We start from the raw sequence: 276,175 nt of genomic DNA, 5'->3' as shown, positions 1-276,175 counted from the left end.
AAAGGACTCCCACCAAGCCCAGGCAAGGTGCCGCTGGGCTCCGCGGCCAGGGAGGAGGACGATGGGATCCGTTCCCTCTGAAGGCGACACTGGCCTATAACCTGACCTCTCAGCAGCACACCGGCCACAGGCCACCCTGAACCAGTCCACCCCTGGGGAGGTCCCGCATTCACGACCATCCCTGTCCCGTGGCTTCTCTGCTCTCCTTCCCAGGGCGGGGAAGGGCCTGGAGCTCCACCACCTAGAGGTACCATCCCTGGAAAAGCCAGTGTGAACTGGCAGGTGGCCCAGGGTGGCTGTGTGGCCTGTCAGGTGCCATTGCCCCTCATGGCCTCAGTCTCCTCCTCTGCAGGATGCCTAGAGATGCTGGAGGAGGTGGCGTGCAGGAAGCAAAACTGGTACCTTCCCCCCCCTCGCAAAGGTGGTGGTCATGCCAGGCTGGCCCACAGCTGCTGGGCAAGGAAGCAGAGGAGCCAGGCAGGGCGGGTGGGTGGGTGGGCCGAGGCCTCGAAGGGAACCCCCAAGGAGCAGGGGCAGGAAGGGGCGCCTGGTACAAACACAAACCCATCCAAGGCCTGACAGGGGCTCAGAGGGGTTCTTCGCCAACCCAGGGTCCCTGGCAAGTAGGGGCAGACCAGCATGGAAGCCCAGGTCCGGAGATGTCTCTAGAAGGCTTCTGGGGGGAGGAGGCCCTGTCCCCGGCGCCTCTGAGAAGCACTAATGCTTTGTGGTGGGCACGGCCCGTGCTTGCACTTCCCTGATCCCCAGGGACACAGGATGGCAGTTGGAAGGAGGCCAGAGCCCGGCAGAGAGCTGGGTTCAGTCTCAACCAAGGCCTGAGGCCTTCCCCTCCCTCCTCCCTCCGGGTCTGAGCCAAATCCCTCCTCCTGTGCTGTCCTTGGAGGCCCATCGCCGTCCCCGCTGACGGCTGGCCCACCGTTACTAACACCCTGTTGCTTGTGCCCCGAGCATCTCAGCCTCCCAGATTAAATATAACTGCCTGGGAAATCCTGCAAAAAAGCTGTGAATTCTGATACCTCATTGGCAGGGGTTGAGAGCACGGCCAGGATGGCCCAAAAGGGGGGACCCCCCTCCTTCCAGGGCATGCTGGGAGGCCCTGGGACTCCAGGGGCCACGGTGGGCAGAGAACAGAAGAGGGGCCCATGTGGACAGAAGAGCATCAGCCTCTAGGGCTCCAGGAGGCAGCCCCACGACGATGCCGGCAACGCCGAGAGGGTAGGTGCCCCAGGGGTCCCAGGCCGGGCTGGGGAGGATGGCAGCTTTCGAAGCCACTGGGAGCTGACTGGTGAGCACAGGGTGGGCCGGCAGCCCCTGCCACGATCCGCCGTTGCTGTGTGTCTGCAAAGAGACACCCCCACCCTGCTTCACAGACAGGGAAACTGAGGTTGGCGGGTTGGAGACGTGAAAACCCCTGCCCAGTGCCTCGGCCTATCCAGGCTGCTGCAACCCAATACCAGACCAGGTGGCTGAGAAGTAACCAGGAGGTATTTCCCACGGCCTGGAAGCTCGGAAGTCTGAGGCCAAGGCTCAGTCTACCTGAGTGTCGGGTGAGCTCACGATGGCCATCTCCTCGCTGCGTCCACCTGTGGCCAAAGGCGGGAGGCAACTCTCTGAGCTCTTTTTTTTTTTTTTAAGATTTTTAAATTTATTTTTTTCACGAGAGACACGGAGAGACACAGAGAGACACAGCAGAGGGAGAAGCAGGCTCCATGCAGAAGCCCGGTGCAGGACTCGAGCCTGGGACCCCAGGATCACGCCCTGGGCCGAAGGCAGGTGCTAAACCACTGAGCCACCCAGGCGCCCCTCTCTGGGGTGTCTTTTATGCGGGCTCTCACCCCCTTTGTAAGGGCTCTGCCTTTATGACCTAATCACTTCCCAAAAGCCCCGCTTCCAAGTACCATCACCTGGGGGTTAGAATTGCAACATCTGAGCCTAGGGAGGGACTCAAGCCCTCAGCCTCTAGCACCCAGCTGGTAGCCAGCTCACCGACTCCCGTGCTAGGGGACCCCGGCTGGGCCGCAGCCTCTCAGAAATCAGCCCCCCACCCCAAGACACTCACTCATCCGGAGGCCTCGACCCCGGACAGGAGAGGCTGCCCCTGTGTCCACCTTCCCCAGGAAGCTGACCGCCCTAGGACAGACTAGCCGCTTAGAATCTGCCCCACGTCTGCCACCCATTCTGACTCAGGCTCCAGCATCCCGAGCAGAGGTTAGGATTTGGGGGGTGCAGAGGTGGGGCCCCAGATGGAGAGCACAGACTGCAGAGGCCCAGGCAGGCCAAGGACCTTGCCCGGAAGCTGCAAGCAGGACAAAGGCCCAGGACACCAGCAGAAGGCCCCCAGCAGCTGCCCCAGCAAGCGTTAGGCACTCCTCATGTGCAGTTCCCAGCAGGTGGGGTGGCTCCGCCTTCAGAGCCTGGAGGGTGGGTGCTGGCACCATGTATGCCCCGAGCTGGGGTGTCAGAAGGTGCTGGGGTCAGGGGACGCATTGCTGCCCCTGGAAGGAGCAGAGCCCGTAGTCACTGCGTACCAGTGGGAACCGAGGCCGCAGCCCAACCAGCAGCCCCTCCTCCTAACCCGGGAGCCTGCACCTCTGCGGGGAGGGCCACCCCAAGACACATCCACCTGCCAACCCCTCCTGCCAGTGATCACCTCCTGCGGAGAGGCCACCACGCTAGGCCTACCTCAGTCTGTCCTCCCTGTTCTGTGGGCATCGATTTCTGTGTTTCCAACAGAGCCTGGAATTAATATCTGGCATTTGGTTGTTTGGGTGGAAACAGCATCAATATTGTCTGCGGGGTGTCCCGGGCCCTTCGGAGAGGCCTGTTCCCGCCCGCGAGCCTGGACAACAGTCCTGTGCATGACATGATGCTGCCGAGCGTGAAGACACGGGGAGGCTGCATCACCTGCCTGGGCCGCCCCGAAAAGCCAGTCACATGAGGGTCCTGCCCTGCTGGAGGCTGCGCCCCAACGCCTCCACTGGCACTGCATTCTTCTGGCCTCGTAGCAGCATCCTGCCACCCCCAGAAAGGACCCCTTTCTCCGTGCCTGGAGCAGCAGCCGCCCTGTGCCCCGAGCGGGGATCACCAAGTGCATGGGTTCAAATCCATCCATAGGGTCCATCAGAGCTATGGGGTGGGTATGTGGCCGGGCCAGTTGGGAGCGGGGAGGACCCTGGGAGGCAGCTGCTGCCGATGGCGCGTGCTAATATGCGGGGGCCAAGTTGGACGCGCCCCACAGCTCCTGCCCCAGGGGCATCACAGGGTGTCTGACACAGTCCTCACTACCCCAATTACAGGGAGATGGGCCGCCTGGCCCAAGGCCACCAGCCACACGCAGTGGCCGGGACCTGTCTTCTGAGCCCTTATCTGCACAGAGATGTCTTTTTGGTTTTCCTCTTTCCTAGTTCGGATCCTCACATGATCATCCTGGAGGCCAGGGTGGAGGAGGTGACGATGATCCAGGAGAGGCTCGTGGGGTGCAGTCAGGGCCTGTGGAGGAGGGCAGACCTAGCCGCTCTCAGGAGGCCGAGGGGGGTGGACAGAGGCCCTTGGGTGGCAGGGCTTCTGTCTGTTGGGATGTGACTCTCCAGCAGGGCTTCTGGATGGCCCACAGACTCCACTGCCCTCTGCCCCGGGCTGGTGCACGGCCCGTGCAGCAACCGTGTGCAGGAGGCGGATAAGCAGCGGGGCCGGAGCTCCCCTCACTGAGGCCCTGCTCGGGCCAGGCCTCGCCGCACCGGCCCAGACGTCGGACAGTGACAACAGGCGCAGCCGTGCAGCCCCCGGGCACAGGACGGGGATCCTGGGGTGCAGACCCTAAGTGGCAGCCGGAGATAGGGCCCGAAGGTCAGGCTGAGGAGGGGAGACATGCGGGGGTGCGGGTCACCTGGGGCGTGGCCAGGGCTGACAGGGCTCCGTCCCTCCCCCTGCTCCGCCCTCAGGCCCTCCTGGGGTTTAAGTGGAAGCTGGCCACGCAGGAGGCGCCTGCAGGCCCGGGAAGAGGACGCTGCTCTGGGGACAGGCTGGGGCGGCCCGCCGTGGGCAGCGCTGAACGTCAGGCCCATCCAGGTCTGTCACCTTTGAGATCCCCGGAGGCATGAAAAGGGGCCGGGACCTGTTTCCCTGAGGTCCAGTTAGAGCAGTACGGGGCCCCGTCCTCCCAAGGACCACCCATGTGCCAGGACCCACAGCCAGGCCCAGGAGCACCCCCACCCCCACGGGCCACCAGGGGACCCCTGCCCACAATGACCTAACCTGCTTCACAGGGAGGCGATGTGCTTGCACACAGTGGGTGCTCGTGCATTGCCTGACCTCCTACACCCGAGACTCCCTTCCGGGCCCCAAGACAGGAGGGGTTGTCCTGGGATACAGGCTGGATCTTCAGGAGCTCGGGGCAGTGAGGAGCCCCCCGAGCCCAGCACGGCCTGGGCGGAGCCCGGGTGGGGGCGTCCTGTGATGTACCTGCGGTCCCAGAGGCCGTGTGCAGGCCTGACCTGGGGGGAGGAATCGGACCAGCCCCGGCGGCCTCCAGGCTGACCACGTGAGGATTAGAGCCAGGGACGCAAGCGGCTTCCGGCCCTTTATTACAACCCCCCCCCCCCCCCGTAATCCTCAGGGCAGCTCATTTCCCAGGCTGGCTGTTAGAGAGCCTCTGGGTGCCCCCAGTGGTGGCCCCCCTCGTCCCCTGACCCCATCCCCACCAGCCCCTGCCCACGGCGTCTCCGAGGCCTCCCGAGCAGGTGCAGCATTACAGCTTCTTGTCAAGCAGCCTCCCTGCCCCGGGGAGGGAGTCTGCGCCTTCCGGAAAGGTCCCTGGCTGCAGGGGCTCGCGAGGCAGATGGAGGTCCAAGGGCTGTGCCCTCACACGTCTGCCGCCAGGGATTGACCTAAATCAGTCAGGAACATATGCTCAGGCTCCGTGTTTAAGGACCTGCCCCGGAGTCATTTTTACCATGAAATCCCAGAAACGAGCTGCACTCCCAGCGCCCGACGTGCAGGACGGGGCTGCCTCAGACGTGGAGGAGGTGGCCGGGGGATGTCCGAGCATGGGGGCCCCGCGGCTCAGTGACCCCAGAGGCCACGGGCTCGGGGCTCCCGGCCTACTTCCTCCAAGCGTTATTTGGCCTCTCCCAGGCCTTGCCCGCCGCCCTGCACCAGACGCACGGCGGAGGGGACAGCTGGGCACCCTGAGGCAGGAGCCCATCCTCACTGCGGGGCAGCCACCTCGGGACTCGAAGTGACCCCGCAGACTCTGGCGCCCGGGGTCCTCGGCTGCCCCCATGCAGGATCTATGCCCCCTTCCCGCCCGCCGTGGGGGGGTCCAGCCCCCCGGGAGTGTCCGCGCTGCGCCCTGCCCGTGCGGGTTCATGATCTAGATGACGTGACTGCTGGCTGCAGGCAGAGTCTGTGCCGCGGCCCCAGCCTTTCCCGCCTCACCCCCCGCTCCCCAGGTGCCCCCCGCTCTACTCTGTGAGCCAGGGAGGGTGCTGGACAGCAGGTTCTAACACCCAGGCCCAGACAACGGGCCATGAGCACACCGGCCCCCTGGACCCCCACACACCTGCTCCGCTCACGGCCATGCCAGCCCTGCTGGGAGGGCAGAGACGTCGGGGCCTGTCCCCCCTGCCGCGCAACCCCGGGCAGGGGGCCACACCCTGGCCTCAGTTCACCCTCTGGGTCGAGAGGGTGCCGGGGAGGCAGCCCAACACAGCTGGCCTCTGCCGTTGCCCAGGTGGGCCCGAGGACAGGTGACCCCCGGCTGAGGAGGGCTCAGGGCGCAGCTCCCTGCCGACTCGGGGCATCCCAGGCTCCCCCCAACACTCCATTCCTGCCACCCTTCCAAGCTAAACATGCTGACAGGTTAACGGGCGAATGACAGGCAGCTGGACACAGGTTCAAGGGCACCAGCGGGCACGAGATGAGGCCGGGGCGGGGGGAGCCTGGGGCCTAGGGATAGACACGCGTGGCTACAGCCACCCCGGCCCCCGGGCGGCCTCATCACAGACAGCCCCACGGGGGTCCAGCGGGGCCAAGCAGCAGCAAGGAGGCCCCAGCCGGCCCTCTCCCTGCCCCAGCCCCTGCTGCTCGTCCCCAGCCCACGCGCCTACCCAGCTGGGCCCGCACTCCACTCAGTCCTATGCCCGTCCGCCCACCTGCTTCACTATTGTTTACTGGAGGGTTTTCTTCAAAAGGGTTTATTTATTTATTTATTTTTTTACTTAAGTGATTATATTTTGAAAGGAAATCTTACAGCACTACTGGAAATGGAAAACAAGCATTGCAGGCGGCAAAAAGAAGGTGTCCGTACAAACAGAATGGCAACAAAACACGCTAAGGAATCCTGCGAGGCCTGGGACCTGCCGAACGCTGGACCCTCGCAGAGCTGGAGGGACGCTGGTCCCGGTCGCTCCCTGGTGGCGTCCCCGTCGTGGGCTCTTCCACTCACAAGGAGAGCACACCCACACCCGAGCCAGAAAGCTCTTCCTTTATTCGGTGCATCAGTTAGGTAGCACCTGTGGGGGCTATCCAGTTGGACCGTGAAATAGCTGAACCTCAGCCCCAGTTCAGGACAGGGACTCCCACTCCCTACTGTTTGCCTTGGGCCTTGAGGTCCCAGGCAGCCCCAGGCTCACCTCCAAGCTCTTGCACAAGGCTCTGGGCTGAGCGAGAAGATAGCAGCCCCAACGCGAAGGAGCGTATTACCTGCCCATCACTTGAGCTGTTCAAGGCACTGAGAAGTCCTGCAGGAACCCCCTTGACCTTGTTTAATCCAGGGATTCGTGGGGGACCTTTCTCCCCCAGCCCTGCCCTGCATCTAGAGGGTCTCCTGGGAGGATAGACAGTGGGCATCCCTCCAGGACAGACCACGTCCATTCTCATTGATAAGAACACTTAAGACTCCAGCTCCGCTCCAGCAGCGAAATGATTTCCACCCAGATGGCATGCAGCCATTCTTTCTGTCAGGTCCAGCAAAGCCATAGCATGCATAGGGCTGCCCCAGTGATCCAGGCCAGGAGCTTCAGCCTCTCAGTCCACTTGCCACCAGCCTGAGTGGGACAGTGGCCCCCTCCCCAGGCTCAGCCCTTGGCTGTGTGCTCTCTGTAGGCTTTATCAGCACCTTGGCTGACATCCCTCTATTGGGACATCTTGTACTGAGGTATAAAAGGACAGTGAAGACACGGTGGGTGTTCAGAGAAGCCTTCCTAGACAGAACATATACTCTTGTCTACTCTTTGCCGGGCCCCAAATCTGTTGGGACTGACAGGTGGGAGCAGAGGGAGGGGAACCTCCCACAGGAAGCTACGGGGTGTTCTGAGCCAGGGAGGAGGGGTGGGTCAGGTGTATTGAAGGATCTCTAAGAAGCCGTGGCCTCCCCGTTCTGGGGCTGGACCTGCCCCGGAGGATCCGGGGACCGTGGGCAGCTCCAGGGATCAAGCTGCCTGCCCAGGGAGGCCAGTGTGTGTCCCGGACACAGCAGAGCGCACAGCCAGGTGCCTTCTGGCGGGGGCAGCATTTGTAATGGGGCCTCAGGATGGGGGACTGTGGCCTGCAGAGGTTCAGGGAAGAAGGAAGGCCAGGTGGAGGGAAGGGGGGGAGCAGACATGATCCCTGGAAGGGCAGGAGGTGCTGGGAAGCCACGCTGCCCGCAGGCCAGAGGGTGGCCTGAGGGTGCCAGGAGGTGAGGTGGGCTGGGGGCACAGAAGGGGCCACCCTGAGACTCACCAAGCGTGGGAGACCGGAGTCAGTGTCACCAAGGGTCAGGTAGCGGTGGCCACTAACCAGCACGGCATGGCCAGTACATCTCTGTCCCCACGCCCCGGTCCTTCAAGGCAGCATCCTACCCTGTGTGACAGAGAGCAAGTCAGGCCAGAGGGGGCGGCTTCGGGGGTCCACCCCTGGTCAGAGGAGGCTGGGTGGGAGGCTGATCCGCAGCAAGGAGCCACTTCCTGGGTGGCAGGCTCCATCCCTGGGAGGCTGCGGTCTAAGCCGACGGCCAGGAACATGGTGGGTAGAATGACATCGGGGCCAAGCCTCCCCACCCCAGGCCTGGGCCCATGGGAGCCCCGCGGCCTGAGCCCCGGCCACTGCGTGCTGCCTCAAACACCAATATGACCACATGGTTGGTAAACTGTCACTGTTGTCTGTGGTTTCTGAGGGGTCCCCAGGACTGGGTGATGTTAGCAGTTGGGCTCAGAGTGCAACGGAGCTGCCAGGCTGGGCCTCCAGGGCGTCCCTAAGCCCCCCAGGGGGACTCCACCCCCCCCGGGGTCTAGCCCCAGGCCACCCTTCACTGAGGGTGAAGCCTGTTAGGCCCCTGGGACTCCCCCAGCCTGGCCTCGGGGTGCCAGGGGGCATGAAATCAGAGAGGCAGTGAGTCCCAAGGGCCGCTCCAGTGAACCACGGGCAGCCCCACAGCTGAGCAAGGATGCCAGGCTCACCACCAACACGTCCTCCCCAAGGCCTCACCCACCACAAAGGCTCTCTGTTGCCACAGCGTCGGCTCCATCCCAATAATGCACTGGATGGCGGCCAGCCTCCGTGTCGGGGTGGGTATGGTGGCCATGGGGGCCCATGGGGTTGTGGGGGCCGGCGAGGGGGACCGTCACAGGGAGAAGGACAAGATTTATTTAGACCAATAGAGTTGAGTCACCAGCTGGGAGCTTCACAGTTGGAATCTCCCCCGACAGCCCCTGGGGTGGCGAGCGGCCAGGACTGGGACACGCACGTTCCAGCAGGCCGCTTACTCACCCCTCAAAGACAAGGGCCTGTGGACAGTCTGGCTGGTGCCAGGACAAGAGGGCCAAACGCAGCCTCTTCAGCCCTAAATTGTCCTCCTCTTGCCCACCCCAGACGCTGAGGGGATGGCCTGGCCAGGCCTGGAGTGGCAGAGGGCTCCTTCCTCACCACCCTAGAAGACCCCAAGGGGCCCCACATGTGCCAGGGACCGCAGACCCCTTTTACCCGGCCACACTCACAGCCTAGGCCCTGGGGTAGGCTCAGGCCCTCGCTCAGGGGATGCTCACAGGCCCCGGCTAGCTTGGCACTAGCAGCCCCCTGACGAAGCTGGGAAGCCCAGCAACTGGCAGAGCCAGGATTTGAGACTCAGGCCCTCACAGGAGGGCATCTGCCACAGGGCATTCGCTTGGGCATCCTTCTGTGCCACCCAATGAGGCTGCAGGACGGGTCCCACAGGAGACACTGCAGTAAGTGTCCCAAAGGCTCAGGCCGGGCTGGGGCACTGGGCGCCAGGCCTGTGGTGGGCCGAGGTGTCGGCAGATGGCCCACAAGGCAGTGAAGTCCCATTTCCCAGTCGCAGTGTTGGAAGACTGAGAGGACAGCCAGGTCCACTGTGGCCCGTGAGCCACTGTCGGGAATTGACCCTAAGGAAAAAACAGAGATGCACATGCGTTCAGGGACTTTTGTCTGAGCCTCGTTCATAAGGCAGAGAAGTCATAACAGCCCACATGCCCAACCGGAGGAAGACAGCTCCGTGAATGATGGACCTGCACGCTGGCGGCCAGCGTACCTGTGTTTCTGGAGAATCTCTAAATGCAGGGAGTGTGAGGTTGTGTTAATGGAAAGGCAAGGCCCAGGCACCGGGACCGGGCCAACTGAGATGCACAGGAAATCCACCCCAAGAGGGGCAGGCCCGTGGGACACGCCATCTAGCTGGTGTTTAACATTTTCAGATTTATTATGTCCTAATTTCCACAGAAATGTACTTCCATTCATCATGACAAAAAAACAAACAAAAAAAAACACATGGAAAGTTAAGGCTGGACAGGACAGTAGTCACTCGCACTCCTGGGACCCAACCCCACCGTGTATCTCGAGCCCCGAGTGTGAGCTCCAAATAGTCCCTGGTGCCCTGGCCACCACCAGACCTGGCCCTTCTGTGTTTGTCGGAAGATTTGCTCCATGCCAGCTTGGGGCAGCTGGCCCCACAGGGTGGGGGCACGTGTCCTGCCAAGAGCCATCTGTTCCCACTGTGCGTCAGGCGCCCCAGGCAGGCTCCCCCGCCAGGGACTTCAAAACGGCCACCTGTCTCCGCCTTACCAACCCCGAGCCCTCTTAGGGCAGGGGGCTCCCGGAGGCACCGCACTGAGCCGTCAGGCCCCCGCTGACCACGCTCAGCTCAGCTCGGAGCCGGTCACTGCCCTAAGGAACCCTCAAGTCTGGCTTTGGGCAGAGGGTGGACCAGCTTAGGATGTGGACGAGGTGGGTGGATGTCGCCTGAAACTCTGTGTGCACGCTGCGTGTCTTCAGGGCGCGTAAGAACAGCATAGGGAGGTACCTGCCAGGGGGTGTGGGTGCCCTCTCTGCAGACAGGCTTGCTGGGGACACGTGCCCGGGGCTGATGGGACAGACATGGGCATCACTGAGCACATCTTGGAGCGGTCAGATCCGAGGGAGTGGAGGACACACCTCTGTGGGACCCCAGCGGGCTGACTGCCACACACAAGGCAGGTGCCCCGGTCCGTGAGGAACAGACAGGGCCAGGGAGCACAGGATGCACACTGAGCCAGGACTGGGCCCAGATGGGCATGACTGTGGTGTCCCTGACCCCAGGCGGCCTGAGGGCTGGAAGAGGCAGCTCCAGCTCCAAGGTGGAGACGCGCGCCCAGGGAAGTAGGGGTGTTGTCACCTGGGCTGGTAGCGCCACGATGAGAAATGGTGAAAGAGCAGAGACGGCGAGGATGAGATGGAGAGGAAGCCAGTGGGAGAAGTGTGGGAGCCAGTGAAGCCAGAGAAGCTCAGGTACTTGGGGGGGGCCTGGTCACAGGCTGGGAGCGCGACAAACAGGAAGTTCCACTGACCGCGTGATGATGCCACTTGTCGTTCGTTAACTTGTCATGCCCCAGAGTGAATCCTATTTCAGAGCCACCGGCCAGGGCAAGGCCTCCCCGCAGTTAAGGCCAGAGCCCGGGATGGGCAGCTCAGCAGCCCTCCCCGATGTCGGGCACCAGGGGAGTCGCCTGCCGGGAGGACCTCGGGCGAGGGTGGCCAGGATACAGGAGGGCAGTAGCCACAGACGAGGCCGTGGGGGTCCGAGGCAGGCGGGGGAGCAGGACGGGACTGCCAGGCTGGGCTGTGAAGGACAAAGAGGGTGGACCAAGCCCCAAGCTGGAGGCCTCTCCAAGTGCCCCAGCCCGTGTCCCTTCCTGGCCCACCTGGCTCCCCACCCCCACCCACCCCCATCTCTCAGTGGTCCTGTCACTGTCACCAGGCACCCTCACCCTGGGAGTCTGTCTTCCTTCCCTCTGGGGCCCTCCCTTCAGCCCCCTGGCCCCTGTCCCACCCCCGGCCCCTCGGTGCCCACGACCCCCTCATCACAGAGTCCCTCCATCAGCCCGCCAGGCCTCCCTGCCGCCCTTCCAGCCGGCCACAGCTAGATCGTGGGGAGCATGGTGGCCACCGCCAGCAAGGGGCCCCCGGGGAAATCAGCCAATGCCAATAAACCTGCTTCAGACACCCCACAGTCCCAAGTGCACCATCGCTCTTCCGCATCGACCAGCCCACCAGGGCTGCGAAGCCAGGTAGGACAGGTCCTTGTCCGTCAGCCTCCCCTGCCCTGCCCGGCGCAGCCCCGGAGCCCCCAGCGAGCCCTCCCACGCTCGGCAGTGGGGCCGCAGCCCAAGGTCCAGCATCATCTGGCAGGAGTAGGAGGTGGAGGGTGGGGGCAGTGCCCGCCGCCCCACCAGCCTGACATTTCCAGACAGGCTGGCAGCGCTTCCTCAGCAAGCAGAACAAGCGCTGTCAGCGGCTCCCCAGGCTCCAAATGCCAGCGTGGCCGCCCAGGCATGGCAGGGAGAGGCCCGGCAGCCCCACGGGGGGCAGGCAACCCAGCAAGGCCATGGCAGCGGGGGGTGCTGTGGGGACCCTAGAGCTGGGCTTCTTGACACCACCCTGGGGACGGAGGGCAAGCTCCAGTCTCTGCCAAGTGCAAGGGTGAGGTTTTCCTTCTGGCCAAGAGCTTCCCCCCACCCCCACCCCCGGCAAGCATCTGGGTGCAGCTGGGAACAGGGGCGGGGGCCGTGTGGCCAGGCCTCGCTCTGCTCCTCCCCACCCCTGTGCATGGAGCCCGGACCGGCTCCTCCAGGGAGCCACGTGGTCTGAGAATCAAAGGCACTTCCACCCCAAGAGGCTCCAGCAGCTGGTTTGGGAGCAGTTTTCCCAGTAGGACAGAAGAGGACATGGGCCTGGGGCACCCGGGGAGACCTCCAGCCTGGGACTTGGTCCACGCTCCTTGTCCAGGGACAGGCGGCCAAGGGTCTCTCTATACCAGGGTCTCAAAACCTTAACAGTCCAAGAGCCGGGGGACGGCACTCGGTCCCTGTGGGAGGCACAGGCCTGGCAGGCGCCAGCGGGGAGGCCAGGATAAAGGGTGCCAGGGAAGCCAGCCAGGTACCTCAGCCCCCACCTACCAAGGGCAGGAAGCTGCACGCTGACCGCACAGCGTGGGGGAACGGGAGTGAGAGCTTGGAGGAGCCAAGTTTGGGCCTACAGGGTGGGCACCAGCCAGGGCTGCCTCCAGCCTTTCCCCTGCCAGATGGAAGATGCAGGGGATGGGGCAGGAAGAGAGCGTCAGAAGGCAGAGGAGCCGGGTGGGCGGAGGGTGCGCAGGGAGGACGTGAGCACCCGCAGGCTGCAGGTGTGAGTGGGGGAGATCCCGGCCCACACGGGGCCAGCAGCGCTGGGTGAATCACGAGGGCCCCTCACATGCTCCACATGCTCCCGGAGACCCCAGCCTGATCCTCAGCAAGGGAGCCTCCCCAACTGGCTGAGGTTCCGGGGACCTGCTGTGCGGAGGGGCCGTGTCATCAACGGAAGGAGGTGGAGCCCGGCAGGCTCAGGACCAAGAGGAGCCGACTTTCTGAGGGCTCAGCACCCCCTGCCGCTCTCCCCCAACCCCTGCAAGACAGGTGGGACCATGAAGCCCTGCCTCCCTCCCCCCAGACGGACTCCAAACCACACTAAGATGAGGCTGGGTCAGGGTCTACTCCACCATTCAGGTTCCCAGGGGCTGGCCATGCCCTCTGGGACTGTCCCCCGGATCCTGCCTATCATCCTCAACCCTACCCCCTCCACCTCCCCTCCACCTCCCCTTACCCCCCCATCACATATCTCCCTACACCTCCCAGGACACTACCCATCTCACCTCCCCAAGGAGAGCCCTCCAAGACTTGGCCTGGGGCATGTGCACGGCCTACCCCCACAGGAGCACCGCGGTCCTCCCTCTCAATACTCCAGAGTCAGTGCTCACAGGTCACCAGAGGGAAACCCAGGCCCAGAACCTCTGCCCTAGGCCACTGCTGGTCGTAGATGAGCTCAAGGCACGTGCCTGTTTGTAGGTCTGGGCTGGCTGGCCCCTATATTGGAGCCCTGGGCATTCCCACGGAGGGCCGAGCCTCCCTCTTTGCAGCATGGGACAAAGCCACCCCTCGTCCTGGGGGTGGGATACCTGAGTCAGGGGACCGTGACCGGGGTTGGCCATGCCCTGCGGCACACAGGACGTGCAGCAGCTCAGAGCACGGGGCCCCTCGGCCCACCTGGGTCCCACCCTCCCAGGGCACAGCAGACACGTGGGAGGACCCCAAGCACAGGCGCTGGGCTCCTCCCTTCCAGGGGCTGCTTTCCCAAAAAGCTGAGCCCTGACACAGGACAGGGCCAAATGGGGTGGGACTCCTGCCCTGCCTGCCCTGGCCCTGGAAGGAAGCCCTGCCCCACAAGGGGTCCCGCTGAGGCCGTGGCCACACGCACCCATTAACAGAGCTGCCAGCCCCGAGCATGAGCCAGTTGGTCCCTGATTGATGGGTAATTGTTTTACCTCTGAACAGCCCGAGCCCCATAATTTGGAGGCATAAATCCCAGCCTGTCGGGCTTGGCTGACATGGAATGACACCCAGAATTAAATGGAAGCATAACAATTAACAGCCCATAAAAATGTTCTGAGCAGAGCCCCGCCAACTGGGGAAGTGCATCTCCATATTCTCCGGGTGGGATCCCGTGGGCCCCCCTGGGCCGGCAGGAGGTGGTGGGGGGGGTGTGTGCAGCACGATCCCAAGTCCCTGAGCTCCAGGGGCCTGGCTCACCTCCTGGAAGGCCTAGAACTCTTCTCCACTCCTGCAGGTGCCCCCATACAGGTCTGAGGGTCTGCCCGCCTCCCCTCTGGTCCTGGGGGTGCTGCGGCCCTACCCTGCAGCCCTCAGAAAGGTGTGTGACCTACAGGGCTCCCGGCGGCACCCCAGTGGGCCCAGCCCCAGCAGCCCACCTCCTGGTGCACCCAAGTGGCCTCCTCCACTCCCGGCCCCTACCTCTCTGCCCCTGGCTTCCCCTCCCAGACAAGCCCCCACTTCCAGCCGGGGGAGGCGGGTGGGGGCAAGCAGGGTCCATGCTAATATGGTGGTTAGTGTCCCCTCCCCGTGTCTGAGGCTCGCTCATCCGGGTGTCACCCCGTGCTCACCCTTCCCCTGGGTCTCCCACGGGCCCACGCCTCACAGGCAGAGTACCGTCCCCGTGTGCCCTCAGCCTGAGGAGTCCAAGGCTCCCGAGGAGGGGGCCCGGCCTCCCCCGGCCTCCCCCGGCCTCCGCTCCCTCCACTGGGGCTGCAGGGCACCTCCAGCAGTCAAGGCGCTTGGGCCCTGGAGGGCAAAGCCTGCACCACGGCTCCCCCAGCCCGTCCGGTGCAAGGGCTCAGCTGGAGAGCCAGGTCCCTGAGGCTGGGGAGGCCCAACAGCTGGGCTGGTCCTCGGCCTCAGCCGTCCCCCAGGCCCTCGTGCACGGGATGGGGGCTGCGGGCTCTGTGGGAGGCCCCCCTGCAGCACACCACGGGGGAGAGCAGGCGCTGAGGCGCCAGACAGAGCTGGAGGCTCTGTTGGGAGCCAGGCCGAGACTCCGCCCTGCCTGGCGCGGAGATGAGGCCGAGCAGTCAGAGACCCGGCCCGGCCAGCTGCGACGGCGCGACGGCCGCCCAGGGGAGCCCGGGGGAGCTGCGCTGCTGTCGGGGCCACAGGGCCCGGGCCCCGCAGGGGGCTGCGTGGGGACCCCAAGGCCTGGCCAGAGGTTCAACACCAAAAACTCTTACTGACTTGATGCAGAGCCCACTTTAAAAATCAACTTAATAAAAAGCCACTTGCCTCGCATTGGGAACAGTCAAATGGCTGCTGTAACTTAATTGTCTCTGAGCTCTCTGTTTTGTAACTCGATAATTGTGATTCTGTTTTCTTATTAATGTCATTGTTTTAAACCTCCTCTACCACTTTCTCTGCTGGGCCCCGGGGTGCAGAGCAGAGGCGGGGCTCCCAGAGGCTTCCTCCAAAGAGGCGGGTATTCCAAAGAGACTGCTGTGCCACAAGTGCCCACCCCGCCAGGCTGTCGCTGCGGGGGAGCGAGGGAGCGGGACCTCGGGTACAAGGGGAGGCCCAGCAGGTGGATGAGGGCCCACGGCATCCGGGCGGGGGAAGAGCCTAGGCCAAGGCAGGGAGGCCTAAGGGGCTGCTGAGGCAGGTTTGGTGAAGGTTGGGCGCTGGGGAGACCAGCGGGGAGGCAGAGGCAGGGGAGAAGCATGAACTTGACCTTGGATGTGTCACCGAGTTGAGGGGAGTCCAGCGGTCCTGGCTGGAGTCCTGCAACCAGAGGGTGCCAAGAGGGGACCTCCGGAGCAGAAGTGCTGCGGCGTGGCTGGGGCCCACGCCCCCCCAGCCTGCGGGAACAGAGGCTGCGGAGCTGCCCTTGAGGCCAGGCGTGGGGGGAGGCCACGCGCAGCCCCAGGCTCTGGGCCCTGCAGACACCCCAGCCTCTCCCCAGGCGCTCGGGCGGGAGCCGCACCCGCATTGGGAATTCCGGGCAGGTCCAGCCTGCATGCTGTGTCGGAGAAATGCAACACAATTAATTAGCCCCTAAAAAAAGCGTTTGAAGTGTTTATTGCAGGACGGCGCTCCTGGTTTTATAAGCAGATGGGGAAATAAAGTGGTGGGGATGACAAGCCGGGAACAGCTGCACGGGGACCCGGAACCTAATTCATAATTCAGCAGACTAATCAGAGAACATCTTCTGCAGGCGCCGTAATGAAGGGACGTGAGGCCGCAACTGATGAGCCGCTCCCCGCTGCGCCCCGCTGCGCCCCGCTCCCCAGCCCCGGCGGCCGCCCCCCTGCGTGGCCAGACCCCGAGCCGCCCCGCCGCCCGCCCCGGGCCTGGAGCACCGAGCCTGAGGACCAGGCTCTTGACATGGATTTTCTCAGCAGCGGCCTTAGCCAGAAGCCCGTATTCCAGGGGAGGAAGCCGCGGCACAGGGAAGCTGAGGGCCGGTGCGGGGTCCTGGCAGGCACACGGATGCCCCCCCACCCCGGGCACCCCAGGACTCTAGGCCCCCCGGGCCAGGCGGTAGGAGCACGGGGCCCTCCAGCCTCGTGGGCTGTCCTGCTCGAGAAGGCTTCACCCACGCAGCGAGCCTCTGGCAAGGCCTCTGGTAGACTGAGGGGTGCTCACCACCCTGGCAGGTGGGGGAGCGGCCTCCGAGGCGGGGGCACGGCCAGAGCCGCTGTGTCCCCAGGACGAAGCGGAAGCCGCTGAAGCCGGTGGCTGTGTGGACAGGGGAGGCGGGGGGAGGCCCGGGAAGCTGGGCTGGGCTGGGGCCCCGCAGGGGCAGGAGGGGGGTCGGGGGACCTGAGATGACGGAACATCAAACTTCACATGCGTTTTACGAGTCCTGGTCCAACAGGAGTCCTGCTTTCGCAGCGGCCGTGGGCGGCGAGGTGTCCTGGATGACCTGTCTGCGACAGCCGTGGAGCCCTGGTTCTCTCCTGGGCTGCTGGGGAAGTGCCCGAGGTGGGGGGCGAGCCCCCTGGAGCCCCCCTGGCCCCCGCTGGGCCGTTCCCCACGGGCTCTGCCATCTCATCTGCGTGCCCCAAGTGCCTGGTAAGACACGAAGCCCCAGAGAAGAGCCCAAGCCACCCTGCCCTGAGCCGCTCAGGGCCTCCCCGGGCAGAGGCCGTCAACTAACCTGGCCCGGGCCTTTTCTAAAACACGCATAACACCACAAATAACATCAAGTGGTTGGTGGTGTAACAGAGGAAGGCACGGGTGCCACGATGCCCCACTGGGGGAACGCAGGGGCCTCGCAGAGCCGGGCTTTGAGGCATAGGTAGGAGCTCACCAATGTGAGAACGGCCGTCACCGTCCTCTGTGCCGCCAGCACTAGATGGGCTCCGGACTCAGGTTAGAAAGGGACCCTGAGTCAGACTGTGACCCCAACCCCACTGGACGCCCCCTTCCTGGACTGGCCTGGCCAAGGTCCTTTCCAGGGCTCCAGCCCGTGGACCAGAGTTACCCCCCTCTCGGTCTGCAAGGGGAGGGTGGGGTGACGAGGAAGCGAGTCCCCACTTACCTGCCACAGGTGACACACTGGCCCAATCACTTCAGTGTGCAGTCTGTGGGTCGGAATCTGGGAAGAGTCACGGGGATGAGGTTCTGCTCTGGGTGGTGCCCAGCCACAGGGTCCCTGGGCGGGACGGAGGACGTGCCTGACCTTGGCTGGCCAGGTACAAGGCCAGGCTCAGCGGGTTGCCCTCCACATGGCCTCTCCAGGGCTCAGACGACTTTGGTGGCATCAGAGCCCAGAGCAGGAGGGGGACCCTCCAGGTTCTCAGGGCTCAGGTGTGGCACAGCGTCAAGTCCATCTGATATCAATGGTCAAAGCCGTCCCGGGTTGCCTCCGAGCAGGTTCTGCCCAGGAGAGAATGCTGGGGGAAGCGAAGGAGCAGAAGCAAAGTGAGGCCCCAGCCAGGAGCCCACAGGCACCAACACGACCCCAGCTGAGGCACCTGGAGCTCCAGGCAGATCCCCTCATGGGTATTATTTCCAGAAATAAACGAACAGGGAGTGACCCCATGATTTTACTTGGACCCGGTTGAGGGGAGCTAGAACACGCCCCAGGGTGGCCTCCATCCTGAGTAGATAAGGCGTGTGCGGAACCCAGGACGGGCCCTCACAGGCTAAGGGACCCTCATCAAGGCAGGGTCTCGGAGCCGAAGGGGGTCTGGGTTCCGCAGGCCGGCTGGCTGCCTTCGAGGCCCTCCGAGGGTCCCATCACCAGAATGACTCCCCCGACCGGCTCCCTGGCTGCTGTTTGCCAAGGACACTCTGGGTCAGCCCAGGCATAGCCAGCACCTTGTTCATCTCCCCACAGGGCGACAGATTCCCCTCATCTCCAGCCCACCTGCTTGAAACGAGAGACCCACCTGCCCAGTGTCACCCAGCTGACAAATGGTAGCACAAGGACACGAACCCTGGTGTCCTTGGCTCCCGGGCCATGTTGCGGCCACGGCCCCCAGCCCGGCCCCCAGCCCGGCCCCCAGCGTCCACATCGGCCGTCCACTCCCGCCACCTCTCACTCTCTCTGCATGCCCCCTCCCCAGGCGACCACTGCCCCTCCTGACCTAGGGCACAGGGTGGGCCCCTGCATGGGCGCTCAGAGCCCCAGAAGGTTAGCCAAAGGGCAGGGCGGCCCCTGAGTAGGATGGGGCCACTGTGCAGGGGTCCAGCACCCCACTGCGGGTGGCCGCCTCACGATGGTGCCGTCCAGCCCTAGGGACTGGCTGCAGCAATGCCACCTCCAGAGTGGCCACAGCGGATGCGCCATGCTCGGTGTGCGCACACGTCCCCCCCACTGTGCCGAGCCTGTCCCGTGGGGTGTCTCTGGCAGAGGCAATCTCACTGAACAAACACGCCCTGGATTCGGATTCGCTCTGTGCAAACAGCAAGAACTGCTGCACCACAAACAAGGGGCTCAGAGAACAACTGAATGACAATGGGCCGAGGAGGGCTGTGTCCTTTGAGGCTGGAATAGGGGAGGTGACCGCTTGATTCCTGCAGTACAGGGCATTCCCCCGGGGAGGCAGGGGACCCCCGGCCATCTCCTAAGACATTCGTTTGCCCAGCCACACAGGAGCACTGAGCTGGTCATTGGGGGGACCCTGGGGGGCAGGGGGACACAGTCTCAGCTTCAAGTGGGGACTGAGCAGCGTACATACAGGCTGTAGAGGAAGTGCTGGGCCAGGTGGCACCTGCAACCAGAAACCTGCCCTGGATCTCACCCCTGTGCCCACCACCAGCATGGCCAGCCCCTCCCTGACCCCCGCCCTGGGGCCTGCGGGGTAGTCAGCACCCCTGGGGTGGCCTCCACGGGGCTCCCCAGATGCTGAAGTGACAGGCCAGCCAGGCTTGACCCCCTGCCTCAGGGCTGCCCGGGACAGTGGGGCCATGTGGGTAAGAGCCCCCCGCCACCCCCGGCTGGGTCCCAGCCCCGCTGCACCCCCCTCCCACTGTGCCCCAGGGGTCCTCCTGGAACAGCTAGATCCCGGGGCAGCGATCCTCACCGCAGGTCTCTGACGCCCCTCCGAGCCCAAGGCAGGCCCCCAGGAGGACAATGCAGGACAAGAGACACCCATTTCCGGAGCAGGATGGGGCGGTGAGGGGGGGTCCTCACCTTCCTTTCTCTGATGTTTCTGCATTTTCCAATCTTGACACAGGCACACCTTTCTCAGGTAGTCGCCGCAGAGCGTGCACAGGGAGGACCCGGGAAGAGCCCCCTCCAGGGTGCAGGTGGGGGACCGCCCCCGCGTGGCTGGGTGTCCTCCAGGGGGCGTGAGGGCAGCTCGGCGCCCCTCCCCGGGGACGTGCCACCCTCATCGCATGGCCACTGCGATAGTGACATTAACTTGTGTGTAATGGCACGCTCGGCCGTTGGACGTGGAGCGATTCCAGTTTAATTAGGCCTCGGGAAGCTGGGCATTAATTAAAGTAACAAAAGCCTCAGCACAAAGCGGGCCGGGCCTTTTGGGAAAGGCTGCAGTGGGATCCGCGGGACAGGCCCTCACCCGTCCCAAGGGCTGCCCGCCCCGCTGGCCCGGCTGCGAATCTTCCTTTTTTTTTTTTTAAGATTTTATTTATTTATTCATGAGAGAGAGAGAGAGAGAGAGGCAGAGACACAGGCAGAGGGAGAAGCAGGCTCCATGCAGGGAGCCCGACGTGGGACTCGATCCCGGGTCTCCAGGATCATGCCCTGGGCTGAAGGCGGCGCTAAACCGCTGAGCCACTGGGGCTGCCCCGAATCTTCTATCACCACCCACCCCTCAGGCCCAAGCACCGAAGGCTGCACGGGGCCTCGCACCCTGACCTCCCAGGCCAAGTGCCGCCTGGGCCTGGGCCTCTCTGGGCTTCACGTGCCACCCGCCCCGGAAGAGAGGAGTTCGGTAGAGCCCCCCACCCCCACCCCGATGCTCTCTGGCCCAAGCCCCCTCCCCGCAGCCCCACGGCCCCACCCAGGGGAAGCCCGACCTCCCCGTGCACGGCCCACCCTCGTCACCCCCTCCTCCCGACTGATGGATCGGGACAGGCAAACGGGCTCGGGCCCCGGGGCAGCAGGGACGGTGGCCCAGAGCGGAGGACACGGGGACCGAGCCCCAGCGCCGCAGCCAGCACCGGGGAACTGCAACGACCTCCCGCCCCTTCCCCGGCTCTTAGGCCTGCTGGGCCCGGTGCCCCCACAGCCGTGATCGGGAACCACACGGAATTTGCCACATTTATGGGACGTGCTTGAGGCAACTTTTTCCTTTAAGGGCAGGGGAGTTGAGGGTTTTATGTTTCTTTCTCTAAGGAGAAAACAGAAACTAGATGAGATGGCTTACAACGTGACCCCAGTTCCTCCTCGCCGCCCTAACTCCCAGCGTTTCCCTCCGCCTCAGGGCCCCATAGGTGTGGCTGCACACACCCTCCTTGGCCCCAGGAGAGGCTCCAGGCTCCAAGGCCAGACTACAGCCCAAGGTCCTCTAGTTAAGCCACTTCTCCCACCGCCCCCCCACCAGCTTGGCATCACCTCCTTCTTCCCAGATGTTCTACCTCTGTTGATGGGTCCTGCTCTCCATCCTCACTCTCCTGTGGCAGCTGAACTGAGAGGTCTAAGTGGTCCAGGTGTCTGATGCTGCTCACCGACACCTGCTGCCTGATGGGCCCCTGGGCTGAGTCCAGGCCTTGAAAGTTAGAGGGATTTATGTCAAGGCCACAGGGCCCTTCCCCCCTGCACTGGGTCTTCAGGTGGCTGACTGGGCTGACTGTCCCACCCCCCACTTCTGAGCTGTGGACCTCAGCGGGACTCAGCCAGGGGTCCCCACTGCAACAGCGAGAGGACGAGAGGACGCCAGCCACACAGTGCTAGCAAGCCACCTCCAGGGAGCGCTCCCTTCAGCCACCCCGAGACAGCCTGCTAGCAACCGCGTTTCTGGGAGTAACTGGAGCTCAGCCAGGAGGCGACAATCGGGGGACACCTGGCCAGGAGGGGGCCGAGCCAGCCCTCCCAGAGGGCCTGCACGGAGGTCCGGAGCCTGGCCTTCTCGCCACGGCAGGGTCCGGCCTGCTCTACGCCGAGACAAATGCTCCCCGCTCTAATATCGACATTTCCCATAATGATGATCATATTTTCCCCATCGGTCGAGACCTGAATCAATGGCATTTGAGTAATTGGAGATTGATTTTAATTAAGTCTTAGAAGTTTTGTGACCGTGCCTTAGAGGACTCCTTCCTGGCGGCTGCGGAGGGAGCCGTGGGAACGGGACCCTGGTCTGTCTGACCCTAAGGGGGTGGGGTGCAGGGCTGCCTCCTGGGGTGTCCTTGGGCCCTGGCCTGAGACTCCCCCACTGGCCCCCCAACATCAACCCTGTCTCTCGCTCCAGCCCGTCTGAGTCTCACCCCAAGGGCCAGGGCTGGCTGGGGTGACTTCTGGGGAAAGGGCCTGGAAGGTGGGGCCGGCCCCGCTCCCACAGCTGAATCTTGGACAGTGCCTCGTGCCAGTGCTGGGTCCCTCTCCTCCCTGACCTCAGTTTCCTCAAATGTAAAGTGAAGTCATCATGCCCTCACCCCCCAGGCCAGTGACCCAGTCCCCACCCCCCAAGGAGCATCACCACCTGGTTTCTCTTCTGTCCCCTGATGAGATTGTCCAAACAGAACATGCCCAAGCCTCCTTCTCCCCACACCTCAGCTTCTAACATCTCCACCATCCCCAGGTTCCTGCCCCAGGCGGGAGCCACCCTAGCATCACACACACTGACCACAGGACACGGAGGGTTCCTCGCCTGGCACCCCCACCCCCACCAGCTGTCTTCTGGGCCAGGCCACTGCCCTTGCTGACCCTCCAGAGCTTCTCATGACAGTGCCAGGGCCAGGGGACCCTGCCCATGGCCCCCCACCCGGCCTGCTCACTCCTGGGGAGCCCGTGCCTCCCCGGCTGCCCCGGCAACCTCCCACCACCCACCACAGGTCTCATGCCACAGAGGAGAGAAGGTCATTAGCAGGAATGTATTATTAATGAGGAGGCCTAATTAAGCAGACCACTAAATCACTCGGTCTCACCCTGAATCCCTGAGGACTAATGGGGAGTAGTCAAGTCCTCGGGAGCAGCTGCCAACTGCTGGTGGGTGGGCCCTGGGTGCTGAAGACACCAGGGGGGCCCAGGCCCTAGGCAGGAGCTCAAGGATGATCAAGGCCACGGCCCTGGGGATGCTCAGCTCCAACTCCTGCCACTGGCCGAGCCCAAGTGCCCCCAGAGAGCCCGGTCACCCCACCTGCTGCGCGGCTGCCACTGGTTCAGGGGACGGTCGTGGGCAGCACCTCCCTGGGCCTGATCCCACGGTGGGAGCTGAGTCAGAGTCGGTGGGACAGTCGTCGCCCAGGCCAAGGGTGTCTGAGTAAGACCCTCAGGGCTCTGCCCTGTGTCCCTCTGTCCCACCCCCCACTTCTGAGAAGGGAGAGCCCCCAGGAATAAAGGTGGCTTAGCAACCATGGGCCCCATGGGCCCCACGCTGGGGCTCCAGAAGATGTGCCCACCCAGCAGCCCCACTCCAGGACCACATGGAGCCTGCCACAGGACCGGCCTCATCTGTCACCCAAACCCACTTTACAGATGAGAAATTGAGGCCCATGTACAGAGCAGAGACTGGGCCAGGCCCCTCCAGGGACCCAGAAAGCCTGTTTCCATGCACCTCCAGGCTCCTGTGGTTACGGTGCGTCCTGGAGCCAATCCCCCAAGACCATCAGCCCTCCCAGGCCCACGGAAGGATGGGGAGCAGTGGGCAGAGCGGCTCAGCCTGCCGCGTCGCCCGTGGGGTCAGGGCCATGGCCCCTGGGTCTTCGCAGGGGTGGGAAGCCAATCCCTGAGCTGGAAAGGACGTGTGCCGGGCACAGGAGAAGAGCAGTGGGCCCGGGGAGGAGGCCTAATGAGCAATCAGGCTCAGCGGAGCTGCATCCGCTAATGGTCTCAGAGCCTCTGGCCTCGGAACAGAAAAGTGTGACGGGCTAATGAGGGAGCGCGGGCCGGCCGGAGGTTGAAGGGGCTGGACCTGAGGGCCTGGCTTGGGGGAGCAGGGGCCAAGCTTCTGCTTTCAGGACCTGGGGCCTCAGTTTACCCATCCAGGTGTGTCCTTGGAACAGGGGTGATGAGCGAGGTGGCACCTTCCTGCTTTCTAAAGTGGGGTGTGGGGAAACCGAGGCCAGGACTGCACCTGCCTGGCCCCTTAACCGTGACGGCCATCTGTGCCAAGCCACAGGAGGTCCCCCACGCAAGCCCTCCCCCGAGGGACTGCCATCGTCACCCTTTTGTTTCTCCAGCTGCTGCCTGTCACCCCTTTGTTTCTCCTGCTGCTCTGAAAAACTGTAAACTACCCAAAAACGCTGCAAGAAGAGTTTAAGTGGCCACCTGCCAGCCCCTGGCCCACCATCAGGCACCGGATGCCACTCTGTCCTGTCACCTTGTAGCAGGCTATGCAGGGGCCAGGACTCTGGCCGGGTGGGCCCGGAACCAGAACAGACAAAATGACTGGTGGAAGGGGAAGCGGGTCTTCGGGTCCTGCCCCTACCAGGGCTCCTGGTATCCTCCAAGCTGCTGTCCAGGGATGACAGGGTCCATAGTCTCACGGCACCCAGGGCCAGGCCTCCTTTGCCTGGAATTGCCCTTCTCCTCTTCCTGCAGTTGAAGGCTTCCCATTGCTAAATTAATGAAACTATAGACCTAGAGAATTAGGGCGGCACCAAGCAGCCTCTCACACTTTAGTGAGAATTGATGGAGCAGCCCTGGACCAGACTCCAGGAGCATGACAGGCTAAGTCTGATGGTGGAGGTGTATTCCCAGGGCCTAAAGGGGCTGCGGGCAATGGGAGGATCATTGGGACTAACCCAGCAGGGAAGAGGATGTCCCCGCCTACAAGCCCTGAGACCCAGAATAGCTGCAGGTATGGGGTGGTGAATTCTGGGCCCAGGGAGGCAATCCTGTGGTCACTCCAGGGAAAGAGACGGGCTCCACCCACCTGGCCCAGTGATTGGGCAAGACCTTGCCTCTGCAAGTGGGTATGGGAGTCCCTACCTTCCCTGTAGGGATAATCCCCAGCCCTGGTATGTAGACCCCAGGTGGGGACCCAGGACTCCAGCAGAGCCACATCCTGGCCCACGCAACTTGGCCACGCCCAGCCCCAAGGTGTCTGAACTGTTCAGGACATCAGCAATTTAACTTTATCACAATTACTTTGAAAACTATTAAGTGTAGTTATTAATCATTAAGTAATTATATCTGCTCTTGTATTAATTATCTGGCCATTGGGAATGTCATCAAGATTTAAGATTTTTAATTGTTAATAACATTTCCCAAACACAAGGGAGCTTTAATACACCTTCGTATATTGTCCCTCTGCCTGCGGTGAGGCAGGGAGGGTCCCCTTGGGCCTCAGAAGGCGCTCTCCCTGGTGCAGGGAGATGCCCAGTCCTCACCAGCACCGCCAGGCAGGCTGCTCTCCTAGGAGTGCACCCCAGCCCTGGGTATGACCCAACCTTCTCTCTAGAGATCTACGGGGTCCCCAAACACCAGTCGAGGAGCATGGCCCACTCTCCCGCATCCACACCCAGCCGCACAACCTTCAGCCTCCATGAGGCCCACAAGTTGGGACGTGCCCTGGCACCCAGACCTACTAGGGAGATTGCATCGGGGATACTGCAAGGTGCCCCCCGCATGGGAGATGCCCACCAATGCCCACCAATGACGTCCCCAGGTCAGCCCACAACGCCCCGCTCCAGACCCGTGTGCCCCCACAGGCTTCACTGACCACCCAGCCCCACTACAGTCTGCGGTATCCCCGGGAGCTCTAGCTTTGGCCCCATGGCCAGCAGATGCTGGAGGAGCTACCAGGAGCCCCCCTGGTGGTCGTGGCGGTGGTGAAGGTAGATGCGGTGACGGTGGTGATGGTGGCAGTGAAGGTAGAGATGGGGTGGTGGTGGCAAAGGTGGTGGTGGTGGTGGTGCTGGTGGTGCTGGTGCAGGTGCAGGTGATGGTGTTGAAGAAGGTAAGGAACGTGACCGTGCTCCTGGTGACAGCGCTCATTGATGAAAACCGATTCTCCACGGTCCCGAGCTTTTCCAACAAGCCGTGTCTCGCCCTCACCCCCTTCCCGGCCACCGGCCCCTTTTCTGCCTGGTGGGCTACCCCCCGGGGAGGCAGGAAGAGAGAGCGCTTTGACCAGGCCTGACAGGACAGCGGTGTATCTTGAGCTCACAGAGAACATTTAATCTTAGTTAAAAATAAATAAGTTCAATTATTGGAAAAGGAAAAAATAGCCTAGTATTTACTGCAAGTGAATCAAAGGTAATTACTCTGGGAAAAGTCCCCTTTACGGATTCTGGGCACCATCCCCCTCCCGTCGGGGTCACAAGTGTCAGGTGGGGTGGGTTCGTGAGCTCGATGGGAAGGAGCAGGGCAGGATCGCCCCACCTCTCCACAGGGGTGCATCCCTGCCCTCGGTCCCTCGGGGGACATCCCCAGGCCTTTGACTCACCCACTCATCGCTCACCTGCTGTGCAGCCGCAGGCAGCCGTGCACCTCTCTGAGCCCGCGTCCTCCCTTGGAAGATGGGTGATGAGGCCGCTTCCCCCGTCGGGGGCCGGTCCTTGTGGCAGGACGCGGGAGCCTCTGGTCTGTGGCAATGACCTGTCTGCTGTGTAGACAGTGGAGCCTTGCTTTCCCTTCCCCAAGCCCAACCCCGCCCAAGAGGTTCGGCTGAGCCCTCCCCTCAGGTGCCCCCAGAGCCCCGAGCCCCGGAGCCCCCCCAAGCAGGATAGTAGCTCCCCACCTGCCTGTGCCCTGGGCAGCCTGGAGCCGGGGACAAAAGGGTTTTCAGGGGTGATCTGGTTTTCAGAACCAACGGCTCCGGGACAGGCCAGCCCCCGCCCCAAGTCTGCTTGCGGGGGCCCTGCAGGTGCTCCCCCCACCCCCCAGTGTGACCCGGCCAGGCCTCCTCGCTCTCCCGAGATGCTGCTTCCTCCGGCTCCGCGGCCCCTGACTGCACGAGGTCGCCACCTCGGAACCAAGGCCAGGGGCTTCTGAGAGGAGGGGGCCTGGCGGTGACCCCAGGCCCATGGGCCAGCCCCACGACGCCCCGGCACGCGGCCCCGAGCTGCACGGAGCTGCCGGGCGATTAGCGCGCAGGGCGCCGCCTTTGCCGGGGAGGAAAATCCCATCCCAGAAATGCACGTCCGATGCCAGTTCAATGTCACCCGCGGGGCCATAAACCCCCTTCCAATCACCTGGTGCCGTCGGTTGCCAGCCCCGTTAATCCCAGAAATGTCATTTAGAGCCAAGACATCACTCGGGGAACAATCAGGTCCGAGCCCTGCACGGAGCCCCACTCTGCCCCCCGCAGAGGCCTTGGGAGATGAACGACACCCGGGGGGCCGCTGGGCAGGGAACCGGTGTCCCCGGGAGCCACAGGATCACCTCGTCTCCCTCGGATGGGAGTCCGGATGGGCCCACCTCGGGGGGAGGGCGGAGACGGAGGCCGGGAGGCCGGGCCGCTCAGCCCCCGCAGCCTGCCCCCACCTGACCCTGCCCTTCTCCTGGTCCCCAAACCACCGCTGGCCCCGATCCTCCTCCAGAGATTCATCCCGCAACCCTTTCCTTTAAAATCTTTTCCTTGATTACCGAGGGTAACAATGAAAACACGTAATTGAATCTCCAAGAAATTACCATTTTTATAACTTGCTCCCAGTTCCTGAGATAAATTAAACGTCTCCCTTGTACGGCGAGCCCGCTCGCGGCCCATCATCGAGGGGTGATACTGCCCTTTATCATCGATGTGGGGCCTTATTAAGAAGAAGGCCTCACGCCGCCTCCCGGGAGAAGCCAGGGCTCCACCGCACAGCCCCCCGCGGGCAGCTGGCCCCGTTGCCGGAGAGCCGGCTCCGTGGTGTGGGTGGTCGGCGGGGGGCTGGCGCGGTCTCAGCCCAGGCTCCCCGGAAAGCCAGGCCCGAGGCCGGAGGCAGAGAGGAGGGGAGGGAGGGGCCGCAGCGGGCAAGGCTGCCCCCTCCTGTTGCTGACCCCAGGGAGCCACCACCCACGGGGCTGCGCCGGGCACCCAGGGCTCCCATGGCGCCTCAAGGTCAGGCACCGGAGAGGCATGGACAGGGGGTGCAGGTGCAGTGGCAACAGGGAGGACCAGTTGGCTGAATGGTCAGTAGGCTCCTAAGCTAGTTCTTTGCTGCGTCTGGTGGTCCCAGGTAGCCAGCGGGTGGGCTAAGCTCTTGCCGCCTAGGTGGGTGGGTGGCCTTTGGGTGGCGGGAAAGTCGAAGCCTCCAGACTGTGGATTGAGTTTGCTGCAAGTGTGTGCAGGCTGCACCCCGCAGACACACCTCAAGACAGCAGACCCCGCAGGGAGACCACTCACATGAGAGAGCCGAGTTGGGGCGGGGCGGGGGGGACATGGTTGGCCGGTCTCTGCTCTCTGAGGACAGGAGGGGTAAGGCCCAAAGAGCAGCTTTCCACTGAGGAAATCTGGGTGTACTTGGGCCAAGGGCAAGAACCCGGAGTCACCAGAGGACTGGGATGCTAGGTGGCCTTGGGGCTGAGTCCTCCGACAGAGCCACCAAGGGGACTGGAATGGAGCAGGCTGGGAGGATGACGGACAGTCCCAGGAAAGGACCAGATGCCCCGCACCCCTCGACTACGCACCCACCATCTCTCTAGACAGCCCCGCAGGAGGATCTGGAAGCCCCATGGTCAGTCAGGTGGCAGCGTGACCTCGGTGCACTTTCCAGCCGAGCGTCCTGGGCCTGAGCGAGGGCAGTCCTAGGGCCCCCTTCTCACACCCTCCCAGCCAAGTGGGATTTACACTGAAGGGACAGTCTGCCTGGGGCTGCGAGGGGCAGCGAGGCCAGGCTCAGGCCCCCAAAACCCCAAGGTTGAGGGAGCCTGTGTCCCCCACCTTCTTTGGCCTGCGGCGCCCCAGCCCCAACCCAGGAGCCCCGAGCCCATCCCCAGGCCCTGCCCACTTCCCTCCAACGTCACAGGCCCAGCCAAGAGCCCTCAGGCCAAACTCACCACCTCAGCTCTCAGCCCCACAGCCCAGAGCCCGTCACACCAGGCCAAGCCCAGATCCCCGGCCCGGCTCTAGGAACCTGGCTCGTGGAGCCGTGGGGCTGCCCAGGGGCCAGAAAGCCTTGATAAGGGCTGGGTCACCTGGGAGGTGGCGCCTTGAGGGTCCAGACCCAGGTCCGGGGAGCCTGCTCGGAGAATTGCCCCCCAAACTCTGTCCCCAGCACACAGGTAAACACCTGGTGCGTCCACCTTGAGATATTAAGGGGGCGGGGGGGGGGGGGCAGAGGGCTTCAGAGCATGCTCTCTGGGCCAGGTACCAGGAGGTCATGCCAAAACAGCGTCAGGGCCCGGGCACCTGGCCAGCCCTCCCCCAGGCCGAGGCCCAGGGTGGCCTCTCTGGGCGTCCTACCCCCACACACCAGGACCGCTGCTCTGCGGCCCAAGGCAACTCCTCCCTGTAGCTTGGGTCTGGTGGGCGACCCCTGTCCAGACGCCCTCACGGGCTCTCACCTGTGCCACGTTCTGACCAAGCTCCCAAGCACCGGCCAGGGTACCTGTGAACCTGGGGCGTCCTCACACCGACCACGGCTGCCCAGCTGCCCACGAACAAACAGGCAACATGGGGCCAGCCCTTCTCCTGGGAAGGCCCACAGGTGGGAGCCCCGGCTCTTTGGGGGAAGCAGGTGAGGGACCCCCGAGCTAAGGGTGGTGAGAGCCCCACGTGATGTACATAGTAGAACTCGCAAGGGACATTCTGACCCCAAAGGCCAGCCAGCCGCCGCCCCAGGCCAAGCAGGAAGCGCGGACTCAAGTGGGGAGGAGGTGTCGGGCCCAGCCGGTCCCTGCTCCACGCGCCAGCCCCCTGCGCCCCCTCCTGGGGGCCCCTGAAACCTTCAGCCCGTCTGCAGGGTCGTGGCGCCATCTGGTGGTGGGCTCCGGGCCCCACACATTGGCCGGTTGGTAGAGGATAGGGTGTCCTTCAGAGAGAGGGAGCACCCTGGCACCCCCAGGGATACCAGCAGGCCTGTGACCACTCCAGGTCTCCCCTCTTCACTCAGCCCCCTGTTTCTCACTAACTCCTGTGGGCACCTTGCCTGGGTGCAGTGATGGGCTCCAGGAGCCCATGGCCAGCAGCGTCCACTCCCAGCAAGAGCCAGGGTGACGCAGAGGGTGGACAGAAAGGTGGGCGAGCACCCAAGATCCTGGCCCTGGTAGGGCCCTGGCAAGGTGACCCTGGCACCGAGCGTCAGGCACTCAGGCCGGGCTGACTCCCCGGGCACCACTGTCCAGCTGAGAGGGGCAGATGGTCATGGGAGTAATAGGAAAGGGGTGAGCTTTGCTGGATGGGATCTTCTGGGGGGTGGTCTCTGGGTACAGGCAGGGGGCAGGCACATCTAGTTCACTCACCCTGGAGCCCAGGGGCCCAGCAGCCCCACAATGACCATCTCCCCAGGCCGGAGCCTTCAATGCCTTGGCTGATAGTAATTTATTGGGGCTGTGCATCCCTGAGAGGATTTTCCTTGACATTCTTATTATCCCTCTGATTCTTAAATAAAAAATGTGAGCAGTGGGTGTCCAGAGAGTCACCCTGGAAGGGAAGACAAATGGCCTGCGGCCGCCCAGGGACAAGACAGACACAGGAGCATCCCCTTCCACCCCTAAGAGTAGGCTTTTGAAATGGGAGCACCCTAGGAGGACTTCATAGGCTCCCCCGCCGTGCCCTCCCTGCCCTTCCCGCCCTTCCCCTGCACCCCCATCCTAGGGCCTGCCCCCAGTCTGTTCTATGTCCAGCAAGGTTGCCCCCACAGGTTGGAGAAGGGAGGGGAGGCACCTCTTTCTCAGCAACCTGTGTGCCCGTGCCTGGAGTGTACCTGCCGGCCCCGGGGTGGGCGGTCATTCCCCAGGCTGCCCACCCCTCACACAACCACACCCAGTGCAAGACCACCCTTGGAGCTGCGTGGGACCCCAGCCACGGGCCACCCTCTGTGACACACTCAGAGCAAAGGAGAACTCACCTCCTCCCAGGCCATGGGAAGGAAAGGAAGGGCTCAAAGTGACCTGATGCCCCAGGTAAGAGGGTAACCCCCAGCCTGGGCTGCTTCAGGAAGCCCGCGGAGCCTGAGGGACAAGTAGGGTGGCTCTGAGGCCCGGAGAGGGAGGCTTTGGGCCAGGAGCCCGGGTTAGAAGAGAGATGGGGCTCCTCCCGAGGCGCTGAGCTGGCCCTAGGTACCCCGAGTTCCATCTGCTCCAGGCCTCTTTCCCACCTTTTGATATGGACGTGGGGCATTGAATGCTGAAGTCACAGCGAGTCCATGCAGGAAGGGCAGGGAACCCCACACCTCCTCTTCCTCCCTAGCCAACCCTTGCTCGCAGGCTCCAGGCTCCCTGAGGCCATTGGGCATCATGGCAATTTGGGCAGGAAGCGGCTGCCATGGCAACTGGCGTCCAGGGAGGTGCGCTGCCTGGCAACAGGGGCGGCGGCCTGGTACTCGCTACAATGCACGAGAGCCACACTTCCCGCCCGTGGACAGGAATTCCGGCCAGTACCGGAGCCACCCTCCTGGGGGCATTCCTGAAGCCCAGACAAGGCGCAGAACCCCCACCCCCGAATCCAGGACACTGACTTGCAGGGCTCCTTGAGCACATTAGCATATCTGTCCCCATTCATGGGAACGCTCTCACAACTGTGGATCTCCCCCTGAGAGCACCCCCAGCACTTACGTGTTCTCCGGCTCAGGGCCACATTGCCAGGACCACAGGGAGGAGGTGAAAAAGGTTTCAGGGAGTTGGGGTCTGCAGGGCGAGGCTTTGAGCCTCCGGTGAGCAGAGGCACAGCCTGAGTAAAGGTACGGGTGCCTCAGGGAAGGGGTCCCCAGGCTGGGAAGGGAGGTGCCTCAGGGTCACAGGCAGAGCCAGAGCTCCTGTGTCATCAGGGTGCTCCGAGACCTCCTCAAACCCACTCCAGGGATTGCCACTGCCTCTGGGTCTGACAGCCTAGCCAGGGTGCCCACAGTGAGATCATGAGGATGCCACTTACAGTCACATTTCTGTACGTGACAGCCACGGTCATTGCTGGGATCACCAGTGTCCATGAGGACCTCTTCTCTGTCCCCCACTTAACATTCCTGAGCACCTGCTGGCACCTGGTAGGCTGGACACTGAGGGACACAGCTCCCACCTGGGCCCCCCGCACCCCCCCATCCGTCCCCCAAAGCAGCCACAAAGCAGCCACCGGGGGCCTTTGCCTGGACTCCTTCTCCATGGCTGCCTTGCCTCCAAGGTCCTCCAAGAAGCCTCCCTGAGCTCTAAGCTGGAATTGCCCCCAGAAGGGTACTCTGAACTGAGCACATCCTGACTCATGAGATTCCGAAGCAGGATTGTGGGAGAGAGGCTCCTTCCTCCCTCTGGTGGCTGGGCAGTTTGGGGGGTGGTAGTTTGGGGGGTGGGGGGACTGATGCCTGAGCTGAGCTCGAGGAACCTCCTTCCCAGCTCATCCTCGGCAAAACCTGTTGTTACAGGCTGCAGAGATGCCACTGCCACCCTAGAAACACAGAGGGGCCTCCTGGGGCCAGGGCCACATGGGTCCAGCCTGGTACCTGGGCACTGTGCACACCGCTCCTCCGTCAGTGAGCCACCTGCCAGCGGCTCCTGCAGCACATCCACCCCACATGACAAAGAGGGCCAGAGGAAGACATCTCCAGACAAGGGGTTTGACTGACTTCTTCAGACAGGAAGTGAGGACGAGCTTAGTGGAACAGCCTGGGGGAACAAGCAGAAAAACAGGCCTTGCAAGGGGACAGCTTGGGGTGACCCTCCAACACTGAAGTGAGGCCAACAGTGCTCCACTGACCGCGATGTCAGGACAGCAGGTGACCCGGGGCCTCCCCTTCTCCTACTCCAGACCACAGCAATGCAGCGGGTGGATGTGTGCTCAGAGGCAGGAGGACCGAGGACCGCCTTCCTGGGGCCTGACATCAAGATGCTCCAGCAGCTCTTAAAGTTAATGGGGAGAGAACATGCCAGTCAGCTCTTTCCTGTCTCCCTTATACACAGGAGTAGAATAAAGAGAAAGCCAGTGTCTCAAAGGAGGTCCCAAGACCAAAAAGAAAAAAGGAGCTGCAAAGAGGATTAAGGAAAAATACAGGAAGCAAAAAGTTTCCCTTCCTTCCAAACCCCCGGTACCCCTAAAACGGGACAGGATGTTCTAGAAAAGAATAGGGGGCATCGAAAGAACAATAACGATGTCTCGGAAACTTAATACATGCCTGCTGACATTTGAAAGACCGGCAGCCTTGCCTGGCCTGCCCCCAGCAGCACTGCGGCCCCGGAGGCCCTCCCCACACCCTGCGGGGAAACGCTCTCTGAGCTGATTCTCTCCCCAGCCCCACATCCAACAAGCCTGAGGTCAGAGCATGGTGCTCCCTCGAGACCTGAGGTGTCCCATTATTCCCATGTGACAGGCCACTACAACTCAGTGGCTAGAGCAATCACGACGTAGCCTGCAGCTTGGTGACAGTGCTCCGGGGTCGCACTGGGCTTTCAGCCCCTTTGGGCCACCGGGGATGGGCTGGAATGACAGAAACCTCGGTCCCCATGACCTCTCACCTGGTGGCAAGGCCGTGCCTCCTCAAGGGCAGAGGGTCTGCAGGGCAGTGAGAAAGGTCCGGGCCCGGCACACGCACCCAGGCAATGCGCAAGGTTAGTCCTGAGTCCAGGCTGAAGGGACCCTGTCTCTTGATGTGAAGAGGGCAAAGTCACATCGCAGAGAGACAAGGGCCCACCAGGAGAAAAGGGATTCGTGGCCATCTCTGCCATGCAAGGACTCGAGTTTCACCCGATGCACCTTTCTGAGGATGTTACTTGAGGATCGGCTTCCACAGAACAAGGGAGGGCACTGAAAAAGGAAGATGGGGCCGGGACTTCCAGGAGCAGTGGGAAGGGCTGAGTAGCACAGCCCACAGAGTGGAGGAGCAACAAATGCTCCAGCAGTGGATGTGCGCTCAGTAGGCATTGAAGAGACCTGTCACAGAACTAGAACAGATCATCCTCAGCTTGCATGGACTGCAAAAGAGCCTGAATAAGCCAAAGCAATCTTGAAAAAGAAGAATATAACTGGAGGTACCACAGTCTCTGATTTCAAGATTTCCTACAAAACTATAGTAAAGGAGGGATCCCGGGGTGGCTCAGTAGTTTAGTGCCCGCCTTCAGCCCAGGGCGTGATCCTGGAGACCTGGGATCAAGTCCCACATCAGGGTCTCTGCATGGAGCCTGCTTCTCCTTCTGCCCCTCTCTCTCTCTCTCTCTCTCTCATGAATAAATAAATTTTAAAAATCTTAAAAAAAAAAGCTATAGTAAAGGAAACAGTATGGCACTGGCATAAAAATAGACACAGATGAATGGAATAGAATAGAAAACCCAGAGATAAAAGCCATGGTTAATCTTGGACAAAGCAGGTGAGAAGACACAATGGGAAAAGGCAGTCTCTTCAGCAGAGGGTGCTGGGCACACTGGATGGACACATGCAGGAGAGTGAAATGGGACCACTTTCTTAACTCAAATTCAACATACTCAAAAATAAACTTAGAACGGAATAAGGATTTAAATGTGAAGCCTGAAACCATAAAAACCCTAGAAGAGCACTCACCGTAATTTCTCTGACACTGGCCATAGCAACACTTTTCTAGATAGGTCTCTTGAGGCAAGGGGAACAAAAGCAAAAATAAACTATTGAGACTACTTCAAAGTAAAAACCTTCTGCTCAGCGAAAGACACGACCAACCAGAAGATGACCCGCTGAACGGGAGAAGATACTTGCAAATGACATCTCTGATGAACGGTTAACATCCAAAATATAGAGAGAACTTACAAAACTCAATACCGGGAAACCAAATAATCTGAGTTAAAAATGAGCAGAAGGGACGCCTGGATGGCTCAGCGGTTTGGCGTCTGCCTTCGGCCCAGGGTGTGATCCTGGGGTCCTGGGATCGAGTCCCACGTCGGGGGCTCCCTGCATGGAGCCTGCTTCTCCCTCTGCCTGTGTCTCTGCCTCCCCCTCTCTGTGTCTCTCATGAATAAATAAATAAAATCTTTTTAAAAAAGTAAAAGATAAAAATGGGCAGAAGACTTGAACAGACATTTCTCCAAAGACACGCAGAGGCCATCAGATGCACATGAAATGATGCTGAACATCACTCATCAGCAGGGAAATGTAAATCAAAACTATGAGAAACCATCTCACACCTGTCAGAACGGCTAACCGACAACACAAGGAACAACAGGTGTTGGAGAGGGTTGGGAAAAAGGAACCTTCGTGGGGCCCCGGGGTGGCTCAGTCAGTGAAGCATCTGCCTTCAGCTCAGGTCATGATCCCGGGGTCCTGAGATCGAGCCCTGGGGTTGGGGTCCCCGCTCATCGGGGAGCCTGCTTCTCCCTCTCCCTCTGCCCCTGCCCTGGCTCCACGTGTCTCTCTCGCTATCTCTCTCTTGCTCGCTCACTCTCACTCATGCACTCTCCCTCTCTAATAAATAGATTAAGAAAAAAAAGAAAAGAAAAAGGAACTCTCGTGTACTGTTGGTAGGAATGCAAACTGGTGCAGCCCCTGTGGAAACCAGTGTGGAGGTTCCTTAAAAACGTAAATATAGAAATACCTTCTGATCCAGGAATTCCACTACTGAGTACGTACCCAAAGAATACAAAAACACCAATTTGAAAAGATTCATGCACCCTTGTGTTTACCGTGGCCTTGCTTACAATAGCCAACATGGGGAAGCAGCCCAGTGTCCGTCAGCAGACAGATGGATAGAGAAGGTGCCTTATGTGTATACAACAGATTACTTCAGCCATAAAAAAAAAAAAAAAAGAGAGTGAAGCCTTGCCATTTGCATCAACGTGGATGGAACTAATGGGTATAATGGTAAGTGAAGGAAGCCAGTCAGAGAAAGACAAATGACATATGATTGCACACATACGTGGAATTGGAGAAACAAAACAAATGAACACAGAAGCCAAAAAACACTCTAAACTACAAAGAGTTGGTTACCAGAGCGGGGGTGGGCGGTGGGGTTATGGGTGGACTAGGTGCAGGGGATCAAGAGGACATTTCTCATGAGGAGCACTGAGCAAAGGACCGAATTGTCGAATCATCATATCGTACACCTGTATGTTAACCATACTGGACTTAAAATAGAAAAAAAAAAAAAAAAAAAAGACCCCTGAAACACTGAAAAGCAGTCTTGCATCTGGTTCCATTCCTCAACAGTGTGTGACCTCGGACAGGTCAATGTCTTCGTGCCTCAGTGCCCCCACCCATAAAGAGGATAAACCGTCCTTATAGAACCATTAATGTTCAATAAATGATTTAAAAAAAAATCAAATCCCAAAGATCGGTGAGGTAAAAAAGCCAGGCTGTGGGATGAGCTCTTCTGTGTGCAGAGGAGGTGGGGGTGCTTGACGCCCCGCCTGCGGAATGTGCAGCCCACCCCAGGAGGAGCGCAAAGACCGGGCGAGTGGGTGGTGGCTGGTGGGGAGGATCACACTGGATAACTTTGTTGGCTTTTGATTTTGTTTGAACCTTGTGTCTGCATTATCTGTTTTCCGTTTCCAGAAAGTAGCTCAGGCAGGTGGGGAAGCCGGGGAGGGCAAGATGCCCAGGCGGGACCAGTGAGCTGGTGGGAGGGGCCTGGCCAGCCCCCAGCCCCGCTCTGGCCACCACCCGGCCCATTGTGACCTCCCCGGCTGTGCCCAGGCCTTTGTGACAGGCACCCTTGAGGCAGACCTGCGAGCCATGACACCTAGAGGGCCCTCGATAGGAGGGTGGCAGGTCGGGCCAGGCTAGAGCCCGGACCCGGGGTTAGGAAGGGGTTACAGGGAGGCATGGAGGGGCCCAAAACCCTAGGCCCCTGTGGCCACTCCCACCCCCAGTGCCCCCAGCCTCAAGCTTCGAGCAGCCACGGAGGATGCCTGGATCCACCCTGCCAGGGCTTTGTAAGGTGGCCCTGCCTGGTGCCTCTCAGCTCCACTCACTCCATAGAATCTGCCAGGCCCTTCCCACCTCCGGGGGCGGGGGGCGGGGGGCCCAGGGTCGGGGCCGAGGTACCCGGGGGCTTTATGGCCAGCGAAGACAGGGAGATGCAGCGCCAGAGACCCAGAGAACCGGCGGGGATGAGGCAAGGACACGTGGAGGCGAGGCTGGGGTGGGGCTGGCCCCTGCACTCAGGACGAGAACAAGGGGCACCCAGGCAGGGGGCGCCCCCCAGCTCGGGGCCCAGACCCTGCCCGTGCCCCCCCATGCCGTCGGGGTCAGGAACCCCAGCCTCGCCCAGGGCAGCCGCCTCCCCGCTCCAGAGCGTGGCCCTGGGTCCTGCAGAGCAGTCCTTCCTCCAGCTGGAGCAGGAGAACCAGAACCTGGTGAGTGAAGAGCCCACCGAGGCGGGGGTGGGGGGTGGGGGTGGGGGTGGGGGTGGTGGCCCCGGCTCCGAGCCCATCCGTGCAATGGGCTCGTGGCTTCTGCCCTTTGCCCCCCGCACCCCCGCACCCCTGCCTCAATCTCCTGCCCAAGGAGCTCTATGATGAGCAGTCCCATCTGTGTCCCCCACTCTCAGAAAAGACAGAACCAAGATCTGCGGGAGCAGCTGGGGGCCCTCCTGGGGCCGGGGCAGCAGTTCCTGCCCCTGTGCACGGAGCACTCAAGCTGTACGGCCCTGGCCTGGGTAAGTGCGGGGGGACAGAGGGCCGCCGAGGGGAATGACCTCGGGCACCACAGCCCCGCCGCTCTCAAGCAGCCCCTGACCGCCCACGCCGCCCCCGGCCTTGGCGCTGACCCCAGGGCTCTCCCACAGGCCCCGGAGCAGGCCAGCACCCGGCCCCTGGAGGACAGGGCACCCCTGCAGCTGCTGCGGCGGGAGCTGTGCCGGGGGGAGGAGTCCTTCGTGCAGCAGTCTCAGGTGGGTCCCGGGGAGCTGGGCCAGGGGAGGGGTCCTCCGCGCAACACTCCTCGGTGGCCCTGCCTGTGCCCACTGTGCCCCTCCCCAGAACGAGCTGCAGCAGATCCGACTGTCCTTTGAGAGGAAGAAGATGGCCATTACCGAGGTGCCCGCCTGGCCGGGGTGGGAGGGCCGCCCGGGGGAGCCACCCGGTGGGACGCATCCGGGGGTCCTGCTGCTCGGAGCATGACCCGGCCTCTCCTCCACCACCAGGTGTGGGACGGCGTGGCTGAGGTACACATGGCCCTGAACAACCAGGCCACTGGGCTCCTGGTAGGTCCCCAGAGGGTGACACCCAGAGGGTGACGGGAACAGGAGGCAGAGGGCGTGGGGTCAGGGGAGCACCGGGAAGCAGGGGAATCCGGCAGAGAAGTCAGGGTTAGGGGGCCTGTTTTACCTCCTCTGACCCCCAGAACCTCAAGAAGGATATCCGGGGAGTACTAGACCAGATGGAAGACATTCAGCTGGAGATTCTGGGGTGATGTGCAGGGTCAAGGTCTCGGAGGGGGGGGCGCTTGGCTGAGCCCGGGAAGGGGCAGGTGTCCTGGCCAGGATGGGGTGGATCAAGCCCTAACCCTTCCCCAGCTCCAGGGCACCAGACCAAGGGGTGGTGCAGGCTGAGGGGGGTGCGCACCTGGCCCTGACTGCGCAGCACCCCCCTCCATCCAGGGAGCGTGCCCAGTGCCGCACCCAGGCCCGGAAGGAGCAGCAGATGGCGTGCGTAGCGGTAAGCCCGGCGCCGCACACCCTCACCCTCTCCCGGAGGCCTCACCCGGGAGGCCCCTCTGGGCGGGGAGCTGTGGGCGTCGGTGTAGAGGCCCCAGGGCGGGAGCCCCAGCAGGAGCGGGGTCGCTGGTCATCCCTGAGACCCGGCTGGCTGCGGCGCCTGTCCCGGGTGGGGAGGGGTGCGGGGGTGGTTGGGGGCACAGGGACGCCCCCCAGGCGCAGGCTCCGACCCCACCCCTCGCCCCCCACCCCGCAGAAGGCCAGGCCGCAGCTGGGATGTTCCGAGGGCCTCAAAGGCCAGCTCTGGTAGGTGGCGGCGCCCCGGGCAGCGCCCAGTCCCCGGCGGGCCCCGAGGGCACCCCCGCCCCTGACCGCCGCCGCCCGCAGGCTGCTGGCGCTGAGGCTGCTGCTGGGCGCCCTGCTGGCCTGCACCGCCGCCTACGTGTACGTGGTGGACCCCGCGCCCTTCGAGGGGCTGGTGCCGCCTCTGCTGAGCCGCGCCGCCGTCTGGAAGCTCCGGGCCCTGCTGGGCCCGTTCCTGCGCCTGGAGGTGGACGACTTCCTGCCCTTCTAGGCCGGAGGCCCAGCGGCCCCAGCGAGGAGGCCAGGCGGCCGACCGGCCCCGGTGCCCACGGCACTGCCGCGCAGCGTCCCGCCAGGAGCCGCGGAGAAGGGGGGCGGCGGGTCTGTCCTGAGGGCTGGGGCTGCTGCTGGACATACAGTCGTGACACTCGCGGCGTGTGAGCCTGTTTCCATGGAAACGGGGGTGGGCAGGAGGTCTCGCTGCTCTTGAGGCCCGTCTCACACCGAGGGCTCCGGGGGGCACCCCGGCCCCGCCTGCCTGCTGGGCGGCAGCCCCTCCGCCGGAAGCCCCCAGCCCACCCCGGCCACCAGGGAGGGTCTCTGCAGAGTGAGGACCTGGGGGCCCTCAGGCCTCCTCCCTGGGGCTGGGCCCAACCAGCAGACCTCAGCCACCGGCTGCTCTGCTCGGCTGACTTCACACCCGCCACCCCACCCTCCCCACACTTGACCGGCCACCACCTCCCCACCTCCCACTCCTGTCCCCTCCCCAACTAGGGTCCCTGTCCAGTCCAGCCTCCTGGCACTGCCCCAAGGCTCGGAGGACAGGGGGACCACGTTGGTGGACAGAGCCGTGGAGGTAAACACCAGAAATTTTATTTAGGGCATTAAATTGGGGGTGGAGGGGAGGAATACCTTTTAGAACAATAGACAATAGCTTTGTAGCTTGCTCATCCCCAAGTGGGAGGATTAGAGGCACCGCCCAGGCAGGAAAAGGACTGGCCGGAGCCCCGCCCTGCCCCTGGGGACGTCCAGGGCCCCGGCTGGCTGGCTGGCTGGCTGGCTGGCTGGCAGGGCCTGCAGGGCTGTGGGCAGCGGGGCCCTCTGAGCTCCCCCAGGTGCCACATCTCGGAGTGAAAGAGTGAAGACTGCCGGGCAGGGCTGGGCAGAGCAGTCACCAGGAACACACTGGACTGGCAGGGTCTCCTCCCCGCCCCGGCAGGGCCCGGATGGCTCACCAGGCTGGCGGCTCCAAGAGGTTAAGGCATCTGTTCATGTGCTGGGTGTGGGGAGGAGGGAGTGCAGTGACCTGCAGGGACAACCTGAGACCCCCGCCCCAGCCCAACCCGCAGAGGCCTGGGCTCCCTGGGAAGGAAGTGGCGTCTAAAGTGCTCGGTCAGGCAGGGAGGTCGGGGCGCTGGTGCGACCCCCCGGGGAAGGCCATGCTGGTCCCAGCAGCTCCAGGGCCCCTGCCTGGGGGGTGGGACGCCCTGCGGCAGGTGGGGACTTCCTGAGGTGGGTGGGCACAGGGTCACAAGCCCCAGTGAGCTGGGAGTCAGTCAAGGTGCGGCTGGTGGAGAGGGGACCCCCAGCCCACGGCCCAGGGGCTGTGTGGCTGCCTGGCTTCCCGGGCGGTCCTCTCGGGCCCCAAAGCTGCCTACTTGGCGTCCCGCTCAGGCCCCGAGAGACCGGGGAAAAGGCTGGAGGCGGCTGAGTGCAGGCGGCACATAGCCCCTCGGGGGGGTGCCCGGGCGGCCAGGCTCCAGGGGGCCCGCAGCGGCGGCCGGTCCTCAGGGAGGCCAAGGTGGCACAGGTGCAGGCCGGGGGGCACCCTGGGCTGGCCACGCCGGCCCCATCCACGGCTGCAGGTGCCGATCCGCCCCCTGTGGGCCGCAGCGTCCCGTGAGAGAGAAGCAGAAAGGTGGAGGTCAGCATGGGGCAGAGGTGCCCAGGGCAGGGTCCGAGGCCCAGCCAGCCTCCCACATTGGGCCAGCCCCTGCCCCAGACCCCGCTTTTGCCCTGGCTGTCTCAGCCCCAAGACACCGTGGATTCCCAACGCCCTCACCCCCAACACTTGGCAGTGGGAGGCTCAGGTTGCCAGGAGGGCGAGTTCCAGTGATGTAGCTGCAGGAGGCGGCAACGGCCCCCACAGGGCCCTCAGCCGACCGGCAGCCCCAGTGCAACCCCTGGGACCTCGGTCTCCTGCAAAAGCCCCTGGGATCGGCTTTCGGGGGCCCTGGGGCGGCTGCAGCCCCAACCTCTCTCCAAATGCCCTGTTGCTACCAGGGATGACGCAGACCCGTGGGAGCCTCATGCTCGTCAGCCAAAGACCCATCGGCCAGCCCCCACCTCCCAAGCTTCCAGCTCAGCTTAAGTCAGTGGAAACACCCACGAAGGCCGCCCGTACCTCTGGCCAACACCTCTCCCAGAGCCTGACCCACTCTGCTCCCCGCCCCCGGAGCCCCCGCATTGCACCAACAGCCCTAGCCTTGCTCAAGGAAAGGATCGAAATGACTCTTTTTCTTTTTTTAATAAAATTATAGATATATAGATGTAGATATAAAAACATAAAACAGACACAACGCAAGCGGACGCTGCCGTGTGCTTACTCTCGGGTCCCTGGCGCCAGGCGAAACTCTGACCCCCTCCCTGATGTGCTTCCCATGAGGGCCTGGACTTTGCATGCCTTGGGGTGAGGGATCTCCAGTTTGGCAGGGAGGGGGGGCTCCTAGGTCTCATGGGCCCCGGTGGCAGCGTCCGGCCCGGGCCTGCTCCCACCTGCCCCCCGTCGCCTCCCACAAGAGCATAAAGCAGAGGTTAAGGCTTCAATGAAAGCGAGTTTCCCGGCAGTGGGGGCAGCGGGGGCCCGAGCGTTAACACATGGGACGTGGTATGGCAGCTCAGCGCACAGACACGGGGACGCACCCACCAGCTGGGCGAGACAGGACACACGGAGCCAAGACCCCACCCACAGCTGGCTGTCTGTCCATCGTCCACCTGTCTGTCAGAACCCAGAGCAATCCCAGAGCGGGGTGCCTGTGGGCTGGGGCTGGACTCCCCGAAGAAGAACTGGCCTTGCCAAGCTACAAGCTTCCAGCGGGTCCCTGAAAGGCAACGAGTTAGGAGCAGCCGGGTGGTGGGGCCTTGGTCCAGTACGGCCAGGGACCCAGGCCTCTCTGTCCATCTCTGGGCCACAGTGGCCCCGTCTGTGAGGGGAGCAGGTGGGGACCAGCCTGGGGACGACCTCAGGGACACGGGTGCAAGGGTGCAGGTGCCACACCCCTCGCGGCCCCCGCCTGTGGGAACAGGGGCACCGACACACAGATCCTGCAGCCCGGAGGCCACTGGCCCAGCCGCGCCCTGGTGAGCAGATGGGTGGATGGACAGGCGGAGGAAGAGGGACAGGCTTGTGGAGGTGTGGTCTCTTCCGCTGACGTGTCCACCGGGCCTGGGCCTCCTGGTCTCCCGGGGCAGAGAAGTCGGGAGGGGAGGGCAGCCGCTGGGGGTCCTGGTCCCCGGGGCTCCACGGCGGATGGATGGCAGTCAGTCCTCACACTGAGATCTCGTACGTGGTCCCACCCACGCCGGACACCTTCTTAACGAGCGTGTGCCGGGCAGGGCTGGCGGAGGGCCCCGGGGGGCCAGCGGCAGGCCCCAGGCGGGCCAGGCCCGGGGACTGCCCGTTAAGCTTACTTGGGGGGGTCTTCAGCTGAGGGTGGTCCCTGCATCAAAACAAGCACATACACGCACACACACAGTGAACACGGGACCACGGCGTGACGGGCCAGCGGAGGCAGCAGGACAGATGACGCAGACGCACACAAAGCCCGGGGCGGCCCCTGCCTCTGAGCTCAGCTGGTCCCGCCCAGACCCTGGGTAGGGGCACACCGCCTGCGGAGGGAGGGGGCTATGTTGTCACAGGACACACAGATGTCAGAATGGCCACCTTTTCCCTCCAGGGCGCTTGGTCCCTCCCACCGGCACAGACGCCGGAGCAAGGTGAGGCCCCGGGGCCCCGCGTCGTCCTAGTGCCCCGAGCTGGGAGCCCAGCGGGGACTGGGTGGCTCCATCCCTGCTCCCTCCTAGGAAGATGAGAGCCCATCTTCCCGCCCTCCAGCCTGCCCAGGACCGACCAACAGCAGCTCTGACATTGCTGCCCAAACATTCACGAGCCTGGGAGCCTCCACTCCACCCCCCGCCCCGTCCTTCACCTGCCGTCCCCCACCTGCCCAGGTAGCTGTCACCCACTGGGCCAGTTACATTCGCCACAGGGACATCCTCACCAACTGAGCCTGTGCTCCAGGGGCGATGCCGAGACGATACCCCCGCACTCACGGCGGGGCCCAGCACACACCAGCTACTCTCCTTGGGCCTGACCCCATGAGGCAGGCAGCCAGCCCAGCTTCCAATTACCCACCTGCTGGGGGTCTGGCACCAGCCTGCCCCTCTGGGCCTCAGTTTCCCCATCTCTGAGCAAGGAGGCCCTTACTTCCCGGGGCTGTGGGCACCCAGGGCAGCATGTTCTGCTGTGGGCTTATGTCCCCTGGACTCAGCCTCCTGGACGGACACTGTCTCCAGAGGAAGCCCCAGGGTCCCCCCGACACTCGGTTGCACCAGCTGCAGGAGAACATGCATCTCAATAGGTACCCGCCCCACCGACGTGCCCGGCATCCCTGGAGCTGGGTGACCCTCGCCCCTCACAGTCTGGCCAGGAGCCTCCAAGGAGGGTGAGGCCCACCCCCGTAGGCAGCCATCGGCCTCCCTGACGACCTCTGCGTGTTCGGCCAAGAGGCTCCACGAAGCAGCCGGACACCTGACCTGTGGTGGAAAGCCCCTCCCAGCCCCCCCAGTACCCCCCCGCCCCCGGGACCTACCTTTGCACGGCCAGCGAGGGTGGCGACTCTGGGAGGTCCGTGTGGATGAAGGCGACAGCTTTGGGGCCTGCATAGGAGGGTGAGCGGGGCGTGCTGGGCGGGGAGGGGGGGCCCTGGCGCACGGGGGACCTGTGCGAGCCGCTGCCGGGCCGAGGCCCGGGGGCGTTGTTGTTGGCCAGGTCGGCCTGGAGGGAGGAGGACGAGGTCCGCGGCGCCCGGCTCACGGCGCTGGACAGCGAGGACACTGAAGTCTGCAGCGCGGGGTTGCGCGCGCCGCCGAAGCCGGGCCCGGCCACCAGGTCGTCCCTGGAGCCGTAGCGCAGGGCAGGGCCGCGGGCGCCGTCGGCCAGCGCGCTGGCCTGCTGCAGGCTGTAGGAGCTGGGCGCATCGTAGACGCCCGAGTCGCCGAAGAGCGAGTCGGCCTGAGAGCGCAGCAGCCGTTCCCGCTCCTCTCTGTCCTTGCGCTCCTGGATGGAGGCCATGATGGTCCTGGACAGGTTGTCGTAGCGCACAGGTGAGGGCTCCCGGGGCCGGGGGCCCAGCACCGGGCTGAAGCTGCGGGGCGGGGGCCGGGGCGGCTCACCCACCGCCCCCGGGTGCAGGTAGGGCGAGCGGTAGCTGGCCACGCCGGCCGAGGGGTGGGCTGGGCACGTGTGGCCCCCGGGAGAGCCGGGGTTAAGCAGACTGTCGTAGGACAGGCTGCCGTTGCGGTTGGGCAGCGCGTGGGGGGCGAAGATGCCGCGGTGCGGCGTGGGGGGCCCGCCCTCGGAGCGCAGGGGCTGCAGGGCCACGTGGTCCCCACCCCGCCGGCCCGCTGCCTTGAGGCTCAGGGAGCGCAAGGCGCCCGAGAAGGTGTCCGCGGCGCTGAGCGGCGGGGACGGCGGGTAGGCTGCGTGCAGGCCTCCGGGCGTGTAGTCAGGGAGGTCCAGGCTGGGCTCGGACGCAAAGTCCAGGCTGTGGATGCTGTCCTCCCCCAGGGTCAGGGAGTCAGGGCCGGGGACCTGCGGGGAGAGAGGGCGCACGTCCTACCACCGCCCAGCCGTCACGCCCTGCCCCAGCCACCGGTGCTCCGTGCCCCACGGAGGCTACGACCTCAGTGCATCAGAGGCAGCCTCCCGTGTACCCGACAAGCTGTTTCTGGAAGTTGCCCATCCCCTGACCACGTCTCCCTTGCTCGCCACAGAGGGAAGTAGGGACGGGCTAGAACAGAGTCCCCGGATGCCACCCCCCAGGGAAGGCTGGGCACACTGCTCCTGCCTCTACTTCCCCACGGAAGGGGGCTGGCGCAGGGACAGCCTCAGGAGTTGGACCTTAGGGAGACGTAATAAGCACACAGAGACCCAGAGCCCTGTCCTGGGCACCTCGTGGCTGAGGACTGCGGTCGCTGCCGCAGCAGAGCACTGCCACCTGCTGCATCAACCCACCGCAGTGCCCCCAGAGCCAAGACACGGGAGGGGACCTCGGGGCAGGGGCAAGGGACCAGCCACAGCAACAAGGAGGCTCCGTGGACTGAGGGCTGCGGGCTCAGACGTGGGCTGGGGACGAGAGCCTACAGGACCTCACACCCCGGAGCGGGTGCTGGTAGGGACAAATGTGGCCTCACGGTACTTGGCCAACCAACCAGAACCCTCGTGGGATCCAGGACAGTCCCAGGAGGTGGGGCAGGCGAAGGACCTAGAGCCCCCTGTTCCCAAGAAGGGCTGATCGACACCTGCCCAGGAGGCCCAGGCTCCCTGCCCAGCCCAGAAGGGCCCTCATGAGATGCAGGGTGGAGCGGGGCATCGGCCCTGAGGGGAGGCGACCGGTCCAGGCGTACCAGCCCAGGCACGGGCTTGCCTCTAAGGCAGCCATGAAGGAGGGTGGGCAGCCTGAGAATGCTCAGGGTTCTGGACCCTTCCTCAGGCTGCCCAGGGTTGCCAACTGCTCCACAGTGATTGTAGAGTCAGAAAAAAATAAATATGCCTTCTTAAACAATCTCAAATTCTTCTGAAGCCTTCCCGTGGGCCTTACAGAGGGACGAAGAGTGGAATTCCAGGCATCCTGGCACACGCTGCTCCTGGGGGCAGCCGCCCACCAGGCCGGCGGGCCATGCTGGTCAAGAAGGGGCCAGCCAGGACCGCCTGTGCCAGTGCTTCCTTCGGGCCCGGCTGGGGTGCCCACAGGGTGAGGTTCTGCCGGCGCCCAGCAGGCTATGACCCCACGGCCCCAGGGTCAGGGCCTCCTGGGGCGAGGCCTGAGGAACGGGACCTCCGGGGGCAGGGTCTCCAGGAGGGGTCGCACAGGACTTCCTGGGGCAGGGCCAGGCCTCCTCACCTGCTCACCAGGCCCGCAGAAGGGCGCCTTGGGACCCGAGGGGAAGGCAGGCCGGAACTTGTACATGGCAGGTGTTGGGGGGCTGGTCCTCTGCGCCGACAGAGCGCTCTCTGGGGAGATGGACCATGGTCAGCTGGGCTCAGTCCATGTCCCTCCCTCTGTCTGGCCACCCCCACCTCACCAGCACTGCTCGGGCGTGGCGTCTGCAGGTCACCTCCGAATGTGCCGGCCTCCGCCTTGGGGGGCAGTGGCGGCCCCAGGTCCAGCGGCTTCTCATCCAGTCGGTCCAGGCTGCCCTTGGACTGGGAGGGGGCGTGGTCAGTGGTGGGTAGGGCGTGGGCCAGGGGTGGGCCACAACTGGGGTCTCTGCCCTGGGCCTTGGGCCCTATACCGTTCTCCAGAACCTACGGGATTCCTCCCCCTTCTGCTTCTAGGCCCCCTCCAGCAGAGCCGCTTCCTGCCTTCGAGGGTCTGCCCTCAGCCCCACTCCCTACCTGCCCCCAGGGCCCCCACCTTGCTGCGGCCCAGGCCAGCCTTCAGCCCGTTGTCACTAAGCTTGACCTTGAGGGGGGCGGCTCGCTCCAGGAGCTCGGGCCGAAGGAAGGGCGGCTTCAGGCGGGCGGCCAGTGGCAGCCGGGGAGGCTCCACCACGTACCTGCACCAGGGGCGGAGGGGTCAATGGCCAGGGTGACCTGGCCCGAGCGCTCACCAGAGGCAAGGCCGGCCACACCTGCCAAGGGCAGAGGTCGACCAGGCTGAGGGGCCGCACCTGCCCGCCCCAAACCCGGCAGAGGCCCCTCGACACCCCGTCCAGGCCTCACCGGGGCGCCAGAGGGCTGCACAGCACGTGCTCCACATTCCCATAGCAGCCTCGGGTGAAGGGGTTCACGCCCCCACGGAACTTCCCCGTCACCTGTGGACATGGGACCCCTCAGCCAGCCTGGCCACCCAAGGTCCTGGCCCAGGCGGACGGGGGGACAGGCAGGGACAGCTGGGGTTCCTCAGAGGCAGGCTGGGCAGGGTCAGCCCATGGGTGCCCCCCATTCACCCCGACCGCCCCGGCAGGAAGCTGTAGGATCTCTGGGGAGATCCAGCGGCGTCCACAGGTGGGAGTGAGCGGGGGGCAGCGCAGGCACAGCCGGCACTCCAGGCGCCCCCAGGGACCCCGGGGCCAGGTCCCCCCCACCCCGGAAGCTGCGCAGGCTGCCTCAGCTGAGGGCTCCGGCGGCCCTGCCCTCACACCGCGCCCACGCGGCCCTCTCGGCCCACAGGGGCGCCCCCTGCCCGTCACCGCGTGGGCCCTCCCGGGGTCAGCACCTGCTCATTGGTGGTACGCCCTCGAGTGACCAGCACCACGTGGAAGCCAGTGAGGCCGATGACAGGGATGAAGAAGAGGCCAGCCACACACATGACGGCCATGCTGGCCCGTTAAGGCCAACGGCCGTGGGGCAAACACGCGGGGCGGGGCCTGGGGACGGCCACCCACCCCGGGGCATCCCAGGCACCCGCGGCCAGGCCAAGGATACGTGATGGTGGTGTGGGCGGCCCCCAGCCCCTCGGCGTGGTTCAGCACGTAGACCAGCCCGAAGGCGACGACGCCCACCATGTGCGCGCTGAGCGACAGCAGGAACAGGAAGAAGTAGCGGTAATTGCGGCGCCCGATACAGTTGTTCACCCAGGGGCAGTGGTGGTCGAAGTCCTGGGCGGGAGCAGCGAGTCAGGGCCGCGCCGGCGGGGGCGGGGGTGGGGGGCCACGGCCGGCGGGCGGGGCGGCGGGACCGTCACCTCTACGCAGTTGTCGCAGACGCTGCAGTGGGAGCAGCGGGGCGGGCGGTAGAAATGGCAGGTCGCGCACCACTTCATACGGACCTGGATGCCCCGCACGTCCACGTTCTTGTACAGCGGCGCCCGGAAGTCGTCCTCCTTATCCTCGTCCTCATCCGCTGCGAGCCAGGGCCAGAGGGGGGCAGCGGGACGGTGACTTCCCGGGCGGAAGGGTCCTTCCCGGACCGCTGCCAGCCCACCCGCCACGACCCCCGCTCACACACACAGGCTCTCTCGGATCAGCCACTCACACTCTAGTGCAAGTGAGCAGATGCCGTGCCCCAGCACAGGGCCCTACCTCGGGGGAAGACGCCAGGGTCCATGAAGGTGGCCATGCTGAAGTTGGCCAGGACAAAGAGGAAGATGATGCCATTGTAGACGGGAACAGCTGGGGACACAGCTCGAGTCAACCATGGGCACCTGCGTTGGACAGCAGGGCAGAGCTGGGTCTGGGGGTGCAGCAGATGGGTGGGGACAGGACGTGGGGACAGATGCCTTAGGCACACCCACACACAGGCAGGCCGGGCCACAGAAGGCCACCGTCCGCACTCGGCGTGGCTGCGGGGAGACCCCTGCACATCGGCCCGCAGCTCCTCTGCTCGACCACTAGGGCTAGGCACCCACGGTACGGCACGCAAGCTGCCCACAGGCCAACACCGACTCCAGAACCCCCAGGTGCCCATTAGGAGTTCAAGTCACAGTCGAGAGGGGCCCGTGGGGGCCTGGGCTCCCACTTTTAGGAGGCAGGAGTCCAGGATGAGGTCTGGGCCCACCCTGCCTGTGTGCCATGACAGCCAGAGGCCAGCCCCGACCTCACCCAGCCCGGCCCCCAGCCCAGCGGGACCCCTCCGCCAGGGAACATCCGGGACATGGGGAGCTCCAATGCACGGTAGGTGTCACCCGTTTGTCCCTGAGGGGTGCAGTCTCAGGGTCTGGGCTCCTGGGCACATCCCCATCTAGGCAGTCCCTTCTTTTTAGTTCTCATTTTACTGTCCTTATGACAACGCACAACACCCGGAGAATAAAAAAGCACGATAGCCCCCACTCACCATCTCTTGCTACCCCCCAGCCCTTGCCTCCAAGGCTGTGCTCTCTCCAGGAAGCCTTCCCAGATTCCCCCCATGGGGCTCAGTCACAGACAGCGAGCGTCCTCGTCAGCCCTCTTGGGACCTGACCAGAGCCCTCTCTGTGGAGACGCACCGGTCTTTGGGCTCAGGACCTATGACCCTGCCCCAACCCTGCAGCGGGTCCCTGCGTCCACCCACTTGGCTCTTCTGGCCTCAGGCTCCTGATCTCTCCCGTGGCTCCTGGCCTGTTCTCCCCCCCATACCTCACCCCCTGTGCACTTGGAGGCCAGTGGGGATCCCCCTCAGAAGCCCTGACGGAGAGAACAGGGCATCGTGGCCTCCAGCAGGGTGAGCAGCGTCCATGGCCCTGCCCACCACCCAGCGCACGCCGGCCACGCGGCTGCGCCCACGCCTGTCTTGGCCAGGAGCCAGCCCCGCCACCCCAGCAGCCACCTCCATGGCAGCAGAACTTCGCTATTTTTAGCGGAAAGCGAGAGGCTATTTAAAGATTCCACTTCCCACGGCAGCAGGCTCAGCGGGCCAGGAGCCGCACGTTACCCCTTCCTCTTCCCTGGGACCTGCTGTGGAGGTGGAGGCACTCCTTGGGGACACAGGCTCCCTCTGCGGGGAGGGCCCTCCTCCCCCTCCCCTTGCCCGGGCAGCCGGGGCAGCCCACCAGTAGGTGCCTACCACGTTCCCCAGCCCTGTGTGCTAAAGCCTGGCATACAGACGGTGCTCAATGTATGTGGTGGTCCCTGATCCGATCCCATGGAGCAAGGTGACAGTGGGCCCCCGAGGCATGGTCTGCCCCGCAAGGCGGGGTGGGGGGCAGAAGCCAAAGCGCCAGCGGGGACAGCGGGGACGGGCTGCCCAGGCAAGCGGGGGCTGGGGGCTGAAGGGAAGCAGGCCCGCCAGGGGGGCCGCGGAGAAGTGGGGGGACCGCGGGCCCCACTCAGGTGGCACGAGCCAGCTCCCCACGGCGCCTTCCGGGAAGGGCTGGCTCTGCAGTCTGCACAAAATGAAAACGCGGGCCCCTTGTTTAAAAAGTATCAAGAATTTCAAGACAGAGACAGCGGAGCGTCAAAGGCGAGTGCGGGCTCTCGCGCACCTGTGCCGGAGGTGCGGCACGCGGGTGGGCACCCCGGCAAGAGGACCCCGCCGGAGGGGGGTGCAGGGGCCAGGACAAGAGCCCCTGCGGCCCTGCTGTCAGGTTTCACAGCGGATACCGAGAGCCTGCTGCCTGCCCGCCCCGTGCGGCGGACCACGAAACCCACCCTTCCGGCCTCGGGGAGTGGGCGCTGCTGTTTTCCCTATTTTACAGACAAGGAGTGGGTATAGGACGGCTTGTCACATACCAGGGCCTTGGGGTGAGCCTACGTCTGGGCTGGGATTCAAAGTATTATGCAGGCAGCCAGGGCCCGGATCCCACGGGCAGCCCCCGCAGCCGCATTGACCAGAGTCTCCCCTGGCCCAGGCGGCCTGCTTGGTCCTCCCTGAGCCTCCGCGACCACCCCCAGGCTGCACGGGCTAGACAGCTGCCCTGAGTGAGACGCCTGGGGCTGCGTCTGGGCATCCGCAATGTGAGAGGGCAACCTGTGCACCGAGGTGGTGGGCAGGCTCCGTCCACTACGGGCACCAGCCATCTGCGTGCCTGGGCCACGGATACCGGGGACAGAGGGCTGGGGCCCTAGCTGGTGTTGGGCGGGCTGGCGCCTGGGCCGTAGCAGCGGTGTGGGGGGCGGGAAGGTTCTCTAACAGGGACCTGGGCCACTGCCCCCTCAACACCCGGCCCCCAGCTTGACTCACACCCAGCATCAAGCACTCCCATGCGGTCCTGCCCCCTCAGTCTCCCTCAGGGCGCCTTTACCCCTAGGCCAGGCCTTAAAGAGGGTCCAAGCCTGGGTCACGCCTAATGAGGACTGGCTCTCTGGCCAACGCCGACAGGCACATGCATTGACACAAACACACGTCCTCATGAACACGCAGGGACGCATGCATGCACACACATGCAATGCACACACAGATACACAAATATGCTCCGAGGCACACATGTGTGAACACACACTTGTACATGCATGTACGCAGACACACTGCATCCATAGCCACGTTCAGAAGGCCCATGTGCAGGAGCACACACCAACGTGTGTTGACCAGCAAGACACACGTGCATAAATATTTGTGAGAATAGATATGCCCGCTTGTGCACTTGCTGGCACAAATAAGGACACGGCCACCCGGGCACACCAGCACCCTCGTTTGTGCACAAACACACTCAGATGCACATATGAGCCCACAGAAACGCAGACAAGCCCTGCCCCAAACTGCGCCCCTTGCTACGCTCTCCACGGACCAGGCGAGCATGAGGACACGTGAGGACGTGCGAGCTCGGTGGGCAAGCCTGGCAGCCAGTGCGGCTCAGTCCACCTTGCGTCTGTCCTCAGCTCCCGGAGGGCCCCTCTGCCCACGAGGACAATACTCGGTTCCCACCCAGGGGACGGGACACCCTAGGCAGGGGCTGGCCAGCCCTTGCCGGCTGCAGCCACGCTGTGGGGCCCAGGGCATGCCTGGGCTGGGGGCGGCTCGGCCCCCTAACCAGCCCCCGCCTCCTGAGTATTAGGGCCACACGCCACTGCCATAGGCCCCACCCGGATGGAGGCCCCAAGTCCGCCTAGCCCAGCAGGGAGACACCACCCAGTGGGGGGTGGGGGGTTCTGCAGGACCAGTACGCGCGCCACAGCTAAATGTGGAATGGAAAATTTTAACTCAGACGTTTTCATTTAAATTGGGTTCTTCGTTAACACTGTTTGTGTTTAAGAGTGATGCTCCCACATGGGGGTACCTGGGACCGGAGGGTCTGTGGCCACTCTGCCCTGGTCAGGCTAGGCAGGGCCCCTGTCCTCGTGCACCCATCTGATCCCTGCAGACACCTGAGCAGATGGGGAAACTAAGGCTCAGGGGACCAAGGATACCCTAGGCCACGGGCAGTGAGGCCTGGGGTGAGACTCAACCCCTGCTCCCTTCCTTCCCCTGGGGCCCCTGCCAGGGGCTCTATCCACCTGGGCCTGCCCTTCCCCCGGCCCATGCTGGGCCTTCTGGCCTCTCTGGGCCTCAGCGTCTGGGGAGGGCTCAGGCCCATCCTGGGGACAGACTGTGGCCTCCCAGAAGTCAGCCCCCTGGTCCTGGACAGAGACAAGATGGCCCAGCCTGGGTCCAGGTGTTAGTAACCCAAAAGCAGCCCTAGTTCCTGATGTCTACAGGTTCCTTGTCATTCTGCAAAGTGGCTCTGGGAGGAGTAAGGGGTTGAGGTGGAGACCTGACCTGGGGGCTCTTAGAAAGTGCCCCCCAGCACCTGCCTGACACCGAGCCATGATGGGAAGGGATTCTGGGGACCGAGGGGACACAACTGGACCAGGAACCCAGGAAGCCTTCCTGGAGAAGCGCCTCTAGGAACCTGCCCCTCAGGGTGCTCCCCATCTTCTGAGGGAGAGGCCCCGGCCTCTGCTGATCCTACCCGCACCCCAGCCTCTCCTGGTAACATAGCTGAACATCCTGTTCTTCGTCCCAGCCCTCTCAGTGAGCTGGCCCAAGGGAGGGGTCCTTGGTCTTCTAGGCTCCTGGCTCCCCACCCTGCATGATGTCAGGAGCTGCTGCCTGCGCGGACCTGCCCCAAAGGGGCCAACTTGTGTTTACTGAGCAGAGAGGGGGCCTGGGGCCACGCAGCGTCCAGTGAAGTTCAAGGGGTAAAGGCAGAGAAGAGAGAACCCTGTGGGGGCCCAGGGGCAGGGTGGGGAAGACACAGGGGTGGGCTGCGCCCTCCTCAGCCCATGTCTAGGTCTGCAGCAGGCCTGGACCCAGCAAAAGGGTAAAAGTGTGGCTGCTACTAGGGCGACCAGCGGCCTGTCCCAAGGAGAGGACCACCGGGACCCCTGCTTGCCTGGAATTCAGCATGCTGTGAGGGGGGGTCACTAGGCCCGGTTCACCCCGCAGAACCCCTTTTTAGGAACCCAGTTGCCCTGAAAGACCAGGGATGAGCCAGGTAGAGCCAGGGATGGGGCGGGCCAGGGTCCCCAGTGGGCTTTTGGCCCCGGGGAATGTGGCCTCGGTGGTCCACGGAGCCCTGTCCTAAGGGCGATCAGGGCTGCCTTGGCTGGGTGGTCGTTGTGCCTGGCCTGCAGCTATGCCCCTGCACCTCCATCTTGCTGCAGAGGCACATGCCACCTGCCGTCAGGCAGAGTGGGTCCCACACAAGGCGGGAGCCAGGGAAAGGCCTGCGGTGCCTTGCTGGGCTGGAGGCCTGGACGCAGAACCCCGGCTCTGGGAACTGAGGTAGGAAGAACTTGGCAGGTGCAGCAGCCTCAGCGCCCACCTCTTGGGACGGCCAAGTTCACCAGACCGCTGTGCAAGGGCCCTCTGACATCACGGGAAGGGCTTGGGACGAGCTAGGAGGAAGGGAGGCAGGGCTCTCTGGGCTACGGTGATTTCAGTACCTTTAAGGATTTCCCTGCGTTTCCCAAGTCCTTAGAGGAGAACGTGTATTACCTTTAACGTCAGGGGAGGACAGACACTGAATTGCGCTTCGGAAGTGAGAAACCAGGATCAGCAAGTGGAGGCCCGGCTCCCAGGAAGTACACGTGAGACTCCTCCAAGTCCCAGAGCCCGGCCGCGGGGCCAGGCCCCGGGAGCCCCTGCACCTGCGGAAGCCCTGCGCCCACCGCGCCTGCCCCTCTCCCCCCCGCCCCGCGGCCGGCGGCATCTGAGGAACAGGAACACGCTGCCTGCCAAAGCCAGAAATAAGCCCGTCCACACAGGCCTTTTTTAAACACGCTCTTGGCAGCCTGTGGCGCCCACCCAGCCTCGGCCTCCAGGTAGGGCTCGTGCGCCTCCACGGGCACCCAATGCAGACTCCCAGTCCCGTCGCCGCCACCCTCACTCTGGCTAAGGCGCCGGGGCCAAGCCGGCTCCCCCTCGGCCTGGCCCGGGCTCCTTCGCACCCCGGCATCAGAGGCCCCAGGGAGGGTGTCAGTGTGGTGCCTCTGGTCACCGGGCGGTGTGGGCATGGCACTGGTGGGAGGGAGCGTCCCGTCCCCGTGGTGAAGGCCCGAGCCCCAAGCCCGAGCCCCAAGCCCTCCCGGTCCCTAGGGGAGCGCGGGCGGTGGGGGCCAGCCGGGGCATCAGCAGCCTGTCCCAGGTGACGAGGTTAGGGCTGCGCGGGCCTGCCTGGCCTCTGCCTCGGGGGTCCCGGTGCCCAACACGGCCGCGCCCCCGCCGCGACCCCAGCCTCCCCGGGAAGGTCACGGGAGGGTGCAGGGCACTGCCGGCGGCATCGAGGGGAGGGCGGCTCCGGGCAGGCACGTGGCGGCCGGGCCAGGCCACACCTGCGCGGGAACAGCTTGGCCCCGGCCCGGCCCCGGCCCCGGCCCCGGCCCCGGCCCCGGGCTGGCCGGCGGGAGGGGGCCGGGCGCCCTGGGCTCCCGGCGGGGCTGGCGGCCGTGGGAGGGGGCTCAGCCACAGCCGGGCGGCCTGCACGCAGTCCCCTGGGGCCCGGCGGCGCTCGGAGGGCTGGCACCGTCCCCGTGAGGAGCCGCCGGCGCTCGGCCCCGCGGCGCCCACCCGGCCCGGCCCGCTCAGGCCCCGGGCGGCGCCGGCCCCCCCGGCACGGCCCCTGCCGCCCGCCTGTGCCCCGGTGACGCGGGGACTCACGTGAACACGAAGAACAGGGTGCTGGAGCCGACCAGCAGCGCGGCGGCCGTGGCCACCGGGATGTACTTGGCGGGTTTGAGGCGCGTCCCGGGGCTGCGGGGCATCCTGGGCGCCGCGCCGCCGCATCCCTCCCCGGGGCCGGGCGGGCGGGGCCGGCCGGGGTCGGGCCGGGGGCGGGCGGGGCGGTGGACGCGGCGCAGGACCCGCGGCGGCGGCGGCGGCGGCGGCGGAGGAAATCCCACCCCGCGGGGAGCGGCGGCGGCGGCGCGCTGATGTCAGCGCGGGCCTTAAGGTGGACCGGGCGGCGGGCGGGGGGGCGCGGGGCGGGGGCGGGGCGGGGCCGGGCGGGGCGGGGCCGGGCGGGGGCGGAGCCAGGACCCTCGCCCCGCGGCCGCGCCCGCCCCCCGCCCCGCCCCGCCCCGCCCGCGAGCCACCGAGCCCCGCGGCCGCGCCCCGCCCCGCGCGCTCCCGAGCCGCGCAGCCGCCGTCACGCACCTGCAGCCCCGGCCCACCCCAGGCCGCCGCGGACCACGCCGGGCTCCCGGGGCCCCGCCCGCAGGCCGTGGCGCGGCGGCCTGGGTGTGCCGGTGCGTGCGGTCCCCGTGACGTCCCTGCTCCACGCCGTTCCCGAGGAGGGCCAGACCCCTCGTCTGGAGCCCCCTGGCAGTCACCCTCCTTGTTTACCTCTGGCCCACCTCCCAGCCCTCGGGCCACTCGGGTGCAGAGCCCAGCTAGTGAGCGGGGTGAGGGGGCAGGGCAGGGGGCGCTGGACTCAGGGAGAGGCCTCCTGGCCCCGGCTGCAGGTTTGGGAGTGTGCGTAGGTGGGAGAGCTGGGGCCGGGTGAGCCCCTCGGCCCCGCAGGGCGGAGCGCCCCTGCCCCTGCCCCTGCCCCTGCCCCTGCCCCTCGGCCCTCGCCCCTCCTGCCCTGCCTGGGATAGGCCAGCGGGCAGGCCCACCTCCTGCAGGAAATCCCACCCTCCAGCCCGGCTGCCGCTGCCCGCTTAAGGTGGACCTGCACCCTTGCAGTGCCCGGCGGCTGCGGTGTGGACGAGCAGGCTCAGCAGGCGGGCAGAGCAGTGCCCAACCGCTGGGAGGGTAGGACCTGGGTCATGCTCCGAACCCTCCACAGTTAGGGCCAGGAAGTCTCTGTTCCCTCTAACACACCCCCAGGGCCCTCTGCTCAGAAATCAAGACCCATCAGCGTCCTCCCCAGGTGGGAATCCGCGTGAGGGGTCCTCACCCTCCTTGGCCCTGGGCACCTGGTCCTCTATGGCCAGAATCCCTTGCTGCTCAGGGCCCACCTCCCCAGGCCATGCTGCCACAGGCCCTGGGGATCCTCGGCCTGGAAGCCCCTTCCTGCCTGTAGGTGGGCCTTATGAAGGCACCAGTCCGAGCGAGCAGGCTGCGGGCTGTGTGCCATTAGAAAAGACCTGGGGCATTAATACAGCTGCCTGACAGCAAAGATGGTGATGGGCTTTTCCCCATAACACTGCAGTTTTAGCCTCTGCCCTGCGGGGAGCCCACTTCAGGGGCCCCACATAGGGTTAGGGGAGCACCCTTGCACTGAGTGGGAGGCTCAGGGCACAAAAGTGAGCCAAGAGCAGACACCTCCTTACTTATGCCCACAGCGCCCCAGCCCTCCGATAGCCTCCGCGCCTGGAGCTGCAAGGTCCAGGATCCTCACAAAGACTCCAGCCAAAGCATGCCCCACCCAAGCTTTGCCCTTGTTCCTGTTCTGCTGCAACCCAGCCCTGGGACCCCAGGCCTCTGGAAGCCTCTGGATGCAGGCCCACTTGTGAGAGGCTCTTCCCCACAGGCTCCCAACTGGTAGCCCAGGCCCAGTCAGGTCTGACTCCAGGTCGTGCAGAGGCGGCACCAGGACAGCTGAGAGCTGAGAGCTGTGGAGTGTGCCAAGCACTGGTCACAGGAAAGGGTGCTTGGAGTCTCCTTGGTGAGGTCCCTGCAGAATCTCTGGGCAGAGGGGAGTCCTGGATGGGGGGAGGGAAGAGGACAGAGACCTAGAGAGGCCTCTGACCTGGGAGTCCTCCCCCTAAGGAGTTAAGATCCCCAGGAAAAGGAAAGCAGAGCAGGCTTGCCCAACCTGCAGCCCAGTGGACTGACCTGGAACGGAAAGGTTCATGTCTCTTCTCACTCCTTCCCCAATACCATCAGCACCTCAGTTGTAGCTTGCCATTGCCGCTGTGCCACAGGGAGGAACCCACCTAAGCACACTGGCTGAGGGGCACGGGAGAGGCCCCGCTGGCATCCCTGTTCATCCCAGTGGGACCGTCAGGACCGCACGCCTCCCTTTCTGCAGCATTGCAGTGTCAGCAATCCACACCTTTACATGCACCCTGTAATGTGGCCTGGTCACAGCACAGTCCTGCTCCCCAGCCGTTCTGAGGGGCCTACCCTGCAGTCAGGGTTCCCCCCCCTGGGGGAAAGGGGAGACACAATTCATCACCCAAGAGTAACGTCAGCCTGGGCTTTTACATCAAGAATTTATCTTGTATGGGAGCCCAAAACAAGAAAACAATGTTCAACAACCATTCTATGCTAAAAGGGGGTGTCCTTCCCTGAAGGATCAAGCCTGGGCCGGCCTTTCATACATCAGTGCATCTAAAGGAAGCCCATGGGGAAGCAACTGTCCTTTACATCAAAATTCCCCAGAAGATAGGGGAGGTACACGAACTTCAATGTACTTTCTTGGTGGGAAGAGCCCCTATGCCCATTGGGACTTCGAGAGGACCCAGACCTGTGCCTCTAGAGGACTAAGGCTGCCATGACACAATGCTGGCCAGTGAACTCTTCAGTGTGGCTTTTTTAAAAAAGAGCCGCTTCCTTTGGAAGTACATCCCCCAGAGGGAACAACATCCCAAGGGATGGAACCAGACCCAGGTCCCAGCACACTGGGAGGTCGGACAGAGTAGGGGCTGGCAAGTAAACTGGCCACACTGTAAAGTACCCCCGGCAGGTGTTAATGGCCAGCAGCCGAGCGAGAGGAGTATCCCAACTCCAGGGCCAGGTCATAACTTGCTCGTCCTCCCACTGGAGGGCAGCATGGCCACATTCCGCTGCTCCTTTGGCCTCCCAGGACAAGTTACCATGTGTCACCATGCGCCTTGAGAAGTCGGTGCACCAAAAACGCTTCTCCCCCACTTGGGACAACACTGAGACACAATTTGTTTTACAAAACGAACCTCCAAATGGCAGTAACCCATTTGCGTTCTTAAAAACGTCCCTTTATTTAAAGCTATTGTAGATGGCCACAATTCCACCCAGATGGACATGCCACGAGTGAGCGGGCAGGAGTTTCTTCTGAGGATGGCAGCAGGGTATCCAAGGAGGGCCGTGGGCCAATCCTGCACTCACACACTGCACCAGACAAGTGTGCTATGGGACCGGCCTTTCCCTCCACCAGGGCAGTCAGGGTACTCTGATAGTCTTCCTTTCCCTCCCCCAGAGGCAAAAACCAAAATGCCTACCTATTCCTGGCCACAAGCACACGTGCCCCACCTCAGACACAGCACGGCCCCAGGGGCCAACCCCCAAGCCCATGGTGGAGGAGCCAGTGGTAGAGGGTGGGACCCGCGCTGCTGCCCCCACGGCCCAGAGCCAGGGGGCGCCCACACTGCTCCCAGGACGGGCCGGCGCACACACGGTCCTCCCCTCTGTGCAGGTTTCAAATGTGTCGTTTATTCGCTATTTTTGATGACTATAAATAAGTGTTTCCACTATGGAAAAGAAAGTGAGCACAGTACATTTTCATGACTGGGGAATGGATTTTCTGAAGTCTTCTTCAATAGGGCAAAAACTTAGAAAAAAACAACCTGAATGTTGGAATTCAGTTCTTTATATAAAGTCCCTTGTAAAAACAAAACAGAATAAAAACAAACTGAAAAGAAAGGGCAGGGCAAAATTTAAAAAAAGAAAAAAGGAGGAAAAGAACGGAAGGAAGAGAAAACAAGGGGAGGCGGCTTATTGCTCCTCCTCTGCTCCAGCCTTGCTCTCGGCATCTTCTGACTCCTTGCTCTCCTCCTTCACCGAGAGAGCTTCTAGCTTCTCAGTCACCTTCTCGGCATCATCATTTTTGCCCGACCCTGCTAAGACATAGGGGGACGCAGTAAGAAGACTGAGAAGCAGTGCCCAGCCCAGCCCGCCCACCTCCTGTGGTCCCGGGCGGAGGCCGCAGGACAGGTCACTTCACAGTGTGCCAGCCAAGCCAGCCTCCAGGGTCACACTAATGAGGAAGAGCTCATGCCTGGGATGGCAGTCAGGGAGCTCAGTTATGTCGGGTCACCTGCTACGGCAGCCATCGTTGGGCCCCAAGTGACCAGGCGACTGTGAGGACCTCTTGAGGCCCCTCTGGCCACAGGCTCTAGCCAGCCAGACATCGTGACTCAGCTGCCAGCCTGGGGGCTGTGAGGCCAGGCCGGGGAGCACATGCTTGGGGCCCTGATGGCCAGCTCACTCCCCAAGAGGCACCCTGTGTTCCCAGACGGCTGTATCACCCTTGACAGGACGAGGTGGTCACAGCACCCCGGGATGTTTCTGTGGCAGACGGAAAAAGCACCCGCCTGGGGCTGCAGCCGGATGCAGAGTGAGTCTGCAAGGAAGTCCCCTACCCACGACACCATGTCACCTTTCTTTTCTCTCTCTTCTATCTCTTTCCTGCATTCTTCAAACTTTGTTTTGAATTTCTGTGCATCTGCAGAAAGAAGAGGCGAGACTTCCTAAGATCCCTAAACAGTGAACAGGTCCTGGGGGGTACGAAGCATCAAAAGTCACATACGGCTCATCCCATAGCCAATTCTGATTTAAGGACATAGCCCTGGGCTCACTCTTACCCGGACCAAGCAGTTAACTATTCTCCAGTCCCTCCTGAGACTGGTGGCTATATTGGGTTGTCTCCCTCCATCTGACTCCGTGACAATTTGGGCAGAGCAACACACGGTTCTGATGGCCGTGCACAACCATGGGGCAGGGCCCTGCCCAACACTCAACTCTCCACTCATGACAGAGTAGCTGCTAGACAAGGCCCACTGTGCACCTCTGATGATCCAGGGCTGGAAAGACGGCTAAGCCGAGGAGAGGTCAGCCTGGACCCATGCTGCCAGCAGACTCTGGGAAGGGGACGCCTGCCCCAGGTAGACTGGATGCCCAGCCCCCTGAGGTTAAAAGGGAAAAGACCCTGCTCGTGGCCTCAGAGCCTGGGTGAGGCCTTGACAACGCACGGCTCAACTGCAGGGCTTATGTCCCTCCTCCGAGGCAGCACAAGACAGCAAGGTGGGACCAGTCCTTACCACACACCTCCCAGGTGCTATCAGTTCTCCCCACAAAGCTATGCGGACAGACAGGCAGCCGCAGTCAGATAGTCCCCGGGGCCTGGTGCCCTTCTGCTTACTCTCAGCATTTAGGAAGCGGATGGCCAGCAGCTCTGGCTTGGGGCACTCGTCGGCAAAGTCAGCGTGGGTGTTCCAGACCCAGGCACGGTCGCTGCCCGCGTTCGGCTTCAGTTCCATCATCGGTGTGACTGGAGAAGAGGAGCCGTGTGAGGATCCTGTCAACTGCCTCAAGGTCACCCCACCACAAAAGACCCTGGTTGCCAATGCAAGGTCCTGCTTTGGGGTCCACCAACCAGGCTTAAAGTCCCATGGGATATGGATCTTATTCAAACAAGTTTCTTTGCAAACACCTCATATTCACTTAGAACCAGGACTCTCCTGATCTGGAAACGGGGTGGCCTGCTCCCTGACACAGTAACACCTCAGCAAGGGTCTCTAATTCCATTAGAACAAGGCTCTAACGCCAGCAGAGCCACTCACACTTAGCCCTTCCTGTGGAGCACCCATCCTGTGACTGTGTCCACGCTCAGTCGCACCATCTGGCCCAATGGGAGATGGGGGACAAAAACTGTACGCAGGGTGGTGAGGGGTTGGGGTTGGACCAGGGCAACCACTCTGACGTTGTCCAGGGACCTTGGGGGGTGAGGCCCCCAGAAGTGGACACTGTGGGCCTTGCGACATGCTCATACATCATGGAAATCAAAGCTGTGACCTGGAATAAGCACAGCCACCCCAGTGTCCTCAGGCTTTGCACAGCCCCAAGGAGGAAAGGGGAGACAGACTGTGTGAAGAACAAGAGCACCCCCAATGCCGCACCCACAGGTGTGCCCCTGCCCAGCCCCGAGCACACAGACCATCTAACCGGGAAGTCACACCATCTCCATGTAGATATCTGGAGAGCCCTTGAGCTGTAGAGAGCTCAGAAGTGCCACTGCCTCCTCCTGCCACTACCCACCTGCTACATCAAGGGTCTATGGTATGTATCGGGTCCAGAACTCCCACCTACAATGCGGAAACAACCTAGTGACCTGACGAGGCTCTGAAAGCAGCACAGGGTGTCCGAAGACCCCTGGGGAGAAATTCAAATTGAAATGGAAGTCAAGGGCCAGGGCAGACAGGCAGGAGCGGTGGGGTTCATTAGAGGACATCCAAGCGGCCCAAGCAGCATAAAAGAGGCACCTGGGTGGCTTAGGCTATTAAGCGTCTGCCTGCAGCTCAGGTCATGATCCCAGGGTCCTGGAATCAAGCACCACATCAGGCTCCCTGCTCAGCGGGGACTCCACTTCTCCCTCCCTCTGCCCCTCTGCCCCTCTGCCCCCTCCACTGCTTGTGCTCTCTTTCTCTCAAACAAATAAAATATTTATTAAAAAAAAAAAAAAGGGAAGGGCACGAAGGCCCCTCCCTACCATCCCTCGAGTCTCTGTAAACCCACTCATCCTTCCACATCATCCTCAAGGGCTGTTTTGCTCCGGTTCCCGCCTGGTCACCCTGTATGCCCATATGAGGGGCCCTGCCCTGCCAGACACGCATTCTCCCCAGTAACACAGACATGGCACTGAATCAGCAATGGAGCCCAAAACGTGACTGCTTCCAAAGACACAGGGCACTGCAGGACAACCCAGCAGCCAAGTGACTGATATGGCCAGAACTTACTGTCATCTCTTCACAGGCCAGGCCTGCTATGGCTTTTCCCGGAACCCACTCCCACCATGAGGTGTCCAGGGCTGATGCATCACACCTGTCCAAAGGCCTCAACCTGTCACCACCCCCTACCTGCTCCGTCTCACAGGCACCTAAGGATAAGGTAGCCACCTCCTCCCCTCACCCCTTTTCCCTTCTGTGTCCTCCTCCGAGGACACCCTGCAGGGACAAAACACATCAAAGAGTGGGAAGGTAAGGGCCCCTGGGTGGCTCAGTCGGTTAAGCCTGCCTTCGGGTCCAGGTCCAGGCCTGATGTCAAGCTCCCTGCTCAGTGGAGAGCTGCTTCTCCCTCTCCCCCTGCTTGTGTGAGCATGCTCTGTCAAGTAAATGAATAAGAACTTTAAAAACAAAGAGTGGGAAAGCTTCCTATGGAGCATGTCAAATACAGCAACAGCTGTCCTCACGCCACCCATTCCTGGGGCAGACCCTCCATGGTCCCGAGCCCACAATGGGGCTGTGTCCACCCCACCATGTCCTATCTGCCTGGACTCCACAGCGTATATGCCTTAAGTTTTTCTGTAGGTCTGCTCTGAGTTCAGAGAGTGTTGGAACACCTCATTTCCCACTTTAAGTCCTGAACACAATGCGAATACGTGCCCCATGTCACAGTATGCCCCCAGGCTCCCGTGTGGCACCGAAGGCAGCCTGCCCGAAGACTTGAAGGCGTCCTTATGTGGGACTCAGAGTGAAAACTCTCCCCGAAAAGGTCACCTACTGTAGTGGTTGGCGCATATCTTCAGGGTCTTGTCCCTCCTCATAAGGAGACGAATGGTCCCTTTCTCCTTATGCTTCAGAAGCTTGACATCACCAGTGCCTCGTTCCTTCCATTCTGGGAGATCGTTCTCTGAAGCGAATCGGAATAGCTTTGCCCGCCTTCAAGAAAAGCCATTAAGAGAGGGCTTAGATGTGCACAGAGAGGGGAATACACAGCCAAATGTTTGCTGGGAAAGAACACTTGTTTTCTGTGCATTGAACAAATGGCTGTTTCTAGCACCACCATAGACACCCTTTCCTTTCTTGGTACCTCTAGGACTGTTAGTTTAAAAACTAACAAAAGAGCAAGTCAACAATCAATTCCCAGGTTTTACTTGGAATAATCAAAGAGAAAAGAGATTTCCAACAGAAAGACCCAACTTCTCAGCAAAGACACCCCCCTCCCCAAGTACGCTAGGCTTGCCTGTGATCACACTGCAGGGCAGCCCCTGGTGTCCCATAGGGCCACAGGGGTAGCACTGAAACAGAGAGAGGTCGAGGACCCCTGTCGTCCACAGGGCCAGCCCTTCCCCCTGCTGTGAGATGCCCTCTTTCCCTGGCCCCCCAACACAGAGAGGGGGCTGTAGACCTCTACTCAGGCCACCAAGCTCTGGTCCAACACCCTGCCCTCCTGCCCAGAATAGTACCTCACATTGGGTCCAGCCAAAGCCCCGTCCCACCGGGCAGCAAAGCCCCCGTGGTGAGCCCAACAGTCCTGCCCTTAGGACTTCAGGCTCCATTTCCTTCCCCCTAGGACCCCAGCCTTGCTGGTCCATTTCCTGCACAACACCCTGCTCTCTTTCCCAAACTCAATTCTGTTAAGGGAAATAACTGCCCTCAAAAGGATGCCACCAGAGCTTTCACCTGATGCCCAAGGGCCCAGACGTAAAGGCCTGACCTGCTGGCCTCACCTCCCTCAGGAAGGGCCTATGTTCAGGACTGCCAGGAGCAGTTCTCAGTCCAGTGTGGGCAGGAGGGCCAGAGCGGGGGGTGAGTGTGTGTGTGACAGCACCAGCAGCAGTCCTCACCCCTGGGAGGGAACAGTCCCTGGCTGTGGCACCATTTCTGGGCAAAGCACACATGTGGAGATCCAGCGTCTTCTGGGACAGACCCACCACTCTCTTGAGATCAAAGGGATATATGTGACTCTCCTTTCCCAGGCCTTTCAGAGTAGTGGGAAGAGGCTGGTCTTCCCAATCTGCCTTCCTTAGAGGGAGGAGTCAGGAAAGCACTTGAACCCTCAACTGGCTTTTTGGATAGAATCTGAAAAGTGGGGGAGCTCCGTAAGCTTGGACAGGAAAAGCACTCCAGCCTATTTCCGTTAACTTGAAACAGAACCTAGCGTTCCGTGTGATGCTGAGCACAGGCAACAGGTCAGTCTCAGCAGCGCGCTGATTTTGTCACAGACATCTCAACAAATGGCTGGTGCCAGTGCTACTTAAAAATGACACCTGCCTTTGTAGCTTCTTACTGAAGGCGCCAAAAAACACATGTACAATGATTTTTTAGAAAGTGATTTTGGTAAGTGTAACACCATCCCCTTTCATTTGTAATTTCAAGTGTCATTTTGTGCATAAAAACACTGATTTGGGAGTTCACAAACTTCAGGATGCCAAAGTCTGTAGCGCAAAAGAAGAAATGATAACAATGGCAGAGACTCCCTGTTCAACCAGATGAAAGGTGCAGTTGGAAACCTCTAAAGGCAGCAAGCCTGTAAGGTGGCAAGGACAGAGGACTGTGGCGATGCCCCTTTGTGGACAGAGCAGCAGGAACAGAACACCAGGGAGCACCTGTGCTCTCCACAGGACTGGCCACCAGAAGAAGGGGCACCAAGTGAAGAGTCGTCCAATAGCTTTTTGATTTCCACATAGGATTAGTTATTGCACAATCCCAACCAAGCCCTTTCCTCAGTCTCAGTCCAATTACAAGCCAGGCCAAGACCCTGATGGCCATAAAAACCATAAACTCAATCTTACACTAAAGATACCAAGGTCTGGAGCAACGTGAGCTTACTTACATCTTAAAAAGCTCTTCTTCATCTTCTTCCAACGTTTTAATTTCTTGCTCAGGAAGAGAAACTATAGGTTCAAACTGGGGGTCGTGGTTGGACTCATCTGCATTCTCGGTGGAGGTGTCATGGTCCTCATGGGTGTCCTGTGGAGGGAGGTGCAGAGAAGTGACTCTGCTGGCTCCGGAGCCTGGCCCCCACCCAGAGCTCAGCTGTGCCCGCAGTGGGCAATCCCTCCTAGTGAATGGCCTCATCCCAGAGCAAGAGGTTAAGCCCACAGTCTTTCACACAAGGCTGGCACCCCCATTCAAGAGTGCAGGAAGATGCTGAACTTCCACGCCCTCCGCAGAGGCATCAGGCACGTGTGTGCAGGGTGGCTGGGGCCCCTCAAGGTGGGCGGCCTACTGGCCAGAGGCACTGCCTCATCACTTCCCACCTGTCTCCTCACCTGTAAAACCTGGATAAGGACAGCACTAGATGAAGATTAAAAGGCACAATGGTGGAAGAGAGCCTCATGGAGCCTGTCACCCTTTCACCAACGTTTACTGGTTGAAGGGAAAAAAAAAAACCAAAAAAAAAAACCCCGTGCTCTTGTTTAGCAGAAGGGGGTGAAAGTGGCTACCAACTCCTAGAGTTTACGTGAAATGCACGTCCTGCCGGCAGTTTTATCTTACATCCCAAAGTTGATGCATCGACAGAAATCACACAAATAGAAAACTACAGGCCACAGAAGAGCCCGTTTTAGGTTCAAGTCTCACAAAACACGTGGCTTGGCGATCTGCAGTCCGTAAGAACCCGGGGGGCTTTACTACCCGTCCCGGGCCGGAACAGCAAATACGAAAAGCTGCCTTCCGCGGTCGGCCAGCTCGCCCGGGCAGAGGCCCGCGGTCCCCGGAGCAGCCGCCGCCCCCGGGTCGCGCGGCCAGGCCGGTCCACCCGGCTGGAACCAGACCGCCGCCCCCGCGGCCTGCGGCCGTTCAGGGCGTGAGCACAGAATGAATGAAGTGCTGCGCAGGCGGCGGCGGGAGGGGCGCTCGGTTCCGGTGGGAAGCCTGCAAGTGGGCCGAGCCGCGGAAGCCGGGCCCCCGCCTGGGTCTCAGGCGAGCAGCAGAGCGAGCGGAGACCACGGAGCCTGGGCGGCGGGCCGCCCCCCGCCCCGATGGAGCGCCCCGGCCTCGGCGGGGCCCGCCCCAAGGTCACGCGGGCGCCCGGCAGCCCCCGAGCCCGCGCCCCCAGGCCCCGCGGGCCCCAGGCCGCGCTCCCCGAAGCTCCGACCACGCGCCGCCGAGGCTCCGCAAGGCACGGAGCCCGCAAGCCGGCGGGGGTTGGCGGCGGCGGCGCGGGCCGCCCACGTGGCCGCCGGCAGCGGCCTCGGCCTCCCGGCCCCCACCCGGTCCCCGCCCGAGCCCGGCCGCACCTTGGCGGCCGCCATGGGGGCGCGGCGGCGGCGGCGGCGGCGGCTCGGCGGGCTCGGTCGTCGCTGGCTCCGCGGCCTCTCGGCGGCTGGTCGTAGCTCCTTCCCTCCGCGTCTGGCGCCGGCGCCTCCCGCCCTCCCGCTCTTCCCTCCGCCCCGCGACCCGAACCCCGACCCCTGACCTCGGCGGCGGGAAACGCGACGCGATTCAAAACCAGCGCAGCTTTATTGGCTCACACGGCGGACAGTCTCATTGTCCTGCCCGCCCCGCGCTTCCCGCCAAAACGCCCCCGGCGCATGCCCGGCCAGCCCGGCAGCCAGGGGACGTGCGCTCCCGGCGGCCCTCGCGCGCACTTCCGCCCCGCGGTGGCGCGCGCCCCTCGGGCTCGCTAAGGGCCAGGGGATCCGAGCTGGCGCGTGGCGATGACATCACCGGAAGTCGAGATGATAGAGACGCGCGGCCTCGGCGGCACGCGCTGGCTCACGGGAGAGCGGCCAACCAGGCGAGCGGCCGGCACGGGCCCCTGGCGGGCGGGCGGCGTACCCCACGTCGGGGACGCGAACCCGAGCGGCGAGGGTTCGAGTCCCGCCCCCGCCCTGGGCGGAGCCGGGAAGCGGCCTCGCGGCGTTGCGGCCGCCCTCCGAGCGCCTGCCTCCCTTCTGCCAGGCCCAGGGCCCGGAGGCGGAGGTGGCCCTCGCGGGGGCCCCGGGCGCGACGCGGATGGACCGGACGGTGAGTGACGAGCTCGGCGACGAGGTAAAGTGAAGGGAGATCGTGATGGGAGGCCGGGCGGGAAGCCGCTAGGAGACAACGTGGGGCGGGGGCAAGTTGGGAGCCGGGGGGAGGGGCGAGCCGGGGCGCCGGGTGCCTTAACGGGGGGCTCGTGGGCGGCGCCCAGGCCCTGGGGCCGGTCCTCACCCCGAGGCCCGTCTGCCCCTGCACAGCGCCCTGTGCCCGTGGACGGCTGCGGCCCGGACGGCGGCGGTGCCCGGGGCAGCCCTGCGGCCCCGGCCCCCCGGGAGGAAGCGCAGGAGCAGGAAGGGGCGCCCGGGGCGGCCGCGGAGGCCGCGCCTCAGCCCGGGCTCTACAGCTACATCAGGGACGACTTGTTCACCTCGGAGATCTTCAAGTTGGAGCTGCAGAACGTGCCCCGCCACGCCAGCTTCAGTGACGTCCGGCGCTTTCTGGGCCGCTTCGGCCTGCAGCCTCATAAGACCAAACTCTTTGGGCAGCCTCCCTGCGCCTTTGTGACCTTCCGCAGCGCCGCTGAGCGGGACAAGGCCTTGCGTGTGCTGCACGGTGCCCTCTGGAAGGGCCGCCCACTCAGCGTGCGCCCCGCCAGGCCCAAGGCGGATCCCATGGCCAGGAAGAGGCGGCGCGAGGATGAGGGTGAGCCCACAGCCACCTGCATCGCAGATGTAGTGACCCCTCTTTGGACCGTGCCCTATGCTGAGCAGCTCGAGCGGAAGCGGCTGGAGTGCGAGCAGGTGCTACAGAAGCTTGCCAAGTGAGTATGGGTGCAGATCACCCGGTGGCCCCGAAGCTCTGCTCGGCTGCATGCTCGTCCAGCCCCCACCGTGCGCCGTGCAGACGTCCTCACCGCTGCACAGTCTCGTGGGCAGTAAGCCAGGAAGCCCCGTGTATAATCAGGGGGGCTGGTGAGGTCCCGAGGGAGGAGCCCAGGCACCTGGGCATTTGGAGAATGGCTGGGGGTAGTGGTGGGGGCGGGGGGCAGCGGGCTGAGTCCAACCTTGGCCTCACCTCCTCCTGCAGGGAAATTGGGAGCACCAACCGCGCCCTGCTGCCCTGGCTGCTCTCACAGAGGCACAAGCACAACAAGGCCTGCTGCCCACTGGAGGGGGTTAGGCCATCACCCCAGCAGGTCAGGCCCGGCTGCTGCAACCAGAAATCCACCTCGTGTTCTAAGAGGAGCTCTTCTCTCTTACCTCTATCATAGCTTTCCCTGTTTTCTGTCTCTTTCTGGTGTTCGTCACGTGACTGTTACTTGTTGTCAGCCCCATCCCTGGACCGCCAGGCCCCGTGGGGAAACTGGTGCCTCTCGCTCACCACCATCTCTCACTTGATGAGCTCTTTTGGCAGCTCACAAGTGCTGGACGGCCAGAGTAAGGTCAGGCGTGTCTCTCTGCCTCCCTCCACCCTTCCTGCAGACCGAGTATCGTAATAAGTGTGAGTTTCTGGTCGGCGTCGGGGTGGACGGGGAGGACAACACAGTCGGCTGTCGGCTTGGCAAGTATAAGGGTGGGACATGTGCTGTGGCCGCCCCCTTTGACACCGTGCACATCCCTGGAGCCACCAAGCAGGTGGTGAAGGCCTTCCAGGAATTCATCCGGTGAGGGCTTATGGCTGGGCTGGGGGCCCAGAAGTTCTGAGGTGGGAGCAGAGGATCTGCCTGGGGGGTCTTGGGATTGTGATCTGGCGGTTACGGCTGGGAGAGTGGGGAGGCGCTCACTCAGTCCTGGTTGGCCGATGCTGAGGGACTCAGGGCCACTCATGGCTCCCACAGGTCCACTCCGTACTCCGCATACAACCCAGAGACGTACTCAGGCCACTGGAAGCAGCTGACTGTGCGCACCAGCCGCCGTGGCCAAGCCATGGCCATTGTCTACTTCCACCCCCAGGTCTCAGGAGAGGTAGCCCTGCTGGGGGAGGTTGTCTGGGCCACAGTGAGCTGTGACACAGCCTTACAGGGCATTTTCTGGTGCTTACCCAGAAACTGGGCCCTGAGGAACTGGCCGGGCTGAAGGCCTCCTTGGCGCAGCACTTCATGGCGGGGCCAGGCAAGGCCACTGGGGTGACCTGCCTCTACTTTGTAGAGGAGGGACAGCGGTGAGGAGCCTGGGTAGGGGTGGGGCGGGTCCCTGCAAGGGGTGGTAACACTGACGGACTTACTCTGCCACCCAACAGAAAGACGCCCAGCCAGGAGGGCCTGCCCCTGGAGCACGTGGCTGGAGACCGGTGCATTCATGAGGACCTGCTGGGGTTGACCTTCCGGATCTCTCCTCATGCTTTTTTCCAGGTAGCCCCAAATCTCGGGGGATCGTGACACATGAAGGCCTCACACGATGTCAGGATGTCAGTGATGAATGGGGATAGGGGGTTAGGGCAGTGACAGCAGGTTAGCCTGGGGAGAATGTCAAGACACGGGAGCCACAAGGATCATAAGGTAGGAAAACAGTTATTTGCTGTTAGGTTGACAACCCTCTTGGAGGGATCTATGTGGGGTATAGAAAGGAGTTGGGATGATGCTAGGGCTCTGGCACCCACAAAAGAGGTAAGGGATAGGGTATCAGCATCAAGTTGCTTTTAAAGCCAGACTAGGTGAGGTTGCCAGCATGATGGGATTGAAGGTCAGTCCAAGGACTGGGCCTCGGGCAGTCAAACAGCTAGATGTGCGGGAGGGATCGGGACCCCTGGGAAGAGGGCGAGTGGGCCAGAGATGGGAGCCGGGGGCTGTACAGGAGGGCATGCTGCCTGGGTGGGGAGGCTGCCCTGCCCTCCTCGACACTGCTTGTCCGCCCTGCAGGTAAACACCCTGGCGGCCGAGGTGCTCTACACGGTCATCCAGGACTGGGCCCAGCTGGACACAGGGAGCACGGTGCTGGACGTGTGTTGCGGCACTGGCACCATCGGCCTGGCACTGGCCCCCGTGAGTGCCCCCTGCCCCACCCCACCCATGTTGTCACCTGCCCTGTGATCCCCAGTGATCTCCAGCCCTTCCAGATCCTTTGTCACTCCCAATGTCTCCTGTTGTACCACGGTCTTAAAAGCCTGTGGGATGGGGCAGGGTGCCACAAGTATGTCCTATCTTGGTTTCAGAGGGTGAAGAGAGTTGTGGGGATCGAGCTGTGCCAGGAAGCCGTGGAAGATGCCCGGGTGAACGCCCGAGATAATGGTGAAAGCCAGCCCTCCGCACAGTGGGCGGGCAGCAGATGCTCCTGCCTGGGACCTGGGACTCGCCGGGTGGTTCTTAGGGCCCGTGGTGGGGTGAGGGCAGAGGGTGCAGGAGGGCACCCACTGTGTGTCCAGGACACCAGAGCTGAGCAAGGATGAACAGGTTCCTTAGTCAGGCGGCTTTTCGTAAAATGCACCTGTGGCCAGGCAGGCCTTGTGGGGGTAAGGCGTCCTGGGTCCCCTGTGACAGGACTATGGTGTCCTGTACAGAGTTGAGCAACGTGGAGTTCCACTGTGGGAGAGCTGAGGACCTGGTGCCCGCTTTGGTGAGCAGACTGGCCTCCCAGCAGCTCGTTGCCATCCTGGACCCGCCCCGTGCTGGCCTGCGTAAGTGGCCTCCATTGGAGCCTTATGGGGAAGAGGGGGGCAGGGATGCCAGAGGGTGGCACACCAGGCCACGCAGCCTTGGGCCTGAGGCCCATCCCGTTTGGACTTCCTCAGATTCTAAAGTGATCCTGGCCGTCCGAAGAGCTGAGAACCTCAAGCGGCTCCTGTATGTCTCTTGCAATCCCCGAGCGGCCATGGGCAACTTTGTGGAGTGAGTGTGAGGTGGGGGGGCCTGGGGTGGCCCTGGGACCTGCTGGATCCATGTGGCTGACCTTGACCCTCCTCTCTCACCACAGCCTTTGCAGGGCCCCATCTAACCGGGTGAAGGGTGTTCCCTTCCGGCCAGTCAAGGCTGTGGCTGTGGACCTGTTCCCGCAGACCCCGCATTGTGAGATGCTCATCCTGTTTGAGAGGGTGGAACACCCCAATGGCACGGGTGCCCTGGCACTCCAGGACTCTCCAGCCCAGCCCCCACCGGGGCCCCCAGAGGACACTGTGCAGGAGGAAAGCAGGGCTGCTGCCTCTTGCTAGGTCCCTGGCTAGAAACCCTTTCAGAATGGGGCCCTCTGTATCACTGGAGTGGGAGCCAAGGGGTTCTTCAAGTCCTTGCTTTGCCTCAGGACACTCGGGCAGCACCAAGAGAACACAAAACCTGGCTGACCCACTCAGGGTCCACCTGGAGCCTGTTCCCTCCAACCACCCCCAGGTTCCTTTTGGGTTAACTGGGGTACAGAGCAAGAATAAACAATTGCTGAACCGTTGCTGTTATTGTGATGAGAGCTTCAGAGTTCCAGCATGTGGGTTCCCTCCTGCCCCCCACTGCAGGTGTCGGGGACAAGGCTCTCAAAGCACCTGGAGCAGCCCAAGTCTGGGCCCCCAGCTCCCACTAGCCCACTACCAGCCTCTGGCACAGCTGCAGGTCACAGCAGTGTGCGCACAGCAACAGGGAGGCAGAGATGTGGATCTCATGGCCCAGGGCCAGCTGTACAGGTGGGCTGGAGCAATGGCAGGGGTAGGGCCCCATGGTCTGTCGAAGTTTCCTACACCCCCTGAGGGAAGCCACTGGAGCTGGGCCAGGGGGAACAGGACAGACACTGCCCAGCTGCTGCAGGAGCACTGTCCAGGCAAATGCCTCAGCTCTGCAGGGCAGACCGGAGGGGGTAGTTCTGGCCAGCAGAGGATCCAGAAGCCCCAGAGCCTCGCATGGTTATGAGAAAGAAACAGCAGTCATTCCCTTTTGGGACAGTTTTGCTTTATGCAGACAATCAAGGCTCACCCTTACAGCCATAGTTTAGCCACCACCTGGAAGGTGCACGATGGCCAGTGGCGAGGTGGGTGGCATTAGCACAGGCTCTCCCTGCCCTCTGCCCCCACGGCATGGCTGTGTGCACACAACACTCGTACCCACATGGGTGGGGGGGGTACAAAGGAAGGACAGGGGAAGGCTGCAGCAGGGCTCGCTGCCTCTAGCTAACACGTGTGCACGAAGCTTTGGTTCACGATGGCGCATCTGGCTGTTGTGAGGGCAAACGGTCACAGTCAAATGATTATTCACAGCTGCAGACAGGAGGCAAGACAGAAGCAAGTGTCTAATTACAGCAACTTGATTTGAGGGTTTTATAAAGGTCAACACAGAAGCCAACCTCAGTCACATCGGTGGTAAGGGAGGGATACACTGTGGGTGGCACACAAGACTGACGGTCTGTCTGCCTGAAAACAAATGCCATCAACACCAACCATGGGGGACGTGATGGACAACAGGCACACCCGTGGGATGGGACCCTGCAGCCCACTGTGCACCAGGAGTGCACGGCACCCTGAACAGGCCCTCCAGACAGGGAGGGGATAGCTACCGTAACTACCTTGCACGTGCAGACAACCCCGGGCCCCAAGGCAGGGACACACCTACCCAACACCTGTCCACAGGAGCCACTGGGAGAGCACAGCCTGCTGGTCAGACCAGGTGGCCATGAGGCCTGGCTGCACAGGGCAGCTGCCCTTGAAATCCAGCGAAGCCATCATCACAGGGAAGCCCGCTGCCCTCCGTGTGCTTGTGCCAGCTCTGGAGAGGAGCGCCACTTTGTGATCACGGATGGATTGCACGGAGGGTCCTTGTTTCTTCTAAAATCCTCGTGCTAAAATGCTTAACTTTTTATATCTGCTACGTGATTCCAAATCTACCTTCTACTCTCACTGTAAAAGTTTCTTCTCAAATGCTAAAATATCATAAAAGCTTTAAAAATTGATGGGTGGACAGATGGACTTGACTGTGCAAAAATCTTGAGTAAAAAGTTGCCAGAGGCCAGTGAGGGTGAGGGGCCTCCGTGTCTAAGAAGACGTGTTTTTAGGACATTAAGACTTACTCAGAAAAAATGGACCACATGCCAGCCCAGGGCCAGGGCCGGCAGCCAGGCGGGGACCTGCAGACTTCATACACTGGCAGCATGTTTCAAGGATGGAAAAGAATCACCTTGAGGGCTCGCCTAGTCTCTGAAAAATAATTGATTCTAAAATTGTGTTTATTTTAAGCCAAAAAGGTCTAAATTACTCCTTCCTGTTATAACCTTTTCAGAGAAAAATGGAAAACACAGGAGGTAGGGAAGGGGAGGGGATGCCAGACCGCTGCGGTGGCCGGAGGGGGCCCTGGGCACAGGTGGGCGCCACAGGGCTCGGCCACTGCCTTCTCAGTCTGTCGCTTCTTGTCTGTGCAGGTAACATACTGACACTCATGGAAACCTTCATAAACCAGTCTGCAGCAAGTCCACAGAGGCAGAGGTCATCCACAGCCATGCCAAGCTCCTGGCTTCCACCTGTGTGGGCAAGCGGAGTCCGTCCTTGAACACGTCCACTCAGACCTGTGGGCAGCCCCCAAAGAAGAGCTGCATGGCCCTGCTGTCCCCGCGCACAGAGCCCCACCCCTCTGGCCTGGGCCTCGGATGCCTGGCTGCAGGGGGGGAACTCCGATCAGAGGCCTGAGGCTGCAGAGTGAGCGGCGCGTGGTGTCCCTGGCGGCAGAGCTGCCAGTCCCCGCGCCTGGCCCTGCCGCCTCCCTCACACATCCACAGTGCACAGGGGTTCGCCGCCAGGCTGCGCAGATGCCACTATAGACATCTTGGGCTTCTTCCGGGTTTCCTCCTGGAAGAACAACAAAGGTCAGGGATGCCAACAATGTGGAACACGTGACCCAGCCCAATCTCAGGCAAGAGGCTCCGGAGACAAGGGGTAGAGGTGTGTCGGTGGGGGACAGGGAGTTCAGCGCACTGGTGCCAGGTAGCCTCTGAAGCAGGAGGGCACCACGGCTCTGCAGTGCCAGGTGGAGGGAGGGGAGGCCTGAGGAGTGGGCTGGATGGGGGGGCTGGCTGGGTCTCCCTGGATGACGTCTCAGAGGACTGCTTCCCTGGGAATCAGAACACACACCCAAAAGTAAAAGGCCAAGGAAGTTACAGCCACTGGGAACAAGCCACGTGGGTGGGTCTCTCCCCACTCCAACTCGAGGGCAAGAGTGTGGCATCTTCTGGGCCAGACAGACCAAACAGACAGCAGATACCCCTTTCTCAGGGTTTTACACAGGCCCTGGCAAATCCTACAGCTTAAAGAGATCCTAGCCTCCAACCACTCAGACTGGTGGCGTTAGGAAGCTTCACCAGGACGGAGCCTTACCCGGGTTCAACTGTTTTGTGGAACATGCTCCTTCCTCCCAGAAATGCCAAGAACCCAAGGAAGAGGTCCAGGATGGCAATCTGTTGCCCACAGGACCCTGAATAAGGGAGGCCTGGTGGGTGTACTATCTCTGCCTTCATATAGCTGATACTGAGTGGAAATGGCCAGAAGCCTGGGCCTTTCACAACCGCAGGCAGATAGCTCTATAATAATTACTAAAAGATGAAGCAATTGGATTCAAGTGTCATGAATGCTGAAATCCAAGAAAAAGGAAATCTACTCTGAAGTGCTGAGGACTCACTGGGAAAGAGGAGCACTACCAAGGTATTGAGGAGCCAGGAATGGGTTCCTGGAGGCTGATTCCCCCCGCACCTGCCCCCGCCCCCACTTTTCCCCTTTGGCCTTTAACTCAACGGCCCCCCCTCCACTGAGGGCAAGGTGATGAGGGCATGGAGGAGCCGTGGCCTGTGGTGCCGGCCAAGCCTGCATGCTCACCCTCTCCTCGGCCAGCCTCTTCATCTCCTCCTGCAGTTTGCTCAGGATGTGCAGGTTTGGCTTGTTCTTCTTGGCGTACTGCTGCAGCTCAATCACACTTTTGTCCGAGGTCTCCTGGGGGAGCACAGTGCCTCACTCTCAGGAGTGCCCAGGGCAGGCCTCATCAACACATTGTGGCCAGCAGGCTGACGCACCGCAGAGAACATAGACCAGTCCATGGCTGCCCAGCTCACCTTCTGAGCATGCCATCCTCACTTTTGCCTCCCCCTCAGCAGGAAGCAGCAGCCACGGCCTCCCCGCTTCATAAGGCAAGGGTACCCTGGCACCCACCTGCCTCCACTCCTGCCATCGGCACTGGGCACTCAGGATGTAATGACCACAGCACAGCCTCAGCCAGCAGAACGGCACACTGCCAGATGGGACACACCCTGGCACTGGGGCCCAGCTGGAAGCCCATCAACCTAGACACATGCTCTCTACGTGTCTGCATGCCCTATGGCTTCCAGCGCAGGACCAAGCTGTCCCTTCCTCGGGTAAGAAGCCATCTCTAAGGACGCCTGCCATGCCTTGGAGTGTCAGACACCACCTGCCTTCCAAAAGATGCATGCTGGGGCTGTGCCTAGACTGGACCCTAGCCCTACAACCGAGGGAAGGTTTCCATTCATGGGGAGAGAAAGAGAAAGAGAAAGCAGGCTTTCTCTCTCTCAATCTTAGCCCAAGCAAGATGCTGCACAAAAGTAAGGCACATAGAGGCGGAAGTCAACCTCATCTGCACTGCATCCAAGTTTTCTCAGTAACACCTATCTTGAAGTTCCTTGAAGCACACCCTAAGGGCCCAGTGTCCCCTCCTTCACCCTCTCTTGTCAAGTCCAAAACAAGGGCCTCTTCAGGGATGCCACAATGACCACCCCTACTCCTACTGGGGTGCCAATAATTCAGACTGTTTCTGGAAACCAGGGGAAAAATTAAAAACCATAAACGCACAGGATCCCCAGGTGGCTCAGCAGTTTGGTGCCTACCTTCGGCCCAGGATGCAATCCTGGAGAACCAGGATTGAGTCCCACATCAGGCTCCCTGCATGGAGCCCACTTCTCCCTCTGCCTGTCTCTCTGCCTCTCTCTCTCTCCCTCTGTGTCTCTCATGAATAAATAAATAAAATCTTAAAAAACAAAACAAAACAAAACAAAAACATAAATGCCTCACAGTACTTCCCTCCACCCCACAAAGCACACAAACCTAAGGGTATTGGTTTAAATCTCACGACCTCGGCAAAACAGCAGATACCAAACATGACCTGTACAGTTTAGCAAAGGTAAACCAGTATTCATAGCCAAGAAAAGCTGCCCTGCATCTCTTACTCTCCCTCAAGCTCCTAGGGGTCCTCAAATTAAACCCAGGGCTCCCAGCCCCGTGAGGGCACAACAGCAGGGCTCAGCTCAGAAGCTTCCTCTCCACTGGGGCTGGCATCACTCACCACCTACACCTCTTGCAGAATGGGCCATCCCCACACAGCCAGTGCCAGGCCCAGGCTTCTCAGGGAGGAAGAAACAGCACCAACGACCTGCCACCTCCCAGAGGTCACAATGAAGGCCCAGCAGTGCCTAAGAGGTGGTGCTGAACAAGAGCACAGCTGCCCAACTTTGTCCCTGTGACAGCGGGACCCCAGACAGGTGCTCCGGGGTGGGAGGAGGATGAGAAACAGAGGCTGCCCTAGGCCCAGGGGAGGGGCCCCATTACCTGTTTGACCATCTTGCTGCTTTCACGGCCATACATGCGCAGCAAAGACCCCCAGTTTTTGACATGTGGGTGCAGCAGCTGAAGGATTTTCTGAGAGGCTAACTGTTTTCCAACTCTCTTATTCTTACCTGTGAGGAAGGAAGATGAAATGTGGAAAGGGAGTCCCTAACATACAGCCGTCAACATGGCCACCTTTCCTAAACAGGAACATACCTGCTGTCCTCCCACCCCCCAAGCTGAGGGCATGTTCAACAAGAGGGGGAAGGACGACACAGAGTGTGGCAGGGCAGCAACTCTGCTGCCATTCCAGGACACCCCTCCTCTGGCCACAGGGACCATGGGTTGGATGGGGGCACGGGTGGCAGGAAGGGAACACGGTCTAACCCAAATACCAGCCCAAGCCCAGACTAGGAGGACGGGGATGGTGCAGGCAGGACTACCACAGTCCTGCCTTAGGCTGACTGGCCTTCAGAGGTCAGGAGGAGATGCTAGTGGACACCATCGCAGGCGGTCAGCACACAAGGCAGGAGCTTGGGTGACGCCAGAGCAGTGGCCCAAGACCAAGCCACAGAGGCTCAGGCTCCCAGAGAGGCCACACGGCAGGGTGCCATCTCCCCAGCAGTCATTGGAAATTGTGGTGGGGTGGCAGGAAGTGAAGGAGGCAGTCCTTACACCAGCCGCGCACTGTGTGTTTGCCGCACGCCATGACATATTCACTCTTCTGGTTTTTACCAGGAACCACTTCAAACTTGATGGATGTGTCACCCATTCCATGGTTTCTTTAAGAAAAAGTATAGACAACAGATGACACTGGCTGAGGAGGAGGAGGAAATGGCAGCTTCAGGAAAGTCTTTGAAAGGCCCTTTGAAGACAGTGCCAACCCTCTCCCCAAACTGCTTCTCAGCTGAAGAGGGGAGGACATTTTCTGTGTACCTCATCTGATCTCACAGGCTCTGATTGACCACCAGACACGAGGGGCTTCTGTGCACACATGGAACAATTGCAATGGCTCAGACTTTAACCTCCTAGCTCTTAAGCTAGGATAAATGGCTAATAAAGACACTGGGTACCAAAAGAGAAGCCCCCATCACCCCTACTCAGAAGGGAAGGCACCCACCCTACCTTTTAAGGCACTCGTGGAGGATCTGATAGGGAGACAACAGTCCGGCCTTGCTGGTCAGCTCGTAGACCCGTGAGTCCTCGATACTGATGTGGTTAAAATACTACAAAACAAAGCAGCCACTCCTAAGTGCTAGACCTAGCCCACTGGCCGCGCGGAGCTGTTCCCCATGCTGTCTGCTTCCTCCAGAAATTTCCTGTCCTCTTTATTGCCTCAAGGAGCACCTCATACCCGCACCTCAGTGTTCAGCTGCCCCCGAGACAGGACGAGCAGCACTGTGCTAGGTTGGAGAGAACATGTTGTGATGGTGGCAGAGCCTGGTGCTGCCGGGAAGCCTTTTCTGAATCTGAGTCTGATCAGACAATTAGAAATCTAAAGACAGACAACCTTAGAAAAAAAAATTGAAGATCATCGTGAGATTATAGGAGAGAAGGTAAGTCAGACAGAAACGACTCTAAAAATGGCAAGCTCCCTAAAGGCTGCAAAGGGCCTGGTCTGGCTCCTGTTTCAAACACAAAGTCGTCCCGTCCTGGCTCTGAGACCAGTCACTATAACCAGAGAACAGAACAACTAAGAAGCATTCATGAGAAACCACATAACCCATTTAGGGGGAAAAAGGGAAATTCTATACAAGAGAGGCAGGCAGGCAGCAGCCAGGAAGTGGCTGTGACCCCAACCATGCTTGGGCCTCTGCCGAGCCACGCCAGTGAATGGAGGATGTGGCCTAGCCCACCCAGCATAGCCCACCTCCCTAGTGGCACCTGCTGAGCTTCTGGGGCTACTGTAACAAGGTATCACAAAGTGGGTGGCTTATTTTCTCACAATTCTGGAGGTCAGAAGTCCAAAAGCAAGGAGTCAAGGGGCTGCATCCCCACCTTGAAACCTCTTAGGGAGATCCTTCCTTGACTTTCTCAGGTTCTGATGGCCCCAAGCTTTCCTTGGTTTGTGGCAGCATCACTCCTATCTCCACATGGCCTTTTTTTCCATCTCCCTCCCTCTTCTTGTAAGAACACAACACTGCTGCTCAGAGCAGGGAGGCAGGGGTTCTTCTCTCTCCAGCAGAGACTCACTATGACTGAGTCAAGGAGAGCAAGGTGCTATTTCTGAGGAAGATTGCAGACTTTAGTGAGCTGAAAAGCTAACTGCCCTCATTTGGTTATTGTCTTCCAATAGGTCCACACAAGATACCTCCATTTCCAAATATCTGTACCAGCGTGGATCAGTTTCCAGGGAAAGTTATTCACCAAGACGTCAGGTCCTAGACCCATCCTCAATGGCTGGCCAGTAGCTGACGCATCGGCAGTGACTGGCTCTCTCACCCAATCTATGAGAACCCAGTCTCTAACCAGCAGCCAGCACCTGGGCTGTGGACCTGTGGTCAAGCTGAGAGGTGGAGAACCACCTGTGTGCCCAGGATCCTCCTTGAAAGAGCAGAGGCACACACACACTCAGAAGCCAAAGACACCCAACAGCTGCTGGCAAACACCCACACCACAACTACCTGCGCTGGTGCCACAGCCACATGTTGCTGGGTTAACCTGCGAAGGGCATATAGGAACCACCACACAAAAGGTAGAAGTGACCCACAGACAACAGTACAGCAGAAGCCCGGCCAGATACTCGGTGCTTAAGACACTGAAGGAACCTGAGGGAGTACCACAGACAGCCCAGCACCCATAAATTCAACAACTTAGAGAAAATGGACCTATTCCTTGAAAAATGCAAACTACTCAAATTGCCCTATTCAAGAAGTTGAATTTGTAGTTAAAACTTCCCTGTAGAGAAAACTCCACGTGCAGATGACCTGCCTCATTGGTGATAACTGCCAACCATTTAAGGGGGGAAAAAATGACACCACTTCTAGAGAATCTTTCAAAAACCTCAAGAAGAGACCATTGCCAATTTATCTTATGATGTTAGTAGCAACACATTATTAATATCAGACAAAAAGAAAACAACAAACTGATTTCCCTTGAACACAGGTGTCAAAATCCTCAATGATATTAGCAATTCACAACCAGCAATACATAAATATGCTGTCCCCAAGGAAGACTTACCCCAGAAATGCAGTTTTTAAAAACCAATTAACATAATTCATTATCAACAACTTAAAAGTTTGAAAAAGCCTTATCATATCAAGAGATACAGATACACTTGACAAAGTGCAACACCCTTTCCATGATAAAAACTCTCAACAAACCAAGAACAGAAGAAGAACCTTTCCTTGACCTAAGAGGTACTGACAAAAAACCAACAACTGACTTCACACTCAGTGGTCAGAGGCTGGGTGCTTCCTGCCAAAGATCAGGAACAAGACTAGGATGTCTACTCTCCCCAATGCTGCTCAATGTGTAATGGAGCTTGCAGTAAGAGCATCATCCAAGAAAAAGAAATAAAAGGCATCTAGATTGGAAAGGAAGAAACCTAACCATCTTTAATCATAGTCAACCTGGTCTGTACACAGAAATTCCAAAGAAATCTCCAGAAAAACTACTGGCTATTAACTAGTAACACAGTTTGCAAAGCTGCAAGACACACAGTCAACATACAGACAGAACATTCCATCTCTCTATATTAGCAATCCACAGTCAAGACTGAAACTAAAGTGCTTCCCACAATAGCTCCAAAACCTGTATGGAAATACTTACATCTAAATCTAAGAAAATGAGTGCAGGATCTACACACTGGAAATGACCAAGCAGCAATACAAGACATGAAAGAAAACCTCAATAAATGGGGAGACAGGGACGCCTGGGTGGCTTAGTGGTTGAGTGTCTGCTTTGGACCAGGGCGTGATCCCGGGGTACTGGGATCGAGTCCCGCATCAGGCTCCCCACAGGGAGCTTGCTTCTCCCTCTGCCTATATCTCTACCTCTCTCTGTGTGTCTTTCATGAATGAATAAATTAGGGAGACATTTTTTTTAAAATGGGGAGACATACCGGGCTTGTGAGCTGAAAGATGCAATACTGTTAGAAGTCCATCTTCCCCGAATTTATCTACAGATATAACACAATTCCAATCAGAATCTCAACAGAACTTTCCATACTGACATACTGTTTCTGTATGGAAGGGCAAAGCAACATGAATAACCGAAAAGTAGTTTTGAAAAAGAACAAAGTTAGAGGGTTTACACTATCTGATTTCAAGATTTCATGTCATCGGGGCCACCTGGGTGGCACAATTGGTTAAGCGTTTGACTCTTGGGTTTATGATCTCAGGGTCTTGAGATCGAGCCCACACAAGGCTACACACTCAATGGAATCTGCTTGGGATTCTCTCCCTCTGCCCCACCACACTCACTGGCTTGCTCTCTCTTAAATAAACCAATCTTAAAAAAAAAAATAAATAAATAAAAATTATGTCCTCAAGAAGATGTGGCATTGGTGAAAGGACACAGATCAAGGAGGCAGAACTGAGCACAGAGACAGACCCACACATACATGCTGCTCCCTACAGATGTGTAAAGGCATCCAGTTGAACACACAGCTACCGAATAGCCCAGCAAAGCCATTCTGGGTGCTTATCTATGCTCACATGGAAACCTGGACAGCCTCATAGCAAACAAGTGCTAACCACCCAAAACTAGAAATGCATTCAACACTCCTCAGTCAAGAAGGAAGAACACACCCAGCACTGCCCTGTGGTGGGCATGCTCAGCAGCAAAAATGACCCAAACACTGACACAGGCACCAAAACAGTTGGTGCATCACTGAGTTGGAGCCTGGTTCTAAGGCCATCTGCCCTGTAACTCCACTGTTAAGACATTTGGGAACTGGCTAACCTAGGGAGGCAGCTCAGCGCCTACCAGGTGAAAAGAGAGAACTGGGATGGGAGAAGATCTGAAAATGTTCTGCTTGACTGTACTGTGGGTTACGTGACAAAACTATACACGTTTCAAAACTCCTCTAAAAAGTACCTGTAACTCTCTATAAATTAAAAAATAAATTGGGGAAAAAAACAAAAAGGCAAAAACAACAGATCACTCACAAGTAAATTCTAGAATAACCATGAACCAACCACCTCCAACAGCTATCTGAAAAGCAATAACATACTGAGAAGAAATCACCCCAGGTCTTATAAAGAGGCATGGTGCCAGTTCTGGTCACCTGCTTTTGCCTTTTCAATGAATACCAAACACGCCTTGCCCTGAGCCTCTGCTTCCATGGCAGCTCTCAAACTCCAGACATTCTATATTCATGCCACCACTGTGCATGGACGTTGTGTCACTGTGTCTCAAGGACAGCAGTGCACAGCAAGAACTCCCAAAGAACCAGCATCCACACCTGGAGCTCACACAAGAAGGAAAAGCTGCCCCCACCTCCAGAGAAGCATCATGGGGGAGATAAGTCACCACCTGCTGAGCTACTCAGAAGAGTGTGATACAAACACTGTCACAATTCTTTAGGAGCAAGACAGCAATTCGTTTCAGTCAGGATTGTGCTGCTGTAACTCATCCAACCTGACAGAGAAGCTATTTTTTTCTCTATTTGTTTTTTTTAAAACAAGGGGGACACCTGAGTGGCTCAGCGGTTGAGTGTCTGCCTTTGGCTCAGGGTGTGATCCCAGGATCAAGTCCCACATCAGGCTCCCTGCATGGAGCCTGCTTCTCCCTCCACCTGTGTCTCTCGTGAATAGATAAATAAAATCTTTAAAAATTTTAAACAAGGGATCCCTGGGTGACGCAGCGGTTTAGCACCTGCCTTTGGCCCAGGGCGTGATCCTGGAGACCCGGGATCGAATCCCACATCGGGCTCCTGGTGCATGGAGCCTGCTTCTCCCTCTGCCTATGTCTCTGCCTCTCTCTCTCTCTGTGTGACTATCATAAATAAATAAAAAAATAAATAAATAAATAAAATAAAAATTTTAAACAAGGCAAAAAGACAATGTGTGTGTATACGTGCACATACACAATTAAATTCCAAGTGAGAAAAAAGAGGATGAGGACATTTTTGGGTCATTGGACTCTTACTTGGTACTTGTATTGCGTTCCTGGCATGGAGCTCCTAAAACCTTTAGAATTTCCTGAATGACAAGAGTAGCTCTGGTTATTTAAGAGAGCCTCTGGACCTCACCTGAGTTTATGGCAATGAGAAGGCTAGGGGCAGGGGCATGTGGGGAACCCTGGTAGTTTCAGGATAGGACCTTTATGATGGGACTGGTCATTAGAAAGACCAAACACAATTAAGGACTTGTTCATCTGACTGTCCATTTGTATCCTTTATAATAAACCAGTAAACATAAGGTGTTTCCCTGAGTTCTGAGAGCAAATTCTAAAAAAGTTCTAGTTTGGGATCCCTGGGTGGCGCAGCGGTTTGGCGCCTGCCTTTGGCCCAGGGCGTGATCCTGGAGACCCAGGATCGAATCCCATGTCAGGCTCCCGGTGCATGGAGCCTGCTTCTCCCTCTGCCTATGTCTCTGCCTCTCTCTCTCTCTCTCTCTGTATGACTATCATAAATAAAATAAAAAAAAAAATAAAAATAAAAAAGTAAAAAAAATAAATAAAAAAGTTCTAGTTTAAGCAAATTAATGAGCCTGAGGGAAATCATGGGAACCCCTGAATCTGCAGTAGGCTGGCTAATGTGGGTGGCCTGGGCACCCCATCTGTGGCTGGAATGTGAAGTGTGGGCAGTCTTGTGGGACTAAGCCAGTGCCACGTAGACATTGTGAGAACTGAGAAGAGTTGTAGATACCTCACTAGTGTTAGAGAACTGGAGAACCAGCACTGAAAAGCCCCTTATATGTACGAGGGAACTTTTACCTGGGATTTCCAAGCTGCCCATGTGGCCTCCTCCACCTGGGAAATTCTTTCTCAGGCTACATTCTGAGATCATTTCTGGAAAGATCCCTCACTTTTCAGAAGAGCCCCAGAGTACATGGCCAGAACTTGAATTTTAACTACTATTCAGTACAACCTGAGGCACAAATTCCAGAAACCCACAGCATTTGTCATGGCAGATGCCTAAGGCAAATGCCTCATTAGAGGCCCAGATGGGAAAGGCTCCAAGGAAGAGGCTGTAGCCCCAGTGACCTCGCAGATTCAGGGCAGGAAGAAAGGCGGACGATGAAAGAACCAAGCACAAAGACTGCCAACCGGTCATCATCAAAACCATGCGCCTCCAACAAATGAGGGAACTACCAGCCTCTAATCACCAAGTGTCCTCTGATCACCAAGTGTGAGGCAGTGACAGGGTTGGTGGTACAGTCTGGGGCAAGGCTGAAGCCCTCCAGGTGCACATCTCACTGCATGGCCACATATGAGGAGGCCACAATGCAGGTGGAAGGACTACAAAGGGCAGCTAGGACAGAGCAGGGAACTGGAGCAACAGGCCACTCTGCAACACACATGTCCTGTCAAGGGTGGGAGAGCATGGAACGCACCCCTGGGTCCTCGTGCTGACCAGAATGAAACTGGGTGGTCCCCGCTTAGGGAAATACAATGGTGCCAAACACTAAAGTAACCATAGACAGAGCAAGCAGAGACTTCTAGATTAAAAACTGGACTGAACTGCTTATTGATGCAACCACCAACCAAACAAGATGCTGGTACCTTAGAAGCCAAAACACTAAATAGAGACTGTCTTGGATGTTATCTTGAAGCCAAGGGAAGGCATTCCTAACCCTTGCTGTTCTACTAACCCTGGAGAATTTACTATTATCTCAACATGTCAAAACTTTCTCAAGCCAATAATAGCCACAGGTGAGGGGGTGTGGGTCCGGTAAGCTGAGACTGGTCAGACACCTTGTCCCCACACCCCTGTCCCCCTCCCGACCAGGGATCAACAGCAAAGCCTGCTCAGATCAGCTGCTGGGATAAAGCAAAATTCCATCCTCCTAAAAGGCGGCCTCGGCCCAGGACAGGTGGACTCCCTGCACCAGAACCACAGTTACCCTTCCAGCTTCTGCTACCTTGTATCAGAGGACAGTGCAGTGCAACCAACAGAGCCCACGTATCATCAAGCACGACAACAGACCCTAAGGGCCCTGGCAGGCTGTGAGGAGGGGTCTCGGTAAAAGGTTCTCCAACATGCCTTGGAAGCCTCCCTGAACACCACTGTTCACAGTTGGGTTATTTAGAAATTAGGCTGAAAATGTGATTTTTCCTGGAGGAGCTAATCCTTTTGAGATTATGTCTGCTGAATGGGCTTTGTGACCTGTCGCTCATCTACAACAATGAAGCACGGAACACATTTAACACTGTGATGGGCACTTTACCATATTTTATAACAGCATCTGTCTAAAAAGATTAGAAAAAAATTTTAATGCATCCTGAAGCACTTACAGAGGGGCAGGATAAGGGACCTCTAAAATTTGTTCCTCCATAGAATCAACAAGAATGCTGACTAAATTGTCAGAATCAAGTTTTTCAAAATTCTGGAAATTAAAAGGCAATCTGAGAAGCATTTATTCAAAAAAAATGGCTGAATCTTGGCAAGTCAATGAGCTTTGTAGCATTTTAACTTGACCCATTCCTATCTCCTCTTCCCAGCTCTGTGGTAGCCTGAGGAACCCGCAGCCTCACAGCCACTGAAAAAGGCACGAAGGTTCCCCAACAACCCAACCCCAAAGAACCATTGCTATCTGGCCCAGGCGCGGGCAGCTCTATAGAAAAGTCCCATTTTTTTTTTTTATTAAGGTTTTATTTATTTATTTGAGAAAGAGAATTCAAGAGAACAAGCATGAGGGGGGTCAGGAGCAGAAGAAGGAGGAGAAGTGGACTCCCTGCTGAGCAGGGAGCCTGACATGGGGCTCAATCCCAGGCCCCTGGAATCATGACTTGAGCCGAAGGCAGACATCCAACCAAATGAGCTACCCAGACATACCTGAAAAGCCCCATTTTAAAACTTGCCTTTGCATGACCCAACTCAGAGCTCACTCAGAACAGCCCAATTCCCCAGGAAATTTGTCAAAAATAATCAGTGGCAACTGTTTCATATTGCAATTGCCTGAGGCTGGAATACCAGCTGGTAGGCAAGAGGCAGGTCAGAAAACATAAATGGGGAAAGCTAGAGAACGTGATGCCCATAAAGGACACTGAAAAGCTCCAACTTATCTGGGGATCTAGATGGCCACATGCATGCCCAGGAAAGACCCAAGAAGGCCCAAATCTCTCACACGATTGACTCAGAAGCTCTGTGCAAGTGGGAAATAAAGGCTAAAATATAGCTGTCCACTACTAGAGCGCTAAAGGTGACTGCACCCCCAACATGTATAAAGAGGCCACTGGAAAAGGCTAGGAGACATATTGGTTTAGGTCAGGAAATCTCTGATCTGGATTTCACAGAATAGTCTAGGAGAGTCACTGCTATGGGTTGAAATATGTCCCTCCAACAAATTCATATGTTGAAATTCTAATTCCCAGTACGTCATTATGTGACGTTTTTTGCAGACAGGCTCCTTACAGAGACAATCAAGTTAAAATTAGGTCATTAGGGTAGGCCCTAATCTGACTACTATTCTCATAAAGAGGAGATCTGGAAACACAGAGACAAAACCAGTTATCTCCAACAGCTATCTCCAAATGACAGAGAGAGGCCTAAAAGACTTCCTTTCCTCCCAGCCCCAGAAAGAACCAAACCTATTTACAACTTTGATTTTAGACATCTAGCCTCCAGAATCATGAGGCCAAAAAATTCTGTTGTTTAGATCACCCAGGTTGTGATAGCCATTATGCCAGTAGCAAACTAACAAAATCACTAAATAGACAGCAACAAAAATAGCAAAGCCAACAAGTCTTGGGAAAGGGAGATAACCTGTTATCCACAGTTGCCACATTATTTAAAATGTCTAGGTTTCAACAAAAGAATTTATGAGACATGAAATGAAACACAAATGTATATGCCCTACAAGATAGGGAAAAGCAGTCAATACAAACCATCCCTGAGGAAACTGGACTTACTAAGACTTTAAATCCACTATAATAAATATGCTCAAAGAACTAAAGAAACAAACAGAACATCACGTCGAAAGAATTAAAAGAAAGCACAAGAACAATATCTCACCAAACAGAATATCAATAAAGACATAAAAACTATTAAAAATTCACCAGAGGGTTCAAAAGTAGATTCAAACAGTCAGAAGAAAGATCAGCAAACTTAGGCAAATTGAAGGGATGCCTGGGTGGTTCAATTGGTTGAGCTTCTGACTCTTGATCTCAGAGTGGTGAGTTCAAGCCCCAAATTTATTAGGCTTTACTCTAGACACAGAGCCTACTTGGGGGAGGGGGGGTAGCGGGGAGGGGGGAAGACAGGCAAATCAAAAATACCCAGTCTGAAAAATATTTAAAAAAAACATCAACAAAAAAACAAAAACAGGCCAGTGTCTATGAGGTCTACGTGTCTATGAGACCTGTGGGATACCATGGGAATGTATCACCTTACATAATAATGGGAGGCCCAGAAAGAAGAATAAAAGGGGAAAAAACAATTTGTTAACAAATTGAGGATATTACAAAAGGTAATGGTAGCTCCATGCAGGGAGCCCAACGTGGGGACACTGGGACTCGATCCCCTGTCTCCAGGATCATGCCCTGGGCTGAAGGCGGCGCTAAACTGCTGAGCCACCCAGGCTGCCCAGAAATTACATTTCAATGGACTAAGCACCCCAACCCTCCTGGAAAAAAAAAAAGTTGATAAACTGAATTCAAAAGGATGCCTGCCTGGCTCAATCAGTGGAGCAGGCAACTCCTGATCTCAGGATTGTTGAGTTCGAGCTCCACACTGGGTGCAGAGAGTACTTAAAAATAAAATCTTTAGGGACACCAGGGTGGCTCAACTGGTTAAGCATCTGACTCGGTTTTGGCTCAGGTCATGGTCTCATGGATGGTGAGATCCAGCAGGGCAGGTCCGGGCTCAGTGGGGAAGTGTGTGTGGGGATTCCTTCCTTCTGCCGCTCCCCCCACTCTCCTTCATACCGTCTCTCAAACAAATCTTTAAAGACACATCTGGGTGGCTCAGCAGTTGAGCATCTGCTTTTGGCTCAGGGTGTGACCCCAGAGTCGTGGGATCGAGGCCCACATCAGGCTTCCTGCATGCAGCCTGCTTCTCCTTCTCCCTCTGCCTATGTTCCTGCCTCTCTGTGTTTCTCATGAATAAATAAAATCTTTAAAAATAAAATAAAATGTAATCTTTTTTAAAAAAATTGCCTAAGCCCTCTGCTCAAAAGGCAGAGATTGACAGAGGATAAAAACAAAACTCAATTATATGCTGCCTATAAAAGACATGATTTAGATTCAAAGTCACTATTAGGCTAAAAGTAAAAAACAAGGAAAGACATGGCAAAGAATAAGAGAGTTTGAGTGACTATATCAGACAAAACTGACTTTAAAACAAAAAATGTTACTATAAAGGATATTTAATAATAATAAAGGGTCTATCCATCAAAATGACCTAACTATATGAACATTAAACAGAACTGACTTCTGGGGCAGCCCGGGTTGCTCAGCGGTTTAGCACCACCTTCAGCCCAGGGCATGACCCTGGAGACCCAGGATCATACGTCAGGCTCCCTGCGTGGAGCCTGCTTCTCCCTCTACCTGTGTCTCTGCCTCTCTCTCTCTCTCTCTCTCTCTCTCATGAATAAATAAATAAAATCTTTAACAACTACAACAACAAAAAACTGACTTCTAGTTTCAACATTTGTGACACCAAATGTGTGAGCTTCCACAAGCAGTTCTAAACAGTAACTGCCAGGAGTTGGAGCAGACTCAAGGGCTCAGTCCCACAAGACTGCTGCCACCACCTGATGCTAAATAACTTCAAGTCCAGGTTGTCGCTTATGTTTGTGTCTTTTATTTTTTTTTAAAGATTTAAAAAATTTATTTACTGAGAGACACAGAGAGATTGGCAGAGATAGAGGGAGAAGCAGGTTCCTCGCTGGGAGCCCAATGTGGGACTTGATCTCCAGACCCTGGGATGATGTCCTGAGCTGAAGGTAGACACTGAACTGCTGAGCCACCCAGGCATCCTCTCCTGTGTTTCATTGTACAGCAGCTGTACAACGGCGGTTCCCAAACCTACCTCGGCTTCAATAATTTCCCACAACAGCTCACAGAGCTCAAGGACAACAGTTTATTTACTGGAGTACCAGTTTATCACAAAAAGATATAACTCAGAAACAGCCAGATTAAAAAGATAAATACGGTGAAGTATAAAGGAAGGGGTACAGAGCTTCCGTGCCTTCCCTGAGTATGCTATCTTTTTTAGCACCTCAATGTGTTCACCAACTCAGAAGCTCTCCGAACCCCTTCACAGTTAGGGTTGTTTTTTTATGAAGGCTTCACTACACAGCCATAACTGATTACATAATTGGCCATTAGCGATTAGCTCAATCTCCAGTGCCCTCCCCACCACACATATGGGGGGTAAGGGAAAGTGGTGGTGGTGGTGGTGGTGGTGGTGGCAGCATCCTGAAACCTCTAACCCTCTAATTTTATGGTAAATTCCATGGGCAACCAGCTCCCATTCAAAGGGATGGTCCAAAGTCACTTCATTATCCTAAACTCAGGTGTGGCTGAAAGGCATGTGTGAAGGGGGCCTGGCTGGCTAAGTTGGTGGAACATGCAACTTTTGATCTTGGGGTCTTGTGTTTGAGCCCCACACTGGGTATAGAGATTAACTAAATACATAAAATTAAGAAGAAGGAGGAGGAAAGAAAGGAGTGTGTTAAAAATAACAAGACATTCCAGATGCTTGGATGGCTCAGTCAGTGAAGCATCTTTCAGCTCAGGTCATGATCTCTGAGTCCTGGGATCCAGCCCAATGTTGGGCTCCGTGCTCAGCAAGGAGTCTGCTTCTCCCTCTCCTTCTGCCTCTCCCCCAACTCTGCTCTCTTTCTTTCAAATAAATAAATAAAATCTTTTTAAAAAACCCTTCCATTTACTTTATCAGCCTGCAGCTTTTTAAAGAATTAGGGCCAGGGATACCTGGGTGGCTCAGTGCTTGAGCGTCTATCTGCATTTGGCTCAGGGCATGATCCTGTGTCCGGGATCAACTCCCACATCAGACTCCCTGTGGGGAGCCTGCTTCTTTCTCTGTGTCTCTCATGAATAAATGAATAAAATCTAAACAACAACAACAATAACAAACACTAGGAACAAAAAGCAAATACTAATATATTGTAGATGCTCTGTACCAGGAACCAAGAACAAAGACCACACATTTCTTATTATATCGCAATACCACAAACATATATGTACCTAACAACCCCAAAATACATGAAACAAAAATGGACAGAACTGAAGGGAGAAATAATTCAAGAGTAACAGTTGGAGACTCCAATACCCACTCTCAGTAACAGGGAAGACAAGGCACCTGGGTGGCATCTGACTCTTGAATTCGGCTCAGGTTGTAATCTCAGGGTCGTGAGATCAAGTGAGCTGGGTGTGGAGCCTGCTTAGGATTCTCTTTCCTTCTGCCCCCAGCCCCCCCCCACCATGGGCACACACACGCTCTCTTTCTCTAGAAAAAAACAAAAAACAAAAAACACCACAGAGAACTAGGCAGAAGACCAATAAAGATGTAGACCAAACACCATACATCAACTAGATTTAACTGACATCTGCTTCACCCAGTAACAGCAGGAAGTACACTCACCTCATGCACACATGTAACATTCTCCAGGGCAGACAGGTCATCAGACAAGTCTCAGTGAACTTAAAAGGACTTAAAAGGTTTGAAATCGGGCAGCCCTGGCGCAGCGGTTTAGCGCCGCCTGCAGCCCAGGGTATGATCCTGGAGACCTGGGATCGAGTCCCACGTTGGGCTCCCTGCATGGAGCCTGTTTCTCCCTCTGCCTGTGTCTCTGCCTCTCTCTCTCTCTGTGTCTCTCATTAATAAATAAACAAAATCTTTAAAAACAAAAAAAGGTTTGAAATCATACAAACTATGTTTTCAAACCACACTGGAATTAAAGATCAACAACTAAAGAGGGAAAAAAAAAAAAGAGGGAATCTCTGGGTGGCTCAGCAGTTTGGCGCCTGCCTTCTGTCCAGGGCATGATCCTGGAGTCCCGAGATCGAGTCCCATGGACTTGCATGGGGCCTGCCTTCTGCCTGTGTCTCTGCCTCTTCCTCTCTCCCTCTCTCTCTGTGTCTCTTATGAATAAATGAATAAAATCTTAAAAAAAAAAACTAAACTAAAGGAAATTTGGGAAATTCACAAATATATGAAAAACAAATGCTCCTAAAATGACTCCAATGATTCAAGGTAGAAATCACAAGGGAAAGTAGAAAAGTACTTTGAGATGGGGATCCCTGGGTGGCTCAGCAGTTTAGCGCCTGCCTTCGGCCCTCTGCCTGTGTCTCTGATGAATAAATAAATAAAATCTTAAAAAATAAAAGAAAAAAAAAACACTCTGAGATGAATGAAAACAGGAAAACACACTAAAGCTTATGGGCTGCAGTTAATGTAATACACAGAAGAAAATTTATAGACATAAATTCCAGTATTTAAAAAGAACACCTCAAATCAATACTCTAACCTGAAAATACTAGAAAAGAAGAACAAACCAAACCTAAGGCTGGCCAAAGAAAGGAAATACAGAAATAAATGAAACAGCAGTAATAAATCAAACAGAAAATTAAAAAGCCAATAGGAACAAACAAAACCAGAAGTTGGATCTTTGAAAGATCAAAGACAGTAACAAACTTTTAGACTAACCAAGAGCAAAGAGACTCAAACTACTAAAATCAGGAATAAAGGCAGGAGCAGCACAAGCTTACCAAAATGCAGCAAGTCATGAGGGAATATACTATGAACAAATGTATCCCAATGAATGAGATAACCCAGAGCAAATGGAAAAATTCCTATAAAGACACAAAGTCTCCAAACAAGCTCAAAAAGGAGCAGGAAATCTGAGAAGTAATGTGAAAAAAACAGAATTGGTAATTAACCTCAAAGTCAAGTCTAGACTCAGATGGCTTCCCTGGTGGATTCTGGATTGATGTTTAAAGATCAATACCGACATTTCACAAACTATTCCACGCAAAAGAAGAGAAACAACTTTCCACCTCATTCTGTAAAGACAGTACTCCCTCAACACCAACACCACACACAAGAAAAACTACAGACAAGTGAGTATCCATTATATACCTGCAAAAGTCCTTAATAAATTACCAGCATGCTATATCCAGGAATACATAAAACTTGCGTACACCGTGACCAAGTGGGATTTATCTCCGAAATCCACGGTTGGTTTAATATTCAGAAACCCATGCAATATACCACCATTATGAGGAAAGTAAAAGACAAAAACCAATCATCTAAATAGAAGCAGGAAAAAACATTGGACAACATCCAACATCCATTCCTGAAAAAAAAGACTAAGCAAAACAGAAGGAAACTTCCTCTATCAGATAAAACCCACAGCTAACACAGCATGTTTTAAGTGAAAAAAGCCAGTCAACGAAGGACCACATGTCGCATAATTCCATTGATGTGAAGTGTCCCAAGCGAGCAAATCCAGCAAGACAGAAAGGAGATTAGTGGTTGCCAGGGGTTGAGGGGCTGGGAGACAGGGAAAATTAGAGTTATTGCTAACTGGTATGATGTTTCCTTTTAGAGAGATGAAAATATTCTAAGATTAGACCATTGTGATGATTACACAACTCTGAATATACAAAAATTCACTCAACAGTATGGTTTTTTAAAGGAGCAAAATTTATGGTATATAGAGATCAAGAAAGCCGGTATAAAAAAGAATACCATCTTCAGAGTTTGAAAAGCCCTCACTACAAGTAACCATAGAATCATATTTCCCAGAAGGATTTACAAGTAATTTTAAACAGTTCTTAATACAAAAAACAACGTAACTTAGGGACTCTATAGATCTGTGGTGGGAGCCAGTCTTTGAGACAGCCAGCCTTCATTCCAAATACACTTATTCTGCACGTTCTTCACTACCAATTACAAGACACAGAACACAAAAATCTGACAAAAGTGACATCTCCCCCTGCCGGAACTAAAACAAGTTTCCCCTTTTATGAAATATGAACAAATGAAACCACCTGGAGTTTGGATGGTTAAATCTATAACCTGCATAGGCTGGTGGGTAGGTGGGGACGGGGAGGGGGGACAGGGAGCAGACACTGCATTGGAGCCACAGCTCCAGACAGGGCAGGATTGACACTCACCTCAAGCTCCTCACTGTCTTTGGGCTTCTCCTCAGAGGTCTGTTTGACAAAGTCAGGGATAAGGATCTCCAGCGTAGCTCGGGCTATGAAAAAGAAAAACTCCAAGGGTGAGGGCTTGGGCCCAGCTCACTTCCCAACTCCAGAGCAAGCTGCACGTCGGCTCCTGTGCAGGACTTCAGAGGCAGGGAGAGTAGAAGATGGAGGAGCACATCCTGAGCAAAGGATGCAGTGGGGCAAGTGTTAGGCTTTGAGCAGCCTTATAAGCCACACCAGGTTATATGTACTCTTGCCCTGAGGTACTTGTAGCAGACAAGACAGGAGAAATCTGCTTCAGAGAAATCACGGTGATGGTGTGCAGGCAAATGGCTCACCAGGACCCAGGCCACACAGTGAGGCCTGAGCACTGAGCAGGCTGCTCTGAGTGTGGGAGGGAAAAGTAGAGACTGGACAGATACTCTTGAAAAAGAGTCTGCAGGACAGAGCAGAGGGATGGCTCAATGCTGAGTACAGATTTCTGAGCAGGGCTGCCACTCACCATTGCAGTGGGACGGTGTGGGGTGCTGGGGAACAGGGGAGGGGCAGCAGTCTGACCCTATAGAGTCATAAGTGCTGGCAAGACATCCAAGTGAGGTATCTAAAGAGTAACTGGGGTCTAGACAGAGGAAGTAGATCCTCACACATGGGGAGAGCAGAGCCTACTGCCAGGACATTTCCACTCTCACAGTGGGCCCCACGTGAGCTATCTGCCCCATGACCTTAGTAGTACCAATCTGTTAAGCTGAAAGCCTTTTGGTACAATCTCTCTAGTATGGACAGCAGGCCTTCCTGGAGAGAGGTGGAGCGTGTGAGCCCAGTATAGCCTCACAGAAGGCAGGACAGAAAGTAACATATCCTCCCGATCATCCTCAGCATACACCACAAAAAGCAACACCAACGTAAACTCTTGAGTCTTGTAAACAAAAGCACCGTTACCAATCCCCAAACATGGTAAGAATGTGATAAAACTGTAGACTTCATGCTTTGTACAGGGCAGAGCTGCTTTGGAAGACACCACAGCAGAGGTAGAAACCTTAAGAATCGAACTGTGGGCACCAGAGCTTTGGGTGCACCCAACACCCACCCTAAAATGTACTCCACTCCCAAAAAGAGGCCAAGTAACCCTGATGGTGAGGCAGAGGAGCTTCCATTCTAACTGGAAAACACAGGCCTTCGCAGGCTCTGTGAGTGGCAGTCCCAAATCTAGAGATTGAAGAACTCAGGAAATCATCCTCAAACGTGTAAAAACCACTTAAGAATGCCAACAATGTAAGGTTCTACCTCTTTGTCACCTCCTAGCATGCCCACGTTTTGCTCAGTTTTTACCAAGCCCATTCCAGAACATGCTAGCATGACCCAGTTGGCTGTGGGCGGTGGGGACAAGGGCAAGAGATTCTGGCCCAGCTGCCAGAGAGCAGAGAAGGTTGGAGTTTCCTAGTTTTTTTCCCCTCACGTTTTACTTCCTCTAGGAGTCTTTTCCAATGAGCACATACTTTTAAAAAACCAAGTTAGGGGATCCCTGGGTGGCTCAGCGGTTTAGCGCCTGCCTTTGGCCCAGGGAACGATCCTGGAGTCCTGGGATCAAGTCCCACGTCAGGCTCCTGGCATGGAGCCTGCTTCTCTCTCCTCCTGTGTCTCTGCCTCTCTCTCTCTCTCTATGTCTATCATAAAATAAATAAATAAATCTTTAAAAAATTTAAAATAAATAAATAAATAAAACTAAGTTAGATGATTACATAACTCGAATGGATCTGCCCCATCCCCAGCCCTCCCTAGCCAAGGGGAGAGGCAGACAGTGGGCAGCATGGGTCTGACACACACAAGCAGGCACATTACCAGCTTTATTCTTCGCAAGTTTTTTGCTGCTTGCAGTTCCAGATCCATAGGTCACACCATCAATGGTCACCGAGGCACCAAAAGGCTCACTTGGGTTCTCTTAAAATTAAAATTACGGTTTTAAAAATACTTGCCAAGACATTAAAAGCGTGCACACATGCACACATACAATCTGCTAGCACCAACAGACAAGGCAGGGTAAGGGCTACTGCTGGAAGGCAGAGATGAGGGCTCTCTGAGGCTTGGAGATAGGGTCAAGAGTTGGTCAGCAGACAGAGAGCTTGCCAGGAAAATTGTGAAAAATGGGGAGCACGGGTTAATAAGATGGAAGAAAATAGGAGGTCAGAGGCCAAGCTACCAGGGACAGGGAGCGTGTCTGTGAAAGGTGGACACAGGACGGTGAATAGCAGAGACCGCAAATGCAGGAAGCCAAGGAAACGACATACAAACAAGTGACTCTTAGGTTCAGGATTACAAGGGGAAGACAAACTGGTTTTCACAAAAGTGTGATGAGGAAGGCCACAGGAGACGGCTGGTGGGAAGCACAGGCCTGAGGCCCCTTCATCCACTGGGGGGGGCAGGCTGAGGGGGGAACAGGTGGAGACACAGCAGGAGGTCCTTTCTCAGAGCAAGGGAAGAGAGGACAGTGTGGGTGGGGGGGAATATGGACAGAGGAAGAGGGAGGCAGGGGCATTTGCCCTCGGATGGGATAAACTGCTGTGAAAACGACCCCCCACCTACAGCATGCTTTTCCCTGCCCTGCCCTTTCACCTCTTAACCCAGCACAGTGGGGTTACTGGTCAGTTCCCGCCTCCCCAGCCATGACCCCAGCAAGGTGTAGGATTCTTCAGGGCTGAGGGAGGGGAGGTCAAACTTACCACATTCAAAGAAATTATAAACAGGGCGGACCTTGAGGACGCGCTGCATGTACTCGTGCAGGATGCAGACCTCGGACTTCCCATTGGGATTAATGACAAACTCTGTGACAAGAAGGCCTAACTCAGCAACAGCGTGAGGACCTGCCGCAAGCTAGCACTTGGGACCTGACACCATCCAAGTTAGCGACTCACTGAATTAGGGACTCATGACCGTGAACGGAGTACACCTCTGCATTCATAAGGTAAACGTAAGCTCTGAGATAAATACAACTTACACACAAAGCATACATTCTACGACCATCAAGTAAAACAACAGTATAACCAATCTGCCAAAGATAAAATCTACATGCCCCAACTCACCTTTCTTTGTGGGTGCATCCTGCACAGACAGAGTGATGAGCTTCTGATTGGCCGGCAGGATGGGCCTCTCAGACTCTGCCTGTTTCCGTTTCATTTCTCGGTTAAACTGCCGCCGCTCGGCCCAAGTCCTGAATTTCTTCACAGTGACTTGCTCAAAATCAAAACGCTTTTCCAGGTAGTTCCGAAATTCCTCAAGATCTGTGTGGATTTATCAGAGAACAAAATTGCTAACGTCCAACCTAAGAGTTATGTTTCCGGGCAGCCCAGGTGGCGCAGCAGTTTAGCGCCACCTGCAGCTTGGGGTGTGATCCTGGGGACCCGGGATCAAGTCCCACGTCAGGCTCCCTGTGTGGAGCCTGCTTCTCCCTCTGCCTGTGTCTCTGCCTCTGTCTCTATGAATAAATAAAATCTTAAAGAAAAAAAAAAGAGTTATGTTTCCTCTGTCCAGGGAGTAGGATGGTGATGGGCTGCCCATCAAACAGGTCCCACCCATGCCATCCCCATTCCCCTTTTCCTTTTGAAGGGCAAAGAAAGCAAAGAATCACGTCCTTTCACTCAAATTACTCAGGCAGGTCCCTATGGACAAATTTTTGCGATGCTTTTAATTTTTTTGAAACAAAAAGAAGAAAAAAGAAAAAAGCTTTAAAAAACTCCACAAAACTCAGGATGGCCTTCAAGACTTTTCTATCAAAACAAGTACCACAGCAGTGGAAGTACTGTGTACCCTGCGCTCTCCCCTCCAGCCACCTGGCTGCCTGCAAACTCAGCAACACACCCAGGAAGCTGGGGGGCCTCATACCTGTCATGCCTCTTTGCAACAGCTCCTGGCCCAGCCCCACTGCTTACCACCCATCTCTAATTCAATGAATTTCCAAGGGGCCTCCAGCTTTTAATGTTGTACACTAGCCTTCTCTCTCCCAGGATATCCTAGACGGCCACATCACCCTCACTGGTTTTTGACTCAAGTGTCAGCTCCGAGGCAGGGACGCTTGTGGCTTACGCCCAGCCCTAAGAGCAGCACCTGTGGATGTGGAGGGGGTGGTTCATGTGTAAAACTGAGGAATACGTAGTTAAAACTCAAGGCTGTGAAATCTGCACCCGCTTAATAATACACCAAAACCAGGGATGCCTGGGTGGCTCAGCAGTTGAGCAGACGTCTGCCTTTGGCTCAGGGCGTGATCCCGGAGTCCCGGCACTGAGTCCCACATTGGGCTTCCTGCATAGAGCCTGCTTCTTCCTCCGCCTACATCTCTGCTTCTCTCTTGCTCTCTCTCTGTAGCTCTCATGAATAAATAACTAAAACATTTAAAAATAATAATAATACACTAAAACCTCGTATTTCTTTACACATTACCGCAGGGAAGTGAATCTAGAAACAAGCGGTCACTTCTCCCGAGGGAGTAAAGTTAGAAGTGAAAAGCAGATGTTTTCAGAAAAACAGGAACTCATTCAGGTGTTCCATGTGCATAAAAGATGAATTTGGACAAAAACCAATACGTTGAAGTCTTAAAGCAAAAGCTCCCTTCCAGCTGGGTCCTGAGAAAAGCCGACTGACACACTGACAGAAGACAGGGGAAGCTGATGTGGATGCCGAGGGAGGCAACAGGCAGGCAGGTCAGGAGAAGACGGCAGTCTGTCTGTGGGGGAAGCTGAGGGCCAGTGTCAGACCCTGCCTTTCCCCAGATGCCTGAGGTTCCAACCGGCCCTCTCCACAGAGGCCGCCCCTCTCTGGGGCACCTTCCCCACTCTCAGCAGTGGTGTCACTCCAATCCCCTCTCCAGCTTTTCTAGGCTCCTCACCCCTATGAGTTACGAGGAAGGCTGGGCAGCAACATTCAGACAATATCCAAATAGCAATAACCAAAAATCCTGAAAACACAAAGTCCTCTTTGAAAGAGATTCAGCAGGTGGACTGAGAGAGGTCTGCTACCATGCCACCACTGTAGAGATAACTGAGACTTGCATGGGTAGGCCTAAGCTAAAAGACACAGGAGAGAGGAGAAACACCGACACACAATCAAAAGCAATTGTGGGGTTGAAGTGGGAAATGTCTGCAGAATGGTGGCTGTCTCCCAGTACTAAGTCTGTGGATCAAAGCAGCTCATTCTGAGCGTATCAAAACAGCTCAGGGGACCCTCCAGGTGGCTCAGCGGTTTAGCGCTTGCCTTCAGCCCAGGGCGTGATCCCGGAGTCCCGAGATCGAGTCCCACGTCGGGCTCCCTGCATGGAGCCTGCTTCTCCCTCTGCCTGTGTCTCTTTGTGTTTCTCATGAATAAATAAAATCTTAAAAAAAAAAAAAAGCCGATCAAAACAATGCCACATGAGCACCTCCTACTGAAAAACCAAGATTTCAGGAAAGGTCACGTAAGTAACCAGAGAAAAATGCCATTCTGCGTTGACAGTAGCCATCTTCATGGCACAACCAGCCATGTAGGGCCTGCAGACCTAGGCAGGTTCTAAGATCAGGGAGGCAGACGTTTCCAACCACATGAGTGGAAAAGGTCTCTAGAAGTCCCTTCCTCACAGACAAAACCAGGAATAGGTGGCCTTCAGCAGAAGAAATGTGATGCCAGGGAAGGTGTGGAGTGCAGCCAAATCCCTGCAGATGGATCCCAGCCAGCAAGGAAGAAAGTTCACCCCAGAAACTTACCAACCGATTCATCTTTGCACACCTCAACCTTGGCCTTCACCTGCCCCAGGGCCCCAGGGGCAGCCTCAGCCCCCAGTGGGTCCTTCTCATCCAGGGCCCCTGAGTCAGCTCCGATGGAGTCGGGCTCTTCCAGAGGGAACTCCAACTCTGCAGATCGGCTCAGGGGCTTGACAGGAGACACTTCCCCACTGGGGGCGAGTTCACTGTTTTGCTCTCTTTCCTCATTGTCCTTCATTTTCTTATAATGCAGACAAGGAATGCTGCTCAGAGGAGGATCATGTTTCTGTGGGTAGTGAAATTGCAACAAAGATTACAAGGATGACCCCAAAGCTCTGAATATCTGAAGCCTTCCACTTGCCTCTGCCTGGCTACCATGCAAACACAACATGTGCATGTTCAGTCTGCAAACTTACAAGACTAAATTCATGACTGATGCATCCCCTACCCGTATGCTTCCCGTTCCCAGGAAGTACGGCCTGGACCAGGTGACCACCCGAGACTCTCTGTGTAGGTACACGGGGACTCCAGAGTTATGGAATGTCATGATCCACCCGTCGGGCAATGGTTCTGTAGGAGGACGGCCACGACCTGCACAGAAGACAAGACCATCCCCCAATCACTTCAAAAGCACACTGAGTTGTAGAGAGGTCTTCAAACTTATGACACATGGCAGATAAAAATAGTAAAGTCAACCAAGGACTAAAAAGAACGAACCTCTAAGAACTAGAAGAGTAGGGAAGTACCCCAACCTCCACCAGAGCTTCTGCCAGCCCCGCCTACGACTCAGACCTCCCATGCATGAAACTCTGCTCTCAATTGTTGTGCTTGTTTATATGGCTCCAACCCAGAGAAAAGTTCCCCCTCAACAGCAGAAAGCTGTCTATCTTGTTCACTGCTGTACTCTCGGGCCTAGAACAATATGTGGTGCACGAAAGTGCCTGGGAAAGGGTCTGCAAGACATGAGTCCCAGCCTCAGCTGTTATCTGCATAGCTACAGGCATGATGAACATCAATCCCTCACTGGCTGCCTTGGCTGTGGCCAGAGGCACCCCAGGGGCTGAGTAAGCTTTGCTAATACATTGCATGTCTGCTGTCCACTGTTCCCTGTGACTAGATAACAAGTGTTCATTGTACCCAAGCTGCACACTCTCCCCAGCCCGTGAAACACTACCTCCAATTTCTACATTTCTAAATCAGTTTTAAGACACTACTCCCAATCCTTTACAGGCAGTCATAGAGAAAAAGCTCAAGACTTGTTACTCACTTGACACCTGCCACTGGCAGGCCTGGTAACTAGGAAAAACACAAAGATTTAACTGAAACTTAATGCTCTTACAGGAATTGGGAGCAAGTGCAGAATTTAGAACAAAAGAAACAAGCAAATGAAATCTAAAAAACATACACATAATGAAATGGCCTAAGTGACTCTCACGGAAAAGGGAGTAGCATCCCAGGGTCAGGTCCCTACCCGGCTGTGCTAACTCCTGGCCTGACCTCAGAACACAACAATACTGGCTGTGACCCTGAGGAGGGAGCACTACAAGTCAGAGGAGCATAGACAATGTTAGACACTCTGCCCTACCCAGGGTAGAGTCAAGGAGCTGCCTTACAGCAGCTGTGGGCTAAGTCAGGACAAGGAGAAGCAAACAAAATGCAAGCAAAGTACAACATGGGACACAGGTGCATGTGAGCCATTCATTTGTGACAACTGCAGTCAGAAAGTTGGCCCAGCCGTCAAAGCTCACATGCAGCTCACACGTAGCCTGTGAGTCTGAGGCCCATGCTGTAGCTCCTGGGAGGCAGCACTCTGGGGTAGGTTGCCAGGTGGGTGAGGTGGAACAGAAGGCAGCAGAGGGAAAGACACAGCAGTGCCCGGTGCTGGCAGGCCCACTGGCATGCCTGTAGTCATGGCCAGGCATACTGTGAACCTGTGGGCCGCTCAGGATGGACAAGGCTTTGTTTGCTCAGACTGCTGAAACCACAGGAAAAGTACAAAGCAGACCTTCTGGAGGTAAAGTAAAGCCTGCCCCCACATGTCTTCCCAGAAGCTGAAGCGCCCCAGACTTACCCCATCTACGGCTGATAAACCCAACGCCCATCCTGTTCCCACCACTAGCTAACATGGGCAGACACATGTGGCACCCAGTACAGCCAAACTGGCCACTCTGCGTTGGGACACTGCACATCACCTGCCCCTCAATTTCCTCCCATCATGCCACCTTCTGCACCCCAGACCTCAGCCTAAGGTTTCAACTATGTGCCCGAGTCCCTGGCACATCTGTTCAGCCCCTTCCCATTGCCCAATCCCCAGCCCAACATCTCCACGTGGACACTCACAGGCAACTCCAGGCCAGGAAAAGATAGAAACTGACACCAACTGCTCCCAGATCTGCAGCACACTGGCAAAGGAGTAGCATGGGCACAGCTCTGGATGCCTCCCAACTGCTCCACCCACCACCCCCAAATCCAAATACAGCTTTGGAATACCTTCATCCCTACCACAGGAGCTCCCACCTGTCCACCTAAAGTACACACACCATGCTGCAGCCATAGGAGTTGTACTTTTAGAGGAATGCTGCACCCACTTCTGGCCTTGGCCTTTAGTTGCCCATCTTGTCATCTCTGAATAACAGCATTCCCCCTCCTCACCCCATCAAAGTGCCCTCCCCACTCTCCATGACACCAGCTGCTCTATGGTGTGTATCCACAGCAAACACTACAATCTGCACCCAGGTCATCATGCATCTGGTGCATCCTTGTGTCTGGTCTGTTTCCCCCTCATCACGTGTGCCCATCCTCCCTCAAACATGTGCCCACTGCCCAGACCACTGCCTGGCACCCAAGGGCTCTTAAACCTGTACTTCTGCCACCCCACAAACACACTACTTTCTGACTGGCTGACTTACTTTTTAGCACAGTTTTAATCTTGGTCATCATTGGCTGCACACTTGTCTCTCCGTCAGATGGATGGTCACTGTCTCCCCCATATTTCTCCTCCATTCGCCTCTTTTTGGGAGCACAAAGGCCCTCCTCCAACAGAGCATCGACATCGTTGTCAAAATCATCCTGCAAAACACGCTGTTCAGACACCACGGCCCCCAGAGCCTGCATTCCTGTACCGTAGGCAAGCTTAACAGCATTAGTGAGAACACACACAGAAATGAGGCACTCTCAAGTGGGGGCCTAGGTATGCCTTTATGTTGCGTGATCATCTGAAAAACAAACAGGAAGAAACTGACAACTGCAACCAACACACTTGATGCTTGGTACAGGTGCACATGCCACCAGGAAGCGTTTCTCGGGAGCACCTTCCAACTCAGGTTGCATAGAAGGTACAAGGTCGACTGCTCAGCCAAACCTTTCATTAGAAAAATGTAAACACCTGGACTTCTTACAGCCTTTTCTCTTCCACATTAACATTATCCCACCTCATATGGGTTTTTTTTCCTCTGCAACATCAGCTTTCAAAAGATGCTGCAGTTCCCAACACCTCTCTTTGGGTTTTGTTAAGAGTGCTCCAAAGGAGGGGTTGCCGACATACCTCATAGGAGAAGTTCAAGGCCTCTTCATCCACTCTGTCTCTCTGCACGATTGCTTTAGCCGTGAACCCGCCTGCTCCTTCTTCATCTAGCTCCAAATTGTCAGTAAAATCTTCTAACTCATCGAGCACTGCGTACTCCACTCTCTTTTCCTGATCCAGCTCATTCTCCTCATCCTTCTTATCAGCACTCTCACCCCCTACACCTACCCCATTCCCAACACTCCCGCCAAAGGGACAAGCATGCACATCTCCACTGACAGGGCTAAGGGCCAGACCGCACTCTGCACGAGCGTCGCGCTCCACTCCTGTGTACAGCACCTTCCTGTCCTTACTCCTGCAGCTCTCGGTAAAGCTCACGCTAATCTTTACATCCTTAAGCAACTTAAGGTCAGGGGAGAACTTCCGGACCGCAGGTGCGTGCCGGGCGGTGCGCGGGCTGTGGCCACTACAGTTCGGGTCTATGAGGAGGCGGGCCTTAGAGAAGGATCCTTTGGAGAGAAGAGAAGCTCCGTAGAAGTTGAGCGGGTCCTCAGCAGGGGGTTCGGCCTGTCCATCACCACCAGAGCCAACGTCCATTACCTCTGCATCACTGGACGTTTGCAGGGGAGGTGGTGGAGACTGTTCACGGGGCAGCGCTTGGAGGGGGCAAGCTCGGTTCTCCATCACCGCTTCTCCTGCGGGCTCACGCGGGAGAGGAGAGGGACTCTCATATGTCTCCATAGTAAAAGTGGTTAAGACTATTTTAAAAGACCAGAGTTTTAAAAAACCTTACATAAATCTATACAGCTAACATGCACAAGTCCGTTGAGACCCGGGTGCCGTCCTGCCCGCGCTGCACACGCTGGCGGCTTAGTCAAGCTGGCCACATTGCTCTTTTCATTAATGTAGACAGCTTTTAGAACCACTGCCTCAATTATTGGAAATCACAATGCACTCAGCTTAAATGACTGACGACTAAGCGAGTCTGTCTTCATGCCAAAGTGGCACCTTTCTTCTTCCACCTGCAAAGAGATTTAAAAACATCGTCACAAAATGACAGAAACCTTCTGCTTCCCTGGTATTGAGAGTCAAGTGCCATTAACGATGCAGTAAAGAACTTAAAATACTACTGCCTTAGACAAACTTCTAGGCTTCAAAACAAACTAACTCTACGTTCTTCCTTCAGAACCTGAATTATGATTTTAGTTCCAAGTTAAATTACTTAATTGTCCACTGTAATTCCTACTTCAGAAGCACAAAAAAAAGTATTATCTTAAGGCTCAAAAAAGACTTTTAAAAACTGGGTTAAGCTTCACCGCAGCATTCCCCTAACTCAATTTATTCGGTAAGCAAGCTCGCGGTGCAAGGCTGCCCTTTCCAGAACACACATAAGGTGTGTGGCCTCCCTCTGGCCATCAGAGCGACATGGATCCACTCACCTGCTAGGGCTGGGTCAGTCAGAGGGTGAGGGCGAGTGCGAGACCCTCAGCTCAACTCTGCAGCACTAGGGCCTCAGAGGTACGGCCAGGCGCTCTGCTACCCAGGGACCCCAGGACTGTCCTGGGCCCACAAGGTGGCACGTGGACCAGGACAGTGATGCAGCGTGCTGAGGTCGCCAGAGGTGGCGTGGTTCTGTTCCCGGTAGAGGAGGGGGGAGGCTGTTGTGGGGAAGGGAACCTGGCCAGGGTTGGTACGGGGAGCCTCAGGAGACAGCTGGAGCCAAGGCACAGGAAGTCCTGGGGGCCATCTGGAGCCTGGCTCCATCCTAGGGGCAATAAGGATCCACCAAAGGTGAAGTGATTCCCATGCCATAATTCAGTCCCTATTTAGAAAAGGAGACTGACAATTGTGCCAGGCCCAGTGCCTAAGCCCAAGGCATAGAGGGCAGTCCTCCAGGCCAGAGCACAAAGGTGTGAAAGAGGCTCTGTTGACAGGGCTGGAGCCCTCAAGAACAGTAAAGACATAGAACTGACCACACTGCTGACCGGGTAGAGGTGGAGAGCAGAGACAAGAGGGAACTGAAGGCGAATGAAGCTTCTCCCCTGGAGGGATACACGTGTTCCAGCATTCAGGCAGGAGCCTGCAGAGGTGAACGGATGGAGCCTCCAGGCAGACCTGTCCAACAGGTGCTGAGGCCACAGCTCTGGAGCTGTGACTGGCCCAGAAACAGAAGGCCAGAACACATCAGCGAGGTGGTAGTCACCAAAACCACAGGAGAGAGGCTGCCCAGAGAGGCAACACAGACCAAGAAGAGGGTTGAGGATGCAACTCTGGGAAGCTTCCCTTCAGAGAAAGGACAAAAAAGGGATGACATGAAAAGGCAGGTCAGAGGGACAATCCAAAAACCCAGAGGTCTGCAGGACAGCCGGGCATCAAAGCAGGAGAAGCACGTGCAGACACAAATGTGTATGCAAACACACTCCCACACCATGCAGACACACACACGCATGAACATGCCATGCACACGGGTGCAGATACACACATGCATGCCCATGCCCACACAAGGCAGGCCTGACTGGCTGCATGGATAGAACAGAAGACAGCAGACATCACACATTTAAGAAGTCTACAGCGAAGGAGTAGAGCGTGGTGGTTGCACTTTCAAGGAGACACAACATAAAAACCAGAGACTTGTTTAGATTTGACTAATTCAACCAAATTCACTGGTCTATTCTAAGGGATGTACTACCATGAAAAAGAGACAAGGTCCCCACCACCTGGACACAGCTGGAAAGGCAATGACCCCTGAGCTATTTTCTAGATTCCTAAATTCAATGGGAATTTAACACAATACTTCCCCCAAAGGTGTATTTGTCAAAAGTGCTGAAGATCAAGGGAATAAAGCATACAGATAACAAGACTCAGAACCAAGGTAAACGCTAAGGAGGCTGCAGTTGAACAGGCATGAGGAGCACCAAGTGAAATAAGGCCAGTCTCCTGGCAACCAACAAAGATCGTTTCAGAGAAGGAGAGACAGGTCAGCATGTCCAGTGCTACAGAACACAGACAGAAATCAGGACCAAAACCTTCAGTTTCTGGTAGGTCTGTAGAGATACTAGGAAGAGCCAATCTGTGATTCTGGTGGCTGAAGGGGGGCGGGGGTGTTAAAAACAAAGGGTGGTACAGGATGGGGACACCTGCTACCCACATTAAAAGACCAAGCAGCTGCCAGCATCAAAGCACAAAGCAAAGATGATAATGACAACAATGCAGGGAGGCCTGGAAGAGGTGCAGAGGGTGGGGTCAGGAACTGTAGAGAAAAAGAGTGTTCCTTCTCCCTGGGAGATCAGGAAAGTCCACCCAGCCCCAGAGGGCAGCAGCTCAAGGCTGAGCTCCGCAGGAGGGCCCTCCTTAGCAAGTGCCTTACTTTCCCTGGTAAGCTTACTCTACTCATTCAACAAGTGTTTGCTGAACACTTTCCATGTGGCATACGTACGATTCTAGAGGCTAAGGACACAAAATGGACAAATTCCTGCCCCACAGAGCTCACTTTTTTTAGTAGGAGAGATGGACAAACAACAAATAGGAAAAGCTGAGGAGTATTCAAGAGAAAACAAAACAAGGAGTTGGGGGGAGGGGAGGCAGCTTCAGAAAGGGCAGACGGCAAGGGCTGCACAGCCAGAGTCCATCTGAAGGCAGCAGAGAGTAAGCTAGGGGGGTAGGAGGAGACATTCCAGGTGGCGGAAGAGCAAAGACCCTGGGGTAGAAGTGTAGTGCAGCAGGTGAAAGCAACGTGCTGAGGGGGAGTGAGACCAGGACTGTGGCCCTTAAGAGATGGGCAACTGGACAGGAGGGTCCAAGCAGTGAGGTTGAACGATCCAAGGACAGCAATAGCAGCCAGCCTTCAGCCAGGCCCTGCTCTAAGAGTGTTACGCATTTTCACTCACCGGTTCTCAGAGAGCACTGAGAGAATGGAAAGACAGAAAGGTTAAGCAACTTGCTCAAGGTCACACAGCTATAAAGTAGTAAAGCTGCTTTATCACCCAGGCAAGCTGGTTCCTCTGCTCACTTCCCCAGTTTTACACTATCCTACGTTTTTAAGAACCATTCTGTGTCCAAAAAAACTATCATGGGCGAGTGGGGGAAGGAGCAAGGGTGAGAGCAAAGAGAAGAATTAAGAGGCTCACCAGGCAGTTCAAAATAGCACATTAAACTGGAGGTGGTAAGAAATGGTCCTGAGTGTTGAACGGAAGCCTAAGAGAGGAATCCGGGTGACCCTAAATCATGAACAGAGCTGTCATGCATTGAGGTGGTGAAGGCACCATGAGAAGTGGTGTGGGGTGGGTGAAGATAAGGTTTTAGGTTTGGACATTGATACTTGGCATCAAAGTAACATATGGAGATATGGAAAAGACAGCAGCTCAGACAGGAGGCCAGGGCTGGAGAAGGTGATTGGAGATGTGAAGGAGAGAGGGCATTAAAGCCAGGAAGCTGGATGAGACCACCAAAAGGGGAAGGGCAGCTACTAAGAGGGACCAAGACCAGGTAATGCAGTGAGATTCCCGTTTTCTACCACCAAGGTCACGGTCGTTTTATAAAACAATCCCCAGGAAGTGCGCTACAGAGTGCCTGGCCATCAAGGGCTCAAAGGACTCTTCCACCAGCAGCCTCACTGCTGCTTCAGCTGACTGAACACACGGATGCAAACCTTGCTTGCCAAGGGGACTGTAAGCCAGCAGCAGACTCGCAGCAGGCTCCCCTGGATCCCTAGTAGGTGGGGTAAATCCAACAGGCTTGGACAGCACCCTTCACTCAAGTCCACTTGCTGGGGTGGCATCGAGGCCCTGGCGTTCATGTCCAGGGCTGGGGCTGGTGCCTTTCGGTCAAGCCTCTCACACTGCAGCCTCCCGCCCAACCCAGCAGCAGTATGACCTCATCCACTCCTTTTGTCATCCTCCAATAGGCCTCACATCCTGTACTCACAGGCGCACTGCTGACTGGCCATTCACTCCCTTTGGTGAGGGACAGCCTGCGGCAGGGTCTGGGCCACTGTGCCTGAGGCCCCTGACTGGGAGTCCAGGCTTCGGCCAGGAAACAGGGTCTCCGCTGGGTGGCTGGCCTCTCAGAGTCACCAGCCCTAGCCTGGACTGCCGTGCATCAGGTAACGAGGTACATGCAAGCATGCAGAACAGCAAATCAGGCTCCTACCACGAGCAACCCAAGTCCACCGAATAATAATACTTGACAGGTATTACTATCAACAGGTTGCAACCTTCCATTCGTTGCTATGACCATTGTTACAACAAAACCACATCCCGCTTCCCTACGTGACGTTCAATCCATGAGCATTTGGCGGAGGAAAGACTTGGGCGACTTCTCAGATTTCCCAAACTGTTACGCCCGGCAGGATCCTGGGCGAGCACTAGCCGCGTTCATACCTTTCCCGCCTGAAAGCGCCGCTACGGCTCCGGCCCGCAGAGCGAGGGGCCTGCTCATCCCCGCGCAGAGCCACCGGCGTCGGCGCCACCCGAGCCCGGGGCCCGCCCCCCGCCCCCCGCCCCCACGGCCGGACCCCCGCCCCCCCACGGCGGGACCCCCGCCCCGCGTCCTCCGAGGCCCGCGGCCATGATGCTTCACAAAGGCCGGGACTCCGCGTGGCCGCCCCGCCTCGCGCCCTCGTGCCCCGCCCCGCCCCAGCCCGCCGCCCGGGAACCTCAGCCCTCGGCCCGGGAAGGAGGGAGGGGAAGGGCGCGCCCTCGCGCAGAGGCCGCGGCGCCCGCCCGCCCGCCCGGCCCGCGGGGCGCCCCTCGCGCCCCGCACCTACCTCCGGCGCCCGCGGCCTGCCCGAGCTGCCCGCAGCCCGACCAAAGCACGGAGACCCTCACGGCCTAGCCGCCACGGCCGCCGCCGCCGCCATCTAGGAAGGCCACCAAGCTCTCTCCGGTCGGCGGGACCCGCCTGCCGCGCGGGGCGAGCGGAGGGCGGGCCTTGGCGACTCGCGGCCAATCCCCGCGCGCGGCCGCCCCGCATTGGGGGAACCGCGCAGCGGGCTGTGGAGGCCGCCAATCGGCGGCGCGTGGCGCTCGCGGCCACGGCACGCGGCCCAATAGCGCGGCCGCGCGGGCGGGACCAGGCGCTCAGGCCGCGGCCGCGCTAACGGTCGCCGCCGGGGCGGGGCTCGCCGCGCGGGGGGCGGCGGCCGCGAAGAGCGCCGGGAACGGGGAGCGCGGGGAATGCCGGGAACAGGAGAGCGCGGGAAGCGCGGGGAATGCCGGGAAGGGGGAGCGCGGGGCATGCCGGGAACGGGAGCGCGCGCGAGGCGCCGAGACGCCGGCGGCGCGGAGGACGCCGGGAGCTGAAGTCGCCTTTGTGGTCTACGTGGTGCGGACGAGAGCGGACGTGTGTGCGTGCACACACACAGGAGGCCGTACGCGTGCGTGCAGACACCACACACCGACACACTCACACCGGAGGCCGTACGCGTGCGTGCAGATAGACCCTCAGACACACATACACACTCAGACAAACCACACACACAGGAGGCTGTACATGTGCATACATATACACAGAGACATAGACAACCACATCCATCACGCAGGCACACACCACACACACCACACACACACACACACACAGGCATTACACGTTTCCAGTTAAAAGCATTAAGCATAATCATTAGGATAAAAGGACAAATAGGCTGAACTGTCCCGCATCTTTCCACTTGCTAATGCCATTTCAAGAACCTCAGAAAAGGAGGGTATGAGTAAATGGACAGAGGCAGCTCTTCCTTAAACCAGAATTCCAGTAAATAAATGCAAAAGGAATGGTGGAAGTAGAAAATTTCCCTTTTGGCAGCCTGCACAAACCTGCTGCGGACAGAAATCATGGATGCTGAAATAGCAGGCAGAAGTATGAGAATTGGCAGCAAGTTTTTTTGTTGCTTTACAGAGTTGCAAAGTTTCTCCCCAAGATGCTAATTGCAAACGTAAAATAGTAACTGCAGTGGAGAAAACCCTGAAAGACCCCACCTAACCAAGTGATCAAGGTGACCAGCAAACGTATACGGATACAAACTTATCAGATTTATACCTTAAAAACGTACGCTATCTCGTATACTAAGGATACCTCGCTGAAAACAAAGACAAAAGTCAGCTCCAGTAAAGGCGCGTGTTGTGGGCCTCCTGAGAAGGACATGCATATGCATCACCTGTGGCTATTTCTACCCAAAAAGCAAAATCTGAATACAGAAAGACCAGACAAACCCAAATGACGGACATTCTACCAAAACGCTGGCAGGTGCTCTTCAAGTGTCAAGATCATTCAAGTCAAAGATACACTGAGGAGCTGTCTTTGACTACCGGAGACACACCTAAGTGTGATATGGGACTTGGACCCTGGATTGGAACCTGGCTCAGGAGAGGGATATAAGTGTGACAACTGGTAAAATTCAAATCAGGTTTGTAAATTAGCTGGTGGTATTGTATCAATGCTAACTTCCTGATTGTAGTCATTTTACTGTGGCTCGAGGGAACTGGGTAAAGGACACTGGAATGTTTTGTTCTATTTTTTTCAAGTTTTTAGTAAGTTGAATTCATTTCAAAATGAAAAGATGTCACAGGTGAGGAAGTCGGAGGCCCATCCAGGCCCTTTCCTCCTTTCCTGCCCCTTGCTGTTCACCTGGCTGCCCCAGTGGTCAGCACCAGGCACTTCACAATAAAAATGTGACCAAGCCCCATGAGGTTCTGGCTTCTGGACTGGGCCAGAGGAGGCCAGTCTCCCTGTGGCTAAGTGGTCAGAGCTCATGGGAATCCTTGGCATGCCGCCATCCAGCCCTAGCGAACTCTCCACATTTTTTGCTTGGTGAGTTGCCTCAGACTTGAGACCTCAGACCAACACACTACAGCTGGCCTCCCATACAGCCTTCCCACATGACATCCCCACAGTCCCCATCCGACTCCAGCCTCAGGTGGATGCCTAGAAGCTGAAACTCTAGCCCTAGCTGAGGGAGGAAACTTTTCCCTTTGGAATCCTGTGTTTCCACCTGAGCCCAGTCTCTGCTAAAGGGCCTGGATGATGCTATCTGCTGGCAGATGAGGCCAAAAGATCAGGTGTTGGTGGCAGGGCAAGGGTGGCCATGAGTGGGGAGGTGGGGGCAGTGTCTCTGCAGGCAGAAGACCAGGAGCCAGGACAAGCCTCAAGGCCAGGCTGCGTTCCTGGGCTGGTCCTGTTTACTCATACACTTGGCTTCCGTATCAGTCAGCTCCACACACCAGCGTCCATGCCAACACACTTCAGCTGGCTGTCTTAGAGCCAGAGAGCAGAAGCAGCTCATCTAGGAAGGGGCATCTGAAAAGGAGGTGAGTTCCCCATCCATTTGGGAAAAGAGAACCCATGTTGGGGACTCAGGAATCCAATGCATCTGATGACTAGCTAAACCATGCCAAGGTCAGGTCCAGGCCTTCCTGTGTGGCATGCCAGAAGCTTTTCTAGAAGGCACAGCTTCCTAGGGTCCCTCCTAACCACACAAGGGTCTCACTTCAAGGCTTAAATAAACGGGGACTTGGGAAGTGCAGCAATGTCATCATTGGTTCAAATGTCAACCTGGCCTGGGCATCGGGATAAAGTGATGGGCAAAAGAGGAACGATGGCCTTGCCTTCCTGAAGCTCTCCTTCTGACAGAGACACACAGGAAACAATCAAGCAAAACACCTAGCATGTTACAGTGCTAACTGCTATGGAAAATAGAGCAGGGACCAAGGTAGGGCAGATTGCAGTTTTAGATGGGATGCCTCCCCACTTTACCAAAGAGCTGCAGGATGTGAAGGAGAGTGTGGTTTGGATATATGGGGGAGAAGAGTTCTTCAACCAGAAGAGACAGCAAGTGCCAAGACCCTGGGGCAGAAGCTGTGCAGAAAGTGTTGCCAAGGACAGTGGCAGAGGCCAGATAAATGAGGTGATGGGAGGAGGGGCAGTGTAGGGCAGCCGGTGAAACCAAAGTGGGAGGACCATGAGCCTACAAGGGAAGACACCACAAGATGCACCTGTCCTCATCCTACTCCTTCATGGCCTCATGGCTCTGCCTCCCTATCTGCCTGGGGACTGAGACACAGTTATGTTATCTCCCCAAGCTTCAATCTCCTCATCTGTAAAATGAAGCTCACAGTTGTATTAGTTAGCTAGAGCTGCCATTACAAAGCACCGCAAATGAATGGCTTAAACCACAGATATTTATCACCCCACAGTTCTGGAGGCCAGAAGTCCGAGGTCAAGGTGTTGGCAGGACCACGTTCCCTGTGAAAGCACCAAGAAAGGATCTGTTCGGCTCTCTCTCGCAGCTTCTGGTAGTTTCTTGGGATGAGATAGCCTAGCTCCAGTCTTTATAGGGCATTCGGCCTGCATGCATGTCTGTCCCTGTGTTCAAACTTCCCCTTTTTTATAGGCACATCAGTCATACTGGATTAGAGCCCACCCTAATGACTTCATTTATCTCCATTACCTCTGTAAATACCCTAATAAGGTCACATTCTGATATACGGGGGCCAGGATGACAACATCTTTCAGGGGACACACAACCCACAACAACAGAATTACATGTTGGGCTGCCCCTTCTTCGGAGGGCTCAGGCACCTGGGGAGCCCAGGGCAGGCTGAGGGCAGGGGTAACCCTGTGTAGGCTCTCCCTGGGGTAAAGACAGACATCAGGGAAAGCTCCCCAGATGGCTGTACACCAGCCCCATGGTGCCCCTCGGGGGCAGATATGCCTGGCCAGGGTGGGTGCTGGTGTGGGACACTGAGGCAGATGAAGGGGATCAGCAGTGCCCAGGCTGAAAGCCTGGCCCGGTGTGGCTCAGCCAACAAGTGTGGGACGTGGGGCCAGTTTGCCCTGGCCTGGGGGGTGTGGGCTATGCCACCACTGGGGACCCCCTTCAAACCTGACCATGCTCAAGCACTTTTCCTCTGAGTTTAAAGTGACCCAGAGAGGGCATCAGGCCCCTGAGGGGTACTCGGGTGGGAGGAGAGAAGGGTTGAGGCAAGTGGGGCCTGGTACAGGTCCACAACCTACCCCAAGCTGTCACTGGCCCTGAGAAGGCCAAGTTGCAGGTCAGCACTAGACACACATGGGACCCCTTGATGCTCAACCTGGGTGAGGGACAAGAACTCCCAGGTGCTTGCCCAAAACCAGGGTACTGCGGTTGACACGGACTCTACCTGCCCCCTTGCCCTGAAACCCATCCATTCCTACCATCCCCTGGCCTCCTCAGCCCAGCTCAGGAGGCCCTGTGACTGGCACCTGCCGTGTCCCATGCACACACACTCTTTCGAACCCCAGCCTCTGACCAAGGACAGACAGATGGACGGGGTGATGGACCTATGGTGCTCAGAAACCCATGAGCAAAAGAGGAACATGGGAAGAGGCTTGTTCTGGTGAGCGTGCCTTGGGAGCTCCTGCAGGCCAGGAAAGCAGCCCCGCTGACCCCTTGTACAGTTGTCCCCCATCACACAAGGACCTGAAATGCACTGACTCACCACAGCCTTAGAGTTTTATTATCAAGGTCTCACATTCAAGTACAGATTTCTACGAAGTCTGACTCCCCAAGAAAAAGGGAAATAGCAAGGGTTGGCTGTGTCCCCTCGCTGAGAGGGCCTACCCAAGACCCATGACCCCACAATGGGCAGGTAGGTGCCTGACAGCCTACCAAGGTGCCCCAGCATACACAGGACCCCTGGTGCATCATGCAGGACCAACCCCTCCCCCTATGGGACCACTCCATGCACATATAAGACACCCCCCCAGAGCGCAAAGGACCACCAACCAGCCTATGCTTCTGTTATGACAGTGGGTTTTCCTTGGGTTGTTCTCATTTCTCATTCCAAATGAGGCCTCTCCTCTCCAAGAGCAAGTCTAGTTGTCCAGAAGTGGACTATGCCCAGGAGAAGGAGAACCACTTTTAACCAAAAGTCTATATCCTTCTCTCTTGATCAAGGCAAAGACCCACTGGCCAGAAGCACCTGTGTGTGTGAGAGGCACGTCTCTGCCTGTCTAGCATGCATATGTGTGTATGCCCGGAACCGTGTGTGCATTTGAACATGTGTGCACCTATCTGTTGCCTGTACATGTGTATGCAGGTGTGCATGGTGCCTGTGCACCTACAGGTGTGCATGGAAACATGTGCCTTGAGTGTGTGCCTCTGTGCTTGGACAGGGGCAGGCCCAGGTGCCTTCACACACACACAGCACACCTGGGCCTGCCCCAGGCCTACTGTGGGACTCTGTCCCTCCCACCAGTGTAAGGGCAGACCCTGAGCTGGACACAAGGACACAGACAGGTCACAGAAACACTAGAGGGCCCTGGTCCTGGGGGATGCTGGACAAGTCACAGGAGTGCATGTGGCTATGGAAGGTTCCTATCCACACTGGTTCTTGAGGCAAGGCCTTCCAGGAGCCCAATGGCCACACCCAGGGAGAGGGGTTAGCTCTGCAGCTTGAACTCGTGGGTGCTGGTCTCCCAGCAGGAGGGGTCCTTGTCCAGCATGCTACGCTCTGTGAAGGTCACGTGCCCGTCTGCGTCCACGAGGATGACCGTGTTGGTTCTGAAAGAGAGCAGGGGGCCCGTGTTCAGCCCTCTGCCCTCAGCCCCCTGCCTGCCTGGCCGAGCCCCAAATGGGGCCTCTGTCACCAGGAACTGTCTCCTGTCCTCCCCCCACCACTACCCATCCCAAATGTTCAGTGTACTTTCTTTCCTCCTGCCAGCCCTCCCCAAGGCCAATCCTCACTTTGTTGGTACCTGTCTCCTCCTGCGAGAGGGCAGGGACCAGGTGCCCAAGAAGCCCCAGTGCAGGCTGACACCCAGAGTGGGCACACACATGCTAAAGACTGGTGGTCCCAGTTGGGCCTGGACCCAGCAGCCACACACCTATCCAGGGAGCAGAACTGGCACTCTACCTCAAGCACATGAGTACCCGTGAGTATGTAACTCAGTCAAGAAAATAAGTCTGTGACACAGAAGCTTGAGAGAATTGATGCCCTGCCACCTGCCAAGAGAAAAGCCTGAGAATGGAAAGGCCACCATTCAGGCATACAATGCTCCGGCCCTGGAGCATCAGGGTTGGTCGTTGACACCACCCTGGTCCCGCCTACCATCCCATCCCCCAGATAGAGGGCTCTAAGCTGTCATTTCTTGGAGGGTGGAAGAAAGGTTGACTCAGGCCAACCTTAACTTGAAAACCAAACCTGTGACATCATCACGCACCCAGAGTACATGTGATATCACTGTGGCATCAGTCAGCACTTGTCACCACCCAGGCACCCCATCCCTGTGTCCTTGGTGGCCACGGGCCCCCAAGATCTTGGCCGAAACATCACAGTCTACTGCAGGTCACCAGCCAGGCTGGTGCCCACGGGGCCTGGTGCACGCCAAGTCTAGGCAGATGTTGCTGTGCATGAGGTCACAATCCGCCTCCAGGCTAGGTGGGCCAGGTGTGCAACAGCACTCCTAGAGCATCCTAGCTGGTCCAGTAGCCCACCCTCCTCTGTACATCCCAAACACCTTCAAGTACAGCATGTGGGCTACCCCAGACAGAACCATAAGGATGGGCTGGGTCTCCCAGACACACACAGCCAATCTTCCTCTGCCTCGGAGGGAGAGGGGCAGACAGGGAACTTGCTGGGACAGCAGACACCCGTTCAACAGCTTCTCCTTCCCAGGCATTCTCCCCTTGTGGCTGAGACCAGAAGTTGCCTTTTTCTTGGGCAATGTCCCCAGGCTGAGATGACCTAATTCCTGCCCTGGTCACACAGAAAATGTAACAGACCCAAGGACACAGGGCGAAGGGGGTGGGGGGGAAGAGCTGGGCAGCGGGACCTCTGGGCCCCCGGGGATCTACCAACCCCGCGTGCATCCATAGCCATTCCAGGCCCCTCAAGACCGTGTAGGGAGCAGGAACAAGCCCAGAAGCCACTCCTGCAGTACCCCTGGGAGCCGACGAGCATTTCGTGCAAAACCATCAACTATGGTGTCTGCTGGCCCAACAGCCCCCCAAGCTAAAATGGCAGCTGCTTTTAGAGAGGGCAGAGGCTCTGGGATCCCTAGAGCTCAGGGAGGGCTGGGTTCCTCATGGGACAGGACTGAATGCACCCAGCAGCCCCTCGTACCTGGTGCCATAGCCCGGACAGCGCACACACACAGCAGCATACTTGCTCAGAAAGGGCTGCACGTACTCCCTGCCCTGGTCCTCAATGGCCGGGTCTGGCAGCTGCCTGGAAGGACAGAGGAGGGGTCACTGCCACCCGACCCACCCACCTGCAGCCCCACCTGCCATCCTCAAGGCCTGCAGTGCCCAAGGAGCCTACCAGCCTCACAAGGCAGTTGGAGGGGTCCAATGAGAGTGATTACCAGGCCAGCTTGTCCTGCTAGGGCTACCAGAAGCTTTCCCAGGATCCAGGGACAAGAGCACCTGTGAGCTAGGCACTGGGGAAGGGTCTGGGGGCTCCATCTGGTTAGAGCTGTACAAGGCCCCCCCAGGAAGGACAAAAACCGTCTCTCAGAGCAAACTCACCTTCCTGTCCTGGTGAGGTCTGAGTGGTTAGGGGTGCTGTGGGGCAGATGCCTGGCTGAGGGGTCACTGGCCACACACACACCCTGCCTACCCCAAGAGATACCCTATGGGCACCTCTCCATGTGACAGAAACCCACTCGAGCTCTGCAACTTGCCAGCCACTGAAGCTGGTGCTAGGACCACAGCTGTCAAAACAGCCAGGACCCCGTTTCAGGCCAGCAAGGATGACAGACAGTGACCAAGGGCCATGTGGACTTACAGCTGAGCATGGGACGCCGGGCCAGCCCAAGGAGGGCTTCCCTGAGGGACAGCTATGCTGGGGCTGAAGGTGCCCTGCTTCATGGTTCCAAAAGGAGACAGAGACTAAGCAAGGGACAGGGAGGGGTTCCAGCAGAAAGGAATGGGAGGCTGCTCATGGGGGCTCCTCTGAAGGGCTGCTGAGGCATCTGGGCAGGAGAGTGGCCTGGCCTGAGTATGGGCCACATTGTGGCATGGGAGGATGGTAGCTTGGCCAGCACCTCTGACCCCCAGCTGGGATGGCCAGGACATGCCAGGGGGTGGCATCCTAGAGCAGGTATTGTGTGCAGAAGCCAATGGGGTACCTTAAAGGAAGTTGGGTCAGGAGCTCCTTTCCCCCAGGTGATTCCCAGGACAGGTGTGTCTATGCCACAGTACCAGTAGGACAATATGTAGGAAGGACAGTTAACCCCCAGACATACTCCCAGGGTAGCTGCTTGCTTCTGGGGCACCTGGAGCTTTCTAGAATCCCCCACTAGTTGTGTGCAGACATAGGGAACCTCCAGCTACTCTCTGCCCCATACATGATCACATCAAGCCTCTGAGAACATTGAGTTTCCAAGTATACTGGTCCAGGAGGGGAGCAGTTAGGAGAGGAATGAAGAAGAGCGTATCTATCAGGTTCCCGCTGGCTGAGGAGCTGGCCCCAGTCACCTCCTTGAGCCTCCCACGGCAGCACAGCCTGCCTGCCTGCCTCTACGTCCCAGGGCTAGAGGAGGAGAATACTCTGCTCGCCCCAGCATGATCTGCCCACTCACGCCTCGTCATTGTTGAGCACATTCAGGAGCTGGGCAATGAGGATGTCCTTGGGGAGTGCCTGGCTTCGCTCCACAGCTTCTAGGAAGAGCTGCTTCCCAAAGCACAGCTTCCTCCAGGGCGTCTCCAGCAGTGCATTGCTTAGTCCATAGGTCCCTGCAGAGAGGGGGACAAGCCAGCCAGTGCAGGGGCCCTGCTGTCGGAATTCAAGGTAAATGCCCACCCACCTGCACTGGGCAAGGGGCCAGGAGTATGGCCGAGGACACTGAGGCCAGGCCACCCCACACTGCAGCACTTTCTCTACGTGGATTCCTGACTTGTCTGTGTGGCAAGGAGTGAAGAACTCAACACAGCAGAGCACTCCCAGGAGGCCTTGAGGCTCAAGTGCCAAGTACCAAGCATCCTTGATGGACAGAATAATAGAGGATCAACAACCTGAATTCCAAGTAGGCAGAAGAAGGGGAACCTCAAGAAGGAACCACCTCCCCATCTCACTCCTGTCTCTAAGCTAGGAAAAAGCTGTAAGGTATGGATCTGCCTGAGAAGGTCAAGGATGGGAAAATAGCCAACACCAGAATGGCCTCAACTCAATGGGAGGGGGCAGGGCCCCCCTCTACTCTATACTGGCCAGAACCCTGACGTGGAGAATGAGAGGGTCAGCGCAATTTTCTTAGAACAAGTTCACAGTGAGTGAAAAGAATGTGTGGCAAAAAAGTAAAGGGTTTCTCACTCACGGAAAACAAAAAACAAAAAAAACAACACTTGGCCTTGAAGTGGAGAGGCCCCTAGAGCCTCAGGCAGCAATGGCAGGTGAACTCAGAAGCATGGATCTTGAAAGATGCACTGAAGACAGGCTGCCACCACCCTCTGCTGCCATTCCTCACAGGGTGAGGATCCCGAGTCTGAGGTGATTGCAGCCACTTCCAAGGAAGACAGCCTTGGGTCCCCTGGGCCACCAGGCTGGGGTATCACTGTGTTTTATCCAGTAAGAGCAGCAGGGAAGACTACCCAGTGGTGGTCCTGGGCCCCTGGGCAGCCACATGCAAACACTGAAGTGGAATCTCTACCTCACACCATACATAAGAATTGACTCAAAATGTCCTGAAGCCTCTGAACCTTAAAGGCTGATGCTATAAACCTTAGAAGAACACACAGGAGAAAAGCTACCAGCTTTTGATTAGGCAGTGATTTCTTAAACATGACACCAAAAGCACGAACAACAACAAAAAAGAAATATATAAACTGGACTTCACCAAAATTCAAAATGTGCCTCAAACACATGAACAAAAAAGTGAAAAGAAAACCAACAGAAAGGCAGCCCTGGTAGCTCAGCGGTTTAGCGCCGCCTTCAGCCCAGGGTGTAATAATCCTGGAGACACATGATCGAGTCCCTCATCAGGCTCCCTGCATGGAGACTGCTTCTCTCTCTGCCTCTCTCTCTGTGTCTCTCTCATGAATAAATTTAAAAAAAGAAAAGAAAACCAACAGAAGGCAAGATAATTTTTGCAAATCATAAATCTGATACAAGACTGGTAGCTAGAATATATAAAGAACTACAACTTGGGGCACCCAGCTGGCTCTGTTGGAAGAGCATGAGACTCTTGATCTCAGGGTTTTAAGTTCCACCCCAGGTTGGACACAGAAATTACTAAAAAATAAAATCTTAAAAAAACAAAAAAAAACCCTACAACTCAAATATAAAAATAGAAACAAACCAATTTAAAAATAGGCAAAAGGGATCCCTGGGTGACGCAGCGGTTTGGCGCCTGCCTTTGGCCCAGGGCGCGATCCTGGAGACCCGGGATTGAATCCCACGTCGGGCTCCCGGTGCATGGAGCCTGCTTCTCCCTCTGCCTGTGTCTCTGCCTCTCTCTCTCTCTCTGTCTCTCTCTCTCTCTCTCTGTGACTATCATAAATAAATAAAGAAAAAAAATATTAAAAAAAAAACAGGCAAAGGATCTGAATGGGCAAAGGATCTGAATAGGCATCTCTTCAAAGAAGATATATAGGGATCCCTGGGTGGCGCAGCGGTTTGGCGCCTGCCTTTGGCCCAGGGAGCGATCCTGGAGACCCGGGATCGAATCCCACATCAGGCTCCCAGTGCATGGAGCCTGCTTCTCCCTCTGCCTGTGTCTCTGCCTCTCTCTCTCTCTCTCTCTGTGACTATCATAAATAAATAAAAAAAATTAAAAAAAAAAGAAGATATATAAATGACCTATAAGCACATGAAGAGATGCTCAACTCTTTTGCCATCAGAGAAAGGCAAATCAAAATCACCACAAAACACTACTTCATACCCACTAGGATTGCCATAATCATAAAGATAGGCTCCTGGCTGGCTTCATCGGCAGAGCGTGAGACTCTTGATCTTGGGATTGTGAGTCTGAGCCCCACATTGGATGTAGAATTTTTTAATTTAAAAATATTAAGAAAAGAATAACTGCTAGTGAGGATGTGGAAAAATTGGAATCTCATATGCTGCTGGTGGGAACGTTAATGGTGCAACTGCTTTGGAAAATAGTTCAGCAGTTCCCCAAAGGGATTAGACGGTTACCTTACCATCTAGCACTTCCACTCCTAGGTATACACATGAGAGAGGGAAACACAGGTCCCCCCAAAAACTTTTTGACAAATGTTCACAGCGGCATGTTCCACAGTAGCCAAAAGTTGAAAACAACCCAAGGGTGGGTCCATCAACCAGATAAAAGGAAAAACAAAATGTAGACTATCTGGACTGGACAATGGAATATCATTTAGCCATAAAATGGAAATGGAGCCCTAATTTGTGATAATACAACCACAGACAGACCTTGAAAACATTGTGCTAAGAAGCCAGTCACAAAAGGCCACATATTGGATGACTGTGCTTATACGAAACGTCCAGAATAAGCACGTCCAGAGAGACAGAAAGTAGGTTAGTGGTTACCTGGGGCTGAGGGGTAGAGGGGACAGGTGGGGGGGTGACTGCTAATGGGGACAAGGGTTTCTCTTTGGAGTGATGAAAATGTCACGGAATTCAGTCGCAGTGAGAGCTGCTCACCTTTGCAGATAGACTCTGATCTTCTGAATGGTATAGTTTAAGTGAGTAGGTTGTATGATATGTGAGTTACATCTCAAGAAAGCTGTTATTTTAAAAGTGACACGATTTTTAAAAAGTGACATGACTGGAGAAACAAGCTCAGGGAAACAACACAATGTATCTGAAATGAACTTGCTCCCTCCCTTCCACTTTCCCTCTCTCTGTCCCTTCCTTTTCTCCCTTTGGCAGAAAACAAGCATCTCCAGTCACAGAATCTCAGGCACTGAGATCTGAGACAAAGCATCACAGGAGTGGTTTCCAGATGCTTCCACAAAGGCCTCTGGGCCAAGGTATAGAATTGAGGGTAGGAGGGGCCTCCATGTCCTATTGTGGACACAGTTTCAGTTCTCAGTTCTCTCCAGGCAGTCATGGGCTCAGCACTAGGGGAAGGTGGCCTTGGCTGTGGACAGCCTGATATGTGGACCAGGCATAGGCCATGGGCCTCTAAGGGGCCATAAGGTACACAAATGGCCAAAGAGCATAATCCCAGGAGAGAAATGTGACAGGGACCTAGTCTCTGAAAAGTACAGAAGTGTCACCATAGAAGCCACCCCTATCTGTCGCCACCCACCAGAGCAGGCTTACCTGGTGCCAGGACTACTGGCTCGGGCTCCCCCCGGTTTCCATAGTAGCAAATGACATCTCCCTTCTCTGTGCTGTGGACAGAAGAAAGGGTCAGATGGGAGCCATGAGGCATCCAAATCTCTCACTGCCTGGCAATCTCCACAGTCCCATCCCCAGCACAGGGACAATGACTCGCTGCAACTAGGACAGGAGCTAGTCAGGGCCCCAGCCTCTCAAGGACCTCACTGGTAGGATCCTGGAGACCCCTGGCTCCTGACACCCAGCTCACCACAGAGACCACTGGCCTGGGAACATCCTGGGAGGGGCAGCATCTAAAAGACCCCCCCCCCCCCCCGCCTCACCACATGCCCCCGTGGTACAGGTACTCGCAGGCTATTTGCATTAATAACTGCAATGTACCCGCAGCCACCAGTCCCCACCCCGCCCACAAGCTATCTCTGGAACACCTCCAGACACAGTGGGATGCCCCAGGGTAAAAGAGGCTTCTGAACAAAGCACCAAAGATCACATTTGCCTACTTTTATGTGCTGAGTGTGCATTTGAAAATAGTTCAAAATGCTCAGAGCTAAAAATGTTCCCATTTCTAAATACCATAGTAAATCTTCCTGCTGGAGGAATTGCCTTCTCTGCAAACTAGAGAAGGACTCTTTCTGGCCTGTGAGCTGCCCTCCTGTAGGTGCAGAGAATGCCACCCATGGGACCTGAGCCTCCAGGATGAACCACTGCAAAGAAAGGGCTGGGTGGGGCTGCCAGGGAGTCCCTCCGCTGTGTCCACTCTGGCCCCAAATGACTTCACATTCTGCTCATGTTCTTGCTCCCCACAGCCCCTAGCTCATTTCTTAAGACATCTGGCTAATGACTTCAGAAATTTTGTTTATAGGAAAAAAACTAGAAAGCATGAAGACTCGTGGGTTGGACATCCACTCCTGCCGTGCTTGGTCAGGGACCAGCCACAACAGTGATGAGGCTCTCTTCTTCTTGACCCCGACTTCCTCCAGGCACCTACCACTGGGGCTGCTTGCTGACCAGACTCCTTCCACCTCCAGGCCTCAGCCCTCCACAGCTGGCCCTTGGGCATAACCCATTTGGTTGCCCTGGCCACCACCTGTCCTTGAGGGCTGTGTCTAGGGAGCCCCTGTGGCCCCAGAAGCCAGGAGACCTGTTCAGGCATTGAGGGGCCCAAACTCACCTGCAGGAGCCACCTGCCCATGCATGTGTCCACTCAGAGCATGGAGCCCTCGTCACCCAACCACTTGACATGGCTGCGAGCACTGAATCCTGCTGGGCTACTAGTCTCCCAGACTGCATCAAATGTACAAAGAATGATCAGCAAAATGGTCCCTGGACAGAGGGAGCAAGGAAGGCACGGAACTTCCCCTCCAGGAGTGCCCATGGTGTGAAGGAGAGGGCCCTGGGCAGCAAATGCCTATGCCAGCACCACGTCCTCCCAAGGGCACTGCAGCCTCCACGTCAATATATCTACCCATGCAGCAGGAGTGGGGCTGAGCATGCTACATGCAGTGGACACTCAAGGCACAGTGGGCCTGGGACTCCTTGTGGAAAGAGGTAGGCTCAGGCCAGGTGTCTGGTCACAGGCCAACCACAGAGTACTGACCACTTCTCCTGGTGGAAGGTGACAACATCCACTGACCTCTGGGGCAGCAAGGGTACACGAGGGGAGGGCAGGAGGGAAGGAGGATGCATGCTCACTTCACTGAAGGACAAATTCACAAACTGCTGCAGTTCTAAGGCCGCATCTATAAAGTGCAAGTCCCCCAGGAGGGGGCACAGGACACCCCACCTGCCCTGTGGGGCTGTTCTCACCAATACCTGAATCCACCAGCCACTCCGTGAAGCCTGCTGTGAGAAATGCACGTGGGCCCTGGGGCATCAGAGGTGAGGACACCTAGCCAGGGGCTCTCCACATTAGCTACCCCTTCATGGCTATGGCATTACCACTCCCCCACCTGCTGTGATCTGTCTTATGCACCAAGACTGTCAATAGTGTCTACTCTGCTGTCGCCACATCTGTCTGCACACTTGTAGGAAGGGCCAGGTAAGAGACTGGCACCTAGGACGCGGCCCCAGCCATGCCCCCTACCTCTGTCCACAAGCATCTGATCAGCAGTCCTGGGCACAGGCTCTGGGGTCACCCCCCAGGGCATCACATGACTCCCACTGATCTGCACCAAACACCAACAATCACATCACTGCAAGGCTCAGCATCCACAGTGGGAAGTGGACCACAGGCAGTGCCCACTGCTCAGCTGGCACTCAGCAGGTCCTGCTGAGAAATAGGCCCTGGACTAGAGGCAACCCTGTGGAGGTCCACGGCAGTGCAGCAGGGTCACAGTCAGGTCCAGGCATGGGAGCCACAGAGATAAACACACTCGGAAAAGCCAGGCCACAGCCCAGTGGTGGCCAGCCAGCTCCTCAGGTAGAAAGAGATACTGCAAGCTGGTATCCAGAAGCATCACAGTCACAAGTGCAGCACTCCTTCCCAACTTTGTGCCCTCTTGGTGGGATGGGGCTACCATCTCCAGAGGCACCTAGACCCCAGCCAGTAGCCCGAGGCAGCACTGTGGGACCCCAGCCCCAACTCACAAGCAGCAGGGGTCTTAGCCACGTCAACTGCCTGTATGAGCTCAGTCATGGCAGGTGCACATGGGGGTGGCCGTGAGGATGTGCCAGGTGCTACACGTGAAGGGCTCAGCCTCCACCCCCACATGTGCCTCACATGCATCTGGCAACAACCCAACTGCCACATCCCCACATGACCTGGGCCCTCTGCTGGGTTCCAGCAACCTGACTCCTGCCTCTCAGCCAGTGCAGGTCCACTGAGGCCCCAGGCCTCTTGGGGACCCTGCCTCCTGCCTCTGCTCTTTGCTATCTGCCCAACTCCAGGTAGGGGAAGACTTCTCCCAAATGGCTGTGCAGCAGAGCCTCCATGTCCTCTGGTGACAGGGCTTCATTGCCCCTCAGTAACTACAGACAGGCCCTGGGAGCTGTCCACCGAGCCCGTTCAGAACCTGAGATGCGCCACGCCACACGCTCAGACACACCTCACTGAGGAAGCACCCTGAGGCCCCAGAGCTCAGCAGCACCTGACACCAGTGGGTGCCGGGCTGCTCCATACCAGTCAGTGGTGCTTGGACCTCCTTTCTCCAGCCTAGGGCACTTCTGCACCCCATAGAACAGGGCAAGTGCAGTGTGGCCCCAAAGCACGGGACTCCTTAGCCACAGACACATGGAGGAGCTTTCAGGGGCCAAGGGCTGGCATGGGGATGGGTGGGGGGGCCCTGTGGTTGGAGATGCCCACCGCAGTCAGGCTACAGTTCTTACACAGCAGCCAGCGGCCCTCACACTGCCACAGGAAGCCCCAACTCAATTCCTCGAGTCTCCACAACAGTCGGTCGGCCCTAGGAAGCTCACCACGCCCAACAGGGGCAATGTGCCCAGAGAGGCTGCCACAGTACCCCAAGCTGAGGGGCGGAGTGGGAGCCCACCTCCTGTCAAGCCCACAGCTCAGCCCTGTGCAGTGCCCGGTGGGCCACCGCCACCCTCCCAGCAGACCCACCTCAGGTCAGCTGCTATAAGGTTAAAGCCGTTGTACAGGTGACCCTCCGCAGAAACCTTCTTCAAGTAGGACAAGCTGTCCATGTCTGTAGTCAGAAAGTGGGCCACAAGTTCACCTGTGGGGAGGGGACAGACACACATGGCCAAGGCAGCAGGGCTGAGCCCCTCTTCCCGGGGAGACTGACATGGGGCTGGTGCAGGCGAAACACCCACCACACCAGCCATACCTCATTGACCTGGCAGCTAAGGAGGTCTGCATCAACAACTCTGTGTTGGGTTTTAATTTGTTTTCTGCCATTACACCCTAAATGGAAGCACAGCAGGAGGCAAAAAGTCCTCAGTGGGGACCCTGCATGTCCATGGAGCTGTCTTCCCAGAGGGTGTTACTCTGCAAACACCGGACAGATGGGGGATGATGACAACAGCCAGAAGTGACACTGTGGCCTGGGGCACAAATGTGGAGAAAGTCCCCCTCCCCTGTCTATGCAGGCTCGTGCTGTGTGAGCCAGGCAAAGGGGGCTCCCACAGTGATGCCAGCCAGCAGCCCTCAGGGCCCCTTTTTCCTCCTCCTGTGTCTCCATGTGCCCAAGGAAAGCCTGCCCCCCCTCCGCCCCCTCCACCACTGCCCCAAGGTACCTCGGCCCCGGGCATCCCGGTCTTGCCGTGGCTGCAGGTAGTTGGTGAGCGCGGCCAGCTTCCCCCGTGTGCTGATACCCAGCCACGTGCCTCCTTCCTTACCTTCCTCCATGTCAAGCCCTGTGACAGATGATAGTGTCACCACCAGTAGTACCTGCCTCCACCCTGTCCCTGTGTCCTAGGGAGGTACATACTCAGCCTAGCAGCCCTGGCTAAGGAACAGGGACTTGAACTACTCAGGGCAAGGCAGTCCCAAAGCCCACAGGGCACAGGAGAGAGACCCTGCCCCCCGCCCGGATGACATATGATGCCCATGGGAGCCCCTGAAAACTTGTGGTGGGACCTGGCATGTGTGGAATGCATCCTAATGCTTGGATCAGTGCCAGGCTGGGATCACAGCGCCAGCTCCATCCTCACAACAGCACCAGCCCCCAATCCTGGATTAGGTGTAGGGCCACTGGCTGCCCTCCCCTAACAAGACATACAGGCCCTCAGGGTGGGTGCTTCCCTAGGAGTCCAGAGCACATCCAGGCCCACCCACTTGCCTCAATCCCACTCCATAGGCCCAGGCCATGGTTAGTGCCCTACCACCAGATCGGTGAGGCCCTTAAAGCCATAGGAAAGTGTCTTCCTAGATTAGAGGGTCATTTTAGCTGAATACTGGGGTAAAAGCAGGTAAGTCATTAAAATATCATTTTTATAATACTAAGTTACAACAATAAGATAAAAAATGTAAAGATCAGAAAGGAAGAAATAAACTGTCTCTATTTGCAGATGACAGGACTACCTGTGAAGAAAATCTAAAAGGAATCTATCAAAAAAAAAAAAAAAAAAATCTGCTGGGGGTGCTTGGCTGGCCCAGTCAGAACAACATGCAACTCTTGATCTCAGGGTCCTGAGTTTGAGCTCTATGTTGGATATACATATTACTAAAAAAATTAATTAATTTTTAAAAATCAACTAGAACTGTTGAGTAAATAAAGGAAAAATCAGAAAAATGAAAACTTACACATACCATTTACAATACCATTAAACCAAACCAAACAAAACAAAAAGTAGGAAAATATTTAAAGAAAAATGTATAATACCTAAAGACTGAAAACCACAGACCAGCTCTGAAAGAAGTCAAGCAGATGTAATTAAGAGAGAGAGATATGCCCTGTTCTTCAACTGAAGAGTCAATATTGTTAAGATGACAGTTCTCTCCAAATGGCCGAAAGAGTCAACACAATCCAAATCCAAATTCAAATCCTAGCAAGCTTTCTGTTTTATAGAAATTAACAAGCTGACACTAAAATTTATATGCACACACGAAAGAGCCAGGATGGCCAAAGAAGTTCTGAAATAGAACAAAACTGGAGGACTTAACACTGCCTGATTTCAAAACTTGCTAAAAAAGCTGCAGTCGAGACAGTGTGATGTTGGCATCAAGACAGCCGAACAGATCAATGGGACACAAGGGAGTCCAAAATAGACCCACACATATGTGTTCAACTGATTTTCAAACAAGTTGCCATAGGAATGCAATAGGCAAACGAGTATCCACTTAATACTTAATAAATAAGACTAGAAGAACTGGAGAGGTGTGTGTGGGTGGAGGGGGGAGACATGAATCTCAACCCCTACCTCACACCATGTACAAAAATGTAAGATAAATCAGAGGCCCAAAGACAAAACTCCAAATCAAAAGGCTTCTAGAAGCAGAAAGAGGAAAATATATTTATGGCCTTAAGGTAGGCAAAAACACAAACAGAATAAACCATAGAAAAAAGAGTAAACTGCACTTCACTAAAAGAAAATATTCTGCTTGCCAAAATGTATTAAGAAAATGAGTAGGCAATACATTTATCCAACAAGGGACTCCTATCCAGAATGCGTAAAAACTCCTACAAATCAACCATTGAAGAGTAAACGAGAATTCCACATCTGGCCATCAATAGGGACCAGATTTACTCTCTTATATAAAACCACAGAAAATAAAATACATGAAACAATGGGTTCCAAGACACTGCACATCAAAAGACAAAGGACAGCGATCTCTGAGATAAGAAAAAAGGTGGGCAGCCCCAGTGGCACAGCGGTTTAGTGCCGCCTGCAACCCAGGGTGTGACCCTGGAGACCCAGGATGGAGTCCCACGTCGAGCTTCCTGCAAGAAGCCTGCTTCTCCCTCTGCCTGTGTCTCTGCCTCTCTCTCTCTCTCTCTCTCTCTCTCTGAATAAATAAATAAATAAATCTTTAAAAAAAAAGAAAAAGAAACAAACAAGGCGAACCCCATGACTGGAAAGCCTCCAGGACACTCCAGAGAGAGGAGGTCCAGGCAGAGTCCACTGGACTGCCTGGCCAAGGGGAAGGACTGGGAGCCTGGGGAGATTGAGGCGACCAGAGCTCCTGAGACAGAGGACCAGAGAGGAGAGAGCTGCACAGAATGCCAGACAGTTGATCAGCATATGTGTGAGAAAACCACCCAAGGCCAGGAAAGAACCAGCCAGAAAGACTAGAGGAGACAGTGCTCACAACAGGGCTAGGAACAGCACCTGTTCCCAGAAGTCGGCCTGTAAAACCTCAAGACCCAGGGAGCACAGGCAAGTGAAGACAGAAGGATCTTGCCTGAGTAGCAGGGAATCACTGGCCTTAGACTGGGCATAGCTTCATAGCCACTTAACCAATCTTAAAAGCAAGAACTGAAAGGATCAAACTGTTTCTGAGTAACTTGGCTGTTATCCCAGGGCAAAGCTCAGAAATATTTATAGATATACAAAAATACTCAATCCCCAACAAGATAAAATCCACAAATGTTTAGCATCCAATCAAAAATTACCAAGCATGCAAAGAAGCAGAAAAACATGGTCCTGCTTACTAAAAGCTCAATCTATTAAAACTAAACTGGAACTAAAGCAGACGTCAGACTTTGCAGACAAGGATATTCAAACAGTTATTACAACTATATTCTCTATGCTAAAGCAGTTAAGAACATACAAAGAAGATAAAAAATTGAACTTCTAGAGGTTAAAACCTACAATGTTGGAGATAAACATATAGGATGGAGGAAAAAGCAGATTAGACACTGCAGAAAAAAGATTAGCTAACGTGAAGATATAATAATAGAAATGATCTAAAATGAAACAGAGAGAAAACAGGGTTTTTAAAAATGAATGGAGTATCATCAGGGGCGTCTGGGTGGCTCATCAGCTAAGTGTCTGACTCTTGATTTTGGCTCCAGCCACGATCTCAGGGTCATGAAATCAAGCCCTGAGTCAGGCTCTGTGCTCAGCAGGGTATCCACTTGAAATTCTCACTCTCTCCCTCTGCCCCCACCCCCACTCACATGCACACTCCTCTCTTTCTTTAAAAAACTCATAAACGAAATCTTTTAAAAAATGAATTGAGCATCATCAAAGTGTGGGAAAACCTCAAGAAAACTAATATTAAAAAAAAGAAAACTAATATATGTGTGAGGAAGCAGAGAGAGGGAAAGAGATTGAGAGAGCAAGAGACCGAAAAAATATTTGAAAAAATAATAGCCCAATTTCCCCAAACTTCTAACAAGTTCCCAAGAAATGCTGATGCTACTAACTCACAGATCACATTTGGAGAATTGCTGGCCTACGATTTTGCACACAATTTGGTGATGTCAGATGGTGGGAGGATGTGGCTCTCAGTGGTTCCAGCCCTAAACTGGTACAGTGGCCTCCTGGGCCCACCCAGTGCTGCCCTGCAGCAGGGCGACCTCCCACTAGGCCGGAGCCCTTGCATGCCAGAGGCCAAGTCCCAATCACCACAAAGGGTGAAGGATTCCAAGTGGCTGGAGCCCCTCAGCAGGGATTGGTCCCGATCATGGGGCAGGGTACAAGCCTGAGTACCAAGCGAGATGGAGCCCGGGTGGCCAGGATAGCCAAGGAGCCCAAGCAGGCTAACCCTTTATCTGTGTCTTCATCCACAAAAATCCTCAAGAAGGGCCATCAGGCCCTCAACTCCTCACCCCACCCACCCTGACCAGTCTTCCCTCACTGCCACTACAGCCTCCCACATTCATGCCCTGTAGTGGTGACACATACAGCCTGCCCCATCCCCAGGACCCCTTCCATCCTACTCTAGCTCAGGATGGTTGGCATTGTCTTAGCTAGGCCCACAGGCTCCCCTCAGCCCTCCACGTAGTCCTGAGGGCCTGTCCCTCACTGGCCCAGCCAAGGATCCCACATGCATGGGCCCTGGGGTTACTGTACAGAGATGCCTGGAGCTTACACAATAGGGGTATCCTCACTAGCCCTGCCCCATACTTTTGTTCACACATCTAGACATGTCCAAGGTCTCCTGTGCAGCTTCTGAGGAGACCAAGACGTAGCCCAGAGACCCAGCCTCTTCTTGCTGAGTGCACAGCCTCACAACAGCTTTCCCCACCACCTGCCAGATCTCCTGCCTGTGACACTGCCCTGCCTCAGTCTCCCTACTGCTGTCCTCCCCCCACATGGCACCAGGACAATCCAGCCTGGACAGTGATTTCCACATACCACCACCCAACCAGTCTATAAAGGAGGCCTTCCGTGGAAGTTCCACAGTCAAGCTTCTAGATACTGCAGGCAAAGCAGGGCACACCTAGTGTCTCCAGACCCCTGAGGCCGCCCACTCAGCCTGCTGGGCATCTGAGCATCCCTATCAGCTCTGCCTGGCTCCCTTGTGCTTCCCTGACACCTGGCTCACAGTCAGAGGGAACCCAGCCTGGCCAACACCAGTCCACATGCCCTCCAGGAGATCCCTCCCTGCCCTTTGGGCAGAAACTGCTCTTTGTCCAACAGTTTCAGAGAGGCCGCCAGCCAAGCTGGCATAGGACACAGCTGTCACCTCCGTTCCTGTCTCTGTGGGAACTCCTCATGCAGTTCCCATCTGAACGTGCTCCAACCAAGCCTGTGCTCCCCAAATTCAGCCCACCCCTGACAGGTGCCGGCGTGTAAACAGAAATGTGTCTAGGTGTAAGTATGCACACACCAGCTATGATGCTTTAGAGTGATCGAGTGTGAACCTGCACCTCATACAAACCCAACCGTATGCCCACAGCAGAAAGGTGGATCCAAATAAAACCAACTGATCCTTCCAGCTATTTCCCCGGGAATCTACAACACACCACGTGAATGGTGCTGGACTTCAGCGCTGGTCACCCCAGTGCTGGCCTCAGACCCAAACCTGGGAGCTTCCCCCACGAGTCCAGTCAGCGTCCACTTATTCATCCTGCACTTACAATGGGAAGCAGCACCAGTAACAGGTAAGAACACTCAGGGGCTCCTGCGTCCTGCTGTGTCGTGGCCACACCCCCGGCCCTATGCGGGAAGACTCACCACTAAGGACCTCATTGTTGTTCCCCCAGAAGTCAGCTAACTTGGATGGTCTGTGGTAAAATTCGTCCCTGTTGGCTGCCAGGATGAGCCTGAAAGACAAAGCATGATTAAAGGTCTCGGGGGAAAAACAGAAAAGCCCTATTTTTTTCTGCTATTAACAAAGAAAATTTGCCTCCATAGCAACACAAGAGAGTCCTAGAGAGGACAGGAACCCTCAGGAGACAAAGGTCAGTGATGGCTCCAGACAAGCAGGTTTCTCAAGGAGCCTTCAGCCAAGACTGCCCCCGGACTCTGCCAAATAAAGAGGCAGATGCTGGGCAAAGACGCGTAGCCCATCCCACCCTACACACACCACTCGTCACCCAGAAAGGGCAGCAGGACCTGCATAGGTGACAGCCTTGAGCAGCTGGCATCAGGCATGTCCCCAGGTGCCCCAGTGCAGAGAAGTGCCCCTTGTGCCTGTCTGTCCCTTCCCCTGAAGTTACCCCTGGTGAGCATGCCCACCAGAAGGGCCCTGGGGCCACCTGGAGCAGCAGCAGAGCACAGGATCGCTGGAGGCTGCCGTCCTGCATTTTGGGGTGTTTGGGGAAGTGGGTAAGAATTTCTGTGGCTCTCTAGTTTTGTTTGCATCATGAAACCAACAAGTTTTTTGCTAGCAAATAAAAAAGATGTCAACGTTTTCAAAAGAGCTCTATTTTTTTTTAATTAAGATTTTATTTATTTATTCATGAGACACACAGAGAGAGGCAGAAACACAGAGGGAGAAGTAGGCTCCATGCAGGAAGCCCTATGTGGGACTCGATCCCGGGTCTCCAGGATCACGCCCTGAGCCAAAGGCAGACACTCAACCGCCGAGCCACCCAGGCATCCCTGCTCTAGTTTTAACATAGGAAAACAAAGTTTCTAGTCAGCTTTGCCATTTTCAGTGAGGACACAGTGACTGAGTGGGACTGCTACGTCCATGAGATGTGTAGGTCTAAGAAGTACAACCAAAGAACCCTCCGAGCACCAGCGGCAGGTGTACAGAGGCCGCGGGGCCAGGGGCTGTGGCTTAGCCACCTATGCTCACGCTGGATCTGAAACCAAGTTAGTCCAGTCGGTGGTCACATCCTAAAGTCTTCAAAAATAACTTTTCTCTTGACTCTTAGACTTTTATGTACATGTAGGAGCACCTGGGTGGCGCTGCGGTTTAGCGCCTGCCTTTGGCCCAGGGCGCGATCCTGGAGACCCAGGATCGAATCCCACGTCGGGCTCCCGGTGCATGGAGCCTGCTTCTCCCTCTGCCTGTGTCTCTGCCTCTCTCTCTCTCTCTGTGTGACTATCATAAATAAATAAAAATTAAAAAAAATAAAATATTAAAAAAAAAACAAAAGAATTTAAAAAAAAAGATATCAGGGTCCTGGGACTGAGCCCCACTTGGGCTCTCTGCTCAGCGAGGAGTCCCCCTCTCCCTCTGAGCCTCTCCTCTGCTTAGGCGCACACACTCTCTCTCTCTCAATAAATAAATATTTTTTGTTGTTGTACAAAAGAAGATTTTTATGAACATTTACTTATGGTAAAATGTGGGTTAACAAAAAAGTTCATAAAATTAAAAGTGAAACTGGTACCAGCACCACAGAAGTGCTTTTACCCTGGTGCACACAGCGTGTGACACCACCCACCCCCAACTCTGCACCTCCCCATGCAGCCCCAGCCACAGGCACCAATGTGACCAACGACTGTGGGTGGCTAGTCACACCCTCTGGATCTGCCCTAGGAGTCTCACCACCTTCGGGACACCTGTTCAGCCTGTGGCAGCTCTCCAGGCTGCTCCAGGTCTTGGGGACAGGCATGCAGGGAGAAGGTCACTGTCCCTGATGTGAACCCCAGCCATTCGCAGGACAATCCTCTGCAGCTCTAACTGCCAGACCACAGCCCCAGGCTGAGACAGGCAGCCTGAGGGAGAAGCCAGCAGGACTCTGACCCCATTTTCAGACACATCTGCTTTATCCCTTCCTTCTGCGACTCGATCTGGAGCCAACCCGGCTGGCACTGCTCCATAGGCTGCTTGTGTGGGCCGGGTGCCCCACAACCCCTGTGGGCGGTCAGGAGACACCCAGCAATGCTCCCCAACTCACTCGTCCTGCCACTTGTGCTTAGAGGGGGCCAGGGATGCGGGGAGGCAAGACCCAAACTGAGCTTAGTGCTATTGGCTTCTGGTTCTGATTCTTATGTAAGTCTCCAGAAAAGGAAAAATTAGGGAGGAAAAAAAAAGCTGACTGAGCAGAACCTTTCTCTCTTAAGATTTTCAACTCCTACTATTTTTAAAATAAGGAGCAGTGACATGCGTTTGTTGGTAACCATGAATATTAACTGCCAGGTTATTTTTGCAACAAGAATCACTATTTAGCTGAATTGCTAGTGGTTTGCTGGGGATTTCATTAAATACCTAATTGGGAAACACGTGGGCATGATAAGTACCCACATCAAGGCTCCAAGTAAGAGAAAGTATTCCCTCACTCACCACCTCTGAGCACAACACCAGTAAAAGTCCATCTGTGCCACAGCGCCCAGGGGCAGGGCACATGCCTAGCAGTCAGGGGATATGAGGACAGCAAGTCACCCATGGCTTTGTTTTGTTCTAATAACTGAAACCACTAACTAATTATATATCATCCATGGGTGGGCATTCCTCACCTCAACCATGGGTGAGTCTGTGCATCATCTGGGGGTGGGTGTGTGCAGTCTGGAGGTATGGATGGGTCTGTGCGTCACCTGAGGGATGAGTCTGAGCACCAGCTGGATGGGAAGAGTCTGTGCCCCACTTGGGGGTATGAGTTTAAGCACCACATGGGAGAGTGAGTCTGAGCACCCTCTGGGGGATGAGCCTGAGCACCACCTGGAGTGAGTCTGCATACTACCCGGGGGGTTGAGTCTAAGCACCACCTGGGGAAATGAGTCTGCACACCATCAGGGATGACTGAGTCTGCCCACCACCTGGGAGGTTGAGTCTGCACACCATCTAGGGGGTGAGTCAGTGCATCATTTGGGGTTGGCCTGTGCACCACCTGCATGAGGGGAGGGTCTCTACACCATCTGGGGAGATCTTAGTGCCAGGTAGCAGGTGCACAGACCCATGCCCCAGTGATGTCACCAGCAGTGATGAGTTCCATGAAAACCACCAGAAGGATATGACAACTCACTCAGCAGCCCCTCCAGACTGGAGCCAACAAGGGTAATTGGCTCATGAGTCTAAAGAGACATTTTGATAAATGGCTTGGCCACAGTGGTTATATGACAGCCATGACAGTATTACCCAATGGGAAGTGTACTGATTTTCTATGGGGCCTCACAAATTGCCACAAACATAGAATATACAGCGGCTTAAAGCAACACCTACTCCTCATCTCAGTCTGTGGTCAGGAGCACAGGCCTGCTGTGCTGGGTGCTCTGCTCAGCGGCTCCTGAGATAATACTTGAGGTGCCGACTAGCAGGGTCTCCCTGAGACTTGGCGTCTTCCTCACGTTCCTGAGGTTGCTGCAGAATGCCCATCCTAGGCTGAAGTCACTCCCAACTCCTGGAGACCAACCCCAGTTCCTGGCCATGGGCCCCCTTCAAGCATAGCAGCTTACCTCTTCAGGAGGGGCCTGGTCCCACCTAAGGGTTCACCTGATTAGGTCAGACCCACCAAGGACAACTCCCATCTGATTAACTCCAAGTCAACTAATTAGGGACTTTTTCACATTGGCAAAATCCCTTTGTGTTTAGCTCCACGGTCCCACACACAACCAGGGGAATGAATAACACAGGTGTGTACAGTGGGGGTAGGAACCTTGGGAACCATAGGCCTACCACAGGGGTTATGGGAGCTCACATTTTACTTTGTACATCTTGTAGGGGATGACTTTTTTCCAGAGCACGTAGCCCTTTATAATCAGGGAAATAACTTGAATCCCATAGGAACGCCGCTGCCTCCACAGGGCAAGGTCATTGGGACCCCGAGGCAAAGCTGCAGTCCAGCACAGAAAAGCTCTAAGCCAGCATATCACAGGCTGCTAAAGTAATTTCTTATCTGCTATGCTCCTTGCTGCAGTGCTGCAGAGATCGGTACTAAAATTCAAAATGAGCAGAACCAACAGGCACCCAGACAGTACTCACACTGGGTAACTGTCATCAAAAATTCCAAATGCCAGGTAACAACGGGCATGGGAAACAGCAGCTGGGACCACCCAGGGGAATCCCACATCTGGGCAGGGGCCATAATGCACCATGCCAAAGGTGACCCCAGGAGAGAGGAACACCCAAGGAGCCCATCTTACCAGGACCAGCTCAACACCAAGACAGATGAGGAGGCTCAAAGGCATTTGGGGGTTCATGCCCAGCCAGTGCCTACAGGCAGCCAGCATGGGATGTGACATGGAGATGGCTGGCACATCTGGAGGGATGGGTATCCCCAACATCGAGGGGCAGGGTGACAGTGATGTGGTGGATGAGAGGTGTAGACCATGGGATCCATGACACCAGGGCCCAGCCCAGTGTCAGGCCTAGAGATGCTCCACAGAAGTGGCCATGCTCACATTCACTCCCTGGGCAGTTGCCGAGCAGGCTCCCCTCCCTGCCTGCACCCAGTACGTGCCACTCAGCAACACACTGTGACTGCTAAATCTGGCAGCACAGATGCATGCTCTGCTTTCTCTAGTGGGGAAGCAGATGATACGATGCTTGCATGAGGCCCAAGAGAAGGAGAGATGCTTCAGGAGCCATGCCTTTCACCAGCAGGCCAGCATAGTGGCAGGCACAGACCAAGTGCCACCATCGCCGGGCCAATCCCAGGCAGGGTATGACAAGGACAGGCTCATCTTTCAGGAACTGAGTCCTGGGAAACCAGAAATCACATTCCCATGAGATCAGCATCTGGCAATGGCAGAGCCGTGGGTGACACTGCCCACAGCATCAAAAGTGAGGATGTCCCAGTTTTTTCTGTAGGGCAGAGAGAAAATGTTTAAGTTATTATTTACATATATAGTTGACCCTTGAACACAGGGGTGAGGGGTAGCAACCCCCTCCCCGCACAGTCAAAAGTCCATGTATAACTTTTTTTTAAGGTTTTATCTATTTATTTGAGAAACAGAGAGAGAAAGAGAGATCACGCACATGCACACACAGAGGGAGCAGCAGAGGGAGAGGGAGAAGCAGGATCCCCACTGAGCAGGAAGCCAGAAGTGGGGCTCAATCCCAGGACCCCAGGATCGTGACCTGAGCTGAAGGCAGACACTTACCCGACTGAGCCACCCAGGAGCCCCAAAAATCCACATATAACTTTTGACTCCACCAAAACTTAACTACTATCGACCTGTTCACCACAAATCTTACCAATAACGTAAACAGCAAATTCACATGTATATTATATATTATACTGCATATCATATTTTTACCAAAAAGCAAACTAGGGAAAAATAAAACATTAATAAGAAAATCATAAGGAGGGGCACCTGGCTGGCTTAGTTCGGTGGAATACATGACTCTTGATTAGGTTGTAAGTTTGAGCCCCACGTTGGATGTAGAGGTTACTTAGGAAAAATTAAAAATCTTTTTTTTTTTTTAATTTTTTATTTATTTATGATAGGCACACAGTGAGAGAGAGAGAGAGGCAGAGACACAGGCAGAGGGAGAAGCAGGCTCCATGCACCGGAAGCCCGACGTGGGACTCGATCCTGGGTCTCCAGGATCGCGCCCTGGGCCAAAGGCAGGCGCCAAACCGCTGCGCCACCCAGGGATCCCGAAAAATTAAAAATCTTAAAAAAAAATCATAAGGAAGAGAAAATACAGTTACAGTCCCATACTTTATTTATTTATTTATTTATTTATTTATTTATTTATTTATTTATGATAGTCTCAGAGAGAGAGAGAGAGAGAGGCAGAGACACAGGCAGAGGGAGAAGCAGGCTCCATGCACCGGGAGCCTGACGTGGGATTCAATCCCAGGTCTCCAGGATCGCGCCCTGGGCCAAAGGCAGGCGCCGAATCGCTGCACCACCCAGGGATCCCACAGTCCCATACTTTAAAAACTCTGCATATAAGTAGACCTTATAGTTCAAATCCATGTTGTTTAAAGGACAACTTCATATGGCAATGACAGCCACCATTCCAGTTATAAAGTCCCCTTTGCAACCATCTGACCCTGGAGCAACAATGCTATAGGGATGAGTTTAACCCACAAACAAAAACAGGTGTTTCCCGTTACCCCAAGAGTCAAATGATATTGAGGGTGCGCAAGACAGCCCATGGAGCACGAGGTCTCTGATGTGTCCTAGCCACGTAGACCAGCTTTGTGGGCAGCAGAGTCCAGGTGGATGGTGGCTCAGGATACCTGGCTTGTCCAGCTTGGTGGGAGAGAACTTGGTCTGGACAGTGCACAATGATGACACACTGTGAAGACATTCTCTGTCACCAAAAGGAGACATGGGGTGACATGGCTCGGGAAGTCTATGGCACGGCCACCAAAAGACACTCAATGGAATCATGTGGCAGTTCCTCCAAAAAAAACATAGAATTGCCATATGATCCAGCAATTCCCCTTCCCAGTATACACCCAAGAGCATGGAAAGCAGGACTCAGACACTTGTACGCTAATCTTCACGGCAGCATGACTCACAGGAGCCAAGAAGTGGAAATAGTCCAAGTGTCCATCAAGAGATGAACAGATAAAAATGTGGTCATTGTGCCTACAATGGGATGTTACTCAGCCTTAAGAAGGAAGGAGATGCTGACACATGCCACACCACGATCTCGAGGACACGATGCTAAGTGAAATAAGTCAGTCACACAAAAATACTACGATTCCACTTATATGAGGTCCCCAGAGTAGTCAAGGTCATAGAGACAGAGAGCAGACTGGTGGTGGCCAGGGGCTGGGGGGAGGGGAACGGGAACTTAGTGTTTGGTGGAGACAGGTGTCAGTCGGGGACAATGAAGAGCTCTGGACATGGATGGTGGGGATGGTTGCACAACGATGTGAATGTACTTGATGCCACTGAACTGGACACTTGTAAATGGTGAGGATGGTACACACTCCTATTCCTGCTAGTTATGGGGGGAGGGAGGACGAAGACACAGCAGTGGATGCCGAGGTGGGGGGCAGAAGCTGGTGCATTGCAGGCCAGGCCAGGGGTTGGCTAAAGCAGGAGGGAGCCCAAGTGAGGGGACGCCAGGGCAGGTCCTGCAGGCCCAGATGGCCCCTGGCAGCACTGTGTAGCCAGGGCCTCCTCCCCTCCACACTGCTGGCCCTGGAGCCTGGCCTGCTCCCCAATCCACTCCAGGTACCGGGAGCTCATCTCAGATCTCTGAAAGGCCCAGCTGCAGTGTTCCTGCCGAGGTGACCCCTCTGTTCCTCCCACACTCTTCTCATATCACACATACACAGGAGCACAGACACTAAGGGCCTGCAGCCACCTGTTCTCACGGGCCAGAGAGCTCCACAGCTAGAACAGGAGCAGCCCCTGGAAGCCCCTCCGGCCCTCCCACCCAATAAGGTAAACGAGTATATTGGGTCAGTCACCAGAGGCAGCATATTTCATTTTTGGCTTAGGGCTTTGGAATACACTGGAAAGAAACACTAAGGCCATCACAAATCACAACCCACAAGGAATCATTATGGGAAGACATCTTGGCAGGGACACAGGTCCTGCATGAAAGCAAGAAAGACCTCCTCCCTCCTTCTTCTCATGTTTATCCTACTGGCAGGAGACTGGAGGTAGCCTCGGGAAACAGCATATCCAGGGAGACTGTGGCTGAATCTGCTAGTAAACACAGCCAGCAACAGACGCAGTGACCGTCACACTGCGTGTCCCCGTGTGAGGAATTCTTCACTCATCAGGTAGAACCACAGTCATTTTGTTGGTGTGTGAGAGTTCACATGAGCGTAGAAGGGTGCACATGAAACCTCACGAGCCAAAGGGGCAGACCTTGTCAGGAATTCAACTATTATGGCTCAGTCCCAAATCTGCCCTTTTTTGCCTCCTCCTGGTAAAGGAGCTGAACTTTGGGGCTAGTGCCGTATTAAGTTTGGTCAGTAGAGGGCACTGGAGAGACACCGCAGGGGGAGAGGCTTCTTTTCCTGGCTGCAGGGTGCTTCCTCAGGACACTCCTGCAACATGTGTGGCTCCCCCAGACTCAGCCCAGATACACACAGGGCTTCCCCCATGAGCCCAGTGGCCAGCAGCTTCCCCCAACAGGCTCCTGTGACAGCTGCCTGCACAGCAGAGGCCAGACTCCTAGAAAGTTCTGCTGCCATGGCCTCCCGGTGATTTCTTTGCCATCCAGGGTGCCACCGCTGAGCCTCTCCGGCAACGTCTAGATCTCAGCCTAAGGATGGAGGATGGGGCTCTGCCCAAGGCATTCAAATCCTCTCATAGTTAATAATTCTGCAGGTTACACTGCCCCTGCCCAAGTCAGTACACCTGGATCCTGCCCACTGGCTGCACGCTCACTCAAACAGCTGATTCTGCTGGGGGCTGTTCAGGTTCAGCTCCAGGCCCCTGGCCTGGCCCTGCTGTCCACTCCACCGCACAAAGGGAACACTGAGCACTCTTCATTCCCTGACCCCTGGCCTAGGATGAGTTTCATTCAGCACAAAATTAGGCAGCATGGTGTCTGTGCAATTTTGCAGGGCGACTCAAATCTAAGAAGCTAGTCAAAAAGGTTCAAATGGTTCAAATCATTGCTGGTATAGATTTTAAAATGATGAAAACTTTCCAGGCAATTGCACTAGTGATGAGTTTCAAATGTCATTTTTGGTTGTGAGTTACCTCTCAGCCTCACACGTGGAAAAACGCAGATGGATTCCCACTGAGGTGCCCAGGGAACAGAGGGGCACATCCAGGGCCCAGAGTTGTGGGGAGGGGGGTGCACTGGATCACGACCCCGCCCCCCGGGCCTCAGTTTCCCACCTCCTCTGCTGGCCCCCACGTTGCTTCTCTGTCCTGCCTGCACAGCGACCTTCAGCAGCTAAGTCTCCGCACCTATGTATGTTAGTTCAGCGTTCCTGCCACGGAGTGGTATTCCCCGGCACACCCCACACCGAGCGACTGCTGTTGGACAGGGCAGGCCCAACCTGTATAGCTTGTCCCCACCTGGGCGCTATAAGGACTGTGGGGCATCCAAGGCCAAGCGGAGGACAGCAGACACAAAGCAAGGGGGTTACCTGTATGCATTTTTGGAAACGGGACGAGGATCGAACTTAAAGAAGATGATGCACATGGATCCCTGAGGGCAGCTTTATTCACACGGAGTCACCAGTCTGTGGGCAAAGGAAAAAAAACGCATTGAATAAATGGCAGACAATACAAAACTGCCTCCCCAAACCTGCAATGCTCCCCGGCCCGGAACAAGACCGCCTCTGGGATGCCCCTGACCCTCACTGGACATGGCAAGAACCATATGCCAGATACCATGGCGTTCACCGGCACCATACAACCATCTCCCTAAGCGCTCACACACATGAGCGCGGGCCAGACTGTCCCCCAATGCCTGCAATGCTCACTGGCCCTGGGCCTGCCACTGGAGGGTGGCCACAGGAGCAAGAACAAGAACCACAGGCACAGCCAGGGCAGGAGGTGGGTACCCTCCCACACCACACATGGGTGGCTCTGTGGTCTGCTGCATGCCTACCACCCAGACTGAACCACCCCATCTCCTGGGAGTGGCACCAATTCCAGTCCCCAGTCTGTCAAGGCAGGGCTACGTCATGTCTGACCGGCCTGAGGATGCTCTGCAGCAGTGTCCACAGTAGGCCCTCAGCACATGCCTTCCACCCATGACGGCACAGACACCGCCAGGGGAACCCAGAGGGCCCTGTACACTCCATGTAAGCAGGTGGAAATGAGGCGCAAAGCACGCATGCTGGTGATGTGGACACGCACCCAGGTACTGGGGAGTGGGGATGCTGCAGGTCCCCTTGCACACATAGGCCCTGTGCCTGGCAGCCTCTAGGGCCAGCAGATCTTTTCCCACAGCGGAGGTGAGAACAGAGGTGAGATCCTGGGGCCACTGACCCTGGAGAAGGTGACTGACGATCTCTAGTCTTGCCTATGTGCATGAGGCAGGGCCAGTGGCCACAGCCAGGAAACGGACAAGAAAGAGCCTGTGTAGACATTGATGGAAGCCAAAAAGATGCCCCTGGAAGAGCCTCATGAGCAAGACGGGTGAGGGCGTGCTTAGTCTATGTGCATGTATGTAAAGTCTGTGTGCACACGTAAGCATACGGTTATGTATGGGTGCTTGCGCGTGTGTGCTTCTGCATATGTCTGCAAGCATGTGTGTGACTATGCGTGTGTGTCTAGAGGAGGCCATTGAGCTCCAAATGCACTAGCTTGGGGTGCCCTGGGACTGGGGAGGGTCCATGCAGTACCCTGCCCCCCAGCCCAGTAAATACACAGCACCTACTAGACCAAGGTTTGAGGTCCACATCTGTAAACAGGGTCCATGACTTGGGCCCCAGCTGGGGTAAGGTGGGATGGGATGCCCAGACCCTGCCCATCCTCGCTCCAGGTTTCAATATAAACCACGAACACTCTGCCACTCCTTTTCATATTTTTTTTTAATTTTTTATTTATTTATGATAGTCACACACAGAGAGAGAGAGAGGCAGAAACACAGGCAGAGGGAGAAGCAGGCTCCATGCACCGGGAGCCCGACGTGGGATTCGATCCTGGGTCTCCAGGATCGTGCCCTGGGCCAAAGGCAGGCGCTAAACCGCTGCGCCACCCAGGGATCCCTCTGCCACTCCTGACCCTCTGCCCCCAGGCCTTGGAGAAGCCACAGAGGGAAGGGACTAGCCTGCTGTGAGAGACACGGGGACAGTCCTCCCTTCAGGCATGGGAGGAGCTGGGGTGGGCCGAGAAGGGTTCCAGCTCCCTGCTCCAGGCCAGAGTCCCCGCCAGCCGCACACAGCAGTCCAGAGAGAGGCGAACCCCTGCCGTGGGGTAGGCAGGTGAACAGAAGAGAGGTGAGAGCTCCCCTGTATGCCAGTGCAAGTGCTCCCAGTTCTTGGGTCTCTGAAGTAAAACAGTGTTTCAGAACTCACAGGAGGATGTTCTCACCTGGCCGACCTGGCCATCTAAGCTGTGCCTGCACCCAAGCATAGGTGGGTGGATGGACAGGTGGCAGGGGATCTGACTACGGGTCACAGAAGAGCCAAGGAGGGGCCGAAGTCTGAGGCTGGCCCCATGGACATGACCACAGCCCAGAGCCACATGTAGGTCTTCCTGTGGGATGATGCCGTGGTGTCCCTGCCTCTCCACCCATTTCCGTTCACTGGTCAAGCTGGGCTGGGAAGTGGTGGGAGGGGGTCGGGGAGGAAGGATCCACTCCACTACTGTCACCACTGACTCCCAAAGGCCCTAGAGGGCACCACAACTCAGCCCCATGTTCCTCCCAGTCCCTGCAGGCACAAGCATCGCTAACACCTCATGGGACCCATCCAGGTCCTCAGTAAAACCTCAGGCTGTGCAGGTGACATCACCATGGAGACCAGTGCCACAGCAGAAGTGCAGGGGCCAGGAGATGAAGGGCCCTGTGACATGGGCTGCTGGCCGCTGGCCCTCACACAATGGAGCCAAAGGCAATGCCCAATACACAAAATGGCCCTGAGGTGACAGGAGCAGGCTGGGTTCCCACCCTCGGGGACCCTGGTTGTGCCCACAAGGGCCATCAGCCTAGGATCACCTGATGGGTGATCAAGACCTGCCATCAAGATCACCTGCCATCAATACTGGTGGGCAGGCTATTGGAACTGATCCTTCTAGTAAAAACAACTCAAAATGCTTGAAAAAATATGAAAACATCTTGAAAAGAGCCAAGAACTAACAAGGTCATGCAGGATTTGGCTACTATCTCAGAGAACATGGAAACCCAGAGAGGAAAGGAAGCAGAGTACACTGGCTATTCCTGCCCTGGGGCACTGGCCCACCTGGGCAAACTGGGCTTGATGGCCGTGAAGGTCAGAGAGACTGAACACAAGGCCAAGGCTGCCCCAAGAGGGGAACATGGTAGGAGACCCTCCCCTAAGTGGAGCTGGGACCCTGACAGACAACTCCTAGGATGAAGGTGGGCTAGATCCACAGCCACCTCCAGTGCCACAGAGACAGCAAAGTAGGGAGAGTCCCTGAGAAGCCACAAGAGCACCATCGGGGCCACACTGGGGGTCCAGGGATCCTCATGCTAGACTTGGATGGAGGGGCTCGAGCACCAGTAGTGCTCCCAGGCACCTGGCGAACCAAAGTTCTCATCCTCATGCTACACCTCTGAGAAGTCTCACAGATCATTTCAAGGACGAAGAGCGGGGCCGTCAGAAAGAACACCACATAAAAAAAAATAATATTAATAAAAAAAGAAAGAACACCACATAACAAAACAAAGCACCATAAGCATGAAACAGCAGAAAGCAAACCCCACACGTCTCGTAAACCAACCACACTCTGACTGCAGAAAAAGAAGCTTGAGAATATTTGCAGGAAAAAAAATGTGAAAGAGTAAACCAGGAGTTTCACGATGCACCGGAAAGGACTCCTAGAACCAGAAGCCCTAGTAACTACAGATTAAAATTCATTTAAGATGAGCACATGAGACACAACTGATGAAACAGGTCAAACTGGCCAGAACACTGCAGTGCAGGGAAGTAGGAAGCATGCAGGGCCTCCTGGGGTCCTGGGTGTCCCACCCGCCAGGTCAGCTGATGAGCACCTGCCACACAGCCGTGGTCCAGCACAGAAAACAAAGGCCTTCTCACTGCCCGGGGCTGGTCTCTCCCACAAACGAGAATACTCCAGGAGAGGCCAACTGGCACTGTCTATGGCAACCAGGCCAACCGCGGTCAGCGGGGGAAGCCCTGCCAGCCCATCACTTCCGAAATCCCACCCACCCAGAGCCCTGCCAGGACAGAGGATGGTTCTGAGGATTGCTCCACCGGGGACATGCTGCCCCACCAGGGACGTGTAGCTCTGGTTGTCAGAAGAGGCCATCGCGTTGGCCTTGGCCTGCTGTGCACCTCTCCGGGCGGCGTACCCAGCTGCTGGGTAGGGCCATCCTCCAGGGGCAGCTCCGGCTACTGATGCTCACAAGCCAGAAGCAGAGCCCTCCAACTTGGCTGCAGGACCTCGTCATCCTAGCCAGCCTGTGTGGGTGGCAGACCAGCCCTCCAGACAGTGGCAGCAGGGAGGGCTCTGTGGTTGGAGGCAAGGCCACTGATGGGTCTCCGGGCAGCCTGGCGCCGGAGGTGTGGGCACAAAGCCCAGGGCTGCGGCCTCGATGAAGACGTGGTCATTGGGAGGGAAGGACCAGAGGAAAGCCAGCCCCTGGGGAGGGGACCATCAGGAACTGCCTTTCTCTCCAATCCCTCACCCCCCACTCAAGCCAGGCCCGCTGCCCACTGGCCCCACCCCTTCTCAGCTCCACTTCCCACCACCCCAGCAGCCTCGTTTACCTCGGCAGGACCCGCGGGTGCAGGGCCCTTCTCCCAGCATGCCTCCTACCCAGGCCCTGGTGAAATCCTCCCTGACACTGTGCCCGATGGGCCACCTTCTCAGTCCTGCTGATTTTCAGGGCTCCCCAAGCAAGTTCTGGACATAGCCACCGTGGTCCCAGTCACTGCCATGCAGGCTGGAACTCCTACCAGTGGCAAACAGGGTCCTGCTCCTGCTGTCCCACACCTGCCTGCCTGGCCTCTCAGGGCACTAAGGAAACACCACTCTCCCCTTCCCCCAGTTCTGAGACCAGCACAGTGGGAAAGGGACGGGAAAGGGCTTCAGTAGGCCCCGCCGTGCCAGGTGGGGCTGGGGCTCATCCACATTTGGTGGCCTCTCTGCTTGTCCTGGGGAGTTCACCCTTGAAGGACATCCAAGCTGGTAAAATGTGTAAGGGAGGGCATCTTGAGCAAAAGAGTGCCTGGCTTTCTCAGTGACATCCCTGCCCACTTGTCCCCACCCTCCACCAGGCATGCAAGCCCAGGCCCCCATGGAGTGTTTGCAGGCCGCGGCAGCCCACAAGCCAGGGCCAGCCTACAGCCAGAGAAAGAGACAGGCCAGAGGGTCCTGGGGCTCTGATCAGGAACGTTACCCATGGGCCTTGGAAACCTCGAGGTGGACACCCTGAGGTAGCAAAGCCTGGCAGCCTCCAAGCATTGACGGAAGCCACACCCACCTCTGCATGCTGCGCCCAGGATGCTGTGTGCCCCAGCAGGCGAAGGAGGCTACCGTGGTGATGGGCACACCCACCCCTGGGCTTGCAGGTGGCAGTTAAATGTCACAGACCCATCTTTTCCAGATGTAAAGGGCTCACTTTCCCTCCTTTTCCCTTGTTTGGCCCCACAGCAATCAGGAGGGCAACCAGGTAACCTAGCACCTGGAGAAGAGTACCCTCACTGAAAAGGGCAAGGTGCCACGGAATCTGGCTCTCTGATAGGGTGACACCCAGATCCAGAAGAGGCTGGGCCCCTGGGGCAACAGACCAGAGGAGAGGACAGCTGTTGAAAACGTTCCCACGCCAGGTGCTTCACAGGTGTGGGTCCCATCTCACCAAAGGTTTAGGCAGTGTGCCTGAGGTCACCAGAGGGGCTTGTGGGATGCCGGCCAGCTGCACTCAGAGTGAAGGAGCAGGCACAAAGGAAGTGTGCTAGGTGCTGGAATCAAGTGGGTCTCCCTCCCTGCATCTGCTCCTGTCCCCCCAGAAGGCCAGGATGCCCCCCAGCACTGCATATCCACAAGCCACTTCACCCAGCCACATCATGGAAACACGAAGCCACCATGGCCACTGTAGTGGCCTCACCATTCTCTCAGTGGTCAACCCACCCCGGGAAAGCTAGTGATAGGTGACAAAAGATCACCATGTACACACATAGTCCCACTGGGACCCACAAATGCCACAAACTCAAGGGTGCAGCTGAGCCTCGGAGCTGCCCACAGGGATGGAAAACCCCAGACAGTGGCCCACGCCCAGGAGGGGAAGCCATGTGCACAATGGGGCTGGAACATGGAGCCTGGGAGGTGCCCAAAACACCTGCATGGCCAGCGGCTGGGGGAGGGGGGGCGCAGGCGGGGGCGCACATCTCACACTGTGTTTACCTGAAGAGACACTTCCTATGCCCCCACTGGCGAGGAGATGGCATCAGCAGTCAGTTGCTCAAGCTCCAAACCTCTAGGGCATCCTCACCATGGCTTCCTAGCGATGCTACCTTCCAGAACTCACACAGACTCTCGGAGGTACCCACGGCAACCAGGCAATCTTTGTCATAACCAAGATTTCACATAAAAAGCTGACCTCTGGGATCCCTGGGTGGCGCAGCGGTTTGGCGCCTGCCTTTGGCCCAGGGCGCAATCCTGGAGACCCGGGATCGAGTCCCACATCGGGCTACCGGTGCATGGAGCCTGCTTCTCCCTCTGCCTGTGTCTCTTCGCCTCTCTCTCTCTGTGACTATCATAAATAAATAAAAATTAAAAAAAAAAAAAAAGCTGACCTCTGTGACCCAATGACGCCCTCATTTAAAAACCTACACAGGACTTTCCTGAAATTGAATAGGACCAGCATGAAGTCCTGTGGGGAACAGACAGGGACAAACAGAGACTGTGGCTCCAGCTGAGCAGGTGCACGAGGCTGTCCATACACGGAAGAGAGCAGCACATCCACACACCTCACACCTGCCCACTCAGCCTGGGACTCCCTCTGTGTCCTTGGCCTGCCTAGAAACAGCACAAACAGGGGAAGGAAGTGCTGCCTCCCCTGGGGTGACCTCCACCAGTCCTCCCCCTGGGAACCTGGGCGGATCCAGGGTAGCAGCCACCTGGGCGGCTCAGGGCCCACACTCCCTGGGCACACCTGAGCCTCAGCCAGAAGGATCTACCATATGTGAGACAAAAGCAAAAGTTCACTTCAAACCAAAGCCATGGGCTTCCCCTTTCTTCCCTCTGAGAAAGCCAGAGGAGGCCTTCCTTCCAGACCACCACTCCTGCCTTCCCCTGCTCTAACCACCTGGTAATGCAAAACCGGAAGAATGGGTCCTGAGTCCGGCACCAGTCATTCTTAGCACATGGTGCTGGCTGTGAGGCACAGGCACAGAAGCTTTCCAGGCACTCCCAGCCCATCTGCTGAGGCTTTCGAGAGTTCTCTGCAAGCTCCATCCTGCCTGCTCCCCCGCCCCCTCCAGCTGGGACCTCCTTCTTCCTCCCCTGCCTTCCAGAGGAACCGAGAGAGCTGTCCTAACAGCCAAGTGCAGCCAGATCCGCTCCCTCCTTCAGAATAACCAGGCTCTTCAGTTGACTCAAGCCCCCAACGTCACTCCACACGGCGTCTAACAAGAGCATGACAAGAAAACGACTCAAGCAGGCAGGCAGGAACCTGGCCAGAGATGGGTCCGGGCCACATGCCAAGAGATGCAGTGACCCTGCCATGGCTTAGGTGAGGGCTGGTCGGCAACTTCAGGAGGCCCCTTGGAAGAGTAGGCAAGTGGCGTCCACAGGCCATGCTGACAGGACCTCACTGTCCCCCCTGCCTGATGGGGAAGGACCTGGCTGGGGGATGGGGAGACCGCAGCACTGCTGGGGGTGGTCGCCAACCCCCTATCTCCCTCTTGTGCACTCCAGACGCCACTCAGCTGCTGGCCCATCCTGTGTGGAAGCCAATGGGCATCACACACCAACAGTGCCGGCCACGCACACCAAGCGGCACCATCTCCTCCAGCGTTTGCACCAAGGCCTGCCCCCCTCCCTACCTCCCAGCCCACCTGTCCATCCCCAGCCCAAGGCTCCACACCTCCTGCGGCCACAGCCGGCAGCTCCCGTGGGCCTGCGGAGTCTGGTTCCCACAGCCAGGTTAGCCAGGAGCACAGTCTCATCTGGGAAGTTTCCAAGTACACTCATCCTGCAAAAGCCCCATATCTGGTCGGCTGTGTGCCTCCTGATATTTCTTAGCAAAATATGGGCACGTGCTCTGGGGTGATCGTACACACAGGATCCCACTGCCCTGTCTTCCCGCTGACTGTCTCTACCAAGGGGCAAGTGTCCCCAGCCTGCTAGCTGCCGCACGGCGTTCCCAGGGGACATGTACCCTCATGCCGCCTCTTGGCTCTGGATGGTGTTTCAGTCCCACAAAGTTTCTACCCCCTGCAGAGTACCACAGAGGAGCCCCACACGCACGCTCTGCACATGGGTGGAGGATCTTCCTAGGACAGAGACCAAGAAGGCGGAATGGTGGGTCAGAGGATGATGCTCTCAAGTGAGTAGAACTGGCCAAACTCCCTCCAAACATCCCGGACCAGCCACTGGACCAGGGGCATCCACCAGCACCACAACCTGCCACTGCTGCCCTTCTCGGGGTGGCAGGAAACACTCTCACCGGGATTGTACTGGCAACTCCCAGAGGCTGCACATCTCCCAGGCACCTGCCCACCAGAGTCTACAGATCACCAATTTGGGTACTGAATGCTGGGCTTTTGCTGCACTGATCTGTAGTGCAGCACACGTGGTGTGGGCAGGCTCACAACCTGTCTGCTCCGTGAGCTGCCAAGATTTCCTCCCAGTCCCGCCCAGCCCTGTGGCCTTGCCTGTGGCACTGCCTATGGGAAAGAGTCTGTTACTTGACCACAAGTTTTCCCATCCCTACTGCATCGCAGCCACCCTCCCTATCCCAAAGTTAAAGCCTCTTTCCCCTGCCTTCTTTGTATGGTTATATTTTGGCTTAGTTCTCAGGTCAGCCTATGCCCTGTTCCGGTGGGTGGTGTGAGGTACGGACCCCCTTGCTTCCCAGCTGCGGGGTGTCAGGTCTGCCCCACCTCAGCCAGACCCTGGACACCCAGTCAAAGGGCTCCATGGGGTCCTGCATGCTTGGCAGGCCTCTTAGCTTCGGCACATGCTCCGGTATCTGGAGGGCAGGTCTCCCTCTTGGCTATTCATAGAATCTTCTAAAACTCTAATGAATTGTGCTGGGCCATTCCCCACCCCTGCTCATCACACCCAGCACTGCCCATGTGCCAGTGTCTATGAAGTGCAACAAGCAGGTAAGTCTTGAGTAAGCCCGGCTCCCTAGCAGCCCCATGGCAGAGACAGCGCACCACCCCAGCTCTTGCCCAGAAGCGAGAAATAAGCGAGTGTCATCATCCATGAGAACAGAAGTCAGGGCAGGGCCACCTGATCTGGGGAACAATAGGAGGCATCTGGGTGCTGGCAGTTTCTTGGTGGGGATGCTAGTTGTCTGGCTGGGCTCCCGGTACAACCCATGGAGCTGGACATTTAAAACACATGCACTCTCACAGCAGGCATGTTTTATATGCACTCTTACAGGCAGGCTGGCGCATGGAGAAAAGAAAGACCGAAGAAGAGGCTGTCCGTGGGAGACCGAGCAAGAGTAGACACAGCCCCGGTGCAAACCCTTCAAAGCAGAAGCCAGTGCGGCCGGGCTCTTGTGAGTTCTCCACACTGACACCACCACCTGAGCAGAGAGCAAAACCACACCTGACAACCAGGGTGCCAGGGGAGGGGCACCTGCACCGTCGGCGGGAGGACTTTCCTTTGTCAACTGAAAAGGCAAACAGGCTCTGGAGAGGGGGCACACACCAGGTCAGAAGGCAGCAAAGAATGATAGAGACGCACATGAATGAATGGGGACGTATTGTGGTCTCAACACAGAGCCAAGGCGGCCTACACACTTGGAAAGTGAGGCTCCCCGTTCACATCACGTCCATCCCCCACCTCCCCCCGGCTGGCTGCACACATGAAGGCTCTGAACAGAGGTTACCTGGGCCAGAGAACCTGCAGCCCCATTTCACTATGCGAAGCACTTTACACATTTTGGGATACATTTTCAAGGCTAGCCAGCCTGTCTGTCTGTCAAGGCCACGCAGGGGACAGGGGCCCTCGGGCTTCACATGACAGGGCTGAGGAGCCAGGTCCCTCACCCTCACTCTCACCCCGGTAAAAGCAAGCAGCATGCAGCCGCCAGCCCAACCCGCACCATCACTGTGGCCGCCCCCAGGGGCGGAGCTGGAGAGCCTGCGCTGCTCTTTTCGCATGATGCGTAATGTTCTCCCAGCAGCTGCCAGCAGAGGAGGTAAACACACATGGGAACACAGTGTCGCTGTGCTGTTCGGGGGCCTTGGCTGAGAAAGCCCTGACGTCTGTAAATATTCTGAGCAGCCAGCCCACTGCAACACCCCACCCTCCTCCCAGCTCAAGATTGAGGATTCTACAATCTATGTTTTGTCATTTTGGCTAAGTGGCATTTCACCATGACAAATTTTCTACGGGGTACTCTCTTCTGAGAGCTCCATGATGTTTTGGGAGCACTAATTCAACTCCACACCAAGTGTCGCTGTCCCTCACAAATGAGGGGCAGAAGGAGCATTACATCAAGCTCTGGACACAGGGCCACCCCTCTACCTCAGCCTTTCCTGGCTTCCCCACAAGCCAGGGGCCAGCCCAGCCTCACAGTGGCCCCCGCTGCCTTTGTGCTCAATAAAGGACGATGGAGTACTCCCACCAAGATGTACCCTGAGTGTCAGTAGCCACCAAGAGATGGTGGACAGCCTTTTTTTTTTTTTTACTTTTAAGTGTGCATGTATCATTTTTGCAAATCTAAAAAAGAAAGTTAAGGGGGGGGAACTACACTGATAACCTGGGAAGACTGCTTCCTGGGGTGACCTGGGGTGACCTTGTTTCCGCAGAGGCCATCACCCAACCCTATGGTCTGGACCAACAAATGCCAGATTCTGCGGTGATGCCCTCACTCACTGACGTGTTGTCAAAGGATGGACCCAGTCCCTGAACATCTGGAGCAACAATGACAAGTGTGGAACCACTTCTAAAAGCCCTCCAGTCTCCCTGCCATGGGCCATTTACCTCCAGACATGCTCTGGAGGCACCTCGTTTCCCCACAGAAGTCCTCAGAAGTAACAAGCACACATCTTCTGTGGGCAGGCAGCAGAGGTGCCTACAGAGAGCTCACCCTCTGATGCAGAAGCAGGCACGGGAATGAGACCCCAAGACACCACACAGAGTTACATCCACGGTGAAATGGAATCCAAAAGCCCACATAAAGAGGTCACAAAAGAAGCATGGGGCCATAACAACAGTTTAGGGGCTGAGGGGCCGAAACAGAATTGACAGCCCATTTCCTTCATTCAGGAAAGGCTGCGGTCACTACATACCAGAGCAGGCAGTGGCAGCAGCCCAGTCTGAGTGGCCGGAAGCCTGTGCACATGCCAGTAACACGAAGCCGCAGGACTGAGGCTAGTGGTCAAAGGCCGGCTAAGGTGGAGGCACCAGGGCAGCCCACCCACCACACGGGAGCACTAGGATCCTGGAGACAGGGGACAGAACCGCTGCTGTGTCCTCCTGCCTCCGCCCCATCAGACAGGTCACCCCAGGATCCTGAGACAGTGGCCCAGGTGGAACAGAGGCACTGGGACCTGGCCCTGGCTCTGAGTGACCTTGGGAACACCACCTGCCCCTCAGCTGAAGTGTTCTTAGCTGTGGACAGCATCTGACCAATGAACGCTTGCCCTAAAAGGTTCCCCAGAGGTTTAACAAGCAAGTTCGAGAAAGCATTTCCAAAGTGCTACCAGCTGCAGGTATCCCTTATAGCTGCCATGGCGTCACCACTGCCTCATGGAAGAGAGCTCTGAGCCCAAACAGCAGTCAGCAGGTCGGGAACAGGACGCCAGGCCAGGCCTGGGCCCAGCATGTGATACCCCTGCTGGAGGAAAAGGCTCGGGGACTGGTCCAAGGGCAGGAGGCTCACTCTAGGGAGGCCGTCAAGCACCTGCCACGCTGGGGTCGGGGAGGGGTCCCCTGCCCAGTCCCCCTTCGATGCCCTGACCAACGGAGCCACCCCAGAAAAGGCGTGAGCCAGCACTTGCCTACTCAGACCTCGGCGGTCAGCCGGCGGCCCGGATACCGGCCCCGGGGAGGCGGCACCGTGACTCAGGGCTTCAGAACCGTCTGAGGCCGTAGCCCACCCACCCCGCAGCGACCGCGCAGCTCCCAGCCCCGCCAGGCTGCCTCCCCAGCGAGGCCCGCCCGGCCTGCCCGTGGCCCCGCTTCCCATCCTGGCGGGGTCACTGGACACGCCTTCCAGGAACCCATGGGGCTGCGTCGGGGGCCGTGTGGGGTCTCTCGTCGGATTTCCACTCCACGCCTCGGGAAAGGGAACCAGGCAGGGCGGGAGGTGCGGTCCTGCCCCGCCCCTCCCCGCCCGCGCCCCCGGACCCCGCGCCCCCGGTCCCGCGCCGGCCCTCCCGGGAGGGAGTCCGCCGGCCCGGCCGCCGACCGCACACTCACCGCCTCCGCCGCCGCCGACTTCCGGGTGCCGCGCCCGCGCGCCCCCGCCGCCGCCCAGGCCCCGCCCCCGCCCCGCCCAGGCCCCGCCTCCGCCCCTTGAGCGCTCGCCATTGGACTGCGCCGCCAGGGGCGGGGCCGCACGCCGCGACCCCAAGCGCCGTTGGCTGCGCGCGCTGTCGCTCGGGGGCTGCAGCCCTCCCGGCGCCCCGCCCCCGGGGCTGCGCCAAGCCTCGGGGCTGCGCGGGCGTCTGGGGGTCTCGTGACCCCCGCGGCTTTCCCAGCTCCCCAGCCCTGAGGACGCCTGCGCGAGGTCGCTGCCCCTTGCGGCCGCCCCAAGGGCATGGCTTCGCGGACCCGTTAGGGCGGCAGCCTGAACTCCGGGGGCGGTAGGTCACCAAACCACCTGGCGGTCTTCGCTGAGAGCGATAGGGGGATGCCCACTTCCGGACCCGCCCCTCAGACCGGGTCCTGGGCCACACCCTGTACTGGCTCCAGACCTGGCCATCCCTGCCTTTTCTTTAAGGCCCCCAGTTGGGTTTTGCCTCTGCCATTCTGGCCTTTGCACCGCCTCCACCCCAGCCCCGCAATTCCTAGCGCACACAGGAAAGACCCTGGACCGGGCACTCCAGACCCACCCAGCCACTCTGGCCTTTGCACCCCCACTCTACTACCCACCCACCCACCCCCTGCCGGAATCCTGGCACACTCAGGAAAGACCCTGGACCAGGCACTCCAGACCCACTCAGCCACTCTAGCCTTTGCACCGCCACTCCACCACCACTTCCACCACCACCCACCCTACCCCGGAATCCTGGCACACTCAGGAAAGACCCTGGACCAGGCACTCCAGACCCACCCAGCCACTCTGGCCTTTGAGCTCACTTAGAGGCTGTTCTGCAGGTCCAGGCCCTAGGATGAAGAATTGGACCACCCTCAGCTGTAATGAGTGAGCAAGAGGGCAGGAAGGGGCACTGACTGGGGCCCTCCCAACAGGAGAGAGGCATTCACTGCGCTCCCTGCCTTCAAAGACCTCTAGGCTGTGTCTGGGGCCTGAATGCAGGGAGAGTGGAGAGTCAGGGGACAAGGGCCCAGGGCCTACTCCCAAGTGGGCGCTCAGCAAACTATGACAAGGATGACAGTTATGCTAAGAATAGTAACAGTGTGCTAAGCACCCTAAACCCAGGGTCCCTGTCCACAGCTATTATTCCCCCCATTTTACATATACAAAGGCTGAAGTTCAGAGCAGCCATGTCATTTTTTAAAAAAGATGGCAAATGGCAGTGGCTGGATTAGCTCCACAGTCCTGTGTGAAGCCCTCCTGTCCTGTTCCTGACTCAGAGCACTGATGTCCTGTGGAAGACTGGGGTTTAGAGAGGGAAGGGGCCTGACTGGTGATAGAAAAAGGCAAGTATTGAATCCAAACCTGCCTGATGCACCCAAATGCCCATTCCACCCTACTCTCTTGCCATCTTTTCTGTGCTCCTCCTGGAACCCAACAGAAGCCCTTTACAGACATGGACACCGAAGACTCCAGATGTCCAAGGATTCATGGCCAGCAAGTGGTCAACCTAGCCTGATGCATGGTCCTCCCTCCCCATATGCAGCAGCAGAATCCTCCTGAGCTGGTACCAGTGATTTCCCTCTGAGCAGCCAGACTTTGCAATCCACCCAAGAGGCAATAAAGTTAGATAAGCAAGACTTGGGGCCGAGGCGTGTGTGACCTCACCCTGGGGCACAAGGCAGCAGTTGCAGAGTACTCTGCCCCCAAACCACTGGGCCACACGCCTCAGGAGAGGTGCTTTCCTGTTATCAACAAAGAGAGATGAGCTCATGCATGGGTTGGACAGAGGTTCAAATCCTGGTCTGCCACGAAAGCACATAGCTCTGGGCCAGCCCCCTTCCAGCTACACTCTTCCCATCTAGATGGAGCCATGTCAGGTACTCACTCTGATCTGTCTCCACTGACTCCAGTTGACAACATTCAGTGCTAGGGAGCAGATAAGATAGGATAAGATGGGTTTGGGCAGGAAGCTGAACTCTCGGGTATTAGGGATGCAAAGAGTTCACACATCCTTAGTTGGGGAGCTCACTACCTTATAGTCACCCTTTTTGGTCTCTAAGCATTTGCCACTGTTGAGAAGTTCTTCTTGACCTCCATCTGAAACCTTTTTCCCCCTATAGCTTTGCTCACATGTCCCCGGGATGTCCCCACAGAGCTAGGTGGAGGTGGGGGGAGAGGGAGGAGCCTAGGGTACTGGTCCCTGTGCCAGTGGTCACATGGTAGGGACTCTCCATCCTGTTTTTTGACTGTTTCTGACCCCTGCCTGCAGCCTGGGTTATGGTAGGCCTGCTGCCTGAGAATGGCCTTGAGTTCCTTGGAACCCACACTGTCCATCCTACTCCTCTGTATATAGCTGGTGACCCAGCTTGGGGGACGGAATCCTGCCTGGAGCGGGAGGCGGGGAGGCAGCCCCCACCTAGGACAATTTTGGAGCATGATTCTCCCTTTTGCTCTCTCACCAGAGCTCTGTCCAGCCCCTCCTGCCACCATCAGCAAGTGTGTGGGGAAGGGTTGATGCTGAATCACAAGCTCACTATGAGAATAGCGCTCCAGGAGGACCAGGGCCCAATGCCCCTGGAGAAATCCGTAGGGACAGTTTGACTAATGGAAGGAAGAAAATCCCTCCAGCCCACACAGCAGCTGGCTCAGAATGTCACCAATGGTGCAGCTCCATAAGACAAGAGCTAACTTGCTCACAGAGACTCCTGTGTTCCAGGGAAGGACACTGCACTCCATCTTCCCAGAGATACAAGCAACATCGCTATGCCAGAGTGTCAGATGGCTCTCACCTCCAGTGCCCAACTTCAATTGACCAGCAGTGGCTGACTGGTTCTAAAAGGGTAGGATGGATTTGCTATGTGTGCTAGGTACTACAGGGGGAACCCAATGGTGGTACCAGTGGTGAGTTCTGGCCCTACATCACTTCACTTTCTTTGTTAAGAGGAAGCAACTTATGGGTGAACACTCTGGCTCCCTGATGTGGGTGGATAAGACATGAATGTCTGGTCTCCCCATTAATGCTGTCATGGGTCTGTGACTCCCTGGGTAGACATGGGGAATATGATGGGCTGAGAATCTGGTCATCTCCAGGTGCAACCAGGACAGGAAAGGCTTAGAACTAAGCCAGAGTCCCTGGCCAAGGGGCCATCATCTCATGAACCCCCTGAAATAAGCCCCAACATGCAGCACCCCTATTGGTACCCCACCACACACACCACAAAGTTAAGTGGAGCTGGCCAAGGATTATGGTTCCATTTGTGGTCATATATGTGTGCTTCGTTTCCCTCCAAGGACCAGGTGTCGGCTCTCCACCTGGCAGAGAAATGCGACTTGTGCTAAATTCCATTCAGGTGGTTGCGCCCCCTACAGTGTTTCTCCAAGACCAGAGGTAGGGTGGAGGAAACGGGACACCAGGAAGGAGGCTGGTGACAAACACACAAACTCCTCCCTCCACCCCTCCCGGACCCTGAGCTGCGGTGATTTGATAGAGGAGGGGAGGGCAGCCCTGCAGGGTGGGCCGAGCCGAGGGGTCCGTGGATTCAGGCCTGGTGGAGGAGGACAACCTCTGGTTCGCCGAAAGGACCTTCCTGCCCCGAGAAACACGGCTCCCCATCCAGGCTCGCGGAGCCCAGGTCGGGCCGCGCCCCTGCTGCGAGAACCCCCCAGGCCCGGGGGTGACGGGCTAGGCTTGCACCCGAGTGACCTAAAGCAAGTGAGAACCTTTCTGAGCTTCGATTTCCCATCTGTAGAATGGGAAGGTAGCACAACTCTCCCTCGCAGAGTGTGCGAAGAACACAATTAGATCCGGACAGGAGGGCGCGGCGCGCCCGGTGAACAGCAGGCGCGGGAGAAGGATCCCTGCGAACTAGGGGCGGTGATGGAGGCAGCGAGGCCAGAGTCCTGGGAAGGGGCGCGGGGCTCGCCAATCAATCCCCGCTCGGTGCCGGGGGGCCCGGGCAGGTCCTCGAACGCCGCCGAGAGGGGGGCGGCCCCGAGCCCGGCCGCCGCCGCAGCGGTCCCGGCAGGTGCCGGGGCCTCGGCCACTCCACGGAGGGGCCGGCGGTCGGCCGGGACGGACACCCCGGGGGCCCAATGGGAAGCCGGCGTCTCCCAGCGCCCGCCCAATCGGCGCCGGTTGCCGGGCCGCCCTGGGTCTCCCGACCAATGGGAAAATTCGCGTTCGGCTGGGGCGGGGCGGAGGGTCGCGTCGCCGGCCAGACCCGCTTTGCGCACGGGCCGCGCGAGGGGCGGGGAGGGCTGGCCCGGGGCTGCACGCTGGGCCCGGGAGGGGTCCGCCCCCGCACCCGCCCGAGTTGAGGCCCCGCGGAGCGCTGACCCCGCCGCGCCCCGGGGACGCCGCGCCCGGCGCGCCCAGAGACCCGGGGACGCCCGTCTGGGGGCGGGGGCCACGCTGCGGGGCCGCCCACGCCGCGCTCCAGGTAGGCTCGGGCCGGGGGCGGGGTCCGGAGGTCGGGGCCGGGATGGGGCCGGGGTGGGGGCCGGGGGTCGAGGCGGGCTCCTGAGCGGAGAACCGAGGTACGAGCCGGGCCCCGCCCCACCTCGCCCCTCGCGCCGCGGTGCGCGAGACCCGGGGCCGCGGGGGCGGGGCCCTTTGTGCGCGGTCTCGGGGCCCCGGCGGGGCGGGCCGGGGCGCCCCGCACAGCGCGCCCCCGCCGAGCCGCGGCCGGAGCCCGCCGCCCGCAGCCCCGCTCGGCCTGCGCGGCGCTGGGCGCCTTGCCCCGGGGCTTGGGGGCCGGAAACTTTCCAGGGGCCCGAGGGCCGGCGGGGCCGGGGAAGTTTCCCGGGGCGGCGCGCCCCTGGAGCCCGCTGGGGCTCGGGAGCCAAGGGGATGTCCCCGCTCCCGCCGCTCCCGCCGCCCAGAGGGCGAGGGAGAGGATGCCGCCTGGTGGCCCTGCCTGGTGCCCGCACCGGGGATCCCCCCACTCCCGCCGCCCGAGTCCCCTCGGTGGAACACCGGGCCCGGCAGAGGCGGATGCCCCCAGTCGGCGCGGTACCCAGCCCGGTTTGCTGAGGTGTGGCCCGGGGCGGGCAGCCTGACATCCCGAGCCTTCCCCGTGTAATCTTTAATTAAATGTTGGGTACTTGAAACGTACTCATCTCTGCGTAACGTATCCCTGAAAACGGAGCTCCGGGACTCTGGCTCCGCTTTCCCGTTAGACCCAGGCCTGTTTAGAAACAGGGAAGAGAAAAGAATCATGCCAACAGGGTTTCATCCTTTGGGCTAGGCTCTCAGTGTAACCTCGGGTGCTTGCCCCTCTCTCACACCCCTTCCCACTGTCCCCTGCAGGGCACACACCAAGTCAGGACCTGTAAACCCAGGGGATTGGCAGATGAGCGGCTTAGGGCATGTCAGGGCACTCCCCCGCCCCGCCCCCCTCTCGTGAGGACCTGTGGGGGGGAGGGGGGTACTGAGAGCCTCGATCCCCTCCCTCTGCCTCCCCTTGAGATGCAGACCCCCCAGCAGCAGTCTGCTGGTCCCAAGCAGGTCCTGCCTGTCCTGTGTTCAGTGTATCTCTGGACTTGAAATGGTGCTGCACACAGGAGACAGAGCCTTCTCCACAGCATACTGGGCTCGTGGCCAGTTGTTCTTTTTAATTAAATGTTGAGTACTTAACCAAGTAGTAGGTGGCCCAGGTCTTGGGTCCCGCCGCAGCATGTGGGGCTGTGAATCCACAATTCATGCTTTCTTCCAGCCTTGCCCTGTCCCACCCACAGTGCCATGTCTGTTCCCTGCTCCCTAAAGTCTGTGATCCACCGGCACCCAGCACAGGGCTGGGCACAGAGCACTCACTGTGCTGGGGATTCTAGTCCTGGCCTAGGCAGGAGGGTCACAGCCAAGTCAGCCTTGGCCCTGCTCTTCACAGTCTTTTCCATGTAGACAGAAGAACCTGCAGTCCACAGGTAAACTGGGCCGGCTCTAAGTCCTACTAAATTAGCATCCCCATGCCACAGTGGGGTTGCACAGTGGCCCCTCAGATCTCTTCCCAGGCTCAGGGGTCTCTGCATCTCAGAGGCTTGGTGAAGGCAGGGCATCTCTGTTGGTGCTGCGTAAGGATTCAGGGCAGATTTACCACACCCTCTTCGCCCAAGGGACAGGCCTGAGAGTCGTGAATAGAGGAGCCCCTAGCCAGTCCCTAGTATCTGCCCTGTGATCTGATCTCAGCGGTGGGAGGGAGGTGAGGGCAAGCTTGACCTCAGGACAAGCCCTGGGGGCTGCCAGGAGGGCCACAGGGGGTTTGGGAACCTCTGAATGGCAGCTCAAGTTTTGCTGCCAGCTTCCATCAAGATTGTGATAAAGTCTTGGTCTGCTCAGCAGGAGACCCAGGACTAGGGAATAATCAGAAGGAATACGAGGTCAGGAATCCCTTATCGGGCCTTCCCGGCCAGGACAGCTGCACAACGTGGTTTATTTGATAGGTCAGGAAGATGAGCCCAGAGTGCATGGACACCCATTTCAGCCGCATCTGTCCCTCCTCCTTCCCCCCACCGCTGGTCAGGCATAGGCCCTTCCCCCTGCCCTGGGGGATCCCGAGGAGCCAGCAGCCTCCAGGAAAGCAGCGGGTGCGGCCACCAGAGGGCACCCAGGACCGCCAAGGCTGGCAAGCCTGACCCCGCCCAGCCACCTTCAGTGCTGGGACCCTTCGGGAGGGACCTGGTGGGGCCTGCTTCAGACTGCTTGTCCAGGGTATGCAGCTGGCAAGGGGCAGGGATCCCTGGGGCAAGGCCTCTCAGTAACCCCAAGAGCCCCTCACTGCCTTTGGTGCAGGCAAGGGGAGACCAGGGACTGAATGGCAGGGTGACTGCCCACAGGCTTGGGCAAGGACAGTGAGAAACAGGCCCTGAGCGAGGCCTCCTTCAGGCCTTCACCCCAGGGGCCTCCTCAGCTTCCATAGGCTGACCCTGCCCCCACCCAGGGGTCCAGGCAAGGACTCTGAGCCGCTTGCAGCTTCTTTTCACTGCATCTGTGAAAGAAGGTGTGACAGAAGCAGGTGCCTTTTCATGTTGTACCCAGAGTGGCCAGTGGCCTGGAAGAGCACGTCCAGATCTGTTATGGTGGAGGAGAACATGGAGCTGGAGTGCAGAACAGGCTCCTAGGCAGACTTGCCTGCCCCCCCCTCCCCGCCCCCACCACCTAGCCTCCTCATCGTCTGCCCAGCCCACCTAGCCCGGGGCCCATCCCTCCTTTGGACTCTGCTCATGGAGCTGCCTTGTGCCATGGATGCATGACAGGTCCGTTTGCAGGACTGGCTCTGTGTGGCAACCCCTGTGGCCTGGGTTCCTGCCCCTATCTGAGATGCAGCAGGCCTTCCCAAGATTGGGGGCAGACTGGAAGATTGCCGGGCGCCCCAGTGTGGGGAGGCCGGTGGTAGGGGTAGGCCCCGGCTAGTATAGCCAGGGGGAGTTGTCCCCACTTCTCAGGACACTCCTCATTTGGGAATGGAGCCCAATAAGAGGCAGGTTTCATGACTCCCTTTGCCCCAGAGCTCCTGGGTCGGGGGTCCTTGGTCAAGTAAGTGACCCCAGACCCCACATATCAATCCTAAGGGAATGCTAAGTAGGGATTCCTAAGACAGGTACCTCCTGCATTCTCAGCACAAAGCCTGTCATTCGTTCTCTCTTCATATCCACACCTGTTCACTCCCTCAGGGCTCCTGTCAGACTCTGCCTTGCCCTCACCTATACAATGTCCTGTGACAAGGGTGCCCTGGAGACCCATGCCTCTCAGAGCCGCCACCACCCTGCATCCCCCAGTGCCTCCCACTTCCCCTACCCTCCTCCTCCAGGAAACCTTTGGTGGCTCTCCCCACTGGTGTCTGCTACTGGCTCTCCTCCATGTTTATGGAGCTCTTATCCTGACCAGAGCCCCACAAGGAGGGAACGTGTTCTTGTGGCCAAATATCCCCAGTTGAGGTGGGGACGCTGGGAACAGAAAGACATAAGTTCAAATCCTGGACCAAGTTTCCCCATCAGAAAAATGGGGTATTGGGTCAATCCAAGGCACCTAGCAAGAGTGACATGAGGGTGTACAGCCAGCACCTTGTGAGGCTTTGCTCGAGGCCAGCCCTGAGGGGGAGCTTGGCAGTTATCAGGACTGATAAGAAAGGCATGTGGCTATCTATGGGGCAAAACCTATGTGAACATTTAAGCCAAAAACAGAAGCAGACCAGAAACGTCACACTCCAAGCAGAGCTGCTTCCTGAACCTCAGACTTCAGGGTAGGAAACGCAGCCCCTATGCTGTGGGTGGGGTGGGGACCGTGGGTGGGCAGGCTCTCTCCCAGACTGCCCTCCCAGGCACACACGAGGGTGAGTGTGCACAAACCCATACACATGAACACACACACCTACCTGGCTCGGGCCACTGTTCTTTCTTGCCTCTGACCCCACGCATCCTGATCCGTGATCCCACCATGACTCAGAGCCCCTCCTTGTGATGAAGGAGCTGCTGTGAGATGGGGACACCTATCCGCAGGGACCCCAAATAGGCCATGTCCACAAAGGAAGATTAGATAGAGGACCAATCTGGGAAACACAGTAGAGCCCAAGGGAGACAGCTTCTGTCATCCTGACCCACCAAAGCTGGCTTTCTGTTTGCAGCCGAGACTCCCTCCTCTTGTTGCCACCCTGGCTTTGTTTTTTGTTTTTTTAAAGATTTTATTTATTTATTCATGAGAGACGCAGAGAGAGAAGCAGAGACACAGACAGAGGGAGAAGCAGGCTTGTCGCAGGGAGCCCGACGTGAGACTCGATCCTGGGACCCGGGATCATGCCCTGAGCCAAAGGCAGATGCTCAACCGCTGAGTCACCCAGGCGTCCCTGGTTTTGGGTTTTAAAGATTGTAGTTCTCAGTCATCTCTACACACAACTCAGCTCAAACTTAAAAGTCTGAGATCAAGAGTTGCATGCTCTACCAACTGAGCCAGGCAAGTGCCCACCACCCTATTGTTCATTTTTATTTTATTAAGATTTTATTTATATATTCAAGAGAGATACACACAGAGAGGGGCAGAGACACAGGCAGAGAGAGAAGCAGGCTCCATGCAGGGAGCCCGAAGTGGGACTCGGTCCCGGGACACCAGGATCACGCCCTGGGCCGAAGGCAGGCGCTCAACCACTGAGCCACCCAGGCTTCCCCATATTGTTCGTTTTTATAACACAGACACTCTCTGGCATGGTCCCCAGGCCTAGATACAGTGACAGGGGATGTGTCCCCTGGGGCATGGGCTAGGCCATAAGCCCACAGGGGCTGTAGTCCTGCCTGTGAGGCACATCTAGACATCTCTCTGGCCCCTTGGTGCCAGGGTCTGGGAGCAAGGCTCTTGCCTCACAGGGACACAGGTTCTGGGCTGGCCCCAAGGAGCATCAGGAGAGGCAGGTGGCCTGTTGCACAGAAGTTCTCCTTGCTGTACGTTGATCACGATGAAGCACACCCAACTTTCTGGAATGGGGAAGACACTATGACCAGACTCCAGCTAAGCAATCGCAGTTTTGCAGGCTAGTCAACAGTATTAGAAACATTTATGAGGGATGGTGGTAGTCTGACATAAACCGCAGACACCACAGTCCCAGTCGAGCAGAGATAAGAAAATGTGCATGATATGTGGGTACACATGTCAGGAGTGCCACAGGATGACCTCGGAGTCAGGGGTGACACTGCCTCACCAGGGGTCTGGCCTCGTCCAGAAGGGACTTAGCTTGACAAATTGATCTCGCAAGGTCTCCTCTGGTTTCCCTGCAGGAGCTGGAGCTGGCAGGATGGGCGTTGGGACATGCTGATCTCTCCTCGAGACAGGTGAGTGACCTGGGCTCGGCCTGGGAATATCCCCCTCTTCACATAGGACGGAAGAGAGTCCAGGTGGGCTTGGCAGGTGTGACGGACGGAGGAATGGCCCAGGGTGGTGTATGCTTCTGGTCAGCCTCCCGCTGAGTGGGCACAGCCCCCGGGCTGGACAGGGCTGGGGGTGGGGCCTCACCACTAACCCTGCTTGGATTCACCAATGACCTGGGTATGGACAGCAGCCACCAGGTTGATGTCTGGCTTGAGGGATGAGCCTGCAGTGAGGCTGACACCAGGACATTGACTGGATATGATCTTCACCTGCCTTAACTTGGATGCTTGGCATGGCAATGTCTGGTATCAGCCTCGGCCACCCAGCTTGGTTCTCAGCTCAGGAGACAGGAGCTACCAGCTGGGAACAGACAGTCCTGGGTGTTACCTGTGTTTGTGGGTTTATCTGGTAGCCACTCCTCCAGCAAGAGTAAGGCTTGATGCCTGGGAGGTATGGCAAGATTGGGAAGCTGTGTGGTCCCTGTGTCCCCCAGGTCCCTCTGGAGTGGAAGGGGTGGAATACGCCCTGCTGGCACCCTGGCCTGTCAGCGTTTTCTATGGTGGCTGCATTTACGGAGTGGTGATGGCTGATGAGAATGTCTTTGGCTGTTCTTGTTCATGCGGTCTGGGTACCCAGGCCCCAGCCCAGCCATCTGCTCCTGCCCCTCTGGGTGCTATCTCCACAAGAGGCTTGGCTAACCCAGGATTCTCAGTGACACTGAATATCCAGCGTGGACGGCCTGGCCCAGCCAGTGCTATGCTCTGTGGTGAGAAGACAGTGGCCACCGGCCTGGGAGTGCCCAGGCTTCCAGACACCTCGGTATCCTGTGCCAAGGGCTATAGGACAGGGAGGGATGGGACCTGACTCCTTCTTCCCTATTGCACATAACTCTGGGTTTGGGAAGCTGCCAGCTGGGCTGGTGGTAGCTGGGCGTCTGCTGCCACCTGGAGGTGTGCTACCTGGCCACTCCAGGCCAGGCCAGGCAGCTCAGTGGCAGGCTTCTGGGCCACCTGGGGGCCTCTGCATTGGGATGAAGAGGCTCAGGCTGCATCTAGGGCTCAGAAAGTGGCCTTGCTTGTGGTATAGGTGACATGGTTCCTGGGGGTGACGTTGGCAGGGTGCTGGCCCTGACCCCACATAAGTCCTGGTAGGCCACCAGGCCTCAGCTTGGCCAACCAGCCAGACATAGAGTGATAGCTCTGGTCACAGGGTCTCCCTTAGCCTGCCTGCTGCACTACCCTGTCTCCCAGCATGGCTTGGTTGTTTCCTGTCCTTGTTTATCTCTCTCTGCCTCCTCCTCTTGGTTTTTTCCCAGTTTTTCTCTCGTCTTCTCTGTGTGTCTCTCTGCCTTTTCCTCTCTCTTGTTTCTGTCCTCTCCTTCTTGAGTGTGGTGGTGGATTATTCTCGTCTGCCACAGTGATTGACCATTCACGTCTGCCATGGGCCCCCGAAGAGTAGTGGCGAGTAGTGGCGGCTGGCATTCATGCCATCGCTGCTCTGGGCTGGGCCCATTTCACAGACTGGGAAGCAGAGCAGGCCCTGGCTGGGGCTCCCTGCTCTGTGGGCCCTGAGGTATAGCCCTGATCACATGAAGGTATGGGGCTGGGCAGGCTTGGGGACTAAGTTGGGATAGGGGTGATGACCGGCACCTTTGTATCTCCCATACTCTCCTTTGGGCACTCGTTACTCAGCCGCTGAGCTCCATGTCAGACACTGAGTATTGTGACCCTATCGCCCTGGGGAAGCCCCTGGCCTGGCAAAGAAGGCAGCAACAGAGAAAGTGGCCCACTGTGGAGCTGCAAACTGGTGATGAGAATTTCAGGGCTCCCCTTCCAGGGCTATGGTTGCCCCTCATTGCAGCCGTGCCAGCACTGATGCCACCTCCCAAAACCCACACCCTCCCAACCTGGCCTTGCCCCTTGGCCACCTTGTCATTGGCTCCGCACAGCTGCACTGAGCTGGCTGCGTGGCTGTGACTGCCGGCCCCGTGTTGGGTTGGGGGGGGAGCGGAGATTGATGTCTTTCTCAGTCATTGATCAGAGTCTTTGTTTTATTTTTTATTTTTTTTAAATTTTTATTTATTTATGATAGTCACACACAGAGAGAGAGAGAGAGAGAGAGAGAGAGGCAGAGACACAGGCAGAGGGAGAAGCAGGCTCCATGCACTGGGAGCCCGACGTGGGATTCGATCCCGGGTCTCCAGGATCGCGCCCTGGGCCAAAGGCAGGCGCCAAACCGCTGCGCCACCCAGGGATCCCTGGAATAAATAAAATCTTAAAAAAAAAAAAAAGTATGAATTCTTCCCTTATCTGCAAGTTCTTTTTCAATCTTTCGATTTTTGTTTATGACAATTTTTTCACATTCAGAAATTTTTCATACTTTGTGGTGAAATCCATTGAATGTTTTCCTTATTTCGTTATTCTGCTGTCCTTCCTGAGCATCTAGTCAGGTAAAGGCGCCCCTGTCTTTTTTTGAGTTATTTCCTACATAGTATTTTATGCTGAAGATTTCATCAATCTAGAATTTATTTTGGCATGAATGTAAGTTGAGGATTTGTTTTTCACTTGTACTTGAACCATTTATTTTAAAAGATATTATTCATTCATGAGAGATTGTGAGCAGGGTGATGAGGGTGGGAGGGCAGAGGGAGAAGCAGACTCCCCACTGAGCAGGGAGCCCCCACGCAGAGCTCAATCCCAGGACTGAGGATCATGACCTGAGCTGAAGGCAGACACTTAATTGCCTGGACCACCCAGAACCATTTTTTTAAAAAGATTTATTTATTTATTTATCCCTGAGAGACATAGAGAAAGAGGCAGAGACATAGGCAGAGGGAGAAGCAGGCTCCCTGTGGGGAGTCCCATGCAGGACTCCATCCCAGAACCCTGGGATCACAACCTGAGCTGAAGGCAGAGTTCAATCATTGAGCCACCCACGCGTCCCCCACCCAGAACCATTTAAATATCTATGAACCATTTCTTGACTAACATTTTTCTGTCACCAGAAATTGGAAACATTGTGGAACATGTCCTTGGGTTTGTGGTGCCCATGGCAAGTGCCCAACCCTTAGCCAGTGCCCATGGCTTGATTTAAAAGATCAGGTTGGAGCCTCCCCTTGATCAGTCTTTGTTCTCAAAGTCATGGTTATTCTACGCGTTTACCCTACATGTGCTTGTTGGAACCTGTCGGGTCGTGCTCCCTGGGATTTCTGTGGGACTCACCTGAGGCTTGCAGTCTTTGGAGCCAGTGGGCCCTCCCTGTGTGTGCCTGTGGCATATCCTATGCGGTCTCCCGATGTCGCGGGGCTCTCACAGGAGGGCCTGTCCCCACTCTGAGCACCTTTATTTATTGAAAAGAGGTCCCTGCGCTGCTAGGGTCCTTGCTGCTGCCGCTGCAGAACCTGGTGCAGGATGGCTGTTCTCTCTCGCCTGTGCAACTGTCAGCCAGACATCCAGGCCTTTGTGATCAGACTCATGGGTCATTTCCAGGTGGGCAGGTCCCCTGGGGACCCCCAAGCCCTTTCCCACTTCTCAGGTGGGGCAGGAGGAAGAACATTCTATGTGGCAGGACTTGGGTTCAGACCCTGGCTCTGCTCACGCTGTAGGCCTTGTGAAGGGCTCGGCGCAGGTGGTGCTCTGCTGCAGTTAGGGCAGGAGTGCCGCACCAGCTCCCGGCTGTGCCATCACACCTTCAGGATCATCCACAGCTGGTGGTGTGGCTGGTGCACCCTAGCCTACATCCCCCAGGCCGCCAGGTGAGATGGTACTGCGCTAGCATACCCAGGCTCCCCTGGGCAGTCTCGTGGTAGCATTTAGCCCAGCCCTGCATTTACCTGGCCCCCCAGCCCCCAGCTTATCTCACCCACAGGAAGGCTGCCCACTCTCAGGTGGGGAGATGGAAATACCCCACCCCCATGGCACATCTTGCCAGGTTGACTTTGCAGCTGATGAGTTTGGTATTTAGAATATGCCTTTAGTTAAACTTTTTCTTTTCAAAATATTTTCACTCTCCATGAAATCCTAATTAGGCCATTCATTCATCTGAATGTACTTGCTGCTCTTGCATTTTGCAAGATAATGAGGCTGCGGGGCGGCTGCCATCCCCAGGCTCCCAGGGCCTTCACTTTCTGCCCTGGAGGGAGATGCTGGCCCCGCCATGGGCCATCCCTGCCTGTAAGATCAGGGCCATGGTGCCAGGGGGGTGAGGGTGGGGCACCAAGTATACAGATGGGGAAAGTAGATGAAGGGGTCTCCGCCCCACCAAGGCCCACCCTTCACCTCCTGTCACCCCAGACCCAAGATCAAGCCCAAGGGAGGGACCTCCTAGATCCTGCTGACCCAGGCTCCCCTGGGTGTGCCTGAGGGGCTGACAGCAAGGGAGAGGCCACCAGACCTGTAGATGCCAAATAACCGGGACACCAAAATTCCGTTTTGCTTTTTAAAGATTTTATTTGTTTATTTGAGAGAAGGAGGGAGAGAGAGAGAGAGAGAGAATGCGCTAGCCCCCACGTGCAAGCATGGGGCAGGGTAGAGGGAGAGAGAGAATCTCAAGCACACCCCTGGCTTCCAGAGATCCTGACCTGAGCTGAAATCAAGAGTTAGATGCTTAAATGACTGAGCCACTCAGAGGCCACTCCACCACCCTCGTTTTGCTCTTTTTAAATAATTATAAATGTGTGTTGTTTATAGAAAATGTAGAACATACAGAAAAGAAGGAAAATGAAATCATACCTATCATGGCCCTGTAGCCCGGCACCTCTGTCCTCCCTCAGGTTCCTGGGAGATGGTTTCCATGTGTACGTGTTTAAGTGGGCTGGGGGCTTGTGATCCCCACCTCGCACCTCACCAGCATCTCCCATGTAGGTGTAGGGATGCTTGACCAACGCAGAAGGGTACCTGTGGTGGGGCGTGCTGGCCCCGCCTCTCCTAGGGCCTCTGTACTTCCCCAGGCACACCCATATCTGGCCCCCTCTGGCCCTGGGGCCTGTGTGCACCTCAGCTAAGAGCTTGGAAGCACATCACATCATGGACTCAGGCTGTTTGCAGTCGTCAGGGCCACTGCAGTAAATAAATTTTGCCCAGAGCTGTTATTCTACATTTAAACAACTTGGGCTTGACCTTGAGTTTCAGGCATAACTGGTATGTACGTGCGTGCATGTGCACATATACATGCGCATTTATGCTGGGGACAGAGCCTTGGTGGGAGTCATCAGATGCCTGCAAGGCCTGAGAGTGGCCTGAGGGTGGGCCCCATGACAGCCCTTCTCCCAAGAGGTAGTAGCTAAGGTAGCTATGCTCACTGTCTTCAGACAGCCCACCCAGGGACCTGCAAGGGAGACAGACCCCCTGGGAAGGCAGACAGTCCAGGAAGGAATACCTCATGCGAGGACCACACCTCGCACCTATCCCCTCAACTGTGACATGGGAACCCGGGTGTCCCAGCAAATATTTGTAAAGGGACTCCACTTCTGGTCCTGTGCTGAGGGATGCGGGTGATCGGGAGGCTAGGCTGGTCCTCAGCTCTGTGGGCATTGCACACAGTGGGTGCTAGGGCCTTCTCTCGCCCCGTCGCCTCTGCTCCCACCATCCTTTTCACACATACTTCCTCAGCACCGAGGCTGGTGCCCATGGGGTTTGGAGGCCTGGCCGTGCCAGCACTCCCCCAGAGGATTACCTCCAAGGTGAGTCACTGGGTTCCTTGGAGAGGGCGCATGGATGTTTCTGTAGTAAGAATGAAAGCTTCAGTGATGAGTCTCCTCTGCACACTTGGAAGCCTAGGGCTCAAGGCACCTTAGCACCCTCATTCCTGTCCAGATGACCACAATGGGGGAAGGGCTCTCGGGCTCTGAGGGTGTCATCTGTGCCCCTTGGAGTATACCATGGCCTACCCAGTCTGCCCACCTTGGCTTAGGGTGGGGTCCACCCCACCCTGATGGGGTGAGAGGGAAACAAGGGTGGGGAGGGGAGGAAGGGCAAGGATGTAGGAATATAGGAGACAGGGTAGGCAGGGATACAAAGGGAGGTGGGGGTGCAAGGAGGCAGAGGTACAGGGGAAAGTGGGACTTTAGGGAAGGGAGAAGGAAGTGTACAGGGTAGTGTGGGGCACAGGGGAATTGAAGGTCCCAGAGAGATATGGGAGCATAGAGTAGAGAAGCAGACATGCAGAGGAGGGTGTTAGGGCAGGTGTACAGGGGGAGGCAGGGACACTGGATCAGGAGGGAGGCCTGCAGTGGTTGAAGGGCCTGGGTTCAGGCCCTGGGACAGTATGTTCTAAGTACCCTCACCAGATGTTGGGCCTTCTGTGGAGTACTGGAGCTGGAAGGGGGCTTTCCTGAACACATTGTAGGAGGGCAGGGGTGGGTCCTGGGATCCCTGACTGCCCCCTGTCCCCCATCAATGGGCACAGACTGACAGCCTTACCTGTCACCTCCTGCCCAAGGTGAGTGGCAGGCCTATTGCCACCCAGGCCCCAGAGGGTATAGGGCCATGGCTAGGACCACAGCTGGGGCAGAGACGTGGGTGGGACCAAAGCCATCTTCTCTCTTGGGCTTCCCAGCATGAAGGTGGGGAATTATGATGGGAAACTGAGGCTCAGCAAGCAGAGCTGAGCCCTGCCCCAGACAACTGCATCTTCCCTTCCCAGTTTTCTTGGTAACAGTTCTCTGGCCTTTGTAGGGAGCTATTGGTTATGATGAGATTATTTCGGTATTTGTATTTGAAGAAATAACCCAGATGTTTCTTTGCCAAACCTTTGAAACAGGGCCATTGGTTAATTTTTAATTAAGCCTTTATGCTAGTGAAGGTTTGTCTTTACAGGGCCAGGACATCCAGAGAGGTAGTGTTGCTGGGGGTAGGGGTGGGCGTGGGTGATGCCTCAGGGGAGGACACCATCTGTGACTATGACACAGGGAGCAGCCTTATACCCTGTGGGAACCCTGGGCGCAGCACATAGGCTACCTTGTCTGCCTGCTCCTGGTGACTCTGTCCCCCTGCCCTGACTCCACTGCTCAGAGCATCCCCCACAATTGATGGGCAGGAGGAGTGATCCTCAGACAAGACCCCAGGTCTGAGAAGAATGGCCTTGGGCAGGGGGAAGGGGCTGGGTGGGAGTTGAGGAATGTTTGCTGTCGCCTTCCCTGAAGCTGATGGGGGGCTCTTCAGCCAGGCAGGGAAAGCTCTTGAGCTGGGCCTGGTTCTCCTGCTCACTCCTTTAGCAAATATTTTATCTGGTTTCTCCCACCATGAGATCCCCCACTGCCTTCAGGATACAAGCCATCCCTGGTCCCTGTGACACCAGCAGCCCCGCTCCTTGCTGCATCCACCTTCAGACTCAGCAGGCTCTGCCTGGGTGAGGGTCTCTGTGGACCCATTCCCAGCATCATTCTAGATACAGAGATGCCCGCAGCAAGGCAGCATTCTCCTGAGTCTTCAGGAGTCTGAGGCAGTCCTTCTCCTGACATTTCTCCAGTTTTTTGCAAAAATTGGCCTCACTGTAGAACTCATGCTTGAATTCCTCAGTGCAGCCCAGCATGGGAGCCATAGTACTCTGTTGGTCTGGATACTGTTTGCCAGCTGTTCATCCTTGCTTCCTTCTTGCAATGGAAATGGTTTGAATACCTGCCACCTGCCAGATGCTGTGCTGCCTGCCACTCAGCTCTGGTCTGGAATCTAGCAGGGGCCAAGGTGTTCGCTTTCCTCACCTGCCCCCACATTTGGTGCCATTTGTGGCAGCAAGGGAGGGTTTAGATGTGTTGCGTCATTTTGTCCATGCAGGGGCCTAAGAGCTGTTGACTGAACTTCACAGTGTGATCTTGGGCTCACAGGTTAATTTTCTACAACTTCTTTAAGTCCTGTTCTCTCTGAACGTATCTATGAAAAGTTTCTATTTCTGGCATGTGAAAGGTAGTCAGAAATGCATTGGTCATTTCAATGGGAATCCTGGTTTGGAGACTTAGAAACCTATGTGCTAACCATTTTAGGTTTGTCCTAGTTTATTCATATTCATTATTTTTTTAAAAAAAGGTATTCTGGAATCATTTATGTTGTTGATTCTCTCTTTTATAAATTGTCTGGGGATTACTCATGGGAGAGCTTTAGAAATAGGCAGAGAGAGGGGATCCCTGGGTAGCTCAGTGGTTTAGCCCCTGCCTTTGGCCCAGGATGTGGTCCTGGAGTCCCGGGATTGAGTCCCACATCGGGCTCCCTGCGTGGGGCCTGCTTCTCCCTCTGCCTGTGTCTCTGCCTCTCTCTCTCTGTGTCTCTCATGAATAAGTAAATAAAATCTTAAAAAAAAAAAAAAAAAAGAAATAAGCAGAGAGAAAACGGAGCTTGTTGCAAGGATGTTTTAGTGTTTTTCATTTAGCTCTGGTTCACTTGTATTCATAGTCATTCTTTATTAATAATGAAAGTATTTAAAGCTATGAATTTGCCTCTGAGTATAGTTTTGTCTATTTTCCCCCAGCTTTATTGAGGTATAATTGACAATAATATTGTGTGAGTTTAGCGTGATGATTTAGTACATAAACATTGCAGAGTGTTTACCACAGTAAGATTGGTTAACACATCCTTCATCTCCTATAAATTGCCATTCTTTTGTTGTTATGGTGAGAACATTAAACATAGCAACTTTTTTCAGAGCAACTTCTAAATATTCAATACAGTATTAATTATAGTCACCATGCTGTACATTAGATCCCTGGAACTTATCCATCTTTTTTTTTTAATATTTATTTATTTATTTATTATAGACATAGAGAGAGAGAGAGAGAGAGAGAGGCAGAGACACAGGCAGAGGGAGAAGCAGGCTCCATGCTGGGAGCCCGATGCGGGACTCGATCCCAGGACTCCAGGATCACACCCTGGGCCAAAGGCAGGCGCTAAACCCCTGAGCCATCCCCCAACTTATCCATCTTATAACTAAAAGTTTATCCCCTTTGACCACCATCTTCCCGTTTCCTCTACCCTTTGGCCCCTGGCAACCACCATTCTACAACCCATACATTTTTAAAAAATATTTTATTTATTTATTTGACAGAGAGAGCACAAGCAAGGAGAGCGGCAGATAAAGAGGGAGAGGGAGGAGCAGGGAGCCCTAAGTGGGGCATGATCCCAGGGTCTTGGGATCATGACCTGAGCTGAAGGCAGACCTCCAACAGACTGAGCCACACAGGCGCCCCCAACCCACCCATTTTTATGTATAATGTTTGAATGTATTTTTCACTGTTTCTAAATAGTCAACTCCATATGCTTAACTTTTTATTTTTTGCCTATTTATTTAAAAGAATGTTTTGCATATTCTAAGAGCAAAAAGATGACTCTTTTTAAGTTTTTATTTTTATTTGGTAAAATACACATAAAACTTACCATTGTAACCATTCTTAAACGTATGGTTCAGTATCATTAGGTATATTCACACTGTTGTGCAGCCAATCTGCAGAACTTTTTCATCTTGCAAAATGGACACTCTGTATCCGTTAATGGACATTAATGAACCTATTACCCCCTCTCCCTAGCCCCTGAAGCCACCATTTTACTTGGTCTTTCTGTGAATTTGATCATTTTAGATGACTCATAAAAGTGGAATAATCCAGTATTTGTCTTTTTATGACTGAATTATTTCACTTAGCATGATGTTCTCAGGATTCATCATGTTGTAGCATGTGTCAAAGTCTTCTTCCTTCTAAAGGTGGGGTAATAAATATTCCATTGATAATAATATTCCATGATCCAAAAGTGTATTACCACATTTTGTTTATCCATTTATCTATCAATAGGTACCTGAGTTGCTTCACCTTTTGCTATTGTGAATAATGCTATTATTAACATGGATGCAAGTATCTCTTCAAGACTGTCCTTTCAGTTCTTTTGGATGTATACCCAGGGGTGGAATTGCTTGATCATATGGTAATTCTATTTTTAATTTTTTGAGGAGCCACCATATTGATTTTCTTAGTGGCTATGCAATTTTACATCCCCACTAACTGTGCACAAGAGCTCCAATTTCTCTACATCCTTACCAAAACCTGTTATTTTGTGTTTTCAAGAGTAGCCATCTAATGGGTGTAAGGTGACATTTCACTGTGCTTTTGATTTGCATTTCCCTAACATTAGTAATATTGGGCATCTTTTCATATACTTCTTGGCCATTTAAAAAAATTTCTTCTTTGAAGAAATGTCTGGTCAAATATTTTCCCTGTTTTTTAACTGGGCTGTTTGGTTTTGTTGTTGTTAAGTTGTGGGAGTTCTCTATTCTGGATGTCAATCCCTTATCAGATGCATGATTTAAGAATCTTTCTGCCATTGGGATCCCTGGGTGGCGCAGCGGTTTGGCGCCTGCCTTTGGACCGGGGCGCGATCCGGGAGACCCTGGATCGAATCCCATGTTGGGCTCCCGGTGCATGGAGCCTGCTTCTCCCTCTGCCTGTGTCTCTGCCTCTCTCTCTGTGTGACTATCATAAATAAATTAAAAAAAAAAAAAAAAAGAATCTTTCTGCCATTATCTGCATTGCCTTTTTACTCTGTTGATTGTATCGTTTGAACAGAAGTTTTTAATTTTGGTATAGTTCAACTTTTCTATTCTTATTTTTGTTGCCTATGCTTTTGGCATTGTATCCATGAAATCATTGGCAAATCCAACATCACAAAGCTTTTCCCCTATGTTTTCTTCTAAGAGTTTTATGGTTTTAGGTCTTTGATGTTTAGATCTTTTTTTTTTTTTTTTTTTAAGATTTCATTTATTTATTCATGAGAGACACAGAGAGAGAGAGGCAGAGACACAGGCAGAGGGAGAAGCAGGCCCCACTGCAGAGAGCCCAATGTGGGACTCGATCCCCAGTCTCCAGGATCATGCCCTGGACCGAAGGCAGTGCTAAACCGCTCAGCCACCAGGGATCCCCTGATGTTTAGATCTTTGATGCATTTTTAATTTTTGTAAATGTTGTAATTTACAACATTTATACCTTTATTCTTTTCCATATGGATATCCAGTTTTCCTAGCACCATTTGTTGAAAAGATAGTTCTTTCCCCCATTGAATGGTCTTGACACTCTTGGAAAAAAATCAGCTGACCATATATACATGGAGATTTATTTCTATTCTATTCCATTGGTCTATGTGTCTGCCTTTATTCCTCGACCACAGTGTTTTGATTACTATAGATTTGTAATAAATTTTGAAATCAGAAAGTGTGAGACCTCTAACTTTGTTCTTTTTTATGATTGTTTTCACTGTTTAGGGTTGTTTGAGATTCCACATGGATTTTAGGATGGAGTTTTCTATTTCTGTAAAAAATGCTGTTGGGATTATTGGTAGATCACTTTGGGTAATAGTGATGTCATTACAATAGCAACTCTTCTGTTCCATAAGCATGAGGTATCTTTCCATTTATGTGGGTCATCTTTCATGCATCAAGGTTTTGTAGTTTTCAATGTAACAGTCTTTCTTTGCCTTAGTTAAGTTTACCCTTAAGTATTTTGTTTTTCTTGATGCTATTTTTTTTAAAGATTTTTATTTATTCATGATAGACACAGAGAGAGAGAAGCAGAGACATAGGCAGAGGGAGAAGCAGGCTCCATGCAGGAGGCCCGATGTGGGACTCGATCTGGGACTCCGGGGTCACACCCTGAGCCAAAGGCAGATGCTTAACCGCTGAGTCACTCAGGTGTCCCACTGTGTTTCTTGATGCTACTGTAACTGAAATCATTTTCTTAATTTCCTTTTTAGATTATTCATTGTGAGTGATTTCTGTTTATTGATTTTGTACCCTACAATTTTACTGATTTATCAGTTTGGAGGGTGTGTGTGTGTGTGTGTGTATGTGTGTAATGTTCAGGATTTTCTACATTTAAGATCATGTTATCTGCAAACATAATTTCATGTCTTCCCTTTCCATTTGGATACCTTTTATTTCTTTTTCTTGCCTTACTGATCTAAGTAAGATTTGTAATAGAAGAGGACTTGAACAGAAGTAGTGGCAAAAGCAGCATCCCAGCCTTATTCTTGATCTTAGAAGAAAAGCTTTATTAACTTTTTCATTATCAAGTATGATATAACCTGTGGTGTAAGTGCAATATGATGTGTAGCACATGTAGTATGATGTCAATTTTTGTGTATGGCCTTTATCATATGAAGGTAGTTCCTTTCTATTCTAATTTGTTTTGTGATTATATAATAAAAGAGTGTTGAATTTTGTCAAATGTATCATATGCATCAACTGAATGATCATTTTCTCTCATTGTTTTGTTAATATACAGGGTATTATGTTGATCGATTTTTTTTTTTTTTTTTTTTTTTTTTTTTTTTTTTTGCAGGCTCCATGCACCGGGAGCCTGATGTGGGATTCAATCCCGGGTCTCCAGGATCGCACCCTGGGCCAAAGGCAGGCGCCAAACCGCTGCGCCACCCGGGGATCCCTGTTGATCGATTTTTGTATGCTGAGCCATCCTTGCATTCAGGAATAAATCCCAGTGGGTTATGGCGTATAATTCTTTGATTATACTGCTGAATTCCTTTGATATACTGCTGAATGCTGGTGTTCTGTTGAAGATTTTTGCTTCAGTTTTTGTAAGGGATATTGGTCCATAGTTATATTTTATGGCTTTGGTATCAGGGTGATTTCAGCCTTGTAGAATGAGTTAGTAAGTGTTCCTTTCTTGTTGATTTTTGGGGGCAGTTTGAAGACTGATGTTAAGTCCTCTTTGAGTATTTGTCAGGATTCACCAGTGAAACCCTCTGGTCCTGGGCCTTCCTGGGAGGGTTTGGATTACTGATTCAATCTCCCTGCTAGTTTTAGGTCTGTTCAAGTTTTGTTTCTTCATGGGTCAGTTTTGGTAGATTGTGTGTTTTTAGGAGTTTGTTCATCTCATCTAGGTTATGTAATTTGTTGGTGTGTAATTATTTGTGGTATTCTCTTATAATCTTTTTATTTTAAAATATTATATGGAGGGATGACTGAGTGGCTCACTGGTTGAACGTCTGCCTTCGGCTCAAGTCATGATCCCGGGGTCCTGGGAATCTAGTCCCATGTCAGGCTCCCTGCAGGGAGCCTGCTTCTCCCTCTGTGTATGTCTCTGCCTCTTTTTCTATCTCTATCATGAATAAATAAGTAAAATCTTAAAAATAAAATACAGAGAAAAGGCATACTGAACATGAGAGTGGGGTGGTTTTTATTTTCATTTTTTTACATTTTTCAAGTTTATTTTTAAGCAAGTGAATTTGTAAAATTAAGGTAGCTAAACATGTTCCTTTGTTTTTCTTCTTTTTCTTTTTTGTTTTTGGTTTCACTGAGTATAATTGACAAATTTGTAAGCTATTTGATGTGTATGTCGTGATGATTGGATATATAAATACGTTATTAAAGGCTTCCTACCATCTAGTTAATGAACACATCCCTGATGTCATATTCTTATCTTTCATGAGTGTGTTTGTGTGTGTACGTGAGTCTGTGTTTAGTGTTTGGGTTTGTTGTTTTTTGGCTTGGTTGGACTTTGTGTTTTCATGGATTCATATGTAATCTGTTACACTCATCAGTCCACAGATCCACAGATATCCTGAGACAGTAAAAATACTCCCCACAGGCAGCGTGCAAAGGACTGCTAGGGACAGCTGAAGTCATCTTAAGGCACACAGCATATCAGGGCCTTGGTGGAAAATACATTTCAACCTCTCAGCAGTCCTTGTTCCCCAAGGCACATGGCCTGGAGCTTCTACTTATGGTGGGGTGACACCCAACTGAAATAACCCGATTAGCCTGGACTTCACTGGGCAGTCCAGGGCTCCCAGTGAGCCATGTTTGCTCCTTCCCAGGGAAAGATCCATCATGTGAATGGCAAATCATGACTCCGAAAATCCAGGAATTTCACCATGAAGTTTCCGTAAGGAGTTACAGAGCTAGGTTAACTTTTTTAAAGATCTTGAGTTAAGGAGGCCAGGCATCTTGTTTAACCAAGCTGTCAGCTATTCCTGGCTGTAAAAGAGTGTCTGCAATACAAGAGATGGTGAGTGGGCAACAGAGTGTACAGCTGACATCTGTGGATGGATGATGTCCAGCCCCTCCAGGATGTGGACAGCCTGGCCGAGCACGTGAGCCCGAACTTCAGCGCGCCTGGGAACATTTGCACAGTCAGCACGGCAGGCCAGGTGCTCCTCCTTCCCGCGCTGCAAGGCTGACCTCGAACATGTAGGAGACTGGGGGAAACAGCAGCCTACCAGGAGGGAACCATAAAATGCCAGGAATAGACACATCCACACTTTTCTGAGCTGGTTTTCTGGACAGAAAGCTTTGATTCCGGCTGTAGGCTGCCAAGCCAGCTGGAGACCTCCTCTCTTGAGGGCAGTTCCTGACTATTTGGTGGGGGCCGCTCTGCTCTTTGTTCCTCAGGGAATTCCTGTTAGGTGGAAGTTTCGTCCTGGGATGTATTGTCCACATCCCTGGTCTTCCCTCTGTCATCAACTTCTTGTCATTTTCTGCTGCTTTGGAAGGACTGGCCTGTTTGCTTTCTGCTCCCTCACTATGTGCAGGCATGCTGCCCTGCCCTGTCCTGTCCGCCCTGGCTTTCTTGAAATCTCCATGGGGGCCTCGTCGTTTATGATCACTCCTTCTCATCATCGGTGCTGTGGGCACCAGTTCATGTGCTGTGGGCAGTTTTATGCTGACTGGGTGCTTCTGTCCAGGGTCCATGGCTCAGACACCCTCACCTGTCACAGAGAGACTTTGATGTGGACCAGACACTGGGACCACTTGCAGACTGTGCTGTCATTGACAGGCTTGGCCTCAGAGGTCTTGTTGGGGAGCAGCCTTGCAGGTGTTCAGGACAGTAATGGGGTCTGCATGGGATGCCGACCCCTACCAGGAGCCACAATGACTAAGGAGGGCTAATCCTACCTTCCCCTCCTGCAACAAGGACCGGTCAGGACTTTCAGGTCACCCACCGCCTGTTTTCCCAGTGGGGCAGGTAAGGTCCCACAGGGCAGCTGTGGTGAGCCCAGTGGCAGCCACATGGCAGTGTGGACGAATGTGGGTGCATCGTGCATCCCTGTGGGTGTGTGTGTAACCCTGTGTGGCCGCCACATGTGCCTGCAGGTGAGTTTTAGGAGGTCCCCAAACAGTACACATGCCTTCTGCAGTATTCCTACCTCCTTGGGGCAGGGGCAGGACACACAGACAAGTCCCCCTCTTGGGACTTGGTATGTGTGTGTGTGGGGGGGTGGGGAGCAGAGGGGAAGCTGCACAGCCTAGTCTGTGCTGGGTGGGGGTGGGGCGGAGCCCCCTGCCCTTTCCCACTGAGTCATTTGCATATAAAAGGGGGGGAGTTTGTTACTGGCTGGAGGTTGGTGGTGTCTGAACCTGTTGCCATGGGCACTCCTGAGCTTCAAGAGCAGCTGAGCTGGCTCCCAGCCTGGAGAGGGGGTTAAGGAGCAGCAAGGCTGGTTGTCCAGCTAAGCCTCTGGGAGGGAAACGATGTTCCTGGGGGCCTGGGAGAAGCCTGAGCTGGCCATGGTCACCTGCTCGTTGACCCTCTGCAAGAGCATACTGGAGAGGCCCCCGCCCTTGGATGCTGTGGGCCTGGGGCGAGGCTGGAAGGGCCTGGAACCTCCCTTCCCGGGGCATGCTCTGCTCTCACCTCTGACACATCCGGAATCAGATGGCCACAGCCACCCTACCTCTGTCTGCGGCAGCCGGAGAGCCTTCCTGCCACCTGTGGTGCTGGTTGGCCCCGTCCCGGGTGCTGGCTGGGCTGTGGGTGCTGTGCCGGCAGAGCCCAGTGGAGTCTCCCGGCCTGAGTCCCCAGTGTGGTTCCCGAGGAGGGAGGGAACCCATGGCCAATTTCTACACACATCATCTCTTTCCCAGGGAACCTCCTCCTGGAGGCTGGGGACAATCCTGCTGAACCCCAGGCCCCATCTCCCGGGGTGGCAAGAACCTGGGCTGGGCTCTGTTGGGAGCCCCCTTGGCTATAGGCCGCACCACCTCCTCCCTCCCGGGACTTAGAGAAAAGTGACCTGGTGTTGCTGCTGAGGGTCCAATGCAGGCGCACTGGGGCCTGCCAGCGGCTGGCTGTGTGACCGCAGAGCAGGGAGGGTGAGTGAGGTGTGAGGGGCGCTGCCGTGTCACGGTTGGTCCCTTGGCAGCCTCCCCGGGACCTGCGCAGATCTGCCCACAATGGGACTGGTCTCTCCCGGGGCCAGGCCTGCCTCGTGCCGCTGCCCGGGCCGTGGCCTCCACCCCTGTGGCTTAGTTAGCAAAGCTGCTGTGGGTCAGACTGAGGTTGCTTGGGGAGGGCTTGTCCGGGCGGGGCGCCCAGCAGGCAGGGGCACTGCCAAGTGCCTGGTCAGCAGCCGGCAGGGTGGCGGGGACCCACGGGCTGGGGGTGGGGAGGGGCTCCAGGGCTGGGAGCCCGGCAGGGTGAGCCTCCCTGTGTGTGGAGCTGGGGCCCTGACAGGGCAGCCTTGCTGGGGGGCGGGGGAGAGTGCTCGGTGCCGGTTCGTCCCCAGGCCTGCACTGCCCTCAGGGTCTCATTTCCCTTCCCCTGCAGCCAGCCACACCACAGCCCTTTCCCTCTTATCCAGATCTGTGCTGAGGTCGCTGCCCCCGGCCTTCCCCCCCACCTGCTCCCCCGGCCACACCGCTGGGGAAGCTGCATTCTCCTCTGGGCAGGCCGGCAGAGACAGGACCCCCTGTAGCAGGGGAAACCAGGCCACAGAAGCAAGGGGCGTGAGCTGGGGTAGGCCTGGATGCCGTGTGTGGCCCCTCAGCAGACCTGGTGCCAGACTTGCTGTCATCCAACCTGTCTGCCTACCAAGGACTTCCTGTGCCCAGTTCCCATCAGGTAGCAGTTTTCCCCACTGCCAGTGCCTTTTCCTCTTACCGAGGCAAAGCATGTTCCTTGTCAAAATGATGGGAAAGACATGGAAAATCCCCCAGACTTCAGCAGACAGCTGTGGGGCTCATCCCAGGGACCCTTCTGTGGGCAGCTGGGGCAGGTGGCACTGGGGGGTGGGGGGCAGTCCCTGCTGCTAATCACCAGGCTCTCCCACCCTAGCTTCCTTGGCTCTGCAATCCAAGAGGGGGATGGCTGGGTTGAGGGGCCCTTCCTCACCCCCCAGAGGCTTACTGGCCACAGGCTCCTAGGGGCTGCACCTCCACTGCCCCTCAAAGGGGCTTTGTGCCACCACAAAGAGGCTCTGTCCCTCACAGAGAAGCCTGGGTGTTGCCATGGTGACAGAGGGGGCCAGGAAGAAGGGGGTCCACCGTCTTGGTGGGGGGAAAGGGCGTTCCTGGTGTGCACAGGCCAGTAGCCAGTGCGGGTGACTGCTACACTGGCCTTGCTGCAGCCCTTGGCCTGGCTAGACAGCTGCCCCAGCTCTGCTTTAGGGAGGCTGTCAGGAGCTGTCATGCAGCCCTTGGTCCCTTGGTAGGGGTTGAGCTCCCAGGCTCTAGTGCCAATCAGATCTGTCTGCTTCCGGTCCCAGCCTGGCTTTGAGCCTCAGCCCCCTCCTCGGGAATGCCTCGGTCCCTGTGCTCACCCCAGAGCGTGGCAGGGTGGGGCTCTGAGCCTGGGCCCTCATAACTACCCCAGCGTGCTGCTCTGCTGTCCTTCAGATGGGGTGGGGGGAGGGGGAATGTGAGCCTCTGCTGGAAGGGGAGCCACTCAGGGTACCTTGGTGGCACTAGTGTTGGAAGTAGCCAGCCACTGACCCCACACAGTGGGGTACTGTCGGGCTTGACCCCTCTCTTGTCCCCAGTTTCCAGTCTCACGACCAGGGTGGAATGAGTGGGCTGCTAGTGCAAGCAAATAGGGCACTGTGACTGCCAGCTCTCACCCTTCCCATCTGGAGCCCCATGGCTCCCCAGCCCTGGGGCCTTGGGCCTTTGGGTACCCCTGGACTGGTTGCTACAGGGATCTTCGAGGAGGTGGATCCTCACTGCCCATACCCCACACTTGGAGCCTGTAGGGTATTGCCCTTGGGCTGTGGCTGCAGCCGGAATCTGGGTCAGGTGCAGGAGGGACAGCAAGGGGGCTGCCCTGAATCCCAGCCTGGGGCCAGGGGGAGAGCTGTCCATCCCTATGCCATGAGTTCTGATAGAGAGCAGTTCTCAGGGAGCCCAGGAGACTTAGGGAGGGTCACAGTCAGCACAGGGAGCAAGTGTCTGTGACCTGCCCCAACGGAAGTCTCAGGCCACCCGTTTAGGTGCCTCTGGTGGGGGCCCCAGAGGCTCAGGCCTCCCACCGAGCTGGGATCTTCCCCCGTCTCTGCCTGTGCTCCTGCCAGAGTGAGGCCTGTCTCTGCCATGTCCAGCCTGCAGTCACTCTCAGACCTCAGGCTTCCTGGCCCCCCACCAGTGTTCCTGCCTTGACGTGACCCTGAGCCTCCTACATCAGTACCGCCATGGGCCCTGTTCCTTCTGGACCTTCTGCCCAGTGGCCCCCCTGTCCTGGGGCTAAGTAGTGCTGCCTTGGACCTGGCCTGCACTTGGCCTAGGGCACCCCATTGGCACCAGTGAAGAGCCCCCCAGACTCTTCTTCCTGAGTATGCAAGTTGTCCTCCATATGATCGTCAGATGGGTGTCTGTGTGGACAATGGGGCCATCTGTCCACCCCCTTCATCCCTAGCATGTTGGCTGATCCCTTGCAACAGGGGTGCCTCCTCTGCTGGAGAAATCCAGTTTCTAAGCTGAATCCAGTTGTGGCTCTGCGGGCTCCCTGAAGGTCCCTGTGCCTCCTCGGCCCGCGAGTGGCACACCCAGGCCCCTGGGGAGCTGAATTCCCAGCCGCCTCCTTCAGTTGCCCGCCGGCTGGGGCAGGAGGCTGCTTTTCTGTCTCTTCCTTACCTTCAGTTGGAGCAGAAATTCAGCTCGTCCCTGAACACTGGCGACACTGGTGGGCACAGAAGTGCCACCCGGGTGCCTCGGCTACCTGAGACGCGTCTCCTTGTAGTCTTTTCTTGGGGCGTGGGCACACTTGATGGTTTCCACGCTTGTTGTTTGCATCTTCTGTCTGTGGCCACATCCCTTGTTTGTAGCCTTTACTCCCTTGGAGTTGGGGTTCTGGTTTGTCCTTATTGATTTGCAAGCATACTTTCTAGATGAAGGGTGTCACTTTGCTGCTGGATGTTACGAAGACCTGATGCCATGTGTCGATTGTCTTTTGGTTGTCTTTTTATCTTTTTCTCCCACTTTCTATTATGGAAAATTGCAAATGCGCAGAAGTAGAGGGGCTAGAGTGTGCCCCTCACCAGCGTCTGCAGTGAAGTCAAGATCTAGAAGTAAAGTCACTGCCTGGCTTCTGTTGAAACGCTCACTGTGTACGTAACTATAAATGGTGTCATTTTAAAAGCCAAAACCAAAACACCATAACAACAGTCCATGACGCTGTTTTGGGGGGATGTACAGAAATGCTTCGTCCTCACAAAATTGAGCTGGTCTGTCTTTCCTTGGCAGTTTGTCTCACTGCTTTGAGGTTAAGAACAGCCTCCTCCTGCCCAGACACCCCAGGCCCTACGCTGACTTCCGAGCAGCACTGTGGTTCTGGCAGGGATGAACAGACAGGGACTCCACCCTGTGTGAACTCCCCAGCCCAGGCCTCCTGCTCCGGCCTTGGCTCAGTGCCCTTCCTTGTGAGCTGGCCAGAAGCTATCCCTGCAGCTGTGGGTACCATCTGACCACAGGAGGGGTGACAGAGTAAATATGGGCCCCCATGAGGCCTGGTGGGCAGTGCTGGGAGCAGGTTTCCGTGCTGGCAGTGTTGAGGGTGGGGGACGTGATGCCCTCCCAGGCAAAGCGGGCTTTGGACCACTAGGCCAGGGTTCTGCTTCTCCAGATGGCCAGGGGTGGGGGTAGAATTTGGGATGGGAGGGCTGGCCATTTCAACCAGTGGCCAGTCCTCTCTCCCCTCTTGGGGGACAACTGGCAGTGTGCCGACAGATGGCCAGCGAGGAGTCGGGACTGGAGCCCGGGCCTCCTCCCTGCCTCCCCCTGCCGGCCTGACCCTTAGGAAATTCCTCTAATTCCTCAACCCAGATTGGACTCAGGCCCCATAATTTGATTTTCTGGAGCAGGGTTTGGCTGGACTCCTTGTGAGGAAGAATGTCTGGGTCAGCAGGAAGACGTCAAATGTGGGTTTAGGTTTCGGAGGAAGGATCGGCGTCTCCCCCTAACTCCTCTGATGGTGCCTGTTTTCCGGATGGAAAATGCTCAAGGTCCATGCTGCCTCTGCCCAGCAGTGCTTCAGAGCCTTGACCTTACCCACCTGTCCACCCACTCACCCATCTACCCACACCTACTTGCTCATTCCCCTGCCCATCTGACTCTCCACCCACCTCTCACCACCACCGCCCCCTCACACAACCACCTACTCCCCCTCCTGTCCGCCCGTCCATTCACTGGTTCATTCATTTCCACTTCCATCAGCCTCCTGTCATTCCGTTCCTCCATCCACTCAGCAGTCTGTCTACCTGGGGTCACTCCTGGGATGTGCAGGCTCACTACCTTCATTCCTGCCTGGGACAGGTGAGGCTGGCTCTGCGTTGCACGTTCGTTCCCGTCTGCTTGCTAAGTCCACTCCACGAGTGGACAGGCGATTGGGCATGGGGAGAAGCAGCCTGCACCAGGCACTGCAAAGCCAGTGGCCGGGATCTGGGTGAGAGTGAGGTGTCTGCCTGACAGGCCGTGAGGGGCCCCTGCCAGGTGACTGGAAGCTGCAATGACACTGGCCAGAGAGGAGATCAAGGGGCAGCTGAGACCCAAGCAAGCACCCGCTTTCCTGCCTGTCTCAGGCCCTCGTAGTCTGGTGCCCCCTCTCCCCAGAATTGGGCCTCTCCCTGATGCCCCTTTGGGGATGAAGCCTTTAAAGTCTCATGGTTGATCTTAAAAATTCATTACAACTTGCTTTCCATGTCATCACACATTTATTGTTTTCATATAAAAATAGCATTTTTGACTTAGCATCCGCAAAGAGCTGCCTTCTGGAGCGGTGTGGTCTGGCTCACCTGTACCCACACGTGCTCGGACCCCAGAAGGCCACCATGTCAGGGGAGCAGGCTTAGGTCTTCCCTGCTTCCTAGATATGCCCCCAGCCAGCAGCCCGCCTCTTGCATACCCCAGGGCTGCCGTCAAGGCCACCAAGGTGAGGAGGCTGTGGACTACAGGCCAACAGAGGGGTGCACCCTTGGGCTGGGGCAGAGAACATGGGCCCTAGCCCCAGAGTCTCTGCTCTTTGTGGAGGCTGCAGGGTACTCTTCTTCCAAGCTGGCTGGCATTTGGGGGCGTCTCCTAGGAGACACATAGTTATTTAGCTCCAACTGAGAGAACTGGGCAATGGGAAGGTCATGGTGGGGTTTGGCTACCTTCTCACGGTAGCTGTTGATTTCTGGACCCCTGGCTGGCCCCCAGCCTGGGCAAGTGGGCCCCCTCTGCAGGAGGCTCCTTGGGCCCCAGAGCTGGAACGCACTGGAGGGCCCAGGGCAGGGAAGCTAGTGCTGCCCCTCGTCCCCCACTGTCCTCAAGGTCTGCAGCCTGGGCCTGGTCCTATTAGGAGCAGGGAATAGCAGCCTGAGGTCAGTCAGGAACCCATATCTCAGCACAAGGAAGGAGGAAAGGCACATCCTCGGCATGAGGCCCCCAGATGTCCTGATCACCACCTCCCAGGGCCTTGAGACCCATGCTGCCACCACGGGCTCCAGGGACCTGGCTCCACCCCCTGGTGCACCTTGCCTGCCCTCCAGTGAGGAAGACCCCACCATGCCTACGTGGGGCCACCAGATTCAGTCCATCCATGCTCAAGGCCAGTGTCTAGGTGGCACCAAGGGTTGGGCAGTGTGCATCTGGGACCCGTACCCAGGCAGCAGTGGGTGAGCGCAGGAGGCTGTGTTCCCACAGCCGTGGACATGCCATGCTGTTTGTCCTTTATTCCCTGCTGGCCAGAGAAGCCAGCCTCTACCTCACTTTCCTCCTCTCCTCCCCCATGATGGCCACCGCCTCTCCTGGCCTGACAGGCTGATTTTGCTGCCCCTCTGCTAGGTCATATTGACAGTTTTATTTGTGTGACAGGTGCTGGGGAAGTGAGGCTTGGCTCCTGGGACCTGTGCTGGCCTCTTCCCGGAGCCTGGCCTTGGTTCCCCCAGCTTCACAGGGGGCTGGGCTCCATGGTGTCATCTTCATGTACACCCGTGCCCGCCAACCCTGTCCCTGGCTCAGCTGGTACCAGTGGCCAAGCCCAGCACCGACCCCTCCTTTCTAGGGCTCTGTTCTTGCAGCTGCCCCTCCTGGGCCAGTGAGCAGCAGAGCTGGCCCTCCAGGGGTGTTGCCCACTATGCTGTGTCCTGTGTTGTACAGGGCCACGGGGGCCAACAGCGTCAGCCACCACTGGCTGGCATGGGCTGGGCCAGGAGGAGGCCCCGAGCAGTTCTGGGCATCACACCACACCCCGAATGCCTTAGCAGTGTGGCCACATGGGCTGCACCCTGCCTGCTGGCCAGCTGCTATGCACAGGTCTATGCTCCATATCCTTCTCCTGCTTCTTGCTCATGAAGAACAAAAATGGTGGGCAGCCAGGGAGTAAGCAGCGAGGAGAGTGCTGGCTTGTGGTTGCAGCTGCCAAGCCCCTGCTGCCACCACCCACCACCCTGGGGCCCTCAGGGGCAGCACTGGGCAGGGGCCCGGGCAGGCCTGACCCTCCCCACAGACTGGGCCTCAGATGCCTGGGACCCTGCCCTCCACCTTCCCTCCAGATGTGAGGCCCATGGGCCACTTCTGGGTACAGAATCTCAACCAGGCTGCACTTGGTGTTCACTCTGCTGTGTAGGTAGATAGCACCCTTGTTCCCAGGCAGTGTGGCTGTGAGTGGAGGCCCGACTGCTAGTCTGCAGGCCAGTGTCATCCCCTCACCTGCTTAGGCCTCCCACCCACCTGGCGGCTGTGGAGTGGCTTCTCTCTCCCTGCCCACTGGTGCATCAACTCCACCACATAAGCTGTATGGCTTGCACACTTTCTCTGGTCCCAGGCATCTGCCTCAGTGAGCTGGGCCTGTGTTGGCCCCATGCTGGGATGAACTGGCATGTGCTGTGGGCAGCAGAGGGCCTGGGACGTCTGAAAGGTGGTCACGCCAGTTCTTCCTACCCTTCCCTTCCCAAAGGGCTCCAGGACGCCCACGGTTAGTGGTTCCGCTGGACCTGGCAGGAAGCAGGGCCTCCCGGCTCAGAGCCCCACACTCCATAGGGAGGGAGCCGGCTGCTTCCGGCTAGCCTTGGATTAATGGCTTTTAATTTAGAATTTAATCAATGCGGCCTCTCTCTGGAGAGCTGGATGCTCTGGTCTGGGAGTGAGTCGTATGATCTGTGGGTGGGGTGGGCATGGGGCCTATGATGGCCTCTTCAAGCCTGTGCCCCGGCCCCACCCTGACCTTGCTCTGCTTTGCCTGCAGCCTGTTGGCATCCTGGTCATGGAGGACTGCAACGTGCACTCGGCTGCCAGCATCCTGGCCTCAGTGAAAGAACAGGAGGCCCGCTTTGAGCGACTGACCCGAGCTCTGGAGCAGGAGCGGCGCCATGTTGCCCTGCAGTTGGAACGTGCCCAGCAGCCTGGTATGGGCAGTGGTGGTGTGGGCAGTGGGCAGCCCCTGCCAATGGCCTGGCAACAGCTGGTCCTGCAGGTAATACCCCAGTGACTCATCCGGAAGGGTGAAAATGGCCAAGTAGGGAAACAATCCAGGGGCCTTGGTGGACCACAAGCCAGTATTGAAGGCTTATGGCAAGATATCCTGGAACCCCTGAGGGGAGGAAAGTGGGATCCCAAGGGAGCTGGAAGTCTCACTTGAGTGTGCAGGACACCCTGTGATGAATGGGCAGGACACAGCCCAACCCTCAGAATGGCACCCTCCACTCAAGTGAGTCCTCAGAGCTCAGGTAGCTGGGCAAGGTGTGTTCGGGCAGCTGTCACCCCGGTGACACTGAGAGTTTTGCCAGCTGTGGAGTCTCCTTGCTATGGTATCCTCCTTTGTCACATGTGTCAGTGAGTCAGGCCTACGGAAGGCTTGAGCAAGGGCCTGGGCTCTGCCCATAGCTCAGAGGGTGACCTAGAAGCCTCAGTTTCTCCACTGGCCAATACCCTTAAACTGAGCCCAGGCCCCTCTGCTCAGCCCCAGGAGTCTGCTCTCTGGCCAGGCCCTGAGCACTCTAAAGTCAGGAGGAAGGTTGCCTGGACCCCTCCCTCCAGTGTGGATGGGGCACAGGACCACCTGGTTTATGGGGTGGCAGGGGCAGAACAAGAAAACATGGGAGGCCTGGAGTTTGGTGTGATTTTTGAGTTCCTATTACTGACTGAGGCACAGGGCAGAGGATAGAGCTGTCCCAGGATCCAGGAGAAGGAGGGCTCTGGCCCACCCTGCAGGCCTCCCACTGTTACTGCTCCCCCCGCCCCTTAAGGCCTAGGGGGCAGAGGCCTATGGAGTCCCCAGGTTCTGCACAGAGTGACCTTAGAGGGAGCAAGGCATTGGTCTCGGTTGAGACTGACCCTGTTGGGCTAGCTTCACCTAGCCAAGGCATGTGGGGCTCAGAAGCAGTAGCCCACGTCAGGTCGGGGGAGTTGGTGAGTGACCTCTACCCCCAGAGCCTTGATGGTCTCATCTGCCAGTGGGCAATCCACACACACAACCCAGCACACTATACAATCAGAACCGAAGTCGTGTCTCCAGAGGGCCAAGACCTACCAGCAGCCCCCACCACTGGGGAGCTGTCTCTCTAAGCCTCTGGTGCTGAGGTGGGCCACAGAGCCAGTCCACAGGAGGCCAGGACTGAGGCAGCGTAGGCCTAGATGCAAGAGCCACCCCCTAACCCCCTGGATATTAGGCACTCCAGAGGGTGAGGCCTGTGCCCCCAGATGTGGCAGGGAGTGGAACAGCCCGGCTGGGCCACATGCGGACAGTGGCAGTCAATGACCTCGAGGCCATCCTTCAGGCGCCAGGCCCTCTATCTAGCCCTCCCAGGCCCGAAAGGGCTGTAGCCTCCAGCCCAGAGGGCGCCGCTGAGGGTCAGTGCCCCTAGAGAAAGATGTTCCCATAGCCTAGAGCTGCCCTGGCCTCCTGGGGGCCATGGATTAAAGACCTCTGGCTACCACCTCTCCCCGCCCACTGCCCTCCTGGCCTGCCCTTGGTTTTCTGTCTCTTGGGAGGAGATGGTTTTCTCAGGGTGAGATCGGAAAGAGCATGTTCCCAGGGCTGTGGCTGGACCGGAGGGCTGATGGGGACATTGTGGGAGGCGGGGCCCCATCCGCTAGCCAGGCCTAGCAGCCCGATGCCAAAACTGCTTCCCAGATTGGTCTCAGCAGGAGATGCCTAGTGTCCTACCTGCTGAGCCCCAGGGCTGCCTGGAGCTGGTCCTTGGGGTCAGAGCTGGGGTCTGTGAAGCTCAGGGCCAGTAGCAAGGCAGGTTGCTGGGGCTGAAGGGTCAAGAGGCCAGGAGCTAGTGTTGTGCTCCTTGTCCTGGCCACATGCCTTTAATCCTTCAGCAGGAAGAGCTCTCTGTTCCAGCACCTGACTGGAGTAGAGCCAACCCTCAAGCAGTGTGTGTTTGTGTGTGTGGAAGGGCAGTTGGGACACCTTTAGGGACCTCGTCAGCCCCGGGTTAGGCCAAGGTGGGTTTGTGCCTGGGGCACTAGCAGCAGGTGAAATCTGGGAGAAGGCAGAAGCAGCTGAAACGTAAGTCCCTCAGGGCCGCAGTCTAGTCCTCCTGCTGCTGCTTCTGTCCCAGATGGCTCCCTGTGGGGCTGCTATGGATGGAAGATACAGGGGCCAGTGGTCAGGGTGCAGGTGGGGAAATGGAGGCTCAGTGTGCAGGTGGAGAAATGGAGGCTCGGAGGGACATGCAGTGGATACCCAGAGTGCTTGAGCATTCGGGGGGCATGGCTTAGGTACATGGCATGTCCAGGAAGAAGGATTTTCTGAGTGAGGTCTGAGGCAAAGCAGGAGGGGGGCAGGAAGCCCAGGCCCTGCCCTCCTTTCTTGCCAGACCCATGGAACCTCCTTGCACTGGCCCTTGCCCTTATTCATCTTAGAGCCTAGTTACCTTATTGGTGATACAAGAGCCATTGGCTTACCTTTATGGGGTATGACCCAAGAGGGCCCCAGTCCAGCACAGCCCAGCCTTTCTGGGTCTGTGTTTGTATCCAGCAGAGCCGGACTCCCCAGGGTGTGGCTGTACCTTCATGCCAGGCTAGGGTGCCACCCTGGTTTGGAGAAGTCCTGATGAACCAGCTGCTCCGATACCACCACCACCCCACCCGAACCCACCACTTTGCAGTGGATCAAAAGCATGGAAGAGAGAGGGCCTGAGGCCCGCTTGGCCTTAGGAGTTTTCACCCCGGGTCATCCAACTGCTGAGCCCTCCCCATGCACCATTTGATCTGCTCTGACACCCCTCAGAGGGTGGGGGAAACCCTGGACTTCTGGGTCTTGATGGGGAGAACCCAAGACAAAGTAGATCAATGCCAGGTCCATCTGGCAGGCCCCTACTGAGCTCAGTGGAGACACTTGGGGGGCCCTGCTGGGGTCTGGGCAAGGGCCTGGGGCGGTCAGACCTGGGAGACCTGAGCGACCTCGCCGCGCTGACATCGCTGTAACACTGATCAGCGGTGGCGGGGGGGGGGGGGCCCTTACCGAGTCGGGATGAGCAGCCTACCCAAGAGGACAGGACGGCCGCCCTGGCCCGCTCGGCCAGAACTCAGTTTCCCTAGCTGTGCAGGGGGAGGGGCCTGTGAGCTCTGTTCCTGGAGGCTAAACGAGGCCTGGGCAGCGCCCAGCGGGAAGATGTCACCCCCGCAGGGGACGCGGAGGGACGGGGGTTAGGGGCGACCCCGGCCCCGCCCGGCCGCCGAGCTGCACCCCGCGCAGGTGGGGGGCGGGACCTCGCCCGGCCCCGCCCCCGGCCCGCGCCCCGCCCGCCCCGCCTGGGCGCGGCCCCGCTCCATTGGCTGCTCGCCGTGGCCGCCGCCAGATCCGCCCCCGCGGGGAGCGAGTCCGCCGAGCCCGAGCCCGCACGGCCGAGGCGCCGGAGCCGAGCCCGGGTCAGCCGCCGCCGCCGCCGCCGCCGCCCCTCCTACCGGCCCGCGCCCCCCGAGCCCGGCCCGATGCCGGCCGAACTCAGACAGGTCGGAGGAACTTGGTGCCGGGCGCGGGGGCGCGGTCCCGGGGGCGCGGCGGCGGGGGGCGGGGGGCGGGGCGCCGGCCTTCCCGGAGGACCCGCTTTTGTTCCGTGGAGCCGCCGGCCGGAGGCGGCTATTGTCTGCGCTGCGGGCCGGCGCGTTCGGCCCCGGGGCGGGCGGGGCGGCGGAGTGAGCGCGCCGCCCGGGGGGTGTGCAAGGCGCGGGGCGGGGCGGCGGGGTCTCTGGGGACCGGGCGCGGGCGCCCCGGGGCGGTGCGGTTCCACGCCGGGAGGCGAGGCCGGGACCGGGGGGAGGGCACCCCAGGGCATCGCCCGGGACAGGTGCCTGGTCGGGCCTTCCTGAGCAGCCCCTCCGTGCAGGAGGGATGCCGAGTCCCGAGGGGGCAGCGGGGTTGGGCCTCCGGCTCCCCGGAGCCTGGGGGGGCTCTCCTCCCCTCCACACTCCAAGCGCGGGCTCCGACTCTGGGGACCTGCGAAGAAGCTTCCGGAGCTTTAATGGGAGCCCTGTGTGCCCGGCGGCGCACGTGAGGGGAGGGGTGGAGGAGGGCCCTGCCCACGTGCGGAGGCGGGAGGGGTCTCCGAGGAGAGCCCCGGCAGTCAGCCTCCTTGTGCGGGGAGGGGAGGAGCCGGAGCGAGGCCTGCGGGCGGCCAGCACCTCGTGCTCAGAGGGCTTAGGGTCCAGTAACAGTCAGGGACACTGAGGCAGACTGGAGAAGCAACTGCCCCAGGCCCCTTGTGATTATTGGGGTCCAGGTCACCCCTCCCCTACCCCTAGGAGCTGGGTTTCTGTCTGCTGTCCATCTCTGGTACTGCCCGGAGGCTCAGGCCACTGACTGCCCCAGAGAGGGAGGGGTCAGCTGCGGGGAGTTGGGGCCTCTTTGTAGCTGATGGATGCTGGCTGGGCTTGGAGAAACTGGGGTGGGTGACAGCCAGCCCTGCTGTCCCCTGCAACCTTGCTTCACCAGTCTGCTGCGCTTGCACTGCCCGTAGGTCTCTTGACCACTCCATGTGGACTGCAAGCCCTGGCAGGTGGATCGCTGCTCTGGAGGGGTGCGCTCGCATCTGCCTGGGCTGGATAGAGGCTGTGGGCATCAAGAGAGGTGCATCTGTGGTGGCCGAGGGCTTGCTCTCTGGTGAGAGATGCCAGCCTGGATTGTCCTGGACTCTATCTGGGACAGCTGTGCTGGGAGGGGACACGTTTGTTCCCTCACCCCTCCATTCATTCTTTCAGTGCCCGCTGTCTTGTGTCCGCTATGGGTCAGGACTGGGGATCATGGGAGCCAGGTGTGGGATCCCACCATAACCCATTCCCTATCTGTGAGGCGGGACCATGGACAGGGTGGGGTACCTGTCTTGAGGTTTGTTCTCCATGGTACACACCACGGGTGCTCATCGTTCAAGTGCAGTGGGTGAGATAGAGCCATGCGTCTGGGACTCCAGTCCAGCCCCCCTCCCTCATTGTGACTTGGCTTGTTTCCCTGTCCCCTCCCTCTACCGTTCGCCCACATACCTCCTAGGTTGCTGTGGTCTTTTGCCTAGGTGGCGGCCCCTTTGTCTGTTGGCTCACATCTTGTGTTTTACTCCCCACGGCTGGCACTCTCCTACTTGTTCTATGGCCTTGATATGCTGGGTGCTTTCTGTTTCCTCATGAGGAAGCTGAGCCCCAGGTGTGTGACAGGGCCAAGGGCCCTCCCACTGTGCCCAGCTCTGTGCCTCTGGGGACCCTCTTAAGAGCAGTGGTGGCTGGCTGGGTTTATCTCTCTTTAGTTTATCTAAACTGGCCACTCTGGCCCCTGGCTCAGAGTCTTGGGCCAGGCCCCGCCCCCAAGTTCAAGGCAACTCATGGGAAACCCCAGGTCTGGACAGCAGCCCCACTCTGGGCAGGCCTGTAGACCCTGGATTGGGTAGACCATGGATGGGAGTGTCAGGGGACAGTTTGGGCCATGGCGGTAGGTGATGGGAGGCAGCTTGGTGGTCCCAGGAAGAGGGACAAGAATGAAGCTAGGGCTGGGGAAGGGTGACAAGAGACAGTTGACGGAATTTGGCAAGATTTGGGATATAAAGGACTAGGGGTTGTGTGTCCATGCTGGTGTTCATGTCTGGGGTGCATGGGGGAGTCTGAGCCTCAGGGCCAGGAGTCTCTGGGCTGTGCCACCCTGGGTGGATGGACATGCAGCTCTGAGCAGGCTCTTGAGTTCAGATGAGGATGCAGGCACCCTGGTCAGCTGCCTTTACTGAGTGCTGTGTGCTGGTCACCAGTCCATAGTCCCACCTCAACACCCCATGGATTCTGCAGAGGCCTAAAGCACGGGTTGACCTTGGGCCTTTCCCTGATTCCCCAGTCTGCCACCAGCACTGAGGCCCCCAGAGTGGGTGGTTGGCTGAGAGTCTGGACACAGGGGTAGAAGACAGGAGGAGATGATGGGGGTGGGTTAGCAAGTGCAAGTCCCTCTGGGGGCAGCAGGCACTGTGCACTGGGGGCTGTTAGGACAGCATGCAGATGGACGTGCTTGGGCCTGTGGGCCAGGCTGGGTGCTCACACATGCGTGTCTGTGTGCATCTGTCCCTGTTGGGTCTATGCACGCACGTCCAGGTCCTTATCTGCATGTGTGCCCAGGCGTGTGTTAACGGGGGCCGGGCCTTCCTGTGATCACCGGCTGACTCACGCTCCCGCCTGCCCGCCCGCCTGGGTGAAGTCATCGCCTGTTTTTAGCTCCCTGAGGTCATTTGCCAGTGGGGGCTCTCGGGGCCTCAGGATCCCACTACCAGGCTGTCTGGGCTGGGTATTAGTGGGCGATGCTGCAGGGTTGCCAGGCTTTGCTGGAGGGGCCCTGGCTCCTCTGGACCCCCATTCCTTCGTCCCCCCTACTGCACTGTGGCAGACTGTCATCACAGGCTAGAGTGAGAATAAACTGAACCTCAGAGTGTCATTGAGGTCTGAGGTGTGCTTACTCCTCTCCTCCCTCACCCCGCCCCCCAGCCAAGGAGCTGGAGGCTCTTCTCTGAGAGCACTGATGTATGCGGGTCTACTCGAGGGGCAGATCCTCCTGGATGCTCCGGTCCCCTCTTGGGTCCACTCTTGTCAGTCTTGCCCCTTGCCCCTCCCCTTCACCTGCAGCCCCTGGGGTGTGGCCTGAAGCCTGCCAAGGCCCAGCAGCAGAGAGAGAGCTCAGCGCCTGCCACGGTTTGCTCCCACAGTTGCCAAATACAAAACTCCCTGAGCTTTCGGCTCCAGAACTGTCCTGGCCTCCAGGGCCCTCAGAGAAGAGCCTGGTAGCATGTCCCTATTCAGGGTCTCCGTTAACTTCACTTTCTCAGGGAACGTCATGCCTCCTACCTGGCCATGTCCCCACCAGGCATTCCACCTGTGGCCCCAAACTGAGTGGCGATGGCGCCTGCAGAGTAAGGTATAGCTCAGTGGCCTCACAGAGCCACCTTCTCTGTGAAGGCCTGGATTCCCCGTTAGTGGTCTCTGAAGTCTCAGTTAATCCTCTTTCTCTGTTAGGCCTCAGTTTCCCTTTTTATGAAATCACATACAGTTGTCTTCTGGGGACAGAGGCTGTATTCTGTGACTTCCTTCCTGTGTCACCAGAGCCCGGGGGATACACTTGTCCTAACATGGTGCAGGTCTCTCCTTGGACCCCTGGAGTGTTTGCAGGGGCCGAGAATTTCAGGACTATGAGTAATCAGGGGCTTTAGCATTTTTTCAGGACAGGACCCCAAGCTGAGGAGACTTCACATCCTGAGGAGGACCTCAGGAAGCAGGCCCTAGGGCAGCTCTGGGCACCTAGCCTTGCACACTGCCTGGGCCTGGGGCTGGGAGCAGAGTAGGGCTCTGGTGGCAGGCAGATATGGGTATGGCCTTCCTTGGGCCTCAGCTCTGTTTCTTTGTAGGGCCTCAGAGGGCTGGGGCCCAGCTAGGGACCCATTCCTCAAGGCACAGCATCTGGGCCACAGAACAGGGCCTGTCCTCCTGCTGACCTGGCCCCTGCTGCCCAGGAATGTGCTCCGCTTGCCTGCCCACTGCAGCTTGAGTTTCAGCTCCTACCCATCCTAGCCAGATGCTGATCCTGAGACGTTGGTGTGGTGCAGGGCCCCATGCAGTCAGAGGCCTGGGGGTACATGGCCTTTGGTTCTCAGACCCCTTTGCCAATCAGCACAGCAGGGGTCTGTTCAGCTCTGCTGTGGGCTGGCCTGTCCTCTTTTTATTTTATTTTTTATTTTTTAAATTATTTATTTATTTATTTATTTTTTGGCCTGTCCTCTTTAAACCTCCGGTCCCTACTCTAAGTCTGCCATAGGCTTATGGGCCTTAAAAGGGCCTCTGTCCAGAGCTGTCTTGCCTAGAACTCCACCATGGTCATCCCCTGCAGGGGTGAAGGTGGGGGAGGGGTGCTGCAGGTTGGGGAGACCTACAGAGGTATGTGAGGAGGGGGCACCAGAGTCCCTGTCGAAGACTAACCTGGCACACCTGGTCTGAATTCCCCATCTCTGGGCTCTGGTAAGACAACCAGCGTCTCAATGGGGAGCACCAAACACTGGCCCAGATGAGGCAGGGCCAAGCTGTGCCCACTCACCACCCCTGGAGTGTCCAGGCCGGAAGGAGCACGGGTATTTTGAGCATTCTGGGAACTGGGTATTTCTGTCCCACGAGGGCGTCTAGCTGGCCTTGGGGACAGTGGGGGCCTGGTGTTGCCCTGGGGAGTCAGCGAGCAGTACTGAGACTGTTTTCCCAAGGCGTCTGCACTCAAGGTTTCTTGGATGGGGCAGGGACAAGGCCCAGGACACGGGAGGGCCCACTCAGGGGTGGTGAGCCATGTCAGGGTCAGGAGCTCAACCTGCAGGTCCTACCAACCTCCTGGGGCCACCAGGAGCCTATAGCAACCGACCGAGCTTTGCAGCTCAGACAGGGCTGCCCAGGACTGCACGCTGGGGTCAGGGGCTTTATCTGCCAGCTTAGCCCAAGGAGGCCCCAGGATTGGGGGAGGTGACCCCCCTTGGAGCCCCCCATGGGTTAGGGCAACAGAGCCAGTCAGCCCTGTGGTGTTCAGGGTGCTGTCTTCACCAGCTGGGGCTGAGACAGGCCCTGGGGTCCATGGGTTCCAGGGGTGGGAGGAAGGCACTCCTGGCATCTAGGCCGGCACAAGTATCTGCACTCCAGGGCCAGGCGAGCTGTGGGTCCTTCCACTGACGCCCATCCCCCTGTTGCCAGGAGCAGAGCCCGGGCAGCCAGGCCTCACTGGCCACCATGCCAGAGGCACCCGAGGTGCTGGAGGAGACAGTGACAGTAGAGGAGGACCCTGGCACACCTACCTCCCACGTGTCCATCGTCACATCGGAAGATGGCACTACCCGGCGCACCGAGACCAAGGTACGGCCAGACCGAGGCAGTGGGCAAGTAGGCTGTGCAGCCGCAGTTCTATTATGAGAGTGGCCTCCCAGGGGCCGCCTGTCATCCGGGTGGCAGTGTCTGGGCTCTCAGGCTGCCCAGCCAGCCCACCGGCCACCCGCTTACCCACTAGGTCACCAAGACGGTCAAGACGGTGACCACGAGGACAGTGCGCCAAGTGCCCGTCGGCCCAGATGGGCTCCCCGTGCTGGACGGCGGCCCCCCGCTAGGCCCCTTCGCAGATGGCCCCCTGGACCGGCACTTCCTGCTCCGCGGGGGCGGTCCGGCCGCCACGCTCTCCCGTGCCTACCTCAGCAGCGGGGGCGGCTTTCCCGACGGCCCCGAGCCCCGTGATGTCCCCAGCTACGGCAGTCTCTCCCGGGGGCTGGGCGTGCGGCCCCCACGCGGCCCCCTTGGCCCGGGCCCCGTCGATGGCTGCTTCACGCTGCCCGGCCGACGTGAGGCCTTCCCCCCGGGCCCGGAGCCCGTGCCGGCCGGTCGCTCCCAGCCCGAGCGCTTCCAGGCGGAGCCGTATGGCTTGGAGGACGACACGCGCAGCCTGACTGCTGAGGATGAGGGCGGCCCGGAGCTGGAGCCGGACTACGGCACTGCCACGAGGAGGAGGCCTGAGTGTGGGCGTGGCCTTCGTGCCAGGTGAGCACCCCGTGACCGGCCGCTGGCTGCTGGGGCTCTCCGTTAGTTACACCTGTTAGTTTGAATTGGCCACAGCTCCTCTCAAGGACAGCAGCAAGGGAAGCTTCTGGGGGAGTGGAAGTTCCCCTGGGCATCCTCCCTGTTGGCCCCGGCGCATTAGGGAAGTTGGTGACAGGGCCCAACGCTTGCTACCCTTGCTCCAGGCAGATGGCCATGAAGACGTGAGTGTAGGTGGCTCAGAGCATTTCCTCTGCATTTCCCCAGGCCTCAGTTTACCCCGTGTACAGAAGCTATATCCCAGGAACTAGGCTACCCAGCTCTTCCCAGCTGTAGACTCTGGGTCTGTCCCCTCTGCCCTCAGCTTGTTTATCTGTAGAATGAGAACATGACCACAGCCTTGGTATGGATTTTTTTTTTAATATTTATATATTTATCTATTCATGAGAGATACAGGGAGAGAGAGAGAGGCAGAGACACAGGCAGAGGGAGAAGCAGGCTCCATGCAGGAAGCCTGACACGGGACTCAATCCTGGGTCTCCAGGACCACACCCTGGGCTGAGGGTGGCGCTAAACCACTGGGCCACCGGGGCTGCCCTTGGTATGGATTATGCTGTGTGAACACAGACAAGATACCTGGCCCCTTCTAGCCCCAGTCCCTGCCCTAAGAAGTAGGTTTGCTGGTGACAACCCACAAGGACATCCTGTGCTCTGGAGGACTGGTGGCCTGAATGCCCCTATCTAGTCCCACCAGGCTGGCTGTGTGCAGGGAGGGTCACCTCTTTCCCCCACATCCCAGCAGATCCCACATGCAGAGATGGGCCTCGATAGAAGGCAGGAGGACCCCAGTCACAGACAGATGTTTCATAGAAATGCATTTAGCTCAGAATTGGGGAATGTTGCATGGTGGTGAGAGTAAGTGAGCTCCCCGTCTCAGGGAGACCCTCGCCCTGATAACCATTGGTAACCTTTGGCTGGCACTTAGCTGATGGTGGTGAGAATGAGTGAGCTCCCCATCTTAGGGAGATCCAAGCCCTGATAACCATTGGTAACCATTGGCTGGCGTTTAGCTGTGTCACTGGCTGTGAGTCAGTTCTTGCTGGCCTGGCATGGGACTCTTGGCACCTGCTCGGTGCTTGGGGTCAAGTATCAATGGTATGGGCCTCTCCCCACCTTTCCTGGGTTTGTCCTCCAGAGAAGATAGGATGAGTAGCTCTGGAGCAGATGCCTTGTGGCACTGCTGAGACGTCCCTGCACCCTGCCCGCCTGCACAGGGCCTACGAGGAAGTGGCAGATGATGCCGGCGAGCTGATGGAGGAGCGGCCCCCGTTTCCTGCTGCGACCGCACCCCTGGCCCAGCCAGAACGGGGCAGCCTGGGCAGCCTGGACCGAGTGGTCCGGCGGTCGCCCTCCGTCGACAGTGCCCGTAAGGAGCCGCGGTGGAGGGACCCCGAGCTGCCGGAGGTCCTGGCCATGCTGCGGCACCCCGTGGACCCCGTGAAAGCCAACGCGGCCGCCTACCTGCAGCACCTGTGCTTCGAGAATGAGGGTGTCAAGCGGCGCGTGCGGCAGCTGCGGGGCCTTCCTCTGCTCGTGGCTCTGCTGGACCACCCGAGGGCGGAGGTGCGACGGCGGGCCTGCGGGGCCCTGCGAAACCTCTCCTACGGCCGAGACACGGACAACAAGGCTGCCATCCGGGACTGTGGCGGCGTGCCGGCTCTGGTGCGCCTGCTGCGGGCAGCCCGGGACAACGAGGTCCGAGAGCTCGTCACAGGTGAGTGCACCGTCATCCCTTGGGGGAAGGAGAGCGAGGTTTGGCCAGGAACAGGTGTCCCCTCCCACCCACCCGTGCAGTCAGGAGTCCAGCTGCTGGGGGCAGGCATGGCTTAGACTGAGAGGTCCTCAGTGTCTCTGCCCCTTGGGCAGGCCCCCTTGCCACCTGCCCCTATGTACCCATACGCTTCCAGGTCCCACCCTCCAGGGGGAGCTGTGCTGGGGGAATTGTGCCTTAGGGGACCCAGTTGGCCAGGTAGGGTAATATGACCACCTTCAGGTGGAGCCAGTGGAGGGGTAGTGCCATTCACCCATGTGGCTCAGAGGGGATAGGGGAAGAGAAGGCACCTGCTTGTCTAGCCACAGGCTCCCCACCAGCCCTTGCTCTGTGTCCCAGCCCCTCTGGTGCTTCCTCCCGGCTGGTAGTACTGTTAGGTGCCTTTGCACATCTTGCCTGGGCCAGGGTGGGCACCCAGGTCCTCTCACGGCTTTTGTCACTATCTTCTGGTCTGACCTCGGACACGTCCTGAGCGAGGTCACGTGGGGAGGTAGGGAGGTCAGTGCTTTGTGTGGTCAGCACTGGCTGGTTGATGGCGCCCCGCAGGCACACTCTGGAACCTGTCATCCTACGAGCCCCTGAAGATGGTCATCATTGACCACGGCCTGCAGACGCTGACCCATGAGGTCATTGTGCCCCACTCGGGCTGGGAGCGCGAGCCCAATGAGGATTCCAAGCCAAGGGATGCCGAGTGGACAACAGTCTTCAAGAACACATCGGGTTGCTTGAGGTGTGGGTGGGGGCCGGGTTCGGGTACTCTCTGTGCAGCCGCCCAGGGCTATTCTTGGTCAAGGAGGCAGGAGCCAAGCACTAGAGCCTGTGTGCGTACCTGGGAATATCCTCAGTAACATGGAAGACAGTTAGCCCCCCAAGTTTTAGGAGCTTCACATCCACACTACAGTTCCTGCCTGAGTCCTGAGAATGGGACTGGATGGGGCTATTATACTCAGCCCCAAGGGAAGCCTCTGGACAAGGTCTGCCACCGTCTCATGTAGTACCCTTTGTCTCCAGCCCCACTCACCTTTGACCCATGCTCCCATCACCACGGCAGCCAGGATAGGGGGAGCCAGGACCCTCATCCTGTCTGCCTCAGAGGCCTCATTTCACATCCTCAGACCTCTGCCCTAACCCTCCCACCCTGGGTATCCCTACAGAGTCCTCACAGGTGGTCCTGGGTCTCCAGGGTCCTGCCTGTTCATCAAAATGTACCCCCACGGCTTTATGGGGTCTTCACGGGGTAAGGTGGAACCCAGAACTGCCACTGGGGTAGGGGGAGCCCAGAATTATCTGTGCATGGATTCAGGACCCTGGACCCCGTTCTGTCCCCTTTCAGTTCTGCTGGGATCAGAGAAGGCCCCCTGCCCCACACACATGGCAGACTAGGGCTCTACCCTAGGGTCTCAGTGGTCAGGACACTCAATAGCCCTGACAGGGTGGCATCAGACCCTATTTTACAGATGAAGACAAGACCCCAAGGCTGGGAGTGGGGAGTGCTTGGCTGGGAAGTTCCCATGGGAGCCAGGGGTCACAGGGCTCGCTCTTGGCCACCCAGGAACGTGAGTTCAGATGGCGCAGAGGCCCGGCGGCGGCTCCGGGAATGTGAAGGGCTGGTGGATGCCCTGCTACACGCCCTGCAGTCAGCTGTGGGCAGGAAGGACACGGACAACAAGGTGAGTGGAGCAGGATGGGGAGAGCCTAGCAGGCCCCAGCAGGATCAGTCTCACAACCTCCTACAAAGGTTTGAGAGACGGAGCAAGAACTGGGCCCAGGGGGCCTGACCCCTTTGGGCAACACAGGAGGAATAGGTGTGGGGGTCTGGGGCAGCACCCTGGGTGTGGGCCACCCCACAGTGGCCACACTGGAGCGGACACCCGTGACGTCCCAGACGAGGTCCTACATGCAGTAGGCTCTCCCACCTTTTTCCTTCCTCAGCCCTCCCTGGGAGTCCTCAGCCACGTGGGTCCCCATCTCTACACCCCCAGTTCCTCCCGTATACACTGGCTGTGGCTGGGCTTCCCCAGGAGGGCTAGCAGCCTCTCTGCCCACCAGACCCTGCTCCATCAACTCTCCTCTCCCCACAGTCGGTAGAGAATTGCGTGTGTATCATGCGGAACCTGTCCTACCACGTACACAAGGAGGTGCCTGGGGCTGACAGGTACCAAGAGGCTGAGCCTGGGCCTCCAGGCAGTGCTGCAGGCTCCCAGCGCCGGAGGAGGGATGACGCTGGCTGTTTCGGTGGCAAGAAGGCCAAAGGTGTGTGGGAGGGACAGGGGTACCACTCTAGGATTCCGCCTGCCACTCCAGGATGAAGGGCCCCCATACCCATGGCCATCACAGAAGCCAGAGACCACCTGGTCAGCTCCTGATGGGCAGGTGGGAAAGCAGGTTGCCGAGGAGGGTGTACCGAGCCCCTGGGTCATCCGGCTGACCGGCCAGCCTTCCCTCATCTGCACTGTGGGCCCCCCAGGGGAGGGTAGGAGTGAATCTATGTGGTGTTCCTGCTGCTGCCTGGACTCAGCTCTGGGAGGGGTTCTTTGGGCCCATGTGTGGAAAGTGCTGAAGATGATGCCGCCTCCTGGCATTCACAGAGCACCTGAAGACCTTGAGATGCCCACCCTGCCTTCACACCATCCCAACCGGCATTTGCTGGGTACAGGTTCCAGGATCTACATTCCCTGGCACCTGCCCTCCTCCCCTGCCCCCCATGTGGACCTGTTCTGACCCCAGGCCTCCACTTTTTTTGTTCCACTTCTGGGCACTCAGCCCTCCAGAGTAATCTGGGTGGGATTCCACGACCCGTCTATTCAACTTGGGGTGTGCAGTGGGAAGTCGAGGCCTCCTGGGAGGGCATGGGAGGGCGCTGCCCACTCAGGCTCGTCTCCTCTCTCCTGTGCTTCCTCCGGCCGCCCAGAGGAGTGGTTCCATCAAGGTGAGTCCCTGTTTGTCCTGCTGTCCAGGCCTGGTGGGTGCGCTGGGCACCAGGGAGGTGCCGCTCGCCCTGTTGTCCAGGCGGTCATCTCCATGACGACTGCAGGGCGGTCCAGCCTCAGGGCCCTGCCCCATCCCTAGTAGTCCCTTCCCTAGGCAGCCATTTCCATGACAACTGTGTGGACATGACAACGGCAGGAATGTTGGCCCTGGACTTGTTGGGAGGCCAGTGGGCTGTTCCTGTGTAACCTCAGACTCAGCTACCCAGGCAGGGCTGGAGCTGAGCAGGGAGAGTGAGGGGGTGGGAGGCAGGGTCTGGGACTGTCTGTCCCCGTGGGCCCCAGTGAGCAAAGTCTGCCCCTGGGAATGAGGTGATGTGTGGCTTAAAGGGACCACACAAAGCCCCCATGAGGCTGGGCAGAACAGGGAGCCTGGATCACTGAGCAGTGCTGCCTTTCAGATGAAAGGAAGCTCCCTCATCTGAGAGGAGGGGGAGTGGGAAGTCGTGCGCTCACTCACCAAGGGGTGCAGGCCGAGGCTGACAAATGCTAGGTGGGGCTGCTCTAGGGGCTCGGCCTGCAGGTGGAGGTCTCCTCGCCAGCAGAGCTTGGACCAGGTCCTGATGCCAGGCGGGCATTTCCCCGTGGCTAGAATGCTTGGCCCAGCTTTACTATGGCTTTACTATGCAGCCGGGCAGGTCTTGTCCTTGCTAGCCCTCAGCTTCTCTGTACCCCCCCGTCACCCAGCCTGGGCTCCCGGCTCCTGGCACCTGACAGGTGATGAGCCCTGACCGCTGGGGGCAAGGCTGGGACACCCCCAGGCCTCACACTCACCACTGCCCTTCCCAGGGCCTCTTGGTGCCCAGTCCCAGGCTTGGGGGTGCTCTTGGGCCTTGGGCAGGGAAGTGCTATGTCCACCCTCCTGGCACATCCTGCCCCTGCAGGGTCTACTTCACCTCCATCTGTCCTCTTCCAGGGAAGAAGGATGGTGAGATGGACCGGAATTTTGACACACTGGACCTGCCCAAGCGAACTGAGGCTGCCAAAGGTGAGTGGGCAGAGGCAGAGTTCAACGCAGGCCCATCCGGGTAGCGAAGCTTTGTGCTACCAAGCAAGCTCGAAGGGCCTTGGGGATCTGATGGGGAGACAGCCCACAAGTGTGGGGTTCCCCAGAAGGCCGTCCAGTCCCCGGGTACCGGGCATGGGTTCAGAATCAGGGTCAGTTCCATGGGCCACTCCAGGCAGGGCAGGAGACAGGCACAGAGAGGCCAGGCACTTGCAAGGTCACACAGCACATGAAAGACTAGAGGAGACAGCCGAGACCTCCAGTGAAGGCAGAGGTGAGTTAGGCAGGACCTAGTGTCAGCTGAGGCGCTCACCTTCACTTCGGGATGTGGGAGCAAGGGTGTGCAGTCAGACCTCGGACAGGGGCTGATGGTGCAGGGGGCAGAGTGGTTTATCCTTCTCGTTCTGCTGTGTCTGTCCGAGTCCTACTGTGTGCTGGTCTGTTATGTACACTGCAAATCGGGCCTGAGGAGGAGTGATCTGCCCTGGTGAGCCCCAGGCCGCGGCCCACCCTGCAAGCCCAGACAGCCCCAAGCAAAGTGGAAGACCCCAGCCCTGGGAGGGAGGTCTAGGGGAAAACAACACACGCAGAGGGACCAGTGCCTGTGAATACCCTCGCAGGGAACACTTGAGTGGGGGACATGCTTGGGGCATTGGGGGAACAGGAAGCCCAGTGAGGCTGGAGTGGAGGGACCAGTGAGGAATGGGGAGCAGGTAATAGGATGTGGGTGTGGGAGGACAGGGCAGGGGGAGTAATGTCTGGGTCCAGGTCAACTGAAAGGCTGCTCAGCCCCTCCCCCTAGAGCAACTCTGCTGCCCTGTGGGGGCAGGGCCTCACTTATGGGGGCCTGGAGTGGTTGAGCAGGGTGCAGACTGGGAAGGCAGGCCCTGTAGCTAGGGGCTTGTACCCATAACAGCCTAAGTTACGTAGGGGAGAACGGGCCCTGTTCCCAGGGAGCATGGGTCTTTTCCTAGGGCTCCCTGCCCCCAGTGGCACAGCCTATCTGCCCTGGAGAGCTGGCCCAGTTGTGAGGGAGTCTGGGTCCGGTTGCTAGGGGAACAGCCCTGGTTGCCCCCTCCCTGTCTACCCCAGGCCTCGTGGATGCTCTGGCTGCCAGGCAGGGTCAAGGGACCAGTGACTTCGCTTAGACCCACTGCCTCCTCACTGAGCCTCTGTTGTCCCATGAAGCGGGAAGCTTTTTTCCTCCGGTGGCCCATAAGGGGGGGGAATGTGTTGATGTTACATTTTCCCTGGCTGCACCATTTCCCATCCCTGGCCCCAGCTGACTCGCCATGAGAACACTGATGGGAGGAGAGGGGGGAGTGGAGCGGGGGTCTGGGTGACCGCGGGCGGTGGGTGCTCTGTGCCCAGGCTTTGAGCTGCTGTATCAGCCCGAGGTGGTACGTCTCTACCTCTCCCTCCTCACGGAGAGCCGGAACTTCAACACCCTGGAGGCGGCCGCAGGTGCCCTGCAGAATCTCAGCGCCGGCAACTGGATGGTGAGAGGCTGGATCTGGCAGGGAGGGAGAGTCCTAGGTCCGCTGGGGGTGCGGCCTCTGCCTTTGGCCAGGCTGAGGGTGGAGGGTTTTTGGGGACCGCACGGGATACAATGCCTCCCCAAGGTCCGGGGGATGGAGTTGGAGTTGAGTTGCTTGGGTAGAGCTTTGTCAGGGCAGGAGAAGGGCCCAGCCAGAGGGGACATCTGGGGCTCGGCTAGGAGAGTGTCTAGGTGTGCAGCTGTGTGACCCAGTGTGCTGAGCACACTCCCCACCCCACTACCACAGTGGGCCACGTACATCCGCGCCACGGTGCGCAAGGAACGTGGCCTTCCAGTGCTTGTGGAGCTGCTGCAGTCCGAGACGGACAAGGTAGTACGCGCTGTCGCCATCGCCCTGCGCAACCTCTCCCTGGACCGGCGCAACAAGGACCTCATAGGTGAGGACACTGGTGGGACAGGGCCAGGATGCAGGCCCCGGGGTCCCATCTGCAGGGGCTGGGGCGGCAGGGTGGGGAGGGTTCAGCCCTGCCCCTGTCATTTCCTCCAGTCCCAGCTGCTTGGAGCTGATGTCTTCCCGAAGGGTCCCAAGGCCTAGCCCCTGTCCATAGCTCCCTGCTGCACTCTCTCCTGGTGGAGGCCCCCTGTGAATCCCGATCCTCCCCGTCCTGACACCTGCCCCTGCCCTTCAGGGAGCTATGCCATGGCCGAGCTGGTGCGGAACGTGCGCAATGCACAGGCTCCGGCGCGACCCGGGGCCCGCCTGGAGGAGGACACGGTGGTGGCCGTGCTCAACACCATCCACGAGATCGTGTCCGACAGCCTGGACAATGCGCGCTCGCTGCTGCAGGCCCGAGGCGTCCCGGCGCTGGTGGCCCTGGGAGCTGCCAGGTGGGCGGGGAAGGGGGCGGGGGCGGGGCCAGGGAGGGCGGGGCGAGTGCTGACCCCACCCTGGGCCTGGCCGCAGCCAATCGGTGCGCGAAGCGAAGGCCGCGTCCCACGTGCTGCAGACCGTGTGGAGCTTCAAGGAGCTGCGAGGGGCCCTGCAGAAGGATGGCTGGACCAAGGCGCGCTTCCAGGTGCGGCCTTCCTCTTTCACTTCTCCAGGGTAGGCCCCCACAGGAGTGCCCCCGACCTACACACTGTCTGTCTTGCGCTCCCCACCCCAGTCAGCCGCCGCTGCTGCTAAGGGACCCAAAGGAACACCGAGTCCCGGAGGCTTTGACGACAGCACCCTGCCACTGGTGGACAAGAGCCTTGGTGAATACGGGGTCGGGGTGTGCACACGTATCCCTGAGGTACACGAGATGCTCCTCCACCTAGGTGCATTGTTGGTGACAAGGCAGGTAAGGGGTAGGGGGGCCCTTTCCTGGCTTGCAGCCTCCTACAGTTTCTCTACCCACAGTGTCCACATGGATGTTAAGTGGCGGGGGGGTGTCAGTGGCAGAGGCCCAGCAGGATGGTGCAAAGATGTTAGTGACGCAGGGTACACAGGGTCACGGAGGCCAGCCTGCTCTGGGTTTGTCCCGGTATCTCTACTGGTTCTTGCAACCAGCCAGCCACCTGGCTTGTGCCTTGCAGATGGTGAGAAGACAGGCAGCCGGGACGTGATCCCCATGGAGGCACTTGGCCCAGGTGAGTGCTGATGCAGGGTGGCTTGTTTCCTGGGGGAGGGCGGGGAGGGGCAATGTAATGAGCCAGGTGGTTTTGCCTTGTGTGTTTGGTGTTGGGAAGGCCTCCCAAGGAGATGCTGGGTAGAAAAGAGATTTGGTTTTGGGGTGCTGTTGAACAGGGTAGGCTCTCCAGCTAAGGTCTCTGGTCTGCCATCTGAGCGGGGGCTGGAGAGTTCTGAGCGACCATGGTGGGAGGGGCCTTGAGAAGACCTGGCCTAGGCCTCCAGCACAGTGCTGGGGGTCATCTCCAGATGTCCCCTGTCTGGGGCCCCCTGTGTCTGGGCTGAGAGGGAGATATGCCCCTGTGGTGCCTGCCCCTCAGAGTTCCCCTCATGTCCCCCACCCCAAGATGGATACTCCACTGTGGACCGGAGGGAGCGAAGGGCACGAGGCAGTGACCCTGCAGGGGAGGCCTCTGAGAAGGAACCGTTGAAAGTACGTCGCTGTGGGCAGGTGCCTAGGAAGGTGATGTAACTAAGGCATTACTGGGAGGGGCCCTGGCAAGGTGCTGAGTGTAGACGCCCAGTACACCTGGGGTGGGCTCACCTACAGGGCAGCTGAGCTGGGAGACCGAGCCAGGGGACTCTGAGCAAGCCTGTCTTCATCCTCTTGCCTGCGTGTGGGGGTCCGGGGCAGTGGGGAGGAAGCGGTGGGTGAGGGCCCACCATTGTCCCACCTCCAGGGCAGCACCTGCCAGCCTGCTCTGTGATAGTCTCCTGGCTTTGGGCACAGGCCTGTGTGTGTCCACGCATCACTGTGCATCTATGTGAGCCACACTAGCTCAGCTCCCACCTCATCCACTGAGCAGCCCAGCCCCTACCTGTCCGCGTTGACTAACCTGCTCTGTTCTGCTCTAATGCCCTCCTGCTCACTGCCTGTCCGCTGCAGCCCGACCCCGGCAGGAAGGTTCCTCCTGGGCCCAGCAGGCCCGCGGTCAGGCTGGTGGACGCCGTGGGGGACGCTAAGCCTCAGCCCGTTGACTCCTGGGTCTAGCTTGCATGCCTGGTACGTTCTCTCGTCTGGTTTCTCGTCCAGCTGTTCCCCGTCCCCTGGGAAGGGGCTTCTTGTTAATCTGTGCTGGCTGCATGTTCTGTCCCTCCGTCTCCCTGGTGGGACCCCAGCTTCAAGGTCAGCAGGCACAAGTGCCCACCTTAGGCACAGGCTGGGGGCTGAGAGGGACATGCCTCCCTGGGCCTGCAGCCCGGGCTCAGGCGCTGTGTCCTCAGGGCCAGAACAGGGATGGCTCCCCTGCCCCCACATTTAAACGCCTCAAGCACAGTGCCCCCCAATGACCAGCGAGTCAGATGGGCCCTGATGCTGAGACTCTCCGGGTCAGCCTGTGCCACCCCAGCAGCTGCCTTTGTCCACACTTGCATTGGCCTGGCCTGTAAAGGGGTCCGCCCAGCCCCCAGGCCGCCTGGCTGAACCTTCCCCTCTCCCTCCTTAGGTCTCGGGCCCAGCCATTTGTTCTTAGGGATCTGATCTGATCACGAGAAGATGGGAACTCCGGGGCGGCCCTCACAGACCCTGCTGTGGAGCTTGGAGCCCCCTGGCGGCAGGGCTTGGCAGCGCCTCTCGCCCGGGAGCCAGGGCTGGACGTTCTGGACACAGCTTCCTTCCTGCCCCTGCTCCCTCCCTCCTAACTCCCTAGGCTGAGTTAGCTGTTTACTGACATGGTGCTGTGTGACTGCAGAGAGACAGAAAGCCAGCCGGCCTGCCAGGGGGGGCCCAGGGAGGGGGCAGGGCAGGGCACCTAGCTTTGCTTTGGGGCTGGCTGTGTAGAAGTGTGCTCTTGTGTGTGCAGGACCCCAGAGGAGCCCCGCAGGCCGGCCGGAGGACAGGCAGCAGGGGAGGGAGAGGGGGGCTCAGGGAAGGAGTTTGACTCCAGAAGGTAGAGGGGATCCACTGGGCTCTGAGTCCCACCCTGCATGGCAGGCAGAGCATGGGTGGGGGCTGGCCCGAGCAGACCCGAGCAGAGCTGCTCTGGGGGTCAGGCTGTGCTTGGCCCCACCCTGCCCTCAGCTGCGTGGAACCCCAGTGCAGCAGGGGCCGTCCCTGAGCGACTCTGGCCTGGCCGTGCCTACCAAATCCCGTCTGCCCTGAGTCACACCTCGGGACTGACCTGCGGCAGCGGCGGGGGACTGCTGCCTAGTGCCTGCTGTTTGTGACTTCAAAACAGAAGAAAAACACTGACGAAAAGCATTAAAAACAAAACCAAAATAAGACTGTATTGGTAAACACCTAAATTTTTGTAAGAAAATTTAAAAATTAAAAAAAGCAACACAGAAACTGCCTATCTTCTGCGGCTCAGATCTCTTGGCCCAATCTGCTTGCTTTTCCATTTGCCCAGTGGGAATGGGTGGAGGTGGCCCTGGGTGTCCATGTGCTATGTCCAGAGGGTGCTCAGCTCCTAGGCCCCAGGGGTGTTCGTGCACGTGTCCTCCCAGACTCACTGTGACCTGCTTCTACACAAGGGAGAGGGCTAGCTCCTGGGTGGGCTGCACCGAGTTCTGGCGTGGTGTCTGGTCTGCATACAGGTGGGCTCAGCTAGGATTGGGGATGGGCAGGATTCTTGGGGAGCCCCTGAGGTAGCCAGGCGGCCCTGGGGCCAGAGGGCCAGGGTTGCAACTGGGGATTTAGTCAGCTGTGGATTTAGGTAGATGTAAAGCAATTCCACTTCATCACCTGCTGGCTGGGCAGCCAGTAGTAGTGCCAGAGCTGGTCTGAGCCTCCATAAATGAGGCCGAGCAGGACGGGGGAGGTTAGTTCTACTACTCAGTACCACACAGGGACCCCAAGGGGCCAGGGGCCTGAGAGCCCACACCCTGTACTGTGGCGGGGCCCCCTGTCCACCTTTCCCTGGTGCCTGGTTGGTCAGAGATGGGACATGATGGCTGACCAACCGCCCTGGTCCAGTTTCCCAGGACGGCCTCCAGATGGGGGCTCACGTCAGCCTGCGGACATCCCCATGGGGATGCAACACATAACCTCAGCCTGGCCACATGAGCCCGAGCCCGCAGGGCCACAATTAGCGTCCAGGGAAGTCGGGAGCATTGGGTGTGGTGCCGGAGCTGAGAGCACCGCAGCAAAGGAACGGGGAAGCAGTTAAAAAGAAGCACTAAGTTGATCTCTTCTATTTAAACATTTAAATTTTTAATTTCTCTTTTAGCATCTTTTAAACATGATACTGGTATATGGGATTATTAATAGCGAGCTGATTGTAGTAAAGTTACATTTCATTCTTAAAAAGCAGGTGAAAGAAACTCAGGAGTCACAAGTGGGTGTGAGTTGTTGAACACAGCAGCATCACTCAGGCCTTGCTGCCACCTGGTGACTGCAAACCTCAAGGACAGACTGAATGGACAGCCCAACCGGTTCCAAATGTTCCCACTTCCAGTGTCTACCACCTATGTCAATGCCCAAGGACCTACTCATATAAGAAACCCTACTGATTGAAATGCTGGTGGGTGGAGGAAAGCGACCACCTGTCCCGATTTGGTATTTACAAACATATTTTACAGATTTATTGCATGATTTTGCACGGTGAGCTGGCTGCACTTGGCGGGGACCAGTGGTGACAGGCCAGGGTCACTGCACAGAGGGGCCATTGCCAGCAGGCTTTGGCCTCATAGGCCTTAAGGGTGCTACAGTGAGGACAGAGCCCAGAACTGCAAAAGCGGGCTGGCAGAAGCACATGTGTTGTGCCCTTCATAGCTAGGCTCGGCAAGGGATCCCAGGGCGGGGTGGCAGGTCACGGCTGTGTTGGGCTGCCTGGGCCCTTGTAGACCACCTTCTCGAGGCCATCCACTCTCTTGGAGTATTCCAGGTACGAGGGGAAGTGTGTGCACTCAAAGCGGTTGTTCCCACGCACGTATGCCAGGAATTCTGGTGTTCCTGGGCAGATGACGTTGTCAGCCAGCAGCACTGTCCCTTTCCGTAGCAGGCCACACTCCTGCAGGGGACAGATGGTGGGAAGGGGTGAGGGTGACAGGCGTCCTGCAAGCCAGTCCCACACAGGGAGGATAGGTGTTCATGGCCTGTGCCTGGCCTGGAGTCAGCTGCACTCCGGCTCCTGGGGTCACCAGGGTCTCCCCGGTGCCTTCCACCTCCTCCCCGGCAGCAAGTACCACAGGGAAGGGCTGTGCTGAGCACAGGTCTTGCCGCCAGGATGTGGCTCTGTGAGGAAGAACCTTTTGCTCCTCATGAGGTCCTGCGTCCCCAGCCCCTGAACAGCATGTGGCAGGCACACAGTAGTTGTTCAGTCATGCCAGCTGGATGAGTAAGTGGAGGAGACAGTGGAGCCAGGATTCAGGCCACAGGGCCGACTCAAGGCCAGCGGGTCCTCTGGTCACTTGGGGCCAGGAACATGTGACTCTTCCGGGTGAGATGCCTGTGCCTCACAGTGCATGACAGCCCTGTGTGCTGTCACTGGAGGTCCTAACCGGCCTGACCAGGGTGAGCCTGGAGGGATGGGGGTGGAGGCAGGCCAGACCTCACTACCCAGAAGCCTGCCCCTTGGAGGTTTGCTTTGGACAGCCCCGAACTCTGGCATCTCTACCAGCACATGGGCCTGGGCTCTGCAGAGGGAAGGAGCAGCAGCAGCTGAACACAGCCAGGACGCTGTGCTGGGGGCAAGGCAGCCTAGGCCGTAGGAAACAGCAGAATGAAACCTTGAGAGGAAGTGCTTGCTGTGGGAGACACGCAGACCAGGGCAATGTCACCCCAGTTGCCATGTCCTAACTTCGGAAGCACAGAGCTGCTTTATCACATGATCATAAAAAGTTAAAAAAAAAAAAAAGAAAAGCAACCTGAAACATCAAAAGCAAAATCAGAGCGACCCCAGGCTTGCCTCACATGGCCGACAGGCCCACATGTGACGGAGCATCTCTAACTGCACCCTCCAGGGATGTGCCCCAGCCCAGAGTCTTACAGGTGTCTCAGATCTCCTGATGGCCATGGTCACTTCCAGCCTGTGGGCTGCGGGGAAGCCAAGGGCCCTCCAGCCAGAGTGGAAAACACAGCTGTGAGGCTACTGAGGCTAGGGACAACCCATGAGCCAGAATTTGAACAGAAAGTACCACTGTGAATCATGGAGTATTTTCTCGTAGGAAAAGAAAGCCCCCTAGCAGTCTTGGCTAGAAGGACCTAGAATGGAGAGCTGTTCAGGAGGAGGCACCCCTGGCTCAAGCCCCAGAATGGCAGCTCTGGTCTCCAGCGGGAAATGACAAGGTGAGCAGGAGTGGGGCTCTAAGCCTCATGTGTAGGGTCGTGCTGTTCAGGAGCAGGCGTCCAGAGGCCAGAAAGTCATCGGACACTAAAATCCAGTGACTTGACCGCGGAAGAAGGAATGAAAGAAAGGAGCTTTGGGCACGTTTGGAGGGTGCTGGGCCTTCCTAGCTTGAGGAAGCTGGACCAGGAGGAAAAGGCAGCAGCTGTCCTGCCTCTGCCCAGACATCACACGCCCCCCGACAGAGGACACAGACCCCTTGGAGAATTCTGCTCAGAAGCCTACCGCGTCTGAGCAAACCTGCTGTGCTAAGCCCTGCGGGGAGGAAACCGCCTCCAGAGGACCAAGAGCCTGCACTGGAGGTGGTTTTAAACTGTGTCCACAGGGACGCCTGGGGGGCTCAGTGGTTGAGCGTCAGCCTTTGGCTCAGCGCATGATCCCCGGGTCCCGGGATCGAGTCCCGCATTGGGCTCCCTGCAACGAGCCTGCTCCTCCCTCTGCCTGTGTCTGCCTCTCTCTCTCCCTCTGTGTCTCTCATGGATAAATAAAATCTTCAAAAAAAAAAAAAAAAGAACTGTATCCACGGTTCCTTTTCCACTGGGTATGCACTGGGCTTAGTGACTCGCTTCTAAAAGGAGACAGAAGCGGCAGCTGTGCCTTCAGAGATGGTCTACAGGGCACCACGGCTGCCAGATTGCTCCGTGTTTCTGTCTCCCGGCCCCGGCTGTGGGGAAAGCCAGCTGCCATGTTGCGAGGACACCCAAGCAGCCCTGTGGAGAGCCCGTGAGACCTGTGGCTGCGGCCTCCTCGGAGCAGCCATGTGATTTCAAATTGCCCCCTGCCCCTGCCAGCCCCTAAGCCCCGACCCGGGCGGTACTGCCAGGCCCCTGCAGAGCCAGGCTGACCCGGCACCAGGCGAGGGCCGCCGCCCAGCTGCCTGGCTAAAGTACGCGTGTTTCAAAAGCACAGCCCTTCCCAATTCACGGCGTCTTTTCTTTTGAGATAATTAACAGCTTTGAACAAGCAGCACTGAGAAAACGATCAGTTTCCTAGTTACTAAACGGCAATATTTGCTACTTTTCTATAAATGCAGGCCCCTGTAATTATCACATACACCAAAGCTGCTGAAATCCCTCCCTCCCCGGGCAGGCCCAGCTGGGCTGGCTGCCTGGCTCCTGGCCCATGGGTCTCCTTGCCATCCCCTCCACTGTCCACCTGTCTCAGCAGGTAACAGTCCAACTTCTAGCCCCTGGATCTCCCCTCCTCCACTCCCAGAGCTCAGCACGTCTGTGGAGTTTCCGGGTCTCTGCACCATCCTCTCCACAGCCATCCCTTCCCACCCTCTACACACCCAACAGGGATCTTTTCTGGGGCCAGATCTAACCTTGTCCTCACCTGCTTAAAGCCCCCCCTATGCACACCAGTGTGTGGCATTCAAGGCCATCCACGCATGGCTCTGGCCCACTGCCCCAGGTCTGCCCATTCCCAGAATGTCCTGTCCCCTCCTAGACCCTAAGCCAGGGCAAGTTCCTTCCTGCTGTGTCCAGGCACCCGGCCCTCCACGCCTGTACTGGAACCACTGGATGCAAGGTCCTGCCTAACCTCCAGCCATGGCTCCAGTGGCCATGCCCCCTGTGCTCATGGTCCCTCTGCACCGGGCAGAGTGGCCAGCCCGTGGGGGAAGTGAGGTGGCTTAGCGTGGGACAGATAACATGGAATCACAACATGCTGGCTGCCAGGACGGGGACCCCTGGTAGAGGGCCAAACAGCCACTACATGTGACCTTGACCACCCAGGTGGGACAAGGTGGTGATCGTCATTAGGGTCTGCGTGTCAGCTCATTAAGGGCCCACCCAGTGCCCCACATGGAGATGGGGCAGCCTCACCGGTCACCACTTGGGGCCAGCCAAGCAGCAGCTCTAAGGGCTAGGACAGGATGCGGTGTGAGGACAGGGATGCACGGTAAGGAGCCTCAGGAGGAAAGGGGCAGATGTCCTGTTGGTGCTCACCTCCACCCCCACCCCAGTGCAGGCCACCTAGTGGGCCCGGTTGACTCCTTCTGCCTAGAACCCTCTTCCTCTCATCTCCGCACCACCCCTGCGGCCTCCTCTGGTCCTCTGCGCCCCTCGCCCTCTGGTGGGCCTGCACCAGCAGCCAGCACCGAGGCCCATGTGTGCCAGGACAGGGCACAACTTACCTCTAGGAGGAGTGTGTCCGGCAGGTACCGATCCTTCCAGTGGTCAAGGAAGACCATGTCTAGCGTGTCCACATCATGCTTCTTCTTCAGCTCGGGGATGGTGTCCTGGGATGCCCCGGTCAGAATGGTGACCTGGAACGGCACCCTATCAGCGCCCACGCCCACAGGCCGCCCTGCCTGGATGCCCGCTCGTGTCACCAGTCTTCTTTGGGCTTCTGAGGAGGTAAGTCCCCACTCTATCCCCTTTCCATCCAAAGGCAGCCTTGGGAATTTCCTGCCCCGTGGGATGGGGTGGCAAGACCTCGCTCACAGAGCTGCTGGGGGATCCCTGAAACCTGGGCCGGGAGGCAGCACAAGGCCAGGTACAGCAGGATAAAGGCAGCCTTGAACCGCACCGGGGCAACCCAGGCCCTTCCCCTCGTCCCGGCACCTCAGTGTCCACATCTTTCACCCTGGGGCGGCAACGCACCCTGTCCTGCAGGCCTGCGAAGTCCAGCATCTGCTGGGTGATGGCGGCGAAGTCAGGGTTGAGCTCGATGGTGATCAGGCGGGCCCCGGGCTCCAGCAGGCGGGCCATGCGCACGGCCGAGTAGCCGCAGTAGGCTCCCAGCTCCAGCAGCACCGACGGCCGCTGCTCCCGCACCACTGCATCCAAGATCTGGCCTGCGGGGCGGAGGAGCCGGTGGGCACGGGCCACAGGCGGAGGGAGGAGACCCCCTCCTGGTCCTGGACCTGCCCCTTCCCGACCATCAGCCCCTACCCACGCCTGCCTCCCTCATTCCCATCCCCCCCCCCCACATCACACTAAACACACCCTCCCAGCTCCCAGGGTCCCTCAGGCCTCTGGGGCTCGGCACACCCTAGTCCCTGTCTTTCACACGGTTCCTGGCTGCCCCCAACCCGTTCTAACCCAGGGCTGCCCTCTGCGGAGGCCCCCACCCCACCGAGCGCATGGGCTGCACTCAGGGCCTCCCTGGCTCCCCGGGCTGGGCACTGTCAGAGGCTCCAAGGGGGGCTAGACAATGGCTATCCCATCTGTCCCCAGGCCCAAGGCCCAGGGTGCAGCACAGCACATGCCTGTGCCCCAGGCTAGAGTCCAAAGGTTAGGAGGCAGCCTGGTGCTTGGGCTGAGCAGAACCCGGGGAGCTCTGTCCAGCCTCATGCCCAGCGGGGACGGCCAGGGGGCCCTGCACCTTCACCCGGCTTCGTCACAAGGCTGACTTTCTGTGTGGCAAGGAAAGGTCCCGGACAGTGTATCAGACGTCTCTCCCTCCCCTCGAGGACAGCGAGGTGAGGTGGATGTCAGGGTCTCTGCACAGCCTTTGCCCCTGGCCAGGGAGCAGACAGCGGGTGAGTAGCTCAGGCCTCTAGGGCTCCAGGGGAGCCCCCATCCCAACACCCAGAAACAGACTGACCCCAGACTGACCTATAAAGGTGTGCTGCCCCACCTGAGGTCCCCGTTCCCATGCCCCCCACCAGCCGGCCGGGCTGCCCACCTTTCTTGTCACCCACGTTCATGGCCCACTCCTTCTGCGAGCAGTAGGTATCAATGGCCTCCAGCACACTTTGTGGGTCCCCGGCCACCGCGTGCTGGAGTACATGTCGCAGGATGCGCTGCTCCTTCGTGTCCCCCATGAACAGGTTGTGGAGCGGCTGCAGGACCAACTCATTCCAGCCGATAAAAAGTAAGCCCAAGTTCAAATGTCGCAGGCAGAGCAGCACCAGCAGCACCAGGCCCAATGACAAGGCTGCCAACAGCAGGGGTGGGGCTTCTGGCATCTGAGATTGGGCAGGGATGGGTGGGGTGAGGAGGAGGGGAGAGAAGGGGGAGGGCAGTGGGCTTCAGGGCTGTGTGGCCGGCCAGGAAGCCCTGCAGCCAGCTTGAGAGCGCAAACCCCTTGGCATTAGTGCAGACCTGCCCCTCCCGGCGGATGGGGCCCGTGGTTCAAGTGGCTAGCGCGCGTCCCAACTGCCTGGCTCATCTCAATGCCAGGGGAAAGACCTCCTGCACCCAAACAGCCTCCTGCCCCTGGGGCTGCACCCTGGGGCGCACAGAGCACATGCTGTGTCTGGCCATCCTGCCTGGGGACCTGCTGGTCACAGTTCTCCTCCCTGGGTGCTTCCCCAGACAGATGGATGTGGGCACACGGGCAGCCCAGCTCCCTTGGGTCCTCACACCAGCATCTAGCAGACTCACATGGCCCTTTCAGTGACTTTCCAGGTAAAAACACAGGCAGTCCCCAGGCCAAGCACACAGGGCATGGACCTACTCACCACTCCCCTTGGGGACAGCCACACATGGCACATCTGGCCCTGGATGAGGGCCAGCCCTGGCACCTGCACCACATGTGAGGGAGACGTGCCAGCAGAATCAGACACCTACAAGGACAGTACAACCTCCCCCTGGTGAGCCACCTTTAGGCAGGTAGCTCAGGACCCAGTCAGATGGGGGCCGTGGGACACACGGGCAAGGCTTGGCCACTCAGCCCTGGACTCCTGGCCCACACAGAGCAGAGTTCACGATACTCAGGGCAGATGCCTTACAAAATGGCAAAGGACAAAATAAAGAGGACCACGGGCAGCTTCTGTCGGGTGGCTCACAGGTTACTCCCAAGGCCACAGAACCCCAGCAACCACACGGGACCCAGCTCTGCCAGAGGCTCCCATGTGGGAAGGCACATCCGGGAGAGCAGTTACGCTGGGGGCCGCGGTGGGGAGAGTGCTGCAGGATGGCCGAGGGCTCCAAGCCCCAACACGCTGGACCATGAGGACATGCTGGTGCTTCGGGGAGCAGGGCAGAGGATGGATGGGAAACTGAGGCTCTGCCCCAGGTGAGTGTGGACCCCAGATTCTGGTGGTTTAGGCCATATGGCCACTGGACACTTTGTCAGCAAGTCAGAATACGCACACGCAGGGGGCCCCGGTCCTTGGCCCACACCTGCTCTTCTGCTCCTTCAGAGCCACCCCCCGAGCTGGCTCCGGCCCTCCGTGCTGTGCACCCCTTCTCGGAGCTCGGCAGCAAAGCAGATAACATTTGTGCAGAATTCTTCTACCTTTAGATAATGACCGACAGAAACCATAATCTGAAAATGACCAGGGTCCAGATGGGCGCCTTCCTGGAGGCCAAGCCTTGCCCATGAGGGCGGCGCTTCACCCTTCCGTCTTCAGAGAGCAGAAGGCCCCAAAGAACGTAGTGAAATGTCAACCTGGGACACTGGGGACACAGATTACAGCAGGAGGCCTGATGTCCCAAGCAGGTGTGGCAGGTGTCAGCACGGGAGTGTGGCATCCCTGCCTGGGGGTTGCCCAGGGCCCCACTGTGCCAGAGAGAGTGTGACTCAGGTGTTCTGTCTGTGGGAACTCCAGGGACCACACTGGGCAAGGGCCCCCGCGGGGCAGGATCACCACGACCCAGGAGGAAGGTGAAGGGAAAACACTGGTGGGGTGGGGGTGGGTGGGGTGGAGCACACAGCAGGCAAGAGCAGAGTGTCTCTCTTCTGGCGACAGATAACAGGAAACAGTGAGGGGAGGCCCCTGCAGCCTGAAGGAGCTGGAACTTTCTGCTTAGGATTTCCTAACCACACACCAGTGTTGCTTTAGTTATTACTATTATTACTCATCGTAGTGTTGGGTGATGATACAACGGGCCATTCTGTCTTATTCTCCGTATTTAAAAAATTATCCAGTAAATGTTGTAAACAGATATCAAAAATAAGAAATAATATTCTACTCTAGGTTACCAATTCTTGCTGGACCCTGGAGACATAAACTATAAATTCCAATCTCCATAATACTTGGGTTGTGATAAAAAAAATCTGGCTTTGAAATCTCTAATCTCTAGGTCTGTCTGTTTACCACTTTGCACAGCACTCTGTTCTCAGGGCTGACAGGAGGGCACAGGGAGGGGCCGCACCTGGGGGGAGGCCCTGCTTTGGCTCTGAGTCCTGCTTACCTAACAGACATGCAAACAGAAAGGGCAATGCTGGGACTTTAAACCTTCTGGGAGAGGAGGCATCATCAGGAGGATAAAGGAGATTCAACCCCTGGCCAGGAGGCCAGAGCATGGAAGCCAAGCAGCACTCTCAGATCCTTTCTGTTTTTGTACATGTTCAAAACAAACCATGAGAGTAAGTTTTTAAGTGGCTGGCCGAGCACAGTTTCAAACATGGTTTCCTGACCACACTGAGGGTTGGAGGCAAAGCTTTGGTGCAGGATCCTGGGTCTCCTATCTCTTGTGGCTGTTGACTCAGGACAGTGGTGGCAGTGCAGGGAGAAGCTGCTCGTCGACTTCGGGGTTCGGCTGAAGAGGCTAGGTAGGCCTTTATAAGGTTCCACAGATGATACATTTAGTATCATGAGAGCATGAAAGAAATAGAGGGAGACACCAATTAATGGAGAGATATCCCATGTTCATGGACTGGAAAATCTGGTATTGTTAAGATGTCAGTTAGAAAGTCATCTACAGAAATAATGCCATCCCTATCAAAATTCCAATGGCTTTTTTGTAGGAATAGAAAAATCCATCCAAAAGGTCATTTGGAGTCTGAAAAGCCAAAACAATCTTGAGAAGTATGGAGGACTCATACTTCCTGATTTCAAAACTTACTACAATGCTACTGTAATTAAAACAGTGTGATACGAGCACAAAGTAAACATATAGACCAACAGAACAGAACTGAGAGGCCAGAGATAAACCCTCATGTCTATGATCAAATGATTTTTTAACAAGAGTGCCAGGACCACTCAATGGGAAAGAACGGTCTCTCTAATAAACGACAAACATTTCCACGTGCAAAATAATAAAGTTGGACTCTTGACACATCACATACAAAATTAACTCAAAACGGTTCAAAGCCTTGATTTTCAGAACTAAAACTATAAAACTCCCAGAGGAAAACATAGGAGTAAATCTGCATTACCTTGAACTTGGCAATGGATTCTTAGATATGATACCAAAAGCATAGGCAACAAAAGGAAAAGAAATTCAATTTCATTAAAATTAAAAGCATCAAAGGACATTATCAAAAGAACCAAAGGGTAACCCATGGAATGGGAGAAAATATTTGCAAATCATCTATCTGATGAAGGTTTAATATCTTGAATACATAGTGGTGCCTGTGTGGCTCAGTCAGTTGAGCATCTGACTCTTGGTTTCAGCTCAGGTCACGGGATGGGGCCCTCCCTTCCCTACCCTCAGGCTCTGTGCTCAGCGGGGAGTCTGTTTTGTGATTCTCTCTCTCCCTCTGCCCCTCTTCCTGCTCCTGGACCTGCACTCTCCCTGTCTCTCTCTCTCTCTCTCTCTCTCTCTCTCAAAAAAAAAAAAAAAGAAAAGAAAAAGAAAAGATCTTGAATATATAAAGAATTCCTACCTTGCAACAACACAACAAAAAGATAAACAACCTAATTAGAAAATGGACTTGAAGAGACATTTCTCCAAAGATCTACAAATGACCATTAAGCATATGGGAAGATGCCCAACATCGTTAGTCATTATGGAAATGCAAATTGAAACCACCCGAGATACCACTTTACACCCATTAGGACGGCTATTAAAAAAAAATTGTACATATTAAAGAACAAATGTTGATGAGGTTCTGGGAAAACCGGAACCCTTGTGCACTGCTGACAGCAATGTAAAACGGTGCAGCTGCTGTGGAAAACAGTTTGGTGGTTTCTCAAAAAGTTAAATATAGAATGACCATATGACCAGCAATTCCCACTCCTGGATGTGTCCTCAAGAGCTGAAAGCAGAGACTTGAACGGAAACCAGTGCACCAGAGTTCACAGCATTACTCACAACAGCCAGAGGGCACAAACAGCCTGTCCCTCAGCAGATGGATACGATGTATCCATACAACGGATCGCACTTAGTCACTCAAGTGAACGGATTCAGGTTATGGCGCAGATGCACCTTGGAAGACATTGTGCCATGTAAAAAAAGGCACAAAAAGATTGATACCGTATGATTCCACTTACAGGAAATATGTAGGGTAGGCAAATCCAGAGAAAGAAAGTAGAAGAGAAGCTGCGGGGGCTGGCAGGGAGAATGGGGAACTAGTGCTGAATGGCTACGGTGTTTGTTTGGGGGATGAGAAAGTTCCGGAAATAGTGACAATGGTTACACGACACTGTGAACGAACGTACTTAATGCCACTGAATTGTAACAATGAAATGGTTAAAATGACAAATCTTAATTTATGTGTCTTTTTTTTTTTTTAATTTTGTTTTTAAGTAATCTCTGCACCCAACCTAGGGTTCGAACTCACAACCCTGAGATGAAGAGTTGCACGCTCGAGACTGAGCCGGCCAGGTGCCCCTAACATAAGTGTGTTTTACTACAGGAAAAAGAACATAGTGGGAAACAAACAGAACGGGCAACCCTGTTTCTGGCCCTCCCTGTTCCACAAAAGGGAAAAGAGACACAGCATTCCCCATAAGGGAGCAGGATCCAGAAAACCAACGGCTGTTCCCATCTCCGGGGGGGCTGGGGTGCTCAGGAGCCTGCCCCTGTGGGGTGGCGGGCAGGGCAGGGGTGCAGCATGGACACCTAGGAGGGACACCTGCCTCCACACTCATGGTCCTTCTCGGAGGCGGCAGAAGGGGCCTTCCTGTCTCGGCAGCTTCCTTCCCAGGCCTACGGCGTACGGCCGGCCTCCATCTCTTCACGGACCTCCTTCCCCACATGGCAAAAGTAACAGCCCAGCCCATACCTTCCTTATCATAAGCCCGTTCTTCAGTATCCCCTGCAGCCACGAGACCAGAACCTCTATCAACTCTGATCATGGTTCATCGCCTTCCAGACCCAAAGGGAGGCATCAAGATGCTTGGCAGCTGGGCCAAGACACCCAGCCACCCTGGAATCAAGGTGCGGACAGGCAGGTAGGCCACTGACACCCAGAGCCAATGGTCCCAGGACCTTCAATTTCATCATCTTTTGTGACAAGAGTGCTTCCTCCCATCCTGCCTGCCACACAGTACAACTTCACCAAGGCCTGGCCCCCCACCATGTGTGTGTGGGTGCTCCCCTTCCTTGCCCACTCAGCTCTGAAGCTCCAGCCCTGTGGGATGGGCAGCTTGACGGTGCTTCTGTCTCTCTGCTTTGTAGTCAGATAGTCTATCCCCTTTGTCAGCTGGTCAGTATTCTTTTATGCATTTAGCATATCCTAGATGACACTCTTTTTTCTTTAAAGGCAATGAAAACGTTTTTCATAAATTTATTGCAAGCAACCATCAGTGGATGAGTTCCTGAGACTCTTAAAAAGATTCTGTAAAAGATGAATCAATCGTGTGACAGCATTCCTAGGCTCATTTAAAAAACCCGTGAAAAAGAGATATGCCGTTGGTCCCTTTGCGAGGATCTGAATCTGCTATTGTGCCCACATTTTCATCACCTCCTTCTGAAGAGCAAGTCTCTGCCCGCGCCCCTTCTGGAAAGTAGGGAGATGGCACTTGCACCTCGGGCTGCAGGACCAACAGGAGGAATGTCCAGGCCTGAGGGAACTGAGGCCACTTCCCTGAGCAAGAGCTGTGGGGCTGAGCATCCCAGCTCCCCCAGTCACATCTCACTCTGTCTTGGATTCTCTCTGGCTGTTAGGCTCATGCCCTAGAAGCAGGGCCGGCTGTAATGGCTCTGAATGGAGGGCAGGCCTCAGAGTGCACAGAACATTCTGGAGGCAAAACAGGCAGGCTGGCCAGGATCCTTGTGGGGAGGAAAGAAAAGACCGGGATGGAGTGGGCCAGGGGATGCCTGCCAGGGTGAGTGTCCAGGGAGGGATGGTTGGCCACCTGCCCCACAGGCCAGCCCCACAAGGACAAAGCCCAAGGTCCCGCTCTGCCTGGGAACTGGGACACTTCTGGCAGCCCATGGCCACTATCAGCACAGCCCCAGCAACTGTCTGTTTGGAGCTCTGCACTGATGTGCGAACTGAATGAGGACTCCCCATTTGCCTCCTCAAAGGCTGGATGGTAGCCCTTTGTCCCATCTCTGGTCTGCTGCTCATTTAGGGCACCTGGTGGTGATTCCAACTCCTGATCCAGTGCTCCCCACAAACGTCCTTTACGGCAGTAAGGGCAGATTTTGATTCTGTGATTCTGAATATACTCTCAGAGGCTAGGGGAGAGGCCAGGCTTCCAAAAGGTGGGTCCTGGGCTGGAAGTACTTCCTGGCTTCTGGGGAGGCCTTTTGTCTCTCTGGTTGATCCTGGTCCTCTCATGGGAGCCTCCCAGTTGACCAGAACCCCCTTCTTGCACCCGTGCTGACAATGTGCCACCATGCTGATGATTCTGTCCACTTCCTTTCCGACTAGCATGACTTCACTAAGGATAATTTGGAATGGCGTCCATGGAAAACTGTAGATCTCCCCAAAGTGGCTCCTGAGACCTCTCCTTTCCACCTCCTCCATGCTTCCTTCCACCCTTACCACCTTTGCTCCTACTCCAGCTTCCTTGTACCCTCTGATATGACCCCTGCAAGCCCCTACCTCCTCCTCCCCATCCACCTTGCTAGAGTTTCCCCTGCCCTCCAGCCACTCAGCTCCCATAGCCACTGGCATGCAGATCCACCTCCTGCCCCACTGGGGGCTCTCAAAGACTTTTGGGGCCCCCAAAAGTAACCACCTGAAGTTGAAAAAGAAAAAAAAGCCAACTGGAAACACATTTAGTCCACAGCCTCCGTAAGATTATATATCAGGGCAAAAAAGTCTTAAACACCTCCTCCATGAACACTGGTGAAAAGCTTTAGCCCTCATATTGAATAGGTAACTAACCTGTGCCCTCTGCCAGAAACAGAATTTGGATAAAAATATAAAATGAAACCAAGACAAGGTCCAACTCTTTTACACCAACTAGTGAATTTTATATAATTGTGTTTATGCCTGATGCCTGTCTAAAAGTTTTAAATGAAAACCAGAAGATCTTACTTGCATCTGTGCGTGCATGCGTGTGCGTGTTTGTGTGTGGTATTTCTCTACCTCCAGATGGTGTTACCAAATTAATTTATAAAATCCCTTAAAATAGTTCTATCTTTATCTAATTGGCTTAGAGACAAATAAGCATTTAAATAAATTAAAATCTTCCCCAAACTCCCAGAAATACAAGAACCAATTCAACTGTTTCTCAAGTTTACATAATTTGGGTAATCCTTGGTAAATAAGACTAGCTTAATAGTATTGATTTAATGAGACAGGTATATCTTTAAGTGTTATCAATACATATACTACAAATGTACATTTTTATTCTACTTTGGATTACTAGTCAAATAAGGTAATATGTTTAGGATTGTACAAATGATAAATCTGATTTTCATCAAACTGAGTTCCTATTCTTTTTTTAAGATTTATTTATTTGTTTATTTATTTATTTGAGAGAGACAGAGAGAGAGAGAGCGTGCACAGGGGTGAGGAGAGGCAGAGTGAAAGGGAGAAAGAAAGAGAGTGAGAGAATCTCAAGCAGACTCCCCACTGAGGTAGGAGCCCAATTGTAGGGTGATTCCACGACCGTAAGATCATGACCTGAGTCAAAATCAAGAACCCATTCATCCAACCGAGCCACCCAGGCGCCCCTCAATAATCATTGCATTTTATATATCTGCCTTGGGGCATCCAGCAGGCTCAGTTGGTAGAGCACGTGACTCTTGATCTTAGGGTCATGAGTTCGAGCCCCATGTTATGGGTAGAGATTACTTAAAACATATATGTATATACGCATCTGCTTCTAAAAACTGTCTCCAAAATCTTTCTGACAATTTGCAACCTTAGAGTTATGCCAAGTTAAGTCAAATAATAGCTATTCATTAGATATGTAAATAATTTTTACATAAGATAAAGCACTAATAATGAATGAATAACATTCATTATTAATTATAGTTTAAGTTTTGGGGTGCTTCAGTGACTCAGTTGGTTAAGCATCTGCCTTCAGCTCTGATCATGATCTCAGAGTCCTGGGACTTCCTGCTCAGCCCAGAGCCTGCTTCTCCTCAACCTTCTGCCCCTTCTCCCTTTCCTCCACGCTGCTCCTGCTTGCTCTCTCTTACTCTCTCAATAAAATCTTTTTTTAAAAAATTATACTTCAGGTTTTATACTTTTAGTTTCTTATTTTCATATGACACAGATAGGCTGGGCGTCTGGGTGGCTTAGTCAGTAAGCATTCGTTCAACTCTTGATCTCAGCCTGCTTCTCCTTCTGCTCCTCCCTCTTGCTCATACTTTCACCTGCTCTCTATCATAAATAAATAAATAAATAAATAAATAAATAAATAAATAAATAAATAAATAAAATCTTAAAAAAAAAAACTTGTACTATTCAGAGTATATACCTCCATAGATTTATGACATGGCATATTCATAAATTTGCTAATCTGTAACAGAATATTGGTGTATGACTGATGAGTCACAATTATCTACTTCCTAATTTCCTCTGTAAAATAAAGGTTGTGAATGGCTAATAATGATAATCAGTATATGAAAACAGTACTAGAAACAATAAGAGCAAAGGGAAACAACTTTGTACACAAAGAATGCGAGGAAAATAGCATGTGTTTCACATGGAAAGTATGCAAAGAATGTAGATTTGTTTTTGTTAAGGAAAGGATAGTAATTTTATCCCAAAATTACATTTTCAAAAAAGGGAAAGTACAGGACAAGAACCTGAATGGATGTAGGAAGTTGTAGGTTAAAGGAATTTTATGTTGCGAGGTCAAAGCTGGCTAAGACTAAATGGATTTATATATAAAGTTTTTGAAATGAGCTCCATTATCAATAACATACTAATGCAAAACTGGAGTTTGGTTGTCTCTCGGCTAAACAACAAAGCTTCTTGGATTACTGCTCAGCTTTTAACAAGAGATTACAAAGGGTTTGTCTTTACTCTTTGAGTAATCTTTACCAATCTTCACCTTTTGTGGAAACAAAGATTCTCTATTATCAAAATAGTTTGTGTTTCATGTTGTCATTACCATGTCCTTGATTACATAAGAGAATCTAGTCTTCCCACTGTCAAAAGAGCCATTTTTTTTTTAAAGAATCATGTTTTCTTGAATTCTTTTATTGTCACTTAGGTTAAGTAAATAACCAAAATTTTTTTTCAAAGTGACCTGGGATCCTATTTGTTAAGTGTTCAAACCTTTCAATATTTTTGACAACTCTGCCTTCTCCAAATTAAAACCTAAATGAAGTATCTTCTTGATTTCAGACTGCCTTTGGGATTTCCCAGAGGGTCTCTGGAAGATCTCAAAGGGTTTGTTCTTTCACCTTGTAAAAGAGAGGAGTTAAACTAATTAGTTTTAACTGACATGTTGAATTTCACGAAAGCCACTGTCAAATAAGCCATGCTGCCTAACCTTCCAAAAGGTGTATTTGTATCATTCCCGTTAATATTTTATTTTATTATTTTTTAAAGATTTTGAGAGAGAGAGAGAGCACGCATGAGAGTGAGCATGAGTAGGGGGAGGGGCAGAGGGAGATGTAGACTCCCCGCTAAGCACAGAGCCAGATGACCTTCAGAAAATGACCCATGCCCAAGGCAGATATTAACTGACCGAGCCACCCAGGCACCTCACCAGTTAATATTTTAAGTGGTGTGTATGTTATAGAAACAACTAAGTTTCCTTGTCAATTGTGTTATTTTTATAGGGGACTCCCACCAAATCTTTAACCCCTGGCAGTCTTTGTCACCCACAGATAGTGTTTGTTTCTCTTGGATTCTTCTCCAAAAGCAATTTGCAATCAGCTACAGGCCAGAGTGCTTCATCTTCAACAGAAAGGGACTGTCTCTGAAACCCAGGGGATGGGCTATGACAGGTGTCTGGTGTACAGATTTCCAAAGGCCTTGTTTCAATAACTCTGAGACCATCTCATGGGACTGAGTAAGGTGCTCCAGAACTCTAGTGGAGAAACCAATGCGCTCGCAAAACTAACTGAACAGGAAAAAAATTAACTACACGGAACCGAGTGAAGTAATAAAAGATTATTATAATTTTATATGGCTTTTGTCTGGAATATTCTTGGCTGGTTAGTGTTCTATTTTCTGGATATTAAAAAGAACACACATACACTCTTTCTTTTTTCTCTTAAGCTATCTATGAGTCATACAACTCTAGCAAGTTATACTTTTGTAAATGAAACTGAAGCATTTATCTTCCTCTCCCTGTTTGATTCCTCTAAAAATTGGAAACTATTGTTGAGTATTCTTGGCAATACTTGAATTTTCATGGCAATATAGTTATCTGTATAGGTTCGATAAGAATCTGCTCTCTTTGCAATAGGACATAATTTTAAAACGTTGGTTATATAACCAAGGAACGTCATACTTGAAAATGATGCATGGAATCAGACATGACCAGACAGTTTGGAGGAACTGCAATAGACTTTACAAGGAGCAATGATTACAAAGCCCTCTTGAAAAAAACCAGCCTGGTACTTGGCTTACACAGGTTCCCAGTCTTTTATAGGTGAGTAAGGAAGGTCACATCCTGGCAGAGCCAGGAACCCTGATATTTGGGGGACTCTGAGAAGGGAGGCATTCACCCAAATCTATAAGTGAATAATGACAGCAAATTCTTGCTTTGGCTTCTTAGCCCTAAAAGGCTTTTAAAATTTTAATCTGAGATTCCCCATAAAAAGTTCCACGAGATAAATTTAACAAGGCCTTTGTGGTCAATTGCCATTTTTGCTGCACTTCTGTAAATAAACAGGCCAAATTTAATGAGACCAGAATTATTTTGTAAACAAGAATAATCTTCCTTTGATTATCTTTTTTTTTAATTTTTTAAAAAAATTTATTTATGATAGTCACACACACAGAGAGAGAGAGAGGCAGAGACACAGGCAGAGGGAGAAGCAGGCTCCATGCACCGGGAGCCCAACGTGGGATTCGATCCCGAGGCTCCAGGATCGCGCCCTGGGCCAAAGGCAGGCGCTAAACCACTGCACCACCCAGGGATCCCCTGATTATCTTTTTTTAAAAAAAGATTTACTTGAGAGTGTGCCAGTGGGCATGAGCGGGGGGGGGGGGGGGGGAGGGGGGGGGCGGTGGTGGCAGAGGAAGAGACGGAGAAAAAGAGGGTGGGGAGAGACAGTGAGAGCTGTTGAGCATTGAGCCCGGCGGCAGATTCAATCCCATGACTCTGAGATCATGACCTGAGCAAACATTCAGAGTTGGACTTTTAACTGTCTGAGCCACTCAGGCGTCCCTTACTTTGGTTATCTTTGATCAAAAAGGGAAATGGCTCTAGAGGGAAATGTTGTGTCTCAATGGGGGAAAATAATATACCGATGCCAATCCTGTTTACTGTGTCTGAGGTCTTCCTATACTACCTGTAACCGGGACTGCAGTCCTGCTGTCTCACACATTTTGTCAGCCCTTACCAAACCCTCAGTTTCCTTCAGTATTTGGTCATTGCTCTCCAAATTGATGTTTTCCAATTTTTCCTCCTTCCCTCTTGACTTGGCATCACTGAGGACTAAAACCTGACTACCCAGGGCCTTCCTGGGACTCGGACGTTCTTTTGCTGCCCCCTTTTCTCCAGGAACTGAAAAAGGACTGCATGTGGAAACACACATACAACTTGATATAACCTTCAGAGAGCTCGTCACCACAACAGATTGTGTGTGCCTGCTTCCATTTCTGGAGCTGCAGCTGCATGGGCCACTCAAAAAGTCCACGGGAACTCCCGTATCTTCCATGCTCTGTCTGGGAAAACAACCCTGACCGTGACACTGATGTCTATACTATCACCACAAACACTCAAACTACAAACTGGGAAATCTACTGGATTGCCACGACGGTCCTCATTCCACAATCTAGAGATGTTTACGAGTCAATGTCTAAACTCGTCCCAACTGGCCACTCCTCAGAATTAAAAACCAGGTTTACATTCAGTTCTGACCATCAATCTCTGCTTTTCTTTCTGTTTCCATAGAAATGTCCCTTAGTAAATCCCTGATCACTGGCATCATCCAGCAAATATCCTCTACTACCAAATCCCAACAGGTGGTTCAACAAAAGGGGATCAAATGGGAAACAGGCTTATCAGCAGAAAGAACGTATCTTCTTTCCTTCAACGAGAGGGAGGCCTGCCAAAGACTCTCCCCTTGACCAAACTCTATCCAGGCTCCTCCGAACCTTCAGAATTCTCAATCAGGCCTCAACCTTGCCTTATAAAGATTTGAACAAACACTACATAGTGTCTAACAGCTCAAGACTGCATCCTCAGCTCCCTTAAGGCATATGACAGAGAAACTCAAGGCTTCCAAAAGAAGTGTCTGCGTCAGTCACCACCTGAGGATCCGTAGAAGCAGGGAAGCCTAACTTCCACAAGCATCACTTAGCACTGTCCAGATGGATGTCACACGGGCTGCTGCCTCTTCCCACTTCTTGTAATCTCTCACTTCCTTGTTTACTCAAGTCCCGCCGTTCCCATCCCCCCCCCACACATGCACTCTCCCTTTAAAAGGCCCAGAGCCTCTGAACAAATCTGAATGGACCTCAGCTGTTTCCCCTTCTGTCGGTAAATACCGAATAAAGTCTGTCCTCACCACGGTAACTAGCGTCCAGCTGTGTTCATCTATGGCCACCCTCTCCTCACCAGGCCTGGCACTGCTCCAGAGGGCTTCTGGGAGTTGGGAGGCAGCAGGCAGTCGGGAAAGCTCAGCCCCAAGCAATAGCTCAAGAAAAGTTCCTGACTTATAACCTGAAAGGCTGCTATGTCAGGTCCGTTCTGAGGTAACTTCCTTTTTCTCAACATTCTCATGTGGGAATGAGGCCACACCACCCAAAGACCAGTGCTTTGGGGTGTTGGGCTCTGGTCGTTTCCTTTCTGGTGTGGCAGCCATTCCCCCTGAACGGAAAAATCCTAGGGGAACCCCAAGGCCTCCAGGGAAAAACTTGTTGGAAACATTACTGAGCCTTTCTGGGCCTGGACGCCCACAATTCTCCCACTCCCAAGGATCTGATCCCTGACTCCCAAAGCCCATCAAGTCAAGGCCCTCCTCCAGAGACAGGCCCCACCTTGGAGTGTGGATGCCTACAAGAGGCTGGATCCCCTATCCCCCCTGGATCTTCCCTCTACCCAGTCTGGTATCCTAGCCCCTTCTTTTCTGCCCACAGACTCCCACCCGAGGTCGGATCCTTTCACACGGATTTTAATTTCCCATCTCGCACCCAGAGCTCCTCACCCCAGGACAGATCCCAAGATCCCCCATCCCAGATCAGATTCCCCCCCCAGGTCCACAGAGCCCGCCCAGGGTCAGACCCATTCCAGATCGGGAGACCACCACCGCGGATCAGATCCCCCCCAGGTCCGCAGGCCCCCGCCCCGGATCGGACCTGCCCCAGGTCCAGAGACCCCCGCCCCGGGTCAGACACCCCGCGGGCCCGCAGACCCTCACCCGGGGTCGGACCTGCTCCAGGTCCGCACACGCCCGCCCGGTCCGACACCGCGACCCGGGGTCAGACCCGCCCTAGGTCCGCGCCCCCCGCCCCGGGTCACCCCCGCCCCGGGTCCGCGCCCCCCGCCCCGGGTCCCCCCGCCCTGGGTCCCCCCCACTCCGGGTCCGCGCCCCCCGCCCCGGGTCCCCCCCGCCCTGGGTCCCCCCCACTCCGGGTCCGCGCCCCCCGCCCCGGGTCCCCCCGCCCCGGGTCCCCCCCACTCCGGGTCCGCGCCCCCCGCCCCGGGTCCCCCCGCCCCGGGTCCCCCCCACTCCGGGTCCGCGCCCCCCGCCCCGGGTCCCCCGCCCCGGCCGCAGCCGCGCCTCACCTCACCTCGCCTGGAGGCGTCCGGGGCGGCGGGCGGCGGCGGCGGGCGGCGGCGCAGGCAGCGCGGAGGGCAGCCCCGGACGCCCCGAGGCCCGGCTCGGCGATGGCGGCGATGGCGGCTGCGCTGCGCGGGCCCGGCGGGCGCTTCCGGTGGCGGCCTCGGGCGGCGGCCGGCGGGACCCGGGGCGCGGCAGGTACCGCGGCGGGGGGGGCGCGGCGGGGGCCCACGCGGCGGGGGCTCCACGCGTGTCCGCACGGCCAGTCCCCGGGGGGGCGGGGCCGCGCGGGCGCCGGGGCCGGGCAGTGCCCGCGGGTCCTGCCGGAGCCCCCGACGGGCACCCACCGGGCCGGGCCGGGCCCCGCGACAGCAGCCCGCGGCGGAGGTGCCGGCGCCGCAACAGGGCCCCCAGCGCGAGCCGGGGGGGCGCCCGCCTGTAGCCCGGTCCCCGGCACCCTGCGCTCTCGCCCCCGGACCTTGGCCCTGGACAAGGACCCCGCGCCCGGGGGGCACGTGTTGAGGCCCCCGAGCCGGGACGCACGAGGCCTTTTCCCGGAGATGGTGACCGCGGGAGAAGGGCCGCGCCTGGCCCGCAGTGGATGGAGCCGACCGCGGACACGAAGGCCAGGAAGGCCCAGCCGAGTGCTGCCCCGGCGTGGGGAGCCCGGGAAGGGGGCAGAGAGGCGCCCCGAGGGGGGCTTTGCTGACCCCCGGGACCTTGGCCGGGGCACCCGGTCTTAGCGTTCTTGCTGCAGGAGTCAGGGGGGCCGTTGGTGAGGATCAATGCAGCTGTGCGGTGGGGCCCTCAGCCCACCTGTCCCAAGGAAAAGATGTAGAGAGGGGAGCTGCCGGCCACATAACCTGGGCCTTGTGGCAGAGCAGAGCGGCCTTGGGGTGCAGCTGGGCAATACCAAAGATCCTGCCCCCACAGTCCTCCGGCAGCCAGGGGAAGGAAGCCCCAGACGAGAGCTTACTCAGCTGCCGTGGTGGGGGGCTGGCAGGCCGGGGCACAGGGCCAGCCCCCCGCGAGGAGGCCCAGAGCTCTTCCATCCGAGCCCAGCTTTCCAGGAAGGTACCTGCCCCGTCCCAGCCCTGGGGGTGGCCTACTCAGTAGTATAGCAGAATGACACTATTGCTGGTGTCCCCTGTTCCCTAATACCTGCTACCAGGAAAGAATGCCCAGTGGGGAGGACCAGACAAGGGGATTCCCAAGGTGGCTCCCTGAGGTGACTAGTGTGCCCCTGGACACACAGGAAAGCCTCTGCTTGCCCTCCCAGAGCAGTGCACCATTCACTCAGCCCCACCACACTTGCTGGATGCCAGGCCCCCAGTTCAGAGGGGACCCAAAAATTAAAGGACAGTGGGCTCAGAGTGAAGAGAAGACAGCCCCTTTCGGGACTGAGCCCTGAACGCGCGGTGGGAAAGGAGAGGCCAGAGGGCTGCACCGGGCACTGGAGTGCACAGGTGTGTGCCCAGGTAACCCCTGCAGAGCAGCGCCCACCTCATCTGCCTTGCTGGTGCTTGAGGCAGGGTACTCTTCCCCGTGTTTACCGGATGGTTCGTGCTGCTGGGTATGTGCCGCAGGCGGGGAAAACAAACCCACAAAGATAAGCTCACAGTCCACTTGGCCAGTTGCTCGCCCTGCCTGATAGCAGGCGGAGGGGACGCAGTGTGGAGCTGAGGACACCGGGAGCTAGCGGGGACCCTGCTCGGTCAGCCGAAGGACCGGCAGCAGCACCTGCAATGGAAGGTAGGGGCACTGGCCTGGGCAAAGCTTCTTCACGTCCCTGCTCCCCCACCCCGGGGCAGCTGCAAGGGAGAGGTACTGTGCTCCCGGCAGGTTGTGCTCCTGGGGCCCGGCGGCCGCTCCTCTCCAACCAAGTCTGTCTTCGGTTCTTTGGGCTCATGTCAAAGCCACCAGAATCACTGACAAAGCTGAGGTCTCTTCAGAGCCCTGAGTTGAATTTGGAATTGGGTCCCCTTTGGACTGGCTCTTTGAACCAAGCTGTGGCTCCCTTGGATCCCGTGTTTGCCTGTACACACATCTCAGGTGTCCTCAGATGCTGCCTGCAGGGCAGAAGCTGGGGTGGGCCCAGCCTTGGGGTGGGCGCCATGGAGCCTCTCCCCGGAGAGGAGCCCCGGATGCAGCTCCTGGGGCGGCTCCCCTAGCCTCGTCACCTGCAAACCAGGGCCTCCTCTAGGCTGGAGTTCCTGTGTCCTGGCAGGGGTACAGGCTCTGGACCCCGGTCTGCACGGCACCTACAGAGCTGAGGTCCCTGAGGGACGCAGGACACACCCTTGCCGCCAGGAAGGTCCAGGTGGGCACAAAAGCAGATATAGTTGTTTTCACTTCTCAGGCTCCTGTCTGGTGTGGAGGCAGCTCTCTGGCCTTGGGTGGCGGACCCTGATTTGATCACAGGCCTGGGTGCTTTGCCCGGGAGAATGGTCATCTCTAGGCACACTGGCCACAGTCCGCACATGCTCTCCCTCCCTACATACTGATGGTGTTCTAGGATTTCTTCCTTTCCCTACAGGGAGTGGGCCAGTGCTTTGTGCTGGGTATCTTGGGCCTGGGCCCCGGGTCAGAGCTCTGACCAGCTGGCCTCACCTAAGGACACATCTGCCCCTCACCTACCCCCCCTTCCTCACCCCCTCCCCCTTTCTGGCTGTCCCTTGCTTGCCTTTCCTGGCAGCATTGTGCAGAAGAACAAAAGGTAACTGTTCAAACGGAAAGACAGGGACACCTGGATGGCTCAGCAGTTGAGTGTTTGCCTTTGGCCCAGGGCGTGATCCCGGGATGCTGGATCAAGTCCCACATCGGGCTCCGTGCGGAGAGCCTGCTTCTCCCTCTATGTCTCTGCCTCTCTCTCTCTGTGTCTCTCATGAATAAATAAAATATTAAAAAAACAAAAAACAAAAAACGGAAAGACAGACTTAGGAAAAGTGTTTTAATCCCATGTCTGGCTTAGAACATTCAGTGAAATTTAAGTTCGGAGCAGTCTCGCCAGTTCAATTACCTTCTTCTTGACCTAACTGTTGCTGCGAAGGTGATTATGCGCCCTTGGCCAACCTCACCTGCAATTGCTTAATTTCGGGATTTGCCTTCTGCCCCAATGTATGATGTTCTATCACTCCGGACCATCACGGGGCGGGGGCTTTGATCCCATCACGGGGGACAGAGCTGCTTGCCCTTTGGAAATCATGTCATCTTGCGGAATTCGTGCCCCAGCTTTAACCTGGCCCTTCCTCTCACCCCTTTCCCCAGCAGGACAGCAGAACTATGATCTTCTGGTGATTGGCGGGGGATCTGGTGGCCTGGCCTGTGCCAAGGAAGGTATGTGTCCTCTGCCCTGCGTCCTGCCAGCATGGCAGGACCTCCAAGTTTTCAGGGCCCCTGGAGAAGGCTGTGTTGTTCTCGAAGCTGGGTGGAGGAGATTTGCCCTGAGTAGCTGTGCACAGCGTGTATTATCTCTGTAGCTGGCCCGCTGGCCTCTAGGGTCCTGCATCCTGCCAGGGTCCCCCCAGGAGGCTTGTCAGTATGCCCTGCTCCCTGCCATTCCCCGGTTGTCTGTGCAGCACTCAGTGGCCAGGATGATACCCCAGGCCTTAGCCTGCCCTCCTGGGCCCCAGCCCCGGGCCTCCTGGGATCTGACATGTCTCCCTGCACCCATGCCCTTGCCCCTGCCCTGGCCACCTTGCTGTTGTGCAGATGCTTCCTAAAGATCTTTCCTGCCTTGTTCCTCCCCCTGGCTGCCTGCCCAGCCTGGCTTCCTCTTTGCCTCCTTGGTTAGCTCCAGGGTTCACTCACCTTCCTTTGGCCTTCCCTGCCAAGATCACCCTACTTGGAATGGCAGCCTCCTCTATGCCTCGTCCCTGTCCCCAGCTCCACTCTCCTCATTCTTAGCCCTGGCACATCCCGCAGAGATCACAGTTTGTTCTGCTGTATGTGTCTTACTCCCTCTCCTCAGCCTGGCACCCAGATGGGCCTGAGCACCCTGGGGTGCTCCGTAAAGATATGTTCAATGAAAGGGTCTGACCCCAGAGGCATCCAGAGATCTCGTGTTGCAGTTTGCCACTGATCTGGGTGGGGAACAGACCCAGCATATCACTGGGAGCTCTGCACTCTGCTGTGGGAGTGCGCGGCGGCCTGCTTGCCCATCTAAATGATAAGGAGGCAGATGTGGGTGAGGGAGGGGGGAAGACAAGAGAGAAATGGGGCCCCAAACAAGAGGGATTAGGCACTCTGACCATGGAATTCTGGCTCTCTGACAACAGATCCTGATTATGTTTTGTTTTTTAATTTTTTTTTCTGTTTCTTTCATTTATTTATTTGGGTGGGGGCGCACAAGTAGGGGTAGTAGCAGGGAGAGGGAGAAGCAGGCTCCCCACTGAGCAGGGAGCCCGATGCGATGTGGGGCTTAATCTCAAAACCCTGAGATCATGTCCTGAGTCAAAGGCAGCAGCTTAACCAATTGAGCCACCCAGGCGCCCCAGATCCTGGGTTTTAGAATCACAGTCGGCATTAAGGAAATTTGCCGTCAACTCCTCTTGTTCTGAGGGGCAGAGGAGGCTGCTGGCCTGTGGTGGAGGGAGGAAGTCTCCCAGCTGATATGGGGGCCCATAGAGGGACACGAGTCCTCATCCCACTGGACCACAGAGCCACCCCAAGAAACAGGGTATGTGGACAAGCCAGCCATCCGGGCAATGGCCATTCTAGCAGAAGAAAGCCCTGGATGTCATGTCTACTCCAGTACCTTATCTCTTAGAGACACATCTCCGTTAACCCGCAACAGTTCCCAGACCTGTCTTTGCCTTTTGTAATGGTGGCATCCTCCCTGTGGGTGATGGTGCTTTTCTACAGCATTATTGAGATATAATTGACATAAAACAAACCATATGTATTTAAAGTGGACAACTTGATACGGCTTGACATACTGACACACCTGTGAAACCAAGTACCACGGTCAAGCTGGCAAATGTATCCATCACCCCAATGTTCACATGCTGGGGCTGCCATCCCAAAGAACCACAGACTGCATGGCTTAAATAGAATTCCCTCACGGTTCTAGAGGTTGCAAGTCTGAGATTAAGGTGCCAGCAGGGTTTTTTTTCTGAGTCCTCTGTCCTTGGTTTGTAGATGGCCATCATTTCCAGTGTCTTCACATGGTCTTTCCTCTGTGTATCTGTGTCCTGATCTCATCTTTTTATATGCACACCAGTCAGATTGGAAGCCAATCAGCCAGACCTACATGGTCTCATTCTAATTTAATCACCTCCATAAAGACCCTGCCTTCAAATAAGGTCACATTCTAGAGTTCTGAGGGTTTGGGCTTCAGCATGAATTTGGAGGGGCATGACTCTGCTCATAACAAACTCCAAAGTTTCCTCAAACCTTCGGAACTCCTTCCTGCTCCCCCCTTCCCTGCCACATCCCCAGATGGCCATGATCTGCTTTCTCTCACTGCAGATTAGTTTGCATTTTCTAAAATTTTGTATAAATGGAATCATGCAAGATGTATTTGGTGGCTTTTTTCATGTAGCCTAATTATTTTGAGATTCATCTATGATGCTGTGTATATCCAGAGTTCATTCCCTTTGATTACTGATCAGTATTCTATTGTACGTCTACACCACATTTTGTTTGTCCATTCATCTGCAGGTGGACATTTGGGTTGTTTGCAGTTTGGGGCTATTATGAACGGTGCTGCTGTGAACATTTGTGTTTGCATCTTTGTGTGGTTGTATGTTTTCAGTTCTCCTCCATAAATGCCTAAGCATGGAGCAGCTAGGTCCTGTGGTATAGCTCTTTTTTGTGCATTTTTAAATTTATTTCCACAGTCTTATAGTTTTCAACATACAGCTTTTGTCAGATTTATCCCTGAGTGTTTTCTAATGGCGTTGGGATTAAGTGGTATACCATACTATTCATTCATGTAGCGTGCATGACTCAGTTGTTTTTCAAATACTCACAGAGTTGTACAACCATCACCACATCAGTCGTAGAAATTCTAATCATCACCCCCCAAAACTACTCTGGACCCATTAGCAGCCACTCCTCAGCTCCTCCACCCCTCAGCCCCAGGCAACCACTAATCTGCTTTCTGTTTCTATGGATTTGCCTGTTCTGGACATTTCATACGAATATGTGGTCCTTTGTCTTAGCGTGCTATTTTCAGGGTTCATCCACGCATACGCTAGTACTTTATTCCTTTTAGTGCCTGAATATGTCCATTGCATGGACAGACCACGTTTTGTTATTCATTTGACCATTGATGGACATTTGGTTGTTTCCACTTTTTGGCTGTGGTGCATAATGCTGCTGGGAGCATTGTGCACAAGTATTTGTGTGGACATGTCTTCATTTCTCTCGGGTAGCCACCTAGGAGTGGAATTGCTGAGTGTTCAGGTTCACCTTTTGGGGAACTGCCAGACTGTCTTTCAAAGTGGCTGCATCATTTTATATTCCTGCCAGCACTGTTGGAGGGTTCAGATTTTTCCCCATCCTCGCCAGCATTTGTTGTCCTTTTTTTACTACAGTCATTCTGAGTAGGGGTCAAGTGCTATTTCCCTGTGGTTGATGTTTTCCTAATGATTTTTTCTTAAGATTTTATTTATTTATTCATGAGACACACACACACAGACACACACACACACACAGAGGCAGAGACACAGGCAGAGGGAGAAACAGGCTCCCTGCAGGGAGCCCCATGTGGGACTCGACCAGAACTCCAGGATCATGCCCTGGGCCAAAGGCAGGCACACTAAACCGCTGAGCCACCCAGGAATCCCTATTTTCCTAATGATTAATGAGATGGAGCATCTTTTCATGTGTTTATTGACCATTTGCGTATTGATGAAGAAATGTTTATTCAGAAGCTTTGCCCATTTTTTTAAAAAGATTTTATTCTTTTTTTTAAAAAAAGTATTCATTTTAGAGAAGGAGAGAGAGAGAGAGAGAGAGAGAGCGCGAGCAGGAAGGAGAGGGTCTGAGTGTGGAGCCTGATGTGGGGCTTGATCTCAGGACCCTGAAATCATGACCAGAGCTGAAACCAAGAGTACGATGCTTAACTAACTGGGCCACCTAGGCACACCTGAAGACTATTCTTTTAAGTGATCTCTGCCGCCAGTGTGGAGCTTGAACTCACAGCCCAGCAATCGAGAATCTCATACTACCCCATTGGAGCCAGCCAGGTGCCCCAGCTTTGCCCATTTTTAGATTGAGTTGTCTTTTTATTACTGGGTTACATGAGTTCATATATATGTGTGCATATATATATATATATATGAACACTATATATGTATATATGTGTGTGTATGTATATGTGTATATATATATATTCTTATTTAAATATATTCTGGATACTAGACCTTTATCAGATATATGATTTGCAAATATTTTCTTCCATTCTGTGGATTATCTTTTCACTTTCTTTATAATGTTCTTTGCATGGGGATCCCTGGGTGGCGCAGCGGTTTAGCGCCTGCCTTTGGCCCAGGGTGCGATCCTGGAGACCCGGGATCGAATCCCACGTCAGGCTCCTGGTGCATGGAGCCTGCTTCTCCCTCTGCCTGTGTCTCTGCCTCTCTCTCTCTGTGTGTGACTATCATAAATAAATAAAAAACTTAAAAAAAAATTTTTTAATGTTCTTTGCAGCACAGATGTTTTTGATTTTGATGCAAGTCCAGTTTACCTATTGTTTCTTTTGTTGCTATGCTTTTCATGTCTGAGAAACAGTTGTCTGATCCAAACTCAGGAAGATGTAGAAGATGTATGCCCACGTCTTCTCCTAAGACTTTTACAGTTTCAGCCCTGACACTTAGGCCTTTGGTCCATTTTGAGTTCATGTAACAAATATGGTGCAAGGTAGTTGCCTTGGGGTTTGCAGAAGACATCTTGACCTTGTCCCCACTTCACACAGAGTAGGAAAACCTTGTTACAGTAGCCTGCTTCCACTTCTAACTTCCCAGCCTTTTTCCCATGTGGCCATACCTTTTACTTTTACATGTTATAAGGCGTATAGCACATTGTTATATTTTGTCTAAACAGTTGTCTTCCAAAAAAGATTAAACTAATGAGAAATAATCTTTCGGATCTGCCTGTGTAGTCACTATTTCCAGTGCTCTTTCTATTGTATAGATCTGAGTTTCCATCTGGCATCATTTTTCTTCTACCCTAAGGATGTTTGTGAACATTTCTTACAATGTGGCTCTAAGAGTAATGAATTCTTTCAGCTTTTGTATGTCTGAAGACATCTTTATCCTGCCTTTATTTTTTAAAGATAATTTCTTGGGGTGGGGAGGCGCCTGGATGGCTCAGTTGGTTAAGCATCCAACTCTTGATTTTGGCTCAGGTCATGATCTCAGGGTCATGGGATCAAACCCCACATGGGGCTCTGCACTCAGCACGGAGTCAGCTTGGGATTTTCTCTCTCTCTCTCTCTCTTTCTGCCCCTGCTCCTCCCCCTACTCTTGCTCTCTTTCTCTCAAATAGATAAATAAAATCTTAAAAAAAGAAAAAAAGGATTTCTCTTGGTAGATAATTCAAGGTAGGCAGTTGTGTGTTTCTTTTTTGTTTGTTTGTTTGTTTGTTTTTCTGTTTAGTATTTTAGAGATATTGCTGCCCTGGCTTCTCACTGCATTGTTTCTGATGTCATCTGTTGCCATTTTATCTCTTTGCCGTGTGTCTTTTTGTTTCTGGTGGTTTTCAGGATTTTCTCTTTTCATTGGTTTTGAGCAATTTAATGAGGGTACGCTTTGGTGTAGTTCTTTTTTTTTTTTTTTTTTTTTTTAAGATTTTATTTATTTATTCATGAGAGACACAGAGAAAGAGGCAGAGACACAGGCAGAGGGAGAAGCAGGCTCCCTGCCGGGAGAGCCCTATGCGGGACTCGATTCCCAGACCTGGGATCACGCCCTGAGCTGAAGGCAGATGCTCAACCATTGAGCCAACCAGGCGTCCCCACTTTGGTGTAGTTCTTAATTTTCTGCTAGAGTGTGCTGAGTTTCCTGGGTCTGTGTGTTTATTGTTCTCATCAAGTTCTGAGAATTTTCAACCATTATTCTTTACTGTCTTTCCTCTTCTTCACTTTTGGAGACTTTTATCACACATACATTAGGCTGCTCGGAGTTGCCCGTCAGCTCATGGGCGTTCTCTTCATCTTGGAGAGTTTCTAGTCCTGTGTTTCCAAACTCACTAATAAAAGATACTGCAAAGTCTAATCTACCATTCATCCCACCCGATATAATTTTCATCTCTTGGATTGTAATTTCATCTCCACAGATTCAACGTGGGTCCTTTTTTGATCCTCCATGTTGGTTCTCTTTGAACACAGCTACAATACTCATTTTACTTTTTTCCTCCTAATTCTGTGGCGGTTCTTGGGCAGTTTCTCTTTGGCTGATTATTTCTGTCTTGTGGCTTATCTTTCCCTGTTCCTTTTCATGCTTGATCATTTTTTATTGAATTCTAAACACTTTGAACTTTCCCTTGCCGGTCTCTGGATATTTTTAGGTTCTTACGTGCATTTTTGAGCATGTTCTGGGATGTAAGGAAGAGAATTTGATTCTTTTGCATCTTCCACTTAAGATTTGTTCAGTGGCCCAATCATTCTAGTGACTGGGCTCTGACTTTAATACTCACCCAGCAGCCCAGAATTATGTGTTTTCTCCAGTCTGGGTTCTGGAAACAGGCACTATTCTCAGCCCTGTGTGAGCACTGTCTCCTCTAGTCTTTCTGGATGGTTCTTTTCTGGCTTCATTGATCAGTTGTCTGGGGTTCTGTGCAGCTCTCTCCTCTCTGGTCCTCTGTCCCAGGAGCTCTGGCTGCTTTAGTCTCCCCAGGCTCCCAGCTCTCTCCTCAGCCAGGGAGTCCAGTGATCTCTGCCTGGGCCTCCTCACCAGGCCTTCTCGCCGGATCACCTCGTTTATTTCCTATCTTCCAAGAATCACTCTCCTTGGTCTTCTGATGTTCGGTTTCTTGAAAGCATTATTATATGTATTTCCTCTGGATTTTTGGTTGCCTTGAATGTGAGGATAAATCCAGTCCCTGTTGCTCCATCATGCTCAGCTGTGGGAGACAGATGCTGGCTGGTTTGAAGAGTCTCTGTGGCTGGAATTTTTAAAACAAGCACTGCAGTCCCATCGTTGGTCAGTTGAACAAAATGGGTTTTTACATGAAGGCTTCTAAAACTTTGTTCTATTCTTGGTCAATACCATGAACTGAGTGCATTCTGTAGTATGTCAGACACTTGTAGGTCATGATGTTTAAGTTGGGCATGCCCACTGGGACCATCAGGTCCAGAGCCCAGGTTGGCAGTGCAGTTCCCCAGGCAAGCCAAGGGGAAGCCCCATGATTAGCCCTGGCTAATGGTGATGGGGTCAGAACCTGGGGCTCGTGGCCCTGGGAGGAACCTGCTGCCAGCCAGTGGGGGAGGCCAGGAGACTCCAGGCAGGGGATGAGTTTGGAGCCCGGGTCTCCCTGCCTCTTTGGGGGCTGGCTGACCCTGGACCTGCCATTTGACTTCAGAACTTCTGTTTCCTCACCCTGAGAATGAGGCAGTAAATACCCACAAGAGCAGACCTTGAGTAGAAGCTCCCACTGATGTCCAGTGGGGAAGAGTGGAGGCAAGTGAGTCCACAGGGAGGGCTTGGAGCGAGAGCCAGGGGAAGCTCCGAGTCTGGAGCCTCTCCCAGGGAGTGGGTGCTCCTGTGATGCCTCCTTGTATGCTCCAGGTGGGCACTGGGTTCATGCTGAATGTCTGGGCTAGAACCACGTGCGTTAGGAGGCAAGGGAAGGCTGGACCAGGGCTGCTTTGGTTGACGTCCCGCTCTGTGGGGGTCCTGGCTATGTGGTGGGTGGTATGAAGCTGCAGTCCAAAAGAGGCCCGAAGGCTTCCACCTGTGGGCAGCACAGCTGTATGCAGCAGACAGGTGAGGAGAGCTGGCTGCAGAGCTGGTGGGCAGCTCCCTTCTTGACCAAAGCAGCTCCCCACCTGCCCACTCCTCTTGTCGTTCCAGCTGCTCAGCTGGGAAAGAAGGTGGCTGTCGTAGACTACGTGGAGCCTTCCCCCCGAGGTAGGTAGCCCTGGATGGAAACCATATGTCCTGGGGAAGTGGGAGGATGGGGGCCTGGTTCACCTGGGGTGGGTGCAGTTGCACCGAGAATCACTCACCCACTGCTGGCCAGGGTCTCTGGAGAGTGTCCTCCTTCTCGGGTCAGCTGCCATTACCATAAAGTTCTTTATTCTTATTTAAAGACAATTCTGACGACAGTTATAGAGAGTGAATTCACGGGGCAGGTTCATCTGGAGCGTGTTTGGAGTTACAAACAACAGCTTAAAGGAATCTTACACAACTGTAGAAGAATAGGAGAGCCTTCCAGTCTCCTGAGTAGAAATCTAAACCTGCTTTTCCCAACATGCCAGGTACTAAGTGGGGCCTCGGTGGCACATGCGTGAACGTTGGCTGCATCCCGAAGAAGCTGATGCACCAGGCAGCGCTGCTGGGGAGCATGATTCGAGACGCCCCCCACTATGGCTGGGATGTGGCCCAGCCGGTCCTGCATGACTGGTGAGGAGCCCTGCCCACTTCCAGCGCTTTCCTGCTCCTCATGGGGTGCTTGGGGACTGTTCACAGGAGCATGCTGTCAGACAGGAGCTCTCACCGGGGGCAACCCCTTCCCCAACATTGATTAAAGTCTGGAGACATTTTTGGTTATCACCACTGGTTAGGGTGGAGGGCTGCTGCATCTACTAGGATGCTGCTAAAGGTCCTAAGACACACAGGACACCTGCACGAAGGAAGGTCTGGCCCAAAGGCCACTAGTCCGGGTGAGAAACCGGTTTACCTTCCACAGGTGGCACCTGGTCTGCTTTGAGCTGCACACAGGCCCCTCATGGTTCTCAGATGACCCAGACTCAGGGCCAGCTGCTGTGTTCTGACAGCCAAAGGCCCTCGGCCCCAGACCTGGGACAGAGGCAGGGGCCGTGGGGATAGATGTCACATTTTTTCACCTTTAAAACCACCTTGTTTCTTGGTATTTCTACTGACTTGCTATTTGTATCTGCTAGTCTGCTGTGTGACTCTACAGTTCATGCTTCTGTTATGGTTTTTAACATTGCTTGTGTGTTAACAGGAGGACGATGGCAGAAGCCGTGCAGAACCATGTGAAGTCCCTGAACTGGGGGCACCGGGTCCAGCTGCAGAATAGGTACTGAGGCCTCGCCAGGCCCTCCTGGCCCTCTCTGGGGACATTTCCTCTCTTGACAGGCACTTTCTCATCAGAGGTTCAGCAGTGATAAGACGAGAAGTCCCTGCCCGTGGGGTGGGGCGTACACACGAGGAGCAGATGGGGCCTGGAATGGAAGGCTGCCCCGCAGCTGGCACCTGCAGAGCCTGGAGTAGCAGGGAGTGAGAGGCGTGTTGGCAGGACAGCTGGGTCTGCACCAGGCAGGAGGCATGCTCGGGGCTGGGGCCGGAGTGTGGGGGGCACGGAGAGGGCCATCCCCGGGGCCAGCACCTTCTTTGGGATAGGTGACCTTTCCCCTGTCAGGGTCAACCACAGTTAAGTGGAAGGAGCCCAGTGAGCCCCGTGGATGCCCTGGGAAGCCCACACCTCACCTCTCACCTCCAGGCTCCCCCACCTCACCACCCACCTCCTGGCTCTCTGGGCCCCTGGTTTGGCCTCCTGAAGCAAGTGTCCAACATGATCATTCCAGCCTGACACTGCCAGGTCCTATCGTCCTTTGGGGTTCCCCCAGCCCAAACGCCGACACGTCTTCCCACCAAAGGAGCCTCCATGAAGAGCCACCACCAGAAGGAAAGGTGCCCCAAACTGCACGGGGCTCTAGCTAGGCTTTGCTCCTGGCCCTGTGGTTGTGCCCTTTGCTCGTGCAGGTGGAGGGGACAGAAGCTCCCATCTGAGCACTATTTGCTTGGCTCCAACGAGTCTTCCTAGGCTGTACAGTAGGCAGCTGTTCTGTGCCCGTGAAACCCAGCACAGCTGAGCCGGGGAAGCTGGCCCACCTGCCCATCCTGGGTGTCCCCAGGGTTCCCCCACTTAGGGAGCTAGGCTGCATCCTGTTATTTTTCCTCTGTGTGTGGGCCCCGTGGTCCCCAGCTCAGTCTGCTGGAAGCATAGGGCTCTGTCCTCCCTGCTGGCCCCAGGCAGCTCCCAGCCAAGTGCCCAGCAGACCCGATCTCCAGTGAGCTCTGGAGGTGCCCACAGAAGGAAGCCAGTGGGGAACTAGTGTCTGTGTCCTCTGGCTGTTGCTGGGCTATGGGGATGAATGAGGACTTCTTATGGCTCAGGCGGCATTTGGAGGCACAGGGCTTGATTGCGGGGCAGACGTAAAGTCGAGGAGGTGGAGAAGCCTTACCAAAGGCACCAAGAACCCACCACTGCAGAGTGGCCTTCGTTATTAGAAGGTGTGGGTTGTTTCTGCACACCCTGCTCCTGATCGATCATCCTTATGTCCTCATCGTACCTGTTTTCCAGCCTTGCTGTCCCCTAGAGGCAAGGAGCTATGTGTCTCTGGTGGGCTCCCTCTCCTATGAGCGGGAAGTTGGTCATTTGGGTGGTGGGGGTAACTGGGTGCATGTGGGGGCTTCTGCTCCCTGCTGGAATGTGCCCAGGTGACAAAGATGCACCCTGGGGAGGCCCAGCCACTCTGTCCTCACACACTGGGGCTGTGCTTGGGCTCCCACGACCATCCTAAGCTGGCTCTGTCCCAGCAGCTCCAGGGACCCTTGGCCCTCCTCCCCCTCCACGTTTTCTGGCACCCCTTGCCCCACCTGAGTGCTGGGCAGGGGGCAGTGGGCCCGAGCTTGCCTTTTAGTGATCTGCTGCTTTGTTTCTGTAGGTGACACTTGGTCTACAGAGGAAATATTTGACCAACTTATTTTTATTTTGCAGGAAAGTCACGTACTTTAACGTCAAGGCCAGCTTTGTCAATGAGCACACAGTTTGCGGTGTTGCTAAAGGCGGGAAAGAGGTGAGTGCCCAGTTTCCCCGAGGGGCTCCTCTCGGGTAGTCCTGCCGCCTCCAAGGACTTTGTTCAGCCTTTGTTCAGCCTCGGTGCTGTTCTCAGGAATAAGCACTGCTGGAACTGACCGCAGGTCTGTCTGAGGCTGCTTCTAATTCTTTATGGAGAATGAAATGAATCACTGAGACACACGTTGTGCCAGGCTGCCTGCTGCAGCGGGCAGCCCGACGGGTGATCATGCCCTTGTGGAGTTTTGCAGGGATAAAAGGAGATGAGACACCTGCAGGGGTGCTTGCAGTTAGAATGTCTCCCTGCATCCTCTGCTGGGTCTCCTCCTGGTTCGAGGACCCCTTGACAGGCTCCCAGCCCCGAAGGACCTCTGAACCACTGGCCACAGGTCCTGGCTGCAGGGCAGGAGCTATAATTCGAAAGCCAGGGTCTCTGCTGGGGGACCTCTGCATGGGTGGCCACAGTGCATTTGGGTGACTACTACTTCCATGGTTTATTCTCAGACTCTGCTTTCGGCTGAGCACATTGTCATTGCTACTGGAGGGCGGCCGAGGTACCCTACCCACGTGAGTGTCCCCTGCACCCAGCCTTCCCTTGCACCCCAGGCATGGCCACGGTCTCCCAGCTCCAGCTTCCCACACTAGTGGCACCCCCACTCTTTCTATTCTTAAGAAAAAGTTGTTTTCTGTATTCACTTCGGTCACTTGCTAATTCTCTCTCAACTCCGCTCTATGGAAGCAGGTCAGCAGGCACCCCCACGTTGCTGAATCCTAAGAGCAATGGTCCCCTTGCTCTTCAGGTGGCTCTGGGACACCCGGCACCTGGTCTCTTTTATCTCTCTTTGCTGGCTCTTCCTTTTCTCCTCAGCCTCAAAGTATTGGAACGTCAAGGACTTAAGCCTCTTCTTTCTGCTCCCATCCCAAATCATGCTCTTAGTTGACTTAAAATTCTCATACCAGAAAATGCGCCCTTTCAAAGGGTACAATTTGTGCCAAAATGACATCCTGTGCCGTTGATGGTCACTGCTGTTCCCTACTCCACAGCCCCTGGTGGCCACTGGTCTGCTTTCCATCTCTGTGGATTTGCCTGTTCTGGACACTTCACCTCAGTGGCTTCCTGCACTCAGAAGGGTGTCAGGATTCATCCACATGGTAGCCTGAGTCAGCGCTTCAATCCTTCTTATGTCTGCATAATGACCCATTGTGTGGCTAGACCATATTTTGTTTGTCTACTTGTCCTTTGATGGACATCCGAGTTGTTTCCACTTTGAGCTGTTGTGAATGACACTGCTGTGAACGCCCATGTACAAGTTTTTCTGTGGCCTCTGGTTTGCACTTCTCTTGGCTCCTTACCTAGGGACAGAGTTGACAGGTCCTAGGGCAACTTGGTTTTTAACCTTTTGAAGAACTAGCAGCCTGTTTTCCAAAACAGCTGTGCCATTTTATGTACACCCCCCCCCCAACCCCCGTGCCCAATAATGTGTGAAGGTCATGAGATACTTTCCTGGTTCTTCACGTTTCGTAAATTCTTCTGTTGTCGAGAAATGAATATTTCAAATAAAGTAATGTGTTAACTCTGGAAGTCAGAATCTCTCTCCACTGCAGGATTTTGTTTATCGCTGTCATGTGTGAGGTGGTTCTCTGAACTGGTTTTCCAAAGTCTGTGTTCTTTGTCATGGGAGGCCACTGAAGTCTCTGCTCAGTTAGCATAGCGGCCTGCTAGTAACTAGACAGAGATTTCCTGAAACACCTGGAGAAATGGCCCAGTCTTTGCGGACGGCTTCTGTAGGCACTTGGGGCATGCTTTCAGCCAGACACAAGAAACTCTGTCTTCGCCCTCACTTCCTGCTGGTGCTGGGCCTCAGGGTCAGCCAGAGGTGAGAGCTCAGGCTGTCTCAGGCCTTTCCTGGGTGTGTGCACAGCCTGGTGCCTCCGCCTGGTCTTTGAGGTCCCCAAGAATATGTGGGAGCTTCCCAAAGCCCCAGCGGACCGGTTATCCCTCGGCTTTTCCTTTTAAGCCCTCGGGTACCCTGTTGTTTGCTTCTGCTGTTGTCTGTTGCCTCGGGCAGCCGTGACATCAGTCACTCACTGGGCAGATCCTCCTCAGAGAGAGGCTTCTGGCCCTGGGCAAGATCAAGCAAGGTTGAAGACAAGCCTTTTTGATTGAGGTCTTCTGAGAAAGCCCCAGCTGTTTCTTGGGGAGGAGCTTTGCAAAGGCTTGGGCTCCGGCTCTAGCTCTGCTCTGTCGGTATGTTATTTTAAGTCACTGCTCATTGTTCGAGGTCACTGCTGGGCTGAGGGATGGGGCTGGAGTCCATTAAAATGACACAAAACTGGGCAGCCTCAGTGCCCAGCAGTTTAGCACTGCCTTTGGCCCAGGGTGTGATCCTGGAGACCTGGGATCGAGTCCCACGTCGGGCTCTGTGTGTGTGTGTGTGTGTGTGTGTGTGTCTGTCATGAGTAAATTAATAAAATCTTTAAATAAAATAAAAATTAGGTAGATAATAAAAAAAAACTCCACAAAACTCCGTTCTTTTTTTAAAATTTTTTATTTAGTTCAATTTGCCAACATATAGCATAACACCCAATGCTCATCCCGCCAAGTGCCCCCCTCAGTGCCCATCACCCAGTCATCCCAACCCCCCACCCACTTCCCCCTCCACTACCCCTTGTTCATTTCCCAAATTTAGGAGTCTCTCATGTTTTGTCACCCTCACTGATATTTTCACTCATTTTCTCTCCCTTTATTCCCCTTCACTAATTTTTATATTCCCCAAATGAATGAGACCATATAATGTTTGTCCTTTTCTGATTTTTTTAAAAGATTATTTATTTATTTATTTATTTATTTATTTATTTATTTATTTATTTATTCATGAGAGACACAGAGACAGAGAGAGAGAGGCAGAGACACAGGCAGAGGGAGAAGCAGGCTCCATGTAGGGAGCCTGATGTGGGACTCGATCCCAGGACTCCAGGATAACGCCCTGGGCTGAAGGCAGGTGCTAAACCCCTGAGCTACCCGGAGATCCCCTGTCCTTTTCCAATTGACCCATTTCATTCAGCTTAATATCCTCCAGGTCCCTCCACATCGAAGCAAATGGTGGGTATTTGTCGTTTCTAATGGCTGAGGAATATTCCATTGTATACATAGACCACATCTTCTTTATCCATTCATCTTTCGATGGACACCGAGGCTCCTTCCACAGTCTGGCTATTGTGGACATTGCTGCTAGAAACATCGGGGTGCAGGTGTCCCGGTGTTTCACTGCACCTGTATCTTTGGGGTAAATCCCCAGCAGTACAATTGCTGGGTCATAGAGCAGGTCTATTTTTACCTCTTTGAGGAACCTCCACACAGTTTTCCAGAGTGGCTGCACCAGTTCCCATTCCCACCAACAGTGCAAGAGGGTTCCCTTTTCTCCGCATCCTCTCCAACATTTGTGGTTTCCTGCCTTGTTAATGTTCCCCATTCTCACTGGTGTGAGGTGGTATCTCATTGTGGTTTTGATTTGTGTTTCCCTGATGGCAAGTGATGCGGAGCATTTTCTCATGTGCTTCTTGGCCATGTCTGTGTCTTCCTCTGTGAGATTTCTCTTCATGTCTTTTGCCCATTTCATGATTGGATTGTTTGTTTCTTTGCTGTTGAGTTTAATAAGTTCTTTGGAAAACTCCCTGTTCTTATCAAGTTTCAGCCATTTTTCTTGACTAAATGTTCCCTGTGTTGCCACAAGCCTTTGGGTAATTTCCAAAGTTCTCAAAAAAAGTTGAATCTGACTGTTTTTGCTAATTGTCTGGCTGTTTTAACTCTGAGGGGTGCTCACTCTACTGTTTTTTGCCAGCACCCCTTCCTGGCCCGGTCTCCCGTGAGGGCACTTCTCTGTCCTCACTTCCACGAGGCAGGTGGAGCCGAGCAAGGGGCTCGGCTGAAGCTGCATCCTAGTGGGTCTCCCATGGGCTCTGGGAACCAGGTGGCACAAGCCCTGAGCCTCCAGGTGGGCTGCAGCAAAGTGCACGAGGCCCACAGACTCCCCTGCTTCTGCCTCCTAGTTAGACCAACAGAGCACCGCTGGAGCAGATGGAGGAAGAACAGGGCAGTGGTTCTGTCTCTCCTCTGATGCCTAAACCCCAGGCGTCCACTTTCGGTTCTGTGCTTTCTTTGGAGACGGGGAGCAGAGGGGGCACGGAGGAAGTGCACACCTCCAGGCCTCAGGGGACCACCATGCCTACCTTCTGCTGTCAGGCCCGCAAGAGCAGCCTCCAGAGGGGACAGGTGGCTTGTGCACAGAGGTGGCCCCGGGCAGTTTACATGGCTCTGTAGGGTGGCAGGTGCTAGAGGGAAGGTGGGTGACCATTAGTGACCCCTCCCTGTTAGCCAACCCCGCACCGGTTCTGCATAAAAACCCTGGATGCCACAGTCCGCTTCCAGGAGGTGGGTGGTCATCTTGGGCAGACATGTGCCTGCGTGGGTGCTGGGGTGCCCTGCAGAGGTAACAGGCCCGGCCCCACTCTGCTGGACTTGGGCTTGGTGGCTGTCACGACTCCACCTGCCCAGAGAGGAAGGGAGCAGGAGCTGTCTGGCCCAGGGGGAGGCCCAGCGGCTGTCCCGCTCCCCACCTCCTCCCTGGTTGCCTGCCAAGACTCGCTTGTTTTAGTCCTTTTGATTTCCAGACCTTTCGGTTTTCTTTACACAAACCCGAGAAATTCCTGACTTTATTTTTATTGCCAATTGGAATCATAAACTGTTTGCAGTCCGCTTCCTCTCCACCAGCACATCTTACTCTTCGTGCTCTCATGGGCCACTGAGAGGACGCTGGTCCTTCTGTCTCCCCCACCTGCTCAGGCTCTGCTGGGACACAGGGAGTCCTTACAATTCCTTGGCTCCCTGGAGGGCCTTCAGCCTCATGCCCTGGGGCCCATCTGCACCTCCACACCCTGCCTCTCTCTGCTCCCCTCCCACCCTCCCCTCAGCCCAGGGTCTGGGTCAAGAGGAAGGCCCTGAAGGGCAAGGAGGAGAAAGCCACTGGCCGTGCCCCGCTCCCTAGCCACCTTGCACAGGTGAGGAGTGCTGGGCGCCTTGCGAAGGAGGTAGACAGCTCACCAAGTCGGCAGTAGCCTGGCCACCTGTCCCTAGCAGCCACGACCTGAAGAACAGTCTGTGGAGCAGGGAAGCATGCCCATGTTGGGGGCAGTTCTGGTTGAGTCATATCTTTAGGAGGGTCTCTGGGGACAGGCCAAGTGATGCTCTTCTCACATTGACCTTTTTTTTCTGGATAGATCGAAGGCGCCTTGGAATATGGAATTACAAGTGATGACATCTTCTGGCTGAAGGAATCTCCTGGAAAAACGTAAGACCCGATGTATGCCTTCACATTCCCCACTGCAGGCAACACACATTGGTCCTCTGTCCCGAGTGCATTCTTTCCTGCCTACTTGAAGGAAGGGAAGGGAGTGGGACTTGTACCCCTTTGGGCAGCTGTTGGCACAAGGCAACCTGTGACTGTCTTGGAAGTGGTGCCACACATCTAACAAAAGGGCAGTGGTTTTCAAACATGGGACCCACCGGAGCCCTGGGATGACAGAGTAAGGCCAGGTCCTCGGGGAAAGCCATTGGCCTCTCCGCAGGTCTGGTTTCAGCGTCCTCTTCCTCTGGTTTGAACCTTGAGCTTCTCTGCAATGCCACAAAGCCTCCAGAGCTCTCAGAAACTGACCCCAGGAAATGGGACGTGCAGTGTGTGAGTGGTTTTACGCCCCCTGAGCAGGTGATGATGCACTGAATGCATTTCCTGTGCCCACAGAGCAGGCTGGTGCGGGGTTCCAGGTCCAGCCAGGCCCTGTGAGTGGCGTCCAGGGGACTTCATGCTCGCAGGGGCCCGAAAGGCCACCAGAGGGCAGCAGAGGCTTGGCCATCAGCAGGTGTTCAGGGAGCCTGGGGACTTGTGTTTGAGAAAATACAGGTGGAAAAGTGTGCCAGGGCAGATGGCTGTGTGTGCACCAGTGTACGTGCGGGGGAGTGTGTGTGGTCGGGCACGCGTGAGCTCTCCCCATCACTGTTTCCCACTTAGTGAGGCATCTGTGGTCGGGGTCGGGGCTTCATTCCCCTGAATGGATGTGCTGTAGTTTATCATTCCACGATTCACGAGCATCTCACTTGGCTCTTTTTGTCATCGTTATGAAATGCTGCAGTGAAAACCTTTCGTGTGCATCGTATCTGCTGTCATAACGTTTCTTACGTGTTCTGTCCACCTGTCAGAGTGGTTTCCTACACGCAGAGAACCCAGGTACAGGGCTTCGCACGTCTTGCGAGCAGGTGCTCCCTCCTGGTGGGCTGCTCCCTGTTACAGATGCACTTGTGTTCACTCCCCTCTTCCTCCTAACCGGGCCATCGGCTTTCTCATGAGCTGTAAAACAGGAAGGAGCCTTTGCTGCTGCTCCCGGGGGCGGGGGTGTGGAGGCAGTGAATGCCAGTTGTGTTTCTGCCCAAATGTGTGGTCACTCCCAGTGACTGTGGTCAGGCTCACGCAGGCCGGGGACCCTTTGCCTTTCATCTTCTGCGAGCTCCCCAGGCTGTGCTTTGTGTTTTTACTTGGTAATATTATTTCCTACAGAAGTCTGTAATTTTCACACTGTTATGTTGATCACTTTTTTCCTTTATGCTGAAATTTTGGGGTTATCTTTTCTTTTATCTTTAGCTAGCTAGTGGGTTAAATGTGACCTGATTCTATTTGCACTTGTTATTATTAGTCATTGTTTCACATATTTACTAGTCACTTAAAACTTAGTGTGTCTGTGAATGTGTGTGTGTGTGTATGAGAGAGAGAAAGAGAGAGAGAGAGAGAATGTGTGTGTGTGTGTATTGTCAGCTTGGTCCATGGCCCACTTTCTATCTGGTTTTTCTTTTTTCTTATCTGTTCCTTATCTTCTAGCTGGTTCAAGTACTAGGGCTGTGATTCCATGCCGTTTCTATTGCACATTTTCTTGGCTTGTCATGTTGTTTCACTTGCATGATGTACAAATGGTTTTTTGTTTTTTGTTTTTTTTAAACCTACCTCAGATCTTTTTCTACACTTAATGGCTCTTAGATTTATTGCATGTTCAGGAAGGCCTGCTCCACCCCCAAGATTGTTTTTGAAAAAGAGCCCCTGTATTTTCCTTTAGGGCTTTCACAGGTCGGATTTTCCTTTGCATCCTTGGGGCCTTTGCAGTTCATCTTTGATGTGATGTGGTGTGGCGTGGCATGTGGCGTGGGGTGGGGTGTGGCATGGTGTGGCGTGGCATGGCCTGCGGCATGGTATGGAGTGGTGAGGCACAGTGCGGTGTGGCATGGTGGACGCCAGGCTACCAGGGTCCGGGGTTGCTGACCAGCCATCCCGTCAAGCCAGTCTGAAAGCTCAGTCCCTGAGTGGAGTTCAGTCCTGCTCTGGCTTCTGACTCTGACTTCCCTGTCTTACTGCCACAAGTGCCTGGCACTGGCTTCAGGTCTTCTTAGTTCTCTTTTGCCCTGACTCTTGCAGGTGGAACGTCGGCCGGCTTTGCCAGCCCCTCCATAGTGGTCTGCTGGCCCCGCGGTTCCAGCAGCCCTGAATGTGCAGCGGCCTTGGAGGCCAGCTTGCTGCATGGTGCTCGTGTTCTGTCTGAGGTCACCTGTGCGCTTTGGTCATTGCAGCCTGTAACCAAAGGCCAGCATTTTCTGAATCCTGGTCTTTTGTCAAATTAGTACCTATGTATTCGGTTCTCTTTGTTTGCTATTTTCCCATTACATATTTTTTGATGATTTTATTTGAGAGAGAGAGAGAGAGAGAACATGAGTGGGGGGAGCAACAGAGACAGAGGAAGACACAGATTCCCCGCTGAGCAGGGAGCCCCACATGGGACTTGATCTCAGGACCTGGGATCGTGACCTCCACCAATCGATGGAGCCACCCAGGCTCCCCTTCCCATTATATTTTAAAAGCAGTGTCTCAGTGTCCAGGAAGGGGTCAGTTTCTAGCGATCGTCCCTGTAGCCACCGCTCACAGGAGGCCGGGTGTGTGGAGAGGCTGGCCCAGGCCATCGCTCAGGGCTGGACACGGCGGGAGGCCCAGGCGGGCTGGGCACCAGTGGTGAGTGCGGTGGCCGGGGACCCGGGCCCCTCCTCTGTGACCGTGTGCCAGGGCAGCAGCCTGCTCAGCTGGGAAGACACTGCCCCAGATATTTCAATCGGGAAAGAAAGTGCTGTGTTTATTTTCTTCAGAAAAAAAACATTTAGGAGATTTTTTTTTTTTTAAAAAGCTCTTTCGTTTAAAAGGAATCTAGGTATGTTATTGTTTAAGAAAAAAAAGTGTTTGCAATGTATCAGTCACCCGTTCCGTTCTGAGCATGATTTATGTGAGGAAATGGTTTTTTTAAAAAATTAAGCTGGAGATATATCCCTGTACGATGCTTCTGTGAAAATGCGGCTTTTGTCCGGTGCTGTTAATGCAAGTTGTAACAGTGTGATATGGGAGGCAGTGTTTACATGCTGCATTCCTCTGCTGCAGTCAAAATAAGCCCGGAGGGCCTACAGTAGCATTTCTGTATTTTATCAGCTTGGGCTGGGGCTGAGGGGGAGGCCTCCGCTCACACTTGGAGGGGCTGTTTCTGCCAGATTTATTTGCCTTATAAATATTCCCTGTGTTTATTTTAACTCGCCTTTAAAATGGAGCTGAAATTAATATGGACCCGAGGGCTGCCCCCGGCCCCGTGGTGCCTCCCATAGCTGAGCGGGGCATTTCTGCTTGGTCCCCGGGAGGCGCGGCCGGGGTGGAGGGTGCCCAGCGACCGGGCCTCGGCCTGCAGCGGGTGCGGCTCTCAGCGGCCAGCTCCCCACGACCTGTCTGTCGGGGGCTCCGGATGGGCATGGCCGGCCCCGCATCCCTCCTGGGTTCTGCAGCACGCACAGGGCCTTCCTCCTTCTGTCCTTCTCCGTGATGGGGCCCGGGCAACATTGAGAGCTTTCAGGGAGCATCCGGGTGGGGCACAGCGCCCAGTAGCCCTCAGTAGGGCCTGCGGCTCTTCGACCTCCCGTGGTTGTTCCATGCCTTTGCCCCCTCGAGCATGGACCCCAGTGGCCACAGAGGCGTTTGGCCTCACAGACACGTGAGGAGCTCGCCTGCCCTCCTTTGCTCGAGTCCGGGTGTGGGAGCCCAGGGCTAGAGACATGAGAGGGGATGAAGAAGCCCAAGCCTGGTTAGAGAGAAGAGTGAAACAGCCTTAGCACACAGCTGGCTGCCCAGGTTGGCACCTCAGTGGTCACATCACGTGCAGAAAGCGCCATCATATGCAGTGTGAGCTCCCAAGTCCATGAGCATGGCCCTCTGAGGCCAGCCCGGGGCTGGGGGGAGCCCTGGCTGCCCAGACCATCAGAACCACACCCTCTGCCTGAGGTGGGACCATGTAGGTCTACTCAGCCTCGACCACCCGAGTGCCAGCTCTGTGACTTATTTGGCATTTCTGTTGTTCTTGCTTCTTTGCTTTTCTGTGTAACTCTAGGGCAGACTGAAGAAGTGAGGAGGATTCTGGGGGAAGAACAGGGTCCCCTGGGCGGGTAGCAGGAGCCTCAAGAAACTGTCCATCACCCGTGTAGGAAATGGGGTACAGAGGGGGTGCACTGCCTTGTATGAGGAGGCTTGGAGACGGCGTGCAGCCCGCCTGGTCCAGATGTCCAGCCCAGCAACTCCGTGGCAGGAGGAGGGAGGGCGGAAAGGGGAAAGGTAGGCAGACCGCCCCACGGTGCCTTTGAGGAGGCAGGCACTGGGGTATCTGGTTCCACCTTTGATCCCACAGCCTGGAGATCTTAGCTCACTCAGCTGGAGGGCCACCTCCTCTTCCAGGCCTTCTGGCCCCAGGCATCCTGGCTGGGACTTGAACCCTGCCTTCCAGCCTTCCCCGCCCAGGATCCTCAGGTCCCCACACCCTGGAAGTGTTCGGGTGCCCTAGTGGTGGGGGAGTCAAGGTCACTGTGCTCCAAACCCCCTCGGTTCCCCGGCCCAGCTGGTCGGCACTCCTGGACCAGCGGGGCTCTAAGCTAACAGCTTCATGGTGACTTCAGTGCCATCACCTTTCTCTGACAGCAGAGGACTTGGATGAGAGCAGAGGCGCCTGGGAGCAGCTCTTCTCCCACGTTGGCCTGATACACAAATGAGTTGCCATTTCCAGGTGACAGCCCAGACCCTGCTCTTCCCACTCGCTGGCCCAGGACCGTCCACTCTCCTGCAGCTGCGCACAGCCCAGCCTTCTGTCCTGGGGGCCCAGGGCTGTGTGAGGCAGGGTGTTTTTGTAACTCAAGCTGATTTAACACTGCCTGTCAGAGCTGGTCCTAGAAGCAGCTTTTTTTTTGACCCTTACTTTAAGTCTGGAAGCCGACTAGGTATTGTGATCATTTTTCTCTCTCTGTAAGCGCCAAAGGGGAGGATATAAATTTTATCTTGTGAAGAACCACAGCCATTTGATTAGGAAAACTCATTGCTACGAATTTTCTCATTTTCTGCTTAATGTCCACCTTCGTGTGGTGTGACAGCCTTGTGTTCAGCAAAAGGGAGACTGGGTGTCTGCTGGAGACATGGCTACGAGCCTGGAAAGCCCTGCTGACCACCTCCCTGGCGGGTTCCTATGGCTAAGACATGCCAGGCTCGGAAGATAAGTCCTCAGGGTAGCATCTGTCATGAGGCAAGAACGTAGAGTCTCTGGCTGGTTGGAGGTGGGCCCAGTGTGGGACCCTGACTAGTGGGATGCGGCTGGCAGATCCCAGGCAAGCCCAGAGCCAGCCCCCCACTGGGGAGAAGGCCTTGGCCCCCCCTCCCTGTTACCCTCCCCCCCAGCCCATTTGGCATTTCCTGCACCAGTGGGGCTGCCAAGGAGCCAGGTGCCTGCCGTGAGGCCCTCACTTTGTGTGGGTGTTCCCCTTGGGGAGCGGATCAGGGGCCTTCAAACTCGAGAGGCAGGTGGAGGGCTCTTTAAGCTGGGGCTTCATGGGTCTGAATTAAGGCTTTTGTTTCTGCTTCCTCCCCCATTCAGATTTTGAACAAGAAAGCCTGCCCTGTGATTAGGCTAATCCCACAGTAGTTATACCTTCGCATGAAATGTTTGCACACCGAAGGGCACAGAGAGCAGAGTTGCCCAGAACACATGTAAAATTGAACCCTGGGGCTCCCGGGATACAGGGTGGTGACTTCCTGCGTGGCTGGTGCCCCTGTGTCCGGGTCTCTTAATGTAGTGACAAGGCCAGTGTGTCCATCCCCCAGAGCTCCCTCAGGCCCTCTCTCCAGATCCTACAAGCTGGTCCTGACTTCTGCTGCTGCCAGCAGCCTGCCCTCCTATGGCTGGCAGGGCCAGCACTGGTCCCTGCACCTTGGCAGCTGGCCTCAGCCCCATTGTTCCCAGGCCCCCTTCCTGGCCAGGGGTCCCTTCGGAGGCCAGAGGAACTTGTCTGCAGTTTCAGAGCTACCAGTAAAAACAAAACAGAACTGCTGTCTTCTGGCTCTTCCTACCCCTGGTCCTTCCTACCCCTCGGAATCCGGAGGCACCAGTGTCTATCTGGTTTTGCTTTGGCACTTTCCTCCTTTAGCTCATTTGAAGAGAGTTCTCTGAGTTCTTGGATCCCACATTCTGCAAAGAATAATGATTATTTGATAAATTGGGGGCAGGGAGGGAGTGAAAACCAATACTATTGATCGCAGGGACAAGAAGAGACCCCAAATTACCTTCAAGAAAGCAGGACGCTTGCTCGTTTATGGGATTTCAGCTCTACCCATGCGACCCATGCAGTCAAGGACACCTGCATCGGAGTGGCTGAGCTGGCCCTGGCCTTCTCCCAGGTGTGCCCTCTGCCAGTGACTCAGCTGCTGGCCTGAGAGGGGTGGGCACCCATGACTTTGAGGTGGGAGTGGGTGGCCGAGAGCGCTTGAGGTGGCTCCATGGGAGGAGCTGGGGGCTCAGCGCCTGCAGAGCCTCCTATCCTGCCTCCCTGTCTGGTTCCCCGCCCACATGGTGCAGGAGGCCTGGGAAGTACCTGGGGGCTGCAGAAATCAAGTGGTTTGCCAAAATCAGGAGACCACTTTTCTGCGTCCTCAGCAATGTGATACGAGGGCCTGGAGCTCTCCTGGATGCTGTAGCTGGCAGCCAGCTGGCTCCTGCTGAAGGGGCCACTTAGAGGCAGGAAGCCCCCAAGACAGGCAGGGACAGCCCCTTGTCCCACAGAGGGACTCCCTCAGTACCTGCGCGATCTGGCCGTTGGCCATCTAGGAGGTGGTCGGCCTGCCCTGTGGCCACCCCTGGAAGCAGGGAGCACGGGGCACTGCGTGTTTGGCATGGATGCTTTTAGCCAACCTCGTTCTTGCATCAAAGGCGGGATGTTCAAAGCAGTCAAATCCTGCTTGTATTTTAAGTAACTCCTCATTTTGTATCTTAAAGAAAAGCTTATACCTCGCACCATATAAACGTTGAGTACAGAAGAAGGTCACGTAATTTTGAAAACGTACCTACACAGAGGCATACATGCTCCACGTGTGCGTGGCTGTGAACACACATGGACACACATGTCCACCCACGTGCCTATTTCTTAGGCATTGCCAGGCCCGTATGGGGCCCTGAAGGCATCTCTATGCTCCTGGCCAGCTGTGGGGCCCGGTGTCCCTCTCTACTTTCTCGCACGATGAGCTCTGTTCACTCACCCCGACATGCGACTCCAGCAGCATTCTGTCCCCAGCTCCGAGAGGAAGCCGTGTGCCAGTTGCTTCCCGCAGGGCGCCTACAGCAGTATTCCACGGGATATACTGCTTTTTGAAATGGAATTATATCATTAGTACCTGCCAGGATTAGTGCTGACATTGGGCTTATCCATCCTTACATCACCTCCTCTCGTTCAAAGGCTGAAGGGGTGATCTGACAAGCCCACCCACGCGTTGCCACCCGGGCTGGGAATTTTCTTCTGTGTTAGGTTCTGTGCACATGTGTGTATGTGTGCTTGTGTGCATGTGTGTTCATGCATGCAGAGTGGAACTGAATAACAGGAGAGGATTTATACCACCAGGGCACGTATTTTAAGTGACTCTTCTGGGTCCTGGGTCCCCCTCTGCCCCCAGGTACCCTCATCCTTGCTCAGGGGGCTGTCCTGGCCCTGGCCTGTGGGTGGTGGTCTAGACAGGCACATGTGGGCCTTCCAGCCTGGCCTTCCACGGTCCAGGAATGTCCCGGTCACAGCCAATGCTCTCCCAGAAGCCTCCCTACTGTCTCCTACCCACCCTATCCTGCAAAGCATGTGTGCTTCCGTCCCGGCTGCCGAAGACCCAGAGGGGGGACCCCAGGGCAGAGTTTACATTAGGACAGAAGGAGAACCATTTCACTTCTTCTAATGGGATTTGTATTCACACGCCCATGGGCTCCATATCCATCCCCCTCCCAGGACCTTTCACAGACGTGTGTTTTGTCACTGACCACACACATCCTTCACCACCAGGCAATTTTCTGATTCAGCGACACCGTGTTTGTCATGTATTTCACAGTCGGAGCCCCTGGGAAGTGGGTTTTATACGTTGGGACAACCTGTTTGAACAGTTAGCCTCAGCTGACTCATCAGCAGTGACGCATCAGCTGACCAGGCACCTTGCACGAAGCAGAAGGGCCCCGTCCCCACCGCGGAGGCCCTGGTCAGGGCAGCTGCTCGCGTGCCACGGTGGGCCACATGGGGGGCTCACCGCTCTCTCTGTGTCTGTTCCCCCAACAGGTTGGTGGTCGGGGCCAGCTGTATCCTTTGCTGGCATGCAGGTGACAGCCGGTCGGGCTCGCGGTCCCAGGAGTGGCAGCTCGGTTCCTACGGCCCCTCCCCCCAGCTCTGCCTTCCGGACGGAGTGCAGGCTGCCGCCCGGAGCCAGCCACTTACAGGGCCACTCAGGGCAGATGACCTGTACTCAGGGGACAATTTAAGGCTGACCTTTGAGGCTAGGGCTTCCTGGAGGCGTTTCCTGAGCCACACACTAAGACGGCTGAGTCCATTGGGGCAACTGAACACAGCCGTGAGGCAGGTGGTGCTCCCTGGAGGGCAGCCCCATCCAGGCCCGTTCCTTCAGAGGGAGCAGTAACTCCAGAGAGGGTCAGGAGAGGAGCCACGGGAGGACCTGAGGTCAGGGGAGGGGCTATCTGAGGGCAGATGAGAGCTGGGTCGGCTAGCTGGGAACATGGGTGGAAGGCCGCTGTTTCATGTCTTTCATGAAGGAGATTCTTCTGTTGCTACTTAGACCCCTTGGGGGTGGGCCTGGCCCCTAAGACTGACATTAAACTCCAGGGAGCCTGGACAGATGCCCCATGGAGGCAGAAGCCGCCTGGGCCCTAGGTGCCCACATTCTGTGGCTTCCGGAGTCCCCTCCGCCCCCCGTGGACATGTGTTCATGAGAAGCAGGTGTGGGAAGGGGGCTCTGTGGCTGGTGTTGGGAGCCCCCTCAGGCTGATTGGAGGTTGGTGGGGCAGTGGGTGGCTGGCCAGGGCACTGGGGGGTCTCGCCCCTTGGCTCTTGATGTCATGGTCCATTAGCATTCCTTAGCCTCCGGCAGACGTGGCCCTGGAGTGTGCTGGCTTCCTTACGGGGCTCGGACTGGACACCACCATCATGATAAGAAGCATCCCCCTCCGGGGCTTTGACCAGGTATGGCCACGTGCGCCCAGCTCCCGCCCTGTCCTCTCTCCCGGGCAGGTGCAGGTGTGGGCTGGGAGTGAGGTCTCAGTCTTTAGAAACTGGCCTTCAGTTGAATGAGAAGATCGTTCCCAAAATATAAAACACCTGCCAAGAGTGTGGAAGGAAGGCTGGCACATGGAACCTATGGCAACTTCCCACTGGACCAAAGGGGGATGTTGCTGGGCACATCAGGCCAGCCTCACGGACCACAGGGTTGCATCAGCTCTTCTAGTCGTTCCATTAGTGCGTCGGTGAACACGCTGTCCCCTCTCTCTCTTGCTGAGCTCCTCTGGTGTCTTAATGGGGTGCCACCTCCCCAGGGGTAGCGCCAGGTTGGGAAGTGGGTGCTAGACTAGGGAGGCCCTGGGTGACCACCTCAGGAGATTGGCAGCCCCTGCCCACACTCCCTGTCACCTGCCGTCCATTGAAAAGCTGTAGTTTGTGAGGCAGGATGAGCACTTGGTGGCTCTGCTGGCCGCCCCCCTCCACCTCCCTGAGCACTCAGTGTCTGCACAGCCTCTGAGGCCCCACCTGCCTGAGGGCCCACGTCCTGCCCGCTGTACCGGGCCACCTTGCAGGGTCTGAAGGGTGCCAGTTGTCCTGATCCCCATCTGGGCCAGACACCCCTGCTGACAGCAGAGGCATCCATGTCAGGAGCTCCTGGCTTGTTGTTTTTTCAAACTAAAAACTCTTCAAGGAAGAATCACCTGTTAAAAGCTAAGTCTAGAACTATCACCATCAAGATGTCAAAATGTGCTCCCACGTGCCTGAGAAGGAGGACAGAGCCCGTCCATCTGCAGTCTGGGCTCTCGGGGCTGGTGAACTCTTGCAGAGGGCAGCAGTGGGTCTTCTGCGTCCGGCCCCCAGCCCCAGCCCACCTGGTGGATCCCTGGCCCTCTGCTTGTGGACTAAGTGCCTGCAACGGTGCCGCAGCATCCCCAGGAGGTCTCTGTGCCTCGGGCTGTGGGTAGAGTGTGCCGGGCAGCAGACAGCAGCCACAGGAGGCTCTGCTGCGGGATGCAGAGAAGGATGAGGCCTGTGGAGCAGAGGAGACTGTAGGAATGAGGGCTGCTCGGAGGCCTGGCCTTCCAGCCCAGGAAGAAGCTGGAGACCGACGAGACGGGGTGCCCTGGACACGGGGCATGGTCGTGAGGCCAGGTGACCCAGGCCCTCCCTCAGAGGAGTATGTGCAGCCCCGTGGCAGACCTGGGGCCAGTGTCTGGCCGTGTGGCTCAGTTGGGTCCAGCGGTTCCCCCCTCATTCTGTGACAAAGACTCCGGGCTTGTCAGACATCCAGAGGGACCAGCAGCTTGCACTTCTGTTCCCATGACCGGTGTGACAATCCTGAACAGATTAATAAATCTAAGTGAGCAGACACCAGAGGGTTGAAACAGTGGCTTTTGTTTTCTCTTAAAAGAAAAAGCTGTGTCCAACTGGGGCTGGCGTGCATGAGTCCCCACAGTGGCCCAGGAGCCGGGGGGTGCGGAGCCTCTATGCTGGGAGGAGGGAGCCCTCTGTGCAGGTGTCCCAGCTGCTCCCATCCCTGACCACACGTGCTACCTTGCATATCTTGGTGGGGAGCAGAGGGGCCTGCCTACCGTCCCAACTCCCCAGGGGGTGACCTCATTCGGCAGGGGTGGAGGGGTGGCAGGTGTGGGGCAAGTACCATCTGGGTCAGCCAGGCCAGGACCCCCAGGAGAAAGGGGTGCTTCTGTGTCATTGCTCTTAGTGAAGACTTAATTCATCAGCGTCTAGAGAAGAGCCCAAAGGTGAAGTGTGTCCTAACGGAAAGGCCCCAGGTCCTTGGATGAGGAGCTGGGGGAAGGGGGACATCAGATCTGTCCCGGTCTAGCCCTCAGCTCCACAGAGAACGAGAGGAGCCAGAGGGAGGGATGGACTGAGGCAGAGTAGTAGAGGAGGAGGAGCACTGGGCCTTCCTCAGAGGGACCTTTCTTGGGCTCCTCTAGGGCTTTTTCAGGCAGGAAGGAGGCCACGTCCTTTCTTCCCATAGTCCTCAGGAGTGGACGTTCTCACTGCTGCCTGGGCCTCACAGCATGTTCTCTTGTGCTTTGCAGCAAATGTCTTCCTTGGTCACGGAATACATGGCCTCTCAAGGCACCCGGTTCCTGAGAGGCTGTACCCCCTCAAGAGTGCGGAGGCTCCCAGATGGCCAGCTCCAGGTTACCTGGGAGAACCTCACCTCCGGCAAGGAGGACGTGGGCACCTTCGACACTGTCCTGTGGGCCATAGGTAAGGGTGCGCCGAGCCACGTGGGAGCCACACACGGAGACCCGCAGCGCCGCCTCCCCTTCCTGCTGTCTCCAGGGCCCCCCTCGTTCTGCTGGCTTTCAGGTGGGCCAGTTGTAGCAGCACACCTCTTGGGCCGTCATAACAGCCCGTGGGATTGTTTCCATTACCTCTGGCAGGTTGGTTTGAGCTCTGCAGGAGTAGATGTGTTATTGGCCTTGGTAGACGCCACACTTTGCAGATTTCCAGAGATGGCTCAGTGACGGGGCACAGGCCTTGGGCCTTTCTCAGCCGCACATAGGCTGGCTGGCAGCTCGCCCACCAGGGGTTGCGTTCTCATCCTCCTGTTCTCTGCAAGGTGTGAGTCCAGCTTTTTGTGGGGGTGAAAGCCAAGCAGACATGGCTGGACACAATTAGCCCATTGCTGGCCTTGCCAGGAATCCCCCCTCCCAGGCTGGCTCCTCCCTGCACCCCAAGGGGCAGGATGGAGAGTGGGGATGCAGGGGGCTAGGAGCCTGCCCTGGACTGGTCTGAGGGAAGGGATGGAGCGAGGCAGGAAAAGCAGAGAGAGCTCAGATGCGTGCCCATCGCGAGCCTGCTTGTGGCTGGGGCATGGTGGCACTGTGAGTGGGCTCTGGCCGCTGACAGGTTCTTGTTAGTGGGGGCATGTGGAGCTGGGTGCAGCACACCTTCTCCGACATTGTGCCCACCTCGATACCTGTCTTCTAGGGTTGAAATCTCATCGTCCTAAGCCCCCTCTCCGCTTGCATGTTAGAAATAGGAGAAATCCAGGTCTTCCTTTCAGCATTTCTAGTTCCCTGGGGTCTCTCTGGCTGAGCCTGGTCAGGTGTCCTCTCCCTGTGGACCTGGGCTCAGAGCCTGTGTAGCTATGAGAATCATCATCTGCCTCCAGGTCAATTAATCGAATGTTTACTGAGTGCTCAGAGGGGTGTCATGTTGGCGTTTGTCAGGACCTGCAGTGAGGCTCCCAGGAGGAACGGAGCTGCATCTACAGAGCAGTGTACTTCTGAGAGGCCTCTCTGGTCTTCCTGAGTTCTCAGGGGGCTTGGAAAGCAGACGACGAAATAAATTCTAGAGGAGCTGGAGCTCTTCACTTGTGTGGGGTCAACAGGAGAGGATTTAAGGAGCAAGGAAAATGCCTTGGAGTTGATTTACTGCCTCTTGCCCAAAATTTAGTTAAGGACCATAAGAAATATTCTTGTTCAAATCGTAAAAGTAAATTTGAGTAGCTTTATTTTGAACACTGTGACAGATTGTGTAACTACTCAGATCTAGAAGCCGAAATTGACATTTATCTTAAACTCCATTCTAAAAGGCAAGGTGGTGAGCTTGTCCCCTCGCATCCGCACCCCCAGCCTCTTCCTTTGTCCCCCTGATATCACTTCGGGGTCCCCACCACCCACACCCGTCCTCTTGCCATTGGACAGAGGCAAGGGCCTATACCTATATACCATCAGCTAAGCCCACGCTGATGGCAGTGGCTCAGAGGGCAAGGGGCTGTGCCCTCGGAAAGCCTCAAGGTCCTCCCAGCTTCCAGACAGGTCCCTGGTGGGCAACAAGCAGAGCCCCTGGCGCTCAGGCCTGCCCTCCCCGCCCTCCCACCCCGCAGGAGTCCATTTCATTTTCTGTATTTTCAAAAAGAGCATCCCCCAGACAGTCTGCCTGGCGTGATTGATGCTGGGGGTGGAAGCTTTTCACAGTCCTTGGCCTTTGACCTTGCTTCCCGAGGCGGCGCTGCGGTGGCTGGCGGTGGCGGCGGTTTCTGGCACGCCTTCTGGGGCTGTACGGGCATGTGCTGACTTTGCTGCTCGCTCCCGGGCCAGGTTTTGTAAACAATCAGGAGCCGCTTCCCAGTTCAACAACTGGGAATGTTTTCTGCTGGTTTACCCCAATAAGCCTTTAACTGAGCATTATTTCTGTTCGCAATAAAGGATGATCCGATCCAGGAGGTTAAAATAAAACACCCAAGGCTGAAGGGCTGGCACAGCCAACAGCTCCCGGGCCATAGGTCCTGCCCTAGTGGTGAGTTCCGTGTGCACGCAAGCTGGGCTTTGATGCGTGTTTAAAACCAGAGAGAAGGATGCCCCTCGTGTCGGGAGGACACACACCCAAGGCTGCAAGAAGCTTCCCTGAGGCTGAGCTGGCGCCTGGGTCCCCGCGGGTGAGGACAGTGTGCGAGGGGACGGTGACGTGGGCCTGCAGTCTGCAAGCCCAGGAGGACTCGAGCCTCTTCCTCGGCCCAGCCTTGATCCCCACGTGGTGGATTAAACACATTAGCAGTTAAAGCAGTTAATTGCTGTGCAGGGGGCCGGCTCATTGTTTGTCTCTGAATCACCCACCCACACCAGGTGTCTCAGATAATAGACTGGGAACTCGCAGCGAGGAGGATTTCCTGTCTGCAGATGTGCCGATTACGGTGCTGAGTGAAGACAGTCAGCCTGCACCCGCCGCGGGCTCCAGTTCACCCCGTGCAGTTAACCAGTTGTGGCCTGAATCCTCAGCCGTCGGGGGTGGGGGGTAGGGGCAGGACGGGGCATCCGATGGACACTCGCGGGTGGAAACCCTTCCGAGCCGGAGTGCGGCTGAGCTTTAGCTTCGACTTTGTTTTGGAGGCTCTCGGAGGGAAAACCGGCCGCTGGGACTCCATGGCCCTCAGCAGCTCTAGCCTCTCGGAAGGTTTCCCGTCCCTCTTTCAAGGCCAGGGAGGTGGCTCTGGGGCATCCCTCCCTGGGCCACAGGAGTCCTGCCACGGTCCAAAGGCCCAGACCGTGTCCCCACCTGGAGTGTCGGGGACGGCTGTCCTGGCCTGCTCAGCAGTCCCCTTGCTCTGTTAGGGAGCAGGCATTTCCTCTTCCTTGGACTTTGTCTTAGGGGAGTTGGTGTTGCCTACCTGTGTGGAAGACCCACAGGTAACCTCTGAGCCTCTAAAATGGTATAAAGAGGGGGAGCCTGGATGGCTCAGTGGTTGAGCGTTTGCCTTCAGCTCCGGTCATGATCCTGGGGTCCTGGGATCGAGTTCCGCGTCGGGCTCCCTGTAGAGAACCTGCTTCTCCCTCTGCCTGGGTCTCTGCCTCTCTCTCTGTGTCTCATGAATACATAAATAAATAAATCTTTAAAAACAAAATAGTATAAAGAGAGCCAGCAGGCACAGGGGGCCCAGCTTTAGAACTTGTTTTTTTTTTAATATTTTATTTATGTATTTGATAGAGAACATGCACACATGAGTGGGAGAAGAGCAGAGGGAGAGGGACAAGTCAACTCTGCGCTGAGCACAGAGCCCAACATGGGGCTCAATCCCATGACCCTGAGATCACGACCTGAGCTGAAATCAAGAGTCAGACAGTCAGCCAACTGAGTCACCCAAGTACCCCCACCCCGGCTTTCCAACTTTGAATCCAGCTACCACACTGAGGACCCCACCCCATGTTCAGCCCACCTACACAGAGTGTGCCCATGGACCACACCAGCAAGCTGGTGGCACCCGTGGGGACAGTGAGGGGGCCCGTGGTGCCCAGGAGCGGAGTGCGTCTGCCAGGATGGGCTGCAGCCCGAGCCTCCCCCCTCTACCCTGGGGACTGCTTGCTTCAGTTTATAGGAGGCGCCTGGCGCAGCTACATTCAGCTGATGTCTCCTCCATGCCTCAGACATGCCCCTTCAGGTCCCCCCGAGTGCCGAGTGCTGGGCTGCAGCTCTGGGGGCTACAGACTGAACAGAAGGGAGCCCCCAAGGTTGGGAATTTATGGGTGGGAGTGCTCTGAGTCCGGCCAGGAGGAGGGAACAGTCCAGGCCCCGGTGCCTCTGGACAGCCATGGCTGGCTCTGGGCTGCTGGGGAGGAGCTGGCTGAGCATGGGTGCCACCGTGTTGAGAGAAGCCCAGTCCAAGGCCACCAGGCCTCTTCTTTGGGCCTGTATCTAGCTATGGCCATAGGAAACTGTGTGGGGCCAAGTTCTGTGCGTGAGCCTCTCATAGTCTAACACCTTTTTTTATTTTTTTTTAGCACGGAGGTCAGGTTTGTGAAAGACTCAAATCTGCTTGTGTATGTGGTTGTCTGGGAGGGGAAGAAGACATTCATGGAGCTCTTCCTGTAGGCACCTCCCACAGGCCGAGGGAAGTGGCTGGGCCTGAGGCCATCCACGGCCGTCCCCACCACACCACGTGGCCTTGATGGTGCACCATTGCGCCCAGCACCATTGAGTCCGTGGCTGTCATTTATTTTGGCTTTGGCTCACGGTGGTGCTAACCCATCACGGAGGCCAGGCAAGGGCAGCGGGAGAGCAGCACCTTGTGCTCCCAGACTGGCCCTCTGCCCTCCGCGTGGGACGCCCTGCGTGGCCAGGGGCCTGCGAGCTGGCTCCTGCCTGTGTCCAGGGTCGCCTCCGCCTCCACAGCCATCAGACCCAGGCCGGCCTACCTTCACGCTCGCAGTCTTTTTGCCAAGTCACCTTCAGTATGTATGTATGTATGTACTTATTTATTTATTAAAGATTTTATTTATTCATGAGAGACACAGAGAGAGAGAGAGGCAGAGACGCAGGCAGAGGAAGGAGCAGAGCAGGCTCCATGCAGGGAGCCCGATGTGGGACTAGATCCGGGGACTCCAGGATCACGCCCTGAGCCGAAGGCAGATGCTCAACCGCTGAGCCACCCAGGTGTCCCACCTTCAGTATTTATGGTTAGAACTTTGTGGAAGCTAGTTGCTTTAAAAAAACAGAAGAAGAAGGAGAAGGAGAAGGAGAGCCTTAGTGAAATGCTTTTGGAGATAAATGGGCACCGTTTATATGCATTAATGTGCACTATTTAAATTTTGCAAGCACTACTGGGAGCAGTCAACCAGCAGGAAGGTTATATTGATGTTTGTAATTATAGTGATAATTACCACCTGCCAGGGAATATGTTCCTCTCTGGGGTTCCTGTGGACCAAGCTATAACTGGGCCAAGCTAGAGGCCCCACCAAGTTCCAGGGCTGGCTGTGGGGTTAGGAGTCCACGCAAGCTGTTTTATGTGTTGCCGGTGGTACACAAAGGCTTAAATCGGAAAGGCCTGTGTGTTTCCGTGGGGGAGGTGCTGAGAGGGGTCTTTAGGACCCTCTAGGGAGCAGTGGCTGGTGCTGGGGATCACAGTAAGCCGCCAGCCTCAGATCACTTATTCATTCAGCAAACATTGAGCCCTGCCTGGGCCCCAAGCCCATGTACTCCACCCTGCTTGGGGGGCTTGAGGTTGTGGCTGGGGCTCTGGGGCTTGCGTAGAAGGGGCCATTCATGGGAATAAAAGCCCTTTGCTGTTATCCTTTGCCCTAAAGTCTCAAAGATGACAAGAGACATATAATAAATTTTTTAAAAATTTTTATTTATTTATGATAGTCACACAGAGAGAGAGAGAGAGAGAGGCAGAGACATAGGCAGAGGGAGAAGCAGGCTCCATGCACTGGGAGCCCGATGCGGGATTCGATCCCGGGGCTCCAGGATCGTGCCCTGGGCCAAAGGCAGGCGCTAAACCGCTGCACCACCCAGGAATCCCTAAATTTTTAAAAGGCCTCAAGAACTCTGACTAGAGGTGCCAAAAGCATGAGTTCCACCTTCTGTGTCTGGCCCAGAGTGCCCCACAGACCAGCGTGGGAGGGGGGAGTAGCTGGCTCTGGGGAGCCACGCATGTGCCTCCCAGGAGGGGTGCCCGGGGTGGGCCCTCGGTGAACCTGCGTGGGGCTGCTGGCCCAGCCTCCTGGACCCCCATCCTCCCGGCACTGGGCTTCAGGCTGCTGCTTTTACACACTCACTGCATCTGTCTAATCAGAGCCCCTCATTCACCCTGTCATACTCCTGCTGGCACTTAAATCTTACCTCATTACACGGATTGCCCTTCACTCGTCGGAACGTGTGCTCCAGGCAGGCGTGAAATTGGAGGGAATGCCCGTCTTCCTGTAACAGGGTGAAGGAGGCAGAGGAAACTGCGTGTGTCCAGTCGTCTGCATCCCTGTGTCCAGCTGAGGAGGTAGTCATGACCGCCAGCCACCGTCTGGGGAGTATCTGACCTTCCGCCTTCTGCGGCCTCCTCCAGCTGGCTGAGTGAGTGTGGTGGCTGGGCTGCCTCCCTGGGCCGGTAGCAGCAGCTGTGGAACTCCAGGGTAGCGAGGAGAGGGCCGGCCTGGTCCAGCTGCACTGAGAGCTCTCAGGAGGAATGCGGCCTCTTGCACGGCTTCAGAGCCCCGGGGTGTCCTGGCTGCTGGGCCTGGGGAGGAAGGGAGGGACTGTCTTGCCTCTGTGACACCAGGAGTCACACGGTCCCCTAGGGGGCTCAGGTCAGCAGACAGGGCTGAGCCTGATGAAGGGGGCACCTCCAAGGGCCCATCCACATGTTTATCTGAACATTGCCTCTGAGGAGAAAGTGAGAACAGTTTGCATCTGGAATCTTAGCGCCCTCCCTCATTGCGGTAAATATGATGGAGTGTCATTTGAGTATCATGTGAGAAGCTCTTACAAGGCAATAAAGTCATGGAGATACATATAAATGAATGAAAAAAAGGCAAGAAAGTGGAAGTTCACAGAAGAAAACACAGCTGCTTAATACATGGCCCAAAGTACGTGGTTATACTGGTAAATGTGCTGGCAATCAAAGTGGAAATGACAACAGCAGCGGGAGTGAAGGAGCAAGCCCAAAAAGGGGCTGTCTGCATGGGCACAGCTCTCGGCCCTGTGCCAGGGAAGCCCTGCCTGCTGGCCAGCCTCCCTCTGAGGACACGTCCCAAGGGACTAAACCAACACGATCCCTGCATCCCCATCCCGGTAGAGCCATTCAGCCCACTCGGCAGACCAGAGCTGGTGCCAAAGAGCTGAGGCCCCAGGGGGCAAAGATCCCTTAGTGCACGGGGTGGATGGTCTGCTGGGGTAGGGAAGCACCATATGAGACATACAGGGTGATGCACGGGGTGGTGCCATGGGGACTCCCCTCTTCTCCCAAATCACCTGAGGAGTGATACCTTTATTTTTGTATTAGAGGGAAATTGTCAGGGAGAAGACTTTGGGGGTTGCCTGAGTCTTGCTTCTGACCCAGACTGGGCGCTGTCCGTGGGGCCAGAGCTGCCCTGCTTGCACGGCCAGCCACTGGGTCCCCATCCCAGCACCCATTCTCTGTCTTCCTTGGGAGCTCCAGGCCTGAGCTGAGTGGGGGCCCTGCACCTGTGGGGAGACATGAACCTGATCTGAGCACAAGAGAACAGAACTTGGAGTGTCCTGGGGTACGTCTCTCCCTCCTCCATGACCACGTCCAGGTTGTTTGCTCAGTGAGGCCCACATCCTGGTTGTGGCCACATGGAGCTTGCGGGGACCTACTACAGCTCGGGGGCATGGCCCCACAGAATGGGGTGCCTGGGTGGAGCTAGACCCCTGCCCAGGCCTACCCCCCGCCGCCCCCAGGCCCTGCCAGCACAGCTTCCAAAACCTGATGTGCCCATGGCTGTCCTTTGAGGGCCATCTCTGTTTGGTGCAGCCTCTTTTTTTTCCTTCAGTGTTCTTTCCCGAAGTAACAGTAGACCGCCTTCTACAAGTTGGGCATATTCATTCTGTCAACCCCCACTGCTGTTACTTTTAACAGCATCTTGATATTTTAAATTCATCTGATATTCTTTGAGACCTTGGATGTGGTTAGACTGACATCTACGAGGTGTGTGGTTCCCGTGGTTACCAGCTGATATACGAGGAAACGTTCCTGGCCTCTACTGACCCGTCAGGCAGGAGCGCAGCACGGCCCATAGTCTGTGGGCCTCCAGCATTGTCCTCGGACACTCCAGCCTCAGCCTGGAGCAATCGCCAGGGGGCCATGGGCCTGCTGTATGCCTGCCTGCCAGAACTGGGGGTCTGGGGAGAGCCTGAGGGCCCAACTCTGAGTCCTCCCTACCTGCAGGGACCCTCGGCCCACTCCGCAGACCCCCACCAGGCCTGCCCACTGGGCCCAGCTCCTTCCTTGCTTGAGGCACAGCACATTCTAGTCCCTTCCTAGACTCAGGGTTCCCAGTTTGCCTCGTCCAGGGCAGGACGCTGACCAGTGCGTCTCCATTCACAGGACGGGGGCTGGCCCCGGTGCTGTCAGAGGGCAGGGACCTCCAGAGCCTCCTGTCTCGCCGCCGGTGTCTGGTATGCTGGGCGATGGGGGTCGGCCCGCCCAGCACCTGATTGCTGCGGCCAAGCCGAGTGAAGAGGCCGGAGCCGGCTCCCCGTGAACTTGAGAAGCGCGGCTTAGTTGAGCCTCTGTGTTTTGACTTCCCACTCTGGGAGAGCAGCTGGAGACTTAAGGTTTCCCTTTCACAGGACTAGGTCTACCAGATGTTCAGATTGGCACCACCCGCCACCCGACCTCTGGTGTATCTGAGCCACCATGAGCTGTGGGAACCGGGCCTTTGAAACCGTTCGTCTTTGCCTTCAGGGGATACCGGGAGCCCCAAGGGGCTGCCACTGCCCTCCCAGGGCCCCACAGGAAGGGCCGTCTTTGCCACCCCCGGCTCAGTGAGGCTGCATTGTCTCAGGCTGGGAGCAAGGCGCCTGTGCCGGCAGCCCCTGTGACAGCCCCTGTGACAAGGCCCAGGGCTGGAAGCACATGAAGCCTGGCAGGGAGGCCGGTGCCACCATCTCCTGCCCCTGCTGGCCTCTGCGTCCAAGGTGTGCTCATCAGTATTAGCCAAAGTGACCTCACCCCGTGCTTGGGTTTGGGCTCTGCCTTTCTGCCCGTCTCCATTCTCGGCTCTGGAGGTCTCCAGGCTGGGGATGTGGGCCGGGCAGGTGCCACAGGCACCCGAGTGGAGGAGCTGAGGGCTCCTCGTGTGGAGCTGCCCACGGCCTGACTCTAGCCCCATGTGCTCAGCCCTGCACTGGCTGCCGGAGAGGGTCTGTGGGGCCGGCCCTGAGCAGGACATAAGTCTGTGCATTTTCACTGCCTCCTCCAGAGGACGTCCTGCTGCCCGACTCTGGGGACAGCAGGCCCTAGCCTATTCATGCAAACACCGTCTGGTGGTAGGATAGATGCATTAATCCACCACGAAGCACCATCCTGTATGAGCCTACAGGAAGAGCACCCTGTGGGAGGGTGGGAGCCCCAGCGTCACGGGCGGAGTGGGATGGATGACACCTTACCCCAGGAAGGGCCACGTGGAGACTCAGGAGGCCATCCCCCAGACGTGCTCCACAGAGACTGAGACACACACGTGCATCCTGGCGCCGCTGGAAAGTGTGCACGGGACAGGAGCCACGGCTTCCGTGAGAGGCCCGGGTTCTGTATATTCCATGGCCTCTCCCCTCAGGGCCTGGTGGTGTCTGCAGCTACGGCTGTGGTGACCTCTGATCACGCTCTGCTGTGTCCACCGTGCATCCAGGCCTGATGTGGGCCGGCTCCCCAGAGCTCGGCCCCGCGGTGGGGAAGGGTTGAGATCACTGTCCAGGGAGGGGGCACACACATTCTTGGGTTGTCACTACTTCTAGACTTTTTCTGTGGTCAGAAGCCATAGGAACTTTGTATTAAAAAAAAAAAAGAATTTCCAATTCAAATTTGACTTTATGTTGTTTTAACTGTCTTTGAATGGCACATAAGGTCTGTCTGCAGCTTTATTTATTGTTTGGACATAATTCTCTTAGGACACATGGTGGGAATATGGGTTCCCATAGTCTCCTGAGCAAATTATCTCTGTATATACTCAGTTATCAGCTGCATATCCAATGAGGCCCATTTGTTTCAGGTTCTTTACAAGGTACAGGAAATACCCCCCCCCCATTTTTGATTTATTTTTTGTTGTTGTTTGGATATAGAAACTATGTATATGATTTAAAAACCAAAATTGTGTTGCAGGATGTATTCAGAGAAGGCCTATCCCCATCTCTGCATCCTCCACCCCTTTTCCTTCCTTTCTGTTCCTCCGGGTCCTGCTCCTTTGTGCAGATAAAGGTGTAGGGGTGGATGTGCATGCGTGTGAGGCCCACAGAGGCTGGGAGCCCCTCGATGCTGTTGTGCTTGACGTCTTCCCAATTCCAAGTGCACATGCTGGCAAGTGTTTTGAATAAACCAAGGAATCTCTGTCAGACCTGCTACAAGTCTTTCAGCTTTCTCTTTATTTCTTCAGGTCGAATTCCAGAAACCAAAAGTCTGAATTTGGAGAAGGCTGGAGTAAACACCAACCCCAACAGTCAGAAGATCCTGGTCAATGCTCAGGAGGCCACCTCCGTCCCCCACATTTATGCCATCGGAGACGTAGCAGAGGTACAGCCTGCACCTGCCCATGGTCTCGCACCCCATCCCCCAATCCCAGCCTGCACCTGCCCCCCAACCTTGTGCACCTAACAAGGCTCACGGAGCCTCTGGGCCAAACCCCAAGTGCTGTTGGACTCAACTTCTGGGAAGGATTGGTCACCAGCCTCTGCTTGCTCGAATGTTCCTCCTTTCTGTCTGGAGCAGTGGGGCAGGCTTAAAAACCCAAAGCGCCATCAGCAAATTGCTATTCCGAAATCTCCCCACGTGTGGCTCTGAGGGAAGGACATCTGTTTGCACACGACGTGGGCCTCGACTTCCCGACGGCGGGCTGGAGGTGCAGAGCCCTAGAAATGCTGCTGCTGGGCACAGCCTTGTGGCTATCCTGGCCCTGCACCACCAGCTGACCTCCTGGCCTTGGTTTACCTTCTAACTCGTGGGCGGGTCAGTACTCTCCCTGCCCGGGCTGTCAGATGGGGACAGGGCATGTGGACACAGCCCCACTCACCAGGCCTGCCTGGTCCTCCCCTGCGGGTCCCTGGTGGAAGCCTTACCCTGGCCTGGGAGGCATCTGGTCAGCACCGCACCCCTCTTTGTGGCCTCTTTATGGCCGGCAAGCCGTGGGACCCTCACATTCCCAAAGCCTCAGGAGCCATCGGCCAATCCTGTACATGCACAGCATGGCCTAAGGAAGGTGGCTCGGGAGGGACCCTGGCAAAGGAGCCTGAGAGATACACCGGGCCCCCTAGACCCCTGCGGACCTCTTGGTGGCCAGACCTGCCATTGTCCTGCCAGCGTTCCTGACACGTTAGCTTCCTGGGGCCGCCGTTACAAATCACCACAGGGTAGCTTAGATAGACAAATGTATTCCCTCACATGCTGGAGGCCAGAAGTCTGCAGTCAAGGTATGGGCAGGGCTGTGCTCCCTCTAAGCCTCTAGGGGAGGATGTGTCCTCATTCGGCAGGTGGTCCAGACTCAGAGCTGCAGCGCTCTCTGCCCGTGATCGCGTGTGTGCATGTGTGCAACCGTCCTTGTTTCTTTTTTTCTCAGGAGAGAAGCCCATTGCATTTAGGGCCACCCTAAGTGACCAACCCTAAATGATTCAATTCTTTCCTTCATTACATTTGCAAAGAGCCTCATTTCCAAACAAGGCCCCATTCTGAGGTTCCAGGCAGACATGAATTTGGGGGATGCTGTTAAACCCACCATGATGTGCTCTGGCACCAGCCACTTTTCTGATTTCTGTGGCTACTGCAGGAACAGATAAAAGTCCTAGGCCTTATAGTGGCATTCTGGTCGGGGTCACAGAGGACAAGTAAGTAAGTGAACTGTTTCAGGTGGATGTCAGAGGATGCATAGTACGCGGTCAAGGGAGACCTGAGGGAGGAGCAGAGTGAGCTAGAGGGCCCGGGCAAGCTCAGCAAGGATGCTTGTGCCTACCCGAGACTGCAAGCACTGCCTCACCTACCCACACCCCAGAACCCACTTTGGGAAATGCCTGGGGGTAGGGGGAGCCAGTATCTGTGGCGAATGAGTCCCTGGGTGGGGCATCCCAGAGCTGAGGAGTACAGGTGGCAGTTTTCCCCAGTGCTGTGGGACCATCCCTCCCTCAGCCTCTGCTGCAGCTTGTGATGGGTGGGTCTTCCAGAGAGCTCGGCACACTCGTAGAGACAGACCAGGGCAGGAGGCCATGCAAGCCTGGGCCTCCCTTTTATTCCTGAGAGGGCAGCCTCCCCATCTCGCACAGGTCTGTCCTGCAGACACTTGACCCCATTCAGACCCCTCCTGCCAGGACAACATGGCCCCTGCTATGCCCAGTGTACCAGAGAGGTCACCCACTGGCTGTGGTCAGTGCTGACATTGAGCCAAGTGGCTGCCACTTGAGTTCTCAGGGTGCCTGTGAACCCAGGTTCAGGAAATGGTACGTGGGGAGCAGACCGCCAAATGGAGGCAGGACCATAGGGACAGCTTGCTGGAGCAGGTGTCAGAGCTGCAGCCACTCCTCCCACCAAGTCATCTCTGACCGTCTAGTTGGCCTGCTCCTGTGGATGGAAGTGAGTGGCTTCACGTGCCTGCTTGACTGGGCATGACTGGGCATCGCTGTTGCTCGTGTGATCTCTGCCAGTGGGGACGCGTCATCCTCTGAGGGCACCTTCTGTGTTCATCCTGTGTGCTGCAGCACCGGTAGTCCTGGGAGAGAGTGCCACACGTATGATACCGGGCTTTCTGCACAGCCCAGGAGCTGAGGGTGCTGCCAGCGTAGTGGAAACCATAGTGTCCCAGACTGTAGGACTGGAAATAGCACACGCAAAGGCTATATTTATTGAAATATTAAATCCACTCAGTGGGAAAGGTCATTCTGGGCCGTCAAAAGAGTTCACACCCCAGTGGTCCGGTGAGATGGGGACGGGTCCAGCAGGCTGGCGGGACAGCCATTGTCTAGTGACATATTGTGTGCTGTGCACATGGACGTTTCCGCAGTCAGGCCCGGTGGAATGCACAGGCTGCTTTCACGAGTTTATCTCTGTGGATCTCTATTCATTTCTGGAATGTCAAACAACATCTGCATTTCCTGCTGCTGCAGAGGTGATTGACAGCCGGTCCCAGGCTGACGCGTGTAGGAACACTGGGGGCCGTGCCCCGCCCCCCCGCCCCGGTCCCCCAGCAGGACACACCCAGGGACAGAAGGGCCTCCAGCGGCACGCCATTCTGACTTGGGGTTTGTGATGGACTGTGACGTGCAAGCCAAGCTTCTTGTCAGGAGCACAAGAAATGCTTTCAGGGCCCGCTTTAGCGTGAATCCCGGTTAATGCGGACAGGGGAATAGTAGCAGGATCTCCTTCGAGCTTTGTTGAGGTTTCAGCTCTCCGAGATCACCCACATGAAGAAGGGGTTCAGAGAGAAGCCACCGGCGAGCGTGGGTGGCATGGCCGGGCTCATTGGCAGCTCACCTGCTCTTCCGGCTAAGGGAGTCGTAAGCACAGGGGTCTCCCCAGAGCCGGACGGAGGCAAGCAAGCAGGAGAAGGAGCAAACCTGCTGAGGGCCCTGGCACCCAGAGGCAAACTGAAAGGGAGAAGCTTCACCAGGAAGGCGTGAGGGGTGGCAGGGGTGCCGCACAGTCTCGGATGTGCCAGAGTGACCCGGGCTCCTTCCTTGCCTCAGGGGCGGCCCGAGCTGACACCCACGGCTATAATGGCAGGAAGGCTCCTGGCCCAGCGGCTGTGTGGTCAGGCCTCGGACGTGATGGATTATGACAACGTGAGTACCCCCCTGCCCTCCGGCCTGGGGACGGCCGCGGCTCTTCCAGAGGGCGTGGGCTGTGCATGCACGTACATATGTGCCAACACTTGCACGTGTGCCGCCGCATGTGCATGTGCACGCATGTGAGGTTCGCTTTGTGGGTGCCCCCCTCCCACCCCCCGCAGGCTGTAGCCAGCACGTCTGGGGACCTGGCCTGTGCTTGTTTTTCTTTGTGCCCCAGAGTGGGGATCTTCAGCTCTGCATCCCAGGGGGCATAGCTCACTTGGGACCTGCTTTTCAGGTCCCCACCACAGTCTTCACCCCACTGGAGTACGGCTGTGTGGGGCTGTCGGAGGAGGAGGCCGTGACTCGCCACGGAGAGGAGCACGTGGAGGTAAGTCGGGACCCCGAGGCCTGTGTGGCACCCACACCCCAATGACAGCCCCTCCCCAGCAGGGGCCTGGAGGGCAAGCAGGAGTGCTGGCGCCCCTGCGTCCCAGGACCTGTGGTTTGGCAGGGTCAGGCAGGGACCCTAGAGACACGGCATGAAGGGACGTGTGGGACAGGAGCGCTGGAGGACAGCCCGGAAGATGAGGGTCCTCTTGGGGTGTGGCCCCTCACAGGACCACGTGTCTCCCTCCACCTGGGAAGGCTTCTCCTACCCTCCAGCCGTCTGCTGTCGGCTTCTGCTCCCCACCCCCAGCCCTGCTCCAGCCCTGCTCCTGCCCGCGGGTACCTCCGCCTCCCCGCCACCCCCACCTCTGTTCCTTATCCGAGAGCCAGCTAGGCCTCATAGGCCCCCAACAGCCCTGACTAGCTACTCACCCAGAGGAAGGCTGCTTCTGGAATCTGCTCAGCCAGCCGGCCGTGGCCCTGGGGTGGCCCCAGAGGGTGCCCGAGGTGGCCTGGCATGATGGGGGAGGCTTTGAAACCTGCCAGGCTGTGGGTGCTGGGAGCCTTTGCTGGCCTCATCTTGCTACTGCAGCAGCCTGCAGACGGACCAGGAGAAACCAGACCCCATGTGGCCACCACCGCGGGCCTAGTGCCCTTTGGGAATGAGTCACTGGGTTGCAGGGCCTGCCTCTTGCCCCAGTGCCCCGGTCCCCTCCATCAACGGGCTGGGCCTGACAGGCCAGCCTTCCACCCAGCACTTTATTTGCTATTTTTGTTTGATTCATCACAAGTACATGGGGACATATGTTCGTGGCATTCTATAATGTTTTATGTTTCACGATGTTGAATGGCCAAATACCCTTTGTTTGTTTTCTTTTCAATTCTGTCTTAGTTAGAACAATATTCTCTGAAGTTCCATTAATTAATAATGGCTGTGCAGCACATGTGAGGGCCCTGCTCATTTTTTACTTGGCCGCAGCCCCGAACACGCTGTCGAGCTCTTCTCGGGTGCTGAAAGCCTTTGGCCGACAGCTCCAGTGTGGGCCGGGGGCCTCCCCATGCCGACCTCCCCCTCCTTGCTCAAGTGAGGGCCCAGCCAGCACCAGGGCACCCCTGGGAGGCCAGACAGCCGCCGGGTGGGCCGGGCACCCCCTTCCACGGCCTGCAGTCACCCTGTCCACGCTGCAGCATCTACCTGACGTGTGCTCCTGGGGGCACCGTGCCCTGCGCTGAGCCTCGGGCTCTGTAACAAGACCCCAAGGGCTGCATGCAGCCAGTCTGGTGCCCACCCTGCGGCTATGGTCCATGGGGGCATTGGGCCTGGGTGGGAGAAGTTCTGTCCCGCAGACGATGTGGCTCCAGCCATAGTCTGTCTTTGTGTGGGAGACAGAGGGGCGCTATTCATGGCCAGCTCAGGCGGTCCTTACCCCAGACCACAACCTGTAGGCCACGTGGGTGGCTCTGGGTCCCCACCACATCCCTGCAAACCAAGAGGCTGCTGAGTCCAAGCATCGGTATCTTGTCACTTAGGTTTATCATGCGTATTATAAACCACTGGAGTTCACAGTGGCTGAACGGGATGCGTCCCAGTGTTACGTAAAGGTGAGTGTCCTTGTGGTCCAGGGCCGGGCATGCCCGGCGGTGAGAGACAGGGGAAGAGCTGGCACCCAGGGTGGGGAAGCCCCGTGCAACCACCCGCACCCCAGGCCAGGGCCACCCATGCAGCCCGGGGTCCCGTCTCCAGCCGGGCTGACCATTGACAGTGTGGCTTGCAGATGGTGTGCCTGCGGAAGCCCCCGCAGCTGGTCCTGGGCCTGCACTTCCTCGGTCCCAATGCAGGCGAAGTCACTCAAGGATTTGCTCTGGGGATCAAGTAAGTGCAGAGGAATATCAGCGTTGAACGATGCTCAGACTGGCGTCCCTCTGAAAGCGGAGCGGGGCATGGTAATTGGGAGTCTGCTGCATCGATGTCGCCCTTACGTAGCCTTGTGTGTTTTCAGCAGAGCATCTCCTCAGACGTGGCAGGTCTCATCACAGGAGAGGCAGCTTGCTTCTCCAGCCAGTTGCTATTAAGCCAGCCATACCACATGGGTCTGTGGCTGGGCCACCTGGAGGGCAAGGGGAGGGGTTCTGTCCCTGGCCATGGTGGCCAGGGTGGTGGGGGGTCACAGTTTGGGTATTCTCTCCTTAGAATGAGCAGGGTGGGGGCCCTCCTTCACATGGCCAGGCACCCCGGCAGGTCTGGGAAAGCTGCCCCACGGCCGGCAAGTGTTTTCCACAGCTGGGTCTTGGGCCCAGGCTGTGCTTAGTGGGGCCTTGATGGAGGCTCTGTGTGGGGGTGGTTGTCAGAGGCAGGAGGGTGGAAGGTGAAGTGGAAGTAAAGGAGCAGAGAGGGGCCGCAAGGGCCACCTGGAGCCCCATAGGCGCTGGGGGCCTGTGGCTGTGGCCAAGGTCCAGCCTCAGAGGTTGGTGGAGGTGGGAAGTGTGAGGACAGGGAGGGACCCAGGAAGACTGACGGGGGCCGTGAGGGGCTAGTCCAGATACCCCAGGGGCACCCCAGGCTTCCTGGCAGGTAACCATAATAATTACAGGACAGAGCCAATAGAAAACAGGAGTGAGCAATTCACAGAAAAAGAAAATTAAAATTAATAGTAGAAATGTTTAACGTAATTAAAACACTGAGAAACCATTTTGGCCAGGGAGGGTTAAAAGGTTTGAAACTGTCCAGTCCAGTGGTGATGGTTTCCAGCATCTGCCTGGTGGAGACGCAGAAGGTTGGAGCAAATCAGTGGAGTGAGGAGACCCATGTTCAGACGCAGGAGGAGGGTGTGAACTGGCCCCTCCCACTGGGGGCCTCCTGTCCACAAGGCACACACTTGTTTGTGCTGGGAGCTCACCCACCAGATACCCTGACATGTGTACGGAGACGCAAGAAGGGCTGTTTGTTGCAGCCTGGTCTGTGGATGGTGGGAGCACCCTGTGGGGAGTCCACGCTCACTGTGTCTCCGAGGAGGTGCCCCGGGGATGGTCGCTGCTGCGGGGGTGGGGGGCACGCGTGTGAGAAAATCATGTGAGCAGGACCAGGCAGGGGCTGAGTAGGTGTAGGCTGCAGCAGTAAGCCGTGGGCTCGGTCTTGCTGGGACAGGTGGGGAGAGGGAGTGGGCTCACAGAAGGACCAGCCACAGGCCAAGGTGGGGCGGTGCCTCGTGGGGTGGGAGCAGCGGGAAGCCAGGATGGAGCAAGTGATTGGGGGTGCGGGGGAGGGTAGGTGGGAGGTGGGCCAGAGGTGGGGCTGCTTGGCATTTGCTGGGGCACAGTGTGAGGCAGGTCCAGCATAGGTGTTGGTGGAAGAGAGGGTTGGGGCCAGGGCTAGGGAGCAGTGAGGAGGCCATGGCCCTCCCAAGGGCCCTTCCAAGGCCCTCCCCGTGTGTCATCTCCCAAGGGATGGGAGGATGTGGGCACGCCACCCTGCACTGACTCGTGACCTGAATCCCCCATCCCCGTGTACAGGTGTGGAGCCTCCTATGCGCAGGTGATGCGGACCGTGGGCATCCACCCCACCTGTGCTGAGGAGGTGGCCAAGCTGCGTATCACCAAGCGCTCGGGCCTGGACCCCACTGTGACGGGCTGCTGAGGGTAAGCAGCCATCCCTGCCAGGCCAAGGGCCCGTGGCACACCGGTAGCCCCACCGCCAGGTTCTTCTGAGGCTCAGATCCAGGTACACGAGGTAGGCTCTGTGTTGAAGGATGGAATGGAAGGGGGGCAGGGTGCCACTGTGATCTGCTGTCTCCGGGTGCGTGGGAGGCCACACCTGCCGTGCCGCTTCAGACAGGGCAGCCCTGTGCTCAGGCTGTGGGGGCTGAAGAAGCTGGGCGGGGAAGGAGGCCGTGTGTGCCCCGCCAGGGTCCCCCAGACACTGGCCTGGCCTGGCTGCTCCCAGATGCAGGAAGTGTCTTGGGGCTGGGTCACGACACAGCGGCCTATCGTCGGGGGTGGGGGGACACTGGGTGTGGAGGGCGTCCCCTGGCTGAGCTCCTGGGCCGCTGGGTGGCTGGAACACCCTCCCTCTCCAGCTTTGCTTCGTGCACAGCCACGTCGGCTCCTTTCTGTGTCGCCCAGAAGGTGGAGACGCTGCCCTGTGCACGGCGGCCGCGCACATCTGGTTCTGTCAGAGGCTGAGGGCGGCCGGCGGGAGCCCCGGGGTCTGTTCATCCCAGCCCTCTTCTGAGGAGGAGGAAATCGGGAGTCCCTCCCTGACCACGGCCAGAAGGCTGCGTGGGGTCAAGGCCTACTCGGCTGCCCCTGTGGCAGCATTCCCCGGGCTTGGCAGCCCAGCCTGCGGGGCCCCCCGTCTGCCCTCTGGGGTGGGGGTCCTGAGGGCTGAGGTAGACTAGGGACGGGGGGGCCTCAAGATGCCCTCAAGCAGGCCTAAGGGGCTGAGTAGCAGTCGAGGGTCCCATGGATCTGCCCAGGCCCGCGGCCTCTCTGGGCGCAGCCCGGGCCCCTGCTCTGCCCCAGCCAGGGCTGCCCTCGACGCAGACAAGCGAGGGGCATCCTGAGGAAGCTCTTCCCGGAACATCATACCTGACAGAGCCGTTTTGTTCAGAGCCCGCCGTAAATTTTTATCATTTCAAAATCTTTTTTCCTAGCACGGGGTTCGCTGTGGTGCGTCAGTGTGGCGAGGGCGGGGGCTCTCCCTGGGGCCCGTTCCTCTTCTGTCCCCAGATGGTCCTTGTGTTTGGCACGGGAGATGTGGCCAGGCAAATGCGGGGCCTGTGTGACTACCCCATGCTGACCCCCTGCCCCCCCATTGTTGTAGGACACTGGAGGCCTCACCCCTGCCTGGAGAGCCCCGAGGTAGTTGGCATGGGTGGCCCCCGGACGGACTGCCGCGTGCCCTGCAGGGATGGCTCTGGGGTGCTGAGCCCCAGCCCCTCACGCACCCTCCCACCTGGACCAGCCCCGCCAGGCCCCGATGCCAGAAGATGACGACGTGTGCAGAAACCCCCCTGTGGGCTGCCCACGTCCGAGCCCCCTGGCGTTTCTGGAATGTAAATAAAGAGGGTGTTTTCCTGACGTGTGCGGCCTCCAGCACCCCGGGAGGGCCCGGTGGGGGGCCCAGCCGCCAGCCTGTCACCCACGCTCCGCCTCCTCACCCTTGTCCGGGAACCGCCTTGAAGCTGTGCTGCACAGGGGGCAGGGTGGCACCCCGGCGGCCACACCTCGGGACCCCCGAGCCCTTCTCCCCCAGGGCCCTCTGCGGGGCTCGGGTCCGAGCCAGGCGGCGCTCCGGAGGGCTGGGACCTGCCAGCGCTGTGGCCCAGTGACGGGAGCTGGCAGGGGTGGCGGGGGCTCTGCCCCTGGACGTCGGGCACCTCGTTCCGCTCCCACTGCGCCCTCCCAGCCGGTTGTCTGCTGCGCTCGGGCTAATCCTGCGCATTGAGGCTTGATGGGCCGAGGGAGCGGCGCTGGGCCCGCCGGCCTGTCACTCAGTGCGGAGAGCGGGCTGACAGTGACGGGCAGGGCCCGCATTGTGCTGGGGCTTTAGCGGCGGCTAATCTCGTGTCTTCCTTAAGAAAACAGCACTTAGTCTGCCCGCCCGGGAGCCCTGGATGGGACCCTGCTTGTCAGCGAACAAAGGAATGTCTTTGCACCTAATGGGCCTGCGGGAGCCTCCGCCGCTCGCCCGGCGTGCAGCGCGTGCAGGAGCTCTCAGACGCCCAATTAAGCTGCCGAGTGCAGGGCTGGGCCAGCGCCCTCCTGACAAGTGCAGCGAGACGTCAGCCGTGTCCCATTTAACGCACGGTTGGCGGCGCGCCCCTGCCTCGGAAGGTGCGGGGAGGGCCCCCCTCCGTGCTGGGGGTGAGGTGTTCCCCTGCCTTGGAGGCAAAGGGTGAGGTCTG

The 276,175-nt window shown here is 56.5% G+C and overlaps 9 protein-coding genes, 1 long non-coding RNA gene and 1 other non-coding gene across 55 annotated transcripts; 5 read left to right on the top strand and 6 right to left on the bottom strand.

Annotated features, from left to right (window-relative positions):
* The first annotated feature begins 36,160 nt into the window (after positions 1-36,160).
* CCDC188 (coiled-coil domain containing 188) lies at positions 36,161-41,018 on the top strand. Of its 23 annotated transcripts, none has more exons than XM_077874749.1 (10): positions 36,161-36,831; positions 37,026-37,133; positions 37,263-37,367; positions 37,456-37,512; positions 37,620-37,679; positions 37,790-37,884; positions 38,076-38,133; positions 38,392-38,438; positions 38,520-39,690; positions 40,719-40,856. In XM_077874749.1, the coding sequence occupies exons 1-9, from the start codon at positions 36,298-36,300 to the stop codon at positions 38,704-38,706; spliced, it is 1,251 nt and encodes a 416-aa protein (XP_077730875.1). In that variant the 5' UTR covers positions 36,161-36,297; the 3' UTR covers positions 38,707-39,690; positions 40,719-40,856. The 23 variants fall into 23 exon arrangements, with proteins under 23 accessions (XP_077730875.1, XP_077730870.1, XP_077730866.1 ...); XM_077874744.1 differs by having other exon boundaries at positions 37,992-38,133; XM_077874740.1 differs by having other exon boundaries at positions 37,992-38,133; positions 38,389-38,438.
* ZDHHC8 (zDHHC palmitoyltransferase 8) lies at positions 39,287-55,120 on the bottom strand. 3 transcript variants are annotated; one of them, XM_077874733.1, is made up of 11 exons: positions 54,895-55,120; positions 47,742-47,863; positions 47,405-47,562; positions 47,146-47,318; positions 46,937-47,039; positions 46,441-46,532; positions 46,133-46,274; positions 45,801-45,921; positions 45,620-45,729; positions 43,307-44,307; positions 39,287-40,315 (listed from the first exon to the last, which is right to left on the bottom strand). In XM_077874733.1, exons 2-11 carry the CDS (start codon positions 47,776-47,778, stop codon positions 40,090-40,092), a joined length of 2,163 nt encoding a protein of 720 aa, XP_077730859.1. In that variant the 5' UTR covers positions 47,779-47,863; positions 54,895-55,120; the 3' UTR covers positions 39,287-40,089. The 3 variants fall into 3 exon arrangements, with proteins under 3 accessions (XP_077730859.1, XP_077730860.1, XP_077730858.1); XM_077874734.1 differs by lacking the exon at positions 54,895-55,120 and adding an exon at positions 54,211-54,369; XM_077874732.1 differs by lacking the exons at positions 39,287-40,315; positions 54,895-55,120 and adding exons at positions 40,944-42,154; positions 54,211-54,369.
* A 2,766-nt stretch (positions 55,121-57,886) lies between these two features.
* Positions 57,887-65,601, bottom strand: RANBP1 (RAN binding protein 1). 2 transcript variants are annotated; one of them, XM_077874762.1, is made up of 6 exons: positions 65,435-65,601; positions 64,027-64,163; positions 61,972-62,129; positions 59,615-59,743; positions 58,853-58,918; positions 57,887-58,313 (listed from the first exon to the last, which is right to left on the bottom strand). In XM_077874762.1, the coding sequence occupies exons 1-6, from the start codon at positions 65,447-65,449 to the stop codon at positions 58,189-58,191; spliced, it is 630 nt and encodes a 209-aa protein (XP_077730888.1). In that variant the 5' UTR covers positions 65,450-65,601; the 3' UTR covers positions 57,887-58,188. The 2 variants fall into 2 exon arrangements, with proteins under 2 accessions (XP_077730888.1, XP_077730889.1); XM_077874763.1 differs by having other exon boundaries at positions 57,887-58,310.
* LOC144300099 (small nucleolar RNA SNORA77) lies at positions 58,695-58,820 on the bottom strand. The gene has a single exon (XR_013366740.1). It is a non-coding gene; the product is annotated as a small nucleolar RNA SNORA77 (small nucleolar RNA).
* Positions 65,602-65,883: 282 nt separating the features above from the next.
* On the top strand, positions 65,884-70,492 carry TRMT2A (tRNA methyltransferase 2A). Of its 2 annotated transcripts, none has more exons than XM_077874736.1 (12): positions 65,884-66,188; positions 66,377-66,939; positions 67,206-67,314; positions 67,601-67,782; positions 67,957-68,071; positions 68,164-68,279; positions 68,358-68,469; positions 68,977-69,099; positions 69,270-69,345; positions 69,615-69,731; positions 69,846-69,942; positions 70,028-70,492. In XM_077874736.1, the coding sequence occupies exons 1-12, from the start codon at positions 66,153-66,155 to the stop codon at positions 70,260-70,262; spliced, it is 1,881 nt and encodes a 626-aa protein (XP_077730862.1). In that variant the 5' UTR covers positions 65,884-66,152; the 3' UTR covers positions 70,263-70,492. The 2 variants fall into 2 exon arrangements, with proteins under 2 accessions (XP_077730862.1, XP_077730861.1); XM_077874735.1 differs by having other exon boundaries at positions 65,962-66,164.
* Positions 70,493-70,966: 474 nt separating this feature from the next.
* Positions 70,967-107,069, bottom strand: DGCR8 (DGCR8 microprocessor complex subunit). Of its 3 annotated transcripts, XM_077874728.1 has the most exons (14): positions 106,915-107,069; positions 101,172-102,172; positions 100,537-100,696; positions 98,076-98,218; positions 97,631-97,913; positions 94,982-95,179; positions 94,622-94,723; positions 93,744-93,842; positions 91,872-91,954; positions 76,746-76,846; positions 76,296-76,402; positions 75,624-75,751; positions 73,887-74,000; positions 70,967-72,866 (listed from the first exon to the last, which is right to left on the bottom strand). In XM_077874728.1, the coding sequence occupies exons 2-14, from the start codon at positions 101,889-101,891 to the stop codon at positions 72,783-72,785; spliced, it is 2,322 nt and encodes a 773-aa protein (XP_077730854.1). In that variant the 5' UTR covers positions 101,892-102,172; positions 106,915-107,069; the 3' UTR covers positions 70,967-72,782. The 3 variants fall into 3 exon arrangements, with proteins under 3 accessions (XP_077730854.1, XP_077730855.1, XP_077730856.1); XM_077874729.1 differs by lacking the exon at positions 94,622-94,723; XM_077874730.1 differs by lacking the exons at positions 93,744-93,842; positions 94,622-94,723.
* A 151-nt stretch (positions 107,070-107,220) lies between these two features.
* On the top strand, positions 107,221-108,820 carry LOC144299260 (uncharacterized). The gene is made up of 2 exons (XR_013365968.1): positions 107,221-107,514; positions 107,564-108,820. It is a non-coding gene; the product is annotated as an uncharacterized LOC144299260 (long non-coding RNA).
* Positions 108,821-111,612: 2,792 nt separating this feature from the next.
* On the bottom strand, positions 111,613-150,265 carry TANGO2 (transport and golgi organization 2 homolog). Of its 3 annotated transcripts, XM_077874726.1 has the most exons (9): positions 150,206-150,265; positions 138,088-138,183; positions 128,906-128,994; positions 123,575-123,694; positions 122,940-123,054; positions 119,363-119,433; positions 115,701-115,854; positions 114,242-114,346; positions 111,613-112,680 (listed from the first exon to the last, which is right to left on the bottom strand). In XM_077874726.1, the coding sequence occupies exons 2-9, from the start codon at positions 138,141-138,143 to the stop codon at positions 112,560-112,562; spliced, it is 831 nt and encodes a 276-aa protein (XP_077730852.1). In that variant the 5' UTR covers positions 138,144-138,183; positions 150,206-150,265; the 3' UTR covers positions 111,613-112,559. The 3 variants fall into 3 exon arrangements, with proteins under 3 accessions (XP_077730852.1, XP_077730853.1, XP_077730851.1); XM_077874727.1 differs by lacking the exon at positions 128,906-128,994 and having other exon boundaries at positions 150,206-150,225; XM_077874725.1 differs by lacking the exons at positions 138,088-138,183; positions 150,206-150,265 and adding an exon at positions 133,659-133,803.
* A 187-nt stretch (positions 150,266-150,452) lies between these two features.
* On the top strand, positions 150,453-204,586 carry ARVCF (ARVCF delta catenin family member). Of its 7 annotated transcripts, XM_077874702.1 has the most exons (21): positions 150,453-150,591; positions 152,983-153,106; positions 160,026-160,079; positions 183,533-183,760; positions 192,478-192,636; positions 192,788-193,308; positions 194,580-195,079; positions 195,683-195,866; positions 196,689-196,806; positions 197,218-197,389; positions 198,048-198,065; positions 199,040-199,111; positions 200,501-200,628; positions 200,914-201,064; positions 201,317-201,515; positions 201,592-201,703; positions 201,794-201,884; positions 202,206-202,259; positions 202,647-202,732; positions 203,186-203,302; positions 203,745-204,586. In XM_077874702.1, exons 4-20 carry the CDS (start codon positions 183,551-183,553, stop codon positions 203,288-203,290), a joined length of 2,880 nt encoding a protein of 959 aa, XP_077730828.1. In that variant the 5' UTR covers positions 150,453-150,591; positions 152,983-153,106; positions 160,026-160,079; positions 183,533-183,550; the 3' UTR covers positions 203,291-203,302; positions 203,745-204,586. The 7 variants fall into 7 exon arrangements, with proteins under 7 accessions (XP_077730828.1, XP_077730831.1, XP_077730830.1 ...); XM_077874701.1 differs by lacking the exons at positions 150,453-150,591; positions 152,983-153,106 and adding an exon at positions 154,552-154,705; XM_077874704.1 differs by lacking the exons at positions 150,453-150,591; positions 152,983-153,106; positions 203,186-203,302 and adding an exon at positions 154,551-154,705.
* An 842-nt stretch (positions 204,587-205,428) lies between these two features.
* On the bottom strand, positions 205,429-225,616 carry COMT (catechol-O-methyltransferase). Of its 4 annotated transcripts, none has more exons than XM_077874721.1 (5): positions 225,477-225,616; positions 211,218-211,500; positions 210,191-210,384; positions 209,722-209,853; positions 205,429-206,249 (listed from the first exon to the last, which is right to left on the bottom strand). In XM_077874721.1, the coding sequence occupies exons 2-5, from the start codon at positions 211,498-211,500 to the stop codon at positions 206,049-206,051; spliced, it is 810 nt and encodes a 269-aa protein (XP_077730847.1). In that variant the 5' UTR covers positions 225,477-225,616; the 3' UTR covers positions 205,429-206,048. The 4 variants fall into 4 exon arrangements, with proteins under 4 accessions (XP_077730847.1, XP_077730846.1, XP_077730848.1 ...); XM_077874720.1 differs by having other exon boundaries at positions 225,472-225,601; XM_077874722.1 differs by lacking the exon at positions 225,477-225,616 and adding an exon at positions 224,252-224,396.
* On the top strand, positions 225,570-275,348 carry TXNRD2 (thioredoxin reductase 2). 6 transcript variants are annotated; one of them, XM_077874709.1, is made up of 18 exons: positions 225,570-225,664; positions 228,734-228,802; positions 236,485-236,541; positions 236,892-237,036; positions 237,602-237,676; positions 239,381-239,459; positions 239,963-240,025; positions 244,736-244,806; positions 253,200-253,219; positions 254,023-254,114; positions 256,220-256,394; positions 266,513-266,649; positions 269,802-269,897; positions 270,181-270,273; positions 271,803-271,874; positions 272,048-272,145; positions 273,783-273,990; positions 275,092-275,348. In XM_077874709.1, exons 1-17 carry the CDS (start codon positions 225,574-225,576, stop codon positions 273,904-273,906), a joined length of 1,557 nt encoding a protein of 518 aa, XP_077730835.1. In that variant the 5' UTR covers positions 225,570-225,573; the 3' UTR covers positions 273,907-273,990; positions 275,092-275,348. The 6 variants fall into 6 exon arrangements, with proteins under 6 accessions (XP_077730835.1, XP_077730834.1, XP_077730839.1 ...); XM_077874708.1 differs by having other exon boundaries at positions 273,783-273,999; XM_077874710.1 differs by having other exon boundaries at positions 225,573-225,664; positions 228,737-228,802; positions 273,783-273,999.
* Positions 275,349-276,175: the final 827 nt, after the last annotated feature.

Source organism: Canis aureus, chromosome 27, assembly GCF_053574225.1.
Source record: "Canis aureus isolate CA01 chromosome 27, VMU_Caureus_v.1.0, whole genome shotgun sequence".
In the NCBI taxonomy this organism is placed as follows: domain Eukaryota; kingdom Metazoa; phylum Chordata; class Mammalia; order Carnivora; family Canidae; genus Canis; species Canis aureus.
The sequence above is the reverse complement of the archived record's forward strand: the minus strand, read 5'-3'. Positions and strand labels throughout refer to the sequence as shown.

Bases quoted from the DNA above. Each gene is read 5' to 3' on its own strand.
- CCDC188 (XM_077874737.1), top strand. From the start codon at position 36,298: ATGGAGGGGCCCAAAACCCTAGGCCCCTGTGGCCACTCCCACCCCCAG. The intron at 36,832-37,025 runs GTGAGTGAAGAG...CCCCACTCTCAG, and splicing joins AGCAGGAGAACCAGAACCTG to AAAAGACAGAACCAAGATCT. The intron at 39,292-40,718 runs GTAAACACCAGA...TGTTGCTACCAG, and splicing joins TGGTGGACAGAGCCGTGGAG to GGATGACGCAGACCCGTGGG.
- ZDHHC8 (XM_077874734.1), bottom strand. From the start codon at position 54,314: ATGCCCCGCAGCCCCGGGACGCGCCTCAAACCCGCCAAGTACATCCCG. The intron at 47,319-47,404 runs GTGACGGTCCCG...GCTCCCGCCCAG, and splicing joins TCTGCGACAACTGCGTAGAG to GACTTCGACCACCACTGCCC. The intron at 47,040-47,145 runs GTATCCTTGGCC...TTAACGGGCCAG, and splicing joins GCCGCCCACACCACCATCAC to CATGGCCGTCATGTGTGTGG.
- RANBP1 (XM_077874762.1), bottom strand. The intron at 58,919-59,614 runs GTAAGCAGAAGG...TTCTTTCTGCAG, and splicing joins CCGCTTCCTAAATGCTGAGA to ATGCACAGAAATTCAAAACA. The intron at 58,314-58,852 runs GTGACATGGTGT...CCTATGTCTTAG, and splicing joins AGAAGAGAGAGAAAAGAAAG to CAGGGTCGGGCAAAAATGAT.
- TRMT2A (XM_077874736.1), top strand. From the start codon at position 66,153: ATGGACCGGACGGTGAGTGACGAGCTCGGCGACGAG. The intron at 66,189-66,376 runs GTAAAGTGAAGG...GCCCCTGCACAG, and splicing joins GTGACGAGCTCGGCGACGAG to CGCCCTGTGCCCGTGGACGG. The intron at 67,315-67,600 runs GTCAGGCCCGGC...CCCTTCCTGCAG, and splicing joins TTAGGCCATCACCCCAGCAG to ACCGAGTATCGTAATAAGTG.
- DGCR8 (XM_077874728.1), bottom strand. From the start codon at position 101,891: ATGGAGACATATGAGAGTCCCTCTCCTCTCCCGCGTGAGCCCGCAGGA. The intron at 98,219-100,536 runs GTAAGTCAGCCA...TCTTCTGTGCAG, and splicing joins GATTAAAACTGTGCTAAAAA to GTCGTGGCCGTCCTCCTACA. The intron at 94,724-94,981 runs GTGAGTTGGGGC...TTCTTGTCACAG, and splicing joins GGATGCACCCACAAAGAAAG to AGTTTGTCATTAATCCCAAT.
- TANGO2 (XM_077874725.1), bottom strand. From the start codon at position 133,744: ATGAGCCTGTCCTTGTCATACCCTGCCTGGGATTGGCCCGGCGATGGT. The intron at 119,434-122,939 runs GTGGGTCTGCTG...TTCTGTCCACAG, and splicing joins CTTATAGCAGCTGACCTGAG to CACAGAGAAGGGAGATGTCA. The intron at 112,681-114,241 runs GTACGAGGGGCT...GCTCTCTTTCAG, and splicing joins TGTCCGGGCTATGGCACCAG to AACCAACACGGTCATCCTCG.
- ARVCF (XM_077874702.1), top strand. From the start codon at position 183,551: ATGGAGGACTGCAACGTGCACTCGGCTGCCAGCATCCTGGCCTCAGTG. The intron at 195,867-196,688 runs GTGTGGGTGGGG...TTGGCCACCCAG, and splicing joins AACACATCGGGTTGCTTGAG to GAACGTGAGTTCAGATGGCG. The intron at 202,733-203,185 runs GTACGTCGCTGT...TGTCCGCTGCAG, and splicing joins CTGAGAAGGAACCGTTGAAA to CCCGACCCCGGCAGGAAGGT.
- COMT (XM_077874721.1), bottom strand. From the start codon at position 211,500: ATGCCAGAAGCCCCACCCCTGCTGTTGGCAGCCTTGTCATTGGGCCTG. The intron at 209,854-210,190 runs GTGCGTTGCCGC...GTGCCGTTCCAG, and splicing joins TCGCAGGCCTGCAGGACAGG to GTCACCATTCTGACCGGGGC. The intron at 206,250-209,721 runs GTAAGTTGTGCC...TGTCCCCTGCAG, and splicing joins CGGACACACTCCTCCTAGAG to GAGTGTGGCCTGCTACGGAA.
- TXNRD2 (XM_077874709.1), top strand. From the start codon at position 225,574: ATGGCGGCGATGGCGGCTGCGCTGCGCGGGCCCGGCGGGCGCTTCCGG. The intron at 240,026-244,735 runs GTGAGTGTCCCC...TTTTCTGGATAG, and splicing joins GGCCGAGGTACCCTACCCAC to ATCGAAGGCGCCTTGGAATA. The intron at 256,395-266,512 runs GTAAGGGTGCGC...TTATTTCTTCAG, and splicing joins CACTGTCCTGTGGGCCATAG to GTCGAATTCCAGAAACCAAA.